The following is a 251,604-nucleotide window of genomic DNA, read 5'->3' as shown; positions in this document are numbered from 1 at the left end:
CCCCCCTGAAGGCAGAAACAGAACGGGTATGGAAAGGGGTGAAAAGAATTGAATCCCGCCCAATATGTCTCACTGAATTGTTTCTCTTATCTGAGGGAAGCAATATGTCTCACTTAATTGTCTTGCTTATCTGAGGGAAGCAATATGTCTCGCTGAATTGTCTCTCTTATCTGAGGGAAGCAATATGTCTCACTGAATTGTCTCTCTTATCTAAGGGAAGCAATATGTCTCACTGAATTGTCTCTCTTATCTGAGGGAAGCAATATGTCTCACTGAATTGTCTCTCTTATCTAAGGGAAGCAATATGTCTCACTGAATTGTCTCTCTTATCTAAGGGAAGCAATATGTCTCACTGAATTGTCTGTCTTTTATTGCAGCAAGCAATATGTCTCGCTGAGTTGTCTCTCATATTCTGTCACATTATATTTCTCACTGAATTTAGTGTGTGCAGTAACCTGACCACGGCATCAGCACCCTCGAAGCTAAATGCATCAACGCTTGGAGAGTGATAAAATGGAGAGAGAAAAAGTACCAGACAATCAGCTCCTAACTGCCATGTCACAAGCTCTATTTGAAAAATGACAGGAGCTGGTTGGCTGGTACTTTTTCTTTCTCAATTTTATCACTCTCTAAGCGATGACGCATCTAGCCCTCAGTCACAGGAAAGTTCTCCTTGCTCTTATCTCTTAAACTAGTGATACTGCACCGGCTGTCAACTCTGCTTATCTGCATCACCTATTAGTAGTCACTATATCAGAGTATCCAAGTATTGCCCTCTTCATCAATGTGCACAGACACTGTCATCAGGCTTATTGGTTAAACTAATATACTATATATCTTCGCTACTGTATATACATCAGCTCTAATATCTATCTACTCAGCAGCACAAGACTCCAGCTCTCCCAGGCTCTGCTTAAGTCAAGCAATCTCCTGCCTTCAGCACAAGCTGTGGCTTACATTACCACTATAACCCTATTATTGTCCAGTCTCTTTCATAACCCAGGGATCCCTATTGAGTCAGGCACTGATGTTTTTTCATATTTCCCTTATCACTGCAACCTGCCCCACAGTAGCAACAACTATCATGGTAAAGACAGTGGCGCCGATAGCTGTGACGGCTGTGAGCTGCACAGGGGACAGCACCGAGCGAGGACGATTGCTCACGCTCCCGCACATCATGCAGGGAGAGACTCCCCAGCGCAGCACACAGCAGTGTGTATTCTGGGCTGGGTGAGAGAGGCTGCTGCTGCAGCAGTGCCTTCTCTCTCCCCGCTGCTGCTACCTACAACAGGATAGGGAGTGGGGTCATTGAGACCCTCCAGCAGGCCTGGGCAAAGACTACCTGCCTCCCCCCCCCCCCCTACTCCCATACACACACACACACACACACACACACACACACACGCTCACCGCTGGGTAAAGAACATACTCTAGGAACATATTCATACAACAGCTGCAGCAAAAATGGGGATAAGATTGAATAAATGTATTAAGGTACTGTACATACAGAGCACTTAAGAAAAACTGCACTGATGCAAATTATAGCTTTGTGATTTTGGCCACACATGATTCTGATACTTTGGTGTAAGTAATGTCATTAAAAAGTACTGGTATATCACTGATACTGATCCAGTCTTGACCAACTCGTTGCTTAGGAGTCCATTAATCTATAAAAGAGGACCTCCTAAAATTGAAACGACTTTAATGAGACCAGATCTTTCCATGAACCCTATGACTGATAGTTGGTTATTCATCCAGAGTCCTGGATGTTTTGTTGTTTGAAGTGCACCATGTGTAGGGGGAAGGACAGTGCTCCTTTAAGTATCCCCAAATGGGAAAAAGCTTGTATTAAAACAGAGAATGGGCAGTACTTCATAATATGTGTCATATATGCTGACTGACCTCATGTATGTGGGTAAAGTGGTCAGAATCTTCTGTAATTAGATGGCCAATCAAAAGTCTTCAATTCGGGCTGTCATAAATACAGGCATATCGGGTAAGCCAGTGGTTCACCATTTTTATGAAGCCAAGCATTCATTAGACTCCTTGAGATATATGCTTATTAATTGGATTACACTTCTTAGGCATTGAGGAGACTGTACTAAATTACTGTAACCCAAGGAAGCATTTTGGATCCATACATTTATGGTAATATTTGCATATCTATATTTATATTTGGGATTTGATCCATCTATGTGTGGCATTTGAGTTATTATATTTGGAATAGGTTTTATAGTGGCTTAATATACCTTTTTATAAATTGTTGACATATTTCTGGTAGAATACTGTCATAGCCCAGTGTACCTCGCAGAAAGAGATTTAACAACGGTAAGTTCTTACCATAAATCTCGTTTTCTGCTGCGGGGTACACTGGGCTCCACAAGGATTCACATCGGTGATGTCCTAAAGCAGTTCCTTATGGGAGGGGACGCACTGTAGCGGGCACAAGAACCCGGTGTCCAAAGGAAGCATCCTGGGAAGCGGCGGTATCAAAGGCATAGAACTAATGAACGTGTTCCCAGAGGACCATGTAGCCACCTTGCACAATTGTCCAAGGGTCGCACCACGGTGGGCCGCCCAAGAAGGTCCAACCGACCGAGTAGAATGGGCTTTGATGGTAGCAGGAACCGGACGACCAGTCTTTACATAAGCATGTGCAATCACCATTCTAATCCATCTGGCCAGAGTCTGCTTGGAAGCAGGCCAGCCACGTTTGTGAAAACCAAACAACACAAAAAGAGAATCGGATTTCCTAATGGAGGAAGTTCTCTTCACATAGATACGGAGAGCCCGTACCACATCCAAAGATCACTCTTTGGAAGACAACTCAGGAGAATTAAAGGCCGGTACCACAATCTCCTGGTTAAGGTGGAAGGAAGACACCACCTTGGGTAAATAACCTGGACGTGTTCGAAGCACCACCCGGTCACGGTGAAAAATCAAATAGAGAGACTTATAGGATAAGGCACCCAAGTCCAAGACCCTTCTAGCTGAAGCAATAGCCAGCAAAAACAACACCTTAAGGGAAAGCCACCTAAGGTCAATAGAGGTAAGAGGCTCAAATGGAGACTCTTGTAAGGCCTCAAAGACCACCGACAGATCCCAAGGGGCCAAAGGTGGCACATAAGGAGGCTGAATCCTCAACACACCTTGAGTGAATGTATGTACATCACGTAGGGTAGTGATCTTTCTCTGAAACCAAACCGACAAGGCAGAGATATGCACCTTGAGGGAGGCCAGACGCAGGCCCAAGTCCAGGCCTTGTTGTAGAAAGGCCAATAGTTTGGCTGTACTAAACTTGAAAACGTCATGATTGTGAGACGCACACCAAGTAAAGTAAGCATTCCAGATCCTATGGTATATCCGAGCAGAAGCCGGCTTACGGGCCTTCAACATAGTTTGAACGACCGCCTCAGAAATACCCTTGGCCCTCAGTATGGAAGCTTCAAGAGCCATGCTGTCAAAGCCAGACAGGCCAAATCCTGGTAAACACAAGGGCCTTGAATGAGAAGGTCTGGTCGTTGTGGAAGTAGAAGGGAACGATCCAACGAGAGACCCCGTCGAAAGAAGAACCTGTGCCGTCTGGGCCACGCTGGAGCGACTAGAAGTAGGTTTCCTCCTTCTTGCTTGAACTTCCGTAATACTCTGGGCAGGAGTGACACCGGAGGGAACACATACGGCAGCCGAAAGTTCCACGGAATTGACAGAGCATCCACGAACGCTGCTTGAGGATCCCTTGTCCTTGCTCCGAAGACCGGAACCTTGTGATTGTGTCAAGACACCATCAGGTCCACATCTGGGAGGCCCCACTTGTCCACGAGAAGTTGAAACACCTCTGGATGTAGGCTCCATTCTCTGGTGTGCACGTCCTGACGACTGAGATAGTTCGCCTCCCAGTTCAGAACGCCCGGAATGAACACTGCTAATATGGCCGGCAGATGGCGTTCTGCCCACTGAAGAATCCTTGATACTTCCCTTATTGCCATGTGGCTTTGAGTGCCGCCTTGATGATTGATGTACGGCACCGTGGTGGCGTTGTCCGATTGTACTTGAACAGGTCTGTTCTGTATGAGATGCTGGGCCATTGTCAATGCATTGAACACTGCCTGCAGTTCCAGAATGTTTATCGGGAGTAGGGACTCCTCCTCAGTCCACCAACCCTGGAGAGAGTGTTGTTCCAACACCATGCCCCAACCTCTCAGACTGGCATCCGTAGTCAGCAGGACCCAGTTGGATATCCAGAAGGGACGACCCCTGCTCAGTCGTTGGTCCTGAAGCCACCAACTCAACGATAGGCGGACCTCCGAAGACAGGGAGATTATTTGAGATCTGATCTGGTGAGGCAGTCCGTCCCACTTGGACACAATCAATATCTGTAGAGGGTGAGAATGGAATTGAGCATACTCCACCATGTCGAAAGCCGACACCATGAGACCTAACACTTGCATCGCCGAATGAATCGACACTTGCGGACGGGATAGGAAGCATCGGATCTTGTACTGAAGTTTCAGGACTTTCTCCTGAGACAAGAACAACTGCTGGTTGTGAGTGTCCAACAACGCTCCCAGGTGTACCATGCTCCGAGCCGGAACCAAGGAGGATTTCTTCCAGTTGATCAGCCATCCGCGAGCTGTCATGCACTGGACCGTCAGATCGAGATGACACAGGAGAATTTCTGGGGAACTCGCCAGGATCAACAAATCATCTAGGTATGGTAGTATCCTGACCGCTTGTTGGCAGAGTGTAGCCGTCATGACCGCCATTACTTTGGTGAAAACTAGCGGAGCCATTGTAAAACCAAAGGGTAACGCCCGAAGTTGGTAATGAAGGTTGCCCACCGCAAACCGCAGGTACTGCTGATGAGATACCACAATAGGAATATGTAGGTAGGCATCCTGTATGTCCAGGGAGACCATATAATCCCCAGGCTCCATGGCGAGAACAATAGAGCGCAGCATTTCCATATGAAACTTGGAGACCCGCACATGCTTGTTCAAGGACTTCAGATTGAGAATGGGCCGCGAGGACCCGTTATGTTTCCGGACTAGAAACAGCGGTGAATAGAACCCCTTGCCCCTCTGGGTCAGAGGCACCTGTACCACCACTCCTGTGGACAGGAGGGAATGTACCACCGAGTGCAACGTGTTTGCTTTTGTCGGATCCAGAGGCACATCTGTCAGGTAAAATCGATGAGGGGGTTGATTATAACCTTGAGCGACGACTACCCTCACCCAGGTATCTGAAGTGGTCTTTAACCATTCTTGGGCAAAACCCAGAAGTCGGCCCCCCACCTTGGGATCCCCCAGAGTGAGGCCCGTCCCGTCATGCGGCAGGCTTGTCAGTTTTGGAAGCCGGCTGACGGGCGGCCCAGGCATGCTTCTGTCGAATACTGTGACTGAGACAACCTGCTGAAGGCCTAACAGTTATGTGTGTGCACTACGGGATAGTACGTATATTATGTATACATCCAATAAGCAAAGGGTTCTCATATTCACTAGTATAATATGAAAGCATAACAGAATCCATTTTGATTCTAGCTAGATGATATAGCAAATTCATATTGAACTTTATACGCACCCTGAGAGAAAAACAACTTTGTTGGCTGAGTATTAATTCCACATACGCACTTTCTAAAAGCTCAGAGTCCAGATGTAATTCCTAATATGGACACAGTTCAATATCACGAGTATCATTTTAGTATTCTTGATAATTGTCCCAATATTGCATAACTCTATTGCCTAACATTGTATTCCAGAAGTATGAAATCATAGGGGAGGGATATACAAAATGGGCGTTACTTTGTATTATATAAAACTCATTGTTGATATGTGTATGTTGTTGTTAAAATGATTTGACACAGGAAGAGAGGATGTCTCTCTTCCCTGTATACGGGCGTGGCCCATTGAATAAATAATAATTGATTTTTATAAATCCATTTTCAATTCATTAATTTTACCTAACAACCCAAACAGCAACAAGATGGTAAAATTAGTTATCCTCACAAGGAGAATTCAACAAGATGGGGGCTCGTAATCGGTGGAGCTATAGATCTCAATCTCTTCATCAAATTCTCAAAGGGGTGTGCCAGCCAGCAGCTGATGATGGAAGGAACATACCAAGTCATTACAGCACTGGTAAGTATAGAATACCATGGTATGTGCTATATTCCAGTACATGCTGTTTCTATACCTGCCAGCTGTCTGTGTGATTGTATTTTTTATAATATGAGAATAGGAGTGGAGAGATTGGCAAAAAAAACTAGTAAAATAACTCAGGGACCTGTTTGTTGTTGTTTGTTTGTAAAATTAATACCAAAATTATGTCCAAATCGGTTGAAGGACCAAGTAACTCGGAAATGATGATTGACAGATGCTGTTGCATGTAAATAAGAATACCAAAATTAATTCAAAGATTTGAGCAAAGAACCTGTGTTTTTCACTCTATGAATGATTGCATGAATAAGTGCTTTGGACCAAGAGCCAAATAAAGTAAAAAGCACATAGATCACCTCCCCTTGTTAGTCAGCTATACATGTATAAGAAGAGTACATTAGAAAAAAATAGAGTGAACAACCCGAGGTTATAGGGATTATATGTAATTGAGTGTAATAATATATTGCAATACTGAGCTGCTAAGAGCTGCTGGTTGTTTTAAGCATAACCTAAGCATGTTGCTTTGTGATAGTAGTTGTGATAAGAGGATCTACTGCGGCTTCCCAGTTGACAGACGTGTCGCGTGTGTGAAAAATTGCAGGGATTGCGAATTTTTCCAGCGTATGGGAAGGGCAGGGAGGATTAACCCTAAGTGTGCATATCATATATGGAAGAAATATTCCATAGAAGCACAAGTTTTGTATAGTACTGTGACAAAGGGTACAGTATATGTTTTGCATTTCAATCATGCTGTATATATTGGCCTGATCAACCAATACTAAGCGTATTTTGAAATTGGCAAAACTGTTGAAATCTGCAAGAAATTGAAGTTTGCAAACTATTTAAATTTTTTGTGTTATGGTTTTTTTTTGTGGGTGGAACATAATGTTCAGTTAAGTATATTCTCAGATCTGTGTCTAATAGAAACCTTCTGTCTGTGATTGGCATGGTTACAAGTTTTGAAATAATAAAGTTTATATATATATATATATATATATATATATATATTTGTGAACGGAGGAAACAAAAGTTGATGTCCGTGTTCAAATGGCTTTTGGCAGATCTGTAGTTAAAAATATGTGTTTATCTAATGTTACTATCTAACTATGAAGTGAAGTTTCCATATGGTATTGGTTAATACGCAAATATTTTTTAATGCAATATATTGTGAGAAGGTCTGCCAGAAAAAAAAAAAGGAAAAAAAACCCCTTCAGTTTCCAATGCTGTGTGAAGCACAGAGAGCTAGGGGGCTGTAACAGCGCAGAATCGTGCCCCCTCCTTTCCAGCAGCAGTGTAAGCCATGACGCAGTAAAGAAAAAAAAAAAAGTGTTCAGTGAGCTTTAATTTTTTCATCTAACAAGATGGATCATAATAAGCATAAGTCAGTGGTTCCCAAATTTTTTTTTAATCATGTAGCCCTAGAATATCAGAATTTTTTTCACAACACCCCTAGGAAGAAATGTAAAAAAAAAGGAGTAGATGGCGTTTATATGCCATCCTTAGAGTCAGTTGTGTGGTGAGGGATATTTGCTTCTGTTTGGCCACATATTTTATGACTGGCAGCCACCAGCACTGAATAATTTGAATTGGTACTAGACCATCAACCCAGGGCACCCCTACAAGTGTCCTAGGCACCCCAGGTAGCTACGGCACACAGTTTGGGAACCTCTGCATATGTTATACAAACTATCTACTCTAGTTTTAATATAAAAAACTAATATCTTTACCAGATAACCTGTAGAAAATGCTGCCAATTTCTTTCTACAGCATAACTGTAATCAGAAAATATAAGAACAAAAAAAAAAAAAATCCCAGCAACAGATATGGGCTAGAGATGTCAGCGCTAACAGCGTTAACGCTAACAGATTTGCATCTGGCAGACAGTCAAGAAGACAACGCCCTAACTCTGGTGAACTAGACGGGGAAAAGCAGTAAAAACAGCAGCTAAAATCATAGGAAAAGATAAAGGAATACGCATTCTTTAATGTATATGTAAATCAAAGATTGCAACAAGCAATTAATCACTACGATTCCAGTATTAACATACTTTTAGACAATTCTTCAAAGTTATTTGGAAGAATCCTAATGTAAAAGTTACCCTGGGTATTTCTAAAGATTCCAGGAAGAATAAAGTAGGAACAGATTAAGTTGGATGCATAGCATATCTATATATCACTTACCCTGGGTTCGTGAGGTAAAAAAATATGCTTGCTAAAATCCATCTCATTGTATAGGCATCGATATAATACGTTGCAAAAGTTCTTAGTGGACTGCACAATATGCGGTGATGAACCAGGTTCCGTAGCCAGGAAGTGTGGGGATATGATTGTATAGAATAGTTATACAGATAGAAATGTGAGCAGGAGCGTTGTTCAGTTTTGTAAGTGATTTTTCAGTGAATATGTATATGTGCCAAAACATCCATGGGATGGACACAGTCCAAGAAAAGTTTGCTTGGAAGCACAGGAAGTGATGGGTGTGCACGAGAAACGTACAGTTTGTGTGGACTGGCCAGTCTGAATGATATGTTGAAATAAGTAAAGAAATGTAACCAGTATGTGGATGATATACCTTTGTGTTACAAATTATTTGAAGTATTGGTGTCAGGTACTAAACAGTTGTGTTTTCTTACAGAAAAGGACACACGGTGTCGAAAGACAAAAGTCAACGGTGTGTTGACATAGTTAACTACCTAGATGATTTTTTTTGGCGCTAGGCCAAAGATAGTTAAAACCCTTAGAGGGTGGAGCCTTGGTATACATTTATTGATAGATAGATATGTATGACCAGATGATAAATCTCTAGATACAGTAATTTTTTTTTTTTGGGAAATGCTATATGCATACATTTAAGTTCATAACCAAAGAAATTATAGAAGGTAATACAATATTACACTTTATCATGAATAAAACATTATGGATACACAGTCAGAGCCAAACCATCCACTTATGCATAAGCAAGAACATATATGTTTAATACTGAGTATATAGGTTTAATACTGAGGTTAAGCAATAGATAGTATATGATGTGTACATTTTACCTCTGACAGTATACAACTTAAATATAAAATGCAATAGTGTAGCTTACGGAGAGATTTCAGATTTAAAGATATATCCCTTCACTCAATAGGGGATATATGAACCAACAGGGAAATTGTAACAAATGATTTGTTCCGTGAAAAATGTGTTTATTAGGACACATAAACTCACTGACATACTACATACATAAAGTGCATGGGTGAATCTAGACCAGTTAAAGTGACCGTGTGATAGATGTAAATCTCTCACCATATAATGGGATTGCGGTGGGCTAGCTTAAAGAAGCAACATGGGTCCGAGGCTGAAAATAGCCTAGGCACCACCGCAGATGGTTTATTCAGCGTATCAGTCCTTTTACTTGCTTCACTGATCCTCATCACCCGATTCCCCTGTCCAAGAACCTATCCTGGTAGGGTTTCCTCTGGTGGCACAGTGATGCCCAGCTCAGAGTGTTTCCCGATTCACAGGATCCACCACAACTTAGATACAGCTGCATACTTGTCTTCCTCACCCCCAAAAGTGGGGAGTATAAGGAATATAATGTGGATGAGTAAGACAATTATGATTACATCGCATTTTACATTGCATTTAAAGGAATTGAAAAAAAAAAAAAAAAAAAACTGATTAACAGGAGAATAATTTCTCGAGCATCCATAGGGGATAATGGGATGGTGAATTGGTGAATTAGTATTATTAATAATAAAGTGTTGGTGCCAATTTTCATTAAGGGGAAATGTCATGAGTTATGCAAATCCAAGGGTAATGTCATGAAATAGATTCACAAGCTTTCTATAATGAAGTTTAATGGAGAAGTGTACATTGTGTTTTGGCATGGGACCAAAATAACAAATTATGTGATAATAAGAGGGATCGTGATGGTGATAAAGAAAGCTATAGCATGTTTACTGCAGATGATTGGGTTGATTAAAAACAACATTGTTTTAATACAACATAGTTTAATGCAAAAAAAAGGAACTATAGTAGGTGTAACAGGTGTTAAGGGGGTTATTTGAGAGATGAATAATAAGGCCAGAGGTGTGAGCTATTGTTTCAAAAGACAGTAAAGTTTCTTTACTGATAGAAAGAGTTTATAGGAGTTTGAAAAAATATTTTGTGTTTAATATGTGTAATGTTGAGAATAAAAAGTCATAATGTGACAAGGAAGGTTTAAAGAATAAGCATTATTAATCTACAAAAGAGACAGGAAAGGCAGAATTTGAATCATGGCATGGTCCAATCGTTGGTTCAATAGTGGTAGAATTACACCTAAGCCTTTGCTTTGTCTCTCTTCTATATTATTTTTTTGTTATTCTTTTTGGAATCCAGCAAAGATATGTTATCCCGCAAAGATATATTATCCAGAGACTGATTCAAAACTACAAAATGATTTGACGATTCAAATGTGTCACACAAATTATTTAAACAGTTACAAGAATATCAAAAGCTGCAAGAACCTTGGAAAGATATTTAACCAACACGAAAACACACAGTCCGGCACAGGACAATCACTAAGAGAGTGAAGACGGTGTTATGGTGAGAAGTTGCTTATGTTTTGGTTCCATTACAGATCGCATAGGATGGTCCTTGGCAAGTACCGCTGACTCTGATACAGCCGTTGCAAAGGCTGCAGAAGAAGGACACCTAGATCCATGAGCTTGCAATGAAATGAAAAGGTCAGAGACCAGAGCTTAAAGGAACCTAACACTAAAAACAATTGTATGGAGATACAATACAGAGACTGTTACTACTGTTACTACCACAGAGTTGTATTTGAATGAACCCTTCAATCAAGATAGAGATGATTGTGATCATTGATAATAGACTATGTGCTTATAAGCTAATATCCTACAGAACTTTTAATATTTTTGAAAGTATACGGGAGCGACGTTATTTATGACAGCATTAAGACTTAATTTATTTATTTTTCTTTGAAGAGAGAGCGAGCAAACGTGTGGTGTAGGTATGAGTACTCATCCATTATTGTGGATGGGAATTATTTCAATAAGACCCTTCCTTCCTCTTTTCTTTTCTAAGCAGGAAATCCAGAGGGATTTATGACTGGTGTAACGAACACACACTTTGAAAAACGTGGTTGTGAGTATTATACTCCACTTGAAGACAAATGTATAGATTAATGCATGGATAATTTAAATAATTTAGGATATTATTCTGAGGAGTATCCAGTCCAGCAATACCATTAATTGTTGGAAAGATTTTAAGTACTGCAGCTATATAAATTGTATTGCTAATAATTATTTAAGAATATTATAATTGTTAGATATGTATACATAGACACTAGCAGGCCAAAGTTCTCTATGCAAGTTACATTTGATGTGATTACCAAAACTTTATAGAGTCGTGATAATAGTGAAACACGGTACATGTGTATAGATACAACAGTATCTCAAGAAAGAACCACTGGTGATAATATTAGTTACAAATGTCGGGTGTATTTCAGTTAGTGGAAATAAAATAGGTCAATAATAAAAAAAAATTAATTAAAAAAAAATAACAATAAAAGATCTTATGTAGATAGAAAAGGTTGATTTAAGGGAATGTGAAAGGATTGTTACAATATACTAACCTAAGGTTTCTAGATGTGCTAGATATAATGAGTTAGGTATATAAATAGTAATGGTTACATAGGATGTTCATTAAAGTTTATGATTTAATAAATGTATTTTACCAGTAGTAGATTCAAAGGTTAAAAGAAGATATCATACATAACGGGGAATGATAGTTGTCACCATGTCCTTAGGATATGATATATAATTGGTTACCTATTAATTCTAAAGATGTTTGTTATTTAAGAAGAATGATTTAGCAATTTTATACAAAAACATATATTAACTTGAGAAAAGTTTTCTTGCAGGATGAACTATTCCTAAAAAGAGTAATTGACTCAGTAATCAGGAGACATGTTCCTGCCACCAGAGTATCAATAAAACCTCGAAGTGGATATTCAAGAACTGTGGACATTTGTGATGATTCCAGGACATTGGACATGAACTATTACGATACCATATTGTTCTACATTTTTTAATACCACAAATTGGAGGATATTGTTGATTTCCGGAAACAGCACTTTGAGCTCACTGCTGTGCTTATTTGACCAAAGACATTACGGATCCTGATACGTGTAATGCCAAGTATATAAAGGAGGTCCATGATATAAAAGAACTTTAACCAAGGCATTATGATATGGACTGGAAAAGATAAATGTTTAAATCCTAGTATTCAATTTTCAGGATTAGGAAAATGTTTTTTAAATATATTGTATGTGATTGTATGTGATGATGTATTCTGTGATGAGGTTTATTTTTTTGACGACCCCGATGTGATTATAGACATTCATTTGATGTTCACCGCATACAAGTGCGGCCTATGTTGTATTTAGAAGACTACTGTCAAACGCAGAATAGCAATACTACATGAAATGATTATTAGCTAACTATACGTTCCCAGAAATTCTCCTGAGATGACAGGGCACATGGATAATGTCCCTGATCAAAGGGTGGAGCTGTCGAATACTGTGACTGAGACAACCTGCTGAAGGCCTAACAGTTATGTGTGTGCACTACGGGATAGTACGTATATTATGTATACATCCAATAAGCAAAGGGTTCTCATATTCACTAGTATAATATGAAAGCATAACAGAATCCATTTTGATTCTAGCTAGATGATATAGCAAATTCATATTGAACTTTATACGCACCCTGAGAGAAAAACAACTTTGTTGGCTGAGTATTAATTCCACATACGCACTTTCTAAAAGCTCAGAGTCCAGATGTAATTCCTAATATGGACACAGTTCAATATCACGAGTATCATTTTAGTATTCTTGATAATTGTCCCAATATTGCATAACTCTATTGCCTAACATTGTATTCCAGAAGTATGAAATCATAGGGGAGGGATATACAAAATGGGCGTTACTTTGTATTATATAAAACTCATTGTTGATATGTGTATGTTGTTGTTAAAATGATTTGACACAGGAAGAGAGGATGTCTCTCTTCCCTGTATACGGGCGTGGCCCATTGAATAAATAATAATTGATTTTTATAAATCCATTTTCAATTCATTAATTTTACCTAACAACCCAAACAGCAACAAGATGGTAAAATTAGTTATCCTCACAAGGAGAATTCAACACTTCGGTCTGGGCTTGGCAGGTTTGGAAGCACGAGCTTGCTTTGGGTACGCCTGACCTTTTGCTTTACCTGGAGTATGAAAGGGCCGAGGGAAAGTACTTTTAGCCTTCTGTACGGAAGGAGCCGTACTAGGTAGGGAAGCTGTTTTTGAGGTCTTCTCCAAAGAGAATGTCTCCCTTGAAAGGAAACACCTCCAGGGTTTTCTTGGAATCCAAATTCACCGACCAGGATCTCAACCAAAGGATACGTCTGGCCAAGATGGACACAGTAGCAGATCTGGCCGCGAGCATCCCGGCATCGAAGGACGCCTCTTTAAGGTACAGAGAAGCCGTGGCAATATACGAGAGACATTGTCGAGCATGCTCAGATGCGTCAGAAGGCAGTTCCACCTCGAGTTCCTGAGCCCACGCCACAACAGCTTCAGCAGCCCAAGTCGCTGCAATAGTTGGCCTTTGTACAGCCCCCGTAGGGTATAAATCGCTTTTAAACAGCCCTCCACATGACAAATCCGTCGGTTCCTTCAGAGAGGTGATGGTAGTTACTGGCAGAGCAGAGGAAACAACCATGCGCGCCACATGAGAATCTACAGGCGGAGGGGTTTCCCAATTTTTACACACCTCCGCAAACAGAGGACAACGAGCCAACAGTCTCTTATTCAGTGTAAATTTTGTCCCCGGATTTTCCCAGGATTCCTGACGTATGTCAACCAGGTGTTTAGAGTAGGGTAAAACTTGTTTAACCACCTTCTTACGCTTAAACCTATCTGGTTTCTTGGAGACAGTTTCAGGCTCAGAATCATCAGACACTTGAAGAATGAGCCGTCTCGCCTCAATCAAATCCGAGACATCCACGGATGACTTCCCCTCCCCATCTGAAACATCAGCGTCAGTGTCAGAGGGGTCAGTATATGCACCGTCCTCCTCAGAGGATGTGTCGGTTAAAGCCGTGGATTGGGAGGAGATAATGGCCCTTTTAGAAGACGACTTAGTCTTATGCGGGTGAGAGTGACCCTTAGATTTAGACATGGATCGGTTCAAATGCTGTAACTGAATGGAAAGCTGATCCGCCCATGGCGGGTTCACAGCAGGGACTACAAACTGTGGTAGTGGCACAGGTGGTCCCACAGGGGGCGTCAATTTAGTCACAAGCATGTTTAACAATGTGGAGAATGTAGCCCAAGGTGGGTCCTGTGATGCCCCAAGCGCTACCGACCCACTGGGGGTAAGGAACCCCCTGAACCTGAACTCTCAGCTGCTAAATTATCCTCCATTACATCTGCGGCCTCGCTACCATGCAGTGTGGGAGAGGCCCCAATGTCGTTGCCACGTGTAGCAGACATTACTATGGGGGTCATTCCGAGTTGATCGCTAGCTGCATTCGTTCACTGTGCAGTGATGAGGAAAAAAATGGCACTTCTGTGCATGCGTATGCGGTGCAATGCATACGTGCGTCGTACTATTGCAACGAACGATGTAGTTTCACACAAGGTCTAGCAAAGCTTATCAGTCGCACTGCTGGCCGCAGAGTGATTGACATGAAGTGGCCTTTCTGGGTGTCAACTGACCGTCTTCAGGGAGTGTTCGGAAAACGCAGGCGTGCCAGGAAAAATGCAGGTGTGGCTGGGCGAACGCAGGGCATGCTCGTGACGTCTAAACAGGAACTGAACAGTCTGAAGTGATCGCAAGAGCTGAATAGGTCTGAAGCTACTCTGAAACTGCACAAAATTATTTTGTAGCCGCTCTGCGATCCTTTCGTTCGCACTTCTGCTAAGCTAAAATACACTCCCAGTGGGTGGTGGCATAGCATTTGCACGGCTGCAAAAAACTGCTAGCGAGCGAACAACTCGGAATGACCACCTATGTGCACAATAATGGGCAACCCGGTACAAGGTGTAGCAGCACTATAACTAGCAAGAACTCTCAGAAAAGAAGCCTAAGATGGCACAGACCTGGAGTTCAATAGATATAGAATATATGGTGACTATAAATCACAAGTAAAAATACCCCGTCAGTATATCTTGTGATACAATCCTATATTAATTATAGAAAAACCTGAAACACTTGGCCCCCTCAGGTATAGCAATATAGGAATAGCACGCTGAGTGAAATACCCTGCAATAAGGCAACCACACAGGAGCTACATGCACACACACATATATAGTCACAAGTGTACCATGCAGAAATTATGTACCATAAACTGCACTGGACTAGCAATACAAAGTAATACTCAGTATGGCTATATGTGATAACTATAGATATAACAAACACAGTAAGCACTGGATGTATATCACAAGGTGTTTGTACCACACAACCCTGAATGTATGCACTCTTTCTTAACTAACACAGTCCCAGTGACAGAATACTCAAGTGTCCTGTAGGAAGCACAGCACTGGCAGTCAGGCAGTTACACAGAGGAGGATTTGCCCCAGCAATCCCAGGAATAGCAAGGCTCTATCTGTAATGGCTGCTGACCGGGAGTGAGGGAGAAGGAAGCAGCTCCAGGGCGGAAACATTGTAGAAATGGTGCCCTGGGGCTGGGGAGAGGGGCCTCAGGTCCGGCCTGCTCCCCCTGCTGGCATCCCCACTGGGTGTGCGGGCAGAAAACAAAACGGGGGAACTTGGTACAAAATCCCCCTGACCTGTGCCCAAAATATGACCCTGGTGGCTAGTGGAGCTGCTGCCCAGTACTCAGTGTCCACGCCAGCGCGCGCGCGGCGCGCCTCCTACGGCCGCACTGGATCGCGGTAAAGTGCGGCACAGGAGCCCTTTACCTCCCCCTTGGCTGCGGCCCCGCGATCCAGGAGACGGTGGCGTGTGTGTGACTCACTTTAGGAAGAAGCCGGTGCCTCCGCTGCAGTGACCCGGCAACCCCGGCGCGGGAGTATACAGCGCCGCTGGGGATGATGGAGCTGCATGCAGGAAAGTCTCTGAGACTTTGCCTGCAGCAGCCCTTGTAGTCTTACAGATTCTTATGTCAGTCTTTGTAAAATGAAGCTCTGAAAAGGCTGCTTAAGGCAGCCACCTGTAAAATGCCTGCATACTGCATGGCACCAACTTATAAACTGAGCTCACTGGCATGGAGGCGTGGTTATAGAGGAGGCGGCGATGTGCATCTTGGGAACAGTCAAAAGCTTTGAGCCTGTTGGTGCCTCGGATCAAGATCCTACTCTACACCCCGATGTGAATCCTTGTGGAGCCCAGTGTACCCCGCAGCAGAAATATATATAACCATGTAAGTTTGGCAAGGAAAGTGGGTCCTTCTAAGCTCTGGGCCCCATAACACCTGCACCCCCTGCACCAATGGTAGCTACGTCCTTGGGTGGGGGTAGTAGTGGAGACACATATATTGGCTGGGGTAGCTGAGTAAGGCCACAGATAACATTGGGGGTAATAGAAGTAGGTACACAGATGTCAGCTGGGGGTAGTAGCAGGGACACAGGTGACAACTAGGAAGGTAGTAACAGGGTCACACATGACAGCTGGAGAGTATTAGTAAAAACACAGATGACAGCTGGGAGTAGTAGTTGTAGCAGCAGGAGCACATCACAGCTGGGTGGACATAGTATTATGTACACGTCAACTGTGTGGTGGTGGTGGTGGTAGTAGTAAGGACATATATAATAGCAGGGGTAGTACAAGTAGTGAAGACATACAGGATGGTAGGGTAGTATACTGGGAAGGAACTAGTTGCTGCAGTTGGCATATGCTATCTTCCATTGGACTGAAGACTTGGAACTTGAGAATGTGCACTCAGCATAATGTCTGGTAGTGAACTACTAGAGGATGTGAGCCCATTCCTCCCTTAGCCTCTCAGGCTTCCTCTGCAGTGAGTACAGCTTCCGCAAAGTCCTCTTAGCCTGCTAGATCTCTTGGAAGCGATACAGGATAATGACATTCTCCTGCCCCACATAGTGACATTCTCCTGCCCCACATCATTTACTGATACAATATTAGTCCAAAAGGGCTCCAACTGAAAACTGTGTGAGCACTATAGAATCAGTACTGCCTTAGTAAATTGTGTGCCATAGTGAGAGCTACAGACCACTTCCAGCTGTACTGGTGGACACCAGGAAAGAAGTTTCACAAATCGTGATCTTAGCCTTACTTACCATGTTTATCAGTGTATCTGTTCAAGATTCCCAAAGGCAAACAAACCATCAGAAATATGGGTGCATCCATGATGTAATCTGTTAGGTTATTCACCTAAGCAGTTCAGCCCCTCTCATCTGATCCTCTGCTCCAATGAGGCGGGACTGTCTGCCACTTAAACCTGCACCTGGAGTCACCACATTGCCACAGCAGTGTCTTCCTGAGAAAGTTCCTGGTCCCCAGGCTTCAGTAATTTTTGTGCATTGCTGTAATTTTTGTGCTATTCCTGTCATTGCTATTGTGCTTCTGTGTCTGACCGTCTCCAGTTTACCACCTGTCATATGTATCCTGCTGAGTATAACCTGTGTTACAGCATTTCCAGTATTACCTGCATTACCAGTATTACCAGCTTTACCAGCATTATCTGCATTTCAGCATTTCCTACAGGTATGCGGTTAAAATACCACCCGTCAGGATCCTGGCCGTCTCAATACCAATGCCAAGATCAGAACAGGGGTACCATACCGCCACCAGAATACCAGTGAAGTCTGTGATTCCACCTCTGTGAGTGTCCACGACACCCATAGAAGGAGAATAGAACCCTGTGGGGAGCAAAGCTTTGTTATGGTCACCCCCCTGCCGGCATTCTATGCGCTGGCATCCCATACCAATCCCTTCTTACATTACATGCATTCTAGCATTTCCTGGTTTACCTGCATTCCAACATTTCCTACTTTACCTGCATTTCAGCATTTCCTGCTTTACCTGCATTCCAGCATTTCATGTATTACCTGCAATCAAAAATTTCCTGCATTACATTTGTTCCTGTATTCCAGCATTTCCTGCTTTACCAGCATTTACCACTTGTCATCTGTATCATTCTGAATAGACTCCTGTGAGCTACCAGTATCCTGTGTCTGCAGCACTGGTGTATTTACAATGGGTACTGTTTGCGGTATACATGGGCCACCGCGGTCCAGGGAGGGCCCACACCGTACAACCTGCACCCATTTTTTAAATACTCACCTCTCTGAAGTCCCCCACCGGCGGTAGCACGGTGGCCATTTTTCTGGAGATTTGTGGTGTGCAGAATGAAAATCTCTGGGAAAATGGCCACCATTCCATTTTCCCAGAGATCTGCCCATGCACACTAGACTCTGGGACAGTGCTAGGGTCCCCTGGTGACCCTAGTGCCCAGAGTCTACAGCGCTGCTGGCTAGAGAGGAGGGGGCCCTGATGGAGTCTGCACACGGGTCTGTTCCTGACAGGTCTGCAGTCCACAGCAGTCTGCTGCTATCCTGCTTTCCTAGCCTGCATCTGCTGTACCAACTGCTGTGGTTGTTCCAGATGATTTCTCAGCATTGAGAACATATCTGGACTCTCGCTCTGTCCCTCTAGCTGATTTCCATCGGTCGGTACTGGGGTTTGGTTTCTCTTCTTCTGAGTTTCTGCACTGTGGCTGTTCATAGGTCTGATTTCAGTTCCAGGTTTGGGTCAGAGCAGTTCCAAGTGGATGGAAGCAGCATATACAATCTTGGAGACATTAGATTTCTTATCTGAGTCTCAGGCACTCACGGCTGGGATTTCAGTTCTACATCCTTGTGCAGATTCCAGTCCAGAGTGCTACTCTGTGTTGTTGTGATTGCCACGGACATCTGAGCATGTCAGATACAGTCCATATCTGTTCTACAGTATAAGCAAAACTATTTGATATCTCCTTGTTTCTACTTTATGTTACCCAAGGGTACTGAAACAGATCAAGAATTCTGAAACCGTGAAAAGAAGTACAGTAGGTGGCCCAAAAGTCCTGAAGTGGTCCTGACCAGGGGGCATCTGTCCCTCTGCCACGTGATCCAGTCTACTCCTAACCACAGTGATAATGAAAAAAACAAAAAAAACAACAGACAGCACTCAAGGAATATATTCACACAAAAGCAGCACAGACCTATTAGACCGCTTGTTCAAGTTGATATATTATAGAATGTCCAGGAATGTCAGCACTCACAACATAATATAATGAACAGCCACTGGGGTGCTAAAATCTACAGTATACATATAAATGCGATAGCACTCACTCACTCACTGACTGACTGACTGATCACTAATTCTCTTTCTTCCCGATATGTTAGGAAGATGAACTTCAACATATGTATTCTGCAGGTGGGAAATAAGAAAAGTAAATAATTAGAATTTCAAAAAACCTAACCCTAAGGGGATGAAAGTGTGTTGACATAATAACTTCATTACTGATGCGTGGTTTGGTTTGCGGGAACGATAACGTCCAAACTGACAATCGGATCAAAATTTGGATTGCACCTCCAGTGTGCAGAATGTAATAAACTACTAAAATGGTCCTGTCACTTTTTACTGTATCTGCTATGGGTGCTCCTCATGTAATGCCAAGAACCATGGATTAATATTTACTTACATTAAGACGTCTCAAATTTACAGCTCTATAGATTTACCACATTTTAACACTCAGTTATATTTACATCTGTGAAAATCAGAATCTCTTGTACAAAGAACGGGTTGAATTGCTAGTTCTCTATAAAGGGTATTCTTTCAAAAATGATGACACTGAGGAAGCCGCTGATGCTTGGTAGTAGGCGGAGAAACGCGTCTGTCAGTACCTCCGTTACATATTACAGACTACAGCAGACGGAAAAGTTATCAGCTGGCCGGCTGTATTTCACCCTTGAGGAGGGGAGCGCTGGATGATTCATCTGCCCACGGACTCCAGATAAGGCCGAGAATACGAGCACCGGCCGGGAGGGCAAAGCACGTTTTCCGTGGACAAAGCGCAAGGTTGTATCTACCATACAAAAAGCCAATCACGGTTAATTAGCCAGGAGGAATTATACCTGCATTGTGAACAAACATAAGTATATGTATGATATACTCGCTTTTTGGTCACAAAAAATACCTCTGCACTAATCACTTTAAATCATGAACCAGCTGTGAACAAGGATGCACTTTATATATGATTAACACACGCTACATTAATCAGTTTAAACGGATACATGGACATAAGCACGTTCTAGCATGAGGCTGGGGAAAGAGTGAGCAGCGCATGTGAATATAATTGCTTTATTGTTGGACATAAGATATCCACAGAAAATCCGGCTGATTGAAAGCATATTAATAATTCTGGATATCTGAGGAATAAGGAGATATAAATTAATCAGTGGGACGGCTATTCTTAAACATGCATGTGTAAAGGATTGCTTTGAATATAATCAGTCATTTATTTGTTTTTTAGGATTTTATGTGGCCACATTGTCATTTTTAATATATGTATATGCATTGCCGGCCGGCATATAAATTTGCTATATTTTGGTAATGTAAAATAAAATCAACTTTGGATGTGAATAGCGCTCTTTCGTTTGTATTTTTTAGTTCTTTCAAAAATGTTGAGTTCAAGTGAACAGACATGATCAGTGTTGGTGCTTTGGTACAATACTAGTGGGCACAGCGCAAGATAAAATATAATTATTGGTTAATACCTTATAACATGATGCATAGCAGTGACGTATAGTCAGGATAGACAGGGAAGGCAGAGCTTCACCTGTCATACTCCAGTATACTCCAGAGTTTTGTCTATTAAAAAAATGATTAGAACAATTTATAACTTATAAATATCATCTTTGTATTGCAATAATTTTTATAGTCAAAACTCACCAAATTTGAAGCACTCCTCTGGAAATAAAGGGACAGTCAGGGACAGACCAGAGGTAAGGTAGCTATAAGTGATAGTCATGAACTGTCTGGAGCTGGGGACGGGGCCGCACTGTTGTCAATAATACTGCAAAATACAGCATAAGGGGAGGCAACTATCAGATCTGCCTCACTGAGGGGGGGGGGGGGCATGACCACAGTCCCTATTTAATTTATCTGATCATATTTTTTCACCTGCTGAGCAGTGTTATTTATCCAAAGGCCTGTCTATGATTGTTTCAAATAGTTGGTTGCCCACTACAAGATGGACAGGTAACATGAGGTGCTGGGCGGTTAAGATAACTCAAAAATGATGATACTCAATCCAAAGACAGGCCAGTGGGACCAGAAAAGTCTTAGCCACCTAACAGGCTTGACAGTCATGTGATTAAATGTTTTAGGTGTGGTCTGCCAGGACATGTTGTTGCTAATTGCCCAGTTGTTCAAGAACCCATGCAATGTGATGCTGTCTTTGAATGTTGCAAAATGTCTTATTTGCCCAGTTTAGCCTGTACTGTTGCACCAATGGCTGAGCCTGAAAAACAAATGTGTGAATTTTTTATGGAAGGTAACCGTGTAGAATCATTGCTAGACTCGGGTAGCCTAATTACCCTTGTGAAAGATGGGTTAATAATGCTTTAAAGTTCCAGCGAACAACTGTTGGTGTGATTTGCACACATGGTGACACCTGCCATTACATCACTGCTGAAGTGAATATTGAGACCCCTTGCTAAGATGGGATTGGTCCCTTCTCTGGTACATGATGCTATAATAGGGAGAGATTTTCCCCACTTTTGGAAATTATGGGAATCTGTATGATCACAGTACAGAGCCAGCTAACAACCATCTTGTTACTCTGGCATTCTGACCTTTATTTATAGTTAACCTTATTAACTTTCTCCCTGATCTCTAACGGTCCTTGCCATTTAGCCAAGGCGATGAGACTGAGCCAGGAACTGGAGTTTATACACCTTGGTCTGTGATGATTGGATGATCTCTGTGAGAACACACCCTGCTGGATTGGGTGTTCAAATCAGCTGTGAGTTAGCTGAAGCACTGTGTACTCCAGGCTGCAGTAGACTGAAAACTGGAACTGGAACAGAACTGAACTGCTGGAACCTGTAGTTCCACAGTAAGTGATGCGATGGAGAATGCAGATTCCTGACAGTACCCCCCCCCCCCTTTTATGGGTGGGGAACCGAACACCCACGCTGGAACTTGGAGGATCCTTGAAAAAGAACTTAGGAATACACAAAAGTAGAGGTCCTCAAAAGTCTTCCCAACTTTCATCTTCAGAACAACTTGACCATTCATGGTCATTTGAAACAGAATTTACTGGAATCGGCTGGAACCGAAGGAGGAAGCCCATCATTGGAGCCACTCAGGCTGGCTGGAACCAGTGTAGTCTTACTGGAATCGGCTGGAACCGAAGGAGGTAGCCCATCATTGGAGCCACTCAGGCTGGCTGGAACCAGTGGGGTCTTACTGGAATCGTCTGGAACCGAAGGAGGTAGCCCATCATTGGAGCCACTCAGGCTGGCTGGAACCAGTGGGGTCTTACTGGAATCGGCTGGAACCGAAGGAGGTAGCCCATCATTGGAGCCACTCAGGCTGGCTGGAACCAGTGGAATCTTACTGGAATCGTCTGGAACCGAAGAAGGCTTACTGGAATCGGCTGGAACCGAAGAAGGCTTACTGGAATCGGCTGGAACCGAAGGAGGCTTACTGGAAGCGGCTGGAACCGAAGGAGGCTGATCCGGACTGACGGATGGAACCGGATTGGGTCCGGAAGAGCTTGAACCGTCTGGAACCGAAGGAGGCTTACTGGAATCGTCTGGAACCGAAGGAGGCTGATCCCGACCGACGGATGGGACCGGATTGGGTCCGGAAGAGCTTGAACCGGCTGGAACCGGAGGAGTCTTACTGGAATCGGCTGGAACCGAAGGAGACTTACTGGAATCGGCTGGAACCGAAGGAGGCTGATCCGGACCGACGGATGGGACCGGATTGGGTCCGGAAGAGCTTGAACCGGCTGGAACCGGTGGAGTCTTACTGGAATCGGCTGGAACCGAAGGAGGTAGCTCATCATTGGAAACAGAGCTACTCGGGCTAGCTGGAACCAGTGGAGTCTTTGGACCGACGGCTGGAACCGGATTAGGTCCATTGATACTTGACTCTTGATCATTGAGTCGTGACACTGAATTTTGGAGTGACCCTGATCACACACTCTGACCACCGTCCGGGTCCATGGGCCTTGGACAAACTGTCAGGATTCTGATTTAGTCTGTCCCCGGAGGGGGCACTAGTGGGTCAGTGTAGGTGTGATAGAGGAAACGGGGAGACTGAAGGAAAGTCCTGCGCATGAGCGCTTGATATTTATTATCACACAGGGATAACACAGCAACTGAACAACTGATATAACGGATGACAGGAATAATGAATGATAACTTAGTCCGATTAAATGAATGTTGCAAAAGTCACTGGTAACACATGAACAATGAAGAACTTGAAACTTGATATAAATGATAAGGCAATAATGACATCAGATGCAGCAAACAAAACTCCGGTAATACTTGTAAAAGCACACAGTCTCTGTAACATAAAAGTTCTTTAGCCAAGCAAGGCCCAGGCAGAAGACAGTCCTAACTCAGCATGCTTGTTAAGTGCTGGATGCAATGCACAGAATGGAATGCTGGTAATAAGGTGCACAAGTTAGTCAATGAATAACACCTGAGGAGAGTCTCTTACTGCTGATGAACTGTGGCAGGCTGTGGCTGGAGTTTGTAGTTCCACAGGAACACTGGAACAGGGAAACGACTTGGAGATGCCAGAAATAGGAGACTGCTGGAAACAAGGGTTGAAGACTGGAACCTGGAACTGGAAACTGGAACGGAACTGCTGGGACCTGTAGTTCCACAGGTCCGATACACAGGGGTATCTCTGCAGACAGAGGACTGCAAACAGGAGACGCCTGTTCACAGAATGTGACGTGTTGTCCAAGGCGATGAGACTGAGCCAGGAACTGGAGTTTATACAACTTGGTCTGTGATGATTGGATGATCTCTGTGAGAACACACCCTGCTGGATTGGGTGTTCAAATCAGCTGTGAGTTAGCTGAAGCACTGTGTACTCCAGGCTGCAGTAGACTGAAAACTGGAAATGGAACAGAACTGAACTGCTGGAACCTGTAGTTCCACAGTAAGTGATGCGATGGAGAATGCAGATTCCTGACACCTTTGCCATGAAGCTCAAAATTGAGCTCAGGTGCATCCTGTTTCCATTGATCATCCTTGAGATGTTCCTACAGCTTAATTGGAGTCCAACTGTGGTAAATTCAGTATGATTGGACATGATTTGGAAAGGCACACACCTGCCTATATATGGTCTCACAATTGACAGTGCATATCTGAGCACAAACCAAGCATGAAGTCAAAGGAATTGTCTGTAGACCATCAAGACAGGATTGTCTCGAGGCTTGAAGGTCCCAATGAGCACAGTGGCCTCCATCATCCGGAAATGGAAGAAGTTCGGAACCACCAGGACTTTTCCTAGAGCTGGCCAGCCATCTAATCTGAGCGATCGGGGGAGAAGGGCCCTAGTCAGGGAGGTGACCAAAAACCCAATGGTCACTCTGTTATAGCTACAGCATTCCTCTGTGGAGAGAGGAGAACTTTCCAGAAGGCCAACCATCTCTGCAGCAATCCACCAATAAGGCCTGTATGGTAGAGTGGCCAGACGGAAGCCACTCCTTAGTAAAAAGCACATGGCAGCACACCTGGAGTTTGCCAAAATGCACCTGAAGGACTCTCAGACCATAAGAAGAAATGTTTCGGGTCTGATGAGACAAAGATTGAACTATTTGATGTGAATGCCAGGCAGAGGCAAATTTAGACCTCAGGAGGCCCACCAATTTGGGGCCCCCCTAGCTCAAACAATCCATAGTGCTATATTTTCATACCTGATTTATGCCGATTACATTAGTTGTCATCCTTTCCCCACCCTGTGTGCGCCAGCCTCTCCCCACCCTGTGTGTGCCAGCCTCTCCCCACCCTGTGTGTGCCAGCCTCATTCCCCACCCTGTGTGTGCCAGCCTCATTCCCCACCCTGTGTCTGCCAGCCTCATTCCCCACCCTGTGTCTGTCAGCCTGCCCACCCTGTATGTGCCAGCCTCTCCCCATCCTGTGTGTGCCAGTCTTTCCCTCACCCTGTGTGTGCCAGCCTTTTCCCACCCTGTGTCTGTCAGCCTCCCCACCCTGTGTGTGCCAGCCTCTCCTCACCCTGTGTCTGTCAGCCTCCCCACCCTGTGTGTGTCAGCCATTTCCCACCATGTGTGTGCCAGCCTTTCCTCACCATGTATCTGTTAGCCTCTCCACCCCATGTTTGCGAGCCTCGAACCACCCAGTGTGTGTGCCAGCCTCTCCCCGCACTGTCTGTCAGCCTCCCCATCCTGTGTGTGCCCGATTCTCCCCACCCTGTGTGTGCCAGCCTCCCCACCATGTCTGTCAGCCTCCCCACCCTGTGTGTGCCAGCCTCTCCCCACCCTGTGTCTGTCAGCCTCCCCATCCTGTGTGTGCCAGCCGCTCCCCACCCAGTGTGTTCAAGCCTCTCCCCACCCTGTGTGTGCCAGCCTCATTCCCCACCCTGTGTCTGTCAGCCTCCCCACCCTGTGTGTGCCAGCCTCTCCCCACCCTGTGCCTATCAGCCTCCCCACCCTGTGTGAGCCAGCCTTTCCACACCCTGTGTGTGCCAGCCTCCCCACCCTGTGTGTGCCAGCCTCTCCTCACTCTGTGTGGGCCAGCCTCTCCCCACCCTTTGTCTGTCAGGCTCCCCACCCTGTGTGTGCCAGCCTCTCCTCACCCTGTGTGTGCCAGCCTTTTCCCACCCTGTGTCTGTCAGCCTCCCCACCCTGTGTGTGCCAGCCTCTCCTCACCCTGTGTCTGTCAACCTCCCCACCCTGTGTGTCTCAGCCATTTCCCACCATGTGTGTGCCAGCCTTTCCTCACCATGTATCTGTTAGCCTCTCCACCCCATGTTTGCAAGCCTCGAACCACCCAGTGTGTGTGCCAGCCTCTCCCCGCACTGTGTCTGTCAGCCTCCCCATCCTGTGTGTGCCAGCTTCTCCCCACCCTGTGTGTGCCAGCCTCCCCACCATGTCTGTCAACCTCCCCACCCTGTGTGTGCCAGCCTCTCCCCACCCTGTGTCTGTCAGCCTCCCCATCCTGTGTGTGCCAGCCGCTCCCCACCCAGTGTGTTTAAGCCTCTCCCCACCCTGTGTGTGCCAGCCTCATTCCCCACCCTGTGTCTGTCAGCCTCCCCACCCTGTGTGTGCCAGCCTCTCCCCACCCTGTGCCTATCAGCCTCCCCACCCTGTGTGAGCCAGCCTTTCCACACCCTGTGTGTGCCAGCCTCCCCACCCTGTGTGTGCCAGCCTCTCCTCACTCTGTGTGGGCCAGCCTCTCCCCACCCTTTGTCTGTCAGGCTCCCCACCCTGTGTGTGCCAGCCTCTCCTCACTCTGTGTGGGCCAGCCTCTCCCCACCCTGTGTCTGTCAGCCTCCCCATCCTGTGTGTGCCAGCCTCTCCCCACTGTGTCAGCCTCCCCACCCTGTGTGTGCCAGCCTCTCGCCTCTCCCCACCCTGTTTCTGTCAGCCTCCCCATCCTGTGTGTGCCAGCCTCTGCCCACCCAGTGTGTGCCAGCCTCTCCCCACTTTGTGTGTGCCATTTTCTTTCCTCACCCTGTGTCTGTCAGCCTCCCTACCCTGTGTGTGCCAGACTCTCCCCACCCAGTGTGTGCCAGCCTCTCCCCACCCTGTGTGTGCCATCCTCTTTCCTCACCCTGTGTCTATCAGCCTCCCCACCCTGTGTGTGCCAGCCTTTCCACACCCTTTGTGTGCCAGCCTCCCCACCCTGTGTGTGCCAGTCTCTCCTCACTCTGTGTGGGCCAGCCTCTCCCCACCCTGTGTCTGTCAGGCAGTGGCGTGCAGTGAGGTCAGTGGCTGGTGAGGCATGCCCACTAAAGCCGCCGCTATGTCCGCTGCCAGAGGCGAGTTTAGACCCCTAAGCAACACACCGATTTGGGGCCCCCTTCCTCATACAATCCATAGCACTATATCATGTCATCACCACCCCTGGTTGTACCTGCTGTGCTTGTGTCTCCTACCTGCACTACAGCAGTAGGGGGCAGATTCTAGAGCCTCCTTTTGGGCAGCATGGGGACAGACTCTGCTCACCTCCATTCTCCGCCAGCAGCAGCAGGTCTCCCAACAGCTGCGCTGCTGCTTGTGGTGGAGGCTGGAGACAAGTAGAGTCATCCCTGGCCAGCAGTACCAGTCTAGGAATGGGCTCTACCTGGCGCAGTTTAGAAACAGGCTGCAGGGTTTGGGGGGGTTGTTGGGATCCTGCACATCGGGATGACGCTGTCGGTATTCTGACAGTCGTCATCTCAAGCGCCAGGATTCTGATACCATCCCTCACAGTGGTTGAAGTGGAATTTTGAAGTGGGGATATGGAAAAGTGAAGGATGCAATTATGTACGCACCGAAGGCGCATGCGCTACGGATAAGGGGGCGTGTCCTTCAGTGTAGTTTACCACACCATATACCCCTTATACACCACAATAGTAGGACCCCTTATACTGTCTAGTATTGGTGCCCATTTCACATTATACCACACAGAATGAGCCGAAATTCACATTATAGCACACGGTATGAGCCGAAATTCACATTATAGCACACGGTATGAGCCGAAATTCACATTATAGCACACGGTATGAGCCGAAATTCACATTATAGCACACGGTATGAGCCGAAATTCACATTATAGCACACGGTATGAGACAAAATTCACATGGAATGAGAAATAATTCAGGGAGAGTGACAGCAGGGACAGGGAGAGTGAAAGAGGGACAGGGAAAGTGACAGCAAGAACATAAGGACAGGGAGAGTGACAGAGAGTGGGACAGGGAAAGTGACAGCAGGGACATAGGGAAAGGGGGAGTGACATGGAGAGGGACATGGAAAGTGACAGCAGGGACATAGGGACAGGGAGAGTGACAGAGAGCGACAGGGAAAGTGACAGAAGGACAGGGAGAGTGAGAGAGAGGGACAGCAAGGGCATACAGTAGGGACTAGGGAGAGAGAAAGGCAGCAGGGTAAGATTACCTCTTTAGTAGCGGTGGTGCTGAGGATGCAGTGGTCTGCAGTGCAGTGGATGAGGATGCTGTGGTCGGCATGGTTTGGAGGAGGCAGAGGTACAGAGAAGGACTGAGGGCGGCCACGCGGCTGAGAATGGCGGAGGTATAGCGAGGAGGAGGCAGAGGGTGGCAGCGGTGTAAGGAGGAGGAGGCTGTGGTTGGCGGCACTGCGGCTCCTATGACTGCGGCGCTACTATTTCAAATCTGCTGCGGACCGGCAGCCTATCTGGAGCGGTACATCACAGAAGAGCCCGTTATACACGTTACACCACAGTAGAGGCGCTTATACACGCTACACTATGGAAGAGCCGCTTATACACGTCACACCACAGGAGAGTCGCTTATACACGTTACACCACAGGATAGCCGCTTATACACGTTACACTACGGAAGAACCGCAGGATAGTGTCAGTGAAGCCCCGGGCCCGGCATTACAGCTTCCCCTGCGCTCCCTCCAGCTGACAGCTCAGCTTAGCTGGCAGGGAAACGGCGGGCGGCAGTGAGGGGGGAGGGATATGAGCAGGGAGCTGCGCTGAACTGGGGGTGATGGGGGAGTGATAAGCAGGGGGGGCGTGCCTGGGGGTGATGAGAGGTGAGCTGTGGGTGATGAGCATGGGGGGGTGCCTGGGGGTGATGAGAGGTGAGCTGTGGGTGATGAGCAGGGGGAGGGTGCCTGGGGGTGATGAGCAGGGGGGTTGCCTGGGGGTGATGAGAGGTGAGCTGTGGGTGATGAGCAGGTGGGGGTGCCTGGGGGTGATGTGAGGTGAGCTGTGGGTGATGAGCAGGGGGGGGGTGCCTGGGGGTGATGAGAGGTGAGCTTTGGGTGAAGAGCAGGGGGAGGGTGCCTGGGGGTGATGAACAGGGGGGGGGGGGTGCCTGGGGGTGATGAGAGGTGAGCTGTGGGTGATGAGCAGGGGGGGGTGCCTGGGGGTGAGGAGAGATGAGCTGTGGGTGCTGAGCGGGGCGAGGGGGATCGGCACCCAGCGGTGAGCGAGGGGTGTGATTTGCGGGGCCATCGCTGAGCGGGGGGGTGGGTGATTTGCGGGACCATTGCTGAGCAGGGGGGATTTGTTGGACCATCGCTGAGTGGGGGGGGCAGCACCCAACGATGAGCAGGTGTGTGTGATTTGCCGAACCATCGCTGAGCGGGGGGGTGGGGGGTGAGCGGCACCATAGCTGAGCCGAGGGGGAAGGCAGCGGTGAGCGGCGGTGGCTTGATGTGCGGGACCATCGGTGAGCCGGGGGGAAAGGAGCGGCACCAACGGAGAGGGGGGGAAGCTTGATGAGAGGCGCCGGCGGTGAGCTGGTGATTAGCGGTGCTGAGTTCACCAGCGCCCGTCGCTCTATGCAACCGCTAGGCAGGAGAGGTCAGGGGAGCAGAGGCCACCAGGGTCTCTTCGGCGGAGCTGCAGAGGGTCTGGCCGGAGGAACGGAAGCGGCCAGCGGGTGAGATCAATTTCTAGTGCCCAATCATATGTGCATCAGGGACAGGGGCATGCTTTCATATGGGCTGAAAGCACGCCCCTGTCACTGAGGCACTCACACTGGTGCCGCTTAACCTGTTTTTTTCAATGGGCTTTTACAGCCCTGTCCTTGGTCGCGCCCCCTTCCATCCCCCCGCTTCCGGCTCTTTGCCATTATACACAGGAGGCACCGCTCTCGGTGCCTCTAAAAATTTTTTTTACCTGTTTTCAAATGTAGAAATTATACAATAATATAAAGCTTATACTTAGGACACAGAATATGTGTCATAAGTATCTTCTTTATATTATTGTAATCATTAATGACAGGGGAGAATGACAAGGGAGGCACTGCCTCCCCTGACTGCACGTCCCTGCTGTCAGGCTCCCCACCCTGTGTGTGCCAGCCTCTTCTCACTCTGTGTGGGCCAGCCTCTCCCCACCCTGTGTCTGTCAGGCTCCCCACCCTGTGTGTGCCAGCCTCATTCTCCCCTCGTATATCAGCCTCATTCCCCACCATGATGTATCCAGTGTCATCCTCTCCCCACCCTGTGTGTGCCAGCCTCTCCTCACCCTGTATCTGTCAGCCTCCCCACCCTGTGTGTGCCAGCCTCTCCCGACCCTGTGTCTGTCAGCCTCTCCCCACCCTGTATGTGCCAGCCTCTCCCCACCCTGTGTGTGCCAGCCTCTCCCCACCCTGTGTGTGTCAGCCTTTCCCCACCCTGTGTGTGCCAGCCTCATTCTCCCCCCGTATATCAGCCTCATTCCCCACCATGATGTATCCAGTGTCAGCATTACATCCCCCACCCCCGATGAGTAATGTGCAGGTCAGCAGCAGCCTCAGTATAATCACCCCTCTGCTCCTTAGCTCGGCACTGCACCAGCGGGATTGCTCCTCTGCCCTCCAGCAGCGCTGGAAACTCATGATCTCCTGGGTCCTCCTGACTAGTCCCACCTCCTTCCTTCCTCTATTCTGAATCCTTCTTCACCTCCTCTTCCAATTCCCACACCATCGAGGCAACTCCAGCTGGGGGGGGCCCGGGGTACTATCCGGATCTGACTGTGATGGGGGCATGTCGTGTGCAATGGCGGAGCTGGCGCCCGGCAGCTGTCTATTCACTGACAGCTTGCCCGGACCATTATACAAGCCAGCACTCAGTGATTTAGCTGTGCCCTGTCTGCGGGCCCCTGGGACCCACTGGGCCCTAGGCATCCGCTTTGGATGCCTTGCTGTAAATCCGCCACTGATGCCAGGCATCATGATTGGAGGAAACCAGGCACCACTCATCACCAGGCCAATACCATCCCTACAGTAAAGCATGATGGTGGCAGCATCATGCTGTGGGGATGTTTTTCAGCGGCATGAACTGGGAGACTAATCAGGATAGAGGGAAAGATGAATGCAGCAATGTACAGAGACATCCTGGATGAAAACCTTCTCCAGAGCGCTCTTGACCTCAGACTGGGGCGACGGTTCATCTTCAGCAGGACAATGACTCTAAGCACACAGCCAAGATATCAAAGGAGTGGCTCCAGGACAACTCTGTGAATGTCCTTCTGTGGCCCAGCCAGAGCCCAGACTTGAATCCGATTGAACATCTCTGGAGAGATCTGAAAATGGCTGTCCACCGACGCTTCCCACCCAACCTTACGGAGCAAGTGATTTCTTAGTTTTTTATTTTTAATACATTTGAAGAATCTTAAAAAAACTTTTTTCACGTTGTCATTATGGGGTATTGTGTGTAGACTTTTGAGGGAAAAAAATTATTTATTCCATTTTGGAATAAGGCTGTAACATAACAAAACGTGGAAAAAGTGAAGCGCTGTTAATACTTTCCGGATGCACTGTAAATATATATATGTGGATGCTTGCTTTTCAGTACCCCACTCATAGGCGTGCGCACGGGGGGTGCCTGGTGCGCACAGGCACCCCCTAATGTCAGGCACCCTACTCACCAGCAACGGACACCGCTACGCAGGTCCAAGGGGGCACCGTGACATGCCCGAATCTAAGGAGCCGGCACTACAGTGATCAAAAACTGAAAATAAACTACAGCTCCCAGCAGCCCTTGCTGCCGGAAGCTGTAATTTATTTTCAGTTTGACGCTGTATAGTGCGGTGCGCAGGGGCGGATTGGGCTTCTCCAAATGTCCCTGACCCTTAGTTGCATTCCGGGCAGGAAATCCTGGCCGCGCCTCCAGCCACCCTGGCGCCACACCTGCACCGCATACCCCTATTGCGCCGCCGAGCAAGGTTTGTGGTGCTCGGCGGCATGACTATACTGCAGCAGGGAAGTTCCCACTTTGCTAGCGCTGCTTCCAGGCGGACAACTGCGGCACAAAGCTTCCTGACTTTAGCCTGCTTCCTGACCTCATTGACCACCAGATCTTGACTCCCAGAAGGTGAGGGCAGCTGGCAGGAAACGGAGATCTAGAAGGGGGAGGGATACGCACACATAGAGACATAGAGGGGGATGGGGGGGGTTTCAACACAGAATGAGTGGAGTGGGGTCATGAAAGATGCAGGTGGAACATGATGGTTTGCCAGAGAGACACAGTCGTGTCATGATTATATGGCTGAGAGCTGATAGGGGAGATGTAGCTGGGAGATGACACAGGGGGATGGCATAGCTGAGAGGCAACACAGGGAAGAGATGATGCTGTGGCTGAGAGTTGCAAGGGGGAAGCTCATACTGTGTGGCGTAACCTGAATTTCGGCTCATACTGTGTGGCGTAACCTGAATTTCGGCTCATACTGTGTGGCGTAATGTGAATTTCGGCTCATGCTGTGTGGCGTAACCTGAATTTTGGCTCATACTGTGTGGCATAATGTGAATTTCGGCTCATACTGTGTGGCGTAATGTGAATTTCAGCTCATACTGTGTGGCGTAACCTGAATTTTGGCTCATACTGTGTGGCGTAATGTGAATTTCGGCTCATACTGTGTGGCGTAACCTGAATTTTGGCTCATACTGTGTGGCGTAATATGAATAAGGGGCACTACTGTCAGTAGCTGGTGAGCATGGGGACATGTGTGACATATGCTGGTGTCTGGCAGAGTAGTGGTCTGATGGCATGGAAAGAGGCCAATGTGGCTCTGATCGCACATGTGTAACCTTTAAATTTTACTTGTGTTATATTAAAACTCAAATGTTCGGCCCCCTAAATCTCCTGTATTTTCAGAGTGGCCCACTCAAAATCAGGGTGTAGGTGCAAGGGGTGGGATGTGTGAGTGTGTGGGGGGGAATGCATATTCACCTAGGCCCACTTGCTAATTCCGCCACTCTGTCAGGGATAGGTTGGGGAAGTGTAAGCAGCGATAGGGTTTCATTTTATTTATCTGGGGTGTATTATATCTACTTTATCATTAGGAACTAGGGAGAAATTAGATTAAGCCATATGATTTTACTGAGAGGTTGTAAAATAGTGCTAGACACAGCCCTCCGTCGGTGCACCCCCTAATAAAATTAGCTGCGCACGCCTATGACCCCACTAAGGAAGTATTAACTGAGGTAATTTAGTCGATCTTCACAGGGTTATTGTCATCCCTTGCTAATCTAATTCAGTACAGTGAAAAGATCACTGGATATTGATTGATTTTTTGAGTCTACGGTGACACTTAATTTCCATACTATGCTATTGTCACCTGAGTAGGACTCTGTTGTCTGATCAAAATAAATTTACATATGTGGATGCTTTCTTTAGTGATTATGCTGAGGAAGTATTATCAGCGGTTTAATTAACAATTATTATAGGGCTATTCGCATTTACATGTTAGTCTAGCTTAATACAGTGTGGAAAGGACTGCAGGATATTGATTGATGAGCATAGATTTGGGACTACACTATTAGAAACGGTACTGAGGAGATATATGACAGTGGATGGAAACCTGTTAGAATCTAAGGGGGACATTTACTAAGCAGTGATAAAAGCAGAGAAGTGAGCCAGTGGAGAAGTGGCCCCATCAACCAATAAGCAGCTCTGTATCATTTTATAGTTTGCAAATTATAGATGTTACTTCAGTGCTGATTGGTTGCCATGGGCAACTTCTCCACTGGCTCACTTCTCTGCTCTTATCACTGCTTAGTAAATCTACAATAGGAAAAGGGGGGGAACCATTACCTATATTGCATAGTTCTTTATGGAACCTAACAAAATATCACACTGATAATCCTATTTGTACTGCTCTTTCTGCTTATTCTCTCATTAGAGTTACTTTGATTACCAACATTTACCACCATGAGACAACCTTGAAAAAAAATCATATCTTTACTTATGCATATACAGTATGTTTCACGCAGAAGTTATTAGTACTATTTGATTGTCTTTACTGTTAATTTTTTTACATTGATACTTCATTTCATTTTTGGAAAGGAAAATAAGTTATGTTTTAACTTAATCTATTTATTTACACACTATAAAAGAGGGCCCCGCTAAGGAATCACCTTCTGTGATTGATTCTTCGTTTGGTAGGTTTTTTTTTAGAGTACTTGGTATTCAATCCCTGGGAGAATCTCCAGCCAACTTTTTTTTACTTACATTTCTCTCATATTGTATGTTCAATATGCTGGTTCAAACTATTAGTTATTAACATTCCTGGATTTTAAGTGTTTAGTTGTGTTAGTAACAGCTTTTGGTACAGTCTGGATAACGGTTCCTGGGTTATGCATGTGAGAAGAGAGGATGGGCCCCATCCACTAGGTCAAGCTCGGGACTTAGGGCCTATTGGCCTCACAGAAGCTAATTAGTAATTTCAAACTAGGTCTCTTATAAACATGTCAGTATGCTTTTATAATGCCATCAGTTATTAGATACAGCAAGACTGATTGGGACAATCCATTTCTGCGTTATCACAAAATCTGGATTCGGATGCGATTTCCACTATATACGACAGTGAGACTTTCCATATTATTGCTATTCATTCACTATTACACATTAATGTTATTATTCGGCATTTGTTATATACTGACATATTTATAGGACGCCTATTTTGAGATTGTGGTGATGAATATACTATATACTGTATATATAATATATTGATTTTAATAAATTCCTGGAAGTGTTATTGTATGATTGTATTGCGTTAAATACACATTCATATGTGCTTTTTTAAAATACATTAAAATATACTATTTTGCTATTTTATTGGTATTTTGGCTGATGTGTATAGCGCCACCCACTACCTTTTTGTCTAATTAGTAATGTCAGCTGTATGAGAGTGCTATATAAGGCTGTCAGCATGATCACTAGGTCTCTCACACCGACTGGGGATAAAGTAGACTGCAGAGTGTCTGGGAGAGAAAACTGGTGCTGAAAACAGGTGAGCTATATGCTTGATAAAACTTCTTGAGTATTGCAGCGAGTTAGGAATGACTACAGGTGCTCTGCACTCGCAAAATATACTAACAATAATAAACAGTGGAGTTTTAGTTCATGTATTGATCAATGTATTTAAGCCTGCAGCCCCTGGCATGGGACCCCACTATACTGCATGTCCTACGCTATTGGTCAAAATAATTATCATAAAAATAGCTATCACATTAGTGTTAAACTTTTGGAATGGTATCTGGTCCAAAGCTCACAGCAAATTTGCTTATATAAGTGAGACAATTACCAACACACCTGTTGTAGAGCACCTCGGAGAACAGCTGACACAAGCTATAATTAAGTTAAAACAGGGTGCATGAGATAATGTGAGCACAAAAAGATTAATTAAAAAGTAATCTAATAATCAAATAACACTATTCCACGGCACTCACCTATTCCTAGATTTGGGGCGCAACACAGTTTGTGACCACATTGTTTAAATAGAAATCACAGGAGCTTTAAAAGTTGCTGTAAGCTTTAGACCAGATAGCATACCTAATGTTTAACACTAATGTGATAGCTATTTTCATGATAATTATTTTGAGCAATAGAGTTGGACCTGCAGTATAGTGGGGTCCCTTGCCAGGGGCTGCAGGCTTAAATGCATTGATCAATATATGAACTAAAACTCCACTGTTTATTATTGTTAGTTAATATAGCAAGTGCAAAGCCCCCTAATTATAATACATACCCCTCAACCTTTGATTGTGGGCAGAAAGGGGGTGGGGCCTAAGTTGGAAGGGCGGCACCTTGAGTGGAGGGGTCGCATCGACCCCCGTTTTTGTCATTTTGGGGGCATGCCCAATGCTCCCTGAGTGGCTGGGCAGCCCCCAGCTCCACTCCCTGCATTGATAGATGTGCATGATCACCGGCTGCTTTGCTGAGAAGAGCAGCCCGGTGATGACTGGCTCTCCCAATCCACCCCCTTGCCCGCAGGACACTGCAACCCGTGGGAGGGACTGTGTCCAATTAGCGGGACTATACCACTGTTTTCAGCACAGTTGGGAGGTAAATGTAATATACTACAGTACAGGGCAAATCCATTACATATGCACTATCGCCGACCATTATGTATGCTGCAGACTGCCTTATGAACTATGTGAGTCCGATCCTAACTTGCTCCACTAATAAAATGAATGTTAGCACCCGTAACACTTGTAGGTAATGGTCTGTCAAGGTACCCAATGCAGTCTTTAGAGAACTTTGACAGAGAGGACCTTTATTGAAACACCTTATGGATATTTCAATGTAGGTCAAAATGGTTTAGTAAACAGTAATTTAAGTAATTACTCTTTAAGATAAAAACCACTGTTGTGTTGCATGCAGAGTTTATGGATTGTATTCCGCAGGTTACAGTTGATGCTGCTAGTGTTAAAGCATGGGGTTTAACGGGCCCCCTGGTTTCCACTAGAAGATGGTATGGGATTCACTGCTGGCAACTCACAGGTTGTGACACTTTAAGTGCCCCTAAACATGATTAGAGGCTTCATCTGGGGGTTTAGTATAAATGCAAGGTTCAGACCCAAAATCCGGAGAATGGTCAGGTGTAGCAAGAGATCAAGGGCACAAGCAGCATTTCAGAATCAGTAAACAGTCAAAGGCCAGAATCATTGGTAAAGGATAATACACAGTAATAACAGTAGTCTGGGGCATATGCCCAGAATCATTCAGGAAAAAAGCAGAGGTCTGGTACACAGTAAGGCAGAAACAGTACATAATAATTGCTGGAGCTAGGGATATGACCTAATATTCTGTCACTGAGCGGCGATTAGAGACTTATTTAAGCTCAATTCAAAAGTGGCGCAAAGGTGATAGAATACCTAGAATATTGAGCACACAAGCAATATCAAAGCAAATTTGTCAAAGTACCAAAACCTTTTCATATAATTTTGTGTTTTAATTATTGTGTAACAATAGTAATAGAAATTGAAAGCACAGAACAGCAACTCTCCTAGCATCCACAAGGTGGCAGATGTGGCCTTTAGAATATCTTCCAAACTGCAACGCACTGGCACCTGATAAGGAAGGCATTGTTAAGCGTTTTCACAGTAATTTAACATGAAAATGAATGATTTTGTTATTACAGATTATTGTGACTAATGAGCATTTTTTACACGCAACAAAATCTGTCCCTGCACTAAGCCTAATATACTAAAGCCAAGAGAAAGATGGAACATTTAACATATAGCCCTTGCAAAAACGCATAAGTATTCCATGGTAAGTAAGCTCCGAATCACATCTGTGGTAAAAGTAGGATGTTCCAAATACAATGTTTTGGTTGAGTTTCTAGTGTAGAATCCTGATTTCCATGATACGGGATTACTTTTTGTTGGGCTGGGGAAGGAATGCCGGAGGCTGGGATCCCGCCGAGATCAGAATACCGACACCGGGATCCCAGGCGCCAAAATGCCGGCAGCAGGGCAAGCTCAAGAAAGACCCTTGCGGGGTCACTGTGCTCGCCATGTTGCGGGCTTGGTGGCTCGCGCTATGGGTGTCGTGGACACCCACGAGTGGGACTAGCCCTAGCGCCGGTGCCGGTATCATATATGCCAGGATATTGACTACATCCCCTTTTTGAGCTGTTCAATTTTAATATTGGAACTTGATTTGTAAATAAATGTTACTATTAGAAAGCAGTGGTAGCAATTCATAAACAGCTATGTTTACAGTCCTGAAATCTGTTGACTGATGATAAGGAAAAGTCACCCGAGTTATTAGTCTACATTCCATACATGTCATGGTACTAGCAGGATTGGGGATCAGGTCAGAGACCCTTGGATTAGCGGTGGTGTGTGAGTGAAGTCAGAAACTTTAATATCACGACTTGAAAAGATAAAACAAGCAGTAGATTGCATAGGTTCAGGTATCAAGAGCAGAGGCATAGCGCGGAGACATAGTGCTTGGCGCAATTTATAGTACCCACCCCTCCCCCCCCCAACTCTATAGGACAAAATATATTAAATTAAGATTACAATTACCTGCCATCCTTAGGTTCACTTCCCACAGTAAAAAAAAAATGACACGCAATGGCCCCAACAGGAAAAAAAAATAACATACTGTAAGTGTGGTTAATGGCATGGAATGCTTACTATTAATGGTGTATGAGATTAGATGCAGGGGTGTAGAGAGAGAGGTAAGGCCCTGGTAATGCAGAGGGGCTTAGCCTAATAGTGGGTGCTATAGCCATGCCCCCTTTTACATTAAAAAAAAAAAGATAACACATGGGAGCTCCCTAACAGATAGGGAGCCAGGAGTGGGCAGGTACAGCGGGGAGGTTGCTGATTGCTTTCCTGGCAACATGTATCCCAGCAGTGTCACAGTGCAGGCTCAACTTTCACCCTCTATGGGATGGCGCCCTCGTTCAGCCCTACTTGTCACTACTGCAATGATCTACCGGGGAACGGTCCCTTGCGATCTTAACAGCAGCAGGTAAATGGAGAGGGATTACTAATATGTAACCCGGCTGATGCCCCAACAGGCTTTGTAGCTTGGAGCATGAGCTCCACCCTCGCTACAACCCTGATCAAGAATCCAGAATTACAAAAGCTATATAGAATACTTGGAATAGAAGTTAGGATTTAAATAGCAAAGTTAAGTGTTACAGAATAGCAGTGGACAATACAGGGTCAGCTATAGGACTACTAGCACCCTGAGCAAGAAATTTTGAAGACCCCCCCCCCCCCCCCCAATGCACACGCTAAAGGCATGCGTGCTCCTGGGAGAGTCGGCGTGGCCTTGCAACTTTATATTCTGTTATCAAACTATAAATTTAATCATACACCCCTCTATATATACACACAATTACCAGCCGTACACATAATGCCCCCAGTATAGTGCCCAATGAACATAATGCCCCCAGTATGGCTGCTTACACAAGCTGCCCCTAATGCTCACTGCCACTTCTGCTGGGCTCTGCTGCTGCTGTTGGCCTCTGTGCAAGAGGGGAGGAGAGCACAGTGTGCACCTCCACTGCCCCACAGTAAGTCTGGTCTCCCGTCTCTGGTGGCGGGCATCTCAAATACGGCACCAGTTCATAAGCCTAATAAAGCTTGCGGTCCGGCAGCCAATCAGGAGCCGACGCTGCTGGTCCACAAGCTCTAATTGGCTGATGGCTGGCTCCACATTAAAAATGTCTGCGCACCCTTAAAAATCTGGTGCTCCACATGGCCGCTCAAGTCGAACGTGCCTGGAACCAGCCTTGGTACAATATACACGCTGCAGGAATGCAGAATAATAGTATTCAAGATACAAGTAGCAAAGTTCAGGCTAGCATGATATATGTACTGTACAACTGGATAGGATAGCAGGATTGCACTGTACTTGATAGGAGAATTGCAATGCAGGATTTCAGGATTATATAATGCAGACACAGAGTAGGATAAAAGGATTGCACAGTGCAGCTTTCAAGATTACACAATGGATTTATACAATGCAGACACACCAGGATGGTCCAGCAGGATAGCACACCAGAAATGGGATCCAAAGTACTGAGGCTCTAGGAGACAAGTTGTATTGGCCACGCATTACAAGCACCAGGGAGATTAAATAGGGCACCTTTGCTGATGATTGGCCCACCCAAACATGTTACTGGGACCCAACTTCTCAGGATTGGCTGGATGTCTGGATGAAAACAATCCAAAATGGTGGCATGAATGGATCGGAGGACCAGGAAGTGCCAGAAAGGATGCCGGGCCCACAGCAAAGGACAGGAGCCATGCAAGCAAGAGTCTGGAGAGCAGCAACAGGCAACACTGGCTTTGAAAACGGGGCCACGGGATACAGCGTGTGACACTACATCAGTAACCTCAAAGTTCTTATTGCATGGTGGCTCCAAAGATGTATTGAACAAGTTAGCTTCACTTGCTCACAGACCATTTGAAATTAATTAAAATCGTATATATACGTATAATCAAGAGTATGGTCTTGGGGTCTGATTCATGGGGCTAATTCAGACCTGATCACTAGCAGGCGATTTTTGCACTGCTATGATCAGATATTCGCCGTCTACAGGGGGAGGGTATTTTAGCTGTGCAAGTGTGCGAACGCATGTGTAGCAGAGCTGTACAAACTGATTTTGTGCAGTCTCTGTGCAGCCCAGGACTTACTCAGCCGCTGCGATCACATCAGCCTGTTTGGGACTGGAATTGACGTCAGACACCCGCCCTGCAAACGCTTGGACATGCCTGCGTTTTTCCAAACACTCCCAGAAAATGGTCAGTTGACACCAACAAACGTCCTCTTCCTGTCAATCTCCTTGCGATCGCCTGTGCGAATGGATTCTTCGCACAAAGCCATCGCTAAGCGGCGATCAGCTTTGTATCCGTGCAACGTGTCTGCGCATTGCGGTACATATGCATGCGCAGTTTAGACCTGATCGCCCGCTGTGCGAAAACGCAGTCTAGCGATCAGGCCTGAATTACCCCCCATGTCTGTAGCTAAAGCGAAAAAGCAAGCAACTTTGTGTCTGGAACAAACTATGTTGCCATGCAAGGAGAGCAAATATATTTATAATTTTCCTGTGCATGGTAAATACTGTCTGCTTTTGCATGTAGCCCACAAAATATTAGACAGATTTATTTTTGCATTGCAATTTAGATTCCAGTTGCAGAACACACCAAACCCAAATCTAAATCTCTCTGCACATGTAACATCTGCCCCACCTGCAGTGCAACATGGTTTTGTTCATTTGCATGCTTTTTTGCATTGCTTACACTCTTTTCAGACCGCCAGCTATGAACACGGGTTATTGGCACATGAGCGCGCATAACCCGTGTTCATGTGCGGTCTGAAAGGTGCCATGGGAAAAATACAGAGTCGAGCAACCTGGTATTTCAACCCTGGTAGCGAGCAGGGTTGAACACGTGTTCAACCCAGCTCACTGTGCAGTGTGAACGGGAGCCTGGTCGATGGAACCAGTTTCCCGTTCACTGTGTGTGTACGAGCAATGCTTGGAGATCATGTGATCTCCAGGCGCCATCACCGCTGTCACCAACGTGGCAAAATGCCGGGTTGCAGACAGCGACAGCAGGGCGCCTGAGGTGGGTCGCATCCTGAGAGCTCCTGTGTCATGCTCCCAGGTGCGACCTGCATCAGGCGGCGTGAAAGGGGTATTACAAACATGAATCAGGCCCTTGGTAGAAATTATTTTTCCATATACAGTAGTCCCCATAGTTGTCAAAGCATTCGTTCCAACGGTACATCAAGGCATCTATCCCACCAAAGAAGAATTCATTGTCAAGCCCCTGAAGCCAGGACATGACTGTTTGCTGAACTTCACAATTGATTGCAAATCACCTCCACCCAGAAGCTTCTTCAGTACTCCAAAAAGATGGAAATCACTCTGTGCCAGGTCAGAGCTGTAGAGTGGATGGTCCAGTACCTCCCAATGGTAGCTCTATAACAACATCTGTGCTGCCTTTATCAAAGGCAGTGCACCAAACCCAAACCTGTATCTGTGACATGACGTTCTCACTGTACACTCCAACAACTTGGTGATGACTTTCCCCCAACCCTGCCATCCTACAACTGATGTTGGGACAGTATGACTGATATGAGTCGCTGTCTAATGGACATAAGCAGAAGCAATGGTCTACCTGCTCTGGCCTGGTGGCTGGTGAGAAATTAGTATAAAATAGAAAACATTACACACGAGAGTTCTTGTTACCTTACTTATTGAACCATCCTCATTGGCATTTCTATAATGGGTGCAATGTGTGCGGTGCACACGGACTCCTGGGTCCAGGGGGCCCACACCGCACACATTGCACCATATTTTAATACTTATTTTTCCGGAGTCCCATGTCGGGTGTTGCAGCCACAGTGAAAATCTCTTCCTAAATGGCCATCGCACATGCGCAGTAGTGAAATTGGTCTCCAGAACATGGTGGCTGCCATGTTTCCGGAGACCTGTAAAATCCAGGAGACTACTGCACCATACAGAGGAGGGGGCCCACCCAGAGTCTGCACTGGGACCCCCTCCTCTGTTAAAACACCCTTGGCCACCCTCATATGTTGATTCTCGGTTATGTGACCAGTGAGCCAGACACTAGACTAATCATCAGCAGGGATGCCCTCCTAAGCGCTCCCGCGGTACTTACCCCAAGTTCGGGCCCGTCAGGTGAGGCGGATCAGCGGCCCTTGCAGCCCTTGCTGTCCTGTGTAGCAGGGATGCAGACGTCATGGATGACCAAGCCGCCGCAGCCCCCCGCAGTCCGGGCGGCAACTGGCGGGTGGATCAGCGGCCCAGAGGCGAGGCTGTTGCGCAGGTGCCCCAGTGAGGTGGCGGTGGCGAGGGCACCGGTCTGTACTTCCTGCGATCCTGCTCACAAATGTGCGCTCACCGGCAAACAATTTCGACGAACTGTACCTCCTTCTGGGCAGCACAGGGTCAGGCAATACAGGGTCGCATGTCCTCTGCTTTACGGAGAAGTGCTTGAACGACTATATTGCGGACAACTGGATGTCTCTGCTGGGCTTCGGTCTCTTCAGGGCCGATCACTCCAAGGTTCTCTCAGGAAAAATGAAGGGTGGTGGCATCTGCTTCTACCTATCAACGACAGATGGTGCACCAGTGTCACGATCCTAGGCAAATCATGTAGCCCTCACCTGGAGATGCTAAGTATCAACTGCAACCCCTTCTACTCCCCGCGGGAATTTGCCTCAATTGTCCTTGTGGGAGTGTACATACCTCCCCTCACCTGCGCAAATGAAGCCCTGCACCACCTGGCCATATGCATATCCGACATAGAACAAAAACACCCAGACTCTATGCTTATAGTGCAGGGCGACTTCAACAGAACTAACCTGAGCAGGAGCTACCTAAGTACAAACAACAAGTCATGTGTCCCACTAGGGAAGGGCGCACCCTTGACCACTGCTACACTACCCTCAAGTCTGCCTTCCGGTCTATCCTGCGTGCTGCACTCAGCCTATCTGACCACTGCCTCGTCCACATACTCCCTACCTATACACAGAAGCTGAGAGCGGTTAAGCTTGTCATCAAGACTGTTAAGAAATGGACCAACGAGGCTACGATGAAGCTCCAGGCCTGCTTCGACTGCTCGGAATGGGGGTCGACGCCTCGGCAACCGACCTGAATGACATAACAGACACTGTCACACCCTACATCAGCTACTGTGAGGACATGTGTGTACCTACCAAGACTTACCGAATTTACAACAACAACAACAAGCCCTGGTTCAACGCCCAGCTCGGGCAACTTCGTCAGGCCAAAGAGGAGGCCTATAGCAGCGGTGATAGAGCACTATACAACTGAACTAGGAATTCTCTAACTAAAGAAATCAGGCTAGCAAAAAAGCGGTTCTCGGACAAGCTGACAAACGATCTCTCCATCAATGACCCTGTATCTGTATGGAAAGGAATGCAATCCATAATCAACTACAAGAAAAGATCGAAGTCCACCACCATGCACCAAGACCTAGCAGACGAGCTGAACAACTTTTATTGCAGGTTCGCAAAAGAAGTCCCCTGCGACCCAAACAATCACCTCTATGATGCCCCTAACACCAATGGCCAACTCCAGGCACTGCAATTCGCCCAAGAAGAGGTGGAGGCACTGTTTAAAAGGGCCAAACCCAGGAAACCTCCGGCTCCTGACGGAGTGTCACCATCTGCCCTGAGAGCATGTGCAGGCCATAATCCCCAAGATCTTCAACAAATCGCTGGAGCTACAGAAAGTCCCTTCTTGCCTCAAAAGGTCCACTATCATCCCGGTCCCCAAGAAACCCTCTATCACGAACCTGATCGACTACAGGACGATAGCACTGATGTCTGTGGTCATGAAAACATTCGAGCATCTGGTTTTGACTCACCTGAAAACTGTGACTGGCTCCCAACTGGACCCAGTTCGCCTATTGATCGAATTGGTGTGTCGAGGATGCAGTCAACCTGGGCCTGCACTACATTCAACAGCACCTAGACATTCCCGGTACCTACGCGAGGGTCCTGTTAGTCGATTTCAGCTCGGCCTTCAATACAATCATCCCCAGCATCCTCCACCCCAAATTACTTCGCCTAGGGATCCCAGAAGCTACCTGTTCCTGGATAGTAGACTTCCTGACAGATAGAAACAGGTATGGTTGAGGACTGCGCTTAATCGCTAGCTAAGAAAAGTAGCTGCTGTGAGAAACAGTGAGAGGGATCCACACTCCCTCTCAGTATGTAAGTAGAAATATAAGTGTGTCACACTGCGCTTAACATCTAGCTATAAAATATATAATGTGTTGGGGTCAGAATAAAGAATAGTGATAAAGGAGTACTATATTTCCAATATATTAACATAAAGCACTTGATAGATATAAAAATATATTTATTAAAATATGTGATAAAAAAAATCAAAAATGAAAAATTGATATTCAATACACTTCAAATGGCCTAATACCGGTATACTACAGAAAATACACAACAAAACAATACAAACACAAGACACTCTGATGGACAATGTATGAAGGGGTAGATACACAATTTTGCAGTTTACTCATCCCCATATATATTTTTATCTTAATATAAGCCGGACTGTGTGAGTATGGCATAGGTCTCCCAATTCTGCATGCAAGTCTTTGAGAACACTGTGGTACTCTGTATCCTCACAGTGATATCCAAATCCACAGAGTGTGGTATGAGTCTTTCAATCAAGAGTGGCTACTCACAGTGACAGCAAAGGTCCGTTTGTTAACAGGGAAACTTTCATCGGCAAGCTGATAAGTTCAGAAACCATTAACTGTTAACAGGCGAAACCGGTTGATCTTAGCACCAGTGATTTTGTCTGCCGGCAGACCTCTGGACTTATCAGCTTGCTCCTCAATACTGATATGGCACGGCTCTGCCAGCGTGAGGGCAACGAAGATAGTAAAGTACCAGCTAAACCCCGGCCACAGCATGTTTTACTTGCTTCCTTCAGGCAGGCATTCCAGGGCCGTCCCTACCGGTTCCACAAGAAGCCTCAAAAGATTCTTTCCCCATGCGATCCGCCTGCTGAACTCCTGAATAATGACTGACTAGACGTACATGTAACTTACTTGTGTCCCTACGGTATACCTATCTGTATGACTTTACTTGCCTCCCCCACCTGCTTACCTGTTATCTAGTTGGCTGTTGTATAGCAAACCGAAGACAAATTCCTAGTATACGCAAGTATACCTGGCCAATAAAGCTGATTCTGATTCTGATTATCTGATTTCATAAATCAACACAAATCCCGATGATGACATTAATAATTGTTCAATTATGCTTAGGAAAAAAATTATAGGATCTATTGAGTAGTTTTTTAGATTTCAAAGACACTTATAATTCCTCTGGTCTTTTATCAAGCCGTATGGCATATCATTCAATGATTCCCAAGAAAGACTGCTCCAGTATCTCAGTAGTAGTTGGTACAGTAGCTGAAGCTGTCCTGAAGAGCACGTTGGTTATGTTCAACACAATGGTAGTTGTAAGATTCTAATACTACATTGTCTGCTTCATTTCTCTTAATCTGAAGAACACTTAGGGCCTGATTCAGAGGTGTATGCACTGACAATGACGGGCATAGTGGAGCATTTATTGCCATCCTGATTTTGACCATACAGAGTCACAGTTGCAGGCATATGGCGAAGAGTATTGCAAGCGGGCATTTCTGGGCAGTGACAGGAGGTGTCTTATCGCATGCACTGAGATGGGCGTGGCATGGAATTGTCACTGCAAGTGACAACGCACACCACTCACATAAGAGGCTATACTCGGACAGAAACTGCACCTGCTGTAGGTCTAAGGACGCACCAATCGGTATTACTGTGTGTAGTAATGCTGCAAGTGGGCATCGCAGTCCTTGCACATTCAGATGCACAGATATACACAAGGGAAGGACTTTGTATTGGATATGCAGAATCACAGATGGACAACTGTCAAAACATGCAGCTGCAGGCGATTCTGCACCCACCTTTACATCAGATTTGATGACAGGATTACTGATCATTTTCACTGAGGAAGTGAAGGAATGTGGTGCCCAAAATTGAACACAATATTCCAGGTGCGGACGTACCAATGATTTGTACAGCGGCAGGATTACACTCTCATCCCTTGTCTCAATTCCCCGTTTTATGCACGCTAACACCTTACTTGCCTTCTTTGCTGCACTTTGACATTGTATACGGTTATTAAGCCTATTATTTATCAGTGAGTACCCCCAAATCTTTTTCCAGTACTGTTACCCCTAGATTTTCCCCATTTAATATGTAGGATACAAGTTTGTTTTTAGTCCCAAAGTGCATAACTTTGCATTTTTCTATATTGAACCTCATTCCCCATTTTAGACGCCCAGATTTCAAGTTTAGATAAGTCATTCTGTAGAGACTCCACATCTATTTCCGAATTAATTACCCTACACAGTTTAGTATCCTCTGCAAAGATTGACACTGTGCTTTCCAGGCCTATTTCTAGGTCATTGATAAATATGTTGAACAGTAGTGGCCTGAGTACAGACCCTTGGGGTATTCCACTGACTACTGGTGTCCAGCTGGAGGACATCCCATTGACCACTACTCGCTGTACCCTGCTATCCAGCCAGTTACTTATCCATGTACAAATAGTATTTCCTAGGCCAAGCTCCTTTAATTTGATGATAAGTCTCCTGTGAGGCACTGTATCGAAGTGCAAATTACAAAATCTAAATAAACCACATCAAGATTGTCGCTCACTTCCTCATAGAAGCTAACTAAGGCCCTCATTCTGAGTTGTTCGCTATCTGACGTTGTTCGCTGCGTAGCGTTCAGTTAAAAAAATGGCAAAACTGCGCATGCGTATGCACCGCAATGCACAAACAGCATCGTGGTTTTGCACAGGTTCTAGCGACGCTTTCAGTCACACAGCCGATCGCAAGGAGATTGACAGAAAGTGGTAGTTTCTGGGTGTCAACTGATTGTTTTATGGATGTGTTTGGAAAAACGCAGGTGTGGATGGGCGTTTGCTGGGTGGGTATCTGATGTCATTACCGTGTCATTCGTCGCAGCAATCATCGCACAGCATAAGTAACTACAGGGCTGGTCTTGTTCTGCACAAAATGTGTTTGCAGCTGCTCTGCTGCACAGGCGTTCGCACTCTTGCAAAGCGAAAATACACTCCCCTGTGGGCGGCGACTATGCGTTTGCACGGCTGCTAAAAGTAGCTAGCGAGCGATCAACTCGGAATGAGGGCCTAAGTTAGATCCCTGTAACATGATGGACAGTGACTTCAGAGGAGGAAATCCCTATATGATATTTACATGTTCTTAGAGTGTATTCTAATTGTAGTATAGAAAGAAATTCTGCGTGTGCCAGTAATCACTGATAAAAATGAGAGCAGGCGGAATGATCAAATAGAGCATAAAATGCCTCCGTCGCTGATGCAACTTTACTATTGTCTGGCAGTTCTGTGCTACAATATGTCTGCTGTAGCAGCGACTGTAGTTTACAATCAGGCTGGGAGTCACATTCCATTACTATTGCATCAAAGTTGCAAATCTAGGCCCTCATTCCGAGTTGTTCGCTCGCTAGCTGCTGTTAGCAGCATTGCACACGCTAAGCCGCCGCTTACTGGGAGTGAATCTTAGCTTAGCAAAATTGCGAACGAAAGATTCTCAAAATTGCGAATAGAAATTTCTAAGCAGTTTCTGAGTAGCTCCAGACTTACTCTTCCAGTGCGATCAGTTCAGTCAGTTTCGTTCCTGGTTTGACGTCACAAACACACCCAGCGTTCGCCCAGACACTCCCCCATTTCTCCAGCCACTCCTGCGTTTTTCCAAGAAACTGCAGCGTTTTTCCACACACACCCATAAAACGGCCAGTTTCCGCCCAGAAACACCCACTTCCTGTCAATCACACAACGATCACCAGAACGAAGAAAAAACCTCGTAATGCCGTGAGTAAAATACCAAACTTCTTAGCAAATTTACATGGCGCAGTCCAGTGCGAACATTGCGCATGCGTAGTTTGCGGAAAATCGCTGCGATGCGATGAAAAAGAACGAGCGAACAACTCGGAATGAGGGCCCTAGTTCTGTGCAGGTCTATGCTAATTCACACTATGAAAAATGCAAGCCAAGAAGCACAAATATGATGAGCATTGTATCAATGGTTGATGGTCTAAGACATGTAGATAAAATCAGTCTATTCAAAAATACACTAATCAGTCAAAGTTGGCAGCAGGGTGAAATCATTTGTTTTCTTTCTTGAAGTAAATAACACTGCAGTCATTATGCAGAATACAGTATCTAATATATTCAGTGGAGATGTTTCAGGATAGGTGTTACATTCCATAATATGGTGTTGCAGAGTTTTGTGGTGCCTCATAAATAAACAGTGATGATCATGAAAATATAAATGGATCATAATCCTAAAACACATATGTACATTCAAAGGATATGTCTCAAAGTAATCTTATTATGCGATAGTAGAACGGACACACTCATAGGTTCTCATGTGATGTAATGTATGACATAATCCTGTTGTACTGTAAGTGCAGGCTCTAGACAAGTTTTTCACAAAGTCTATCTTTAATTCTCAAAGAATTATAGCTCACTTCAGGACCCTTATAGACACTGTACAAGTACAACTCAAACTATCTCATCTTATTTAAGGGGAATTACTGTAGCTTGTGTAACTCTTCTTCTTCTAGAAAGCATATTGTAAGCTCATACATGTATTACACTATAAATTGCTGAATATATGTAATTTCTGAAGGTACAGTAAACTTAAAATTAGTTTGAAAAAGTAGGGTTGTAAGCACTGGATCCAGGGGCACTTTAACAGAGGAGAGGGCCCATGTGTACCTCCGGGTGTGCCCCCTCCAGTGCACAGTGCAGTAATCTCCGGCATAGTGCCAGAGTTTACTGCGCATGCGCAGGTCTCTAGAAACATGGCGCCTGCTATGTACTGGAGACCAAGTGGGCTACTGCGCATGCGTAGTGGCCACTTTGGCAGCGATTTTTGCCGCAACAGCAGCCTCCGAAGCTGGACTCAGGAGAGGTAAGTATTAAATTCTGAAAGCTGTGTGTGCAGTGTGGCCCCCCTGGACCCAGGGGCCAGTGTGCACTGCACACACTGCACTCATTATAGAAATGCCAATGACTGGATCATGAGTGAGATCTATAAGGTCTGCTTAATTCTGCTATCACTTCTTTAAAAAAAATAAAAAAATGCAGCATTGTCATTTTCTAGAGAACTCCAGTCATGATTATATTTTACAGCGGGCTAAGCGGCTGAGCACACTGGAGACCTCAATTGTGTTATTGATAGAACGTTTATGGGAATCATGAACCAGAATCGGTAAGCTAAATGTAGGTTGAGTTCACAATAGAGCTACATCTATGGTGCATCAGTCACAGTTTAGCCACTTCATAGAGGTTCAAAGCTCCATTTTTTTAAATGTCTGCATGTACATTGCTGTGTGTTAAAGATAAATACATTAATAATTGACCTGGCACGCCCTCCCTTAAATACTCGGTCAGCACCAGCACTAGATAGCTGGGCTATATTCTACTGTAACCACTACTATTGAAATCTCTCCTAGGTATGTGTAAAGCTGAAAAAAAAATCAAGGTGCCTCTTTTTGAGGTTAGAAGCCCCCTATTGACCAGACAGGACGTAGTTAATATCCCGACAGTCACCATCCTGACTGTCAGAATACTGACAGTTGCATCCCTCCGGTCAGGATCCCAACAGATCTCGATGGTAAGTACTAGGGTTATGGTTAAGGTTAGGCACTAGGGGGTGGGTTAGGCTGCACAGGGAGGGCTAGGGTTAGGCAGCGGGATTTGAGGGTTAAGCTCCAGGAGGGGTGGGTTAGGGTAAGGGTTAAAATACTCACCGGGATCCCTCAGGATGTTGAACATCAGGATGCCGCTGTCTACATTCTGACCATCGGGATGGTGACTGCTGGTATATCGATACTATCCCGACCAGATTGTTCACTAATCTCAGAATAATGGGTAAGAATCAATAAAACCCCTGCTTTTTATACGAAAAGGGTAAGACACTGCATCCACCTCTGAATCAGGCCCCATGACCATTTTATTCCCATTACTTTTTTACAGTGTTGGGTGAGTCACTAACATTACCAGGTTTTTTTTTTTTTTTGGGTTTTATTGAGGACTGGGAATCCTTGCTGAAGCACTTTAGGGCAAATGTAGAGAGAGGTGAATATTCAGAATATTTGTATTAACACATAAGGGATATTATTTCTTATTGGCTGCTTTTTCATTACCATTTATAAAACAGCCTGTGCGTGGTCTCCCAATCCCCCGTAATTGAATATTCAATTTGTAAAATGTTGTACATTTCCCTCAATTCTGACTCTCACCATAAAGGAGCAGTATTCATCCATTGACACAGCTTCAACCACATTCTTCCTTTACCAGGGCAGGACATATTTTATCATTATAGCCTGCATCAATGGTACAGTGCCATCTTACCACATGTCTATATTCCGTTTCTGTAGCTCACATCACATAGTATAGGGAAAGCACCTTTTAACTACAATAATCACACAAAGTATATATACAAAGAAACAGCACAGTCATTTTCTGGACATTACATCACTGTCTAATGTAGATAAATGTGTAACATGTTGAGATATTCAATGCTGCAGCACACAGAAAGATATTGCTTCTTAAAATCTTTTATAGAAACGATTGTACTAGCAATCCTCTGTCAAATTCAAATTACCACTCAGGTTTAATGTTTCAAGAACAGCCATGTGAATTGTAAATGGAACACACATCTAAGTTGCCAATTTAAGCCTGTCAGCCATGATGGATGTCTTTAGTAACCAAATATTTCCCACCGCAAGCAAAACAATTTTGTATGAGGCATCCTGGTCTCTAACCAATTACCTCTGATGCCAGGTTTTCATTTTGTGAGGGTGAAACACTGTAAGCAATGGTTTTATCTTTTTTTTTAGGCAGTCACTCAAAATGTAATAGTGTTCCTTAGAGATATCATGAATTCATGTAATATAAAGTCAAGGAGATTATACAACATAAATAAAATGTCTGAGTATATGCTGCATATTTATTCTAGTCCCAAATCATTTATCCTTAAGATGCAAATACAGCAGGAGGAAAAGCACACATTCATATGGGATGTAGTTAAAATGCCGCCGGATGGGATCCCGGCGGGCAAAATACCGACACCGGAATCCCGAAAGGCGGCATAATGCCGGCATCAAAATCCCGACGGTCCTCCGAATCCCAGTGTGAAAATACAGATGCCTGTAATCCCGAACAGGAGATTCGGTTTATGCATTAGCAGTGGGGGTTAGGGTTACAATGCAGGGAAGGGAAGGGCATGGTTAGGTACTGGGGAGTGGGGGTTAGGGTTAGACACTTACAAGGAGAGGATAGGATTAAGCACCAAGCGGGAGGGTTAGGTTAAGGCAGCGGGGGAGGTAGGTTAGGGTCAGGCACCACTGGCCAGGGGTAGGGTTAGGCACCACTGAGGGGGGGGGGGGGTTAGGGTTAGAGGGCAGGGGAGGGTTAGGGTAATTTCTGGGGGGCTGTTGGGATTCTGATGGACGGGATGCCGATGTTGGTATTCTGATCGCCGGCATCCTGTCCATCGGTATTTCATGCTGATCCCGTATGAATACATGTGTCATGAAAGGTGTAAAAAACAAAAACATGCAGTATCCTATTGCAAATGTCAATAGCTTTAATTAGCATAGCATAGCTACCAACATGCATAAATAAAAAAGGAACATCAAACAATTCTTAGCCACACTCACTCAGCAATACTCATTATTTGCCTAGTCCATGTCACTACCTCAAAAAACATTTGCTTGCAGTAGTAAAACAAAGGTTTAGGGTATGTGGTCTAGTTACATTTAAAAATCTTTAAAATATGCTTGTTTATTAAGCGGAGTTTGAGGGGACACCAGGACTGTCATTGTTGCATATCAATTTTGGTATTTTCATTTTTTTACTACATTGGTCAGTGCAGGGGCATATTATGAGAGGAAGAGACCCGTATGCAAACCCTAGCACTGTGCCAGAGTCTAATGTGCACGGTCTCCGAGGAAATGGAGTGGCAGCCATCTTCCCTGTGATTGTCCTACTGCGCATGTGCAACATGGTAGTCATGGAGTATAAGTGAAGTTCTTAGCACACATTTGCGCAAATATGTGCTAAGAACTTCACTTATACTCCATGTTAATTGTGAGGATTTATTGAAATTATTTTTATTATCATTGTTCTTAGTGCTAGGAGTGTGCATCATTATTTCTCTTCCTCCAGCATAGTATAAGAAGCCTCAGTATGATAGCACCTTTTAATAGCTCTAGTGTTTAATATGCAGGGGAGGGGTGGATGGCGGAGTGGCCTTAATATTCATCATTTTCCGGTGGGAGGGCAGCTTTCTTAACTGTAGATATCTCCATTTCCTGGAAATAGATTTCTCATTTCAGGAAATATTGGAGACTTGGGGATCATAGTTCAAGAGCCAGAGCAATCCACCAATGAAAATACAAAACTGCATACCAAGCACTTGGAGCTGGAGCAGGGACCAGCTGCTGGAAGGCTGATATCTCTGGTTCTAGGCACAGTAGAGTGTCCACCAAAGGGGGAGAGAGTGTCCACCAAAGGGGGAGAGTCCCAGCTTTTGGAGTATACCCTCACAAAAACTAAGTTAAGGTGCATACACACGGTGAGATTCGGGACTAGGCCGGTATCGCAAGCATATAATAATAATAATAATTTTATTTATATAGCGCTCTTTCTCCAATAGGACTCAAGGCGCTTAACAGATACATAGCATAATATAGTACAGAAAACAATGGAGTACAGAACAACTTTTCATAAAATACAGAAGCATGAAGATACTATAATGACTGGCTTTGTCCGATTTTGGCTAAGTGTCAATTTTGACTATCTTTTCTACGAGATAGTCAAAATTGACTTGCCTGCACAGTCTATCTATGCTTGCAATATCGACTGCGCAGGACCGCGCATCGGCATCGCAAGGTGACTTTCATCTTGCGATCTGCACTAACTTTCCTTACGATTTTGAATATATAGTCAAAATTGTAAGAAAAAAATCTCACCGTGTGTACACACCTTTAAGGTCCCCATACACTAGAGCGATAATGGATGATTTCCTGCGATTTCTACCTTTTCGGTCCGATATATTGGATGAAAAGTGTCACATCGTATGTGTTTTCCATCCGATCCGATGCGCGTTCCTGTGAGTGTCGTGTCGGAAACCCCTAGGTCGCAAGTGCTGCACTCGTGATATATCGTAATCACATGGAATCGTATGGAAAAAGGTGTGTTTTTTTTGTGCCTGCGATATATCGCATGCAATATATCATGGGAAGTTGACTGGCATTCTCAGGACACTCCCATCAGCGGCAGCAGCAGCATCAGCAGCATGCTACGACGCAGGAGAAGGAGAGCGCATCAATTGGATTTGATTGGATTTCCATGGCCCCAAGTATGTATTTAATCCACACTGACCACCAGTATCACTGTCCACCTAGCACACTGTCCACCAATGTAATCACACTGTCCACCAATGTAATCACACTGACCACCAATGTATTCTAAATTATAGTTCACATTTTATTCATTTATGTGGGCCCAATGTCATTTTAAAACCCCCAAATGGCCATGTGTTTTCCCCGCCACTGTACCCCAATGCAGCAACTTGTGTTTCTGTGACCCCAAAGTAATTTTACCCCCAAATGGCCATGTGTTTTCACCTCCACTGTACCCCAATGCTGCACCTTGTGTTTCTGTGGTCCCAAACTTATTTTAACCCCCTAATGGGCATGTGTTTTCACCGCCACTGTACCCCAACGCTGCACCTTGTGTTTCTGTGGCCCCAAACTTATTTTAACCCCCTAATGGGCATGTGTTTTCACCGCCACTGTAACCCAATGCTGCACCTTGTGTTTCTGTGGCCCCAAACTTATTTTAACCCCCTAATGGCCATGCGTTTCCACCGCCACTGTACCCCAATGCTGCACCCTGTGTTTCACTGGCCCAAACTTACTTTTACCCGCTAATGGCCATGTGTTTTCACCGCCACTGTAACCCAATGCTGCACCTTGTGTTTCTGTGGCCCCAAACTTATTTTAACCCCCTAATGGGCATGTGTTTTCACCGCCACTGTAACCCAATGCTGCACCTTGTGTTTCTGTGGCCCCAAACTTATTTTAACCCCCTAATGGCCATGTGTTTCCACCGCCACTGTACCCCAATGCTGCACCCTGTGTTTCACTGGCCCAAACTTACTTTTACCCGCTAATGGCCATGTGTTTTCACCGCCACTGTACCCCAATGCTGCACCATTGATGTTTGGGTAATGAGGAAACTATTTTCAAAAAACAACTTTATTTTTAAACCATATATTTGTCACAGACCTGGGATGAGATAGTTGGGTACTCGGGGATTCTTCCGATGGTCAGGAAGAGGAACCGTAGCTTGGTCGAAATAGAGACGGTCGGATGTAGGTCTTTCTCATGCAGCTTTATAAGTAACTAATGCTTAAGAATGATGCTGAAGAATACTGAATGAAGAAATGAGTGATCCCTTGTGAACGATGCTGAAGAACACTGAGTGAAGAAATGAGTGATAACTTGTGAATGATGCTGAAGAACACTGAATGAAGAAATGAGTGCAGTGAGGGCTGGGAAACACACTGAAATGCTGGAAGCACTGGAACTCAGAGAGCTGGAAAACACAGTGTAATGCTGGGAGCACTGGAACACGGAGAGCTTGGAAACGCTGTAATGCTGGAAGCACAGGATCACAGAGAGCTAAGAACACACTGTAATGTTGGAAGCACTGGAACACAGAGAGCTGGGAAACACTCCTCCATGAACTGCAGCGTGAGCCTGGGGATAGCTTGTGCAGCGACGATACTCAGGCGCCGGAGCTTTGCCTAGTGCCTCCTTTTGAACTGCCCGCCCTGCCTCTGATTGGTGGAGGTAGCTCCAGATCGCCATTGTTCCATACCGCCCACGTGGACGGCGGGCACAATGGCGGCGCCTATGGTCCGGAGAGACACCGGCCGCACGCCGGAGTCCACCTGGGGGACAGCCCCAGAGACCCAGCGTGCGGCGGAGGGGTAAGCACGGTGGCTGCCGCTCCTTACCTGTGATAGTACCCCCTCCTCTAGGAGTGACCCCCTGGACACTTTCCTGGCTTCGTTGGATGCTTGGAGTGAAAGATTGATAGTACCCCCTCCTCTAGGAGTGACCCCCTGGACACTTTACTGGCTTCGTTGGATGCTTGGAGTGAAAGATAACGCATAATTGCTCCACTGACCATATTGTAGCCTTTTGGGGCATTGAAACAACAAAGGATCAGTGGCGCAACAATAACAAAGATAGTAGGTTAGCCAAAAATGAAATGCAATGTATATTTAATTTGCAAACCATGGCACCAGATGGCTTGAATCACGAATTCGAGTTGAGATGGTTTCTGAAGGAAACTGGACCTTAGAAGTTCTTATACTTATGTATTTTAAATGATTATATTTTTAAAGGAATGTTTTCTTTTTATTGTGTATAATGGCCCTCATTCCGAGTTGATCGCTCGCAAGGCGATTTTAGCAGAGTTACACACGCTAAGCCGCCGCCTACTGGGAGTGAATCTTAGCTTCTTAAAATTGCGAACGATGTAAACACCTCGTAGCAGTTTCTGAGTAGCTTCAGACTTACTCGGCATCTGCGATCAGTTCAGTAATTGTCGTTCCTGGTTTGACGTCACAAACACACCCAGCGTTCGCCCAGACACTCCTCCGTTTCTCCGGCCACTCCTGCGTTTTTTCCGGAAACGGTAGCCCATAAAACGCCGTGTTTCCGCCCAGTAACACCCATTTCCTGTCAATCACACTACGATCGCCGGAGCGAAGAAAAAGCCGTGAGTAAAAATACTATCTTCATTGTTAAATTACTTGGCGCAGTCGCAGTGCGAATATTGCGCATGCGTACTAAGCGGAATTTCACTGCGATGCGATGAAAATTACCGAGCGATCAACTCGGAATGAGGGCCAATGTGTAATGTTGTTTTTGAAGGCGGGTTGCCATGGAGACCATGTACCATCTCATTTAAGATCGGCTAATACATATATTTAAACATTTAAAAATAAGAAGTATTACTGGGCTAAAGCCGAGTCAAATATGTATTAGACACCGTCTGATGTAATCTAACGCGTTACCATGGAGATAGGTTGCCTTGGGGACGGGCGGCGGAAATTACGTCTTTCAGGGGCGGAAGTGCCGCGCAGTCCGGGGAACGGTTCCCATGGTGACGCGTGGCGGAAGTGCCCGTTACTTCTGACACTGAAAGTCCGTATCTATTTATAGAGGAAGTAGTACTAATTGGATTATGGGGAATGCTGGGTACACGTGGAAATGCGTTGCCATGGCAACCCGTTTTCTGAATGAAAAACGTATTTGCATCAATTTCCGGTGTTTGGTTTTAAATATGCTTGTTACACTTGCACTCTTGTTCCTTGACAAAGACCCCTAGCGGGTAGAAACGCGTTGGAAGAGTGCAGGCTCACCCATCATTTATTTTCCCCTCTGAGAATTGGTGGTTTAACATCAGGCAGGATTCTGCTGTTTTCGGCCAACGGCTGTACCTGTGATTTCCATCATAATCAGTAGAGGTTTATTTATGTATGGTAATTGCCATTTGTATATATTTTAATAAAATTCCCTTTTTACATACATCCCATTCCTACGATTTATTATATGAGGAGGGATATGTTGCGGAGCACCTGACAAAGAAACTGTGATGTGAGGATCAATACCTGTGGAGAAGTGAGTACGGTACGCATCTATATATGAGAGATTCCGTTTTCGTATTACAGTAAAAGATACCTTTATGTGTGGACAGACACAATATATATTGTGAGTGTGGTACGCATTGGAATTTTACAAAGATTGATAGTCGATCTGCATATGATATCATCTTGTGGCAGTTCAGGATATATTGCACTATGATCCTTTATTGTTTTCTATTCCATATCATCATGAGCTACATATGGGAATAGAAGTCAATCCTATATTGGAACGGTAGAAAAGCATTTGAAGAAATGACTTTTCATTTTGGGACTGATCTGCTTCTCATATGGACATTAAGTATAATCATTCATTTAGTGTGAGACAGCACTGAGCGCTATATACTTGTGGATTTTCTTTTTGATTGTTTCAGTTATAAGGGTGAAGTGGCCCTTCTCATCCTCAAGTGGCTGCACAAGTGTGTTTGCGCCTTGGGTAATTGATTATTTTTGTATATCATCCTGGATACAGAGGAATCCCACACCCAAGATACGACCTCTGAAGCACCAGCTACCCCTGATACCTCTGCAGCACCAGCTCCTCCGCTACGCCCCCGGAAGAGAACCAAAATAAACCACTGACCAAAAGGGTGAAGACCTCATCTTTAAAGAGATCAAGGCAAGACTTGCCAAGCTCCCCGACCACTACACAAGATTTGGGGAATTCTTGGCATCTGCCATGTGCAACATGCCACCTGGGCAAGCGGAGCAGATTGAGCGTCTAAATTTAAAGATGATTAACAAGGCTCGAAAAGCGCAACTACACGACAATATCTTACTGTTTGACTGCCTTGCTGTCACTGCTCCTCCCACCCAACCTCATCCTATTCCGCCCACCCAACCCCATCTCATTCCGCCCCCCCCCCCCAACCACAGCCTATCCCACCTACCCAGCAACAGCCTACTCCTCCACCCACCTGCTCCTCAGCCATATACTCTGCTATGCTGGAGGCAGAGGAGGACATGCCCCAGTTTGAAATAATTTCCAATAAATATGGTGCGGTATAGGCTATATGGTGCTTTGGGGCCAGAATTTTTGGGAGAGGATACACGCATGCTGTAGTTGCATAATAATGGGGCCAGGCCCATTCATTCAGCACTTTACAGCATGTGTGTATTCTCCCAATCAAATCTGTGTCGAAAACACCATATAGCCCTCCATCTTAGGAGTGAAAGTACCGCACCATATTTATTGGGAATTAGAACATTGTTAAGGGTCTTGTTTTAAAGCTATTAATTCCCAATAAATATGGTGTGGTATAGGCTATATGGTGTTTTGGGGTCAGATTTTTTTTGGGAGGATACATGCATGCTGTAGGTGCATAATAATGGGGCCGGGACCATTCATTCAGCAGTTTACAGCATGTGTGTATTCTCTCAATCAAATCTGACCCCAAAACACCATATAGCCCTCCATCTTTGGAGTGAAAGTACCGCATCATATATATTGGGAATTCAAAAGAAAAAAAACTGTTATTTAATTATTTTATTACATATATATATATCCAAATTGTGATGTCATGTTTTATATTTATATGTGCCATATTGGCAAATCATTGCATAGTTTTTGCACAGTTGTTTACAAGAAGAAGAAAAAGACTTTTATTCTATAAACAGTTTAAAAGTAACTGTTATGATTCCAGCACTCTGGTCTGAGGAGATCTTTTGCGAGGACCGGAGCACTGGAACGAAATGCTGGGGAAGGGAGCGGGAATGGAAAATAGCCCCTGGCGCCCTAACTCCGTTGTCTCGCCCGTGCTGTCAGAAATCCCCTGCGAGACTATGGTTACTTGAGCCCATGGCAGCCGCGTTTGAAGGGCGGATTATGTCTGCCCAACTCCGATGCCCCCTCAGGTCTTAATGGGAGACAAAGGGAAATCCGAGACAGGGTGATAACAAGGGGCCCTCTGACTAAACAACCAGGCCAGGGGCTACAAGAAGCTAAAAACTAGAATATGTGCGGAAAAACCGCCAGGGAAAAGGACAACCAAAATATCCACTTGTCCACTCTCCTACCCGGCACCGCCGAGTCCTGGAGAGGACTTGTGGAAGCGGAACCCTCCGCAAATGCTCCGAAACAGAATATAAAGAAAAAGCAGCTGAGCCGCAACATACGGCAGAGCCGTAACTCACGAACACCACACGATATTCTCTGGTGATCGTTGAGGATAACAGGGGACCAAACGACTTCTTGGGATGAGATGACAACTCCAAGATACAGAACTTCTGAGGACAGGAATGACCGGATACAGCAGGACAGGAACAGACGTTCAGCAAACCAAGGCAGCATGCAGGAAGCTATTACCGGCGTCTGTGTGCAGCACTGGGCAGGTATTTAGCAGGGAGTCCTCCAATCAGCTGTTCAGAGCCTGATTGGTATTAATGCCGTGCAGCTGCCTTGCTGCACGGCCAGAAGACAAGTGTGTGTGCAATTAGACCCTGCAACGGGGAACGCGGTCCGCCCGTGGCGTCCCCGTTGCTAGGGTCCGTGCGGCTCAGCGTGCCCGGCGTCTAGCATTGCTAGGAAGCCGGCGGCTGAACGTGCACGGCGTCCCTAGTTGCTAGGCGCCGGGCCGCGCGGACATTGCGGACCCCGGCACCTAACAGTACCCCCCCTTGAGGAGGGGTCAAGGAACCCCTAAAGCCAGGTTTCTGAGGAAATTCCCGAAAAAATGCCCTCTTGAGCCTAGGGGCATGAAGATCCTTATCTAGGACCCAAGACCTTTCCTCCAGACCATAGCCTTTCCAGTGAACTAAAAAATAAAGCCGACCCCGGGACAATTTGGAATCAAGAACTTTCTCAACCAAGAACTCCTGTTGTCCCTGTACATCCACTGGAGATCAACCCTGAGAGATCCTCCGAGGAAATCTACTGGAAGAAACGTATTGTTTCAACAGGGAACAGTGAAACGTATTTCCAATCTTGAGAGATCTTGGTAAACGTAGCCGAAAGGCAACTGGGTTGACTCTTTTAATAATAAGAAATGGTCCAATAAATTTGGGTCCCAGTCTAGCTGAGGATTGTCGAAGCCTGATGTTGCGAGTTGACAACCACACCTTATCTCCCACCTTAAAAGTGCAAGGACGTCGGAGCCTGTCAGAAAATTTCTTCTCTCGAAAGGCCGCTTTTCTGAGAGCAAGGTGCACTTTTTTCCAAATTGCTCTGAGATGGGAGGTTAAAGTCAGCGAGGAGATTGGAGAAAGAAGAAAAAAAGAATTAGCTCTGGGGTGAAAACCAAAAACTGAAAAGAAAGGAGACTCTTTAGTGGAGGAATGACAAGAATTATTGTAAGCAAATTCAGCCAAAGGAAGAAACTCGGACCAATCATTCTGGAGTTTGTCTGAATACAAGCGCAGATATTGTTTCAATGACTGGTTAACTCGTTCGGTTTGCCCGTTGGATTGTGGGTGGTAACCGGATGTTAACGACAGTTTCATCTTTAATGAAGCACAAAAACATTTCCAGAATTGTGCGACGAATTGTGGACCCCGATCAGAAACAATATCAGTGGGCAACCCATGAAGCCTGGACACATGGCGGAGGAACAAAACTGCCAACCCTTGAGCAGAAGGCAATCGGGGAAGAGCAATAAAATGAGCCATTTTACTAAAACGGTCCACTACCACCCATATGACTCGGAATCCGGCTGAAAGGGGAAGGTCAACCACAAAATCCATGGAAATATGAGACCATGGCCTGAGAGGGACACTTAAGGGCATAAGTTGGCCTATAGGCAAGGAACGGGGAACCTTATGCTGTGCACAAACCTGACATGAATAAACAAATTCCCTAACGTCTTTAGAAATACTAGGCCACCATACTGAGCGAGAGACTAACTCCAATGTTTTAGTGATTCCCGGATGCCCTGAAACTTTGTTGTCATGGAATTCAGTTAAAACAGTAGCTCTCAAAAATTCAGGAACGTAAAGACGACCAGCAGGAGTAAATCTAGGAGCTTGAGGTTGAAGTTGGTTTAACTGGGTAAATAAATCCTGTGTGAGGCCTGCCCGGATGACCGAAGATGGAAGTATTGGGGTAACAACAGGATTGTTATTGTGAACCGGAAGAAAGCTACGTGACAGGGCATCAACTTTAGTATTCTTGGAACCAGGCCTGAAAGTGATTATAAATTTGAAACGAGTAAAAAATAATGCCCAACGTGCCTGCCGGGCATTAAGCCGTTTAGCTGATTCAATGTATTGCAGGTTCTTATGGTCAGTCAATACCGAAATAGTATGCTTCGCTCCTTCCAGCCAATGCCTCCACTCCTCAAAAGCCCACTTTACCGCCAGTAACTCCCGATTACCAACGTCATAATTGGATTCAGCGGAGGAGAACTTCCTGGACATAAAGGCACAAGGATGTAAGTCCAAAGACACCGGATCCTTTTGAGAAAGGACAGCCCCCACTCCAACCTCTGAGGCATCAACCTCCACAACAAAGGGCAATTCCGGATTAGGATGTCTGAGGACTGGAGCTGAGACAAAGGCTTGTTTCAGAGCCCGGAAGGACAACTCAGCTTCATGCGACCAGTTGGTAGGATCCGCTCCTTTCTTTGTCAGAGCCACAATGGGAGCAACCAGGTCAGAAAAAGAATGAATGAACCTCCTATAATAATTCGCAAACCCTAAAAAGCGCTGAATTGCTTTTAAATTGGTGGGTTGCGCCCAATTAAGGATGGCCTGAAGCTTCTTAGGTTCCATGGAAAATCCCTGAGGGGAAATTATGTACCCTAAAAAAGATACTTTCGTGACGTGAAATTCACACTTCTCTAGCTTGGCATATAAACGATTCTCACGTAACTTTTGAAGAACCAGACGCACCTGGGTGATATGTTGTTCCATCGATTCAGAAAAAATCAAGATGTCGTCTAAATAAACGACCACAAATTTCCCTAGGAAGTCACGGAGCACATCGTTAATGAGGTCTTGAAAAACTGCTGGAGCATTAGACAGGCCGAACGGCATCACCAGGTATTCGTAGTGACCCGACTGAGTACTGAAAGCCGTCTTCCACTCATCTCCAGATTTAATTTGGATGAGGTTGTAAGCTCCTCTCAGGTCAATTTTAGAAAAAATCACAGCAGAACGTAACTGATCAAAGAGTACAGAAATCAACGGCAAAGGATAAGTGTTTTTGACTGAGATTTTATTCAAGGCTCTAAAATCTATGCATGGTCTAAGCGAGCCATCCTTTTTCTCCACAAAGAAAAAACCAGCACTTAAAGGGGATTTTGATGGTCTAATAAAACCTTTCTGTAAGCTCTCCTGAACATAGTCATTCATAGCCGAAGTTTCTGGCCCGGACAATGCATATAATCTCCCCTTTGGCAATGCGGCACCAGGGATTAGCTCAATAGCACAATCATAAGGCCGATGGGGAGGCAGAATGTCCGCATTGCCTTTGGAGAATACATCGGCAAACTCCTGGTATTCCACAGGAATGAGTTCTGGAATGATAGCTGCTACTCTAACTGGAAACGAAATACATTCCTTAGCACAAAAAGTACCCCATTGTGAAATCTCCCCGGACCGCCAATCAATGGTGGGATTATGGAAGGCCAGCCAAGGGTGACCCAGAACAACTGGAACTGCTGGGCAATGTGTTAGATAGAACTCGATCTTTTCAGAATGTAAAGCTCCTACTGTAAGTACTACGGGAGGTGTACGGTGAGTAATAACCCCGTTGGAAAGCGGACTCCCATCTAAGCCATGCATGGTGACACACCTACCCAATGGTAACTGAGGAATGCCTAAGGACTTAGCCCAAGTTAAATCCATAAAGTTTCCTGCAGCTCCACTGTCAACAAAAGCCGACACCAAAGAACTGAGGCTGTCAAATGAAACATTAACTGGAACTAAAAGAGAGTTATTCGAGGAGATAAGCTGCAGACCTAGGTGAACCCCCTCGCAATTCACCTGGTCAAAGCGTTTCCCGACTTGTTCGGACAGTTACGAGCAAAATGTCCCTTACCACCACAGTACAAACAAAGACCGGAATTTTGCCTTCTGGTCCTTTCCTCAGGAGACAGCCGGGAGAGACCCATCTGCATGGGCTCCTCGACGTCTTCTGGAATGGAATAAACACAAGGACTTGACCTTACAGATGTTACTCTTTCAGCTCTCCGCTCTCTGAGACGACGATCAATCTTAATAGAAAGCTCCATGAGTTTATCGAGAGTCTCAGGAGCGGGGTACTGGAGGAGACTGTCTTTAATAGACTCTGATAAGCCGAGGCGAAACTGACTGCGCAGGGCTCGGTCATTCCAGCCACAGTCGTTCGACCAACGGCGAAACTCAGTACAATAAACCTCTGCAGGATTTCTACCTTGTTTGAGAGCGCGCAGCTGACTTTCAGCGGACGCCTCTCTATCTGGGTCATCATACAAAAGCCCTAAAGATTTAAAGAAAGCGTCTACTGACAACAACGCAGGATCCTCTGCTCTTAAACCGAATGCCCAGGTCTGAGGATCCCCCTGGAGTAAAGAAATAATAATCCCAACCCGCTGAGATTCAGTACCAGAGGAAGTAGGTCTTAAACGAAAATAAAGTTTACAGGACTCTTTAAAATTAAAAAAATCTTTTCTATCACCAGAAAAACGGTCGGGCAAATGCATCTTTGGTTCAGGGACCACCTTTGGGGAGGCTCGCAAAAGATCTTCCTGCGACCTCACCCGAAGAGAAAGATCCTGAACCATCTGAGTAAGTTCTTGAATCTGATTGACTAAGAGCTGGCCAGGATTTGGCCCTAAAGCTGTCGGATTCATGCGGCCAAAAAACTTTAACAAAAACTGAATGAGAGGAAAAAATTAAAGCCCTGTTTAATTTTAATTTTTTGGTATGGCCGGTAATAATGTTATGATTCCAGCACTCTGGTCTGAGGAGATCTTTTGCGAGGACCGGAGCACTGGAACGAAATGCTGGGGAAGGGAGCGGGAATGGAAAATAGCCCCTGGCGCCCTAACTCCGTTGTCTCGCCCGTGCTGTCAGAAATCCCCTGCGAGACTATGGTTGCTTGAGCCCATGGCAGCCGCGTTTGAAGGGCGGATTATGTCTGCCCAACTCCGATGCCCCCTCAGGTCTTAATGGGAGACAAAGGGAAATCCGAGACAGGGTGATAACAAGGGGCCCTCTGACTAAACAACCAGGCCAGGGGCTACAAGAAGCTAAAAACTAGAATATGTGCGGAAAAACCGCCAGGGAAAAGGACAACCAAAATATCCACTTGTCCACTCTCCTACCCGGCACCGCCGAGTTCCGGAGAGGACTTGTGGAAGCGGAACCCTCCGCAAATGCTCCGAAACAGAATATAAAGAAAAAGCAGCTGAGCCGCAACATACGGCAGAGCCGTAACTCACGAACACCACACGATATTCTCTGGTGATCGTTGAGGATAACAGGGGACCAAACGACTTCTTGGGATGAGATGACAACTCCAAGATACAGAACTTCTGAGGACAGGAATGACCGGATACAGCAGGACAGGAACAGACGTTCAGCAAACCAAGGCAGCATGCAGGAAGCTATTACCGGCGTCTGTGTGCAGCACTGGGCAGGTATTTAGCAGGGAGTCCTCCAATCAGCTGTTCAGAGCCTGATTGGTATTAATGCCGTGCAGCTGCCTTGCTGCACGGCCAGAAGACAAGTGTGTGTGCAATTAGACCCTGCAACGGGGAACGCGGTCCGCCCGTGGCGTCCCCGTTGCTAGGGTCCGTGCGGCTCAGCGCGCCCGGCGTCTAGCGTTGCTAGGAAGCCGGCGGCTGAACGCGCACGGCGTCCCTAGTTGCTAGGCGCCGGGCCGCGCGGACATTGCGGACCCCGGCGCCTAACAGTAACTAAACAGGTGTGGTGTGTATTTTATTTACCTTTAAATACTGGTCCTGCAGCACCTTCACAATGGCTTTGCAGGTGTTAGGGATTATCCAACCCAAAGCCTGAGGGGAGATGAGGGTCCCAAACTTCAGGTCCTCCAACGACCACCCTGTAGCCAGGTACCTCAGAGTAGCAGTCAGCCTCTCATCAGCAGGGATGGCTCTCCGCATCTTGGTGTCCTGTCTCTCAATGTAGGGAGTCACAAGGCCCAGCAACTCCTGGAAGGTATCGTCATCAATTGGAAGGTAGTTGCGATAATCTTCAGGGTTATTATACCTAATCTCGGTCAGGAGTGACATGTGAGAGAGAGTCCCCCTCTTCATCAGCCACTCCTTGCTCCAAACAGACCTCACCCTCTTCAATTTCAGATCCCTGTCACGTGTCAGCTTCATATAGCCGCCATAGGCTAACAGAAGTTGATACCTGTAGGAATCCATCACAGAACAGGACAGAGAGCACTTTGTTCAGAAAAACCAAACAAAGCAATGCACGGTAGCAATGTGGAACGCTCAAAAGGTATAAGCCTCACTATTCACAGAGCAGCAGTATGCACATGGTTAAAATGGCTGCTGCTATTTATATGCCTATTTGCTCCAGCCCCCCTAGCACCAGTAGCGGATCTTGCCACGGGCAAGCAGGACTTTTGCCCGGGGCGCCGCCTTCCGGAGGGCGCCGGCGCCATCTGGAGGGCGCCACACCATGGCAAGATCCGCTGCTGCTGTGCCCCCCACTGCCCGCTGTGAAGGGAAACTAGACGCTACGCGTCTAGTTTCCCTTCCTGGAGAGGACCTTTACTGTAATGATGTGCGGTGCGCGTTGACGTCATTGCGCACCGCACAGCAAAGGTCCTCTCCACAAAGGGAACTAGTAGACGCTCAGCGTCTAGTTTTCCTTCGTGGAGAGGACCTTTGCTGTGCGGTGCGTGATGACGTCATTGCGCACCGCACATCCTACTACAGTACAGGGGGCGTAACTGACCACGCCCCCTGTATGAAGCCACGCCCCCTAATGCCGCCCGGAGCGCAAGAAGCCCCGGAACCGGCCCTGCCTAGCACCCTAATCCAGCCCATCAGATATATCTTATGGTACATGTGAATGCATTGCGATAAATCGCATGTGATATGTCGCTGCGTGACATATCGCATGTAAAAAAGTCACACATGTAGCAAATCATATGGAATCGTATGGAACCACTCCCGGGAAGCTCCCGGGAGAGTTCAAGGGAAATCGCCTCCGACTTCTGCCATCAGACATATTGCTGTAGTGTATGGGGCCCTTTTGACAGAACCAAAGATATTTGGCTGGGAAGAGCAATTAACAGCATTGTGCTACCCCTGGAAAAAGGGGTCCCTCAGCTATCAGCCTAGGACCCTTACACTCCTGGGGTCCCATTGAACCCATACGAAAAGACGGCCCTTCTGCATGTCACTGACTTAGCACTTGTGTACTTTGATGTCTGTACCACAGCTTCCGTGACATCCCACGGGAACATACCCTCCAACATTTTACACATAAAAATCAGTACAAATTAGGAAAGGGCTTTTCCTGTACTTTCAATGGAAGTTTGGAGAGCCAAAAGTTTGTACAGATCATAAAAAAAGGTACTGTACCCGCTAAAAAGGTACAGTTAGAGGGTATGCGGGAATAGTAACTGCCAACAAAGAACATAGAGGGGGCAATCCATAGTGCATAAAACCATTTTTTTTTTTTTATAAAAAATATCTCCACATAATACAGCACACCATCAGGCTTCTGTATCACCAAATGAGAGTCGGCTGCTCTGTGTTTATCACTGATAGGTGTACTGCTGGAGATGGATGTTACAAACCATGCCGCAGGGATTCCCAACACAATCACAGCATACCCTCCACCTTTTTGGCAGGCAAGGTACCTTTTTTTACGGTCTGTACCTGCCAAAAAGGGCTTTGTAACAATTTTTGACTCTCCAAATTAACTACTTGCCTGGCATGGTCGCATTAGATGTGACCATGCCTGCAAGTGCTCTATCTGACCTGGTCGCACAGAATGCGACCAGTCAGATAGAAAGTGTTAGCAGCGGCAGGGTAGAGAAACTTCCCTCCGCTGCTGCTGTCAGAGGGACCAGAAGGTCCCTCTGCCTACATGCACTCTCCCCCACTGATTGCCGGGCTGCTGATCACTGCTGATCGGTCAGCACGGCAGGATTCCCCCCCCAGCGGCTGCAGATCATGGCAGCCGCTGGGGAGTGTTAATTAACCCTCCCAAGCCACCCCCAAGACCTCCCCCTGTATACATGGAGGCTGTCCCGGCTTTCAAAATGAAAGCCGCAATGGTGGCAATGTTCCTGGTGTTCTGATGGTCACGATGATCCCGACCGATGTTTCAATGTTTGGAAAATTATTGAAAAAAAATTTCTATATATTTTTTTTAACTAAAATCATTTGGGATAGGGTTAAATTCATGTTCTTCACCTAATTTACGCATAAAAAAAACAAACGACAATTTAGGAGCGTTTTTTGGCTACATAAATCGTCAGTTAAGTGGTTAACATTGAAAGTATAGGGAAGGGGGCGTGCCCTTTACCCGTGGTCACGACCCATTTCCTAATTTGTATTGGTTTTCATGTGTAAAATGTTGGAAGGTATGGCACAGTGGGGGTCATTCCGAGTTGATCGCTACTGAAAAATGTTCGCAGCGCAGTGCGCATGCGCAACGTATTTTCACAACGGCCGATGCATTTTTACACAAGGTCTAGTGAAGCTTTTCAGTCGCACTGCTTGCCGCAGAGTGAGTGACAGGAAGTGGGCGTTTCTGGGTGTCAACTGACCGTTTTCAAGGAGTGTTCGAAAAAACGCAGGCGTGCCAGTTAAAATGCAGGCGTGGCTGGGCGACCGCAGGGCGTGTTTGTGACATCAAATCTGGAACTGAATAGTCTGAAATGATCGCAAGCGCTGAGTAGGTCTGAAGCTACTCTAAAACTGCACAATTTTTTTTTGTAGCCGCTCTGCGGTCCTTTCGTTCGCACTTCTGCTAAGCTTAAATACACTCCTAGTGGGAGGTGGCATAGCGTTTGCACGACTGCTAAAAACAGCTAGCGAGCGATCAACTCGGAATGACCCCCAGTGTGCTGTGTTGAGAGTCCCTGCAGCATGGTTTGCGGCTTTATTAAATCACGCCCACAGTAAATGTGCGTGATTTAATAATAAGGTGCGCCGATATCGATCATCCAGTGTGTACCCGGCACAACAGTAACCGTTCAGCCTATGCATATAGAAGTAGCTTAGGTTTAAATTACAATAAATACATATATTGCACACACACGTCTCGCAGCAATCCGTGGGAGAGCGCTGCTGCTGTTTGGCGATGGGCGGTGCCACCCCGAGGCCGGGTCCAGGGTAGCTGACCGAGCAAAGACAGATACAGGTCACGTGTCCTTGCTACTGATTGACAGCACAATACTTACCAAACAGCCAATCAGTGCTGGGGGCGTGTGCCGGTATTTCCCCTGCCTGGAAGACGTTTTGCTGTTGGTGAGCCAGCCAGAGTCAGGGTAGCCTCAGGACAGGTCAGTACTTCGCTGTAGCGCACAGTTATGGCAGTCATGTATTGGTAATGGTATGAGTGACATTCCTGTGGCAGGGTCACATGATGCATGCTGTTCCTCTGCCCGGTCCTCCCCGCACTGCTCAGCAGACAGTAGTGTCCTGTGCATGTGGGGTGCGGGCTCAGCCCTGTGTAAGACATTTCTAACTGGTGAGTTAGGTGAGATACTCCGCTTGCTCATTTCTCCATTCATGTTTGTTAAAAAGTGTAACACACTGGCAGGGCAGCTGTCCAGCAGAGTAAGTAGTGTATGTGGAACATGCTACTTGTAGTTTGCCATCTGTGTTGGTTTCTTTGTGGCAGATGATATGTTAGTGTAGCTGTTTGTTGCAGAGCCCTGTTTATGTATGTGTTTTGATCCATTGCACATTATCAGCCTAGCTTATTGACGTGGTTTATTCTTTTTAAACTTAAATGAACTTTATTAATAAAGCAATATCATTTTATTTTCTGGCACATTTCCTAGTCCGATGAGCTTCTTCAAAAATTCTATCAAGACAAGTTTTGTTATTTTTCATAAGATTAACTAGTTGAGTAAAGGCTCCTCTACAGGATGCGTTTAATTTACCAGCTGTTGTGATCCCTGCGGTTAGGATACAGACGCCGAAATCCAAACAGCCGGCAGCAATCATTGCGCATGAGGACTATTCCTACTCGTGGGTGTCCACAACACCCATAGAGTGGGAATAGATCCCGTTGTAAGCACAGCGAGCCTGCTAGGGCACTCTTAGCGCCTGCCCAGCTGCCGACATTCTGGCGGGTGGGATGCTGCTGTCGAGATGTTGACAGCCGGCATCCCGTCTGCCAGTAATCCATACCGCACCCACACCTCTTACTTTATGATATTTTTGGCATTGTTGATACATGAAAACTGGAAAAAAATGTTTTTAAATACTTGTTTGTGTGATTAAAGTTCAGAATATGGGACTCCCTGGGCTAGCATACTGTAGCTAACCTACCTCAGAACGCTATATACATGGAGATCTATTGGGAATAGTAACCTATGGCAAACAGAGCGAGCTGCGGTGCCCAGAGCATGGCGAGCTTACAAGTTTTAATGTTCTGAACAAGTTTAATGATCTTCTAAAGCAGTTTAGTTATGCTCTGAATTTGAACCAAAACTATTAATAATATAATTGTTATACAGTGAACACATTATGTAACCTGATTGCCATTGCTCACTTGTTATTGTGTAACATACAGGGCTGGATTCTAGATGGGGCGGTCATCCAGGGGCCCCCACCATACTGCAAACAGTAACCCGTACCGGCCCACTCTGCACCCCCCTGGCCAGCTCCTGGAAGCAGCGCAAAGCAGTAGTGCAAAAAGAGTCCCCTGTCACTGATGGACATCTTAAGTCTCTTGTTTTGAGACAGAGACAGCTTTGTTTGCTTCTGTCTCTTAACGGGTTACATAGTCACCGTATATACTCGAGTATAAGCCGACTTTTTCAGCACTTTTGTTTTGTTCTGAAAAAGCCCCCTCGGCTTATACTCGAGTCAGTGGAAGGAGGGACACGGAGGGCACAGCGCGCACCTCTCCTGTGTCCCTCCTGCGTCTCCGGCGGCAGCGATGGGTCTATTAAATGAAGTACCCGTTCGTGAGCTCTGATTGGCTCACGAACCGGCACTTCATTTAACAGACCCGCCGGAGGGACACAGGAGAGGCGCGCGCTGTGCCCTCCGTGTCCCTACTTCACAAGACCGCGTGGGAGCGGCGGAAGGTAAGTTATATCTGGCACTGTGGGGGCATATCTGCACTGTGGGGGCATATCTGGCAGTATGAGGGCTGTGTACGGCTAGAGCTGCATTTCCCACCCTAGGCTTATACTCGAGTCAATAAGTTTTCCCAGGTTTTTGTGGTAAAATTAGGTGCCTCGGCTTATATTCGGGTCGACTTATACTCGAGTATATACGGTACATAGTTTCTGAGGTTGAAAAAAGACAATTTGTCCATCGAGTTCAACCTATTTATTTTCTCCTATGCTGTATTATTTTCGTGACTAATTTTATCTGTTGATAAAGTCAGCCATTGTGTTTTTCCTCTCATTTTATTATAACTATAGTGCCTGATCTAAGCACCATAACCCTGTATATTCTTATCCATTAGGAATTTATCTAGCCCATTCTTAAAAGTGTTTACCAAAACCTTTTCATCTCTGTGTGCGGAATCTCCTCTCCTCTAACCTAAGTGGGTGCCCACGTGTCTTCTGTGTTGATCTTACCAAAAACAGATCCCCCGCAAGCTCTGAGTATTGTCCCCTTAAATATTTATAAATGTTGATCATGTCCCCTCTTAGTGTCCTCTTTTCCAATGTAAACATGTCATGCCTTGCAAGTCTTTCCTGGTATTCCAGCATCTCCATCCCCTTAATGGGCCCACCTCTGAACCTTTTCTAGTTCCAAGATATCCTTGTTGTAGTACGGTGCTCAAAATTGTGCGCAGTATTCCAGATGGGGCCTCACTAGGGCTTTATTTAGTGAGAATATAACACACTCATCCCTTGCATCAATACCCCTCTTTATGCATGCTAATACCTTCTTTGCCCATTTTGCTGCTATCTTACATTGGGTACTGCTTCTAAGTTTGTTATCTATGTGAACACCAAAGTCTTTTTCCAGTACAGAGTCCCTTAAAATCACCCCATTTAGGATGTAGGTGTTGTGTTTGTTCTTGCTACCAAGGTGCATTACCTTGCACTTGTCTGTACTGAAACTCATTCTCCATTTTGCTGACCAAGTCATTCTGGAGAGACTCCGCATCTCCCTCCGAATTTATAACTTTACATAGTTTGGTATCGTCTGTAAAGATTGACACCATGCTCTCTAGACCTTCTGCTAGATCGTTAGTGAAAATGTTGAACAATAGTGGTCCGAGTACAGGCCCTTGTGACACACCACTTAGTACTTCAGTCCAATTTGAAAAAGTTCCATTTACCACAATGTGCTGCTCCCTATTATCTAACCAATTACTAACCCAAGTGCATATTGTACTCCCTAGGGGTATATTCAATAAGATTCGGGTCCATTCCGACATGCAGTTGTCAGAATGAACCCGACAACCCCTATTCAAAAGAGCGGCCAAATACGACTGTCGGATTTGTCCGTTCCCTGTTTCCTGACCTGCTGCTGGGGTGAGGGGGGAGCGGTCAGCGGCGCCGGAGCTGAGGGGGAAGCGGTCAGCGGCGCCGGAGGTGAGGAGATGTCTCTGGCGCCGGGGGAAGGGGAGAGCAGCGGACGGGGGAGGAGAGGAGGAGATGGGGGGAGGAGCGGAAGCAGCAGCGGAGGCTCACAGCAGCATCCACCTGGGTCCAGCAAGCGGGACGTCGCTTGCTGGAGCCGGGTGGACGCTGCTGCTGGGTCCCTGCTCTCTCCGTTGCTCCCCCGTCTCCTGGTCTCAGCTCACTTATCTCAATCCGACTTTTTTTAAAGTCGGATTGAAATTGTCGAAAATGGGGCTAAAACCTATCAGGTTTGGCCACGCTTCCGACAATGCACGCTGATCAGCGGCTGCAGCGTGCATTCCGGCAGCATTCCGACAAGTCGGGTTTCCCGACTTGTCGGAATAAATGGGGCCGTAATGAATAGGTCGGAACCCCTTCCGACCTAAAACTGTCGGAAACTGCCGTCTTCCCGACAAGACGGCAGCTTCCGACAGTTATTGAATATACCCCCTAGCCCCAGTTCTTGTAACTTATAGATAAGTCTCATGTGTGGTACTGTGTCGAATGCTTTAGCAAAGTCTGAAAAGATTACATCCATCACCTTACCCTGATCAAGGTTAGCATTAACTGTTTCGTAAAAGCCTAGTAAGTTTGTTTGATATGTTGGTTCCTAATAATAACCTTTTTGGCTCCAAGGAACTTCTGTATACTATCACTTAGAATGCTTTCTAGTACTTTCCCCACTATAGATGTAAGACTAACTGGTCTATAATTGCCTGGTCCAGCTTTACTTCCCGTTTTGAAAATCGGCACTATTTCCGCTATACGCTAAGATTAAAAGTAGAGGTCTTGCTAGTTCGAAGTGTAGCTCCATGGAACCCTTGGATGAATACCATCGGGACCATCTTTAATTATTAATCTTAATTTCTCTTCCGTCCTAGGGTATACTGGGAATCCAATTTAGTACCATGGGGTATAGACGGGTCCACTTAGAGCCATGGGCACTATAGAAGTTTGATAACGTGTGCTGGCTCCTCCCTCTATGCCCCTCCTACCAGATTCAGTTTAGAAAATGTGCCCGAAGGAGCCGGTCACATCTCTGAAAGCTCCTGAAGAGTTTTCTGCATTTATTTTCAAAGTATACATTCCCGCAGCACGCCGCCACCGCTAACAGAAAAAAAGAAAAGTGGTGAGTATTAAGCCGGCATCCTGGTTAGCGGGTTGCCGGCCATTATGGCGGCATAAGGGTACGGAGACGCACAGCTTCTTCACGGGGCGGAATTAATATCCAGACTTAGTACACTGTAGTGTACACAGTACCCAGGCTGGCAATACAGGCTTAAAAGGTGGCTTACTCCATTTTACACACAGCATAAAGAAGAGCGAGAAGATCGCGTGCCATTGAAGAAGCGGGGCTTCACTATGAGCGAATCCAGCAGCTCACAGGCGCCATTTTCTCTCACCACAACAACACAGACACTGATTACAGGGACGAGCAGCTCCTCTGGAGAGTCTCCAGATTACCTCAGCGGTACCAGGGGGTAATAGCAGGGGGGGGGGGAGCTATTTTGTAGTGTTCTAAATCCCTAATCTAGGTGCTTAGTCTGCGACCTGGCTAAGCTTGGTTTTAGCAATAAGGGCGCCGTGTGCTGGTTCTATCCTCTCTGTCTCTCGGGAAGGGCTCTTTGTGGGTTAATTGTGCATTTAACCTTTTCCTGTGTGTTTGCTGTCACTGCTGCAGTATGTCACACAAAGAGTGTGTTTCATGTAAGCCACAGTGTTCCTCTTCTCCAGGGGGTTCACTAGTATGTACTCAGTGTAATATTCCTTCTCAGGCTAGTGGGGCGGAGCCAGTATGGCTTGACTCCATTAGGAGGATGATTTCCACCATCTCTACTAAATTATCTCATAATGAGAAAGAGACGCAATTCTTAAGACAGTGTATGGCTGAGTTTATGCAAAAGGACTCAGTACTCAGACCAGCGCCTCAATCCTCTACCATTTATCCGCAAAACTTCTTTGGCTCATATCCTGCATTCTGACTCTGATAATGAAGGGTCAGAAATGAAGGAAGGTGAGGTGGACATAGAGGTAGGGGAGGGTACTCTGTCACAGGGTGTAGAGGCTCTCATAGATTCTATCAGAGAAGTCCTAACTATCCCTGATAAGGTGACAGGGGAGTGTGAGTAATCTTTCTTTAATATAAATAAAAAATCCTCCGCCACTTTTCCTTTATCAAAGGAACTAAATACCCTGTTTGAAGAACCGTGGGTTAATCCAGATAAGAAATTTCAAATTCCTATGCAGTTATTATCATCTTTTCCTTTTCCTCCTGAGGATAGTGGATACATCAGTCTCCAGGTTCTCACGTAAAATAGTACTACTTGTTCCTGGTGCAGCCTCCCTAAAGGATACAGCTGATCATAAGATTGAGACTACACTCAAGTCTTTTTATACAGCTGCAGGGGTGGCCCAGAGACCCACTATAGCATGTGGGTGGATTACTCGAGCCATTGCTAAAAGGTCTGTTAATTTAATTGAGGGGTTAGACACCTTACCTCAAGAGGAAATAGTTTTACTCCTGCAGCACATACAAGACACTGCAAACTTTATGGTGGAAGCCATTAAAGGGATAGGTTTGCTTAATGCACGCACTACAGCTATGGCAGTATCAGCATGCAGGGGATTATGGCTTTGTCAGTGGACTGCTGATGCTGACTCCAAAATAGGTGTGGAATGCCTGTCTTTCACAGGTGAGGCCTTAATTGGCTACGAACTCGACAAGTGGATCTCTTGAGCTACTGCGGGTAAGTCCACTTATCTACCTTCTGCAGCTCCGCCAGCTAGGATGATGAGTAATGAGTAGGATGATGAGCTAGTTCGATGAGTAATTATGCCGTCTGGAATTCGACTTCCATCCACTGCTGTAACAGCAACTGCTACTTCCAGAGGCAAAGTTTGAACTTTAGATTGTATGACAAAGGCTGAGGTGATGAAGTTCTCGGCTACACCGGAATCTAGGAGAGCTGAAACTTTAACTGTAGAACTCAGAGCTTCTAAACGAATAGGCAAAGTTGTCTCTTTCCCGGAACGTGATTCCAAGGTAACTCCTAGCTTAACCTCTCTTGAATAAGCTAGGAGCGAGAGTTTCTCAGCCAGAGTTTGCAAGACTTAATGAAATGTTCGGAGGACCTGCAATACATGCAGAGGTTACCCTGTTGACGTCGAATTCATTCCTCCTCTGTGAGGCGAGAGCGCCCGATCTGTATAGGTTCTTCTGTCGTTACAGGAGACTGAGATGAAGAAGAATCTTGTCGAAGTCTAGGATGATAGCGTGGAGTAGATCACTCTGCCTTGGATTTCTCTAAACATCGCTCTCTGTAGCGTAGATCAAGTTTATTACAGATAGAAATCAATTCATCCAGCTTAGTTGGCACATCACGAATGGTTAAATCATCCTTGATTCTTTCTGAGAGTCCACTCCAAAATGCTGCGACCAGGGCCTCCTCATTCCAGTTTAACTCTGAAGACAACGTGCGAAACTGAATAATATATTGACTAACAGGACGTAAACCTTGATGTAGACAGGGAATCTCCAAAGATGCAGAGGTGGTTCTACCTGGTTCATCGAAGATTTTCCGGAAGGATGATACGAACTCTTTATAATTAGAGAGAATAGGATCTCCCCTCTCCCACAGTGGCGACGCCCACTCCAAGGCCTGACCAGACAGGAGGGCAATAATAGATGCGATCTTAGAACGGGCTGATGGAAAACTAGCAGACAAAAGTTTGAACTGGATCTCGATTTGGTTCAGAAATCTACTGCAAAGCTTTGGGGTTCCATCAAACTTACTTGGCGAAGGTAACTGTAGACGAGACATAGGCACCATCACTGAAGAAACCGTTGTGGAAGCCGAGACAACCGGAGCTGGAACTTAAACTTGTGGTGTCTTTATAGCCGTATGAAGAGCCTCCAAACGATCTGCCATAGTTTGCATAAACTGAACTATTTGTGTCTGTATGGACATCTGGTTTTCCAGTCGGGAATGGATGTTTGCCGTAGTACCGCCTTCTGCGAATTGGTCACACGATGGATCCATGTGGCCAGTGCTTTCTGTCAGGGCCGAGTGTTTTGGTGAATCCTTTGGTTGGTCCAGGGTTAACGGTGTAGGTGCTGGGTTATGATGAAAGCAGGGAGGACGGCGAAAGTTCAGTTTCATATATTTATTAAAGGCAGCAATTCCAGTAAGGAGTTAAATGACAAATTATTAATCACCATATATATACTGACGTATTGCAATGAATGGTATAATGATAAGCAGGAACAGTCTTAAAGATGCATTGAAGAAATGTTCATGTAACTGCGTTTTTATACAGGCTTGTGAATGAATGACGAATTGTCCAAATGAAGCAATGATTGGTGCCAAACTGTAAGGAGTGTTAACTGGATATTGCAGACCTAAATGAATAACTGTAGAGACTTGTACTGAAGCTTAAAGATTAAACGAAGACTGTGAAGAATTGTCCTTGATTGCAGCAACAATGAAAATACAATACTGAATGGAATACTTGCAAGTTGTGACGATAACACATCACTGTGAAACTGCAGCAGACGACAATGGTGATGAATGGGTTAAGCTGAGAGCTGATTAAAAGAGCACCTGAGTTTAGTAGAATCTGCCAAAGGCTGTGTGATTGAAGCAGGCAGACAGGGTATCCTCTCACAAGACTGGAAATCCACTTGTTGCAACTGCGAGAGCGATTGACTGACGGCGCAGCAGGGAGCTGGTGGATCTTTTGCAGTGAAGGCTGCAGGCAGACCTCTGGGAGCGGAGGCGATATCTGGACCACTGGAATCACACGGAAATTCACGGAGAGAGCACAGAGCTAGGGCATAGAGTAGATACAACAAAGCACTAGCTCAGAGTGACCCAATCCCAACCCACCCAAAGGCAGCACAAGCACGGGACTGGCCAACACCTACCCACAGGTGTTTCACAAGTGCTCTCATGTGCCCATCTGATCTCCAACATGGCCGCCTCCCATATTGCAGACACACAGTCCCGGCTCCCAGACCCTGCATCACCTCTGCCGCCGACCATTCCGCATCCCCCCCACGGCCGCACAGCACCGCGAGCAACCGCAACGGACAGACCCCAGAACCTGCAGAGGTGAGCGATCGGTTCGTGACATCAGGGATCACACGATCCAGTTACAGTTGGACAATGCCACAGCAATGGCGTACATCAATCAACAAGGAGGAACAAAAAGCAGTGCCTGCATGCAAGAAGTGTCAAGGATACTACTCTGGGCAGAAGGAAATGCAAGAGTAATGTGTGCAATCTTCATTCCGGGAGTGGACAACTGGAAAGCGGACTTCCTGAGTCTTCACAATCTCCTCCCGGGAGAGTGGGGGCTTCACCATCAAGTGTTTCAGCAGATCATCAACCAGTGGGGCTGCCCACAAATAGACATGATGGCTTCTCGACTCAACAAGAAGCTTCGTTGCTCACGAAACAGGGACCCTCAGGCGAGGGGACTAGATTCACTGACGTCGCCTTGGCCTTACCGGCTGGTCTACATATTTCTTCCGATTGCTCCCAAGGGTGCTCAAGTGTATCAAGAAGTCCAGGCAATTCTGATTGCCCCGGGTTGGCCATGGAGGGCTTGGTACGCGGATCTTTTAGATGTGTCCGTCGAAGATCCTAGACCTCTGCCACTGAGAGGAGATCATCTTCAACAAGGACCGTTTGTCTACCCAGACTTATGTCGGCTTTGTTTGAGAGCCATGGAGGTTGAACAGAACATCCTAGCTCTCAAGGGCCTTTCCAAAAAAGGTTATTGCTACAATGGGTCAGGCCAGGAAACCTATGACGTCAAAACACTATCATCATATCTGGAGGAGATATCTGAGAGCGGAGTTCAGGACTAGGCAGCAGTTCCTGCCGAAGGTTGTCTCTGCGTTCCATTTGAATCAACCTATTGTGGTTCCTTCAAGTTCTGGCCCTTCTGCTCCTCCGGAGGCATTGGATGCCGTGCAAGCCTTGAAGATCTATGTCGAGAGAACGGCTCGGATCAGAAAGACTGATTCCTTGTTCGTGCTATATGATGCGCAGAAAAAGTGTTACCCTGCTTCAAAGCAGTCCATTGCTCGTTGGCTTAGACTTACTATCCAACAGGCCTATGTGTTGGCAGCCTTACCTGTTCCACAGTCTCTGAAGTCCCACTCTATAAGATCGGTGGGGGTCTTCCTGGGTGGCTGCCCGTGGAGTCTCTGCCTTGCAACTATGCCGAGCTGCTACCTGGTCGGGGAAGAACACCTTTGTGAGGTTCTACAGGTTTGATACCCTGGCCAAAGAGGATTCCCAGTTTGGGCAGGCGGTGCTGCAGACGTCTCTGCACATTCCAGCCTGTCCTGCAAGCTTTGGAACGTCCCCATCGTACTAGATTCCCACAATATCCCTTGTGGATGCTAGAGAAATTTTAATTTTAATTACCTACCGGTAAATCCTTTTCTCGAAGTCCATAAGGGATATTGGGCGCCCGCGTCAGTGCATTGACTTTTCTGCAGATTCTATTTTATATGGTTACCTGTTCAGCTGTTGCTGTTTGTTACCAGCCGTTGCTGGTCATTTATGTTACGTGGTGTGCTGGTGTATGAATCTCGCCACTCGTTGTTGTTCCTTCTCTCAAGTATGTCCTTTATCATTCGGGTACTGTTTTACCTATAACTGCCTTTGGTGGAGGGGGCAACACACCCAGTTGAAGAAATTTAAAGTGCATCGGCTCCTTTGGACCCCATCTATACCCCATTTTACTAGATTCCCCCAATATCCCTTATGGACTACAAGAAAAGGATATACCGGTAGGTAATTAAAATCCTATGATTTGATATCAAATCCACATTGTTTGTTAATACCAGGTCAATGATTGCATTGTACCTAGTTGGTTCCTCGATTAGTTGAAGTAAGTAATTATCATTTAGTGTGTTTAAGAACAAATTCCCCCTAGCAGTATCAAATGAATCGTTTGTCCAATTTATCTCGGGAGATTTCAACTATCCAATCATTATTATGTTGCCTACTTCTGCTGCCTTATCAATTTGTTTCAGCAACATTTCATCGTCAGACACATTAATACCAAGGGGCTTGTAGCGTAGTCCCAATACTGTCATCCCGTACCTCCAGATTTTAAAAACGGCTTCATGCAAAGACATACCGCTCCACCTCTTTTATTTGACCTGTCTCTCCTGTACAGCGTATAACCCTCCAGATTAACTGACCTGTCTTTAGATCCGTCCTACCAAGTTTCAGTAATGCCTATAATATCATAGTGTTTGCTTGCTGTAAGGACTTGTAGTTCCTCCTTTTTACCTGTAAGGCTTCTAGCGTTTACAAACATACAATTAAGATAGGTATTTCCCCTTGCGCAAGGGACATCATTTTCTGTATGCAGTAACGATGACCCATAATCGTCATTAGTCCGTGTTTTAGGAATACCCTTGGTAATACCCTTATTGGTACCCATGTTAATGGCTTTGCAGGCTGCTCTTTCCCTCCCCCCTTCTCCACCCCCATTTGGTTCACTACCACCCAGGGACATGCGCCTCACCCCACCACACGTCACTGCTACCACCATCCTTTACTATTCTCACTGTATGACCCTTAGTTACTATCTAAACCCTCCCCCCAGGCACCTAGGTGTCCATGGCTGAAGATCAGAGCCCCTCCCCCATATTGATATAATGCCGCTCTTTGCAAGAGTATAGGAAGGGGGGCAGGGTCTTATGACGCTAAGTGCCTGCCCCTCACACCTGGGCTGCATGCATGCTGCAATAGGTAGTGTGTGCACTCTTGGATGCTGCTGTATACAGAGAGTGCTTGTGAGCAGAAATGTGTGGCTAACTGATACTTGGTTTATTAAGTATATTTATGGGATGTAGTCAGCATGCCAGTGCCGGGACACAGACACATGACTGAATGCCGACGCTGGAATCCCGAATGTAAGTATGCCTGGGAGGTTAGGTTTAGGCTGTGGGGGGAGGGTTAGGTTTAGGCTGCGGAAAGGGAGGGTTAGGGTTAAGGTGCAGGGTGAGCGAGTTAGGATTAGGGTTCTTTTCGTGCAGCGCTCCTGTTGGGATTAAGACCAGTCTCAAAGCCAGGGTCTGTATTCTGACCGCCGGCATCTTAACTACCGGTCCCCTGTATGTTTCCATAGTGACCAAGCAACCCCAGGTTACGGGGGGGGGGGGGGGGGGGGAAGTTCACGGCATCTATTCACAGTGTATACGTAGTCGGGGGTAGCCAAGCATCTCTGAAGGTGCTGGTCAAGCACCCACAGTGAGAATGGGGGTGTCACGAAGCCCTGCCACCTTTCCTTTCCCTCAGGCTTCACCCCTTTTTGCGGGGGCCTGCTCCCAGAACCACCAATGTTGGGAGATATGAATATACTGTGGTGCTGCATGTCAGTGGTGAGTCCGCAGGCAGCGTAAGGGGCATAGTGGCAGCGGTAGAGAACAGCGTCAATTTATTGATGGGGCCCCTACAATTTAGTTGCCCTTGGCCCCCGTATGTATGTACCCTGACCATTTTTGTGCTTCATAACTGGCTGATATTTGAGCTACTTTATTTAAATTACATTTAGGCTTGCCATGATATCCCTTCAATTCAGGACACATACAATTTACACAGGTTCTGTATGCTGTGGCTAATTAAAACAAGCTTTGACTTTAGCCAGCCACAGAACCTGTCTAAATCATAGGTGTCCCAGGTTAAAGAGTTATTGTGGCAACCCTACATTTATAGGACCATGAAGCCCCAAAATACAAAAATCTCAGGTATGCGCCTTAGGGTCATTCATGTCAGTTCAACCAGGCGTGTTCACCACCCATCTCAGATGTTTATGAAACTTTTTTTAGTGAAGAGAAGATATAAAAAAAAACTATTTCTGCCAAATTTCTCAACTGTCTGACAATTCTTTTATTAAATATTGATTTCTGCAGCGGGGTACACTGGGGTTCCACAGGGATAACATCGGGGTGTAGAGTTTGATCTTGATCCAAGGCACCAACCGGCTAAAAGCTTTGACTGTTCCCAAGATGCACAGCGTCGCTTCCTCTATAACCCCGCTTCCGTGCACAGAAGCTCAGTTTGTAAGTTGGTGCCTGCAGTGCAGGCCAACAACAGGGAGGGCTGCGCTGGGCTGCCCTGAAAAGAGCTTTCAAGTAAAGAAAGAAGACTTCAGAGCCGCAGCGTAGGCACTTAAAAGTGCTATGTGTCATTCTGACACATCATGCTGCTGCTCCCTCATCTTCCAGCAGCGCTGTACACTCCCTGCCCTGGTTGCTGGGTAACTACAGCGGAGGCTCCGGTTCTCTCATAAGGGCACACACCACCGCTGCACTCCGGTATCACGTGGCCGCTGAAAGGAGGAGGTAAGAGGGTCCCCTAGACAGGACCTGCTGCAAATCGCGATCCGGCGCGGTCCTTAGGAGGCGAACTGCGCGCGCTGCCGTGGACACTGTGGCCGTGCAGGGACCCCACTAGACCACCAGGCCATGAGCACAGGTTGGATTTTTGCATAAGTCCATCTCTTTAAGGCCCGCAGTACCGGGGGTGAAGTCCAGCAAGGGGATCTGGCTCTGACCTGTAGCCCCTCCCCCAGTCCCAGGGCGCCATTTACTGCTAATGCTCCCGTCCTGGAGCTGCATCTCTCTCTCTGGGGGAGATGTACTAAGCCTGAAAAGTGATAAATATCACTGTGATAAAGCACCAGCCAATCTGCTCCTAACTGTCATGTCACAGGCTGTGTTTGAAAAATGACAGTTAGGAGCCGATTGGCTGGTACTTTATCACTGTGATATTTATCACTTTTCGGGCTTAGTACATCTGGCCCACTCTCTCTTCCCCCGCCCCCCCCCCTCCCCCCTCAATCCCTGTCAGCGCTTAGGCGCCATTACACACAGGGCCGGATTAACAATGGGGCGGGTGGAGCTGCAACTCCAGGCCCTCTCATCAAACTAGGCCCACAGCAACTGATTTGCTGCTGCAGCCAGGATTTTTTCCCCTGCTACAGCAGCATGCCAGTGACAGTTTGAAGCACTGCTCCCTCCTGCCCGCAGTGTAGACGTAAAAATAGTACAGATGGAGCTCTATTGGTCCATTTCTCACCGAGCGGCTCAACATAACAGTAAGAAGCCGCTTGGGCAGGGGATACACTGATACAGGAACTCAGCAGGGGGCGGGGCTACACAGGACACAGGGGGCGGAGCTACACAGGACCCAGGCTGCCTGCTGCTAACATGGCTGTTGCTGCTGCTGTTGAGAGGGAGAGAAACTACTGTACATCCATGTCCGGCTCAGCCAGTGAGACAGTGACTGCACTGAAGACCGAGTGAGTAGAGGGGATTGTGAGTGTGTGTGAGCTTCTGCAGGGGGTAGGGTTTAATATAGAGCAAGGGTGAGAAAGTATGTGAGTGCGACACTGCATGGTGGCAGGTAGTGTTTGAGTGTGATAGAGCGTAGGCCGCGGAGGCAAGAAGAGTGTAAGTGTGATAAAGAGCGTGCCGCTGGGGGAGGAAGTGTATGAGTGTGATAGAGTGCTGGCCGCGATAGGGGGGCAGTGTGTGAGATAGTGTGCAGGGGCAGGCCGCAGGGGGGAGGGAGTGTGTCAGTGTGATATAGCGCAGGCCGGGGGGTGGGGTGGGGGGGGGGGGGTTGAGTGTGTCAGTGTGATAGAGAGCGGTCCGCGGTGAGAGGGAGTGTGTCAGTGTGACGCTTTGTGTGGTCAGTGGAGGCAGGAAGTGTGTCAGTGTGATAGGGCACGGGGGGAGGGAGTGTGTGAGTGTGATAGAGCTCAGGCAGTGTGATAAGAGTAGTGGTAGTGTATGAGTGTGATATAGTGCAGGCCACGGTAAGGGCGGCGTGTGTGAGTGTAATAGAGCACAGGCAGCAGGGGCAGGGAGTGTATCAGTGTGATAGTGCACAGGCCGCAGTTGGAGGCAGTGTGTCAGTGTGATAGAGTGCAGGCTGCGAGGGGGGGAGAGAGTGTGTCCGTGTGATAGAGGGCAGACAGCGGGGACAGGGAGTGGGTCAGTGTGATAGAGCACAGGCCGCGGTGGGAGTGAGTGCGGGGACCAATGTGTTTCCCTATTGAGGCTATTAAGTCCCCCATCCCCCCTCTCCCTCTAGTGTGTTTTATTTCACCCTTTGTGACCAATGTTTTTGTTTGTATATTCCCGTTGGATGCCAATGTGTCTTGAGAATGACAACCAGCTCAGTGGTATAAATATGAAAGTCTGCTGTTTTCTCATAACTGGAGATTTCTCATGGTGTTAAAAAGTGGTTATACAGTTTCTGTTGTGTGGTATGGCTGACCGATGGTCTCCTGCCCGCAGGTCAGCATACCGACGCCGGAATCCCAGCAGCATACCGACTCTGGGATCCCGGCGGGGAGGGGCGAGTGCAGCAAGCCCCTTACGGGCTCGCTGCGCTTGCCGCGATGCGGGCTCGGTGGTCGCCACGGGTTCTATTCCAACTCTCTGGGTATGCCGACCGTCGGGATAGTGAGGGGGTGGGATTTTGAGGGAGGTCATGTGACCGTCAGTCTGCTGACCGCCAGTCACATGACTACCACCCCCGTTTGTGACATTACAGGTAGCACCCCACTGATGAGACTGTGGGAGGAGTGCATATTGCTTTAAATAACTTTTCATACATATAGATGTATTTATTTAAGCGTGTATTTTACCCTGAAATTAGGATTGAGAACTCGATTTTATAAAACAAGTGGGTCTCGGGAGTTGCGCCAACCTCCATCACCCCATGACGCACTGCAGCTTATCTTAGCATGCTGCTCTGCGCTACTGCTAATAGGTTTCTGCCACGTCTCCACCCCACCCCCCAGTAGCTGGCGGTAAGTCTGCAGCTGCAGAGGTGTCAGGTGTCATCTGTGCGAGAGATCGGCACAGCCATGACATCACCAGCGCAAGGAGTAGGAGAAAAGGCATCCACCCCTAGCCAATGGCTGCCGGGATCTTACTACCCCACAGTACATGTAAGGGCTGGATATAGAAAATACTTGTGTATAGTAAATACTGCTTGTTTGGGGGGAAAGGGAGCAAACCGAGTGTGCTGCCTGTCGTATTTTATATACTGTTTGTGGGCCCTTTTTTGTGTATTGCCAACCCCCCTCAATAAAAGCCAAAGCGCTTCCAAGTTGGACTCGGGCACGTCCGTGTGTGCATCTTTTGCTGCTGTAGCGTGAGCGACTTTATGCTAATATTGGTACAAGCCCTTCCCTGGTGTAAAGCCATGCGTGTAAATACGCCAGCAGTGACATGTCCACTTTCAGCTTCTTTAGACATTGTAATTCCTCTTGGTGCATCTTTCAAAACCTGCACCTGCCCCATGCTAGGTGCAGACCTCTATCAGACTACAGCCTCCAATATTAGCGATTAATCATCTGATTCCGCTACCACTTCAGTGACATTCCTATAACATCTCCATAAGAAGGTGCATCTCCGTGCATCTGATTCCATCCCCCAGTCACTGCCCAGGAACCCCCAATACATTATACTGTAGCTATGTATTAGAGATGAGCAGTTCTGGTTTGTATCAATTATCTATCTATCTATCTAACTATGGCCCTTATTCCGAGTTGATCGTTCGCTAGCTGCTTTTAGCAGCAGTGTACACGCTAGGCCGCCGCCCTCTGGGAGTGTATCTTAGCGTAGCAGAATTGCGAACGAAAGGTTAGCAGTTCTGCTACTAAATCTTTTCCTGCAGTTTCTGAGTAGCTCCAGACCTACTCCTAGATTGCGATCACTGCAGACTGTTTAGTTCCTGGTTTGACGTCACAAACACGCCCTGTGTTCGGCCAGCCACTCCCCCGTTTCCCCAGGCACGCCTGCGTCTTTACCTGTCATGCCTGCGGTTTTTAGCACACTCCCTGAAAACGGCCAGTTTCCGCCCAGAAACACCCACTTCCGGTCAATCACACTACGATCACTCGAGCGATTAAAAAACGTTGCGTGAGCTTGTGTAAATCTACAAAGTTTTGTGTGAAAGTACTTAGCGCATGCGCGCTGCGTACCATGCGCATGCGCAGAATTGCCGTTTTTTCACTTGATCTCTGCGCTGCGAAAATCGGCAACAAGCGATCAACTCGGAATGACCACCATTGTCCCTTCTGTACATCCACCATGGGCAGATGCTCTGTCCTCTCAGTTACAGCAATTAAATTAGTCTTTGGCCAAGCAGAATCCTAACCCTCGCCTGCCTAAGACCAAAATGTCCTCTAAGCGGGCCCTTACAACCTCACAGTCCACTCATGTTACAGATACTTCATCGGATGAAGATGGCGCATACACTGATCCCTCAGACACTGATGCAGATGCTTCTGATGGGGAATCCCTGACCAAAGTGGATGTTCCTGACCTCTTGGAGGCTATACGGCTGATTATTCAAATTGATGATGATGAAGAACCCCCAGCTACCTCTAAGAAACCAGATAAGTTTAAGCGTCAGAAGGTTACTAAATTAGTTTTACCACATTCTGACCATTTGGTTGACATACGTCTGGAATCCTGGGAATATCCAGGAAACCGCCGCCGCCGGTGGACTCGCAAGTCGAACGTCTGGTGGTGTCATCTGCTCTGCCTGTCACTACCGTCACCTCTTTGAAGGAACCGACGGAAAACGTGTGGTGGGTTGCTTGAAGTACATTTACACTCTGGCTGGAGCTGTACATTGGCCTACTGTTGCGGCCTCTTGGGCTGCTAAAGCTATAGAGGTCTGGGTTCAGGAAGTAGAAGTGGAACTACCGTCTAATTTTCCTGATAATGCAAAACAGTGTCTTTCATACATTGTTACAGCCTCTCGTTATATTCAGGAGGCGGCATCAGATTCAGGTATCCTAGCGGCCAAAGCGTCTACCACGTCTATTCTGGCTCGCTGGAACCTCTGGTTGTGGTCCAGGTCGATAGATATGGACTCGAAAAAGACCTTGGAGGTTATCTCTCTTTTAAGGGAAACATTCTTTTTGGGGAAGTTCTCAACAAGATTGTCGCTGACTTAGCGTCTGCTAAGGCTGCATGTTTACCTAGTAGTAATCCTTCGGCTCCTTCATTTTGTTCCTTTCGACCTCCAGGTAAAGCAAAGGGTCAGGCGTACCCAAAACAGGCTAGTACTTCCAAATCCAGTAAACCCAAACCTAAACGTGCCTGGGCTGCCCGTCAGTCTGCTACCAAAAACAGACGAGCCTGCTGCATGACGGGGCGGGCCTCCCCCTGGGGGATCCCAGGGTGGGAGGCCGACTTCTATGGTTTGCTCAGGTATGGCTACAGACCACTTTGGACGCCTGGGTAAGGGAAGTCGTCACTCACAGATACGCCATCCCTTTCAAGAAATGTCCCCCTCACCAGTTTTGCTCAACAAACGTCTCTTCAGATCTGGTGAAAGCAAGGACTCTCCATCTGGTGGTGCAATCCCTCCTGAACACAGTAGTGTAGTGCCGGTGCCTCTGGCACAGAGAGGCAGGGGTATTATTCAACGCTGTTCCTAGTCCCGAAACCGAATGGATCTTCTCGGCCCATTCTCAACCTCAAGTCTTTGAACAAGTTTGTGAAAGTCTCTAAATTCCGTATGGAAACTCTTCGCTCTATTCCTCTGGCCTTGGAGCCCAAGGACTACATGGTATCCCTGGACATACAGGATGCTTACCTGCATATACCTATGCATTGTCGCATCAGCAATACCTGTGGTTTTCTATTGGCAACCTACATTTTCAATTCCAGGCCTTGCCGTTTGATCTGACCTCTGCTCCTCAGATTTTCACCAAGGTCATGGCGGTCATGACGGCCCTACTCCGCCGTCAGGGTATCAGGATCCTGCCGTATCTCAACGACTTGTTGATCCTGGCGAATTCTCCAGAGGTTCTCCTTCGTCATCTGGAACTGACGTCCAATTCCTGCAAGCCCACGGGTGGCTCATCAACTGGAAGAAATCTTCCCTGGTCCCTGCTCAGAGCATGGTGCACCTGGGAGCACTGCTGGACACCCACAACCAGCGGTTGTTTCTCTGACGTCCTAGTGGATGCTGGGGACTCCGTAAGGACCATGGGGAATAGACGGCTCCGCAGGAGACTGGGCACATCTAAAGAAAGATTTAGGACTATCTGGTGTGCACTGGCTCCTCCCCCTATGACCCTCCTCCAAGCCTCAGTTAGATTTCTGTGCCCGGCTGAGCTGGATGCACACTAGGGGCTCTCCTGAGCTCCTAGGAAGAAAGTGTTTGTTAGGTTTTTTTATTTTCAGTGAGACCTGCTGGCAACAGGCTCACTGCATCGAGGGACTAAGGGGAGAAGAAGCGAACCTACCTAAGTGGTGGTAGCTTGGGCTTCTTGGGCTACTGGACACCATTAGCTCCAGAGGGATCGAACACAGGACCCGACCTCGTCGTCCGTTCCCGGAGCCGCGCCGCCGTCCCCCTTACAGAGCCAGAAGCAAGAAGGTGGTCCGGAAAATCGGCGGCTGAAGACTTCTGTCTTCTCCAAGGTAGCGCACAGCACTGCAGCTGTGCGCCATTGCTCCTCATGCACACCACACACTGCGGTCACTGATGGGTGCAGGGCGCTGGGGGGGGCGCCCTGAGCAGCAATACTGACACCTTGGCTGGCAAACTGGCACCATATATAGCCCCAGAGGCTATATAGGTGCTTTTTAACCCCTGCCAGAATCCATAAAAATGCGGGAGAAAGTCTGCGAAAAAGGGGCGGAGCTATCTCCTTCAGCACACTGGCGCCATTTTTCCCTCACCGCTCCGTTGGAGGGAAGCTCCCTGGCTCTCCCCTGCAGTCCTGCACTACAGAAAGGGTTAAAAAGAGAGGGGGGCACAATTTAGGCGCAGTATACAATATATATAGGCAGCTATAAGGGAAAACACTCTTTATATGTGATATCCCTGTGATATATAGCGCCCTGGTGTGTGCTGGCATACTCTCCCTCTGTCTCCCCAAAGGGCTTTGTGGGGTCCTGTCCTCTGTCAGAGCATTCCCTGTGTGTGTGCTGTGTGTCGGTACGGCTGTGTCGACATGTATGAGGAGGATAATGATGTGGAGGCGGAGCGAATGCCTGTAAATGTGATGTCACCCCCTGCGGGATCGACACCGGTGTGGTTGGACTTATGGAAGGATTACGTGAAAGTGTCAACTCCTTACACAAAAGGTCGATGACGCAGAACAGCCGGCTACTCAGCTTGTGCCTGTTCCAGCGTCTCAAATGTCATGGGGGGCTCTAAAAACGCCCGCTACCTCAGATGGCAGAAACAGATGTCGACACGGATACCGACTCCAGTGTCGACGACGATGAGACTAGTGTACCCTCCAAATAGGTCCACCCGTTACATGATTGAGGCAATGAAAAATGTATTACACATTTATGATAATACCCCAGGTACCACATAAAAGGGTATTATGTTTGGTGAGAGAAAACTACCAGTAGTTTTTCCTGCATCTGAGAAATTAAATGAGGTGTGTGAGGAAGCGTGGTCTTCCCCCGGTAAGAAATTGATAATTTCTAAACGGTTATTGGCAGCGTACCCTTTCCCGCCAGAGGATAGGTCACGTTGGGAAACACCCCACAGGGTAGATACAGCGCTTGCACGCTTATCAGAAAAGGTGGCACTACCGTCTCCGGATACGGCCGCCTGAAGGAACCTGCTGATAAAAAGCAGGGGGTTACCCTGAAAGATATAGTCACACACTCGGGCAGTATATTGCGACCAGCCATTGCTTCGGCATGGATGTGCAGTGCTCCCGCTGCGTGGTCAGATTCCCTGTCGGAAAATAACTATGGATAGGGACAATATTTTGCTGACAATAGAGCATATAAAAGACATGGTCTTATACATGCGTGATGCACAGAGGGATATTTTCCGGCTGGCATCAAAAATAAGCGCTAGGTCCATTGCCGCCAGACGGGGGTTATGGACTCGGCAATGGTCAGGCGATGCCGACTCGAATCGGCACATGGAAGTTTTGCCCTATAAGGGGGTAAAACTGTTTGGGGATGGTCTTTCAGACCTCGTTTCCACAGCTACTGCTGGGAAATCGACTTTTTTGCCATAGGCTACCCCACAACAAAAGAAAGCACCGTATCATCAAGTACAGTCCTTTCGGCCCCAGAAAAGCAAGAGGGCTAGAGGCTCATCCTTTCTGCCGAGAGGCAAAGGTAGAGGAAAAAGCTGCAGCACACAGCTAGTTCCCAAGAGCAGAAGTCCTCCCTGCGTCCGGTAAGTCCACAGCATGACGCTGGGGCTGCTCAGGCGGACCCGGGTACGGTGGGGGCCCGTCTCAGAAGTTTCAGCGCCCAGTGGGCTCTCTCACATGGATCCATCCCTGTGTCCTTCAAGTAGTATCTCAGGGGTACAGGCTGGAGTTCGAGACGTTCTTCCCCCCCGCCGTTTCCTAAAATCTGCCTTACCGGCACCTCCCTCTGTCAGGGAGGCGGTGTTGGTGGCTATTCAACACTATAATCACAACAAGTGATTGTCAAGGTGCCCCTCCTTCAGCAAGGAAGGGGTTACTATTCCACAATGGTTGTGGTACCGAAACAGAACGGTTCGGTGAGACCCATCTTAAAATTAAAATACTTGAACTTTTATATCAGAAGATTCAAGTTCAAGATGGAATCGCTCAGGGCGGTTATTACGAGCCTGGACGAGGGGGATTACAGGGTCTCCCTGGACATCAAGGATGCGTACCTGCATGTTCCCATTTACCCTCCTCACCAGGAGTACCTCAGATGTGTGGTACAGGACTGTCACTATCAGTTCCAGACGCTGCCGTTGGAGTTGTCCACGGCACCGAAGGTCTTTACCAAGGTAATGGCCGAAATGATGATACTCCTTCGCAAGAAGGAAGTTTTTATTATCCCGTACTTGGACGATCTCCTGATAAAGGCGAGGTCCAAAGAACAGTTGGTAGTGGGGGTAGCACTCTCTCGGGAAGTGCTACAACAGCACGACTGGATTCTCAATATTCCAAAGTCACAGCTGGTCCCGACGACACGTCTTCTGTTCCTGGGAATGATTCTGGACACAGACCAGAAAAGAGTGTTTCTTCCAGTGGAAGCACACGAGTCCTGGAAAAAATGGTAGCTTCGTACGAAGCATAATTCCATTCGGAAGGTTCCACGCAAGGACGTTCCAGTGGGACCTGTGGGACAAATGGTCCGGGTCCCATCTACAGATACAACAGCGGATAACCCTGTCGGCAAGAAACAGGGTGTCGCTGCTGTGGTGGCTGCAGAGGGCTCATCTACTAGAGGGCCGCAGATTCGGAATACAGGACTGGGTCCTGGTGACCACGGAGGCCAGCCTTCGGGGCTGGGGTGCAGTCACACAGGGAAGAAATTTCCAAGGAGATTTCGCTTCACATAAATATTCTGGAGCTAAGGGCCATTTACAATGCCCTAAGCCAAGCAAGGCCCCTGCTTCAGAACCAGCCGGTACTGATCCAATAAGACAACATCACGGCGGTCGCCCATGTAAACAGACAGGGCGGCACAAGAAGCAGGATGGCGATGGCAGAAGCCACAAGGATTCTCCGATGGGCGACCTACACCCGGGAGAATGGGGACTTCTTCCAGAAGTTTTCCAAATGCGGGTAAACCGTTGGGAATGACCACGGGTGGACATGATGGCGTCCCGCCTCAACAAAAAGTTGAAAAGATATTGCGCCAGGTCAAGGGACCCTCAGGCGATCGCTGTGGACGCTCTAGTGACACCGTGGGTGTACCAGTCGGTTTATGTGTTTCCTCCTCTACCTCTCATAGCCAAGGTACTGAGAATAATAAGAATGCGAGGAGTGAAAACCATACTCGTGGGTCCGGATTGGCCAAGAAGAGCTTGGTACCCGGAACTTCAAGAGATGCTGGCAGAGGACCCTTGGCCTCTGCCGCTCAGACAAGACCTGCTGCAGCAGGGACCCTGTCTGTTCCAAGACTTACTGCGGCTGCGTTTGACGGCATGGCGGTTGAACACCGGATCCTAAAGGAAAAGGGTATTCCGGAGGAAATCTTCCCTACCCTGATCAAAGCCAGGAAGGATGTCACCGCAAGACATTATTACCGCATTTGGCGGAAATATGTTGCTTGGTGTGAGGCCATGAAGGCCCCGAAGGAGGAATTTCAACTGGGTCGATTCCTACACTTCCTGCAAGCAGGGGTGACTTTGGGCCTCAAATTGGGGTCCATCAAGGTCCAGATTTCGGCTCTGTCGATTTTCTTCCAGAAAGAACTGGCTTCACTGCCTGAAGTTCAGACTTTGTCGAAGGAGTTCTGCATATTCAGCCTCCTTTTGTGCCCCCAGTGGCACCTTGGGATCTCAATGTGGTTTTGGCATCCCTGAAATCATATTGGTTCGAACCACTTAAGACTGTGGAATTAAAATATCTCACGTGGAAAGTGGTCATACTGTTGGCCCTGGCTTCGGCCAGGCGGGTTTCAGAATTGGCGGCTTTGTCTTGTAAAAGCCCTTATCTGATTTTCCAGATGGATAGGGCAGAATTAAGGACTCGTCCTCAGTTTCTCCCGAAGGTGGTCTCAGCTTTTCACTTGAACCAACCTATTGTGGTGCCTGCGGCTACTAGGGACTTGGAGGATTCCAAGTTGCTGGACGTAGTCAGGGCCCTGAAAATTTATGTTTCCAGGACGGCTGGAGTCAGAAAAACTGACTCGCTGTTTATCCTGTATGCACCCAACAAGCTGGGTGCTCCTGCTTCTAAGCAGTCTATTGCGCGCTGGATTTGTAGCACTATTCAGCTGGCGCATTCTGCGGTAGGATTACCGCAGCCTAAATCAATAAAAGCCCATTCCACAAGGAAGGTGGGCTCATCTTGGGCGGCTGTCCGAGGGGTCTCGGCTTTACAACTTTGCCGAGCAGCTACTTGGTCAGGGGCAAACACGTTTGCTAAATTCTACAAATTTGATTCCCTGGCTGAGGAGGACCTGGAGTTCTCTCATTCGGTGCTGCAGAGTCATCCGCACTCTCCCGCCCGTTTGGGAGCTTTGGTATAATCCCCATGGTCCTTATTGAGTCCCCAGCATCCACTAGGACGTCAGAGAAAATAAGATTTTACTCACCGGTAAATCTATTTCTCGTAGTCCGTAGTGGATGCTGGGCGCCCATCCCAAGTGCGGATTGTCTGCAATACCTGTACATAGTTATTGTTACAAAAATCGGGTTTTGTTGTGAGCCATCTCTTCAGAGGCTCAATTTGTTATCATACTGTTAACCGGGGTTCCTATCACGTGTTATATGGTGTGATTGGTGTGGCTGGTATGAGTCTTACCCGGGATTCAAAAAAAATCCTTCCTTATTGTGTCAGCTCTTCCGGGCACAGTTCCTAACTGAGGCTTGGAGGAGGGTCATAGGGGGAGGAGCCAGTGCACACCAGATAGTCCTAAATCTTTCTTTAGATGTGCCCAGTCTCCTGCGGAGCCGTCTATTCCCCATGGTCCTTACGGAGTCCCCAGCATCCACTACGGACTACGAGAAATAGATTTACCGGTGAGTAAAATCTTATTTTTTGTCTCCGGAAAAGATCCTGAAACTTCAGGACAAGATAAGATGCTTCCTCTCTCGCCCACGTGTGTCAATACACTCAACGATGCACGTACTAGGCCTCATGGTGTTGGCTTTCGACATGGTGGAGTACGCTCCATTTCATTCCCGCCTTCTACAGAGGTTAATTCTCTCCGAGTGGGACGGCCTGCCTCACCAGATCAGGTCTCACATGATATCCGGAGGTTCGTCTGTCACTGACTTGGTGGGTGCAGGACCAACAACTGAACAGGGGTCGTCCAACTGGGTCCTTCTGACGATGGACGCCAGTCTGCGGGGTTGGGGGCGCGGTGTTAGAGCAAAGCTCTTTTCAGTGTCTGTGGACCAGGGAGGAATCTCCTCCCGATAAACATTCTGGAATTGCGGGCAGTTCAATGTTCAATGCCTTGACACTGGCCCTGCATCTGGTACAGAACAGGCCTGTTCAAGTACAGTCGGACAACGCCACCACGGTGGCGTACATAAATCATCAAGGCTGCACCCGAAGCTGCAAAGCCACGACAGAAGTGTCAAGGATTCTTCGTTGGGCAGAACACCATCTGCCAGCCCTATCGGCAGTGTTCATTCCAGGGGTCCTGAACTGAGAAGCGGATTTCCTCAGTCGTCAGGACGTAAACGCCGGAGAGTGGAGCCTTGATCTGGAGCTCTTTCAACTCCTTGTGGAAATGTGGGGTCTACCAGATGTAGACCTGATGGCGTCTCAATACAATCACAAGGTTCCGGTCTTTGGAGCAAGGACAAGGGATCCTCAAGCAGCGTTCGTGGACGCATTGGCAATTCAATGGAACTTTCGACTGCCGTACGTGTTCCCTCCGGTGTCACTCCTGCCCAGGGTAATTCGGAAGTTCAAGCACTCCGGCGTGGCCCAGACGGCACTGGTTCTCAGACCTGCAGGGTCTATCAATAGAGCGTCCTCTTCTGCTTCCGCAGCGCCCAGACCTCCTCGTTCAGGGCCCTTGTGTCTACCAGGATTTGGCCCTGCTGGCTTTGACGGCATGGCTCTTGAAGCTTCTGTACTGAGGGCCAAAGGATTTTCTGACGCGGTCATTCAAACATGTTGAAGGCCCGTAAACCGGCTTCTGCTCGGATTTATCATAGGGTCTGGAATTCTTACTTCGCCTGGTGTGCGACTAACAATTATGATGCATACAAGTTCAGTACTGCCAAGCTTTTGGCTTTCCTGCAACAGGGCCTGGACGAAGGCCTTCGTCTGGCCACCTTCAAAGTTCACATTTCTGCCTTGTCGATATACACTGCTCAAAAAAATAAAGGGAACACTTAAACAACACAATGTAACTCCAAGTCAATCACACTTCTGTGAAATCAAACTGTCCACTTAGGAAGCAACACTGATTGACAATCAATTTCACATGCTGTTGTGCAAATGGAAAAGACAACAGGTGGAAATTATAGGCAATTAGCAAGACACCCCCAATAAAGGAGTTGTTCTGCAGGTGGTGACCACAGACCACTTCTCAGCTCCTATGCTTTCTGGCTGATGTTTTGGTCACTTTTGAAAGCTGGCTGTGCTTTCACTCTAGTGGTAGCATGAGACGGAGTCTACAACCCACACAAGTGGCTCAGGTAGTGCAGCTCATCCAGGATGGCACATCAATGCGAGCTGTGGCAAGAAGGTTTGCTGTGTCTGTCAGCGTAGTGTCCAGAGCATGGAGGCACTACCAGGAGATAGGCCAGTACATCAGGAGACGTGGAGGAGGCCGTAGGAGGGCAACAACCCAGCAGCAGGACCGCTACCTCCGCCTTTGTGCAAGGAGGAACAGGAGGAGCACTGTCAGGGCCCTGCAAAATGATCTCCAGCAAGCCACAAATGTGCATGTGTCTCCTCAAACGATCAGAAACAGACTCCATGAGGGTGGTGTGAGGGCCCGACGTCCACAGGTGGGGGTTGTGCTTACAGCCGAACACCGTGCAGGATGTTTGGCGTTTGGCATTTGCCAGAGAACACCAAGATTGGCAAATTCGCCACTGGCGCCCTGTGCTCTTCACAGATGAAAGCAGGTTCTCACTGAGCACGTGACAGACGTGAAAGAGTCTGGAGACGCCAAGGAGAACGTTCTGCTGCCTGTAACATCCTCCAGCATGACCGGTTTGGCAGTGGGTCAGTAATGGTGTGGGGTGGCATTTCTTTGGGGGGCCGCACAGCCCTCCATGTGCTCGCCAGAGTTAGCCTGACTGCCATTAGGTACCGGGATGAGATCCTCGTACCTCTTGTGAGACCATATGCTGGTGCGGTTGGCCCTGGGTTCCTCCTAATGCAAGACAATGCTAGACCTCATGTGGCTGGAGTGTGTCAGCAGTTCCTGCAAGACGAAGGCATTGATGCTATGGACTGGCCCGCCCGTTCCCCAGACCTGAATCCAATTGAGCACATCTGGGACATCATGTCTCGCTCCATCCACCAAAGACTGTCCAGGAGTTGGCGGATGCTTTAGTCCAGGTCTGGGAGGAGATCCCTCAGGAGACCATCCGCCACCTCATCAGGAGCATGCCCAGGCGTTGTAGGGAGTTCATACAGGCACGTGGAGGCCACACACACTACTGAGCCTCATTTTGACTTGTTTTAAGGACATTACATCAAAGTTGGATCAGGCTGTAGTGTGTTTTTCCACTTTAATTTTGAGTGTGACTCCAAATCCAGACCTCCATGGGTTAATAAAATTGATTTCCTTTGATAACTTTTGTGTGATTTTGTTGTCAGCACATTCAACTATGTAAAGAACAAAGTATTTAATAAGAATATTTCATTCATTCAGATCTAGGATGTGTTATTTTAGTGTGTCCTTTATATTTTTGAGCAGTGTAGTTTCAGAAAAAAATTGCGACTCTTCCTGATGTTCATACATTTACTCAGGGTATTTTGCGGCTTCAACCTCCCTATGTCCTGCCTGTGGCTCCTTGGGATTTGTCAGTTGTTCTGGATGCCTTACAAGAGTCTCCGTTTGAACCTCTTGAGTCTGTGGACCTTAAAGTGGCTTACCCTTAAGGTCTTGTTCTTGCTAGCTATTGCATATGCTAGACTGGTTTCAGACTTGGGTGCCTTGTCCTGTCTGTCACCCTTTCTGATTTTTCACCGTGACCGTGCAGTTTTTAGAACTTGCCCTGGTTATCTGCCTAAGGTGGTATCATCTTTCCATCTTAATCAAGAGATTGTGGTTCCGGCCTTTACCTCTCCAGGTTTATCCTCCAAAGAGCGGTCTTTGGATGTGGTACGGGCTCTCCGTATGTATGTGAAGAGGACAGCTTCTCTTAGGAGATCTGATTCCCTCTTTGTCCTTTTTGGTTTTCACAAACGTGGCTGGCCTAACAAGCAGACCTTGGCCAGATGGATTAGAATGGTGATTGCAAATGTTTATGTACAGGCTGGCCTTCCAGCTCCTGCTACCATCAAAGCCCAGTCTACTCGGTCGGTTAGACCTTCTTGGGTGCTCCGCCGTGGTGCGACCCTTGAACAATTGTGCAAGGCAGCCACGTGGTCATCAGTGAACACGTTCAGAAGATTCTATGCCTTCGATACTAATGCCTCCTTTGGATGCCGGGTTCTTGTGCCCACTACAGTGCGTCCCCTCCCATGAAGAACTGCTTTAGGACAACTCTGATTGTTAACCCTGTGGAACCCCAGTGTACCCCGCTGCAGAAAAGGAGTTTTATGGTAAGAACTTACATTTGTTAAATCTATTTCTGCAAGGTACACTGGGTTCCACAGGGCACCCACCCTGATGCACTTAGCTTATTTGGGTTTGTATGGCATTAGCCGCTGATGCCTTCTTCTGTTGTGAGAATGTGGTGTATGTGGCTACTAACGGTTGTCGTCTCTTTTACCTGCTACTGCATTGGACTGGTTAACAAAACTGAGCTCCTGTGCGTGGAGACGGGGTTATAGAGGAGGCGGCATCTTGGGAACAGTCAAAGCTTTTAGCCTGTTGGTGCCTCGGATCAAGATCCAATTCTGCAACCCAATGTTATCTCTGTGGAACCCAGTGTAACTCGCAGAAAGAGATTTAACAAAGGTAGGTTCTTGCCATAAATCTTTTTTTTTTTTCAATTTATTAAATTATTTACTAATCGCAGCTTCTTTATCCAGTTTATTTAAAGTATGACGGTTGTTTATTAAGGAATCACCACAAAATTTGCACCCCTAAGGTAACTCTTCCTCCTGAATCCAAAAATCCAAACCAAATCACTTTATCTGCCTTAGGGTGTGTACACATGATGAGATTCGGGCTATGCCCGATTCTCACTATGCGACAGGGGCCGGGTCGGCACATAGTCAGTATCGCAAGCACATAATGAGTGTGCTTGCGATACTGGCTATGTGCGATTTTGGCTAAGTGTCAATTTTGACTATCTCTTCTATAGAGAGAGTCAAAATTGACTTGCCTGCACAGTCTATCTTTTCTTTCAATGCCGACCGCGCATCGGCAACGAATCGGGATCGCAAGGTGACTGTCACCTTGCGATCTGCACTAACTTTTTTTCTTCCGATTTTGACTATATAGTCAGAATCGGAAGAATAAATCTCACCGTGTGTACACACTCTTACTGTACGTTTCGATTTACGGCAAAAATGCATGTTTTTCGAAAGTACTTAAACGCTAAGTTCAATCAAAATTAGATATCCCAATTTTTTTAGGTGCTTAACAAAGGTATACATTATTACCGCACAAAAAATCAGCATGGTACTCTGTTTCATAGTAAAGAAAAAAAATCATGAAAAGGACGTTCAATTACTGTTGTACTGCATACATAATTAACACAGGAAACCATGACATTTAAAAACTTAAACATAACTGGAGTCCATAACTTAAGTTGAGTCATCAATCACATTATCTTTTCCTTATTTGGAACCTGTTGTAACGGTCTGTAATTTTACTTAGTGTCAGCAGACAGTGCCTTCCAGTACTTCCTTGGATAGTGGGCACTTCCGCTACACAGGGGTTGTGACTAAAAGGAACAAAACACTGAAGGCCAGGACAACACATTTGTTGATTGGTTTGTGTCATGAAGTGTACCAGCACATCTTGTTCCTCCTCATTACATTGAATGATATACCCAATGTACCAGCTGTTATCATACACTGCTGCTATATATGTTCCAGGTGGATCTACTACAGTATGCCGGCGCTCGAGATCCCGGCGCCCAGCATACCGGCACTGGTATGCCAACTGCCGGCAGTGGGGCGAGCGCAAAAGAGCCCCTTGCGGGCTCGCCGCGCTGCGGGCACAGTGGCACGCCATGCTATTTATTCTCCCTCCAGGGAGGGTCCTGGACCCCACCAAGAGGGAGAGTAGTTGTCTGTATGCCGGCTGTCTGGATTCCGGCGTCGGTATGCTGAGCGCCTGGATCCCAACAGCCGGCATATCAAGTGCCACCCGTTCCAGGTTGCAGATCACTTTTTTCTACGTTTTTTGTGACTGTGGTCATAGTGACACTAAAGGGGTTATGCAATTAGCCACGATAAATTAACGTGGCTAATTGTCCTGCCGGGGGCTATCCAATTAGCCACGTAAAGCCGCGGCTCGCGCCGACTTATCAGGGATTTTGTTTCACCTTCCTCACGCAAGCGAAACCAAATCCACGGACACTGGGCTATTTCATCCAAAAACACACAGGTTTCACTGAACCTGTGTGTTTTTTGGAGATAATGGGGTTTTTTTTTGTTTGTTTTTTTTACAGGCGACCAAATATAGGTGAAACATCAGGAAAAATTTGCCGATGTATTTTCACCTGTAATTGGATACCCCCCAAACTGTGGTTTTGCAGTCTTGTATTTAATTTGGTGACACGTAGAAAAACTTTATGCCATGTATCTTTTCAGCCCAGCTATACAGGTCCAAAGGTGTCAAGATGTAATAAGTTTCCACTGCTTGCAGACTGGTGTGGGTGGCTAGACGTTTACTAGCACCATCACTAAAGTAGTGAACGTACTCCAATTTTAGTAGTAGTTCCGCTAAGTGTTTCATAACTACCATAATGAAGGCATACTCTGTTATGGCTAAACTGTTGTATAACTTATAACATACAGACTCACACAGTTTAAAGTGTCACATAATCCATCTTGCCTAAAAAAAAAAGATGCAGCCAGGCTAATCGTTGCCTCGCAGCAAGTGTGACCGCAAATGCACACGTATGCACGCCAATGGAAGCCTATGGCACGAACCCCAGCTGTGATCAGTCGCAGCACAATGCATTCGCACTTTGCTGTGATGCTTATGCTGTGCGCACGCATCGCAGCATAGATGAGCATGGCTCTGTCTGTATACAGCAAATGGGTGAAGTGTTGCTTGTGAAGTGTCTCAGTGTAATCCTTGAAATGCATCCTGACACACAAATTAATAATTTTCTGCACGGAATTGTTCCACAGTACTAGTGATTGTAACCAATTTACTTTGGTCTGGTCAGTGTGAACCCACTGCTTGTAAACAACTGTGTCCTCATCATCCATGCCACTATCATGAAAAAGTTTCTCAACTATTTTCTGAAGTGTTTCCAGACCTGAGCATTTATCACATCGATGAAGCATACAAGTTTCTGTTGCGGAGTACACTGGGCTCCACAAGGATTAACATCGGGGTGTAGAGTAGGATCTTGATCCGAGGCACCAACAGGCTCAAAGCTTTGACTGTTCCCAAGATGCACAGCGCCGCCGCCTCTATAACCCAGCCTCCGTGCACAGGAGCTCAGTTTGTAAGTTGGTGCCATGCAGTAAGCAGGCATACAACAGGGGGGCTGCCTTTTGCAGCCCAGTGAAAGCTTTATTTGAAGAAAAAGAATACCTTTAAAGACTTCAAGGGCTGCAACGTGTAAAGTCACATAGACTTTCTTTGCTGCAGCTTCATCATCCCCAGCGGCGCTGTATACTCCTGCGCCCTGGTTGCCGGGTAACTACAGTGGAGGCTTCGGTGTCTTTCCAACGTCGGTCACACACACGCGCCGCTGACCTCCAGGATCGCGTGGCCGCAGGTACGGGGGAGGTAAGGGGTCTCTTTGGCCGCTCTTTACAGTGATCTGGCGCGGCTGTGGGAGGCGGGCCGCGCGTTGGCGTGGACACTGTTATTGGGCAGCCGCTCCACTAGCCACCAGGGACATTGGGCACAGGTGTGGGGGTTTTTACTGTATAAAAGCCCCGTTTTCAAAGCCCGCAGCGCCCGGTGGGGATGCCAGCAGGGGGAGAAGGCCTAACCTGTAGCCCCTCCCGGTGCCATTTCTGTGAATGTTCCCGCCCTGGAGCTGCATATCTCTCCCTCACTCCCTGTCAGCCGCCATCACACAAGGAGCTGAGCTGTTCCTCGGACTGCTGGGGCAAATCATCCTCTGTAAATCCGCCTGATCGCCAGCACTGTGCATTTTACAGGACACTTAAGTATTCTACCTGTCACTGGGATAGTGTTAGTTAAGAAAGAGTGCATACATTCAGGGTTGTGTGGGTACAAACACCCTGCGATATACATCCAGTGTTCATTGTGCTTTGTTATATCTATTGTTGTCACATATAGCTGTACTGAGTATTACTTTGTATTGCTAGTCCAGTGCAGTTTTATGGTGCATAATTTCTGCATGGTACGCTTGTGACTATATATTTGTGTGTGCATGTAGCTGCTGCGTGGCTGCCTTATTTGGTATTTCAATCAGCGTGCTATTCCTATATTCCATAACCTGTGGGGGCTAAGTGCATCAGGTTTTCTGTATAATACAGGATTTTTTTCACAAGATATACTTGCTGTGTATTTTTACTTGTGATTTATAGTCAACCTATATATCTCTTGGACTCCCGGTAGTTGTGCTGCCACAGTCACACTTCACGGGGAGTTCTTGTTAGGTATATCGCTGCTAAGAATTGTACCAGGTTGCCCAATATTGTGCTTACTATTATGTCAGCTACAAGAGGTAATGGAGCTGGGGCTTCTCCCACACTGTGTGGTGGTGATGCTGCAGACATTTTGGAGGAAAATATCGCAGCAGAGAGTTAAGGTTCAGGATGTTCCTTACCCCCCAGTGGGTCCGTAGCACCGGGGGCAACAAATGACCCACCTTGGGCTACCTTTTCCACGCTGTTAAACACGCTTGTAACTAAATTGGCGCCCCCCTGTGGGACCACCTGTGCCATTGCAGCAGTTTATGGTCCCTGCAATTAATCCGCCATGGGCAGATCAAATCTCTACTCAGTTACAGCATTTGAACCGGCCACTGACTAAATCTAAGTGTCACTCTCGTCCGCCTAAGACTAAGTAGTCTTCTAAATGGGCCATTAGCTCCTCCCAATCCACTGTTATCCCGGACACGTCCTCTGAGGAGGATGGTGTATATACTGATCCCACAGACACTGACTCAGATGTTTCTGATGGGGAAGGGAAGTCATTGGTGGATGCCCCTGATCTGATTGAGGCAATTAGGCTCATTCTTCAGGTGTCTGATGACCCTGAGGCTGTCTCTAAAAAGACGGATAGGTTTAAACGTAAGAAGGTGGTTAAACAAGTTTTACCTCATTCTGATCACCTAGTTGACATACGTCAGGAATCCTGGGAAAATCCTGGGACAAAATTCACACCAAATAAGAGACTGTTGGCTCGCTATCCTCTCTCTACGGAGATATGTAAGAATTGGGAAACTCCTCCGCCTGTAGATTCTCATGTGGCGCGCATGGTAGTTTCCTCTGCTCTGCCAGTAACTACCGTCACCTCTCTGAAGGAACCGACGGATAGACGTGTGGAGGGTTGTTTGAAAGCGATTTACACCCTAACGGGGGCTGTGCATAGGCCAACCATTGCAGCAACATGGGCTGCTGAAGCTGTTGAGGCCTGGGCTCAGGAGCTAGAGGCGGAACTGCCTTCTAATGCATCTGAGCATGCTCAACAGTGTCTCTCGTATGTTACCACGGCTTCTCTGTACCTTACGGAGGCAGCATCCGATGCCGGGGTGCTGGCGGCCAAGCCTGCTACTACGTCCATCTTGGCCAGACGTATCCTTTGGTTGAGATCCTGGTCGGTGGATATGGATTCCAAGAAAACCCTGGAGGTGCTTACTTTCAAGGGAGACATTCTCTTTGGAGAAGACCTCAATAAGATTGTGGCTGATCTGGCTACTACTAAAACAGCTTGCCTACCTAGTACGGCTCCTTCCACGCAGAAGACTAAAAGTACTTTCCCTCGGCCCTTTCATCCTCCAGGTAAAGCAAATGGTCAGGCATACCCAAAGCAAGCTTGTGCTTCCATGCATGCCAAGCCCAGACCGAAACGAGCCTGGGCTGCCCGTCAGCCTGCTTCCAAAACTGATGAGCATGACGGGGCGGGCCTCCCTCTGGGGGTTCCCAGGGTGGGGGCCGACTTCTAGGTTTTGCTCAGGAATGGTTGAAGACCACTTCCGATGCCTGGGTAATGTCGTCACTCGAGGATATGCCGTACCCTTCAAGAATCGTCCCCCTCATCGATTTTGCCTAACAGCTGTTCCTCTAAACCCGACAAAGGCAAACACTCTGCATTCGGATGTTACATTCCCTCCTGATGACAGGAGTGGTAGTACAGGTGCCTCTGGATCAGAGAGGCAAGGGGTACTATTCACCGCTGTTTCTAGTCCCAAAACCGAACAGGTCCTCACGGCCCATTCTCAATCTGAAGTCCTTGAACAAGCATGTGCGGGTCTTCAAGTTTCGTATGGAAACTCTGCGCTCTATTGTTCTGGCCTTGGAGCCTGGGGACTTTATGGTCTCCCTGGACATACAGGATGCCTACCTGCATATTCTTATTGCAGTGTCTCATCAGCAGTACCTGAGGCTTGCGGTGGGCAACCTTCATTATCAATTTTGGGTGTTACCCTTTGGTTTGACAATGTCTCCTCGAGTTTTCACCAAAGTTATGGCGGTCATGACGGCTACACTCCACCGTCAAGGGGTCAGGATCCTACCGTACTTGGACGATTTGTTGATCCTGGCAAATTCCCCAGAACTTCTCCTGCGTCATCTCAATCTGACGGTCCAGTGCATGAAAGCCCTCGGGTGGCTGATCAACTGGAAGAAATCCTCCCTGGTTCCTGCTCGGAGCATGTTACATCTGGGAGCGGTATTGGACACTCACAACCAACGGTTGTTCTCCTCTCAGGAGAAAGTCCTGAAGCTTCAGGACAGTATTCGATGCTTCCAATCTCGTCCGCAAGTGTCGATACATTCGGCAATGCAAGTGCTAGGTCTCATGATGTCGGCTTTCGACATAGTGGAGTATGCTCCATTCCATTCTCGCCCTCTGCAGAAGTTGATTCTGACCAAGTGGGACGGCCTGCCTCACCGGATCAGATCTCACATGATCTCCTTGTCTCCGGAGGTCCACCTGTCACTGAGCTGGTGGCTTCAGGACCAACGATTAAGCAGGGGTCGTCCCTTCTGGATATCCAACTGGGTCCTTCTGACGACGGATGGCAGTCTGAGAGGTTGGGGCGCGGTGTTGGAACAACACTCTCTTCAGGGTCGGTGGACCAAGGAGGAGTCTTTACTCCCGATAAACATTCTGGAACTTCGGGCAGTGTTCAATGCGTTGCCAATGGCCCAGCATCTAATACAGAACAGACCTGTTCAAGTACAATCGGACAATGCCACCAAGGTGGCGTACATAAATCATCAAGGCGGCACTCGAAGCCACATGGCAATGATGGAAGTATCACGGATTCTTCAGTGGGAAGAACGCCATCTGCCGGCTATATCCGCAGTGTTCATTCCGGGGGTCCTAAACTGGGAAGCGGACTTTCTAAGGACATACACGCCAGAGAATGGAGCCTCCATCCAGAGGTGTTTCAACTTCTCGTGGACAAGTGGGGCCTTCCAGATGTGGACCTGATGGCGTCTCGACACAATCACAAGGTTCTAGTCTTCGGAGCAAGGACAGGGGATCCTCAGCCAGCATTCGTGGATGCTCTGTCAATCCCATGGAACTTTCGGCTGCCATATGTGTTCCCTCCGGTGTCACTCCTGCCCAGAGTAATACAGAAGTTCAAGCAAGAAGGAGGAAACCTACTTCTGATCGCTCCAGCGTGGCCCAGACGGCACTGGTTCTCCGATCTACAGGGCCTCTTGCTAGATCGTCCCCTTCTTCTTCCACAATGACCAGACCTACTCGTTCAGGGCCCTTGTGTTTACCAGGACTTTGACGGTATGGCCCTTGAAGCTTCCGTTCTGTGGGCCAAGGGTTTTTCTGAGGCTGTCGTTCAAACTATGTTGAAGGCCCGTAAGCCGGCTTCTGCTCGGATTTATCATAGGGTCTGGAGTGCTTACTTTAATTGGTGTGCGTCTCACAATCATGACGTTTTCAAATTTAGCACTGCCAAACTGTTGGCCTTCCTGCAACAGGGCCTGGACTTAGGCCTGCATCTGGCCTCCCTCAAGGTTCACATTTCTGCCTTGTCGGTTTGGTTTCAGAGAAAGATTGCTACCCTTTCGGATGTTCATACATTCACTCAGGGCGTGTTGCGGATTCAGCCTCCTTATGTACCTCCTGTGGACCCTTGGGATCTGTCGGTGGTACTGGAGGCCTTGCAAGAGTATCCATTTGAACCTCTTACCTCTGCTGACCTTAAGTGGCTTTCCCTTAAGGTGCTATTTTTGCTGGCTATTGCTTCAACTAGACGGGTCTCGGACTTGGGTGCCTTATCCTGTAAGTCCCCCCATTTGATTTTTCACCGGGACCGGGCGGTTCTTAGAACGCGCCCAGGTTATTTACTCAAGGTGGTGTCTTCCTTCCACCTTAACCAGGAGATTGTGGTTCCGGCCTTTAATTCTCCTGAGTTATCGCCCAAAGAACGGTCTTTGGATGTGTTACGGGCTCTCCGTATCTATGTGAAGATAATGTCCTCCATTAGGAAATCTGATTCTCTGTTTGTACTGTTTGGTTTTCACAAACGTGGCTGGCCTGCTTCCAAGCAGACTTTGGCCAGATGGATTAGAATGGTTATTGCACATGCTTATGTACAGGCTGGTCGTCGGGTTCCTGTTACTCGGTCATTCTACTCGGTCGGTAGGACCTTCTTGGGCGGCCCACCGTAGTGCGACCCTTGAACAATTGTGCAAGGCGGCTACGTGGTCCTCAGTGAACACGTTTATTAAGTTCTATGCCTTCGATACTACCGCCTCCCAGGATGCTTCCTTTGGACGCCGGGTTCTTGTGCCCGCTACAGTGCGTCCCCTCCCATAAGGAACTGCTTTAGGACATCCCCGATGTTAATCCTTGTGGAGCCCAGTGCACCCCGCAGCAGAAAACGAGATTTATGGTAAGAACTTACCGTTGTTAAATCTCTTTCTGCGAGGTACACTGGGCTCCACAAGGCGCCCACCCTGACGCACTTAGCTTCTTTGGGTTGGTATGGCATAGCCGCTGACACCCTCTACTGTGGCGAGTGTGTGGTGTAATTGGCTACGAGCGATTGTCGTCTAGTACCTGCTACTGCATTGGGCTGGTTAACGAAACCGAGCTCCTGTGCACGGAGACGGGGTTATAGAGGAGGTGGCGCTGTGCATCTTGGGAACAGTCAAAGTTTTGAGCCTGTTGGTGCCTCGGATCAAGATTCTACTCTACACCCCGATGTCGATCCTTATGGAGCCCAGTGTACCTCGCAGAAAGAGATTTAACAACGGTAAGTTCTTACCATAAATCTCGTTTTTTAAGACTGAAGAACAAACAAGGATTTCAGTTAGGTCTTTGTAGTCCATCTTTAGTGGTAGAGCAGCAACCAATAATTTTTAACTTTTTGGTGAGTTTCGCAAACACACACTGAATGCATACCTCTTGCCGCAACACTAACACACCACATAGGTCGTAAGGAACAAACCTTAGACAACCCAACTTGAATGTCTGGAAAACTGTATTTGAAAGCAAGATAAAGCTCTTTCATGTTTACTAGGAGTAGCCTTTTCTGTTTGTGAATTCTTTTTCCTCCTGGAACTTTTACAGAAATAGACTTTCTGTCCAGGGCACATCTGAGAATGTTCATCATCTTCGTAAAACTGATGAACGATTTGTACAGCAAGGACTTTCCCTCTATATTTTTCAGGTTCTGCCAGTATGCTATGGGTTACTTTAAGTTTTTTTGATTGTATTACCATGTATTCTGTGACATTAAATAAGTTAGGGACCCAAGTTACAGTATGTTAAGTTTTCAAATGTCATGGTTTCTTGTGTTAATTATGTATGCGGTACAACAATAATTGAATGTCCACTTCATGATTTTTTTTCTCCACTATGAAACAGAGTACCATGCTGACTTTTTGTGTGGTAATAATGTATAACTTTGTTAAGCACATAAAAAATTGGGATATCTAATGTTGATTGAACCTAGCGTTTTTAAGTCTTTTAGAAAAACGAGCGTTTTTACCGTAACTCGAAATGTAAAGCAGATAAAGTAATTTGGTTTGGATTCAGGAGGATGAGTTATCTTAGGGGACCAAATTTCATGGTGAATCCTTAATAAACACCCGCAATACTTCAAATAAACTGGATAAAGAAGCCACGATTAGTAAATAATTAAATTAATTGAAAAATCTATATTTTATAAACAAATTGTCAGACAGTCAAGATATTTGGCAGAAATAGTTTTCACATCCTCTCTCTTAACACAAAAAAATCGTAAAAATCTGAGATGGGTGGTGGACATTTCAATTTTTTGGGGGTAATTTGATGTGGAATGACCCCATAAGTCTTAAGCTGGGTACACACTGGAGCAATGTCGATATGTCCTACCAAAACAGCATTTTGATGTGACATTTTGCTTACACCGCACAGTGTGTTCGCTTCCATGGTCTCATGCGACAGACGCATCAAATGAAGCGTCTGACGTTAACGTCCTTGGTTATGTTAATGAAGGATGGAAAATGGTTGTTGAATTAAATTCGACCGCTCCCCCAATGATATAAGGTAAAAATTGCACCGTTTTAACATGCTCGTGCCCCTTTCCCACCCACCAACAAAATATGAGCTACCCTGGTTATGTTCCCTGATGTACAGATTACATGATGTAGAAAAGATATGATGCAGTTTGTGTTCATGCTACCGGTGGGGCTTTAGCCGTAACTCGTTTTTTTTCCTTCTATCTTTTTTTTTTTTTTTTTTTTAAATATAAAACAATTGGGGTTTTGTGTCTTTCTGGATAACTGCATACACCCTTTTTTTCTGTTAATTTTTATTGAATTTTTATAGACAATAGAACATACAGGCATATAGAAAATATAATGAGAAAAAAAGTAAAGCACAAAGGTTGCAATGGCAATCGGGGTAATACAGATATACACATAACAGTACAAAGGAATAATGTAGCTGGTATCCAGCATTAGTCGTTCCATAAAAATACAAAAGATAATATCCAAAGTTGAAAAAAAGAGTTTGTTGAATAAAGAGATCTTTGCAATAAATCTACAAAAGATACATGTTGCCTCTGTTTTTTGCATACACCTTCTATTCACTTTATCTGTACCCTCTCTGATTCAGTTTTAAGGTGGTAGATCTGAGAGTTGCAGGTATACAATTATGTATAAGAGAGCCTAGCTCATTTATAATCTGCTCCTCTTCTCTTTTAGTACTTTGCCAAAATGTCCAAGAAGTTGCTGCTTGTAGATGTGGACTGTGGGGTAGATGATGCTCAGGCACTTATGTTGGCCTTGGCAGCTCCACATGTTGAGATCCTGGGGATAACTTGCTGCCATGGGAACACTACATTAGAAAATGTCTGCAAGAATGTCCTGCGTGTGTTACAAACCTGCGACAGACTCCAGGTGAGCAGTCTCTCCCTATTGTCAGATGTACCCAAGAGAATAGCTATAGTTCGAAAAATATAGAAGGAAAATACAAATCTGCATTACATGTCACCCAGAGGAACAACAGTATTTATGCACGTGAACATTTCTACAGTAGCATCACAAAATGTTTAAAAACTAATGCCCTTATTTGTCAATGAGTGATAAATTGCACCAGCCAATCCACTCCTGTTATTTTTCAAACCCAGCCTGTGACGTTGAAGTTAGGAGCAGATTGGCTGGTGCAGTTTATCACTCACAGTGAAATGTATCACTCACAGTGAAATTTATCACTCATTGATAAATAAGGGCATAAGTCTTGATGTGATATTTTATTTTGTGAAATAGAGACTTTCTTCAAATAAAATAAATAGATGCTAAATAAATGTAATTAACAATATTCCTTAGTTGTTGAAATTATGCATTTAAATATAAATAACTATTTTTTTGTGCATTTTGTTTAAATATACAAATCTACAAGTGTTTTTCTCTTATTCTTTTTACCTTTTCATTACAGTATGTTTGTGTCTTACCATCGAGTTTAAAGTTTCTTCTCTGTCCATTATCTTTTCCCTCAAGCAAGTTTTGGTTACCTATTCAGGGATACATGCGATTTACCGGCGGACGGGATGCCGGCTGTCATGATACAGACAGCAGGATACCGTCCGCCAGAATGCCGGCAGCAGGGGTGAGCGCTAGAAAGCCCCTTATGGGCTTGTTGCGCTCGCCACGCTGCGGGCGTGGTGGTTCGCTGCCCTCACCAAAGGTAATATTCTCCCTCTATGGGTGTCGTGGACACCAACAGAGGGAGAATAGCCTGTGTCGCCAGTATTCTGGCGGCGGCATTTCACTGCATGTCAAGATTCTAGCATTGGTTTTGTGACCATTGTGATCCTGACTGGCGGTATTTTAACCATTTCCCCCTATTCATACCTTCTGCCTCATTTTACACTTACTGCTCAGTGCCTTTGACTATTGCCACCTTGAATGTCAGAGGATTTAATTTCCTGTAGAAAACATACACATTGAGTTTGATGTTGTTTTCTTACAAGAAACTCATTTAAAATCCTTAAATCATCCTTCCTTAACATCTAGGCACTTTCCGACTGTTCTACTCTTCGGGCCAATTACCGTATTTTTCGGACCATAAGACGCACCTGACCATAAGACGCACCTAGTTTTTAGAGTAGGAAAACTGGGAAAAAAATATTCTGAACCATTTCTGCTTTGTCATCCTTGCGCTGCCTCCCTAGTTTTCACCAAACTCTAAGAGATATTTCTGTGTGATTTCTCAGACTCCTATACAAGGATTCTGTACAGTGCAGCCTTCTGTCAGAGCCAGCATACAGAGACACACACACATCAGAGCCAGCATACACATAGACACACACACACACACACACACACACACACACACCGTACCAGTGGTTCCCCGCGTCCAGGCTCTCAGCTAACGCTGCCCGCGGTGCACTCCTGAGGAGGGAGGAGGTGGGGGGGGAGCGGGGGAGTCACATGATGCCGGCTCTGCTGCTGAGATGGGCTCTGAGATGCGGGCGCTCTGCTGATGACTGCACAGCAGCAGCATCCAGGACTCGCTGCTACCCGCCAGCCGCCGGCGCTACCCGCAAACACGTCTTATTCGCTCCATAAGACGCACATGCTTTTCCCCCCATATTTTTGGGGAGAAAAAGTGCGTCTTATGGTCAGAAAAATACGGTAATAGCCAATGCTATTTTAATACACAACAAATTGTCCTATGTACATCACACTACCTGTGTGCACACAGATGGTGGCTTTATCATTTGACAGGAAAACTGGGCCACATTGATATACATTTTGCTGATCTATGCTCACCCATTATCTCCCAACAATCATTTTTTCACTCTTTTTTTTTTTTTATGCTTTAAAAAGCACAGAAAGGACATCTAATGATAGGATGTGACTTTAATTCTCTGTACACTGCACCACCCTAGTGGCCACAATACTGGATACTTGGTGTGCCTTTTAATCCCACGTCAAACGACTACACTTTGTTCTCCTGTCCGCATAGAACCTATTCTAGGATTGATCTGTTCTTGGGTTGCTCCCTTATTTCCAAGAATCTCACCGACTCTACCATCCAATCCAATTTTCGGTGGTCACATTTTCATTTGATTTTTTTTGGACTGGCCACCTTGGCAACTTTCTTAAAGATTCCACAATAGAGTGGCCATCCCGCTGGTGTGGGAGTCTTTGAAATCTGATGTCAGGAAACACATAATTAGCTATGCCTCATACTGAAAATAATATAAAAAAATGTTTATTAGGTACTTCACAGCTAGGGTTCAAACTCGGGAATTATTCCACAAACCTTGCCTAACTAAATAACCGAATAGTCTAAATAAGATGCGGTCAGGATGCAGGGGGGAAGGGTAGGGGGGTTGATAAGGTTCATATATAAACAATAACTACCTCAGTCTGGTATTTACATACAACAGTAGCAAAACAAACGTGACCTTCCTAGATTTAAAAATGTACATAGAGGATAATAACTTAGAAACCAGAACACACACAAAGAAAGTAGATTGTAATTGCATATATTGATAATGACCGTAATCACCATCCAAGATGGTTAAAGAAAATCTAAAAATGCCAATTTAAAAAGATACATAGGAACTGTGATGGTGAAATGAAGCAACAATCCTTGGAGAAAGGCTGTGAAGAAGGCACCTTAAATGAAGAATGTGGAGAACCATCTGGATCGTTCTATACTTCTAAAACCAAAAAGAAAATAGATAATTAGAACAATGTATCTTTCATTACACGTTACAACAAAAACACTCTTTCGTTTTGAAAAAATCCTGCACAAACGCTGGCCAATTCTATTGAAGTATGAAAAAACTCACATTCTACCATCTAAACGTAATAACATATACAAAAAAGCAAACAACCTCAAATCAAAACTGGTTCATAGTGCATGCAATACCATCGAAAAAACGGGACCACGAACATAAGGAAACCTGGTTACAAGACAACAGGAGTGGATTTTATGCCTGCACAGGAAGACCAGGGTGATAAGTTCCGAACAACATAAGTACCAAGAAAGAAGATGTATTCAAATCTTTTAACCACAAAAAAAAATGTAATATCAAGGAAAAAATTATACAAAAGGTGTGGTCTACCTGCTTGAATGTCCATGCAAAATTCAGTATGTCAGCAGGACAATAAGGCCACTCAGAGAGGCTAATTCAGATTCAGTTACTCTTGCTGCTGCTACTATCTTTTGCCATGTGCAATTGCGATTATATACAAATATGGGCTTAAGCTAACCTGTGCATAGTGATGTCCACTGATATCGTATCATTTCCATCCGACGAAAAATTGGTGATACATCTGTACCATCACTGCAGATCAGGACATGTCGGAGAGTGCTGAGTGTTTCTGAGGACGTGCAGGCTGAGCTTGTCTCCCGAGACGCAGAGTTCTCCAGTAGCAAGTAAGATCACAACTGCTATTTTATGCATGCGTACAAAATTGCGTCTGAACGGCCTTGACATGCCTGCGTTTATCCGAGCACTCCCATTTCCCACCTCCAAATGCTATCTTCATGTCACTCGCTTTGCGACTAATTTCTCCGGAGCAATCGCAGTTCACTTGCTGTGCGTGCGCATTGTGGCTCAGATGCATGTGCAGTAAGAAAACATTGACCAATGTACGTACAATGGGGGTAATTCCAAGTTGATCGCAGCAGGAATTTTGTTAGCAGTTGGGCAAAACCATGTGCACTGCGGGGGAGGCAGATATAACGTGTAGACAGAGTAAGATTTGGGTGGGTTATTTTGTTTCTGTGCAGGGTAAATACTGGCTGCTTTATTTTTACACTGCAATTTAGATTGCAGATTGAACACACCACACCCAAATCTAACTCTCTCTGCACATGTTAAATCTGCCCCCCCCCCTGCACTGCACATGGTTTTGCCCAACTGCTAACAAAATTCCTGCTGCGATCAACTTGGAATTACCCCCAATAGACGATTTGCGCTTTGACAGTACCTAGAACGGGAATAGCTACTGATTATACTGTATTAAGGATAAAATTAATTAGACATTATCGTGACTACAGACAAATGGATAATTATTAAATCTAGCTGTTGTGAATACCTTCTTTTATTTACATAAATTTTAAACAGATACAAAGTAGATATTCAGGATATAAAATAAAATATTTATATAAAACAAGTGCACTTTATTTCACCACAAAATTATGAGTTTAACATCTAATTGATTTAATCATAATTGGAGTCTATGGGGGGTATTCAATTAGTGACGTTTTTTTCGACCAGTTGAAAAAATGGCACTTTACGCCCATTTTTAGGTTGAATTTACATTCAACCTATTCAATGCCCGTACCATTTTTACGACTGTTCGAAAAATCTGGCCGTAGTGAAAACTACGTGTATTGGTGAATTTGTTGCTGATACACGTGTTTTGGCGAATCGTGGGTATTTGCCCATTTTGCCACAATTTCCGCCCATGCCGATTCGACCCCAAAAAAATGGAAAATGGATCAAAAAATGGGGGAAACCGCCCACAATTGAAAACCCTGTGTCAAATTAATTATATTAATTAACCCTTAATTGAATTGTATTAATTGAATTTGTATCTCACATTCACCTTGTCTAATTCATGCTACCCATCTTAAGTTGGGTACACACCTGAGGATTTATCTGCAGATCGAAGGAACTGCTTATGGTGGTTAATACACACTGACCAACCATCATTGCCATCAAAAGATATATCTGTTGTGAGGGCATTGGCCAATTAATCTTTTACTCCGTACGTACTGGCAGATCATGGTTGTGAAATGTGCCAAATTTTCTTGCAATTTACATAATGGGCTGGCCTACCAAAGACCACACAGGTAAAGGAAATGGGCTCTCTAGTCGGGTTGAGTATGAAATGCCGGCTGCCGGGATGCCGATTCTCAGACTGACAGCGGCTTTCTGAGAGTCGAAATCTTGATAAGGTGCGGTAAGTAGTCCAACCCTACACTAACCCTATATCCCTCCCTTTTAGTTGCCTCACCTCAAGCCCTCCCCTGGATGGCTCCTAAATCTGAGCGCCCCTCTCTGCACCCTAAACCTAACCCTCTTCCCCTTCCCCCCTCCGCGCAGCCTAACGCTAACTCTCCCTGATGGTGCCTACCCCTAAACCCCCCTCTCAGCACCCTCAACCTGAAACACTTCCCCCCTCCCCCCATACCCTAACCCTAAGTCTCCCGCTGGTCGTCTATACCTAACCCACCCATACACACGCACACATCCTCGGCGTAGTACTTACGCCCGCCCCCCCCCCTGCTGTCTGAACAATCAGGATTCCGGCATAGGTGTCCTTTCCCCATTTTATCATGTTTCGGAATTTCGGCGCCGGGATCCCAACCATTGTAACCGCATCCCCTCCAGTTTCCGGTTTCTTTCTGCTGCTGTAACAGCATCTGTGTCATAGTACCTTGTGTAATTTTACCAAATAAAAATAAGTACTATCTACATTTAAATATACATTAAAAGATGATTATATGGGTGAAGGGTGTGGCTTTGGAACCCTAAGGTGGTGGCCACATTAGTGCAGCTCTGCCTTGCAGTTTTAAAAATAATTCCTTCCCATCTGCCCAACTCAAGCTGCAAGCAGTATTGTATAGTATAAGTAGTATATGCTCTTGAGTTACACCAGGAGTGAAAATTAATATACTGTATGTGCCTTGTTTACTATGTATAAGGAAATTACAACATGGTACAAACAGAAAATAAAAGTACTAGTCCATTTCAATTCAACACACACACCTTGCTTTCCCACTGAAACGATCAAATGTAAAAATGCTTTATTGCTGCTGACACATTGAAAATATATAATTTTCCTGCGCTTTTCTCAGTCTTACATGTATAACATTAGTTATAACTAAGGAGACCTGTGTGACAGCCAGCACCAGGAGCTGGGGACACACTGATAGCTGTGTGGTCCAGTATCATTCTCCCAGTGTCGGGTCAGCGGTGTGTGCTCTCTCCAGGGAGACGCAGCAGCTCCCCCGCACCCAGCATTACTCAACCATTGCTCAACTATTCTACATATTCTTGTTTACTTCTTTGGAAGTGCATTAATATTCAGTTTGGCTACACATATAAGGGGTCAAGCTGCATGATATCCTGTCATCCAGACCCTTAAGCCTAATGTATATATATATTAGATATAGAATTAGTGGAGATAGCTAGCAGTCAGTAGATGACCACGCACTCATCCAACAGTGCTCATCTTCAGACATACAGTATCTGGCAGTGATACTAATTGTAAGCAGATTTTTATTGTACATTTTGAATGTTTTTTAGTTTCACACAATTGCTTATTATATTATATGCCAAGTGGGTTACATTACATATATTACATAGTAATATATTTATGTAAGTCTATAAACACCATTTAAAGGTGGTGGCAAAGCCAGGATAGAGGCTAAGTTTGTAACTGGATAATATTATGTGTAACCTATAGATAGATAGCTATTTAATGTAAATATGTAGATTCAGCAGCCCTGCGACTAATACTTTTAAGGTTAATGTGATTATCTGAAAGTATCACAAAGTAGGATCCAAAGGTAACAGATGGATCGAGCGAGGACGCCGCAGCAGAGAAATACATAACCGAATGCTGTACAAGGAAGGCGGCAGCAGCTTATGGGCCGGATTCAAATGTTAGCATGTCTCTGCCGCCCCATATCGCGCCTGCCAGCGGTATTCTAATGTTACTGCTGATGGGCGCGACAACTTCATTTCAGTTCACTACCCCCGAAGGTAGCGAGCTGAAATGCGTGTAAAGAGACCCATTTGGGCACCCACGACCTCGCCCATTACTGTAGTCGGGCTTAGGCTCATTAAACCAGACTGTAATGAGCGCAATAACGGGGTACATTTGAATATCGCCCCTCTATCTCCTGTCACTTTAGACGGGAGACAGCGGGTGCAATATGATTTGTATCTGGTCCTATGACTCTCCCAGCACTCAGTTGATCAATATACAGCACGGCGCACAGGCTAATGCTGCCTAAGGAATTTGTGCCTAATTCAGATCTGATCGCAGCAGCAAATTTGTTAGCTAATGGGCAAAACCATGTGCACTGCAGAAGGGGCAGATACTGTATAACATGTGCAGAGAGATTTAGATTTGGGTGGGGTGTGTTCAAACTGAAATCTAAATTGCAGTGTAAAAATAAAGCAGCCAGTATTTACCCTGCACAGAAACAAAATAACCCACCCAAATCTAACTCTCTCTGCAAATGTTATATCTGCCTCCCCTGCAGTGTACATGGGGGGTCGTTCCGACCTGATCGCTCGCTACAGTTTGTCGCAGTGCAGCGATAGGGTCAGAACTGCTCATGTGCCGGCGCCGCAGTGCGCCAACGCATGGCAGCTTTCGTAACCTAGCATTTGCCTCTGAGACGGAGGCGGGAGGGGGCTGAACGCCGCCGTTTAGGGGGAGCGGTCCGGCCAACGCAAGCATGGCCGGACCTTTGGGGGGGGCGCGGTGGCTGCGTCACGTCTCACGGACTAGCCCTGTGCTGGGCGTCCCCCCGCATGTCAGGGAACATGATCGTAGCAGCACAGCTACGATCAACTCGGAATGACCCCCATGGTTTTGCCCAACTGCTAATGAATTTGCTGCTGCGATCAGATCTGAATTAGGCCCAAATTCCTTATGCCTCATTAGCCTGTGCGCTGTGCTGTGTGTTTGTCAGCTGAGTGCTGAAATCAAATAATTTCTGCTGCGAGGTACACTGGGCTCCACAAGTCTGGACAATGGGGTTTAGAGTAGGATCTTGATCCGAGGCACCAACAGGCTCAAAGCTTTGACTGTTCCCAGAATGCACAGCGCCGCCTCCTCTATAACCCCGCCTCCCTGCACAGGAGCTCAGTTTTGTAAGTTGGTGCTGCAGTAAGCAGGCACTTAACAGAGGGGCTGCTCCAAGCAGCCCTGAGAAAAGCTTTTTATGAGGTAAAAAGTGAAGACTTCAAGGGCAGCAGCGGTGGTAAATGTTTTGTGACATTCACTGCTGCAGCTCCACCTTTCCCCAGCGGCGCTGTACACTCCCGAGCCCTGGTTGCCAGGTACCTACAGCGGAGGCTCCAGTTTTCTTCTTGTTAGACACACACGGCTGGGGTTCTACAGGATCGCGTCGCCGCGCTTCGGTAGGTGGTAAGTTGGTCCCGCTCGCGGGACCGGGTCTTTATAGCGATCCGGCGCGGTCAGTGAGAGGCGGGCCGCGCGGGCGGTGGACACTATGGCAGTACAGGCGATCCCACTAGATCACCAGGGCATGGGCGCAGGTAGGGTTTTCTCTCTAAACCACTTCTTATATCGCCCACAGTACCCGGTGGTTTTGCCAGCAAGGGGGATAAGGCTTAGACCTGAAGCCGCTCCCCCAGCCCCAGGGTGCCATTTCCCGTAAATGTTCCCGCCCTGGAGCTGCATATCTGTCTTTTCCTCACTCCCAGTCAGTGTCTGCGGCGCCATTATCCCTCAGCTCACTGTTCCTGGGACTGCTTGGGCAAATCCTCCTATGTAAAGCCGCCTGGTTGTCAGCGCTGTGCCTTTACATGACACTTAAGTATTCTACCTGCCTTTTTTAGACAGTGATAGTTAAGAAAGAGTGCACTTAGTCAGGGTTTTATAGTACAATTACCCTGTGATATACATCCAGTTCTTACTGTGTACTGTTATATCTACTGTTATATAGCTGTGTGAGCTAGTCCAGTGCAGTATTATTGTCTGTAATAACCTCTGCATTGTACAAACTGTGACCTTCTGTGTGTGCATTTGATAGCTGAGTGTTGTCCATCTCGTGTCTTTCACTCAACTTGCTATCCCTATATTCTATAACCTGAGGGGTGTTATCTAATATAGGATTTTCACAAAGATATACTGTATTATGTATTTTTCTCTGTGATTTGGTCACCATATCTCTCCTTTATCTCTGCTAGCGCTGACTACACTGCACAGGGTTTTGGGTTTGGGATATTGTGCTGCTGATAATTGTACTGTGTTACCTCATACTGCAAGTTATATCATGTCTGCTTCTGACTGTAACGGTTCTGGGGCGGAACACACTGCTGGTGTTGCTGAAGCCACAGGCACATATGAGGAGAATATAGCAGCTGTGGGCTCCTTGCCTCCCAGTGGGACTGTGGCAACAGAGGCACATACTGACCCACCGTGGGCCGCTTTTTCCACGCTTCTGCATACGCTAGTTCATAAACTAACACCCCCTATGGGACCCCCAATGCCGGTACAACCGTTTCTGTGCCCTGCAGCTAACCCACCGTGGGCGGATGATTTATCTGCTCAATTAAAGAAGTTGAACCAGTCCTTGACTACTAAAAAGTCTGACCAACGCTCGCCTAAGTCCAAGAGGTCCTCTAAGCGAGCGTTCATCTCCTCACAATCCACCGCTGTCACTGACACCTCGTCTGATGAGGACGGCACTTACACTGACCCCACAGGTTCTGACTCAGATACGGCTGATGGGGAGGGTAGTTCACATGTGGATGTTCCTGACCCTTTGGAGGCTATTAAGTTAATTCTGCAGATTACGGATGATCCCGAGCCATCCGTGCCTGGTTAAACAGGTTTCTCTATCGTCCTAGTGGATGCTGGGGTTCCTGAAAGGACCATGGGGAATAGCGGCTCCGCAGGAGACAGGGCACAAAAAGTAAAGCTTTTTCCGATCAGGTGGTGTGCACTGGCTCCTCCCCCTATGACCCTCCTCCAGACTCCAGTTAGATTTTTGTGCCCGGCCGAGAAGGGTGCAATCTAGGTGGCTCTCCTAAAGAGCTGCTTAGAGAAAGTTTAGCTAGGTTTTTTATTTTACAGTGATTCCTGCTGGCAACAGGATCACTGCAGCGAGGGACTGAGGGGAGAAGGAGTCAACTCACCTGCGTGCAGGATGGATTGGTTTCTTGGCTACTGGACATCAAGCTCCAGAGGGACGATCACAGGTACAGCCTGGATGGTCACCGGAGCCACGCCGCCGGCCCCCTTGCAGATGCTGAAATCAGAAGAGGTCCAGAATCGGCGGCTGAAGACTCCTGCAGTCTTCTAAAGGTAGCGCACAGCACTGCAGCTGTGCGCCATTTTCCTCTCAGCACACTTCACACGGCAGTCACTGAGGGTGCAGGGCGCTGGGGGGGGGCGCCCTGGGAGGCAAATGAGTACCTATAAAGGCTAAAAATACCTCACATATAGCCCTAGAGGCTATATGGAGATATTTAACCCCTGCCTAACTTTTCTAAATAGCGGGAGACGAGCCCGCCGGAAAAGGGGCGGGGCCTATCTCCTCAGCACACGGCGCCATTTCCTCTCACAGCTCCGCTGGTCAGGACGGCTCCCAAGTCTCTCCCCTGCACTGCACTACAGAAACAGGGTAAAACAGAGAGGGGGGGGCACATTTATGGCGATATTTTGATATAACAAAGCAGCTATAAGGGAGCACTTATTATAAGGCTATCCCTGATATATATATAGCGCTTTTGGTGTGTGCTGGCAAACTCTCCCTCTGTCTCCCCAAAGGGCTAGTGGGTCCTGTCTTCGTTAGGAGCATTCCCTGTGTGTCTGCTGTGTGTCGGTACGTGTGTGTCGACATGTATGAGGACGATATTGGTGTGGAGGCGGAGCAATTGCCAAATATGAGGATGTCACCCCCTAGGGAGTCGACACCAGAATGGATGCCTTTATTTATGGAACTACGGGATAGTGTCAACACGCTAAAGCAGTCGTTTGACGACATGAGACGGCCGGACAATCAATTAGTGCCTGTCCAGGCGACTCAAACACCGTCAGGGGCTGTGAAACGCCCTTTGCCTCAGTCGGTCGACACAGACCCAGACACAGGCGATGACTCCAGTGGTGACGGTGACGAATCAACCGTATTTTCCAGTAGGGCCACACGTTATATGATTTTGGCAATGAAGGAGGCGTTACATTTAGCTGATACTACAGGTACCACTAAACAGGGTATTATGTGGGGTATGAAAAAACTACCTATAGTTTTTCCTGAATCAGAAGAACTAAATGACGTGTGTAATGAAGCGTGGGTTGCCCCTGATAAAAAGCTGATAATTTCAAAGAAATTATTGGCATTATACCCTTTCCCGCCAGAGGTTAGGGAGCGCTGGGAAACACCTCCTAGGGTGGACAAGGCGCTAACACGCTTATCTAAACAAGTGGCGTTACCCTCTCCTGAGACGGCCGCACTTAAAGATCCATCAGATAGGAGGATGGAAAATATCCAAAAAAGTATATACACACATGCAGGTGTTATACTACGACCAGCTGTAGCGACTGCCTGGATGGGCAGTGCGGGGGTAGTTTGGTCAGAATCCCTGATTGAAAATATTGATACCCTGGACAGGGACAATATTTTACTGTCGTTAGAACAAATAAAGGATGCATTTCTTTATATGCGTGATGCACAGAGGGATATATGCACACTGGCATCACGGGTAAGTGCTATGTCCATTTCGGCCAGAAGAGCTTTATGGACGCGACAGTGGACAGGCGATGCGGATTCAAAACGGCATATGGAAGTTTTGCCGTATAAAGGGGAGGAGTTATTTGGAGTCGGTCTATCAGATTTGGTGGCCACGGCTACAGCCGGGAAATCCACCTTTCTACCTCAAGTCACTCCCCAACAGAAAAAGGCACCGACTTTTCAACCGCAGCCCTTTCGTTCCTTTAAAAATAAGAGAGCAAAGGGCTATTCATATCTGCCACGAGGCAAAGGTCGAGGGAAGAGACAGCAACACGCAGCTCCTTCACAGGATCAGAAGCCCTCCCCGGCTTCTACAAAAGCCTCAGCATGACGCTGGGGCTTCTCAAGCGGACTCAGGGACCGTGGGGGGTCGTCTCAAAAATTACAGCGCGCAGTGGGCTCACTCGCAAGTAGATCCCTGGATCCTGCAGATAATATCTCAGGGATACAGGTTGGAATTAGAGACAGATCCACCTCGCCGTTTCCTGAAGTCTGCTTTACCAACGTCCCCCTCCGAAAGGGAGACGGTGTTGGAAGCCATTCACAAGCTGTACTCTCAGCAGGTGATAGTCAAGGTACCTCTTCTGCAACAAGGGAAGGGGTATTATTCCACTCTTTTTGTGGTACCGAAGCCGGATGGCTCGGTAAGGCCTATTCTAAATCTGAAGTCCTTGAACCTGTACATAAAGAAGTTCAAGTTCAAAATGGAGTCACTCAGAGCAGTGATAGCGAACCTGGAAGAGGGGGACTTTATGGTATCCTTGGACATCAAGGATGCGTATCTCCACGTTCCAATTTACCCCTCACACCAGGCGTACCTCAGGTTCGTTGTACAAAACTGTCACTATCAGTTTCAGACGCTGCCGTTCGGATTGTCCACGGCACCTCGGATCTTTACAAAGGTAATGGCCGAGATGATGATTCTTCTTCGAAGAAAAGGCGTATTAATTATCCCATACTTGGACGATCTCCTAATAAGGGCGAGGTCCAGAGAACAGCTAGAGATGGGATTAGCACTGTCTCAGGAAGTGCTAAAACAGCACGGGTGGATTCTGAATATTCCAAAATCCCAGTTAATGCCGACAACTCGTCTGCTGTTCCTAGGGATGATTCTGGACACGGTTCAGAAAAAGGTTTTTCTCCCGGAGGAAAAAGCCAAGGAGTTATCCGAGCTTGTCAGGAACCTCCTAAAACCAGGAAAGGTGTCTGTACATCAATGCACAAGAGTCCTGGGAAAAATGGTGGCTTCTTACGAAGCAATTCCATTCGGCAGATTCCACGCAAGAATTTTCCAAAGGGATCTGTTGAACAAATGGTCAGGGTCGCATCTTCAGATGCACCTGCGGATAACCCTGTCTCCAAGGACAAGGGTGTCTCTTCTGTGGTGGTTGCAGAGTGCTCATCTATGGGAGGGCCGCAGATTCGGCATACAGGATTGGATCCTGGTGACCACGGACGCCAGCCTGAGAGGCTGGGGAGCAGTCACACAAGGAAGAAACTTCCAGGGAGTATGGACGAGCCTGGAAACGTCTCTTCACATAAACATTCTGGAACTAAGAGCAATATACAATGCTCTAAGCCAGGCAGAACCTCTGCTTCAGGGAAAACCGGTGTTGATCCAGTCGGACAACATCACGGCAGTCGCCCATGTGAACAGACAGGGCGGCACAAGAAGCAGGAGTGCAATGGCAGAAGCTGCAAGGATTCTTCGCTGGGCAGAGAATCATGTGATAGCACTGTCAGCAGTGTTCATCCCGGGAGTGGACAACTGGGAAGCAGACTTCCTCAGCAGACACGATCTTCACCCGGGAGAGTGGGGACTTCATCCAGAAGTCTTCCACATGCTGGTAACCCGTTGGGAAAGACCAATGGTGGACATGATGGCGTCTCGCCTCAACAAAAAACTGGACAGGTATTGCGCCAGGTCAAGAGATCCGCAGGCAATAGCTGTGGACGCGCTGGTAACGCCTTGGGTGTACCAGTCGGTGTATGTGTTTCCTCCTCTGCCTCTCATACCAAAAGTATTGAGAATTATACGGCAAAGAGGCGTAAGAACGATACTAGTGGTTCCGGATTGGCCAAGAAGGACTTGGTACCCGGAACTTCAAGAGATGATCACGGAAGATCCGTGGCCTCTACCTCTAAGGAGGGACTTGCTTCAGCAGGGTCCCTGTCTGTTTCAAGACTTACCGCGGCTGCGTTTGACGGCATGGCGGTTGAACGCCGGATCCTAAAGGAAAAAGGCATGCCGGAAGAAGTCATTCCTACTTTGATTAAAGCAAGGAAGGAAGTAACCGTGCAACATTATCACCGAATTTGGCGAAAATATGTTGCGTGGTGCGAAGATCGGAGTGCTCCGACGGAGGAATTTCAACTGGGTCGATTCCTACATTTCCTGCAATCAGGATTGTCAATGGGTCTCAAATTGGGATCTATTAAGGTTCAAATTTCGGCCCTGTCGATTTTCTTTCAAAAAGAATTGGCTTCAGTCCCTGAAGTCCAGACCTTTGTTAAGGGAGTGCTGCATATACAGCCTCCTGTGGTGCCTCCAGTGGCACCGTGGGATCTCAATGTGGTTTTGGATTTCCTAAAATCTCATTGGTTTGAACCACTAAAAAAGGTGGATTTGAAATATCTCACATGGAAAGTGACCATGCTTCTAGCCCTGGCTTCTGCCAGGAGAGTGTCAGAATTGGCAGCTTTATCTTACAAAAGCCCATATCTGATTTTCCATTCGGACAGGGCAGAACTGCGGACTCGTCCGCATTTTCTCCCTAAGGTGGTGTCAGCATTTCATCTGAACCAGCCTATTGTAGTGCCTGCGGCTACAAGTGACTTGGAGGACTCCAAGTTACTGGACGTTGTCAGAGCATTAAAAATATATATTGCAAGGACAGCTGGAGTCAGAAAATCTGACTCGTTGTTTATATTGTATGCACCCAACAAGATGGGTGCTCCGGCGTCTAAGCAGACGATTGCTCGTTGGATCTGTAGCACAATCCAACTTGCACATTCTGTGGCAGGCCTGCCACAGCCTAAATCTGTAAAGGCCCACTCCACAAGGAAGGTGGGCTCATCTTGGGCGGCTGCCCGAGGGGTCTCGGCATTACAACTTTGCCGAGCAGCTACGTGGTCAGGGGAGAACACGTTTGTAAAATTTTACAAATTTGATACTCTGGCTAAGGAGGACCTGGAGTTCTCTCATTCGGTGCTGCAGAGTCATCCGCACTCTCCCGCCCGTTTGGGAGCTTTGGTATAATCCCCATGGTCCTTTCAGGAACCCCAGCATCCACTAGGACGATAGAGAAAATAAGATTTTACTTACCGATAAATCTATTTCTCGGAGTCCGTAGTGGATGCTGGGCGCCCATCCCAAGTGCGGATTATCTGCATAAATTGTACATAGTTATTGTTAACTAATTCGGGTTATTGTTGAAGGAAGCCATCTTTCAGAGGCTCCGCTGTTATCATACTGTTAACTGGGTTTAGATCACAAGTTGTACGGTGTGATTGGTGTGGCTGGTATGAGTCTTACCCGGGATTCAAAATCCTCCCTTATTGTGTACGCTCGTCCGGGCACAGTACCTAACTGGAGTCTGGAGGAGGGTCATAGGGGGAGGAGCCAGTGCACACCACCTGATCGGAAAAAGCTTTACTTTTTGTGCCCTGTCTCCTGCGGAGCCGCTATTCCCCATGGTCCTTTCAGGAACCCCAGCATCCACTACGGACTCCGAGAAATAGATTTATCGGTAAGTAAAATCTTATTTTTACCTCCCTCTGATCACCTAGTGGATATACGTCAGGAACCCTGGGAAAACCCGTGTACAAAGTTTGTGCCTCAAAAGAAGATGCTGGCTCGCTATCCCCTCGTGCCAGCCAGAGCTATCTAAGAATCGGGAAAAACCTCCTCCAGTAGACTCGCATGTGACTGGGATGGTGGTTTCCTCAGCTCTACCCGTCACTACCGTCATGTCTCTGAAAGAGCCTACGGATAAACGTGTGAAGGGTTGCCTAAAAGCGATTTACACCCTCACGGCTGCTACACAAAGGCCTACTATTGCAGCTTCATGGGCTGCTGAGGCTATTGAAGCATGGGCCTTGGAGTTAGAGGCTGAAATCTCCTCTGACCATGCTAGACAATGCTTGTCATATATTGTCACAGCTTCTCGATATATTAAAGAGGCGGCTTCTGATGCCGGTATCCTGGCAGCCAAGGCCTCTACTACGTCAGTCCTGGCTCGCCGGATATTGTGCCAGAGATCCTGGTCTGTGGATCTGGACTTTAGAAAAACCCTGGAGGTACTCCCTTTCAAGGGAGATATTCTGTTTGGGGAGGACTTAAATAAGATAGTGGCTGACTTGGCTACTGCCAAAACTGCCTATCTACCTAATACCGCTCCTTCTGTGTCGAAGGCTAAAGGTACGTCCTTTCGTCCTTCAGGTAAAGCAAAAGGTCAGGCGTACCATAAGCAGGCCCGCACTTCCAAACCTGGTAAGCCGAAGCCCAAAAGAGCCTGGGCTGCCCGTCAGCCAGCTGCCAAGACCGATAAGCCTGCCGCATGACGGGGCGGGCCTCCCCCTGGAGGATCCCAGGGTGGGGGGCCGGCTTCTAGGTTATACCCAGGAATGGTTGAAGACCACTTCAGATGCCTGGGTACGGGAAGTCGTCACTCGAGGTTACGCCATTGCCTTCAAAAACCGACCCCCTCATCAATTTTGCCAGACAGACGTCCCTTTGGACCGGAAAAAGGCAAAATCTCTACACTCGGTACAGACCCTCCTGATACAGGAGTCGTAGTACAGGTGCCTCTTGCTCAGAGGGGCCGGGGGTACTATTCTCCGCTGTTTCTAGTCCCGAAACCGAATGGGTCCTCCCGGCCCATTCTCAACCTCAAGGCATTGAACAGGTTTTTGAAGATTTCCAAGTTCTGTATGGAAACCCTTCGCTCTATAGTTCTGGCCTTGGAATCTGGGGACTACATGGTCTCCTTGGACATACAGGATGCTTACCTGCATATTCCTATAGCAGTGTCACATCATCAATACCTGAGGTTTGCTATTGGCAACATCCATTACCAGTTTTGGGCATTACCTTTTGGTTTAACAACCAAAGTTATGGCGGTGATGACGGTGGTACTCCGCCATCAAGGGGTCAGGATACTGCCGTGTCTGGACGACTTGTTAATCCTGTGTCATCTGGGTATGACTGTCCGGTTTCTACAAGCCCACGGGTGGCTCATCAACTGGAAGAAATCCTCCCTGGTCCCTGCTCAGAGCATGGTGCACCTGGGAGCGCTGTTGGACACTCACAACCAGAGGTTGTTCTTGTCTCAGGAGAAAGTCCTGAAGCTTCAGGACAGGATTCGTTGCTTCCTTTCTCGTCCGCAAGTGTCGATACATTCGGCGATGCAGGTGCTGGGCCTCATGGTGTCAGCATTCGACATGGTGGAGTATGCTCAATTCCATTCTCGCCCCCTCCAGAAGCTGATTCTAGCCAAGTGGGACGGCCTGCCTCACCGGATCATGTCTCAAATGATCTCATTGACTCCGGAGGTCCGTCTGTCGCTGCTCTGGTGGCTCCAGGACCAAAAATTGTGCAGGGGCCGTCCCTTCTGGATATCCAACTGGGTCCTGTTGACGACAGATGCCAGTCTTAAGAAGTTGGGGCGCGGTGCTGGAGCAGCATTCCTTACAGGGTCGGTGGACCAAGGAGGAATCTCTCCTCTCGATCAACATTCTGGAGTTGCAGGCGGTTTTTCAATGCGTTGAACCTGGCCCAGCTTTTAATTCAGTACCAACCTGTTCAAGTACAGTTGGACAATGCCACCACAGTGGCTTACATAAATCATCAAGGCGGCACTCTGAGCCATTTGGCAATGAAGGAAGCCTCACGGATTCTACAGTGGGCAGAATGCCATCTACTGGCAATATCGGCAATATTCATTCCGGGAGTCCTGAATTGGGAAGTGGACTTTCTCAGTCGTCAGGACGTGCATGCCGGCGAGTGGGGCCTCCATCCAGAAGTGTTTCAACTCCTCGTGGAAAGATGGGGTCTTTCAGATGTGGATCTAATGGCATCTCGACACAATCACAAGGTTCCGGTCTTCGGAGCAAGGACAAGGGATCCTCAAGCAGCATTCGTGGATGCGCTGGCGGTGCCGTGGAGGTTTCGGCTGCCGTACGTGTTCCCTCCGGTGTCACTCCTGCCCAGGGTAATTCGGAAGTTCAAGCAAGAAAAAGGAAATCTGCTTCTCATAGCTCCTGCGTGGCCCAGACGGCACTGGTTCTCAGACCTGCAAGGCCTATCGTCAGAGCGTCCACTTCTACTTCCACAACGCCCAGACCTCCTCGTTCAGGGCCCTTGTGTCCACCAGGACCTAGCCCGGCTGTCTTTGATTGTGTGGCTCTTAAAGCTTCCGTCTTGAGGGCTAAGGGTTTTTCTGAAGAGGTCATTAAAACTATGTTGCAGGCCCGGAAACTGGCTTCTGCTCGGATTTACCATAGGGTCTGGCATTCATACTTTGTTTGGTGCGCATCTAACCATTATGACGCTTCCAAGTTTAGTACAGCCAAACTTTTTTTCTGCAGCAGGGCCTAGATTTAGGCCTGCGTCTGGCCTCCCTCAAGGTTCATATTTCTGCCCCTTCGGTGTGGTTTCAGAGAAAAATTGCGACTTTACCTGATGTTCATACTTTCACTCAGGGTGAGTTGCGTATCCAACCTCCATATGTCCCGCCTGTGGCTCCTTGGGACTTGTCGGTGGTTTTGGAGGCGTTGCAGGAGCCTCCATTTGAACCTCTTGGTTCGGCTGAACTTAAGTGGCTTTCCCTTAAGGTGGTGTTCTTGCTGGCTATTGCCTCTGCTAGAAGAGTGTCGGATCTGGGTGCCTTGTCTTGTAGTTCCCCATATCTGATTTTTCACCGTGACCGGGCGGTTCTTTATGACTCGTCCCGGATATTTACCTAAGGTGGTTTCTTCGTTCCACCTTAATCAGGAGATTGTGTTTCCAGCCTTTGTCTCTCCTGATTTGTCTCCCAAAGAGCGATCTTTGGATGTGGTACGGGCTCTCCGTATCTATGTGAAGAGAACTGCTTCTATTCGAAAGTCTGATTCTCTTTGTTTTGTTTGGATTTCACAAACGTGGCTGGCCTGCTCACAAGCAGACCCTGGGCAGATGGATTAGAACGGTGATTGCACATGCTTATGTGAAGGCTGGCTGTCAGCTCCTGCTCACATTACGGCCCATTCTACTCGGTCTGTTGGACCTTCTTGGGCGGCCCACCGTGGTGCGACCCATGATCAATTGTGCAAGGCGGCTACGTGGTCCTCCGGGAACACGTTCATAAGGTTCTATGCCTTCGATACTGCCGCTTCCCAGGATGCTTCCTTTGGACGCCTGGTTCTTGTGCCCGTTACAGTGCGTCCCATCCCATGAGGAACTGCTTTAGGACATCCCCATTGTCCAGACTTGTGGAGCCCAGTGTACCCCGCAGCAGAAAATGAGTTTTATGGTAAGAACTTACCTTTGTTAAAACTCTTTCTGCGAGGTACACTGGGCTCCACAAGGCGCCCACCCTGACGCACTTAGCTTCTGTGGGTTGATATGGCATTAGCCGCTGACACTTCTCTTGTCGTGAGAGTGTGGTGTATGTGGCTACTAACCGTTGTCGTCTCTTTTCCTGCTACTGCATTGGGCTGGTTAACTAAAACTGGGCTCCTGTGCTGGGAGGCGGGGTGGTATGGGGGGCGGCGCTGTGCATTCTGGGAGCAGTCCGGGCTTTGGATCTGTTGGTGCCTCGGATCGAGATCCTACTCTACACCCCGTTGTCCAGACTTGTGGAGCCCAGTGTACCTCGCAGAAAGAGTTTTAACAAAGGTAAGTTCTTATCATAAAACTCGTTTTCGCACCCCCTATCTCCCGTTTTTGCCTATTAGCTAACAAATTTGCTGCTGCAATCAGATCTGAATTAGGCCCTAAGTGTGATTCACCTGGTATCCTTACTATGCCTACCCTTAACCTCCCCTATACTGCCTAAACCTATCACCACCCCCACCCTCTTTCTCCCCCCCCCCCCCCCCCCCCCCCCCCTAACCAGTCCCGGCATAGAGTATTGTGCAAAAGTTTTAGGCGGTGTGGAAAAAATGTTTCAAAGTTAAGAATGCTTTTAAAAATACAAGTGCTAATAGTTTACTTTTATCAATTGACAAAATGCAAAGCAAATGAACAGAAGAGAATCTAAATCAAATCTAAATCAAATTTATCAGTATTTGGCGTGACCACCCTTTGCCTTCAAAACAGCATCATTTCTTCTAGGTACACTTGCACACAGGTTTTGAGGGAACTTGGCAGGGGGGTTGTTCCAAACATCTTGCAGAGACATACCACAGATCTTCTGTGGATGTAGCATTGCTCAAATCCTTCTGTTTGTTCATGTAATCCCAAACAGACTCAATGATGTTGACGTCAGGGCTCTGTGGGGGCCATATCGGCACTTCCACGATTCCTTGTTCTTCTTTAGGCTGAAGATATTTCTTCGTTGTCGTGCTGCAGAATAAATTTGGAGCCAATCGTATGCCTCCCTGATAGTACTGCATGATGGATAAGTACCCCATCACAGAAGTAGTATTTACTGGGGCACTTCAATCCCCAAATCATCATAAAGCCCATGGCTCATATGGCTACCCGATGTCATACTAAAGTATGAAACGTTCCAGGTGACATTGGTACCGCATAGGACCTAAATGTTTAACAACATTGTTGATGGTGATTACTTGTACCTGTATACCACTAAAGCCAAAATTACTGTACTCCCTAAACCAGGAAAGCATACTTATTTTTGCATAAACAACTGCCCTATAATGCTGCTCAACACATTTAAAGGCATTTGATAAAATTTGGGTTAACAGGCTACAAAAGATCCTTCAAAGTTTCACTCACCACCACATACAAGTGGACTTTATCCTATCCCAACAAGCATTTGACAACACCTGATGCTCATTTGTATTTTTTATTAAATCAATACAAAAAAAAAATCCTTCCTTAGTGCTTGCTCTGGACGCAGGGAAGGCGTTTGATAGAGTATCATGATCAAAACCGTACATATGGTTTCCATGGGAAACTTATCAAAACTTTCTTGCCATCACCTCTCCACCATTGTGGATGTTTTGTTATGTATAGGGTAATAATAGATGCTTTACCTACCAATCTTTTCACAAACTTAAGCTTAACTGAATTTCAATTTTCCCTGGCGCTCACGCTCCCTGGTGATCAGGTTGATCAGCTCTTATGACTGTCTTTATTGGGCTAACTACCCACCATTATTCAAATGCATAGCACATTATATGGTTTGGTGTCGCAATGAATGCCATCCTCAGTATTGTATTTCTTTCAGGTGCTTCCCATCACTGTGCCTATCTGGATGATGATACCAACCCATGTATTTGAAGGGATATCCCCTTTCATTCGATCCTCAAAGGTTGCCTCGGTCACCCCCTTTCCGTAGATACTACAATGCCTCTTAAGTGAGTCATATGGTTGCATGGCGCACTCATCCCCATACATAGCGATGGGTGGACCCTTTAAACAGATTAGTAGGTGCAGGTTAACTTTCTTTTATTCCCTGGCTTCAGAGCAAACTTAGACCTTCAACGATCTCATTGGTTCTGACAGTGGTCCTCCCTTTTTTAATTCAGACACCGTTAACGGATACCTCCAATTTTCTTAGTATACTTCCTCTTTGATGCCCATCTGGTACCTTTTCTCCAGGGCTTTGGGTTAGTGCAAGGCAGGCATTATGTTTTCGTTATGTCATTGGAGGATTTGCGCCCATTTCGTTTGGAAACCTTCATAGAGAAAGTAACACCATATTCCATAGAAGAAATCCTATCAATATTTCAAACTTCGACATGTCATCCGCACATCCCTCCCTACGATCGCCCCTTGTCAAACTTTTCCTCTGAAATGTTACTGCATCTGCCATTCAACTTACAGGTGCTATATCTTTCTTGAATAACTCCATTCTAGCACCAAAATATCAACCTTTGTTAGCACATGAATTAGCTTGGGAATCTAATTTGGGCTCTTTTGCACCAGAGACCTGGGCCTTCATTAGAGAAAATGGTTCCAAATGCTCCTTCAGCATGTCCTAGAAATTTTTACATAGTGTACACTAGATGGTATTTAGGGGGACATTTACTAAGCAGTGATAAGAGTGGAAAAGTGAGCCAGTGGTGAAGTTGCCCATGGCAACCAATCAGCATTGATCTAACATTTATAATTTGCATACTGTAAAAGTATACAGAGCAGCTGATTGGTGGCCATGGGAAATTTCTCCACTGGCTCACTTCTCCACTTTTATTAGTAAATGTCGCCCTTAGTCTCATATCGACTGTGCAGGTTGTATCCTGCCATTTCCAATCTGTACTGGAGGCAATGTGGACTCCCTTTCATCTTTGGATACTCTGCCTCTGTTTCTAGATGAATTTCACACCTCTCTCTCTCCTATTTGTATTTTGTCTTTTTGTGTCCAGCCTCCCTACATAACACCACACTTTTCCACTGATGTGCTTGTGTTGACATGGTTTGCCTGTTCACCAATTTATCGTTTTTTATTTTTCTGTTACATGACCGTTCTTTGCTGTTCAATTTTGTATTGATTTATACTTTATTACAGATTTTCAAAAATCTGCATATACGGTAAAATATATTACAGTAATTTGATTGCAAATACAATGAAATGTTTTTGTCTGACAGATCCCTGTATATGGTGGAGCGAGTAGAGCAATATTGGGAGATTCTATAAATGCAAGCCATTACCATGGAGTTGATGGTTTGGGTGATGTACACGATCCTACCTCCCCTAGTCTTGACTTACTACAAAAAGAACATGCAGTTCTTGCAATGCTGAGGATAATCAATGAATATCCTGGACAGGTGGGTTAATTCAGGAACAATGTAGTATACAATAGTAAATATCTACAGTATTTAAATGTTAATGGAATTTCTACACATCCGTAGTATCTTTTTATCTTGTTAATGTTCATCCATTCTGGTTAAACAGTGCATCTATTAGACCTATCAGTAGGAGCCATGGATAAGTGTCCATTCTCCAGTATACCTGAATCTATCTTTCATCACTACTGCATGCTCAACATAGCTGAAATGTCAGTTATCACTTCTTCCTATCTTAGGGCCTTTTTCAGGTTTGTTGGCAAACCAAAGAAGCACACTAATGGTCAAAACCATGTTGCATTGCAGGTGGGGCCGATGTAACATGTGCAGAGAGATATACATATGGGTGGGGTGTGTTCAAACTGAATTCTAAATTGCAGTGTAAAAATAAAGCAGCCAGTATTTACCCTGCACAGAAATAATATAAACCACCCAAATCTAAATCTCTTCCCACCTGCGGTGAAACATGGTTTTGCCCATTAGTGTACTTTTTTGGATTGCCTCCACGTGTATGTTGCACATTTGTACAGATCGGTGCAAGAGGTATTTCTGGCACAGAGTTGATGTACAATTAAAACTGAATAGGTCCCTGGAATGTAAGCATGCAGCAACAAAATAGTTACTTCTAGCTTCCTCAGGGGATGTGACTTTTTGCATCGTCATCATCATCCTCATCCTCCAATATACTTAGTAATTATTTACAGCTGAAAACAACAAACAGTAATAAAATTAGACTGGGGTATTCACAGTCAGATAAAACCGCAAAACAGCCTGCTCACAACCTTATAATCTACAGGGAGTATAGAAGTAGAAGAAATGTAAATTTCCATGGACTATGTAGAGGGAAAATGTGCTGGTAAACCAGGTTAGAAGATGGCTCATGAATTTGTAGGCTTACCTGAATAGTTTTGAGTTTTCAAAGAAAAAGTTAAAGGTTTTACAGCTGTGTTTTTCAAACTTGATCCTGAGGACCCCAAACAGTTCACATTTTCCATGTCGCCTAGAAGATGCACAGGTGTATTTATTAGTCACTGACCCATTTTATAAGATCCACAATTAGAGCTAATTATTTTACTTGTGATTCTGGGAGGAGAACTTGAAAATATACACTGGGGGTGATTCAGATCTAATCGCTGCTGTGCGTTATTCGCACAGCGGGCGATTAGCAATAGACTGCGTATGCAAAGCAAACGCGCGTCGCCAAGCAACAACAGGCATAGCCGGACAGGAACAGGTGGGTGCGTTTGCAAGGTGATTGACAGGAGGAGTCCGTTTGTGGGTGGTAACTTACCATTTACTGGAAATGTCCGGGGGAAAAAAGCAGGCGTTCCCAAGCGTTTCCAGGGAGGGTGAGTGACGTCCGCTTCGGCCCCGATCAGCCTGTTCTCATTGCACTGTAGGAGTAAGTCCTGGGCTGCGCATAGACTGTAAACACAGGATTTTTCTCCCCCTTGAATGGCGACTATCTGCATGCAGGACAGCAAAGTTAGCAGCCCAGCGATCAGGTCTAAATCACCCCCACTGTTTGGGGTCCTGAGGTCCGAGTTTGAGTACCTATGTCCTTGCAGGTTTGTGACAAGTCTTGCTATGCGAGGGAGAGCCATACACTGTGTGCAACTTGAAAAATATCCCCACTGCAGGGGAGGCAGATATAACATGTGCAGAGAGAGTTAGATTTGGGTGGGGTGTGTTCAAACAGAAATCTAAAATACAGTGTAAAAATAAAGCAGCCAGTATTTACCCTGCACAGAAACAAAATAACCCACCCAAATCTAAAGGTGGGTACACACTAATAGGTATATCTGCAGATCAATTGATCTGCAGATATATCTATGGACGGATCGAGCAGTGTGTTCAGCATACACACTGCCCGATCCGTCGGGGACTGACGTTATGAACTGGCAGTTCAGCTGTCAATCACCGCCGGCCACCGCAGCATGTGTACGGGCGGTCGTACACACACAGCGACGCGCCAATATATCAGTAGATATATTGGCCGTCGGCTGTGCTGCGCGGCCGACGCGATACGTCTGTGAACGACGGAGTTCACAGACGTATCGGTCCCGCAATATATCGGCCGTTCAAGAGAACGGCCGATATATCGACCAGTGTGTACGGGCCTTTACTCTCTCTGCAAATGTTATGTCTGCCACACCTGCAGTGCACATGGTATTGCCCAACTGCCAACAAATTTGCTGCTACGATCAGGTCTGAATTACCCCCTTTGTGGCAACAGTTTGGGGAAGACCCTTTTCTATTCCAACATGACTGTGCCCTAGTGCACCTCAACCCCATCAAACACATTTGGGATGAATTGGAACGGAGATTGCAAGCCAGGCCTACTTGTCTAACATCAGTGCCTGACCTCATAAATGCTGTACAGAATGAATGAGCATAAATCCCCACAGAAACACTCCAAAATCTTGTGGAAAGCCTTCCAAGAATATGTATTTGAATACATTTGAATACCCTGTTGTGGTAATGGTCAGGCGTCCGAATACTTTTGTCCATATAGTGTAGATTAATTTTAGGAGCCAGTCTATCATCTACAACCAAAATATATATAAACTTCTGTAGAGCAACATATACGCTCTTTCAGTGGCCATCTGGCGTCCTTGTATACAATCAGACTCCTCTACATGTTTAGTTTCAGGAATCCAATTCATAGTATACCATACTGTAGTGACCCCATTCATAGTATGTCATACACAGTGCCCCCCAATTCAAGGTATGCCACAGCATAGTGCCCCCAAAGCATTGTATGCTACTATAGTGCCCCAAATTCATAGTATGACATACCACAGTGCCCAAAATACATAGGGCTGGGGGAAGTTTTGATAGAGTGCCCACAGAAGCACAAATCTGTATTTCAGCAGTCCTAGCACATTTCTGCTATACAGATTTGTAGTGGTATTTGCATGTCACAAATGTCACAGACGTGGCTGCACACGACTCATCTCTCTCATATCTGTATTTCTTTCTCTCTCATGTTTTTAGGCAGGTGCCTGTATGTTTATAATTAAACATACTACCTCATTTTTAACTAAAAGTATTACATATATTAAAATAAGCAGTGCATCCAGTTAAATACTGATTTGTAACAGAATGGCAGTTACTAATCTGTAGATTCGATAAGAGTCAGTGAGCATCTGTTTAAGGACTATCAAGCAGCTTACTATACTTCTAATAAAATACGATAACATTTAATATGTAGGTAGGAGTGGTATTGGTGTGTCTGCACGTACAGTATGTGGTATCAAAATTAAAAAATTAAGGTGGTAACCTACAATAGTAGAATACATGTCAGGGATACTGAAAGTAGAATTAAAATTAAGGGGCAAAAAATCATTTTATAAAAAATAATTAAAAAAGAGTGATAAAAAAATGTATTGTATGACAAATTAAATATACGTCAATAAGACTAAAATTAATATCTGTTTTTGGATTTAAAAGTGTATAACATTAATGTACAAAAACAAAAAATACTAAAAAAAAAATGAAATAAATATAAGTGTCCTGAATCCCTTTTATATGTATACACTACAGTATATGTAACTAGAGAAATGCACATACAGTCAAAGATGGGTTAAACGCCACATCAGAAAGAGGAAGAAAGAGCAGGGTAAAACATTAGACCAGGATGATATTTGTGTATAATGGAATGTGAGTTAATGGCTAAAGAATTAAGAGAAAAGGAAGTGATGGGCCAGATGGGAAAAACAAAAAAAGATAGGAAAGTGGGTGGATAGATCTGGAAACCTTGGAGGCTCTGGGTTAGAGGGGAAGAGAGATGAGGGAAAGAGGGGTCCATTTATCATTCGGGGGTTGGCCGCAAATAATAGTAAGTATCCCACAAATGTAAGAAGGAGTGACTGCAGCAGGTATCTCAGGTACCGGCTGCGATCCCTCCATTCCCGCTGGCAGCCACATCCCCCATAGGTTTTTATGGGGATTGCGATGCTGCCAGATTTACTTATATCCAGAATGCAAAGCATTCCCAATATTGGCTACCACCATGTGAAAATGACGGCAGCCCATGGTAGCCTATGGGCTACTCACCGCTTTTGTAGCTGGCAGAGGGTTCCTCTGGGAACCATCCCTGGAAGTGGCCTCTGTGCAGTGCACTCTTAACTGACAGCACTTGTGCAGAAGCCCTGGCAGCTGTCACAGCACATCGCAGGGACAGGCTCCTCTTGGATCCTCTGTCCCTGCATGTGCGCAATAATACATTGAGGTGAGAAGATTGCATATTGCAATGCGATCCTGGGTAGAGAAAATTAGAACCCACATAACCATGATAGTGGGAGAAAGGAAGGGGGTGAAGGGGAAAGAGAAAACGGAAGTCAGACCAGACCCACTGGGCATGAGAAAAGATAATAGAAGACAGTATGAAGTAAGAGGAGCTTTCAGGAATCAGAGAAGAGAGAGTGGCAGCAGGGACATAGATGGAAGAGAGAGTGACGGCAGGGGCATGCAGACAAAAGAGAGAATGAAAGCGTGGAGAGACAGACAGCAGGGCCATAGATAGAGTGGCAGCAGGGACAGAGTGACACAGCAGGGATATAGAAACAGAAGAGAGTGGCAGCAGGGGCATAGGTGCTATTCAATTGTTTGAGAGATTATCCCCCATGGGTGTCTATTGGTGCTATTCAAATTTTGCTCTGATCAGACACCCATTAGCCGCAGCAGCCTCCAGAGACTGTGAGCTGAAATGTGTAAAAAGTCGTCTGTTTGGATGACCAAACAGTTCTTTCTCTTACGTCCTAGAGGATGCTGGGGTCCACATTAGTACCATGGGGTATAGACGGGTCCACCAGGAGACATTGCCACTTTAAGAGTTTGAGAGTGTGGGCTGGCTCCTCCCTCTATGCCCCTCCTACCAGACTCCGTTTAGAAAATGTGCACGGAGGAACCAGTCACGACTAGGGGAGCTCTCCTGAACTTTTCTATTAAAGTTCATTTTAGAGTTTATTATTTTACAGGGAGGCAACAGCCTCCCTGCAGCGTGGGACTAAGGGGGGGGGGGGGGGGGAAGCAGTGTATGCCCTGTGGAGTCTGAGCCACTGACTCCGCTGACTGGACACTGAGCTCCAGAGGGGCTGATCGGTCTCCGCCGCAGGGGAACCGCTCACCCCAGCAGCATGCCGCCGACCCCTTACAGAGCTGAAGCAAGTGGTGAGTTAGTCACCGACCCCCCTAGCAAGCGGGGGGCCAGTGTGAAGATGGCGGCAACAGGGGATGGAGCGCGGTATTAACCGTGCTCCTGGACGGTACCAGAGGCACACTGTGCGGCGCTGTGAGGGGCGCCCTGGGCCAGCGCTTACCCCTCACACTGGTCCGCAATCCTGTCGGGCTCCCGGGATCCCAGCCAGCACATCTACTCAGGCCAGTTCCACATACAGAAGAGCGGGAAGACAGCGCCATGAAGGGGGCTGAGCTTCTCCTCAGAGCGGACCCTGCAGCGTTCCAGCGCCATTTTCCTGCATGCTGATAGCTGAAGGAAGATCCTGGTCCCTCCACAGCAGCTCCAGATTACTGTAATACGGTACCAGGGGCTTGTAGAAGGGAGTGGAGGCTGATTGTTTGACTGTGTGTCCTATTAAGGAGCACAAGTCCGCACTGATGAGGGGTTTTCTCCTTATGTTAAGCACTGGTGTGGGTTGGCTCCAATCTCTGTCTCTCTCTTGCCATTCTTGGGGGGAAACTCTGTATTACCCCATCCTGTGTGAGTTTGGTGGTCAACAGCAGCAATGTCCAGGGATACAGTGTCATATGCTGCAGAGGATTTATCCTCACAGGATGATCCCATTCCATGTAATCAGCTTAGCACTGGTTTGGCACAGATTCCAGCAAGGGAACCAGAGTGGTTTTCCTCTATCAAAACTTGGATTTCTCAGATATCTGACAGGGTTACCAGTAATGAGTATGCAACCCAGGTATTGCAGTCCTCTATGGCTGTATGGCCCTTGTCTGGTACCTCGGGTCACCCCACTATATTCTCCCACAAACGTGTGCTTGTGCAGGTAACACAAGACGACACGGATACCAATTCTGACACTACAGATGGTGATGGGGATGTATTGTGGGGTTCCGCATCTCTTGCAAGGGGGGTACAGTTGTTGATAGAGGCTATCAGGGATGTGTTAAATGTTAATGATACCACACCTGAGCAGGTTGAGGAGGCTTTCTTCACTGAAAACAAGAAAGCCTCTCTAACCTTTCATGCGTCAAAAGAGCTGAATGCTATATTTTAAAAGGCCTGGGTGAATCCTGAGAAGAAGTTTCAGATACCTAAGAGGATTCTGGTAGCTTTTCCTTTCCCTGAAGAGGATAGGAAAAAGTGGGAAAACCCGCCAATTGTTGACGCATCTGTATCCAGACTCTCCAAGAAGGTGGTTTTACCGGTGCCAGGATCTACCGCCTTAAAGGAGCCGGCAGATAGGAAAATTGATAATACTCTGAAATCAGTGTACACGGCTTCAGGGACCATATTATGCCCCACTATTGCTAGTGCAATAGTGAAGTGGTCGGCTACCTTAATTGAGGATTTGGATACAATGGATAGGGATAACGTTGTGTTGTACTTACGCAACATTCATGATTCTGCAGGTTTTCTGGTTGAATCCATGAAAGACCTGGGTTCCGTGGCTGCAGGAATTTCTTCCATGTCTGTTTCAGCTCATCGGGGACTGTGGCTCCGCCAGTGGTCGGCTGACGTGGAATCCAGAAGGAGCGTGGAGTCGCTGCCCTATGCAGGCCAGGCTCTCTTTGGGGAAGCCCTAGAAGCGTGGATATCTACCGCTACTGCGGGTAAGTTTCCGTATCTTCCCTCGGCAGCACCTGCTCCAAAGAGATCCTTCTCCTCAGCTATGCAGCAGTCCTTTCGGCCCAACAAGTCCAGAAAGGCCAAGTCATACAATACCTTCAGGGGAGGTAAGGTTAAATCCAAGAAGCCTGCTGCCGCAGGTTCCCAGGAACAAAAGCCTACTTCGGACAGTTCAGTCATGTCTGGGTATCGACCGGCCTGGATCCCTGGGTAGTAGATATTGTGTCTCAGGGATACAGGCTGGAATTTCAAAGTCTCCCTCCTCACCGTTATTTCAGGTCGGGCTTACCAACTCTGTTGGAGGACGGCACTGTGCTTCAAGACGCTGTCCAAAGGCTGGTGGAGGCACAGGTCATTGTGCCGATACCACCGCACATGCTGACAAAGAGTTACTATTCGAACCTTTTTGTGGTACCGAAACCGGATGGTTCGGTCAGGCCCATTCTGAACCTAAAATCATTGAACCCCTTTTTAAAGGAGTTCCAACTTCAAGATGGAGTCTCTCAGGGCGGTGATATCAGGTCTGGAAGAGGGGGAATTCCTGGTGTCATTGGATATCAAGGATGCGTACCTTCACTTTCCGATCTGGTTGCCGCATCAGACTTATCTACGCTTCGCATTGCTAGACTGTCATTTTCTGTTCCAAGCTCAAGCCTGGAGGTCGGCCTGCCCATCAACATCCTGGAACTAAGAGCCATCTACAACGGTCTTCTTCAAGCGGCCCCTCTTCTGAGAAATCGGGCCATCCGAGTGCAGTCGGACAACGTAACAGTGGCTTACATAAACCGACAGGGCGGAACGAAGAGCAGAGCAGCAATGTCAGATGTGACAAGAATACTCCTCTGGACAAAAAAACACGCGTTAGCGCTGTCAGACATCTTCATTCCGGGAGTAGACAACTGGGAAGCAGACTTCCTCAGCAGACACAACCTTCATCCAGGAGAGTGGGGACTCCATCTGGAGGTTTTCAAGGAAATAACAGATCTTTGGGGATTGCCCCAAATAGACATGATGGCCTCTCGCCTCAACAAGAAGCTTCGGCGTTATTGTTCCAGGTCGAGGGACCCACAGGCAGTGGACGCCCTGGTGTCTCCATGGGTGTTCCAGTCAGTGTACTTGTTTCCACCACTCCCACTCATCCCAAGAATCCTAAAGCTCATTAGGAGAACAAGGGTTCAAGCGATCCTCATTGCCCCAGACTAGCCAAGAAGGGCTTGGTACGCAGACCTCCTGAATCTACTGCTAGAAGAGCCGAGGCCTCTTCCTCTTTGAGAGGACCTGCTGCAGCAGGGGCCGTTCACCTATCAAGACTTACCGCAGCTACGTTTGACGGCTTGGAAGTTGAGCGCCTGATTCTTGCTCGGAAGGGCATTCCGAAGAAAGTTATTCCTACCCTCATACAGGCTAGGAAAGGGGTAACGTCAAAACATTACCATCGTATTTGGAAGAAATATGTTTCTCGGTATGAGTCCAAGAAGTTTCCTGCGGTGGAATTTCAACTGGGACGTTTCCTTCTCTTCCTGCAAGCAGGAGTGAATATGGGTCTGAGGTTGGCATCTGTGAATGTCCAGATTTCAGCCTTATCCATTTTCTTTCAGAAGTAATTGGCTGCCCTCCCTGAGGTTCAGACCTTTTTGAAGGGACTAAACACACAAATAACAGCGCTTATTAAAATAGTGTGTGCTTTTAATTAGCAAATTTAAAAAAGAACAAACATTTATCACATTTCATAATAAATCTTATCACAGCCACTGGTATAGATCCTGCAGGACAGCACAAAACAATGCAAAGATAAGGTTCCATACTTCGAATTTAGTGTTTACTGCGCAAACAAAGTTATTTAATCAGTCCATTGACTCCTTGACTCCTTCCAAGGTGTAAAGTCATATGCAGAGTAAAAGCAGTGGTAAGTACCACTAATATTAGCTAATTGATTAGTTGCTAGCAACAATTAGAAGCAATGTTAGTTGATTAATACAGCATGCTGTTTTTCATAATATCAAAGCTTTAAAACAAGCAGCAATAGCCCACACTTATGGCTCAATATAACCTGCTTTCTGGATCTGGAAATAGATCCTATGGTCCAGTGCAGTGATATCTCCCGGCTCCTGGTGCTTTAATTACCCTTTTGCGGTGCCATATCTGGAGTGTCCCAACATTGGTCCAAAAACGCCTGCAGGTAATAAATTGTATAGACCGGTCCCGGACAAGAATTTAGATGACCTCTTACGCATTTCTCCGCCTCTATTGCATTCAGCGGCTTCCTCAGAGAAGTATCATACTGATCCCAAGAAAATTTGGTGTCCTGCTTTTAAGCAGACGATCTCTCGCTGGATCAGGTTCACTATCCAGCATGCTTATTCTACGGCAGGATTGCTGTGTCCAAAATCTGTCAAGGCCCACTCTACTCGTAAGGTGGGGTCTTCCTGGGCAGCTGCCCGGGGTGTCTCGGCATTACAACTTTGCCGAGCTGCAACTTGGTCTGGGTCGAACACGTTTGCAAAGTTTTACAAGTTCGATTCTTTGGCCTCTGATGATCTGAAGTTCAGTCAATCCGTTCTGCAGGAGCCTCCGCACTCTCCCTCCCGTTCTGGGAGCTTTGGTACATCCCCATGGTACTAATGTGGACCCCAGCATCCTCTAGGACAGGCTTTTTCAACCAGTGTGCCGTGGCCAGTTGCAAGGTGTGCCGCGGAGCCAGAGCAGCTTCCTGTACCTTCAGAGTGAACTGTTGGCCGGGGCTCTTCTTAGAGGATTAATCGTGCTCTGGCCGTGACCTATGCCTTGAAGATGCGGCGGTGTGATATCATAGGTCACGGCCAGCCGCATCTCACCACCCAGCCAGCCCACCCACCTGCATACACAAATTTCCTTGCCCACCCACATCCACACCTGCCCGACCACCCGCTGCTCAGTATTTGCAGCAATCCACTATGAACAACCTCCGCCACTGAGGGACAGGGAGGAGGACAGCTGACCGGTAGGGGCTAATATTTGTTATTTTAGTTCTCCTGTGGGGAACAATAGGATTTATGTGGGGAGAATAAGGATTTATGGGGGGAACAATGTGAATAATTCATGTGGGGAGCAATAGTATTTATGTGGGGAGCAATGTAATTGATTTAAGTGGGGAGCAATGTGATTGTTTTTTCTGTGTAAGCTAAAATATGTGTGGATTTTTTTCAATTGTGGGGGCCAATGTGTGTGTTCTTGTTTTTGTTTTTTTGCTGTGGGGAACTTATGCTGTGCCTTGGCAATTTTAAAATATTGGCCCTCATTCCGAGTTGTTCGCTCGCAAGCTGCTTTTAGCAGCATTGCACACGCTAAGCCGCCGCCTACTGGGAGGGAATCTTAGCTTAGCAAAATTGCGAACGAAAGGTTCTCAAAATTGCGAATAGAAATTTCTTTGCAGTTTCTGAGTAGCTCGGGACTTACTCTGCCACTGCGATCAGTTCAGTCAGTTTCGTTCCTGGTTTGACTTCACAAACACACCCAGCGTTCGCCCAGACACTCCTCCGTTTCTCCAGCCACTCCCGCGTTTTTCCCAGAAACGGTAGCGTTTTTTCACACACTCCCATAAAACTGCCAGTTTCCGCCCAGAAACACCCACTTCCTGTCACATTACGATCACCAGAACGAAGAAAAAACCTCGTAATGCCGTGAGTAAAATCCAAAACTTCTTAGCAAATTTACTTGGCGCAGTCGCAGTGCGAACATTGCGCATGCGCATTTAGCGGAAAATCGCTGCGATGCGAAGAAAATTACAGAGCGAACAACTCGGAATGACCACCCTTGTTCTGTGTGCCGCGAGTAAAAAAAGGTTGAAAATCACTGCTCTGGGACGCAAGAGAAAATAGGATTTTCGTACCTACCGTTAAATCTTTTTCTCGTAGTCCATAGAGGATGCTGGGCGCCCGCCCGCCCAGCGCTTCGTTTTCCTGCTATTGTTATTTGGTTCAGTTCAACTTCGTTTTAGTTGAGTACTGCATTCTTACTTGGTAAGTAATGTCTCAGCTGTTGCTGAGTAGTTCAAGATAGTTGTCTTGACGTGCCTTGTATGTGTGAGCTGGTATGAATATCACCACTATCTGTGTTAAGTACTTCTCTCGAAGTATGTCGTCTCCTCGGACACAGTTTCTAGACTGAGTCTGGTAGGAGGGGCATAGAGGGAGGAGCCAGCACACACTCTCAAACTCTTAAAGTGCCAATGGCTCCTGGTGGACCCATCTATACCCCATGGTACTAATGTGGACCCAGCATCCTCTACGGACTACAAGAAAAGGATTTACCGGTAGGTACCAAAATCCTATTTTTCCCTATCGCACCGATTAGTTTAGACTGGTTTTGCTGCTTTACACAACTAAATCCTGTCCAGCTGGGCGCGATAAGCGCGATAATTTAAGGACGCCCAGAATAATTCAATAGCAACAACGGGCGCTCTTTAATTATCACTAAAGAGCAAAGAGGAGAAGAGTGGTAAATTTATTAAATTGAGAGGGGTTTTTTAAATAGTGATATTGCTCATAGCAACCAATCAGATTGTACTTAACATTTATCTAGCTGCTTCTAGGAGATAATAAATAAAATCTGGTTGCTATGGGCAACATCACCAGTTCTAAAAAAAACCTCACACCTTAGTAAATTTACCCCAGAGAGAGCAGGGACATAGAGAGAGAGAGAGGCACCAGGGTCAGAGGGACAAAGAGAGAGTGGCAGCGGGAACAGACAGAAGCAGCATGGACATAGAGAGAGTGGCAGTGGGGACAAAGAGAGACAGCAGGGACATAGAAAGTGTGTCAGTGGGGACAGAGGTATTCAGCGAGGACATAGAGAGAGAGGCAGTAGGGACAGAGTGACAGCAGGGACAGAGAGTGAGTGGCAGCAGAGACAGGAGGGACATAGAGTGGCAGCAGTGACATAGAGAGACAGGAGGGACATAAAGAGAGTGGCAGTGGGGACAGAGCGTGACAGTAGGGACATAGAAACAAAAGAGTGGCACCAGGGGCAGAGTCAGAAGAGTTTCAGCAGGGACATGGAGGGACATAGACAGAGTTGCAGCAAGGACAGAGAGAGAGAGTGGCAGTGGTGACAGAGAGAGAGAGCATGGTAACTGGGACATAGAGAGAGTGGCAGCATGGACAGAGGGACAGAGAGAGAGTGGCAGAAAGGGCAGAGAGAGCGAGCAGATACATAGAGTGGCAGTGGGGACAGAGAGAAGCAGAGAGTGGCAGAGGGGACAAAAAGACAGCAGGGACATAGAAAGTGTGGCAGTGGGGACAGAGGGAGACAGCAGGGACCTAGGGTGAATAGCAGGGACAGATAGAGACAGTAGGAGCAGAGAGAGACAGCAGGGGTATAGTGGCAATGGGGACAGCATGGACATAGGGAGAATGGCAGCAGGGACACAGAGAGTGGCATTGAGAGACAGAGCATGGCAGCAGGGACAGAGAGACAGGAGAGCAAGAGAGACAGCAGAGACATAGAGAGAGTGGCAGCAGAGACAGAGTGACATATAGAGTGGCTACGGAGACAGAGAAAAGCAACAGGGACATGGAGAGACAGCAGGGAGAGTGGCATTGGGGTCATTGGCAGAAGGGATATAGATAAACAGGGACAGAGGGAGACAGCAGGGGCAGAGAGCGGCAGTGAGGACGGAGTGAGACAGCATGGACATAGGGAGAATGGCAGCAGGGACAGAGGGAGACATCAGGGACATATAGAGAATGACAGTAGGGACAGAGAGTGGCAGTTGGGACAGAGTGATAGCAGAGACAGGATAGAGAGAGTGGCAGCGGGGGCATTGGCAGCAGGGACATAAAGAAAGTGGCATTGGGGACATATAGAGTGACTATGGAGACAGAGAAGCAACGGGGACATGAAGAGACAGTAGGGACATAGAGAGTGGCAGTGGGGGCAAAAAGACAGCAGGGTCAGAGGGAGACAGCAGGGACATAGCGTGGCAATGTGGACATGGAGAGACAGCACGGACATAGAGAGAGTGACAGTGGGGACAGAAAGACAGAAGGGACATAGCCTTGCAGCAGGAACAGAGAAAGGCAGCAGGGGCATAGAAAGAGTGGCAGCAGGGACATATAGTGGCAACAGGGACAGAGTGTTAGCACAGACATAAAGAGTGGCAGCTGGGACAGAGATAGACAGCAAGAACATAGAGAGAGTGGCAGAGGGACATAAAGAGTGGCAACAGGGACAGAGAAAAGCAACGGGAACATAGAGAAAGAGAGAGAGACAGCAGGGACATAGAGAGAGTGGCAACGGTGACAGAGAGACACGAGGGACATAAAGAGTGGCACCAGGGACATAGAGAGACATCGGAGACATAGAGAGAGTGGCACTGAGGACAGAGAGAGACAGCAGGGACATATTGTGATAGTGGACACATAGATAAATAGCAGAGGCCTATAGAGAATGGCAGCAGGGACAGAGAGAGACAGAGACAACAGGGATATAGAGAAAGTGGCAACAAGGACATATGGGTCAATCCAGTTAGCCCTGATGAACTCACTGCAGCAGGCACAATTTACGGTGGCCTGAACTCTCCCAAAAGTGCCCACTGTCCTGTAGGTCTCTGAGTAATTTTATGCGAGTTCAGGCTGATACCAGCCCGCGAATTGCGCCGTGGCAACGGTACATTGCACCCTTCGCAATCAGCTGGATTGACCCCATAGAGAGAGTGGCAGTTGGAACAATGTAAGATTATGAAACTTCTAAGTAAGGAATTACGGTTCCGCTACTTGCTCAAGTCTCCCAGTCACAGCCAAGCATGGTGGACGCCGTGGAGGAGGAGCAGGATTCGGGACCCGCAGCAGGCGCTTCTGCTACAGTGTGAGGAGGTGGAGCCAATATTGAGGAAAGGAAAGGGCCGATTGCTATTTGGTGTGACCCTGCTGCTGCTGCACGCCCAATCGGCAAACATCCCCTGGTCCACTGTGTCTGCTGCTACTCACTCACACATATGGAGATGTCACCCCCACAAAACCTCTCTCCTGCCAGGACCCGCAGTGGCGCAAACTGCTGATAAAGTAAAAATGTAATAATAAAAAACACATGGTGAAGAGCCTCCAGGGTCCAGATACCCCGCACATCAACTGATGCTGGCTCCGGTGGCTCCTACCTCATCCCCGCCCCATCCTGCTTCTATTGGCCCGGGAAAGACATCGCAGGCAAGGCTACCCAGTCACCCTGTTCAACACTCCTGGATGGTATAGATCGGAGGTGGAGCAGTGGGAGGCTGGGAGAGCCTTTTAATTCGGTAAACAAAGGTGGGCTGTCCAGGGCAGGGTACACTGCACTGGCCGGCTGCGCCCACCCTCTGTCAGGCCTGTCACGGTCGCTTGCCCCGCCAAGATACGCCTCTGGACTCATGACACACCAGCTAAGCAGTGTGATTAGTCATTTATTTATTTATTATTCTCTAACGTCCTGGAGGATGCTGGGACTCCGTAAGGACCATGGGGAATAGACGGGCTCCGCAGGAGGCATGGGCACTTTAAGAAAGACTTTGGACTCTGGGTGTGCACTGGCTCCTCCCTCTATGCCCCTCCTCCAGACCCCAGTTTTTAGACTGTGCCCAGAGGAGAATGGGTGCACTGCAGGGAGCTCTCCTGAGTTTCATGCTTAGAAAGCATTTTTGTTAGGATTTTTTCTCTTTTTCAGGGAGCACTGCTGGCAACAGGCTCCCTGCATCGAGGGACTGAGGAGAGAGAAGCAGATCTACTTAAATGATAGGCTCTGCTTCCTCGGCTACTGGACACCATTAGCTCCAGAGGGAGTGAACACAGGTTCGTCCTGGGCGTTCACCCCAGAGCCGCGCCGCCGTTCTCCTCACAGAGCCAGAAGAAACGAAGACAGAAGACGTCTCAGGCGGCAGAAGCCTTCGGTGCTTCACTGAGGTAACGCACAGCACCGCAGCTGTGCGTCATTGCTCCCATACACCTCACACACTCCGGTCACTGTAAGGGTGCAGGGCGCAGGGGGGGCGCCCTGGGCAGCAATAAAACACCTCTCCTATGGCAAAAGTCTATATACATGTACAGGTGGGCACTGTACATGTATATAAAAGAGCCCCCCGCCATTTTTTAGTAAGTTTGAGCGGGACAGAAGCCCGCCGCCGAGGGGGCGGGGCTTCTCCTTCAGCACTCACCAGCGCCATTTTCTCTCCACAGCACCGCTGAGAGGAAGCTCCCCGGACTCTCCCCTGCTTGACACACGGTGAAAGGGGGTTTTAAAGTAGAGGGGGGGCACATTATTGGCGTTTATACATTAAGCAGCGCTACTGGGTAAACAATCTGTGTTTTTCTCCAGGGTTATATAGCGCTGGGGTGTGTGCTGGCATACTCTCTGTCTCTCCAAGGGGCCTCAGGGGGAACCTGTCTTCAGAAAAGAGATTCCCTGTGTGTGTGTGAAGTGTGTCGGTACGTGTGTGTCGACATGTTTGACGAGGAAGGCTCACCTAAGGAGGAGGGGGAGTGCATGATAGTCAGGTCGCCATCGGCAACGCCGACACCGGACTGGGTGGATATGTGGAATGTCTTGAATGCAAATGTAAATTTACTGCATAAACGATTAGACAAGGCTGAAGCTAGGGATCAGTCAGGTAGTCCCTGTGGCACCAGGACCTTCGGGGTCTCAAAAACGCACCATATCCCAGATCACTGACACAGATACCGACACAGATACTGACTAGTGTCGACTATGAGGATGCAAAATTACAGCCAAAGGTGGCGAAAGGTATTCGTTACATGATTATTGCCATTAAAGAGGTTTTGCATATCACTGAGGAACCCCCTGTCCATGACACGAGGGTACACATGTATAAAGGGAAAAAGCCTGAGGTCACTTTTCCGTCCTCATTTGAACTAAGCGACTTGTGCGAAAAGGCTTGGAAATCTCCAGATAGGAGACTACAAGTTCCCCAAAGGATTCTTATGGCGTATCCCTTTCCATAAAAGGACAGGATACGATGGGAATCTTTGCCGAAGGTAGACAAGGCGCTGACACTCTTATCCAAGAAGGTGGCACTGCCTTCTCAGGATACAGCTTCCCTCAAGGATCCTGCTGATCGTAAGCAGGAGGTTACCATGAAGCACATTTACACACATTCCGGTACTATCGTTAGACCGGCTATGGCAGAGGTTCTCAAACTCAGTCCTCGGGGGCACACACAGTACATGTTTTGCAGGTCTCCTCACAGAATCGCAAGTGAAATAATTAGCTCCACCTGTGGACCTTTTAAAATGTGTCGGTGAGTAATTAATACACCTGTGCACCTGCTGGGTTACCTGCAAAACATGCACTGTGTGTGTCCCCGAGGACCGAGTTTGAGAACCTCTGGGCTATGGCATCGGCCTGGGTGTGTAGTGCTGTCGCAGCATGGACAGATTCCTTATCTACGGAACTTGACACCCTAGATAAGGATACCATTCTAATGACCCTAGAGCATATCAAAGATGCTGCTTTATATATGAGGGATGCTCAAAGAGACATTTGTTTACTAAGCTCCAGAATAAATGCTATGTCTTCTGCTAGGCGACTCCTGTGGACCCGACAGTGGACGGGGGATGCCGACTCTAAGCGGCATATGGAGTCGTTGCCTTACAAGGGGGAGGAGTTGTTTGGAGAAGGCCTCTCGGACCTTGTCTCTACTGCTACGGCCGGTAAATCGAATTTCTTACCTTATGTCCCCCCGCAGCATACTAAAAAGGCACCTCATTATCAAATGCAGTCCTTTCGTTCCAATGAAAGCAAGAAGGTACGGGGATCGTCCTTCCTTGCCAGAGGAAAAGGCAAGGGAAAAAAGCTGCATGCAGCTAGTTCCCAGGAGCAGAAGTCCTCCCCTACATCTGCAAAGTCCACCGCATGACGCTGGGGCTTCCCGGGGGGAGTCAGCTCAAGTGGGGGCACGTCTTCGATTTTTCAGCCAGGTCTGGGTTCACTCACAGGTGGATCCCTGGGCTATAGAGATTGTTTATCAGGGATACAGGCTGGAATTCGAAGACGTGCCTCCTCGCCGGTTTTTCAAATCGGCTCTGCCAGCTTCCCCGTCAGAGAGGGAGTTAGTGTTCACTGCAATTCAAAAATTGTATCTTCAACAGGTGATAGTCAAAGTTCCTCTTCTCCAGCAAGGAAAGGGGTATTACTCAACCCTGTTTGTGGTCCCGAAACCGGACGGTTCGGTCAGGCCCATTTTGAATCTAAAATCCCTGAACTTGTACTTGAAAAAGTTAGAGTTCAAGATGGAATCGCTCAGAGCGGTCATCGCCAGCCTAGAGGGGGGGATTGGATGGTGTCCCTGGACATAAAGGATGCATACCTTCATGTTCCGATTTTCCCTCCTCACCAGGCGTTCCTGAGATTTGCAGTACAGGACTGTCATTACCAATTTCAGACGTTGCCGTTTGGGCTTTCCACAGCCCCGAGAATTTTCACCAAGGTAATGGCGGAAATGATGGTGCTCCTGCGAAAGCAGGGTGTCACAATTATCCCATACTTGGACGATCTCCTCATAAAGGCGAGATCTCGGGAGAAGTTGCTGGACAGCGTGTCGCTGTCGGTGAGGATGTTGCAAGGGCACGGCTGGATTCTCAATATACCGAATTCCCAGCTAGTCCCTACAACGCGCCTGACCTTTCTGGGTCTGATTCTAGACACAGACCAGAAAAAGGGTTTTCTTCCGATGGAAAAGGCTCAGGAGCTCATAGCCCTGGTCAGGAAACTATTAAAGCTAAAAAAGGTTTCAGTGCATCACTGCACGCGTGTCCTGGGGAAGATGGTGGCATCGTACGAGGCCATCCTCTTCGGAAGGTTCCATGCGAGGACCTTTCAATGGGATCTACTGGACAAATGATCCGGGTCCCATTTACAAATGCATCAGAGGATCACCCTGTCTCCCAGAGCCAGGGTATCTCTCCTGTGGTGACTGCACAGTGCTCACCTCCTAGAAGGCTGCAGGTTCGGAATTCAGCACTGGATCCTGGTGACCACGGACGCAAGCCTCCGAGGTTGGGGAGCAGTCACACTGGGAAGAAGTTTCCAAGGTCTCTGGTCGAATCTAGAGACTTGTCTCCACATCAACGTCCTGGAGTTGAGGGCCATATACAACGCACTACGCCAGGCGGAGGCATTGCTTCGGGACAAACCGGTTCTGATTCAGTCAGACAATGTCACAGCAGTGGCTCATGTAAACCGCCAGGGCGGCACAAGGAGCAGCGCGGCCATGGCAGAAGCGACCAGGATTCTTCGCTGGGCGGAAGGCCATGTAAGCGCCCTATCAGCTGTATTCATCCCGGGGGTGGACAACTGGGAAGCGGACTTCCTCAGCAGGCACGACCTGCATCCGGGAGAGTGGGGACTTCATCAAGAATTCTTCGCACAGATCGTGGGTCGGTGGGGACTGCCTCAGATAGACATGATGGCGTCCCATCTCAACAAAAAGCTAAAGCGGTATTGCGCCAGGTCAAGAGACCCTCATGCGGTAGCGGTGGACGCTCTAGTGACACCTTGGAAGTTCAAATCGGTCTATGTGTTCCCTCCTCTACCTCTCATACCCAAGGTGTTGAGAATAATAAGACTAAGAAGAGTAAGAACAATCCTCAGTGTTCCAGATTGGCCACAAAGGACTTGGTATCCGTATCTGCAAGAGTTGCTCACAGAAGATCCGTGGCCTCTAAAACAGGACCTGCTGCAGCAGGGTCGCTGTCTGTTCCAAGACTTACCGCGGCTGCGTTTGACAGCATGGCGGTTGAACGCCGGATCCTTGCGAAAAAAGGTATTCCGGAGGAGGTCATTCCTACCCTGATCAAGGCTAGGAAGGACGTGACATTGAAACATTATCACCGTATATGGCGAAAATATGTTTCTTGGTATGAGGCCAGGAATGCTCCTACGGAGGAGTTCCATTTGGGTCGTCTGCTTCACTTCCTGCAAACAGGAGTGACTTTGGGCCTAAAATTAGGGTCCATTAAGGTCCAAATTTTGGCCTTATCCATTTTCTTTCAAAAGGAATTGGCTTCTCTTCCTGAAGTACAGACATTCGTGAAGGGGGTGCTGCATATTCAGCCTCCTTTTGTACCTCCGGTGGCGCCGTGGGATCTTAATGTGGTATTAAGTTTCCTCAAGTCACCTTGGTTTGAACCACTCACAACAGTGGAGTTGAAATATCTCACTTGGAAAGTGGTCATGTTGTTGGCCTTGGCTTCTGCGAGGCGTGTTTCGGAATTAGCGGCTTTGTCACATAAAAGCCCCTATCTGGTTTTCCACGTGGATAGGGCAGAATTGAGGACTCGTCCTCAATTTCTGCCTAAAGTGGTCTCTTCTTTTCATATGAATCAACCTATTGTCGTGCCTGTGACTACATGGGACTTGGAGGATTCCGAGTCCCTTGATGTGGTCAGGGCTTTGAAGATTTATGTGGCCAGAACAGCGAGGGTTAGGAAAACTGAAGCGCTGTTTGTTCTGTATGCAGCCAACAAAGTTGGCGCGCCTGCTTCAAAGCAGACTATTGCTCGCTGTATCTTTAACACGATTCAGCAGGCGCTTTCTACGGCAGGATTGCCATTGCCTTACTCGGTTATGGCCCATTCCACTAGGAAGGTGTGCTCGTCTTGGGCGGCTGCCCGAGGGATCTCGGCATTACAGTTGTGCCGAGCAGCTACTTGGTCGGGGTCAAACACCTTTGCAAAGTTCTATAAATTTGATACCCTGGCTGAGGAGGACCTCCTGTTTGCTCAATCGGTGCTGCAGAGTCATCCGCACTCTCCCGCCCGTTTGGGTGCTTTGGTATAATCCCCATGGTCCTTACGGAGTCCCAGCATCCTCTAGGACGTTAGAGGAAATAAGATTTTACACTTACCGGTAAATCTATTTCTCGTAGTCCGTAGAGGATGCTGGGCGCCAGTCCCAAGTGCGGACTTCTTCTGCAAGACTTGTATATAGTTATTGCTTACATAAGGGTTATGCTATAGTTTCATCGGTTTAGACCGAGACTATGTTGTTTATTCATACTATTAACTGGGTAGTTATCACAAGTTATACGGTGTGATTGGTGTGGCTGGTATGAATCTTGCCCTGGGATTCCCAAAAATTCTTTCCTCGTACTGTCCATCTCCTCTGGGCACAGTTTCTCTAACTGGGGTCTGGAGGAGGGGCATAGAGGGAGGAGCCAGTGCACACCCAGAGTCCAAAGTCTTTCTTAAAGTGCCCATGCCTCCTGCGGAGCCCATCTATTCCCCATGGTCCTTACGGAGTCCCAGCATCCTCTACGGACTACGAGAAATAGATTTACCGGTAAGTGTAAAATCTAATTATTACCAGTTATTTATATAGCGCACACATATTCTGCAGCGCTTTTACAGAGAATATTTGCCCATTCACATCAGTCCCTGCCCCAGTGGAGCTTACAATCTATATTCCCTATCACATGTACCACACACATTCACACTAGGGTTAGATTTTTTAGGGAGCCAATTAACCTACCAGTATATTTTTGGATTGTGGGAGGAAACCGGAGCACTCAAAGGAAACCCACGCAAGTACGGGGAGAATATACAAGCTCCGGACAGTTAGGGCCATGGTGGGAATCGAACCCATGACCTCAGTGCTGTGAGGCGGTAATGCTAACCATTACACCATCCGTGCTGCCCATTCATGTAACTCTCCAGCCAGTGCTAGCAGGTTGCACTGTGCTGTGGGAGTGTAGTCATTTATCAATCAACTCTGCCCTCAGCTACCCGGGCTCAGGTGCCGGAGTACTGGCTGTTCCCCCCTGATGGTGGCCCTGGTACGTGTGGCACTAGTCACGTGTGTGTGTGTGTGTGTGTGTGTGTGTGTATATATAGTCAGACACAAGTCACGTGCTTATATAGAGCCTGGCTCAAACCGTGTGTGTATACCCTAATCCTCACCCTGATTCTTAAACCTTAACACGGATACCCATGCTCTCGCAATTAATCCTACTACCGTAACACTAGCACCCTTACCCTTAATCCGAACCCAACCCTTAACCAAAACCACTAATCACACTCTTACCACTAACCCTAATAACTGCACATTTAAAAGGGCAGACAATGGGCACTATTCAAATGATATATCACACCCAATCTCCTTTCTAAAGTGATCCCTGTTATCGTGCATATCGCGCCCATAGTAATCAGGTTTAACTGCGTAAAAGGGTTGGGCGCCTCGCTACCCCGAGGGTACCAAGCTGAAATGATCATACCACACCCGTCAGCAGAAACAGAACGGGTGTAGAAGGGGTGGAAAGAATTGAATACCGCCCTAGAAGTGTCAAATGGATCTTAGCCATCAAATTATGTGTTTCTATGAAACAGTTTTTTTTGTTTTGCTTTTTAATTTATGTTAAACATTACTTTCAATTGCGTTTTTAATAAAGAGACAAATGTACAGTAGATGTGTTCTACTTTAAAAAGGTAAAATTGTTGACATAGTACACATAAAAGTACAATCATACAATAATCTCTGTATAAATGGTGTTATCAATAATTGCTATTTAATTTCTGAGATCTAGGTGTCTTTTAGTAATAGTGTAATCATCACCTACATGATGTAGCATCTGAGTCCTCAAGAATTTCCACTTCTGCTGTTAAGAGCTGGTATGTTAGCTGGTAAATCTGTCAGTGTGGCTAGCAGAGCCTGAGTTTCTCAATGGTAGAATTATCTAGTCACTGTATCTGGCTCTGATATAGGAAACAGAATTGTCTGACCACTAGAATATTCCACCGGACTCCTTCAACATTATGCCACCCCCCCCAGTGATAACAGCAGTCAGGGAGACCCCCAGTGATAACAGCAGTCAGGGAGACCCCCAGTGATAACAGCAGTCAGGGAGACCCCCAGTGATAACAGCAGTCAGGGAGACCCCCAGTGATATGGCAGTCAGTAACAAACACTCGGCTTGCCCTCTGATGTTATGGGCAGTACTCCGCATGTATCGGATAGCCCTTCCTGTTCAGCCATAGATGGTTGGAATAGGCTACGACGTGATTATTATGAAATAAAGAGCAGCGTGTGTGTAAAATCTGCGGATTAATTGGATAGGGTTTTTGCTGCTTTATGAACACTCTCCTGCTTTTTAGGTTTGACGCTTCTATAACATTGTAAATTCAACAGTGTGTGTGCTTATTTGTCTGTATATAGTATATATTTTAATTAGTAAAGTCTATCCCGTCTCCCGCTCAGTCAAGTCAACACCTTCTTTCCGCTGCTCTGCCACCTTCCACTCTGTTATTTGTCCTGTCCTGATTCCAATTCCCCTCACAACCCCATATCTCTAGCCAGGTACTGTGCTTCTGCATTGGAAGTTGCTGGACAAGCCGCACACACTCTAGCTTCCACTGTGCATGTTGGAAACCTCACAGACCATAGCATAGCATTTATGGTTCCGGTATGAATGGTCGACCATGTTATGGTCGACAGTCATTAGGTTGACCACTATTAGTCGACATTGGCATGGTCGACATGGACAAATGGTTGACACATGGAAATGGTCGACACATGGAAATGCCGACATGAGGTTTTTTACTTTTTTGGGTGTCGTTTTCATCGTAAAGTGACGGGGAACCCCAATTAGTGCACTGCATCCCCTCGCATGGCTCGCTTCGCTCGCCATGCTTCGGGCAAGGTGCCTCGCTCGGCACAGATTACCGTTCCTAATCGTAGTCCACGTGGATCGTAAAGTATGGAAAAGTTCCCCAAAGGAAAAAGAATGTGAAAAACTCATGTCGACCTTTCACATGTCGACCATTTTGAGGTGTCGACCATGTGTCCATGTCGACCATGCCAGTAGTGGTCGACCTAATGACTGTCGACCATAACATGGTCGACCATCCAAACGGATACCAGCATTTATATAGACATAAAATCTATTCTATATTTCTCATACGTCCTAGAGGATGCTGGGGATGCTTCAAGAACCATGGGGTATAGACGGGATCCGCAGGAGACATGGGCACACTATAAGACTTTGAATGGGTGTGAACTGGCTCCTCCCTCTATGCTCCTCCTCCAGATTCCAGTTAGATTCTGTGCCCAGTGAGACTGGATGCACACTGAGGTGCTCTCCAGAGTTTCTCAGAAAAAAGACTTAGTTAGGTTTGTTATTTTCAGGGAGACCTGCTGGCTACAGGCTCCCTGCATCATGGGACTGAGGGGAGAGAAGCAGACCTACTTCTCTGAGTTCAAGGGCTCTGCTTCTTAGGCTAATGGACACCATTAGCTCCAGAGGGTTCGATCACTTGGTGCGCCTAACTGCTTGTTCCCGGAGCCGCGCCGTTACCCCCCTCACAGAGCCAGAAGACAGAAGCTGGGTGAGTATAGGAAGATCAGAAGACTTCAGTGACGGCAGAAGACAGCATTTGAGGTACCGCACAGCGATCGTGTTGCGTGCCATGCTCCCACACATAACACGGCACTGCAGGGCGCAGGGGGGGCGCCCTGGGCAGCATTGGATCCTCAAATGGCACTGGCAGAAGTAAAAATAGTGCCTAGGCACTAGTTACGGGACCCCCACCAGTATAAATATGAAATTTAAGCGGGACTGAAGCGTGCCATCTAGGGGGCGTGGCTTAGCCCTCACAGCTCTGACCAGCGCCATTTTCTCTTCACAGAAGCTGCAGAGACGCTGAGCCTGGACTCCCACTCTACTGTACAAGTAACAGGGTGCAAAATGTGGGGGGCAGTCTTTTTACTCGCTTCAGTACCGGGATAGGCGCTGGGTTGTGAGCTGGCAGAACTCCCTCTGTGTCTCTCTTACAGGCTTTGTTGTGGGTCTGTCTCCTATAGCCCCAGTGTAGTTGTGTGTGTCGACATGTCTGAGGCTGAGTGCTCTTCCCAGGAGGAGGCTGGAGTGGGGACAGAAAATACTGTGAGAGTGACCGTGACGGCACCGCTGACGGATGACTGGGTAAATATGTTGAGTGTTTTAAATGCAAATGTGACTCGGTTGACTAAGAGATTTGATAGATCTGAGTCTAAGATCCAGACATGGAGGAAATCCATGGAGGATGCTTTGTCACAAGCTCAGACCCCTTCGGGTCATAAAAACGTGCATTTACCCAGATAGCTGATACAGATACCGACACGGACTCTGATTCCAGTGTCGACTATAGTGATGCCAGATTAAATCCAAAACTGGCTAAGAGCATTCAGTACATGATTGTGGCAATAAAAGAAGTGTTGCATATAACAGAGGACCCTGTTGTCCCTGATACAAGGGTCTGTATGTATAAAGGAAAGAAACCTGAGGTAACGTTTCCTCCCTCTCATGAACTGAACGCGCTTTTTGAAAAGGCTTGGGAAAATCCTGACAAGAAGATACAGGTTCCCAAAAGAATTCCAGTGGCATATCCGTTTCCATTTGGGGACAGGGAAAAGTGGGAGTCAACCCCCACAGTAGACAAAGCTTTTTCGCGTCTATCCAAAAAGGTGGCGCTTCCGTCTCCTGACACGGCAGCCCTAAAAGATCCTGCGGATCGTAAGCAGGAAAATAGACTAAAATCCATTTATGTCAGGGTCGCTACTCAGGCCTGCCGTTGCTTCGGCATGGGTGAGTAGCGCTGTTGAAAAGTGGGCAGATAACTTGTCATCTGAGATAGATACCCTAGACAGGGATAGCGTGCTTTTGACTCTGGGTCATATCAGGGACACTGCAGTATATTTAAAAGAAGCTGTGAGGGATATTGGCCTTTTGGGATCAAGGGCCAATGCCATGTCAGTCTCAGCAAGGAGAGCATTGTGGATTCATCAATGGAATGCTGACGCTGACTCTAAGAAGGAGTCGTTACCGTTTAACGGTAGTGTCCTGTTTGGTGACGGCCTCACTGACCTGGTGTCTACGGCTACCGCGGGTAAGTAGTCATTTTTACCTTATGTTCCTGCACAGCAGAAGAAAACGCCTCACTATTAGATGCAGTCCTTTCGGCCCAATAAATTCAAAAAAGGACGAGGGTCCTCCTTCCTTGCTGCGAGAGGAAGGGGAAAAAGGTCACTGGCTGTGGCAAGTTCCCAAGAGCAGAAGTCCTCTCCGGCTTTTACCAAATCCACCGCAGGACGCTGGGGCTCCTCTGCGGGAGTCCGCACCGGTGGGAACACGTCTCAGACTTTTCAGTCAGGTCTGGGTGCACTCGGACCTGGATCCTTGGATAGTAGAAATAGTAACCCAAGGATACGGATTAGAGTTTCAAGACTTGCCCCCTCACCGATTTTTCAAATCGGCCTTGCCAGCTTCTCTTATAGAAAGGGAGGTAGTATGCGCTGCAATACTAAAGTTGTGTCAAAATCAAGTAATTGTCAGGGTACCCCCGTCACAACAGGGGGAAGACTTTTATTCGAGCCTGTTCATGGTCCCGAAGCCGGATGGCTCAGTCAGACCGATTCTGAACCTAAAATCCCTCAATTTCTTTCTAAAAAAATTCAAATTCAAGATGGAATCTCCCCGAGCAGTGATCTCCAGTCTGGAGGAGGGGGATTTTATGGTGTCGGTCGACATAAAGGATGCCTACTTGCATGTCCCCATATATCCTCCACATCAGGCTTACCTGAGATTTGCTGTTCAGGATTGTCATTACCAATTTCAGACGTTGCCGTTTGGTCTGTCCACGGCTCCGAGGATTTTCACCAAAGTAATGGTGGAAATGATGGTTCTCCTGCGCAAGCAGGGAATCACAATTATCCCGTACTTGGACGATCTCCTCATAAAGGCGAGATCCAAGGAGCAATTGCTGAAGAATGTTGCCCTTTCACTGACTATTCTGCAACAACATGGTTGGCTCCTAATTTGCCAAAATCACAGTTGGATCCAACGACACGGCTGTCGTTCCTGGGTATGATTCTGGATACAGAATTGCAGAGAGTTTTTCTTCCAGTGGAAAAGGCTCTGGAAATACAGAACATGGTAAAACAGATTCTGAAACCAGCAAAGGTGTCAGTTCTTCGATGCACTCGGTTGCTGGGGAAGATGGTGGCGGCCTACGAGGCAATTCCGTATGGCAGGTTCCATGCCAGGGTGTTTCAGTGGGACCTGTTGGACAAGTGGTCCGGGTCTCACCTGGACATGCACCAGAAAATAATTCTATCTCCCAGGACCAGAATCTCCCTTCTGTGGTGGCTGCACAGTTCTCACCTTCTGGAGGGACGCAGGTTCGGGATTCAGGATTGGATCCTGGTGACCACAGATGCAAGCCTCCAAGGCTGGGGAGCAGTCGCACAGGGAAGAAATTTTCAGGGAAGTGATTAAGTCAGGAAGCTTGTCTACACATAAACATTCTGGAATTAAGGGCCATTTACAACGACATTCTGCAAGCAGAACATCATCTTCAAGGTCTGCCTGTCTTGATTCAGTCAGACAACGTGACAGCAGTGGCATACATAAACCACCAGGGCGGAACAAGGAGCAGAGCGGCGATGGCCGAGGCCACGAAGATTCTTCGCTGGGCAGAAAGACATGCCAGCACTCTGTCAGCAGTCTTCATTCCAGGAGTGGGCAACTGGGTAGCAGACTTCCTCAGCAGACATGATCTCCAATCAGGAGAGTGGGGTCTTCATCGAGAGGTCTTTGCAGAAGTGACAAGTCATTGGGGAGTTCCTCAAGTAGACATGATGGCGTCCCGCCTCAACAAGAAACTTCAGAGATATTGTTCCAGGTCAAGGGACCCTCAAGCGATAGCGGTGGATGCCCTAGTGACACCGTGGGTGTTTTCGTCGGTATATGTGTTCCCTCCACTTCCACTCATTCCAAAGGTGATAAAAATTATAAGAAGAACAAGGGTTCAGGCGATACTCATTGTTCCGGATTGGCCAAGAAGGGCCTGGTATCCAGATCTTCAGGAGTTGCTCATAGAAGATCCCTGGCCTCATCCTCTTCGGGAGGACCTGTTGCAACAGGGGCCGTGCGTGTATCAAGACTTACCGCGGCTGCGTTTGACGGCGTGGCGGTTGAACGCCAAATCCTAGCCCGAAAGGGTATTCCCAGTGAAGTCATTCCCACACTTCTTCAGGCTAGAAAAGAAGTAACGGCAAAGCATTACCACCGTATTTGGAGAAAATATGTGTCTTGGTGTGAATCCAAGAAGGCTCCTACGGAAGAATTTCATCTGGGGTGATTGTTCCATTTTTTGCAAGCAGGTGTGGATGCGGGCCTAAAGTTAGGCTCCATTAAAGTACAGATTTCGGCCTTGTCGATCTTTTTTCAGAAAGAATTGGCCTCCCTTCCAGAAGTTCAGACCTTCGTGAAAGGCGTGCTACACATCCACCCTCCATTTGTGCCTCCTGTGGCAACCTGGGATCTTACAGGTTGTATGACACAACAATACTTTAATATGTGAAAACCGCAGCTGTCAACAACGGATGGTTTGATGCTATTGAAATTTGACCTATGTATGGTCTATGCTTAATACAGGGGCATCGCCTATCTGAGATAGTTATTACTAGAGATGAGCGGGTTCGGTTCCTCGGAATCCGAACCCCCCCGAACTTCAGCCTTTTTACACGGGTCCGAGGCAGACTCGGATCTTCCCGCCTTGCTCGGCTAACCCGAGCGCGCCCGAACGTCATCATCCCGCTGTCGGATTCTCGCGAGGCTCGTATTCTATCGCGAGACTCGGATTCTATATAAGGAGCCACGCGTCGCCGCCATTTTCACACGTGCATTGAGATTGATAGGGAGAGGACGTGGCTGGCGTCCTCTCCGTTAGAATAGATAGAGACACTTGAGTTGATTACTTAGTAATTTTGGGGAGCATTAGGAGTACTCAGAGTGCAGAGTTTTGCTGATAGTTACTAGTGACTGACCACCACCAGTTTTATTTATTATTTAATATAATCCATTCTCTGCCTGAAAAAAAACGATACACAGTCACATACCATATCTGTGCTCAGCCTCAGTGTGCTGCATGATAATATCATCTATATGTATATCTGACTGTGCTGAGTGCTCACTGCTCACACAGCTGAATTGTGGGGGAGACTGGGGTGCAGTTATAGCAGGAGTACAGTGCACACTTTTGCTGCCAGTGTGACTGACCAGTGACCACCAGTATATTGTCTGCCTGAAAAAGTTAAACACTCCTGTGGTGTTTTTTTTTTTATTCTATAAACGCATTCTGCTGACAGTGTCCAGCAGGTCCGTCATTCATTATATTATATAAATATTTACCTGCAGTAGTGTTATATTTTTTTTGTTCATCTCTATCATCTTTATCATCTCTATATTAGCAGACGCAGTACGGTAGTCCACGGCTGTGGCTACCTCTGTGTCGTCAGTGCTCGTCCATAATTGTATACCTACCTGTGGTGGGTTTTTTTTTTCTATCTTCTTCATACTAGTAGTTTAGGAGTCTGCTGACAGTGTCCAGCAGGTCCGTCATTATATTATATATACCTACAGTAGTGATATATATATATATTTTTTTTATATCATTATCATCTCTATACTAGCAGACGCAGTACGGTAGTCCACGGCTGTAGCTACCTCTGTGTCGTCAGTGCTCGTCCATAATTGTATACCTACCTGTGGTGGGGTTTTTTTTTCTATCTTCTTCATACTAGTAGTTTAGGAGTCTGCTGACAGTGTCCAGCAGGTCCGTCATTATATTATATATACCTGCAGTAGTGATATATATATTTTTTTTATATCATTATCATCTCTATACTAGCAGACGCAGTACGGTAGTACACGGCTGTAGCTACCTCTGTGTCGTCAGTCACTCGTCATCCATAAGTATACTAGTATCCATCCATCTCCATTGTTTACCTGAGGTGCCTATTAGTTATGCCTATTAAAATATGGAGAACAAAAATGTTGAGGTTCCAAAAATAGGGAAAGATCAAGATCCACTTCCACCTCGTGCTGAAGCTGCTGCCACTAGTCATGGCCGAGACGATGAAATTCCATCAACGTCGTCTGCCAAGGCCGATGCCCAATGTCATAGTACAGAGCATGTAAAATCCAAAACACAAAACATCAGTAAAAAAAGGACTCAAAAATCTAAAATAAAATCGTCGGAGGAGAAGCGTAAACTTGCCAATATGCCATTTACCACACGGAGTGGCAAGGAACGGCTGAGACCCTGGCCTATGTTCATGGCTAGTGGTTCAGCTTCACATGAGGATGGAAGCACTCAGCCTCTCGCTAGAAAAATGAAAAGACTTAAGCTGGCAAAAGCACAGCAAAGAACTGTGCGTTCTTCGAAATCACAAATCCACAAGGAGAGTCCAATTATGTCGGTTGCGATGCCTGACCTTCCCAACACTGGACGTGAAGAGCATGCGCCTTCCACCATTTGCACGCCCCCTGCAAGTGCTGGAAGGAGCACCCGCAGTCCAGTTCCTGATAGTCAGATTGAAGATGTCAGTGTTGAAGTACACCAGGATGAGGAGGATATGGGTGTTGCTGGCGCTGGGGAGGAAATTGACAAGGAGGATTCTGATGGTGAGGTGGTTTGTTTAAGTCAGGCACCCGGGGAGATACCTGTTGTCCGTGGGAGGAATATGGCCATTGACATGCCTGGTGAAAATACCAAAAAAATCAGCTCTTCGGTGTGGAAGTATTTCAACAGAAATGCGGACAATAGGTGTCAAGCCGTGTGTTGCCTTTGTCAAGCTGTAATAAGTAGGGGTAAGGACGTTAACCACCTCGGAACATCCTCCCTTATACGTCACCTGCAGCGCATTCATCATAAGTCAGTGACAAGTTCAAAAACTTTGGGCGACAGCGGAAGCAGTCCACTGACCAGTAAATCCCTTCCTCTTGTAACCAAGCTCACGCAAACCACCCCACCAACTCCCTCAGTGTCAATTTCCTCCTTCCCCAGGAATGCCAATAGTCCTGCAGGCCATGTCACTGGCAATTCTGACGAGTCCTCTCCTGCCTGGGATTCCTCCGATGCATCCTTGAGTGTAACGCCTACTGCTGCTGGCGCTGCTGTTGTTGCTGCTGGGAGTCGATGGTCATCCCAGAGGGGAAGTCGTAAGACCACTTTTACTACTTCCACCAAGCAATTGACTGTCCAACAGTCCTTTGCGAGGAAGATGAAATATCACAGCAGTCATCCTGCTGCAAAGCGGATAACTGAGGCCTTGGCATCCTGGGCGGTGAGAAACGTGGTTCCGGTATCCATCATTACTGCAGAGCCAACTATAGACTTGTTTGTACCAAATACCATCTAGGTTCCATTTCTCTAGGCAGGCGATACCGAAAATGTACACAGACCTCCGAAAAAGACTCACCAGTGTCCTAAAAAATGCAGTTGTACCCAATGTCCACTTAACCACGGACATGTGGACAAGTGGAGCAGGGCAGACTCAGGACTATATGACTGTGACAGCCCACTGGGTAGATGTATTGACTCCCACCGCAAGAACAGCAGCGGCGGCACCAGTAGCAGCATCTCGCAAACGCCAACTCTTTCCTAGGCAGGCTACGCTTTGTATCACCGCTTTCCAGAATACGCACACAGCTGAAAACCTCTTACGGCAACTGAGGAAGATCATCGCAGAATGGCTTACCCCAATTGAAGTCTCCTGTGTATTTGTGGCATCGGACAACGCCAGCAATATTGTGTGTGCATTAAATATGGGCAAATTCCAGCACGTCCCATGTTTTGCACATACCTTGAATTTGGTGGTGCAGAATTATTTAAAAAACGAGAGGGGCGTGCAAGAGATGCTGTCGGTGGCCAGAAGAATTGCGGGACACTTTCGGCGTACAGGCACCACGTACAGAAGACTGGAGCAACACCAAAAACGCCTGAACCTGCCCTGCCATCATCTGAAGCAAGAAGTGATAACGAGGTGGAATTCAACCCTCTGTATGCTTCAGAGGTTGGAGGAGCAGCAAAAGGCCATTCAAGCCTATACAACTGACCACGATATAGGAGGTGGAATGCACCTGTCTCAAGCGCAGTGGAGAATGATTTCAACATTGTGCAAGGTTCTGCAACCTTTTTAACTTGCCACACGTGAAGTCAGTTCAGACACTGCCAGCCTGAGTCAGGTCATTCCCCTCATCAGGCTTTTGCAGAAGAAGCTGGAGACATTGAAGGAGGAGCTAACACTGAGCGATTCCGCTAGGCATGTGGGACTTGTGGATGGAGCCCTTAATTCGCTTAACAAGGATTCACGGGTGGTCAATCTGTTGAAATCAGAGCACTACATTTTGGCCACCGTGCTCGATCCTAGATTTAAAACCTACGTTGTATCTCTCTTTCCGGCAGACACAAGTCTGCAGGGGTTCAAAGAACTGCTGGTGAGAAAATTGTCAAGTCAAGCGGAACGCGACCTGTCAACATCTCCTCCTTCACATTCTCCCGCAACTGGGGGTGCGAGGAAAAGGCTCAGAATTCCGAGCCCACCCGCTGGCGGTGATGCAGGGCAGTCTGGAGCGACTGCTGATGCTGACATCTGGTCCGGACTGAAGGACCTGACAACGATTACGGACATGTCGTCTACTGTCACTGCATATGATTCTCTCACCATTGAAAGAATGGTGGAGGTTTATATGAGCGACCGCATCCAAGTAGGCACGTCAGACAGTCCGTACGTATACTGGCAGGAAAAAGAGGCAATTTGGAGGCCCTTGCACAAACTGGCTTTATTCTACCTAAGTTGCCCTCCCACAAGTGTGTACTCCGAAAGAGTGTTTAGTGCCGCCGCTCACCTTGTCAGCAATCGGCGTACGAGGTTACTTCCAGAAAATGTGGAGAAGATGATGTTCATTAAAATGAATTATAATCAATTCCTCCATGGAGACATTCACCAGCAGCAATTGCTTCCACAAAGTACACAGGGAGCTGTGATGGTGGATTCCAGTGGGGACGAATTGATAATCTGTGAGGAGGGGGATGTACACGGTGATGAATCGGAGGATGATGATGAGGTGGACATCTTGCCTCTGTAGAGCCAGTTTGTGCAAGGAGAGATTAATTGCTTCTTTTTTGGTGGGGGTCCAAACCAACCCGTCATTTCAGTCACAGTCGTGTGGCAGACCCTGTCACTGAAATGATGGGTTGGTTAAAGTGTGCATGTCCTGTTTATACAACATAAGGGTGGGTGGGAGGGCCCAAGGACAATTCCATCTTGCACCTCTTTTTTCTTTAATTTTTCTTTGCGTCATGTGCTGTTTGGGGAGTGTTTTTTGGAAGGGCCATCCTGCGTGACACTGCAGTGCCACTCCTAGATGGGCCAGGTGTTTGTGTCGGCCACTAGGGTCGCTTATCTTAGTCGCACAGCTACCTCATTGCGCCTCTTTTTTTTCTTCTTTGCGTCATGTGCTGTTTGGGGAGTATTTTTTGGAAGGGCCATCCGGCCTGACACTGCAGTGCCACTCCTAGATGGGCCAGGTGTTTGTGTCGGCCACGAGGGTCGCTTAGCTTACTCACACAGCTACCTCATTGCGCCTCTTTTTTTCTTTGCGTCATGTGCTGTTTGGGGAGTGTTTTTTGGAAGGGCCATCCTGCGTGACACTGCAGTGCCACTCCTAGATGGGCCAGGTGTTTGTGTCGGCCACTTGGGTCGCTGAGCTTAGTCACACAGCTACCTCATTGCGCCTCTTTTTTTCTTTGCCTCATGTGCTGTTTGGGGAGTGTTTTTTGGAAGGGCCATCCTGCGTGACACTGCAGTGCCACTCCTAGATGGGCCAGGTGTTTGTGTCGGCCACTTGCGTCGCTGAGCTTAGTCATCCAGCGACCTCGGTGCAAATTTTAGGACTAAAAATAATATTGTGAGGTGTGAGGTGTTCAGAATAGACTGAAAATGAGTGGAAATTATGGTTATTGAGGTTAATAATACTTTGGGATCAAAATGACCCCCAAATTCTATGATTTAAGCTGTTTTTTAGGGTTTTTTGAAAAAAACACCCGAATCCAAAAACACCCGAATCCGACAAAAAAAATTCGGTGAGGTTTTGCCAAAACGCGTTCGAACCCAAAACACGGCCACGGAACCGAACCCAAAACCAAAACACAAAACCCGAAAAATTTCCGGTGCACATCTCTAGTTATTACTAAGGGCAAAAGGTTGTCCTGGGCTGCATACACATATGATTCATAGTTAAAGCATGCGTGTGTGTTTTTTTCGCTTTGTGAATGAATTTATCAGATATATACAGCAGCGGTATTCTGAATAATAGTGTAGAATCTTCTAGCGTTTATGAAGGTCACCCCTGAGTATATAGTAAAGTAATCCAACCCTGAGTTATATATCAAGGAAATATGGGTGGATCTAATTGTTGATTGTATCCAGGATTTAAGTTTGAATTTCAGCTGCTCTCAGACACTATTGATAGCGGCAATAGAAGACCTTTTATGAACTTGCACCAATTTAAGGAGTGGAAATTAGGAGGTCACTGCATGAATAAGAGTCACATGTGCATATATAGAGTATTGAACTTTGGGAATGTTGATAATGAAGGTAATATATACCAAACTCATGTGCTAATTATTGTGTGCTGATTTCTATTGTGGATAACGTGCTCCATATATTAATAGATGTTTATAATAATTGTTAGAACAAAAAGCACATTTCATCTTTAGAAACCAATTACCAATTGATATCAGAGAGTAATTTAAGGGATAGGATTCCAATTACCCCGTACTCTTCATTAAGATGAGGCTGGGTTGCTGTGTGTAACACAGCACTCACACACAGAATAAATTATTGTGACATCCTTCATCTCAATACGGAATCAAATGATGCCCTCTATATTTCTTTCACCACCAGAACAGGCAATGTATCAGTAACCCCCAAACTGGCTGCACTGATCACGTGATTATCAGCCAGGGCTGGAGGCGAATGGGACACAATGCATATTGATCTGGCCTAGTCTGCATTTCCAAAGACTGACATCAGTAATGGTCTCTCAACACGCATATAAATGCATTTGCACATGCGTGGCAGCAGAACCACGAAGTCTGCTATAGTCTTGCCTCTCTATAGTTTCTGCTTCTTTCCCAAGTATAATCACACTGTTAATACTCTATAGTTTATTTTTCAACACCAGTGCAGGTAGAGTGTCAGTAGCTCTCTCATTGGCTGCGCTGACTTAGTCATCAACCAAAAGCAGAAGTGAATGAGACACTCTCCGTGGATGGTCTGGCACTGTCTTTGACTCCAGAGACTGGCATAAGTAAGGGTCTCTCACCACGTATACAATGCTATAGCACATACGAGGCAGCAGAACCACGAAATATGCCCTGAGGTCTTGTCCTTCTATGCTGCTATTCAATATTCACAAAGTGATTCTCCCATTAATAGGGCTAAGGCCTAGTGGAGTTTATTCACAACCTGTACCTTTTTAACTGTTACATGTTGTATTGTATGTATTTTTGTCCATATTTCGCCTTTTTAGTACAGAGATTTCTATCTCTATACATTATTTTAATCATGATCTATAAATAAAAGTTGAGTATTAGTATGTTGTTAGTATTTTTTCTTTTTTCTTTTTTGACTTCCCACCTGTATAATCCTTCACTGGTGCGTATGTACCACGACATCTTTTGAGTGCCCCATTATAGGAGAGTTCTTTTCTTTACCCCTCTTGGTAATTTTTCTCAAACGTGACAGCAGTGGCATACATAAACCACCAGGGCGGAACAAGGAACAGAGCGGCGATGGCCGAGGCCACGAAGATTCTTCGCTGGGCAGAAAGACATGCCAGCGCTCTGTCAGCAGTCTTCATTCCAGGAGTGGGCAACTGGGTAGCAGATTTCCTCAGCAGACATGATCTCCAATCAGGAGAGTGGGTTCTTCATCGAGAGGTCTTTGCAGAAGTGACAAGTCATTGGGGAGTTCCTCAAGTAGACATGATGGCGTCCCGCCTCAACAAGAAACTTCAGAGATATTGTTCCTGGTCAAGGGACCCTCAAGCGATAGCGGTGGATGCCCTAGTGACACCGTGGGTGTTTTCGTCGGTATATGTGTTCCCTCCACTTCCACTCATTCCAAAGGTGATAAAAATTATAAGAAGAACAAGGGTTCAGGCGATACTCATTGTTCCGGATTGGCCAAGAAGGGCCTGGTATCCAGATCTGCAGGAGTTGCTCATAGAAGATCCCTGGCCTCTTCCTCTTCGGGAGGACCTGTTGCAACAGGGGCCATGTGTGTATCAAGACTTACCGCGGCTGCGTTTGACGGCGTGGCGGTTGAACGCAAAATCCTAGCCCGAAAGGGTATTCCCAGTGAAGTCATTCCCACACTTCTTCAGGCTAGAAAAGAAGTAACGGCAAAGCATTACCACCGTATTTGGAGAAAATGTGTCTTGGTGTGAATCCAAGAAGGCTCCTACGGAAGAATTTCACCTGGGGTGATTGTTCCATTTTTTGCAAGCAGGTGTGGATGCGGGCCTAAAGTTAGGCTCCATTAAAGTACAGATTTCGGCCTTGTCGATCTTTTTTCAGAAAGAATTGGCCTCCCTTCCAGAAGTTCAGACCTTCGTGAAAGGCGTGCTACACATCCACCCTCCATGTGTGCCTCCTGTGGCAACCTGGGATCTTAATGTGGTGTTGCAGTTCCTGCAATCGCATTGGTTTGAACCTTTGCGCAAGTTTGAGTTAAAATTCCTTACTTGGAAAGTAGTCATGTTGTTGGCATTGGCGTCCGCAAGGCGAGTGTCTGAGTTGGCGGCTTTGTCTCACAAAAGCCCCTATTTAATCTTCCATGCTGATAGAGCGGAGTTGAGAACTCGTCAGCAATTTCTGCCAAAAGTGGTTTCATCATTTCACGTGAACCAGCCTATTGTGGTGCCAGTGGCTACTGATGCCTTGGCGGAATCAAAGTCTCTCGATGTGGTCAGAACTTTGAAGATCTATGTGTCGCCAGAACTGCACAGATTAGGAAAACAGTGGCTCTGTTTGTCCTGTGGGCTCCCAACAAGATTGGGGCTCCTGCTTCTAAGCAGACTATTGCGCGCTGGATTTGTAATACGATTCAGCAGGCTCATTCTACGGCAGGATTGCCGTTACCGAAATCGGTGAAAGCCCATTCTACCAGAAAGGTGGGCTCATCCTGGGCGGCTGCCCGAGGGGTCTCGGCGTTACAACTTTGCCGAGCTGCTACTTGGTCGGGATCAAACACCTTTGCGAAGTTTTACAAGTTTGATACCCTGGCTGAGGAGGACCTCTTGTTTGGTCAATCGGTGCTGCAGAGTCATCCGCACTCTCCCGCCCGTTCTAGAGCTTTGGTATAAACCCCATGGTTCTTGAAGCATCCCCAGCATCCTCTAGGATGTATGAGAAAAGAGGATTTTAATACCTACTGGTAAATCCTTTTCTCTTATTCCGTAGAGGATGCTGGGCGCCCGTCCCAGTGCGGGCTGTATCTGCAGTTTGGTTATAGTTACGCTCATGTTGCGTTGAGTTCAGTCAATCTGTGACTTGTTGGTCATGCCGTTGCATGCAGCGTTGTTGAATGCCATGTTGTACGGTGTGTTTGAGGTGTGAGCTGGAATGTATCTCACTTTAGTTTTAAAATAAATAAATAAATCCTTTTACTCTAAATGTCCGTCTCCCTGGGCACAGTTCCTATAACTGGAGTCTGGAGGAGGGGCATAGAGGGAGGAGCCAGTTCACACCCATTCAAAGTCTTATAGTGTGCCCATGTCTCCTGCAGATCCCGTCTATACCCCATGGTTCTTGAAGCATCCCAGCATCCTCTACGGACTAAGAGAAAAGGATTTACCGGCAGGTATTAAAATCCTATTATTTCATTGTTTTTCTACAGGTTTCCCTTGTAGCAACTGGTCCCTTGACTAACCTCGCTTTAGCTTTAAACATGGATCCCATCTTTCCACAGAAAATTAAAAACCTTTTCATTATGGGAGGTAATATGGAATGTAAGTAATTATCTTATACTATACTAAAATAGATTTATACGTGTTTACATAATAAGTAAAGCAGAGCCAGTCCTAGGCATAGGCAAATGCCTAGGTCATTTGGTATGCCTAGGGGCACAAGCAAATTCTGCTGATTTAAAATGATATGCAGCATGCCTATGTTCTGTGTGTGACTGCGGCTGTATCTGCATACGAAATGCTACGTTACAGTATATTCCTGGAAATCACTGTAATGTAGCATTTTGTATGCAGATACTGTCACACACAAAATGTAGGCAAGCTGCATATCATTTTAATCAACAGAAGCTGCTTGTGCATCCTAGCCACATAAGCAAATAAGATGCATTTTCATCCAAAAAGGCGCACGATGTTAGCAAAGCTACCAGTTGACTCACGCCAGGCATCTCCTGCTGCATGGCGTATTGAGGCAAGACGTATGAGGACACATCTGTATCCAAGCAGAGGTCACAGTGTTAGTGGCCATGTGAGTGCTGTGTGTGGGTAGGTTGGTTGTGCAATAGTATTCAGCATATGTGTAAGGGGCATTATGTGTGTCGTGTATAAATGCATTAATAATGTGCGGAAAATATTTAAGGGGAACTGTGTCATCATGTGTATAAGTACACTAATGTGCGTTATATGTGAGGGGATATTATGCGTGTAAGGGCATTAATAAAGGTTTGCATATGTGTAAGTGGCATTACTGTGTGGTATGTGTATAAATGCATTACTAATGTGTGGCATTATGTATATAAGGTGCTCTACTGTGTGGCGTAACGTATAGAAAGGGCACTACTGTGTGGTCTAATGTGAATAAAGAGCAATATGGTGTGGTGTATTGTGAATAAGGAGCAATTCAGTGTGATGTAATGTGAATAAAGGGCACTACTGTAAGGAGTAACGTATATAAGGTACTACTGTGTGATGTAACGTGAATAAGGAACACTATCACGTGATAAAATGTGAATAAAGTTGCAATACTGTGTGGTGTAATTTGAATTGGGGGTACTATTGTGTGGCCATGCCCTTTTTCAGCAAGAACACGCCCCTTTTTGGGATGTGCACCAAATGTGCGCACTGTTCCTATTTAAAATATATGGGGTAGGAGCACCAAAATGAGGACGGTGATGGGGCTGGGAAAGGGGTGCAGGGTTAGAGGTGGAACTAGCGGTGGTGCTAGGAGGCACCACCAAAATCTTGCCTAGTGCATCATATTGGTTAGGGCCGGCTCTGAAGTAAGGTATATATGGCCAGTAAACTAAAATGAATACATACAATACCACACTCTAATATATCTATAGCTATATCACAACCTCCCCCTTCATCCCGCCGCCTTACAATCTCGACAGTCGGCATGCCGACTAGCATGAACTATTCCCACTCGTGGGTATCCACGATACCCATAGAGTGGGAATAGAACCTGTGGCAAGCGCAACCGAGCCCGCAAGGGGCTTGTTGTGCTCGCCCCAGGACCCCGCCCCCTGCTGGCCAGATCGATGCCAGGATCCCGGCATCGGTATTGTCACGCATACCTAATCCATCACAACCTATGGACAGTTGCCACTAAGCTGTCTATAAACTGCTACCCATTGTACATGCAAGTATTGTTCTGATTATCTAGTATTACGAATTGAGTATCCCTTATCGAAAATGCTTGGGGCAAGAAGTATTTTGGATATCGAATTTTTTCCATATTTTGGAATAATTGCATACCATAATGATATATCATGGTGATGGGACCAAAGTCTAAGCACAAAGTCTACACACAGCCTGAAGGTTAATTTAGCCAATATTTTTAATAACTTTGTGCATTAAACTAAGTTTGTGTACATTCACACAATTCATTTATGTTTCGTATACACCTTGTACACACAGCCTAAAGGTAATTTAATACAATATTTCTAATAACTTTGTGTATTAAACAAAGTTTGTGTACATTGAGCCATCAGAAAACAAAGTTTTCATTATCTAAGTCTCACTCAAAAAATTCTGTATTTCTGAATATTTGGATATGGGATATGGGTATTATATTAAACTGGCAGATTATACATTACTAAAGGTTGTAGTTAGAGGCCAGTAAACTTGCGGATACAGCATACTGTATTTTTGAACACCTACTAAGAACACTGCAGTTGTTAATTGGTGTGGATCGTTAGAGCTACTCTGAAAAAGGTCTACAGTCTATAGGTCGGCCACTAATGGTCGACCTATTGACTGTATTAGTATAGTTTAGTTTAGGGTCAAAAGGTCGACATGGAAAAAGTTGACAGGGTCAAAAGGTCAGCGTGGAAATTGTCGACACATAAAAGGTAGTCACAATTTTGTGGCGGGTGTTTTGCCGCTTTTCTGCCACAAAAAAAAGCCCCATTAGTGTACCGCATCCACTCGCATGGCTCGCTTAGCTTGCCATGCATCGGGCATGGTGCCTTGCTCCGCTGCCGCTGCGCTCGGCCCAGGTTACTATTCCCAATTGTAGTCCACATGGATGGTAAAGTATGAAAGAGTTGAATAAAGTAAAAAACATTTTAGATGTCGACCTTTTGACCCTGTGACCCTAATGGACGACCTAATGCATGTCAGTACTGAGAACAATAAAGTGTTTCTGTGCAAATGTCCATATAGTTAGATCCAGCAGTCACTGGGGGGCATCCAATTAGACGCAATATGCCTTTGCTGGAAAAGTTATCGCACCTGTTGCTCAATAAAAGTGCTTGTCATGGGTATGCACTCTCCGGTTTTTTGGCCTATCCTATTAGAAAATCGCAAAAACGGTGACTGCAATGTGTTAACCAGCAAAAAATGCAGGTAAATGGTGAAATCAGCCTGTACCTCCAAAAATGCCAAAGTGACATAGCATAACAATATAAAAGTATATTAGAGGGCATAATAAAAAAGATTTTGGGGATTTTGGGGAATATCCAATTAGCCCCGGTAAAACATTGGGGGCGAAAAAAAAATTTCCCAAAGTTTCACCGATTTTTTTTTTTTTATTTTATTTATTTTTCTTTTTATTTAGTTATTTTTACAGTCTATCCTAATAGATTGTCTGTAAATAATAGCCCTTTCTCCCGAAAACACACAGGTTCAGTGAAACCTGTGTGTTTTCGGTAGAAATAGATGCAAAACAAAATCCCCGATAACTGCGGGAACCTGAGTGTCCCTTGCCCACTGCAGCAGCGGCAGGCTGGGACTGCAGGGGGGGCACCACATCCCAGGAGCTGGCAGTTGGCGCTTAATCCCAGCATGTAAGCCGGGGCAGCTCCACCAACCGAATCCTCCATCATCCCCCGGTCACATGGGGAGCGGTCATGTGACCGGAGGGAGCTCTCAGGAGCCGTCACCCGCTGCAGCATTAGGTGACCCCTGATAAAGCGCCGCTCATGCCGGCTTATCGGGACTAATTAGATAGCCCCTGGCAAGACATTTAGTCCCGGTAAATTACCGGTGCTAATTGGATGTCCCCCTTAAAATGTGTTAAATGGCTGCAATATGTAGTTTTAAAAAACACTTGGAAAATGATAAAGAGCAAGCTATTTGTGTAAAATAAATGCTCTCATTAAATTTGGGGTACATGAAAATAGGTATAAGAATATAGTTAGGTCAATTAAAGGCACTTTTAAAAACCTTGTAAAAATGACCAGTCCCACCTGCAAGCCTAAAAACACTTGTCCCACACATAAAGCACTCCCATACTGTATACCTGTCCCATACCTTGTACCCCAATTTCCAACTCTATGCACTTTTCCCCCTTAAAACACATCTTATTATTGGCTAAGTAAAAGTAATTAAAAAATTCTAAGTGCCTAATAAGTGATTAAGGGGTTTGTGCTATGGGTTCTGAACCAAGTCCCAAAATTTTTACCCAAAAATAGGGATTTCCCCATCTTTTCATCTGCTCAGAGTAGGTGAAAAGAAATTTGCGATAAACCCTATGGAGAATTATTGCATGCGAGTTATTGGACAGCTGCGATATTGCGGGTCACGGGAAAAAGCTGTGTTTTTGTATTTTTTGCAGTGAAAAAAAGGATTATCGTGCCGAATTGGATACCCCCACTGTGCTCAATGCCATAATAAAATTGTGAGTGATTTTTCTAAGTAGGAAAAGTTATCGCATTCAAATCATTTATACTAAAACAAATCACAATGTTTACTGTTAACCTAGTCAGTTATTGGAAATCCCAAAAGCCATTTACTAGTGCGATCTAATATGGGCTAGTGGGTATTGGCCCTCCTGTGACTTACCTTAACAAGTTAGGTACAAAAGATGATAGATTTTTATTTTTTTTAATATATATATATTTCTATTATATTTCTTAGCTCGGGGAAATACCACAGTTTGTGGGGAATTTAACTTTGCATGTGACCCTGAAGCTGCTTACATTGTCCTGAATGGCTTTGATTGTCCAACCCATATCGCCACCTGGGAATTCACTTGCCGACATGAGCTTCCTTGGGTAAGTTAAGGATGCTCTTTCTTTTTTTCTTAAATTAATTTCTGCTAATCTGCCTCTTAATGACTTTAAATATAATCTGTCAAACGAGGGGCAGTCTATAAATTATTGTTAGTTAGTGTAGGCATCTGAAAATCTTTGTAAAAGGAAAGCCTTATTATTCACCATGGAAAGACCATAAACTCATGTCTGGGCAGGGTGGCATTACACTGCCATCTGCATCTGTACCCTGAGAACTAATATGAGATTAAGAAGTACTCTGCTGCAGAGTTTTTCTCTTTAAAAATTAAATTTTCTGAATTTACTGTACTACAAAGGTATGTCTAACTATAAGAATGCCCATTACGTAATAATGTTACTGAAGTATCACTCCACAAAAACATTCTTGTAAAATTGTAAATGCAAAGACCTTTAATGACCACTGTGTTTTCCTAGACATTTTACCGTGAATGGCTCTCCCAGAATACCAAAAAAGCAGAGTTTATGAAAAAGATCACCGCGCACTCTGAACAGTACGCCGAAATCTGTTCTGACAACTCCAATGAAATATGGACCAAAGGATTTGTGTCCTGCGACTCCTATGCCATGGCTGCAGCCATAGATGATAACTTTGTCACCAATGTAATTCACTGTGTGGTAGGTGTAGAGCTTAGTGGCACCATGACCCGAGGAATGATGGTTCTGGATACACTGGGAAAGCTGCAAAGGAAACAAAAAGCATTTGTCATGACCAAATGTGACACCGAAAAGTTGAAATACCTGCTGATGAAAGCATTGCAGTAATGTACCCCTTTGTAATAAGGTGCAATAACGTGAACGTTGTCAACTCTCAACTCATGCACATTGAGCAGTACCCAGCTACTTACCATGATGTGTGCCTGTAGTGAGAGCAGCCTAAAGTTAAACCAGCATTAATGTTTGGAATACTCACTATTACTCTGCAAAGTGTAGTAACTGTGACTGAGAAACTACTGTACATCATGAAATAGCTGATTATTGGTGTCCTTGGGACTGAGCTCAAGGAACAACTGAAATTACTGGTGCATTCAACATTGTTTAGTGGAAGTAATTATAAAGGCATTTTGAGTAGACTTACAATAATTTGGTCATTTACAGATGTAGCCACACATCTTACCTCCATATGGCATGTAGTAAAAAAATGTTGCATTATGTATGCCTGTGCCTGACTGCAAGGCGGTGTTTTTGGTCGCAGGGTGGCATACTGTATGCAGTCACAGTGTAAAAAATTGAGTATCCAGTGAGTGCAATACTTGTGTTTGTCCGTCAGGTGTCTCTTTTGAAAACCGAATTGCGCATACGTAAAGTTTCCAGTGTAAAGTCAAATCATGCTTGCAGTTTAAGAACTACTTTTTAAAAAAAATGTATGCTTTTTTATTTCCATCACATACCTTACAAATGTGCCATAAAATTTTGGCAGTGATTTGTGGCAGAGATGCAGTAGTACTGTAGCATACCTTACAAATGGTGGTCTCCAGGGGCATCCATTATACTGTCATCACTTTATGTCATGACAGTATTGTTTCTAGGAAGAGCTGAATGTGCATTTATTGCCGCAAGCAAACAAGCAGTTATAGTATTAATGCTTATACAGTATATGGCTGGTGCACTCAAGTTCACTTACAGTGACTACCAGTATCAGCACAGAAAAAGTTAACACAGGGGCTAATTCAGACCTGATCGTTAGGGTGTGTTTTTTGCATCCCTGCGATCAGGTAGTCGCCGCCTACAGGGGGAGGGGGAAATCACGGTGCAGGGGTGTGATCGCATGTGCAGGAGAGCTGCGTAAATAGAAGTTTGTGCAATCCTGCACAGCCCAGGACTTACTCAGCTGCTGCTATGATCGGGGCCGAAGCTGACATCAGGAATCCTCCCTCCAAACACCTGCACCCTCCTGCGATTTTCCAGACACTCCTCAAAAACAATCAGTTGCCACCCACAAACGCCCTCTTCCTGTCAATCTCCTAACGTTCGCCGGTGCACCGGGATTTTTCGCACCATCCCGGTGCTCCCTGTCGCTGCGGACCGTCGCGTCTGTGCATTGCAGTGCATATGCATACGCAGTTCAGACCTGATTACCCACTGTGCGAAAACGCACAGCAACGATCAGGTCTGAATCGGCCCCACAGTCACACCCCAAAAAATTTATAGCAAACAGTGACATCACTATGTCGCTATTTTTAAGTTTTTATTTTTTTAAATCTTTTTCACACATGGCAACTCATGCTGTGGGGAGTCACACCGCTTAGATTTACATGAACAAAGTCGCAGTGGGGTATAGCACACTCAGGTTGTACAAACAAAAGTTAAAAAAAAATATTTTTATAATATGATACTTTAAAAAGCAATCCATTACAGTACAGAACAGTACAATATCTTTTTTAATGAGTGAATGAAGGCCAAAGGCCAACAGTTTTAAGTTGTGCTGAAGCCAGGAAGAGGAGGTTCGTTGGATTACGATCCTTCATGGCAGGCTTCTTTTCATCCTTAGAATGAAATGTATCTCTTATCTTCTTCGCCTCAGCTTTCCCAATCCTGAATCGCTAGCTGCATCTTGACAGGATGTTTTGCTTTAACTTGTTGGGCATCAAGGTTTTGCCCCAGGCGCCATCAAAGTTGACATGCGTGGCCCACTTCAAGTACACTTCATATGGCACATGCTGTTGAAAAAGAGCTTGTGCATATTTGTGCATTTCACCTTGCGATGCAATGTATAGACTGTTGTCCAAGTCAATGGAGATGACATGGGCATATCAGGCATAGCTTCTCCATATGTGGTCATCAGTGCATGTGTGCTGGACATTATGGGTCTTCCAGGTGACAGAACACTTTGCTGAATGTGGGAACTTCAAATTGGTGGTAAGTTGTCCAATGGAACAGGTGTAATATTGAAGTCTTCATATACATTCAGGTTACTGAATGTATATGAAGATATATGAAGTTATATTTCTGCTGGCGCCCAAAATGGCTGCCTCACCTTTTGCATGCTCCTGATCATCTCCATAAAACAGCTTAAATTCACCACAACTGACCTATGAATCATCATAAATATCCAAGGACTTACCTTTAACTTGTACTACTCTACGCAGACATCTCATCAAAACCAACAGATTGCATTCCTGCGCTGAGATACACACTGGATTGAATCCTCTACATACCTCCACTGAGAAGTCCTTCAGTTTGGCAGCTGCTGTACTCTGCATTGGACATCCCAGATAAGGTACTGTGGACTACAACCTATCTTTGGCTCCATCCAGCCCCTCACTTAGACATCATCCACCTCTGTTCTCTGAGCAACAAATAACTGACTTATTGCATTAATCAACTAATATCAGTATATTCAGGCTCTGAATTGCTGAAGGCTCACTGTTTCAAATTGGGATCCATTCCCCAGGACACGTTATCACTACCCCCACAAGAAATCTACTTCAGAGGCCTCTCACACTGAGACTTTTCACACCTACACAGTAGGAATTGGCTTCTAACACCTTTCCACAAGACTGCCTATCCTAGGATAATTGACTAAATCAGCATTTATTTTATCACTTGTTTCAAATATACCCAATAGGTTATAGCAATAACTTTGTTCATAAACCTATTATAATTTTGGATCACATACCGAATTGTGAGAAAACAAAGCACAAAAAGGAAAGAAAAAACAAACAAAAAAAACGCTTTCTCTCCCTCTCTCATCATCATATGCAGCTCATACTTATAGTAATCTGTCATTGATGACCAAATGTATACGTATTCCTCTAGCTTCATTCTTTCACTCCACCCACCACGTTCCGCAGTTCCTATCACACCATCACAGGCTTCTATTCTCCAATTCCTTGGCATTTTAAAAAGAAAACACAGGCGCATTCGTGGGAAGCAAGCAGGCCAGAAATGTATTTCCCCCGGTAACCACCTAAGTCATTTGCCCACCTGCTCACCCCCATATTCAAAGAACAATCAAATAGAAGTGATACCCAAAAGACGGCCCTGTGTTTGGAAGAACAGAACTGTCAACTCTCGCTTTGTGACCCCCATACCCAGGGCTCCTGCACTTAACATAGAGAAAACTGACGGCCCTCTGGTATGCCCAGTCAGGTCAGTCCTTTGTAATGCCAGATCTATAAGAAACAAGACTGCAACAATTGCTGACCTTATTGAATCTGCAGATCTAGCCTGTATTACAAAGACCTGGCTAGATGAAAATGCAGCACCTATATTGGAGGCTGTGATCCAACAAACTACTCTGTCATCCACAACCCAAGACTGGACCGCAGGGGTGGCGGAGTGTGGCTATCGGCTTCAAAAAAGAACTTAAACTTAGGATCCACCCTATTGAAAATACTCGCTCATTCGAGTGCATTGCTGCCCGGAGTTCGACAGGATTAGGTTTCAGAGTACTTCTAATTTACCGGCCCCCTGGAGATGGAAAGATATTTCTACAAGAAATTGCAGACACTGTTGCTGGCCTGGTTCTGGAACATCAAAGATGGCTCATCCTCGGGGATTTCAATGCATGGGTGGATGGTGAGCTCTCACGCCTTGGCTAAGACCTCCTGTGCGCAATGAATGGTCTGGGCTTCACGCAGGTCATTCCTTCTGCCACACATAAAAGTGGTCACACTCTCGATCTTGTCTTTCAGATTGGATTAGAAGTCACTGATCTAAAAATAAACCCAGTCATCTGGTCAGACCACTACACCCTTTGGTTCTCAGTTGCAACCCCTCAAATAAGATCTCTGCCCGTGGAGTTGACCAGGTATCGTCCAAGGAGGGGTATGACTTCCCAGGCTCTTGCAGCAAATCTGTATCTCTCTGCTATACTGGGTGCCTGTGAATATCCCTGTTCCCTAGCCCGTTATTATAATAGGGATGTTATGGCTGCAATTGATATTATCGCCCCTGTGTGTATAAGACCTCGTAAACCACAACGTCAAGCTCCATGGTTCGACAACAGTGCTAGTGAGCTCAAGAAAAGGGGGCATAGACTGGAAAGACGATGGAGGAAGACTAACCTAGTGGATGACAAAATAAAACGAATAAAACATAACGAAGAATATCAATCGACAATCACTCGTAAGAAATCACCGTTCCTGTCAAATGAGATCACGGCAGCAAACAATAGGCCGGCTCAACTTTTCCACACAGTGGAGATGCTTTGCAAGCCAGCATGCCTGCAGACTGATTAGACCCCCTCCCAGGCAAGATGCAACGAGTTTGCAAACTTCTTTGCAGATAAAATATCCACCATCCGGGCTGGAATCTCCACAGTGCCATCAAAGGAGTGCCAAACTACAAAGCCTGCCAATATAAGCCACCTGCCTTCATGGACCAGCTTTGACCCAGTGGTTGTAAAGGACACTGCTGAAATTGCTCGGAATTTGCATCCCACCACCTGTGATCTGGACCCGGTCTCAACCAAGCTTCTAATAGGTTGTATGGATATAATTGGTCCTGTCTTTGCAAAAATTGTTCAATGCTCTTTGCAGACAGGCATTTTTCCTGGACCCCTAAAGGAAGCAAGTGTTAGACCGCTTCTTAAAAAACCTAATTTAGATCCCAACTGCATGACCAACTACAGACCGGTATCAAACCTTCCTTTCCTAGGAAAGGTTATTGAGAAAGTGGTTGAAAATCAACTGGAAACCCGCCTGACAACCCATGATATTTATGATCCATTCCAATTCAGGAGAAGACATAGCACTGAAACAGCCCTGGTGTGTGTGTTAAATGATCTTCTGATGGCAAGAGACAGAGGTGACTGTTCAATATTAATCCTTCTGGATCTCTCGGCAGCATTTGATACCGTGGACCATGGGCTTCTGATTGAGCGACTGATACATTTCTGTGGTCTGGGTGGCACAGTCCTAAGCTGGTTCAATTCATTTCTCACAGGCAGATCACAGAGAGTATCATCTGGATTATACTCATCACCACCAGTGCCATTGCCATGTGGTGTCCCACAAGGTTCTATACTATCCCCCATGCTTTTTGCAGTATACATGCTCCCATTGGGCGAAATAATCAGGCGCCATGGCCTGGTCTACCACTGCTATGCAGATGATACACAACTGTACTTGTCCTTTGCTCCGGGCACTGATAACCCAATAGCAACCCTAAATGGCTCTCTAGCTGAGCTACAGGAGTGGATGAGTGCCAGTTGGCTGCGACTGAACCCGGATAAAACAGAGGTCCTTATGATACGACTGCAACATCAAAGGACAAGACTGCAGCATAGCCAACTAACTGGACTTACATTCGGGGATTCAGAATTACAGACCACTGATCGTGTGCGGAATCTTAGCTTTGTTCGGGATGGTGGCTTGACATTTAAACATTAGATATCAGCCACAATCAAATCCTCATTCTTTCACCTGAGGAACATAGCCAGAATCAAGCAAATAATTCCCTCAGATGATCTGCCAAAAATCATACATGCATTTGTATCATCTCGATTAGACTACTGTAATGCCCTCTACCTTGGTCTCCCAGCAAAAGAATTGCAACGCTTACAGCTGGTGCAAAACACAGCTGCCAGGCTGTTAACCAACCAGCCCCGTTCTAGCCACATAACACCCATCCTCTAATCCCTTCACTGGCTTCCTGTAAGATGGCGAATCATCTTCAAGATTGGCTTACTGAGTTTCAAAGCATTACATGACCAGGGCCCAAGGTACCTGAAACAGCTTCTGACCCCATACTGCCCCACTTGATTACTACGATCTGTAGATGAAAGACTTTTAGCAGTACCTAGAATCTACCGTAATTAATCTGGGGGTTGAGCTTTTAGTCATGCGGCTCCGACTCTGTGGAATTCACTTCCCCACACAGTGCGAGAGGCCCCAACTATAGAATCCTTCGAAAGTAGACTCGAGACTTTCTCTGACGTCCTAGTGGATGCTGGGAACTCCGTAAGGACCATGGGGAATAGACGGGCTCCGCAGGAGACTGGGCACTCTAAAAGAAAGATTAGGTACTATCTGGTGTGCACTAGCTCCTCCCTCTATGCCCCTCCTCCAGACCTCAGTTAGATTTCTGTGCCCGGCCGAGCTGGATGCACACTAGGGGCTCTCCTGAGCTCCTAGAAAGAAAGTATATGTTAGGTTTTTTATTTTACAGTGAGACCTGCTGGCAACAGGCTCACTGCAACGAGGGACTAAGGGGAGAAGAAGCGAACCTACCTGCTTGCAGCTAGCTTGGGCTTCTTAGGCTACTGGACACCATTAGCTCCAGAGGGATCGACCGCAGGACCCGTCCTTGGTGTTCGTTCCCGGAGCTGCGCCGACGTCCCCCTTACAGAGCCAGAAGCATGAAGATGGTCCAGAAAATCGGCGGCAGAAGACTTCAGTCTTCACCAAGGTAGCGCACAGCACTGCAGCTGTGCGCCATTGCTCCTCATACACACTTCACACTCCGGTCACTGAGGGTGCAGGGTGCTGGGGGGGGGCGCCCTGAGCAGCAATAAAAACACCTTGGCTGGCAAAATAATCACAATATATAGCCCCAGAGGCTATATATGTGATAATTACCCCTGCCAGAATCCATAAAAAAGCGGGAGAAAAGTCAGCGAAAATGGGGCGGAGCTATCTCCCTCGGCACACTGGCGCCATTTTCTCTTCACAGTGTAGCTGGAAGACAGCTCCCCAGGCTCTCCCCTGTAGTTTTCAGGCTCAAAGGGTTAAAAAGAGAGGGGGGGGCACTAAATTTAGGTGCAATATTGTTTATACAAGCAGCTATTGGGAATATTCACTCAGTGATAGTGTTTATCCCTACATTATATAGCGCTCTGGTGTGTGCTGGCATACTCTCTCTCTGTCTCCCCAAAGGGCTGTGTGGGGTCCTGTCCTCAGTCAGAGCATTCCCTGTGTGTGTGCGGTGTGTCGGTACGGCTGTGTCGACATGTTGGATGAGGAGGCTTATGTGGAGGCGGAGCAGATGCCGATAAATGGGATGTCGCCCCCTGTGGGGCCGACACCAGAGTGGATGGATAGGTGGAAGGTATTAACCGACAGTGTCAACTCCTTACATAAAAGGCTGGATGACGTAACAGCTGTGGGACAGCCGGCTTCTCAGCCCGCGCCTGCCCAGGCGTCTCAAAGGCCATCAGGGGCTCAAAAAAACGCCCGTTACCTCAGATGGCAGACACAGATGTCGACAGATGTCTGACTCCAGTGTCGACGAGGTTGAGACATATACACAATCCACTAGGAACATCCGTTGCATGATCTCGGCAATAAAAATTGTGTTACACATTTCTGACATTAACCCAAGTACCACATAAAAGGGGTTTTATGTTTGGGGAGAAAAAGCAGCCGGTGTTTTGTTCCCCCATCAGATGAGTGAATGAAGTGTGTGAAGAAGCGTGGGTTCCCCCCGATAAGAAACTGGTAATTTCAAAAAAATTACTGCTGGCGTACCTTTTCCCGCCAGAGGATAGGTCACGTTGGGAGATATCCCCTAGGGTGGATAAGGCGCTCACATGTTTGTCATAAAAGGTGGCACTGCCGTCTTAGGATACGGCCACTTTGAAGGAGCCTGCTGATAAAAAGCAGGAGGCTATCCTGAAGTCTGTATATACACACTCAGGTATTATACTGAGACCTGCAATTGCCTCAGCATGAATAGTGCTGCTGCAGCAGGGTCTGATACCCTGTCAGATAATATTAATACCCTAGACAGGGAGAATATGGTGCTAACACAACATAGTTTGAATGACTGCCTCAGAGAATCCTTTGGCTCTCAGGAGTGATGCTTCAAGAGCCACGCCGTTAAAGCCAGTCTGGCCAGGTCCGGGTAGACACAAGGGCCCTGAACAAGAGCATATTAAAGACGTAGTCTTATATATGAGGGATGCACAGAGGGATATTTGCCGGCTGGCGTCCAGAATTAATGCAAGGTCCATTCTGCCAGGAGGGTATTAGAGACCCGGCAGTGGACAGGTGATGTTGACTTTAAAAGGCACATGGAGATTATGCCTTATAAGGGTGAGGAATTGTTTGGGGATGGTCTCTGGGACCTTGTATCCACAGCAACAGCTGGGAAGAAAAATTTCTACCTCAGGTTTCCTCACACCCTAAGAAAGCACTGTATTATCGGGTACAGTCCTTTCGGCTTCAGAAAAGCAAGTGGGCCAAAGGCGCTTCCTTTATGCACAAGGGAAGAAGGAAAAAGCTGCACAGACAGCCAGTTCCCAGGATCAAAAATCCTCCCCAGTGGGCTTGCCCACAGGTGAATCACTGGGTTCTGCAAGTAGTATCACAGGGATACAAGCTGGAGTTCGAGGCGACTCCCCCTCGCCGTTACCTCACATCAGCCTTGCCTGCTGCCCTCGGATATAGGGAGTTAGTACTGGCGGCATTTCACAAGCTGTACTTCCAGCAGGTGAAATCAAGGTACCCCTCCTTCAACAAGGCCGGGGTTACTATTCCAAAAATGTTGTGGTACCGAAACCAGACGGTTCGGTGAGACCCATTCTAAAATTGAAATCCTTGAACACTTATATACGAAGGTTCAAGTTCAAAATGGAATCGCTCAGGGCGATTTATTGCAAGCCTGGAGAATTTCATGGTATCACTGGACATCAAGGATGCTTACCTGCATGTCCCTATTTACCCTCCTCACCAGGAGTACCTCAAAATGGTGGTACAGAATTGTCATTACCAATTCCAGACGTTGCCGTTGGTCTGTCCCCGGCACCGAGGGTATTTACCAAGGTAATGGCCGAAAGAATTATCCAGTACTTGGACAATCTCCTTATAAAGGCGAGGTCCAGGGAGCAGTTGTTTGTCAGAGTAGCACTATCTCGGGAAGTGCTACAACAGCACGGCTGGATTCTGAATATTCCAAAGTCGCAGCTGGTTCCTACGACGCATCTACTGTTCCTGGGGATGGTTCTGGACACAGAACAGAAAAAAGTGTTTCTCCCGCAGGAGAAAGCCAAGGAGCTGTCATCTCTAGACAGAGGCCTCCTGAAACCAAAACAGGTGTCGGTGCATCACTGCACGCGAGTCCTGGAAAAAATGGTAGCTTCCTACGAAGCAGTTCCATTCGGCAGGTTCCATGCAAGAACTTTTCAGTGGGACCTCTTGGACGGGATCGTATCTTCAGATGCATCGGCTGATAACCCTGTCTCCAAGGACCAGGGTGTCTCTGCTGTGGTGGCTGCAGAGTGCTCATCTTCTAGAGGGCCGCAGATTCGGCATACAGGACTGGGTCCTGGTGATCACGGATGCCAGCCTTCGAGGCTGGGGGGCAGTCACACAGGGAAAAAATTTCCAAGGACTTTGGTCAAGTCAGAAGTCGTCCCTACACATAAATATTCTGGAACTGAGGGCCATTTACAATGCCCTAAGTCAGGCAAGACCTCTGCTTCAAAACCAGCCGGTACTGATCCAATCAGACAACATCACGGCAGTCGCCCATGTAAACCGACAGGGCGGCACAAGAAGCAGGATGGCGTGGCAGAAGCCACAAGGATTCTCCGATGGGCGGAAAATCACGTCTTAGCACTGTCAGCAGTGTTCATTCCGGGAGTGGACAACTGGGAAGCAGACTTCCTCAGCAGACACGACCTACACCCGGGAGAGTGGGGACTTCATCCAGAAGTCTTCAAACTGTTGGTAAACCGTTGGGAAAGGCCACAGGTGGACATGATGGCGTCCCGCCTCAACAAAAAGCTAAAGAGATATTGCGCCAGGTCAAGGGACCCTCAGGCGATAGCTGTGGACGCTCTAGTGACACCGTGGGTGTACCAGTCGGTTTATGTGTTCCCTCCTCTGCCTCTCATACCAAAGGTACTGAGAATAATAAGAAGGCGAGGAGTAAGAACGATACTCGTGGTTCCGGATTGGCTAAGAAGAGCTTGGTACCCAGAACTTCAAGAAATGATATCAGAGGACCCATGGCCTCTGTCGCTCAGACAGGATCTGTTACAGCAGGGGCCCTGTCTGTTCCAAGACTTCCCGCGGCTGCGTTTGACGGCATGGCGGTTGAATTCCGGATCCTAAAGGAAAAGGGCATTCCGGAGGAAGTTATCCTACGCTGATAAAAGCCAGGAAAGAAGTAACCGCAAACCATTATCACCGTATTTGGCGAAAATATGTTGCGTGGTGTGAGGCCAGGAAGGCCCCTACAGAGGAATTTCAGCTGGGTCGTTTTCTGCACTTCCTACAGTCGGGAGTGACTATGGGCCTAAAAATTGGGTTCCATTAAGGTCCAGATTTCGGCTCTGTCGATTCTCTTCCAGAAAGAACTGGCTTCACTGCCTGAAGTTCAGACATTTGTAAAGTGCTACATATTCAGCCCCTTTTGTGCCTCCTTTGGCACCTTGGGATCTCAACGTGGTGTTGAGTTTCCTGAAATCACATTGGTTTGAGCCACTTAAAACTGTGGATCTGAAATATCTCACGTGGAAAAAAGTGGTCATGTTATTGGCCTTGGCTTCGGCCAGGCGTGTGTCAGAATTGGCGGCTTTGTCATGTAAAAGCCCTTCTCTGATTTTCCATATGGATAGGGCAGAATTGAGGACTCGTCCCCAGTTTCTCCCTAAGGTGGTATCAGCTTTTCACTTGAACCAACCTATTGTAGTGCCTGCGGCTACTAGGGGCTTGGAAGATTCCAAGTTACTGGACGTAGTCAGGGCCTTGAAAAATTACGTTTCCAGGACGGCTGGAGTTGGGAAAACTGACTCGCTTTTTATCCTGTAGGCACCCAACAAACTAGGTGCTCCTGCTTCTGAGCAGACTATTGCTCGCTGGATTTGTAGCACAATTCAGCTGGCGCATTCTGCGGCTGGATTGCCGCATCCTAAATCAGTAAAAGCCCATTCCACGAGGAAAGTGGGCTCATCTTGGGCGGCTGCCCGAGGGGTCTCGGCTTTACAACTTTGCCGAGCTGCAACTTGGTCAGGGGCAAACACGTTTGCTAAATTCTACAAATTTGATACCCTGGCTGAGGAGGACCTTGAGTTCTCTCATTCGGTACTGCAGAGTCATCCGCACTCTCCCGCCCGTTTGGGAGCTTTGGTATAATCCCCATGGTCCTTACGGAGTTCCCAGCATCCACTAGGACGTCAGAGAAAATAAGATTTTACTCACCGGTAAATCTATTTCTCGTAGTCCGTAGTGGATGCTGGGCGCCCATCCCAAGTGCGGATTGTCTGCAATACTTGTATATAGTTATTGCTTAACTAAAGGGTTATTGTTGAGCCATCTGTTGAGAGGCTCAGTTATATTTCGTACTGTTAACTGGGTATAGTATCACGAGTTATACGGTGTGATTGGTGTGGCTGGTATGAGTCTTACCCGGGATTCAAAATCCTTCCTTATTGTGTCAGCTCTTCCGGGCACAGTATCCTAACTGAGGTCTGGAGGAGGGGCATAGAGGGAGGAGCCAGTGCACACCAGATAGTACCTAATCTTTCTTTTAGAGTGCCCAGTCTCCTGCGGAGCCCGTCTATTCCCCATGGTCCTTACGGAGTTCCCAGCATCCACTACGGACTACGAGAAATAGATTTACCGGTGAGTAAAATCTTATTTTCCTGTTTACTCAAGCATTTCCATAATGTCCCTTTTAGTATCTACATGCTTCTGTATTTTATGAAAATGTACTTCATTATTTTCTGTACTATATTATGCTATGTATCTGTTAAGCGCCTTGAGTCCTATTGGAGAAAGAGCGCTATATAAATAAAATTATTATTATTACCATCAAATTGAACTGCTTGGTCATTTGTTTTCCTAATGGGCTGTCCAACCGCATATTGCCAATCTTCCCTAATGTGGCGGATGGCTTGCTTCATGGATTCAACAAGATTTTCCTTTAGGCCTTCTTTGAGGCCAGCAATTTCAGACTGAAGTTGACGTACCTGTCCACCAAGCTCTGCCTACAGATTATTCACCTCGCCAGTATGTTCTTTCACCAGCACAGCAGTGTTGGCAGTCATTCACCTCTGTGAAGTGTAGATCTCTACGTGGTGAATGTGCTGTTTTTTGGACAGGTATATCAACAAGCTCCACCATGAAACCTTCTTGTTTCACAGTATTGGTGACATCCAGTAGCATTGGTGTTTCCTCGCGGACAACTAGAGTCTCAATCAGGACTGTTTGTAGGCTATTTGGCTCCCAGTGCGAGCAAGGCTATTTGGCTCCCCCCCCCCCCCCCCCCCATAGACATTCAAAAATGCACCACCCTCCATAGATATTAAAAAAGAAACATATTTTGCACACGCCAAAGGCACGGGCGCCTCCAACAAAAATATGCTAAAATGGGCGTGACCTCTCAGGAAAAGACTACCTTACACCCCAGTTTTTGATCCTGCAACAGACCTTGGCCACCAGTTAAAGAAAAATTCGACCATATTAAGCCCCACACAGTAATTCCTCTTGCACCGTATTATGCCGCCTGCACAATATTATGCCCTACAATAAAGCTTCTAATTACTTTTAAATTACCTGCTCGTTGCCAGGGGTTTCATTCGCTGGGTGTCATGCTCGTTGCCAAGGATAATGCTCGATGCCATGGGTAATACTCATTGGGGGGGATTCAATTGTTTGAAAAGTCAGTTGGGTGCCTGTTTTTCCCCCATCTAATAGACCGGAAAAAACAGACCCCCAACTGACATTTGAAATCCCCCCATTGTCTAGTGCCCGCCAGCGCTGCTATCTTACTCCCCCTTCTCCCAGTCAAAGTTTTCCGCTCAGGGGGTGGAGTTTCGCAAAATTAAACGACATCACAATGCAATTGCATCATTCCATGAACCCCTTCCCACCTCCACCCCCCACTTTCCCCCACCCCACTCCCGATTGGAGTACTGTGTAAGAGGGAGGAGGAGTAGCAGGAAAGGGTACACAAAGTGGCACGGCGGACGCTCTGTGCGACTGCACAGCTCACCCGCCGCTAGAAACAGCACTGGTCTTGATGTTGATTGCTTGCTCAGCATCTGAGCTAGCAATGAAAGACACTTGCCGGATTTGTGGCATCTTCGCCTTCATATGCATTTTTTGTTCTTGGGGGTGGGGGGGGTGGGGGGGACTTAAGGCACTGCTGCAGCCAGTCTCTGTGCAAGTGAGAGTGCACTGAATTTGGCTCCACAGTAGAATTTGGAAGTCTGCACCTTCTCGCTTTACTTTAGTCTAAATGAGAGAATCACAGTATAAGGAAAAATATCAAGCACACTATGAGACAGCATAATATCGATAACAACAATATTCAAAATTGTTTTATTAAAAAAAAAATCTGCCTCTTCCAAAAATTGAACCCAGGTGCCTGGGTATGCTAATCAGTCACGTTATTGCTAGACCAAAGTAGTCACATTGTCAACACTTGCACACCCGCAGTGATATAGTGAGGTCACTGTTTGCAAAGATTTTGTATTTACTTTATTTGTTGGATAAAAGATACAGTTCAATTAAAAAAAGTCCTTTTTCTGCCCTGACACAAAGTGATGATTCCAAGCAGCACCAATGCAGCCATCCATTTATTTGTAAGGGACGCTATCACTGCGTCTCTGCCACCACATGCCGTATCACTGCCGAAATTGCAGGGACATGTGCAATCTATATTACTGTGCATAAAGAACTTTACTTTATTTACAATATAAAGCTTTGCAGTGCTTACAGTATAAGTGACTAGCCGCTTGCCTGGGCTTGCTATTATATACAGTAGTATACTGTAATGCTTTATCCATCCACTGTCATTGTTTTCAGCTCTAGTTTTTATTAATAGAGTAATTGCCACCCAGCAGTGAAGCTATGTATTGCATACTGTGGACCCTCTTGTGCCTTATCATGCCAACCTGCACTATATTTATGCAGCGACTAAGATGCATGTATGGTGAAACTACAGCAACGATGAGCGTGGCTAGATCTCTAGGTGAGTGATTAATTTCTGTAAGAACTCATGTAACCCTACTGTGGCTGAGGGTGTTCTTACCTCTGTGCTGATATTTTTGGCACTGTTACAGCATCATAAAATAAGGAAAAAGGAACGTAGGGGTTGCAATATGAGCAACCACATAAAAATATACATATGTTTTTTGGGGGGCAAATGGTTATTGTGGTATAAATGTATACTGACTCCGATTTAAATAAAACACAATATATTTTTTACATAAAGAAAAGAGTACAATAATTGCTCATATCCATCAATCTCCTAATAAACATACATAAATAAAACAATGACCATAATAGTACGCCCAATTATATTATATTGTATAGTTATTTTAACCTTATTACATTATGGAAATCAATAAGTCTCCCAGTGGTTTTATTATTTCAATCATCTTAGCTTAAAACCCATACTTTATATAAATAATTACTCCGAAATGGAATTGCTATCAACAAAGGGCCTAATTCAGAAATGATCGCAGCAGCAAATTTGTTAGCAGTTGGGCAAAACCATGCGCACTCCAGGGGGGGGGGCAGATGTAACCTGCAGAGAAAGATAGAAATATACAGCGCTCTAATCTGGATATTGAATAAGTCACATATGTTTTATTACATACAAATGTTGCAACAAATATATCATAAGTATTAGCATATTCAATTTTAAAAATTGTAGAATTAAAATAAATAGGGCACAGCAATTTGTTAGGTATATTATCACATGTGGATGCCGGACATATTCTCCTATTAAGAGTCCATGGAAGAATGCCAAAGTCCAGGGGATAAGGTCAATACTTATCAGGTGTTAGTCCATATTGAGTTGTGAAACAGACCTTTGGATGCTTGGTTCCGGACAGGTTCGGTCCTATTGAAAGCTTGGTCCTGTACTCCTTTTTTTCTGGACAACTGAAAGTTCCCCGTTTATAATCGCTGGTGGACTTCTAGGCGTATTCCAGGTTTGAATGAGAATCTGTGGTGTTCAGCTCCTGAATACCAACGCGTTTCGCTGTACCAACAGCTTTGTCAAGGTATGTATGCCCATTGTGAAAGTGCCCTTTTTAAAGCCTGTGCTGATTGCACATTGTTTGCAGCTGTAGTTCATTACAAAATCATAATATATCAAGAAATAAAACCATATCCAGTTCAAACTATTCATGTTTAAAGGAGACAAGTGTATATGAACACTAAAAACGCTTTTAATATTTATTTAATGAATTTATAACATAAGAATATATAAACACTTCCTGGGTAGAACTGCCGGTCACATGACCGCATGGAAGCGTTTCCTGTATATGGAACGCATACCAGAGGGTCATAGGCTACTTTCTACAGGGACGCCAATCACGTGATCTAACATCCGTCCTCGTGATCGGCCCTAATCCCCGCGATTACAACACATCCTGTTGGTTAATTACTTACTGAAGTCCCGATCACGTGACCGGACATTGCCAATGACGCGGACTTCCGGAAATGCGTCATGCCCTTAGTTAGAGTGTGAATAAGATCACATGATCGGACATTCAGAGGGGCATCCTTGCCCTTAGTTAAATAACATATTTGTTTCATCTTCAAACCTCGTTTTTTTTGTACTTAGTAAGTGGAGTCTGATTCTAATGGTCATAATTAAAAGATCCTAGTAGATAATAAAACTTTGTAATCATATATAAATTTCATTAGAAAGGAACTAATGATCTCTGTATCTGTACCATATATGTATATACATAATTAGAATAAGTATTGTTTTTTATGTAAGTTTCAAGGTTTAATTATGCATGTATACACAAATTTAGCAGCAATATCATATATCCATTTATATATATATACAATACAGTCCCCTGGTATGGATCAACCAGATATCTCTCCCAATCAGGGACCAGGCGGCACTCCACGGATTTATGAAAAAGCAGCTTTTTTAATTCAAAGTGCAATCAGTGCATCAAAATGAGCATAATACCGACGTTTCAACGCCTGACAGGCGTTTTTTTCAAGGTGCTCAAAACTGTGAAAGAAAACAAAACAAACTAACAGCCACCAGTGTACTTACCTAAATAGACTCCACGTGTAAGGTCCCCCTCCGTCTGCTTCCGGACGCCTGTGGTGTGCGGTGCGCGCGCTCCGGGGCTCCGTCAACGGCTTCCACTGATGACGTTGCGTCGTTGCTAAGCAACCGGACGCGCCCATTGCTCCAACCGTGGCTCACGGTAGCTATTATGGAGTAGACAGAAACAAATAAATATAAATATAGAGTGAATCAGGCTCCAAGAGAAGCGTGCAAACAATGAACATTAAAAAGATTAAAAGCAAGTACACCCAGGAGAGTTCATGTAAATACAATACTGCAGGATAGGAGAACACTGTCAAACCTGTCACAATCACTATAGCAGTATATAAGAAACCATTACATCCCCTCATCCCTATTCGTGATACAAAAGGGGACAGGATTAATACACCCATCACCATACAGGAGCGAGGTGCTATAGGATAAGCACGATCATAGCACATTATTACTAATAACAACTAATTGCATAAATAAATACATAATAATAATAATAATCCAATTCTACTATAATGAACATAACCGGATTCGAGAGGCCCATTCAAATGTATAATGAAACAGTAATATTCAGAAAACATAATCATAGGAAGACATTCCATGGCATTTGTTCATTCAAGCCACTCGGCGTAAGAGAATTCAATCTATAGATCCATCTGGCTTCTTTTTGTGCCAGGACCTTTGCTCTATCACCCCCTCGTGGTAAAATCGGGACGTGATCCAAAATTTTATATTTCAAGTCAGATAGAGTATGTTGGGCCGTTTTAAAGTGGCATGCCACTGGTTGGTCACTTTTTTTGCCTCCCTCAATCGCCCCCCTTATTGCAGAGCGATGTAGTGCCATACGTTCCCTGAATGTCCTGATTGTCTGTCCAACATTAATTAATCCGCATGGGCAGAAGATGGCATAAATGACAAATTGAGTTGTGCATGTCACATAATGTTGTATCCGATGTGAAATATGAGTCCTTGGATGCACAAATACAGGACTCGTTTCCATATAGCAACATGTCTCACAGGATAGACATTTGAAGCATCCCTTTGTATTGATTGTTGTCCGTTTAGGCGTCACATCAGTTTTTACCAACAGGTCATGGAGATTTTTGCCCCTCTTGTAACTTGGCATAATAGTTTTATTTTTAAAGCATGAAAGATTCCTATCAGAGGTAACAATAGGCCATAGGGCCTTTGTTGCTCTAGGTAACACACCACTGGCCGTAGAGAATTCTGTAACCAGTGGGATTTTGTTGGCCATCTGTTTTGAACAAGGTCTTAAAAATTGTACCCTAGGAATCATCATCACTTCATCCGTTAGCTGGGTGTGCCATGGGGTCTCCAGTAGCCCCAAGGCCCAACATACTCTATCTGACTTGAAATATAAAATTTTGGATCACGTCCCGATTTTACCACGAGGGTGTGATAGAGCAAAGGTCCTCGCACAAAAAGAAGCAAGATGGATCTATAGATTGAATTCTCTTACGCCGAGTGGCTTGAATGAACAAATACCATGGAATGTCTTCCTATGATTATGTTTTCTGAATATTACTGTTTCATTATACATTTGAATGGGCCTCTTGAATCCGGTTATGTTCATTATAGTAGAATTGGATTATTATTATTATGTATTTATTTATGCAATTAGTTGTTATTAGTAATAATGTGCTATGATCGTGCTTATCCTATAGCACCTCACTCCTGTATGGTGATGGGTGTATTAATCCTGTCCCCTTTTGTATCACGAATAGGGGTGAGGGGATGTAATGGTTTCTTATATACTGCTATAGTGATTGTGACAGGTTTGACAGTGTTCTCCTATCCTGCAGTATTGTATTTACATGAACTCTCCTGGGTGTACTTGCTTTTAATCTTTTTAATGTTCATTGTTTGCACGCTTCTCTTGGAGCCTGATTCACTCTATATTTATATTTATTTGTTTCTGTCTACTCCATAATAGCTACCATGAGCCGCGGTTGGAGCAATGGCCGCGTCCGGTTGCTTAGCAACGACGCAACGTCATCAGTGGAAGCCGTTGATGGAGCCCCGGAGCGCGCGCACCGCACACCGCAGGCGTCCCGAAGCAGACGGAGGGGGACCTTACACGTGGAGTCTATTTAGGTAAGTACACTGGTGGCTGTTAGTTTGTTTTGTTTTCTTTCACAGTATTGAGCACCTTGAAAAAAACGCCTGTCAGGCGTTGAAACTTCGGTATTATGCTCATTTTGATGCACTGATTGCACTTTGAATTAAAAAAGCTACTTTTTCATAAATCCGTGGAGTGCCGCCTGGTCCCTGATTGGGAGAGATATCTGGTTGATCCATACCAGGGGACTGTATTGTATGTATTTTAATGGGATGGCACCCCGGTGGCTGCTGTAATAGTGAGTGCCTACTACCCTCTTCTTGTTCCATTTATATATATACAGGTTGAGTCTCCCTTATCCAAAATGCTCGGGACCAGAGGTATTTTGGATATGGGATTTTTCCGTATTTTGGAATAATTGCATAACATAATGAGATATCATGGTGATGGGACCTAAATCTAAGCACAGAATGCATTTATGTTTCATATACACCTTATACACACAGCCTGAAGGTAATTTTGGCTAATATTTTTTATAACTTTGTGCATTAAACAAAGTGTGTCTACATTCACACAATTCATTTATGTTTCATATACACCTTCTACACACAGCCTGAAGGTCATTTAATACAATATTTTTAATAACTTTGTGTATTAAACAAAGTTTGTGTACATTGAGCCATCAAAAAACAAAAGTTTCACTATCTCACTCTCACTCAAAAAAGTCCGTATTTTGGAATATTCCGTATTTCGGAATATTTGGATATGGGATACTCAACCTGTGTGTATATGTATATATGTATATGTATGTATATATATATATATATATATATATATATATATATATATATAATATGAAAGATTAAAAAAATAAAAATAAAAGATTGATGATGGGTACAATCCAATATTTAACAATTTAACTCCCCACTGTCATCTAGTGGTCTCGTACCATGATTATCACTAGACCATATTATACCACCGTTTGTCAAATCATATATACACCCATATTGATCACAGTACATTATATAAAGATAGATGACCAATTATATATTTTTATATTTATAGCTATCTCAGAAACTGTTATAATACAGCATTTAGTTCTAAAGCCTTGTTGAGGCCACTTAGATATAAAGAATTGAGCTGGAAAGTCCAGAAAATGTATTGTCTACATATTCGGGTATACCTATCTCCCCCTCGGCATGTGGGTGTAATATGTTCTAATCCTACAAGTCGTAAAAAACTGGGGTCTTTATTGTGGTGGTGCAAGAAATGTCTTGATAGGCTGTGTTTCGTTAATCCATTCATAATATTTCTGCGATGTTCCATAAATCTTAATTTTAAAGCCCGAGTTGTTCTACCGTCGTATTTTAAATTGCATCCGCATTTCAATAAGTATACGACCCATGATGTACTGCAATTGATAAAACTAGAAATATTTATACATTTCTCTTCTAAGGCTAAGTTTACCATTTTGGTCTTATTACATGCGTGTAAACAGGTAGTGCACTTATTGGCACCACACTTATGAAAACCTTTTGGTTTTATTGGTAGCCAACCTTAATCAAGTTTTTTATCTATATCTGATGATTGGTTTTTTAGTTGGCTGGGTGCCAATATAGTTTTTAGAGATTTGTTTTTTTTTTAAATAAATTCTGGTTGTGTCGGGAGAATATTGTATAGGATTGGGTCATTTAGGAGCATATGGTAATTCTGTTTGATTGTATTCTTAATTTGATTAGATCTGCTGTTAAATTTGGATATGAAAGCTAATTCTTTTTTAATCAAGAGGAGTTTTTGATTTCGGATGGAGAAGCGTATGTCTTTCTATTTTATCTACTTCTGATATTGCTTTATCCAATACATGTTGCGGATAATCTCTATCGTTAAAGGATTCTATTACCTTGCTGCTTGTATTTCAAATGATTGGGTGAAAGAACAATTTCATTTGATCCGCAGTAACTGTCCTTTGGGAATATTGTTCTTCCAAGACTGAGTGCACTCCTATAATTCAAATAAGAGTGTGACTAACTTCCTTTACATAATTGGAAGTGTGAATACAATTTTCCACTATTTCCAGTGTGATGTCCAAGAAGTTGATTTTTGAAGAACTGAAGTAAGAGGTAAAGGATAAATTATACGTGTTGGTGTTGAGAGACTTAACCAAATCTAAAAAAGTGTTGTGATCCCCGTCCCAAATAAAGAATAAGTCATTGATGTACCGCCCATAGAGGACGAGACGCTCGCCGAGTCCGCCTCCCCAAATGAGTTCTTCCTCCAATCGTCCAACATATATGTTGGCGTAACTCTGCGCAAATCTCATCCCCATGGCGGTTCCCATCGTCTGAGGAAAAAATGTGTTCGAAAAAAGAAAGTAGTTGTGGGAAAGAACACTAAGAACACTAACACTAAGAAAGTAGTTTCTTAGTTTTTCCATCAGGGGGTAACTACCCCTTTAAACAGCTGCTTAGGCCAAACATCTCATTTTCTAGCGCCGGGCCCATTACTTTGGTAATTTCTTTTGTAACCTGCAGAGAGTTAGATTTGGATGGGGTGTGTTCAATCTGAAATCTAAATTGCAGCGTAAAAATAAAGCAGCCAGTATTTACCCTGCACAGAAAGAAAGTACCCAACCCAAATATAACTCTCTTTGCACATGTTATATATGCGGCCTCCCCTCCTGCAGTGCACATGGGTTTGCCCAACTGCTAACAAATGTGCTGCTGTGATCAGATCTGAATTTCCCCCAAGGTTGCAGCCAAATTTATTGATGGAGTTATGATTAGTAATTAAAGGTGGCAAAAGACTTCCGGTTCCGAGCTGAATGGAGTAGCACCTCTCTCCTGAAGCTCCGGTGCCTCCCGCCACAAAACCCTGCTAATCGCCCGTCCTGGGCGTCCTTTGAGCGGTCCGTTTCCCCCCGCTTTCCCCCTGCACATGGGGCTGTCCTTTATGGACAAATACCTGGCCCCCTCCATGCCGGGCAAAACTCCCCGCACCAAACAAGACGCGGCCCTGCAGCCAAAATGGCCACCGCAGCGTCTCTGAGCTCCGGCTGCAGAGGCGCAAACTGGCGGTCCAGCTCCTCTGCCCCCGGCTCCCGCTGCCCCTGCCAGGGCTCACATTGCGGAAGACCTGCTGTCTGCTCCCCCTCCTGTCCAGCCACTCTCCTATGGGGACATTGTGCGGGCTGTACAAGAAACTGTAGAGCCCATGTTTCAAGAACAAGCAAAATCTCATGCTGCTGCTTTGCAGCAAGCAGTACTCGACATCAAAAGTCAATACAAGCAGCTAGCGAAGCGTGTCCTACAGGTGGAGCACACCGCTGGTGAAAATTTTCAGCAGATTGCTGAACTTTCTGAAATCTCTGCTAAACTACAGAAATCGGAAAACATGGTATGGTCAAAACTCGACGACCTGGAGAACAGATCATGACACAATAATCTCAGGCTCATTGGACTGCCGGAGTCAGTCAAGGGACAGGCTCTTTACCACTTTCTCCGTAATTCATTGCCTGAACTTCTTGGAGTACAAGATATTTGTACAGACCTAGTAGTGGAACGTGCCCACAGGACGGGCCCTGCTCGCTATTCCTCTCCAGGGTCCCAGCCCCGAGCCGTATTATTCCGCTGTCTCAATTTCCTCTATAAAGAGGCACTCTGGTCAGCGTCCCGCCGCACACGAGACATCCTGTGGGAAGATTCTAAGCTGCTCCTCTTTCAAGACTTTTCCCCTGAACTTACCAGACTCAGAAAGGCATTTTCTCCCGTCTGCTCCAGACTAGCCCGTGAAGGCCGCAAGTTTGCCTTACTTAACCCCGCACGGTTGAGAGTCTTCGAGGGTTCTTCTTTCAAGGACTTCACCAACCCAGACGATGCTGCTGCGTTTGTCTCGGAACTCCTGGCACCTGACTCTGGCTCGAACTGATCGGAATACATGGCCCACGTCCCAATGCCTTCTACGTCCATGGTTACCCCCCACCCTCCCCCCGGGTGCTATACATATTCCCCTTTCGTTCATGCCTCTTCGCCCCCTGGACAGTGCATCTCATACAATGTTCTTGGTGATGTTTCTCCTTCTGGTTTCTCCAGTCCTCTGGGTGATGTATATTGTTGTAAATGCTTATACCTTTTACCTGTTTCAAAATGTTATTAACAAATGCCTTGCTAGCAACTGTTATCAAACGTTTGCATATTTCTGCTTATTTTTTATGTGGGTTTAGACAGCGCACCTCACCATTTTGACCGCTCACACTTATATTTCCCTTCCCTGTCCTCCTCCCCTGCCCCCTCCCTATTTAGCGCAATATTGTGGTGGGTGGCTAGGAGCGGTGTGCTCCCCGCCGCTTATTGTTAATTCTTGTTTTTTCTACACGTGAAGTCGTTCTTAGATTATTATTGTGAGACTCCTATATGGATCTCTGTTTTCATTTGTGTCTCTGTTTCTTCTGTTTTTCTCTTTCTCCCCCTTCCCATCCCTCCTTTTGTGTCTTCCCCTGTCTGCTCTCTTTTCTGGGTATGCATTGCGTCCTCTCATGAGACTCCTTATAACGTAGTTATATATGTCTTCCGTTAGGGTTGGTACATGGAATGTAGGGGGAATACATTCTCCTATTAAGAGGAAGAAGATCCTGCTTTACTTAAACAGACTGCGTATGGATTTGATGTTTATACAAGAGACCCACCTTCTTTCCCCGGAGGCCGAGAAGCTGGGTGTCCTGGGCTGGCAGGTGCTCGCAGATGCTCCATATTCTTCCAAAGCTAGAGGTGTCCTGATCCTGGCTAAACGATCTTTGCATATTGAAGTTCTTTCCTCTGTATGTGACCCTACAGGCAGGTTTCTTATTTTAGAGATTGTTATATAACACTAAATATGTTCTTTGTACAATGTATGCCCCTAATTCTTACTCTAAAGTAAGTAAAGTAAATTATATCCGTTTGCCTCCCTCCCCATGATAGTGGGCGGCGATTTTAATATTGTCGCCTCTACTTATATGGACACTAACTCCTCCGCTCGTGCACGCTTCTCTCCTACCTTTGGTATCCCCTTTTTCACGCACCAACTGCACCTCACTGATGTGTGGAGATTTTTCCACCCTACAGACAGGGAATACTAATGCCTCTCGGCTGCTCATGGCACCATGTCCAGGATTGACTTTTTACTATTGTCTGACTCCCTCATTCCTCAAATCTCTGACTCTCAGATGGAGGCTATCTCTATCTCTGACCACGCCCTAGTTTGGACGTCTCTTACCACGTCCCTTGACCGGGGCTCCTTTAAGTGCTGGCGCTTCCCCACTGCCTTTGCTTCCTCCTTACATTTCAAGCGCAGGCTGGCTGAGTTTTGGGAAGAGTTCAAAATGGATAACGAGGGTGCTCTTACTGCGGATCCTTTGGTATTCTGGCAGACCTCAAAAGCAGTCATACGCGGCAGGCTTATAGAATACGTTTCCTCACGAAAGAAACAATTTCTGTCTGACTTTAAAAACTCTCAACGCAGCTTAACTGAGGCCTTTCAGAGTTTCAAACAACATCCCACCCCTCTTTCTAAGAAGACTTATTTAGAATGTAAATCCCGGTTTAATGCTGTGCTAGCTGCGATGGGTGACCGACATACTTTTCACAAGAATCACCGATTCTATAGGTTTGGGAACAAGACAGGTCGCCTCCTCTCCAGCCTGTTGAAGGGGTCGACACCTTCAGTTATTCAATCACTGCAACAATCTGATGGATCATTGGCTACTAAGTCTGTTGATATGGCCAAACTCCTTTCAGATTTTTATACTGATATTTATTCTTGTCCCATTATTGACGAGCAAGCTAAAAGCTCTTTTTGGGATGCGACCCCCTCCCCCGATTACCACCTGCACTGACCGATAACCTTTGTTCCCTAATAACGTCACAAGAGGTAGAGAAAGCTATCAAGGGCCTTAAACCTTTGAAGGCTCCAGGGCCTGATGGCTTCTCTGGAGAATTTTATAAAATGCTCCTCCCTAATGTGGTAGATCCCCTAATCTTGGTGTTTAACAAAATTTTAACCTCAAATTCTATCCCTTTATACTTTAATGACGCTCTGATCCATCTCCTTCCCAAACCAGGTAGAGACCCCCATCTCCCGGGATCTTACCGCCCTATATCCCTCCTAAATACCGATTACAAGCTCTTTACAAAGATTATTGCTGACAGAATGAAGGGTTTACTTCTTTCTATTATCCATCCAGATCAAACTGGCTTCATCTCAGGCCGGCACTCTACGAATAATATTCGTAAAATTTTAGCGGCAGCCATCTGGTTACGTTCCAGCGGGACCTTAGACCCCCAATATGTCCTTTCTTTGGACGCTGAGAAGGCCTTTGACCTGGTTAGCTGGGACCATTTATACACTACCCTAGACAGGTTTGGGTTCCCGCTGGATCTGATCAGTATGCTATGTACTCTTTACTCCCCCTCAGCTTCCCGAATTATGTGCAATGGCTACCTTTCAGATCCTATACCCCTTCACAGGGCCACTAGGCAAGGTTGTCCCCTCTCCCCGCTACTTTTTGCCATCGCCATAGAACCCCTTGCTATTAAAATTCGCCACCTTGTGGGTTTTTCGGGAGTACTGGTGCGAGATCATGAATTGCGTGTTAGCCTGTTTGCGGATGACATGCTTCTTTTCATCTCAAACCCAGAAACCTCTATCCCCTTAGCCATGCAGATAATTGTTCAGTTTGGTTCCATCGCAGGGTACCGAATAAATGCTACCAAATCTGAGCTCTTCCCACTCACTCCGTCTGCTTGCGCATGCTCCTCCTCGCCCGTCCTTACTCAATTCCAGCTGAATACTACTAAGCTTAAATACCTGGGAATTTTTATCCCAGTGAACTTGTCTGACTTATACTCAGTTAACTATACACCTGTCATTAAAACGGTGTCTCAATTACTGACCACCTGGACCTCCCTTCCTATTTCTCTATTGGGGCGGGTTGCCATTTTGAAAAATATTATATTTCCTAAGTTATCATACCTGCTTCAGATGATACCTGTCCAACCCCCTCGTAAAGATCTCCTTCTATGTGATCAGCTGTTTTCAAAATTTTTGTGGAATGGCAAGAGGTCGAGGATCTCCATTGCTAAACTTAAGCTTCCTCGCAAGGATGGTGGCCTGGCTGTCCCTGACCTCTTGGCATTCTTCCAAGCAGTTAACTTTCGATATATTTCGGATTGGCTTTTGGGTACATCCTCTTACGTTAATGGAGCGGTCGAGCAAGCCCTTTTGTTTCCTTATGATCTCAGGGCCCTTCTCCACACCCCCAAATCTTTGCTCCCGCCTGTATCACGCACAAACTTCCTTTTTCGGGACGCCTACCGTTCATGGTGGTCTATTAATAAAGCATTAGATAGGAGCCCGGAATACTCCACTTTTATTCCCTTGATTGGGAACCCCTGTTTTACCCCACCCTTTGACAATGGTAGATTTCTCCTGTGGAAATCTAAGGGCATTGATCTCATTCGGGACGTATTTGATCCCGGTGGGATTCTTATGTCATTTAGAGACTTAGCCGAGAGGTATGGTGTGTTGGCATCGGATTTCTATATGTACCTTCAAGTTCGGCACTATGTGCAGTCCTTGCCTGTCCCTCCTGTGCACGAGTGGAGGGGTGACCCTCTGTCCCCTCTCCTGGTGAAGCTACAACACTTTTCTTATAAGGTCTGTTGGTTGTATCAAGACCTGCTCCTAAGTAAACCTGATACCCTGTGGTCCCCTATGATCTCTAAATGGTCGAGTGATTGGTCCTGGGCTCCGTCTGTGGATTGCTTCCTCTCCCCCTTGCCTTCTGATTTGAAGGCTCTACACTCTGCCCAGCTCCAGGAGATCCACTTTAGGTTTCTCCATAGAGCATATATAGCCCCTGGGCAACGCAAATATATGACTTCTGCAGAAACAGGACATTGTCCTAAATGTTAAGCGCCCAATGCTCTTTTTATACATAACTTCTGGCAGTGCCCGAAAATTAGACGGATTTGGCATAAAGTATTGTGGTACTTGAAGTCTACCTTTCGAATCTCCCTCCCTATGGACCCAGCAGCAATCCTTGGCCTTAACACTACAGCCTGGTGTCTTCCACCGTCTCAGATCCACTATACCCCCTTTTTGTACGTTTTGTTGACCCTAGGGAAGAAACTGATTCTGAACCACTGGATATTTCGGACTTCTCCCTCCTTAGAAAACCTTAAATCTATTCTTACTGTTACATTATATCTCGAGCGTCAGTCCACTCTCCCTGACCTTGATCGTAACGCCCTTCGTTTTTACAATAAATGGGGTCCTTATATAGAATCCCTCCCCCCCCCTCAACGGCAGCATGTACTGAAATTGTTTGACTCACTCAGCTGGGATTCCTACCGCAAACTATGTATCCCTATTTAGTGATAATGTTTATCCGTAATCTCAGGTGACCCTGTCTGTATAGTCTGATCCTTCCAAATTTTTGGAACGGTTGCTAACGCCCCTGATTGGTTTGAAGAAGATCCTTGTAGGACGTTTGCAACCCCCCCCCCCCCCCCAACTCCCATGACCTTTATTTCGTACCCTTGTTTGTGTTGTCTTATTTTCTTCTCTCTCTCTTTTCTATCCTGTATTTTAAATGCATATTACTGGTTTGAGTGTGTGTTTTTTTTATGGTATGTTTTCTGGGGATTGCAACTATGATGCTACATGCTGTAGTAAACCGTTCTATACTGTTTCTTTGACATGTCTGTTTTGGAGCTTTGATGGCGTGGCTCTTACACATTTTGCTGCAGTGCCTATTTCGTATCACTGTGTTGCATAACCCATATCCCTGCCTTTTGCCTTCTGTATGCAATTATTTTGTATTCTGTGTATTATATTTTGTACTGTTCTCTCCTTTCTTTTCTTGTATAAGAAAAATCCAATAAAAACATTTTCAAAAAAAAAAGTGGCAAAAAAGAAGCGCCTACCATCAGCAACAGCGTGATGTTGATATTTGATTTATTAAATTGGATGGTTGTTCTGCCCCTGAAAACTGGTTTGAGAGGTACCACTCCCCTTTAATTAGTTTAGTGCTGGTCCCTTCCTGCGATGAAGACCAGGTCCTCACCTATGTAGAGATATCTGCTAAATGTTGTTGCACTACTAGAGGCAACCAATGGACACTGTTTCCTGCTTGTCTGCCCCCTACCTGTTGGAATGAAAATCACCATCCAATGACATTCCCATGAAATTAAGGAAGTATAGGCATAACATTAACCAAACATATCAAAAGTCAGTCTGGTATCTCTGCTGGATTACTGGCTAAGAGGAAGATGGCTGCTGCTCTTCACCTTATGTATCCCAACAGGTAAATACCACACCCCTTTGTCCTATAGGCTTGTTTATCATATCCTCACTGAACCCCTTACCAGAATGACACTGAGAAGTATGAAGAGATTTCTGTAAGTGAAGGGGAGCCATTGAAGGTCTTGGCAGATGTGGAGCAGCAGGAGAGAAAGATAAGTGTAGCGCAGATTGGAGAGGAGCCAGATGGGATCAGGAAAGGCCAGTAAGGGGAAGTGTCAGTAGTTCATGCCAGAAATGATCAGTGAGTGGACAATGTTTTGGTGGCAGGGCAAGAGATTGAATGTAGGGGAAGTAGATGGAGCAATCAAGAATGACTCCCAGGTAGTGGAGTTGGACAACAGAGGAGATAGTGGTCAACAGTGACAGAGCGCTCGGGAGGGGAGGAGACTTTAGATAGAGAAAAGACAGTGAGTTCAGTTTTTACAATATTGAGTTTGAGAGAGGGCTTGGCCATCCAGGACGAGATGATGGAGAGTTAGCTGGACACCCCAGGGTGAAGGGAAGGGGAGAGGTAGGGTTTAGTGTCATCAGCATAGAGGTGATACTGGAGGCAGAAGGAACTAATGAGTTTACACAGAGAAAGATGCAGAGGGTTAAGGACAGAACCCTTGTGGATGCCCAATAAAGGTTGGTGTCAGAGAGGCTAGTTGACTGAAGGGTGGCAGTAATAGAGGGTGCTCACCCCGTTGTCTGGGTAGTCATCAGGTTTAGCGACCTGGACGAATTGGAATCCCCCATAGGCGAGAGCAGCGAGGGATGATGCAGTGTCTGTAGAAAAAAAGCCAGTTTTCAGTGATAGCATGGTTAAGAGAGTTGGAGATAAAATTGTGAATAGCAGACAGTTTGTTACATATGGTGGAATTCAAATGGCTATGCAGCTTAAACCCTTGGATGCAAAATTCAACAGCCCTAAGACAATTGCCTTTCTTTGCATCCACAAATACCAGCAAGAGGCCTATGGATCTCTCTACCTTATCTGCAGGCAAGCAACACACACAACAAACAATGGCCCTCATTCCGAGTTGATCGATCGCAAGGCGATTTTATCAGAGTTGCACACGCTAAGCCGCCGCCTACTGGGAGTGTATCTTAGCTTCTTAAAATTGCGAACGATGTATTCGCAATATTGCGATTACAAACTACTTAGCAGTTTCAGAGTAGCTCCACACTTACTCGGCATCTGCGATCAGTTCAGTGCTTGTCGTTCCTGGTTTGACGTCACAAACACACCCAGCGTTCGCTCAGACACTCCCCCGTTTCTCCGGCCACTCCTGCGTTTTTTCCGGAAACGGTAGCGTTTTTATCCACACGCCCCTAAAACGCCGTGTTTCCGCCCAGTAACACCCATTTCCTGTCAATCACACTACGATCGCCGGAGCGAAGAAAAAGCCGTGAGTAAAAATACTATCTTCAATGTAAAATTACTTGGCGCAGTCGCAGTGCGAATATTGCGCATGCGTACTAAGCGGATTTTCACTGCGATGCGATGAAAAATACCGAGCGAACGACTCGGAATGAGGGCCAATGTATCCATCTCTGGGTCTGATTCAGATATGGGCGCAATTACAAATTTGTACATACAAATCTGTGATCGATCGCGGAGATCCGATACTAACAAGATAGATGTGCAATTTACACGTTAGCTAATGCAATCACAGATGTGTTTGTAAACCACACATACCAGAGAACTTAAGATTTCGTACAATATTGGAAGAAGATATGATATGATATTTGCAAATGCAGTCTGTATAAAAACAAACAGCTACAGCATCAGAAGGGGTTTATTATGAAATACTACAATCAAAATCACGACTGTCAAATTACCGACGACAATTGATCGACTGTCCCGACAAGGTCAAAATACCGACATTTAAAATACAGACAAGGTCAAAATACATACAATCTGTCGACAGGTCGAAATGTCGACACAGGTTTTTCATATATATTTTTGGTGTGTATGTCGACATAGGTCCGTATAGGTGTCCGGCGGCATGGTGCTTCGCTGCGCTCAGCACATTATTATATTCCACTGGGATTGTAAAGTATGAACAAGTTGGAAACAATCATGAAAAAGTCATGTTGACTTTTTGACCTGTCGGTATTTTAAATGTCGATATTTCGACCTTTTCGTTATTTTGATTGTAGGTAAATTGACCGCATCCCCATCAGATGTCCCCTGAGTATTGCTGTTCACTGACCTAACTCCAACAGCAAATTTCCTATATTCAGTTATCAATATAATTAAACCAGTTAAAGCCCTTAAGACATCAAACATTGCATTCTTGTACATGTGTTTTTTATGGTTCATTTTATGAGTATTATTGTATTATAATCAGGGTCGGTGCTAGGGTGTTCGGTGTCCTCCTGCAAACTATAAATTTGCGCCCTCCCATACTTTACAAAGGGACAGCGCACATAATGCCCCCTGTAGCAGTGACACGTATACACATAAATGCTCCCCCTGTAGTAGTGCCGCTTACACACGTAACGCCCCCTGTAGCAGTGACGCTTACACACGTAACGCCCCTGTACCAGTGATGCTTACACACGTAACGCCCCCTGTAGCAGTAACACACACAATGCCCCCTTTACCAGTGACTCTTACACACGTAACGTCCCCTGTAGCAGTGACGCTTACACACGTAACGTCCCCTGTAGCAATGATGCTTACACACGTAATGCCCCCTTTAGCAGTGACGCTTACACACGTAACGCCCCCTTTAGCAGTGATGCTTACACACGTAACGCCCCCTGCAGCAGTGACGCTTACACATACAACGCCCCCTTTACCAGTGACGCTTACACGTAACGCCCCTGTAGCAGTGACGCTTACACACATTATGCCGCACAGTCACACATACATACACACATACATACTGTACATACATTAAACACATACAAGTGGGGCAAAAAAGTATTTGGACAGCCACCGATTGTGCAAGTTGGCCAACTTAAAAAGATGAGAGAGGTCTGTAATTTCCATCATAGGTACACTTCAACTGTGAGAGACAGAATCTGAGGGGAAAAAAACAGGAAATCACATTGTATGATTTTTAAACAATTTACTTGTGGAAAATAAATATTTGGACACCTACCAAGCAGCAAGATTTCTGGCTCTCACAGACTTGTTACTACTACTTTAAGAAGCTCTTCTATCCTCCACTCATTACCTGTATTAATGGTACCTGTTTGAACTGGTTATCTGTATAAAAGACACCTGTCCACGCCCTCAAACAGTCAGACTGCTACCTCTCTTTAAAGGGGCAGACTAGATGGGCCAAGTGGTTCTTATCTGCCGTCAAATTCTATGTTTCTATGTTTCTCTCTACCATGGCCAAGACCAGAGAGCTGTCTAAGGACACCAGGGACAAAATTGTAGAGCTGCACAATGTTGGGATGAGCTACTCGACAATAGGTAAGCAGCTTGGTGAGAAGAGATCAACTGTTGGCGCAATTATTAAAAAATGGAAGAAATACAAGATCACTGACAATCTCCCTCGACCTGGGACTCCATGCAAGATCTCACCTCGTGGGGTATCAATGATCTTGAGAATGGTGAGGAATCAGCCCAGAACTACATGGGGGGACCTGGTCAATGACCTCAAGAGAGCTGGGACCACAGTCACAAAGGTTACCATTAGTTACCGGCTACGTTGTCATGGATTGAAATCCTGCAGCGCCCGAAAGGTCCCCCTGCTTAAGCCAGCACATGTCCAGGCCCATCTAAAGTTTGCCAGTGACAATCTGGATGATCCAGAGAAGGATTGGAAGAATGTAATGTGGTCAGAGGAGAGCAAAATCGAACTTTTTGGTATAAACCCCACTCGTCATGTTTGGAGGGAGAAGAATGATGAATGGCATCCCAAGAACACCATACCCACTGTGAGGCATGGGGGTGGAAACATCATGCTTTGGGGCTGCTTTTCTGCAAAGGGGACAGGATGACTGATCCGTATGAAGGAGAGGATGAATGGGGCCATGTATCGTGAGATTTTGGGCAAAAACCTCCTTCCCTCAGTAAGAGCATTGAAGATTGAACATGGCTGGGTCTTCCAGCATAACAATGACCCAAACACACCGCCCGGGCAACTAAGGAGTGGCTCCGTAAGAAGCATTTCAAGGTCCTGGAGTGTCCTAGCCAGTCTCCAGACCTCAAACCAATAGAAAATCTGTGTCGGGAGTTAAAAGTCCGTGTTACCCGGCGACAGCCCCAAAACATGACAGATCTAGAGAAGATCTGCATGGAAGATTGGGCCAAAATACCTGCTACAGTGTGTGCAAACCTGGTCAAGAAATACAGGAAACGTTTGACCTCTGTAATTGCCAACCGAGGTTATATTACAAAGTACTGAGTTAAACTTTTTGATTGTCCAAATATTTATTTTCCACAAGAATATACAAATAAATTGTTTAAAAATCATACAATGTGATTTCCTAGTTTTTTTTTTTTTTTTTAAGATTTTCTCTCACAGTTGGTTGAAGTGTACCTATGATGGAAATTACAGACCTCTCATCTTTTTAAGTTGGTCACCTTGCACAATCAGTGGCTGTCCAAATACTTTTTTGCCCCACTGTATATTACACATACACACACATACATACATACATACATACATACATACATACATACATACACACATACTTTCACTCACTCACTCACTCTCTTTCCATCCTCTTACCTAAGGATGTCTGGCAGACCGGAGCTGAAGCAGATCCTCCTCCTGTTCAGCCTTGTCCCGTGTAGCTCCAACCCCCAGTTCTGTGTAGCTCCACCCCCTTTTAGGTCCCTATACTGCACTGACACGAGAGGAAAGAGGAGGCTTTATGCTGCCGGCACCACTTCCTGTCATAAAGTGTGGCAGACGCAGCAGCAGCCGGCAGCAGCAGAGGGACATCAGATCAATACAGGGATGCAGCGCAGGGAGAGCACCTCTCCAGCCCCTGGCGCCTCCCTGCACTGCATCCCTTTGCTGAGCGGCTTAGCCGGCTCTGAATATAATGTATCCCTGGGATGTGTGTGGCTGCAGTGTATGGCAACATTACAATACCACTGGCAGTTATTCACTTTTATACTGTATGTGTAAATCAATGTGTGTGTGTGTGTGTGTGTGTGTGTGTGTGTGTGTGTGTGTGTGTATATATATATATATATATATATATATATATATATATCCCAGGAACGAAGGCGGCACTCAGAGACTTCCACACTCAGGTAAATTAAACAGCCATGTGTATTAAAACTTCAACATTTCGGAGAGCGAACCTCCATCAGGAAAACACAACACAAAAGTGAACACTTCTAAAAAACATTCTTAAATAACTTACCCCCCCAGGATCGCCAACCCCGCAACGGGCACACCGTCAATGGTCATGAATTCAAAGCTCCGGTCACGGCCGCACACTTACAGACACGGCCGAGTAACATACCCCCGTAAGTGATGTCAGCAAGCCGCCGGTGCCTCTGCAGCGGCTGTGGGCAGCAGGGACACGGCAATTAACCATGGAAACAGGACATTGTAGGGAAAACAAAACATACAGACTAGATGATAATCTGTTTCCGCTGCGTCTCTGCTGAAAGCAAAGTGCTAATGATGTGATACATATGACACAACAGTAATGTGCATAATCTGAACCATTAATTGTGTAACAGTTTAAACAGCTAATGGAGTGTGGTAAAATATGATAAGACACACACTAAATGATACGTGTGTGATGTAAGTGACTCTTAAGTGCTACTGTTCATCAAACATCAAGGTAGCATAGTAACATAGTTTCTAAGGTTGAAAAAAGACAATTTGTCCATCAAGTTCAACCTATTTGTGGTCTCCTATACAGGATTATTTTGGTCTAAATTTTGTCTGATGCTGATGTAATCCGTTGTGTTTTATTCCTCTTTTCATAGAAACTATAGTGCGCAACTATGCACCATAACCCTGCATGTTATGGTGCATAGTCGCGCTCCATTAGGAATTTAAATAACCCATTCTTAAATGGTGATGACTGAGTCCGCCATTACAACTCCCTCAGGCAGGGAATTCTAAACACGTATTGTCCGTATGTGAAAAAACCTTTACGCCGCATTGTGCGGAATCTCCTCTAACCTAAGCTAGTGTCCACGTGTCCTCTGTGCTGATCTTACCAAAAACAGGTCCTGCGCAAGCTCTGTGTATTTTCCCCTTATATATTTGTAGATGTTGATCATGTCCCCTCTTAGTCTCCTCTTTTCCAGTGTAAACATGTCTAGCCTTGCAAGCCTTTCCTCATATTCCAGCGTCTCCATGCCCTTAATTAGTTTGGTTGCCCGCTTCTGAACCTTTTCTAGCTCCAGAATATCCTTTTTGTAGTATGGTGCCCAAAATTGCACACAGTATTCAAGATGTGGCCTCACTAGTGATTTATATAATCGGAGTATAACACTCTCGTCCCTTGCATCAATTCCCTGTCTTATGCATGCTAATATCTTATTAGCCTTCTGTCAGGAATCGTCTCACCACTGTCACATCTGTCCGTCAATGCGGACTCCGTCCGGGGTCCCTACGTTCTGCTGTCACCCGTCTCCCTGTCGCCAGATGTCATCCTAGGCCTGGGAGCGCTCATGTTGTCAGCGGGCGTGTGAGCACACCGCGTTCCCGCCGGGCCGCGGCATGGGCGCCGCCATGACAGTTCTTCCCAGTCTGAGTACGGCGGCCAATCCAGAGCTTGGCCGCACCCCCACAAGCTACTCCAGCCAATGCCTGCACATGAAGGAGTATATCAGGAGCTGCAGATTGAGCTTGAGGTTGTCCTGAACTTTGTGTCACTCCTGCGACCCATGTGTCTGGATCTAGTACCTGTTCCTCCGTGTTCCTGGTTACCTACCTATACCTCCGTGTTCCTGGTTACCTACCTGTGACTCCGTGTTCCTGGTTATCTTCCTACAGCTCCGTGGAACTACAAGCCTCAGCAACACCTGCATTGGTTTACAGGCTTCACACTAATTTCCAACACAGTGTGCTTCAGCCTCAGCAGTAGAGACTCTCTCCAGGTGCATTCCATCATCTCACCTGTGATGCAGCTTGCTCGCTGCCTGTGCTTCATCACCTGCACTGTGAACTTTACCGGTCTCCTGCCTCTGCTACCAGGTTTGCTGTTTATAACCATCTCTGCTGGCTCCACGTTTTAAACTACTCTGGTTCCCATACCAGATCATCATTCATCAGTTATCATTCATTAGTTATTATTCATCAGTTCTCATTCATCGGTTATTATTTCAGTTGTCATATTACTGTTGCCATAGACTCTCAGCTCTCACGCTGTACCATTTACATTGCATTCCTTATTGTTTATTTCTGCTGCCTTTGTGAACTTTCAGTTAATAAAACATCATTGCGCCCATGCGCAGAAACTTAATCCAGCCTCCTCACTTCTTCCCTCCTACTTCCACTGACCCACTAGCGCCCCCTCCGGGGACACAAACAAAACCGAACCTGACAGTAAGTTCAGGACCGATGGACTCGGACGGTGGTCAGAGTGTGGGGTCAGGGGCCTTTCAATATCTGGTCTCCCGCTTGGATGGACAAGAGGCTGTGCAGCAGCAGATGTTCCAGTTCCTGCAAGGAATGTCCTCCCGGATTGATACACTGTAACAAACCCTGCCGGGTTTACTTGTTTCTTCTGTTCCAGTTTCCCCAGCACCTGCAAGTGCTGTGAGTTCTTCTATGTCGGCTGCATCAGCTCCAGTGTCACGCCTGCACCTACCCGTGCCCAGCAAATATGATGGCAGTCCGAAGCTATGTCGCGGGTTCCTTAACCAATGTGAAATCCAGTTTGAATTATTATCTCATAACTTCCCTACGCCAAGGTCCAAGGTTGCCTACATCATCTCGTTGCTCTCTGGTTCTGCCTTGAGTTGGGTGTCTCCGCTGTGGGAACGTGCTGACCCTCTGATGAACAACTACGCAGAATTCGTGTCTACCTTCAGACGCATCTTTGACGAACCAGGTCGTGCAACATCCGCCTCTGCAGATCTCATTCAGCTTCGTCAAGGTACCCGGAGTATGGGTCAATATGTCATCCAGTTTCAGACGTTAGCCGCAGACATCCGGTGGAATAACCAAGCCCTGGTAGCAGCCTTCTGGCATGGACTTTCGGATCGGATTAAGGATGAACTGGCAACCCGTGACATTCCTGAGCAATTATCTGATTTAATCTCTCTATGCATCAAGTTGGACTCTCGCATTCACGAACGTAACAGTGAGCGTGTTCGTAGTGAACTTCGCAAGCCAAGAAGTACAATCTCAGCCTCCACCTTCTGATGAACCTATGCAAATTAATAGGTCCCGCTTAACCCCTGAGGAGCGGTCAAGAAGACTCCGTGAGAGACTGTGTCTTTATTGTGCGGCTACAGGTCACCAAATCAATTCTTGTACAGTGCGTTCGGGAAACGCCAGATCCTGACTTGTAAAGGAGGAGTCAAGTTGGGATCTTCCAGACAAGCTCCTTCAACCCAAGACCTTATTCGAGACTACGGCTGGACTCCAATCTGCAACTGCGTTAGTAGACTGTGGAGCCGCAGGAAACTTCATCACCCAAGCTGCAGTAGATAAGTTTCGTTTGCCTGTCTGCAAACTCTCATATTCTGTCTACATTACTGCAGTGGATGGAAGTCGAATTCCCAAGGGCCATATCTCTCACCAGACCAAGCCAGTGGTGCTGGGAGTCGGGTTCCTGCATTCAGAACTAATCAAACTTCTAGTTATTCCTCAGGCAACCCAAGAGATCGTGTTGGGTATGCCCTGGCTCCAACTACATAATCCGCGGATTGATTGGTCTACGTTACAACTTACTTCCTGGGGTTCACATTGCCGTCAGTCCTGTTTAGCTCAAGTCTGTCCTATAAGGTCTTCTGAAGTCAAAACCCAGTCCAGTCTTCCTGTGGCCTACCAAGATTTCTCTGACGTCTTCAGTGAAAAGGCTGCTGATGTTCTGCCGCCCCATAGAGAGTGGGATTGCCCCATTGACCTTATTCCCGGCAAAAAACCACCTAGAGGGCGTACGTATCCATTATCTGTTCCTGAAACTGAGGCGATGAGCGAATACATCAAAGAGAACTTACAGAAGGGATTCATCCGCCCCTCATCTTCACCTGCAGGTGCGGGTTTTTTCTTTGTTAAGAAAAAAGATGGAGGGTTACGTCCATGCATTGACTACCGGGGTCTTAATGACATTACCATCAAGAATAGCTATCCATTACCCCTCATCACTGAATTGTTTGATCGCGTCAAGGGAGCCCGCATCTTCACTAAGTTAGATCTCCGCGGTGCCTATAATCTCATCAGGATCCGTAGTGGTGATGAATGGAAGACAGCTTTTAATACTCGAGATGGTCACTATGAGTACCTGGTAATGCCATTCGGGTTAAGCAATGCTCCAGCAGTGTTCCAGCACTTTGTTAATGAAATCTTCCGTGATGTTCTGTACAAGTATCTGGTAGTTTACCTGGACGATATCCTCATCTTCTTTCAAGATCTCTCTTCTCATCGTCTACAAGTCCGTGAGGTCCTCCGACGTCTTCGTGAGAACCGTCTCTACGGCAAATTATCCAAGTGTACCTTCGAAGTTTCCTCCATACCCTTCCTGGGGTATATAATTTCCGGATCGGATCTCCAGATGGACCCGACAAAGTTGGAAGCCATTGCCAATTGGTCCATTCCGAATACTCTCAAGTCTATTCAGCGATTCCTGGGATTCGCCAATTATTATAGGAAGTTTATCCGAGGATTCTCAACTCTCGTCGCTCCTATTACCAGCTTAACTCGGAAAGGGGCAGATCATTCCAACTGGTCAGAAGAAGCTCTAGCGGCATTTCAGAAAATCAAGCTGGCCTTTATGTCTGCTCCAGTTCTGTCTCAACCAGATGTAAACAAGCCATTCGAGTTGGAGGTGGATGCCTCCACAGTAGGAGTTGGAGCTGTTCTCTTTCAGAAGGGAACTGATGGGAAGATTCACCCTTGTGGATTTTATTCTCGTAAATTCCTCCCTGCAGAAGCTAACTATTCCATTGGAGATCAAGAACTACTGGCGATTAAGCTGGCCCTCGAGGAATGGAGGTATCTCCTGGAAGGAGCCAAATTTCCGTTCAACATCTATACGGATCATAAAAATCTGCTTTATTTAAAGGCAGCCCAGTGTCTTAATCCTCGCCAGTCCCGGTGGGCTATGTTCTTTTCTCGTTTTAACTTTAAGCTTCATTTCCGCCCAGGTTCTCAGAATATCAAAGCAGACGCTTTGTCCCGATCTATGGAGTCCGAAGAGGAGACGTCCAACTCAGTTCCGCATTCCATCCTGAGTCCAGTGGTATTTGCGTTGTCTCAAGTTTCTCCTGCTCCGCCTCCTGGTAAGACTTTTCTTTCCCCAGAACTCCGTCCCAAGTTGCTGTCTTGGGCTCATCAGTCCAAATTCTCTGGACATCCTGGTGTCCTGAAGACCTTCAAATTCCTCTCTGAGACATACTGGTGGCCAAAGATGAAAGTTGACATCAAAGACTTTGTGGCATCCTGTCCTAAATGTGCGCAGCACAAGACTCCTCGTCAGTCTCCAGCAAGTCAGTTACAACCATTATCTGTTCCCAGCCGTCCCTGGTCACACCTGTCCATGGATTTCATCTCCGACCTTCCCTCTTCTCAAGGATATAATACCATCTGGGTTGTGGTGGACAGATTTACCAAAATGGCCCATTTCGTTCCTCTCCAGGGTCTCCCTTCCGCCCCGAAACTCGCCCAAATCTTCCTACGGGAGATTTTCCGTCTACATGGACTACCCACAGAAATAATATCTGACCGAGGTGTTCAGTTTGTAGCGAGGTTTTGGAGAGCCCTCTGTTCTGCCATGCAAGTTAAACTGAAGTTTTCGTCAGCTTACCACCCTCAGACGAATGGGCAGACAGAGAGGGTAAACCAGGAATTGGAAACCTTTTTAAGACTTTACGTTTCATCTTCTCAAGATGACTGGTTGGATCTGCTCCCGTGGGCCGAATTTGCCCACAACTTCCGCTACCTCACTGCTACTGAGACAACCCCATTCCTTGCTGTGTATGGACAACATCCCCGTGTTCCTGATTTTCAAGACCTTCCTAGCCTCGATGTTCCTGCCGCCACTGCTGTATTGGGTCAGTTCTCGTCTACCTGGAGGAAGATTCATGCTTCTCTCAAGAAAGCTTCCAACCGATACAAGTTTTTTGCTGACCGTAAGAGACGTGCAGTTCATAGCCTGAAACCTGGTGACAGGGTTTGGCTTTCCACTCGGAACCTCCGTCTCAGAGTGCCGTCGATGAAGTTTGCACCACGCTTCATCGGTCCCTTCACCATCGAAAGAGTCATCAATCCTGTGGTTTACAAGCTCAAATTGCCATCCTTGTTACGAATTCCTAATGCTTTTCATATCTCTCTCCTCAGACCTCTAGTCCTAAATCGCTTCCAAAGAGCTCTTCCAGTTGGTCCCAGAATACGAACTCAGCGGGGCATAGAGTTTGAAATTGAGAGGATTTTGGATTCTCGTTGCCAGTACGGTCGTCTGCAATACCTCATCGATTGGTCCGGTTATGGTCCTGAGGAGAGAAGCTGGGTAAATTCTTCTGACGTCCATGCTCCAAGGTTGGTCCGTGTCTTCCACAGAACTCATCCTTCCAAACCACGTGGGTGTTCGGTGCCCACCCATAAAGAAGGGGGTACTGTCAGGAATCGTCTCACCACTGTCACATCTGTCCGTCGGTGCGGACTCCGTCCGGGGTCCCTGCGTTCTGCTGTCACCAGTCTCCCTGTCGCCAGATGTCATCCTAGGCCTGGGAGCGCTCATGTTGTCAGCGGGCGTGTGAGCACGCCGCGTTCCCGCCGGGCCGTGGCATGGGCACCGCCATGACAGTTCTTCCCAGTCTGAGTACGGCGGCCAATCCGGAGCTTGGCCGCACCCCCTCAAGCTACTCCAGCCAATGCCTGCACATGAAGGGGTATATCAGGAGCTGCAGGTTGAGCTTGAGGTTGTCCTGAACTTTGTGTCACTCCTGCGACCCATGTGTCTGGATCTAGTACCTGTTCCTCCGTGTTCCTGGTTACCTACCTATACCTCCGTGTTCCTGGTTACCTACCTGTGACTCCGTGTTCCTGGTTATCTTCCTACAGCTCCGTGGAACTACAAGCCTCAGCAACACCTGCATTGGTTTACAGGCTTCACACTAATTTCCAACACAGTGTGCTTAAGCCTCAGCAGTAGAGGCTCTCTCCAGGTGCATTCCATCATCTCACCTGTGATGCAGCTTGCTCGCTGCCTGTGCTTCATCACCTGCACTGTGAACTTTACCGGTCTCCTGCCTCTGCTACCAGGTTTGCTGTTTATAACCATCTCTGCTGGCTCCACGTTTTAAACTACTCTGGTTCCCATACCAGATCATCATTCATCAGTTATCATTCATCAGTTATCATTCATCAGTTATTATTCATCAGTTATCATTCATCGGTTATTATTTCAGTTGTCATATTACTGTTGCCATAGACTCTCAGCTCTCACGCTGTACCATTTACATTGCATTCCTTATTGTTTATTTCTGCTGCCTTTGTGAACTTTCAGTTAATAAAACATCATTGCGCCCATGCGCAGAAACTTAATCCAGCCTCCTCACTTCTTCCCTCCTACCTCCACTGACCCACTAGCGCCCCCTCCGGGGACACAAACAAAACCGAACCTGACACCTTCTTTGCTGCAATCCTACTTTGGGTACTGCTGCTTAGTTTGCTATCTATGTGAACACCTAAGTCCTTTTCCAGTACAGAATCCCCTAATGTTACTCCATTATACCTACAAAGAATAAAACATTAATTTTAAGCATTGTGTCAGTGTTAAAAACTTTAGTACTCCAGCCTGATCACATAAGAAAAAAGGTATACCAATATAGGTGCCGTGGGCTTTACGTGTCAGAAATATGTTAAAAGAAATTTTTTTTACCAACTCCCCTGGTTCCCTATCTTGCTTAATGAGCTCTACTGTAAATTTAAATAGGGATGACATTTTTTTTTGAGCCCTTGTATACATATAAAGATGTAGATAGTTAGGACATAGTTGCATGCATAGGCATTCTGATATACAAATTAAAGAAAGCAGCTTATATTAAGATGTTCATTGAGGCCTCTCAGTTGAATGGTATTTAATCTATGGATCCAATGGGACTCCGATTGTAATAGTTATTTAGGTCTATTACCACCTCGCAATGAGGCGAAACCTGGTCTACTATCTTGTAACGTAGAGAGGCCAGACTGTGTTTAAATTAGACGAAATGGCGAGCGACCAGCTGGTTGCTATTACCCGTAAGTAATGCTGCCCTTATGGCTGACCTGTGTTGGGCCAATCTTTCTTTGAATAGACATTGGGTCTTGCCAATGTAATATAAACTGCAGGGGCAGACCAATACGTATATTACATAGGTGGAACTACAGGTAAGTGCCCGTCTGATGGGGATCTTCCCTGTATGCGGATGGGAGATGTAATCACCAACCAACATATAACTGCATGTGGTGCATCCCAGACATTTATGCCACCCTGCTTTACGGCTCATAATTTTTTGTGATGCTAGGGTGGTTTTAAAGCCTGTTACATCAGTCTTTACAATGAGATTTTTTAAATTTGAACTCCGTGTGTAACATGGCATAATTTTAGCTTGTTTCAAGGACTGCAAGTTAGGGTCTGATGTGATCATGGGCCACATCTGTTTAACCTTTTTCCTGGTTCTATTACTGCCCGTGTTGAATTCAGTAACCCAGGTGACTTTGGGGGTGAGGACCTTTGGTTGCGGTTCTTGTAAAAACTCAGCTCTATCAAGAGCCATAACTTTCTTTCTAGCCTGCTTTAATAGTTTAAGGGGATATCCTCTCTGAACAAATTTATCTGTCATGATATTCTATTGAATTTCCACATCCTCAATTTCGCTGGTAATCCTGCGAAATCAGAGGAATTGGGAATAAGGGAGACCACGGATCATTGCAGCTGTATGAAAGCTGTCATATCTTAACAATGTGTTACGATCGGTAGGTTTGGAGTAGATGGATGTTTCTATCCTACCATCCTAGAGTATGATTTTAATGTCTAAAAAACACATTTCTGACATATGTGTTGTCATGCTTAACTTAATGGGGTTAATAGACTTTTTGTGTCTCTCTATTAGCACTTTAAAAGGAAATAAATCTCCAACCCAAACAAAAGCAGATCATCTATGTATCGGTAATACAAAAAACAATGACTGGAAATGTTAATGTCATCAAAAAATATTTCCTCTCCACTTCCCACATGTATGTTTCTCTTACGTCCTAGAGGATGCTGGGGACTCCGTAAGGACCATGGGGTATAGAAGGTCTCCGCAGGAGACATGGGCACTCTAAAGACTTTAGATGGGTGTGCACTGGCTCCTCCCTCTATGCCCCTCCTCCAGACCACCGTTAGATCCTGTGCCCAGAGGAGACTGGATGCACTGCAGGGGAGCTCTACTGAGTTTCTCTGAAAAAGACTTTTGTTAGGTTTTTTATTTTCAGGGAGCACTGCTGGCAACAGGCTCCCTGCATCGTGGGACTGAGGGGAGAGAAGCAGACCTACTTAAATGATAGGCTCTGCTTCTTAGGCTACTGGACACCATTAGCTACAGAGGGTTGGAACGCAGGTCTCATCCTCGCTGTTCGTCCCGGAGCCGCACCGCCGTCCTCCTCACAGAGCCGGAAGATAGAAGCCGGGTGAGTATATGAAGAAAGAAGACTTCAAAGGCGGCAGAAGACTTCAGATCTTCACTGAGGTACTGCGCAGCCATTGCTCCACATTCACACACACTGACGGCACGGTATGGGTACAGGGCGCTAGGGGGGCACCCTGGGCAGCAATAATAAACCTCAAGGGACACTGGCTGACATATATATACTGCGGAGGCAGTATATGAAATAAACCCCCGCCAGTATAAAGAATTTGAGCGGGACCGAAGCCCGCCGTTGAGGGGGCGGAGCTTGATCCTCCAGCACTAACCAGCGCCATTTTCTCAACAGCACGCTGCAGAGAAGCTGCTCCCCGGACTCTCTCCTGCTGAACACAAGTACAGAGGGCAAAAAGGAGGGGGGGGGGACACATTTATTTGGCGCAGTGAGTGTATTATTGATATATATAAAAGCGCTGTACAGACTGGGATTTTGTCTGCGTCCAGTGGCGCTGGGTGTGTGCTGGCATACTCTCTCTCTGTCTCTCCAAAGGGCCTTATTGGGGGACTGTCTCCATATATATATCCCAGTGTGTGGGGGGGGTGTCGGTATGCATGTGTCGGCTTGTCTGAAGCGGAAGGCTTGTCTAAGGAGGAGGTAGAGCAGATGATTGTGGTGTCTCCGTCGGCACAGTCGACACCTGATTGGATGGATATGTGGAATGTTTTAAATGCAAATGTGTCTTTATTACATAAAAGATTGGACAAAGCAGAGTCCAGAGAAAAAGCAGGGAGTCAATCCATAGCTTTGACTGTGTCACAAGGCCCTTCAGGGTCTCATAAACGTCCCCTGTCCCAGGTAGCAGACACTGATACCGACACGGATTCTGACTCCAGTGTCGACTACGATGATGCAAAGTTACACCCAAGGGTGGCCAAAAGTATTCATTATATGATTATTGCAATAAAAGATGTTTTGCATATCACAGAGGACCCCTCGGTGCTTGACACGAGGGTATGCCTGTTTAAGGAGAAGAAACCTGAGGTAACTTTTCCCCCATCTCACAAGCTGAACGCTTTATTTGAAAAAGCTTGGGAAACTCCAGACAAGAAACTGCAGATTCCCAAGAGAATTCTTATGGCGTATCCTTTCCCCACACAGGACAGGTTACAGTGGGAATCCTCGCCCAGGGTGGACAAGGCTTTGACGTGCTTGTCCAAAAAGGTGGCGCTACCATCTCCAGACATGGCAGCCCTCAAGGATCCTGCTGATCGCAGACAGGAGACTATTTTAAAATCAATTTATACACATAAGGGGGCCTTGCTCAGACCGGCAGTAGCGTCGGCATGGGTATGTAGCGCAATAGCAGCATGGACAGATAACTTGTCATCTGACATTGACACCCTAGATAAGGATAGCATTTTATTGACCTTGGGTCATATAAAAGACGCAGCGTTATATATGAGAGACGCTGCGAGAGACGTGGGGCTGTTGGGTTCAAGAGCCAATGCCATGGCAATTTCTGCTAGGCGAGCCCTGTGGACCCGCCAATGGACGGGTGATGCCGATTCAAAGAGACATATGGAAACTTTGCCTTACAAGGGTGAGGTTTTATTTAAGGAGGGCCTCGTGGACCTGGTTTCCACAGCTACCGCTGGTAAATCTTCTTTTTTGCCTTATGTTCCCCCACAGCAAAAGAAAACACCTCAATACCAGATGCAGTCCTTTCGGTCGCATAAGTCCAGAAGGGGCCGGGGCACTTCCTTCCTCACCAGAGGTAAGGGTAGAGGGAAAAGAATGCCTGCTACGGCTAGTTCCCAGGAACAGAAGTCCTCCCCGGCTTCTACAAAATCCACCGCGTGACGCTGGGGCACCACTGCGGGAGTCCGCGCCGGTTGGGCACGTCTTCGACTCTTCAGCCAGATCTGGGTTCTGTCAGATTTGGATCCTTGGACGATAGAAATTGTATCCCAAGAATACAAACTGGAATTCAAAGAAGTGCCTCCTCGCCGATTTTTCAAGTCGGCTTTGCCAGCCTCTCCCCCAGAGAGTGAAATAGTTTTAGCTGCGATACAAAAGCTGTGTCAACAGCAAGTGATTATCAAGGTTCCCCTAGTGCAACAGGGGAAGGGGTACTATTCAACTCTATTTGTGGTCCCGAAACCGGATTGCTCGGTCTGACCCATTCTGAATCTAAAATCCCTAAACCTGTATCTACAAAAAAGTTCAAATTCAAGATGGAATCTCTCCGGGCAGTGATCTCCAGCCTGGAAGGGGGGGATTTTATGGTGTCACTAGACATAAAGGATGCACACCTTCATGTCCCCATTTATCCTCCTCATCAGGCGTACCTGAGATTTGCTGTACAGGACTGTCATTACCAGTTTCAGACGTTGTCGTTTGGGCTGTCCACGGCCCGAGGATTTTAACCAAGGTAATGGCGGAAATGATGATGCTCCTGCGCAGGCAAGGAGTCACAATTATCCCATACTTGGACGATCTCCTGATAAAAGCGATATCGAGAGATCAGTTGCTGAAAAACGTGTCACTCTCCCTGAGAGTGCTGCAGCAACACGGCTGGATCCTAAATCTGCCAAAATCGCAGTTGATTCTAACGACTCGGCTATCATTTTTAGGCATGATTCTGGACACGGAAAAGTCACCCAACGGAAAAAGCCCAGGAACTCCAGAGCATGGTCAGAGACCTGTTAAAGCCAAAAAGAGTTTCATTTCATCAATGCGCTCGAGTACTGAGAAAAATGGTGGTGGCCTATGAGGCCATACCCTTCGGCAGGTTCCATGCGAGGACATTTCAGTGGGACCTTCTGGACAAATGGTCGGGGTCTCATCTACAAATACATCAGAAAATAAGCCTGTCCCCCAGGGCCAGGGTGTGTCTCCTGTGGCACTCTGCTCACCTTCTCGAGCACAGGTTCTCAAACTTGGTCCTCAGGACCCCACACGGTGCATGTTTTGCAGGTCTCCTCACAAAATCACAAGTGAAATAATTAGCTCCACCTGCGGACCTTTTAAAATGTGTCAGTGAGTAATTAATACACCTGTGCACTTGCTGGGTTACCTGCAAAACATGCACTGTGTGGGGTCCTGAGGACCGAGTTTGAGAACCAATGTTCTAGAGGGTCGCAGGTTCGGCATTCAAGACTGAGTTCTGGTGACCACGGACGCGAGCCTCCAGGGAAGGGGAACAGTCACACAAGGAAGAAATTTTCAGGGACTGTGGTCGGGCCAGGAGGCTTGTCTACACATCAACGTGCTGGAATTAAGGGCCATATACAACGGCCTACGACAAGCGGAGTCTCTTCTTTGCGACCTACCTGTTCTGATTCAATCAGACAACGTCACAGCAGTGGCTCATGTAAACCGCCAAGGCGGGACAAGGAGCAGAGTGGCAATGGCGGAAGCCACCAGGATTGTTCGCTGGGCGGAAAATCACGTAAGCGCGCTGTCAGCAGTTTTCATTCCGGGAGTGGACAACTGGGAAGCAGACACTACCTCCATCCAGGAGAATGGGGTCTTCATCAAGAAGTTTTTGCAGAGATAACAAGTCGTTGGGGGCTTCCTCAAATAGACATGATGGAGGTATTGTTCCAGGTCAAGGGACCCTCAGAGGCGGTAGCAGTAGACGCCCTGGTGACACCATGGCTGTTTCCGTCGGTCTATGTCTTCCCTCCTCTTCCACTTAATCTCAAAAATACTGACAATCATAAGACAAAAAAGAGTCCAAAAAAGAGAAAATAAGATTTTAAACCTACCGGTAAATCTTTTTCTCCTAGTCCGTAGAGGATGCTGGGCGCCCGTCCCAGTGCGGACTAAATTCTGCCTTTTAACTGCTGCCACACCAGCCTCGTGTGGTATGCAAGTGTATAAATTTGCAACATCAAGTGTGATTAATGTTGTATTCTCAGGGACCTGATCTATATTGGCCAGTTTACGTAGCAGTGTAGTTGAATCCTTGAAATGTGTGAAGGTGGTCTGTATGCGCTTATTTCTATTTTTTTAGATGCATCTTTACTACCATGCATGCAGGCCACCTTCACACATTTGAAGGATTCAACTACACTGCTACGTAAACTGGCCAATATAGGCCCTCATTCCGAGTTGATCGCTCGCTGACATTTTTTGCAGCACAGCGATCAGGTTTCTATTGCGCATGCGTATGCACCGCAATGCGCACGTGCATCATACGGGTACAAGCAGTATCGTTGCTGTGCAGTGCTTCTAGCGACTAATCCATTCGCACAACCGATCGCAAGGAGATTGACAGGAAGAAGGCATTTATGGGTGTCAACTGACCGTTTTCAGGGAGTGGTAGGGAAAATGCAGGCGTGTCCAGGCGTTTGCAGGGCGGGTATCTGATGTCAATTCCGGGACCGGACAGGCTGAAGTGATCGCAAGGGCTGAGTAAGTTCAGACCTACTCAGAAATTGCAAAAAACATTTTCGGCCCGCTCGGCTGCACATACAATCGCACACTTGCAAAGCGAAAATACTCCCCCGTGGGCGGCGACTATCTGATCGCAGCACTGCAAAAAATAGCTAGCAAGCGATCAACTTGGAATGAGGGCCATAGATCGGGTCCCTGAGAATACAACATTAATCACACTTGATGTTGCAAGTTTATACACTTGCATACCAGACGAGGCTGGTGTGGCTGCAGTTAAAAGGCTTTTCTCCAGCAGGGTCCACAGGTTATCCACAGGATAACAATGGGATATGATGAAGCGACAGTGGATTTGCACCAATTGGTCAAAGCTTTTCCGGCCTCCCAGCATGCAATGGGCCCGTCCATATATCCCCGCCTACTTGCTCAGGCAAATCAGTTTTTTGTTTGGTGCGGCAGGAGCCGGACCATGGTCAGAGGGCTGCTGGTTTTTAGCAGCCCGAAGTTCTCTTATTTTATTTATATAGTCTTACAAAAAATTTTGAGTGATCTTTCTAAACAGCGTCTTATACGTACCTTAGAAAGAGTCGCTCTAACAACTCTCCTCCGGGTCGCAACAATTCTTACCCACGAGTACAGTGCTGTTTCGGTGGGCGTCTGTGTCGGATATACTAGCAGGTCCAGCAGACGTTACCAGGCTGTGGCCGGAGCACGGGGAGAAGGTAATGCATCGGTTCCACTTAGAAGGGGAATACGGACACAGCCGCACTGTTTTGGAAGGAGACCACCAAACAGTCGCTGATTCGGCAGCCACCTCGGGTGCACCAGCGCTAGGCCTTAGGGATCAGAGGCTCCAGGAATAGTATGAAGCCGCGATCCATAGGGTTGATGTCAGCAGTGAGGAGTCAGACGCTCTCCTGGTCGCCACTCCTCCCGGTTCATGACCAGTTTCCTCCGAGTCTCCCACCATGAACTGTTTCCCCCTTCCGTCTCAGACGCTGTACATGTAGGGGACCCAGTCGCAGCATAGGCGGCTGTGTGACTGCTGCGTCCGTGTTCACTGAGCATCCTGTGTTCACTATAGGTTCATGGAGCGGCAGTGTACACTAGTAGCGCCTGGATCCACTCAGCGTTCGCTAATGTATTGATCAGTTCTGGGAGCGAGGTGAGTCTCCCTGTATCTGACTCTACTGAGTACGGGTTATACAGCACTAAAGTCTCTATCTACCTTTTGAGTATGAATAGTTAGATAATTGCCTATTGCATATAAGTCTGTATACTTTTACTGTTGTTTCTTTCGCATTTGTGTCTGAATATGTTAGATCTGTTTAAACATGATGCAGTAATATGTTCTCCTACATACTTGAAATTTAGTTGTAGTTGATGATGTGCTCATATTGCGTAATATACTAATGTATAACATGTAACTGACTGCTAGTGTGATTGCTGGCTTTACTATATTTTTGTCAGTTTGTTTATTCCGATCCTCAATGCTGGTGCATGGGTAGGGTCGGATTGTATGTCACTTTAAGAAGTTTAAAGTGATTACAGTCACAAATTGTGTAGTACACTGTGGAAGTGTTGATTATTTATCATGTCTAAGAGCGGCAAAGGTGAGGAAGGTACACTCACAGCAACACCAACACTCATATCATGTTTGTCTTGCAAAACTGTGTTATCCTCTCAGGATCTGGTTCAGGATGGTTTGTGTGCAAATTGTTTTAGCTTTCATCAAGGGTTAATGAAAAATACAAGGCAGATTCAGGTGCAGATGGATCCACCTTGGGCTATGTTTGCACAGACTTTATCCAGTATATCTGAACGGATAATTCATCCAACTCCTGTACCAGGGATAGGTTACACTATTAACCCTTACATGCAGCTCCCCACCTATGGTGTATCACTTCCAGCAGCAGCTTCTCAAAAGAAACAAGCTGATAAACCGGTGGTAAGTAAATCTTCACCCTCACAGGCTACACATGATTCAGATGAAGATTCATCGGCAGATGAAAGCTCAATTAATTCTACTTCGGCATATGAAGAGGAGGAAAGCAATGAAAGCCATTCTATCCTTAGAGGATTAAAAACCAAGGAACCTGTGCTTAAACATCCCAAAACAGTTAAGACTGAGTTTCCAGGGTCAGATCAGCTGACGGAAATTATGGAAGAGGCTTGGGCTATGCCCAATAAGAAGTTTAGAATTCCTAAGAAATGGAATTCCAATTATCCTCTTCCAGCTGGGGATTGTTTGAAAAGGGCGGTGGCTCCTAAAGTAGATATGCATGTAATTTGATTAGTGCTAAAATCTACATTACCTTTGCCTTCAACATCATTAAATGATATCACAGATAGGAGAGTGGATGGTTTTCTAAAAACCATTTTTTCCCTGTCTGGGGCAGTCATAAGGCCAGACATGGCCTCAGCTTGGATGGCAAAGGCAGTGGCTGCCTGGGCTGATGCATTAGAGGGGGATTTTTCTATAGCTTCTAGAGAGCATAAATCTCATATACTGTAGCTCATATAAAACAGGCTACAATGTTCCTGGAAGAAGCAGCATTGGATATGGATACTATTGCCTCCAGGGCATTAGCTTCAACAATAGCTGCTCGCAGAGCAGTTTGGCTACGTATGTGGAAAGCTGATTCAAAATCTAAGAATGTTTTGAAATAGTTACCTTTTTCTGGAGATTATTCTTTTTGGTAAAGAATTGACAGAAGCAGACTCCAAGAAGGTCAAGTTTCCCTTCACATACAATTTCAAACATAAAGTTCCAGCTTTTTGGTCTCAAGGAAAAGCTAAAGGAAAAAGTGATGGGAAGCAGGCCCAATACAACAAGTCTGGTAAGACTAAAAAGCATTGGGCTACCAGAGGACCGGTTGGGAAGACGCATAATAAACCATCAGCCTGATGGTGCGGGCCTCGACCTGGGGGCCCCAGGGTGGGTGCCGACTTCTTCAGTTTGCACAGATCTGGCAGCAGTCTAACACAGATGCCTGGGTGCAGGAAGCGGTATCTCTAGGTTATGCTTTTGCCTTCAAGAAGCACCCTCCTCAAAGATTTTTTTTGTACCAGCCCGACTCGGGTAGAGGCGAGGGCCAGGGCTTTGTTATAAGCAGTTCAGAAATTGCTTCACTCGGGAGTAGTCATTACAGTTCCTCCTGCACAACGATGACAGGGTTTTTACTTTAACCTGTTTTTAGTTCAGAAGCCAAATGGGTCTTTTCGACCCATTCTCAATCTCAAAGTACTGAACAAATACATTTGGGTACCTCGGTTTCACATGGAGACGTTACATTCCATCATTCTGGCCATGGAGCCACGGGATTTTATGGTATACCTGGATATCCAGGATGCTTACCTACATGTTCCTATAGCACTGTCCCATCAGTGCTATCTCAGGTTCGCTATCCTCCAACAACATTTTCAGTTGCAGGCCCTACCTTTTGAGATAGCCATAGCTCCCAGATTATTTACCAAGATTATGGTGGTAATGGCAGTTTATCTCGGCCAGCAGGGGATAACAATTTTTCCATACCTCGATGATCTTTTAATCCTGGCACAGATGCAGGATTTGCTCTTATGTCATCTGCAACAGACAACGTGTCTGCAGAACCACGGGTGGCTCATAAACTGGGCAAAATCGTCTCTGGTTCCGTCACAACGGATGACTAACTTGGGGGCTGTACTGGATTCAGGTCTTCAGAGAGTAAGTTTACCTCTGAACAAGATATCCAAGGTCCAGCCAAGGATTCAGGACTTGTTACACAGTCAGAAGGTATCCATTCGTGCAGCAATGCGTGACATGGTGGAGTATGCACAGTTCCACTCGAGGCCTCTGCAACATCTGATTCTTGCCAAATGGAATGGGTTGCATCAGACAATAAAAACACAGACCATGTCTCTTACGATAGAAGTAAGAAGGTCATTAGCCTGGTGGCTACAGACATCCCATCTGGACAAGGGGAGACGATTGGGAAATTCTGACGACAGATGCCAGTCTCCAGGGCTGGGGAGCAGTGCCAGGAAAGTTGTGTTTTCAGGGGCAATGGACCAGGGAATAAAGTTGCCTGCAAATAAACATATACATGGCACTGATTCATGCAAAGGACATTCATCAGGGAAAACCAGTCCAGATCCGCTCGGACAATGTGATGGCGGTAGCGTACCTCAACCATCAGGGAGGAACTTGCAGCCGAAAAGCGATGAAGGAGGTAAGTCACATACTAAAGTGGGCAGAACTTCATCATCCAGCCTTGTCCGCAGTGTTCGTTCCGGGAGTCCTAAACTGGGAAGCGGTCTTTCTCAGTCGACAAGCCATTCAGGCAAGCGAATGGTCTCTACACCTGGAGGTCTTCCAGACTCTAGTAGACAAGTGGGGGTTGCCAGAGATAGATCTCATGGCGTCTCGTCTGAACAACAAAGTTCTCACATACGGGGCAAGAACAAAGGATCCCGGAGCGATGCCCTGTCAGTGAGATGGGACTTTCATCTTGCTTATGTGTTTCCTCCAATCACCCTATTACCCTGGGTGGTGAGAAAGATAAAGCAAGGGAAAGGTGCCGTGATACTAATAGCTCCGGCTTGGCCTAGAAGACATTGGTACACAGATCTGCAGAGGATGTCGATGGATGTTCCACTTTTGCTCCCTCAACATCCAGATCTACTGATGCAGGGTCCTTGTTATCACAGACATCAGAATCACTTTTTAGTGCCAAGTATATCAGTACCAAATACAGAATACACAAGGAATTTGTTTCCGATAACCACTGCTCTCAGACAACACAATAGGACGGCAATGACATAACGCATTATAACCCAACATGGAGAAGGGAAGCATGGCGGTGCTTGAGTAGCATCTTCCATGTAAGGTTGTGGTATGGTCTAGGACTCTAGGCAATAGTCAAGTTCAACATGATAGTTGCCTGGGGAAAGAAGCTGTTCCTATGTCTGGCAGCTTCTGGATTGACTGTCTTTGATGGCGTGGCTCTTGAAACCTCTATCCTGAAGTCAAGAGAATTCTCACAACAGGTAAATCAAACTATGCTCAGAGCAAGGAAACCTTCCTCAGCTCGCATTTATCACAGAATATGACAAACCTATTGTTAAGTTCATTTACCTTTCAGGGAAATGCAATACCTTATAATACTATGGTTCGGGCCGCTGAATGCAATCGAATACCCCAGTGATGTGTATGCACGTTGCGTGTACATACCGACACGCTATACACATGATACAGCGACACGTGTGGTTGAATACACCTCTATCCCCAAACAACAATGGAATGCGACACCAGTAGTATATGTTATGTTGTGGTCCAACACAGCAACAAATATTTACATAAACGGATATACACAGAAATACAACAATATCACAGAGAAGAGCTACAACCAATAGTACATACGTTTGTTCGCCAGCGCTTTCCGAATCTGGTCCTCAGTCAGTCTTAGCAAGATGACCTTCAGAGAATTGGACTGAGGCCGGCCAGGAGGCTTTTCTTTTATACAATGGTCCAAAACACAATACAAAGGGAACTGTAAGCTCTTCTTCCATAGGTCAAGGGGCAGGTAATTTACAGTATGTGAGGGGTCAAAGGTTGGTTTGAATAGGTGGGCGATGCTTGGTCCAGGTGTACTTGCAGAGGTCCGCCACTGGGTTCCCGCCGAATATCACGTGTACAGTAATTACAGTAAGTTATGAATATTGTATTCCTGCGCATATCTATGCGCAGGAGCATGCTATAATCTGCAAATTGCGATCGGAATGTAGCCCTTGAAATTCTGTACATCTGGATACCAAACACTATGTCCTAACCTAGTTCTGTCCCCTCACATCCTGTAAAGCTGTATATCCCTGTTGTTCTATTTCCTAAGTAAACGTAACTTGCTGGTGTGGTGTGTGGAGACTATGTGTAAATTGTGCACTATGTGGATAAAATATAGAATATGTCTTTGTGGCTCTTCTATGCGAACACGTATGCTACTGTATTTACTCATACCGTGCGCTAATACACAGGGCTTCGTGAGCCAATGTACGCAGCGTGCGGGCATGCGCACGCACGGTGAGTACACACCTGCACAGAGGCCACTCTGTGTGGTGTTTGCACGTGTGGAGTGTGGGTGTAATATTTTCGACTTCAACAGTCCACCCTTTGGCAGTAAACAATAACTGCCATAAATTACTAACAACAATGAAAATATTTCATATACAATATGCACAACAATCGAGTATGTACCTTAGAACAGGAGGAAGAGTTGTAGGTGGGAAATATATATATGGCCTAGTGGGATAGGCAAAAGCATTATGTATGAGTAAATGTTTGAGGGGGGGTGTATCATCGAGCCGTGTAAGTTCTATGTAAGCTTCAAGGTTCTGCGAAGTATACATTTAATCCTTCTCATCCCGTATTAAGGGTCTGTACATGGTCAAACAAACATTACCGAGCTCTTTCTAGACAAGGGCTTTTAGGCCTCACCTTATTCTGCTTCTTTAAATAATAAATGGGGAGCTCATTGATCTGATGATACATGTGGGGAGATGTATGTGTATGCCATTATGTGTGGATAACGTTTATCGGCTATGTGTATTATTAACTGAAGATTGCAGAGATGAGAGTGAGACATGGAAAGGTACATACACCTATATCGGGGTACATAAATGTCGTTACTGATTGTAGATCTCTGGGTAGAGGACAAAACAAAAATAAATAGTGAAAAGAAACAGGCCATGAAATTCATTTACATTCCTTATCACAACACTGTTTGTATGGTTGGGTCGTATATCAAATCTGCCGCATTGACAACGCACCCGCTCCTCAGACTCATCAAATTTGTATTATGCCTTTTTCGCCGCGCCAAAATCCGAACACATTTAAATATCAGGCCGATAATTAAGACGACACCCAGGATACAGAGGAGAAACTTTCCCACACTTGCAATCACACCTTGCGCCCACTCTCCTAACCCAGAGAACCATTTGAGTGGGTTCAACCATGAGGCTCATCCGGTCAATTCATTACCCACAGCCGCTAAAGTGAGATTGTGTTTCCTTCTGAACTCCCACTTCAACTGCAAAATCTCGTCCATCTTTTGATCAATGATCTCCTTTGGGTCCTCGGTACTGTTCGTAATATACGTGCAGCACTTCACACCATATTGAGTCGCTAAAGTAACACAATACCCACCTGTCACGGCCATGACATAATTCAAGACCATCCTGTGTTGGACCAGTTCCGTCTTGTAGGCCTGTAGTTCTCTACCTGTATACCTGAAGGTGTCATCATACATCTCAGTGATATTATCTATCAAGTTCCCTAGCGCATGGATGTACCTATAAGTTATAATTCCTCTGGCAGTATGGGTGCTATCTAAGGCAAGAAGAATCTGAATCCCGGTAGATTCATGGATCAAATTAGAGGCTGTGAGGTCCCCCCTGTCTATGAGGTGTCTCTTGAAAATGTGTTCGTAGTGGGTGTGAATATAAGGAGGCGGAGCACTGCAGTGAATATCTTTCATTTTATCATGTGCGATGGTCATGACCTCTGGTAGTACTCAGCCTATGTAACACACAACACTTCAGAGCTCGGAGTAAGCCACTTGTACGCCTTCCTTCCACATATGAAATAGGCATCATCTGGGAGAACACAGGGGACAAAATGTATCAAAATCATGTCACAAATAACTTTCACGAAGAAACCCGTCCCCAGCTCTTCCATCTGTTTGATACAAGTATCTGGCTGGATGATGTGTGCACAATATCCCTGTGACACCTTTCCAGCCCACATGGTTTTGATCCCATGTGTATACCTGTATCGGAAGTACCTCCCACTTGTGGTTATCCCACGTACAAGCTCAGAGTTGATGGGTTCTTTATCAGCTCTGTGTGAGAAGGTCATTGTCTGATTGTTCCATGTTACTTCCCAATTTCCTGGTTTCTGCAAATTGGTTACGTTGAAACACAGTAGTGACCGATCTACGTGGTACTGGTGGAGCTTTAAGCTAGGGGGTCTAGATATATTGAATTTTCTGTCCACCGGTCTCCCCCCATGCAATTCGAGTACCTCATTTACTGTTAAGGGGTATGGCACTAATCCCGTTTTACTCTGTCCTTGAGGTACTTGTGAGCACACCCAGCACTCTGGTTTAAAACCGTACCCACTAATGAGTGATAGTCACTCAAAGGATGTCCATCAATATTGATATTATTGTTTGACTGACATCTCTGGATGCACCCATCTTCGACTATGTTATCGCAGTACTAACATATGCAGTATTCATCAGACAATAACCCTTCACATTGCCTCCGAGCTCCGTAACTACCAGATCTCTTACTGATACCAGCTTTGACCAAAGTGATGGACTGATCCTGGGGTCCTACAAATTTATCCTCTCCATCAGAACCCATTCCAGATCTTTGCTCGACTTCTCGGGGGCCCTCACAAAAACAAACTGTCCTGATCAAAAATAGAATCACAAGAAAATTGTGGATCCATTTCGGTAAGGAAAACAAAAAGGAGGGGAGGGAAAAAAATGAAGAGGAGGGTGTTTGGAGAGAATTTTTTTTTAAGACAACCGTCTTTGATCTTGCTTTTCACTATGCTCAGGTGCCGTTCAACAGTCCTGCCTTTCAGCCTTCCCGGAACAGATGCTCTAGTGATATGAGGTTTTCTTCACCTTTTTCCTTCTCACAAGTTTTCTCTGGGTCAGCGACCTTCTTGCAGTGGAACGAGTGGACCCAAGTCTCTTTCTCTCGGCAACCTTCAGTGCTGTCGTGCTGGTCAACAAAACTTGATACAGTCCTTCCCACCTGTCTATGAGGCAACCTGAGCGTAGAAAATTCTGAATCATCACATAGTCCCCAGGTTCAATTTCATGACAATTACTGTTTGGTAGGTCAGGAATCGCCAGTTTCAGATTCATTTGCTGGTGTCTCAGTTGCTGGCTCATCCTAACCAAATATTGCACAGTCATTTCATTATTGCATTTCAGATCATCCTGGGGGTCTATCATTACATGGGGCTGTCGTCCAAAAAGAATTTCAAAGGGTGATGGGTTAAGCGGTGACCTGGGAGTGGTTCTGATGCTGTACAACACTATTGGCAGTGCTTCCGGCCACAACAGTCCAGTTTCAGCCATCACTTTGTTCAGCTTGTTCTTAATAGTGCTATTCATTCTCTCCACCTTCGCACTGGCCTGTGGCCGGTAGGGAGTATGTAGCTTACTATTAATTCCCATAAGCTTGCACATGACCTGAAAGACTTCACCTGCAAAATGGGTACCCCTATCACTTTCAATCATTTTAGGGATACCATATCTACACACAAATTCTTGTACAGTTTTCTTAGCAGTGAATACGGCAGTATTTGTGGAGGCAGGGAATGCCTCTACCCAGTTCGAGAAGACATCAGTACATACCAAAACATACTTTAAATTCCTACAGGGTGGTAGCTGTATGAAGTCAATTTGTATTACCTGTAGGAGGGTAATGGGATGCTCCGTCGGTATTGTCTTACCAATATTCTAGCTCAAGCAAGCATTGTTTTCTTGCTCGCCTGAGAAGAGAACCCTGGTGCACTCCAGTAGGCTCTTACCAATTTGCACATACCTTCCTTGCCCAGATGAGTCAGACCATGTGCCGCTTCAGCTAGGCTTGGGAGTTATGCCCTGTGGGCCTCTGGCTCACCTTGTCCATCTCTCCAGAGTCCTGAGGACTCCTGACCATATCCCTTTGCCTTCCAGACTGCCTTCTCCTGTAGGGAACACAAATTTTGCATTTCAATTAATTGTTGCATGTTTACTGTGTTGAATGTCATCAGTTGTGTGGTGTTATTTTGTGTGGTGGTGCTTGCTGCTGATTTTGCAGCTTCGTCCGCTCGGCTGTTACCAAGTGAAATTTGGTCTTGGTTGTAGTTGTGTGCTTTACACTTGATAACAGCCACTCTGTCAGGTTCCTGTATGGGTGTCAGAAGCCTTTTGATGTGTGATGCATGCGCCACAGGTGTGCCAGCTGCCGTCATTAAATTTCTGAGGCGCCACAGGGCCCCGAAATCATGCACCACTCCTTCGGCGTATCTAGAGTCCATGTATATATTAGCTGACTTACCCTTTGCCAACTCACATGCTCTGTTCAGTGCTACCAGCTCAGCAACTTGTGCTGAGTGAGGTGGACCAAGGGATTCAGCTTCTATGATACCTTCGTCATCTACAACTGCGTATCTGGTGCACAGGTCTCCTGAGTCCGTCTGTCTGTGACAACTGCCATCAGTGTAGAAGGTAAAGTCTACGCTCTCCAGTAAGTTATCACTGATGTCAGGTCTTGCAGTGAAAGTCTGGTTCAGGTATTCCATACAATCATGCGTATCAGTGTCTGCACTAAATCCTCCTTCACCATCATTCTCATCCTCCACCCTTTGTGCATGACAAGGCACACTCGCCAAATAAGTTGCAGGATTTAGTGTGCTACACCTCTTTATGGTGATGTTTACAGGGGCCATCAGTGATAGTTCCCACTTTGTTAACCGAGCAGATGAGACATGTCTGGTGTGGGCGGAGTTTAGCAAGGCTGATACTGCATGAGGTGTATGGATTGTCAGGTTGTGCCCTAACACTACATCTTTGCTTTTACTTACCAACAAAGCTATGGCTGCAACACTTCGTAGGCAAGTGGGGAGAGACCGTGCTACAGTGTCCAATTGTGCACTGTAGTAGGCTACCGGTCTGCTGGCATCACCATGTTTCTGGGTTAAGACCCCTGCCGCGCACCCAGTGCTTTCGGTACCGTACAACTCAAAGGGTTTCTCATAATCTGGCATCCCCAATGCTGGTGCATGTGACAAACACTCTTTTAGTCTCCCAAACGCCAGTTCGGACTCCTCTGTATGAGAGACCCGTTCTGGTTTGTTCGAAGAGACCATTTCTTGCAGTGGTAGTGCCAGAATAGAGAAACCCAGAATCCAGTTACGACAATACCCGCACATTCCTAGAAAAGTGTGAATTTGTTGCTGAGTTTGCGGCAGAGTCATGTCACGGATGGCCTGTACCCTGTCTATGGTCAGGTGTCTGAGTCATTGCGTCAAGCAGTGTCCCAAGTATTTAACCTTAGTCCGGCACAACTGTAATTTATCCTTAGAAAACTTGTGTCCTGTCTGGGAGAGATGAAACAGAAGCTGTTTAGTGTCTGCCAAGGATGACTCAAATGAGTCAGAGCATAACAACAAGTCATCAACATATTGTATCAGCACCGACCCATTCTCAGGTTGAAAGGATTGCAAACAGTCATGTAGGGCCTGGGAGAAAATACTTGGGCTGTCAATAGAACCTTGGGGAAGACTTGTCCAGGTGTTCTGTACTCCCCTGTAGGTGAAAGCGAAAAGATACTGACTGTCGGGGTGAAGAGGGACAGAAAAGAAAGCAGAACAGAGGTCAATCAGAGTGAAGTACTTAGAGGTGGAGGGAATCGGCATGAGGATGACCGCTGGATTGGGCACTACGGGGAATTGGCTCTTGACTATTTTTTTTATCCCCCTTAGATCCTGCACTAGCCTATAACCACTCCCCCCACTCTTTCACAGGGAAGATGGGACTGTTGGCTGTGCTGGACGTCCTGACTAGGATGCCCTGCTGTAGCAGCCGTTCTATGACAGGGTATACTCCTAATTCTACCTCTTGTTTCAGAGGATACTGTGGGATTTTTGGAGCTATCCTGCAATCTTTTATTTGCACTACTACTGGGGCTACATTCGCCATCAATCCAGTGTCCTGTCCATCTTTGGTCCAAAGTGAATCCGGTATTTGTGAGATAATTTCCTCTACCTGTGATGGACATGTGTCTAGAACGGTAGAGTGTAACATTAGCCTTTGAGAGGTGTCTAACATATCTTGTACTTCCTGTGCATGGCTTTCAGGGATATCTAAAAACACACCCTCAGGGGTACAATATATGACATTGTACATAACAAATCTCTGCCAAGTAGATTAGTCGGAGCCAATGTAGCCAACAGGAAAAAATGTTTGGTATGCAAGGGCCCTATCGTAATCTCTGCAGGTCTACTCAAAGGGTACTGCTGCACTTTTCCCATTACTCCCATTGCCGAAATCGTTTTGTCCGTGGTCATTATACCTGTTGTGGAGATCTGTTGTACAGATCTGGCCGCCGCTGTATCTACGAGAAAAGGTTGTGGTGGGCCAGCTACATTGACCATGACCTCAGGTTCACCGCCAAGGCCAGCAATCAATTTCACCGGCTGCAGACTACAGGTATGACCTGACCTCTATTGTGGTTTTGGGCCCTCCCGCAGAGCATTGGCAGCTACTATATGTGAGGGGGATAGCTGTGAGTTTTCAGCGGCCAACCAGTTCCTACTTGGTGGGTACCTCCGTGTTTCCCTTCTGTGGCTCGTAATTTCTCCTATATGTTCCCTGATCCCATCTATGTGTTTGGTAGCATGGCTCGTGTTGTTGTCTAGGGGGTCTATACTTATTGGGTGTCCCTGTACTCCTACAGTCCCAGGCAAAGTGTACCTCCTTTTTGCAAGCATAACATACTGTTACCCGTTTCCAGTCTTCTGGGGTTGTGGTTGGTTGGACATCCCTTCAAGAGCTTGTATACTTACCAGCATCAACCTATCCCCTTGCGACTCCTTGTGCTTAAGGATATTATGGTCGTGTTTGATAGCAGACTCTCTCAGGGCATCTACCGTAATTCCCCTCCAATTTGGCAAAGAGGTTTGTACTCTGGTTCTCAATGCCTTTTTGAGCCTGTCCATTAGAACAGAGACAGCTACCTCCCTGTGGTTGGAATTTTCCTTTATATTCCCTATCCCAGTGTATCTAGCCATTTCCTGTAAAGCTCTATGGAAATATTCAGATGCCATTTCACTTTCTTTCTGTCTTATAGAGAAAATTTTATTCCACTAGACAATGGTGGGGAAATACAATCCTAGTTGTATGTTAATTTGCCTAACATTCTCCTGATTGTATTCATCAGTAAGAGGCACATCTGCATCTATCTTGCAGTCTGTTATAAATTTCTGGGTGTCAATATTTGAGGGTAGGCTCGCTCATAACACTATTCACCAATCTTTGTTTGTGGGCTCATGGGCATTGCCCAGTTCTTTAATACATTTCTGGCATCCTACTAAATCTCTCCTGGGATCAGGGAATTTCAACATAATTGACCTGCATTGCAATGTTCCTGATGGGGGTTACTCCCTGGTTATCAGTTCTCCCATTGGGGACTGCTATTACCGGGACAGGGTTTAACTCAACCACTTCACTCCTGTTTGTGTCAGTGCGGGAAGCTACTGTCTCTGCATAATGAACAGTCCCGTACTTACCTGTGGATATGATCTCACCCGTTCCTTCAGTGGAGGGTATTGCCGCTGCTCTTACTGGTTGGGCTGTGCCCACCTGAGTTTCCTGTATGGTGGCTGCCAGGGAGAGGGCTGAGATCACGCTGGGTTTGTCGTCTTCCTCAGAACTACAGCCTTTGGGAGAGTTCAGAACAGGGTACAAATTGCATGGGTTATGATTAGTACAGTTTGAATGGGTGTTCCTATAATTTCCTGATATTCCATTGATTGTAGCGGTCTTCTCTCCATCGACATATGGCAGTGGTGGTGCACTCGCATTCACATTCCTATTTGGTTTAGAATTCGCTGTGCAAGCAAGTTCCCTTTGCATATCTCCCTCTTGTTGCCATATGTTTAAACAGTCGTTATGTCTGATCCTTTGTTTCTTAGATTTGATCAGACATATTCTATTCTTAACATTCTGCAGCACCTCTGGTTCAAAACTACCAACTCTAGGAATGGATGCCCTATCATCCACTGTCATTCTCACCCAACTGTTAAGTTCGTTTATCACAAAAAGCCTCTCCATGTGGACCATACTTCCCACATATTATCAACCGAGCAGACCCTCTTGGCCTCAGCTCTCCAGCTTGAACCCTGACTGCTAAACATTTCTCGCTTGTGCACTTGGCTCCCATCGCTGCCTTTTCACATGATCCCCAAATGCACAATACGAGCAAATGGTGAAAGGCCTCTGAGTTCTCTCACCAACTCCTTCTCCGCTGGCAGTACCACGACTCACTCCAATAGTGACCACCGCGTACCCAGTGAGGATCTCTACCAAGCCCCTCTGCACTGTAAGTATTGACGTATCAACAGCAATAAATCAATACGCCACCTTTTTCAGTGGAGGCTAAAAATCAGCCTGATCTTTGTGGTTTATTTCCACAGGAATTCCACCTGGGAAACGTCACCAAGCCTTCCTATGGACTTCCACTCGGAATGTTTCCTGAGAGTCAGCGAAAAATTCCTTCTACTTTACACAAATCACGTCTGCATATGCTCCACACAGCGCGTATGATATGGTATCGCGTTGCGCCGCGTATCACACAGACGTGCGGTCCAATCGCACGGCCTATAGATACTTGTTATCTATATGCCCTACGATCACAGATGTCGTATTGTGCGCACCACAGACGGAGCGTAACACTAAAACCTCAGCACGTTTTACACACAGTACGTGCCTCAATACAAACTATATCACGCTCCTCTACACATTTTAGTACGTGCCTAATTCGTCAATGTGTAAGGTTGCGTCCCTTTCACGCCGCCAAGCCTCTGCTAACTCAGCTTCTCCCATGGGATCCCGGTTTCTCCGGAGTTCAATACATCCACACCTACATTCAACTCACGCCAATACACAAGGTTTTCTGTACAGAAAAATATCACTCCCTTTGATTGATAGCTTGTCCCAGAGGTAGTACACTTTAAACAAAATATTATAGTAATCTGCTTTTAAAATCGAATAGTTCCTTGCTATTGTATAATTATGTCTTCTATCCCGCCTTTAAATTTATTCCTATTGTGTGGTTAAACTTGCGCTCGCTACTTCACGCAACTTTGCGTAAGCAGGCAACTGTGCGCGTCCCAGTGCCACGTGCACGTTCCCATACACTTACCTCACGTACCATACCACGTGTCCACCGTGCGTTCGCAACTGACTATACCACACTTATCACGATCAATGTGAGCAAAATGCTACTGCCCACTTACACAATACACTTTTTGTTCCTCACACCCGCTGGAAGTCGCCCACAAGGGTAATCCTCCTTTGAGTGTTTACCTAAACTTTTAGGCCAGAACTGCGTTTTGTGTTTTTACAATTATTCACTTAACGAAATATACCAAATGTATAACAAATAAACGTATCCGATTCTATGCAGATCTATAATGACTATTACAACCTATGGCAACAATATGTGAGAATGTATGCAAAGTATCAGTACGCTTTGTGCACTTTTTCACTCCAAAAATTACACACACAGAAAATTAATGGCTTTTTTCCCTGTTGTCCCTCGGTTCGCACCAGCACCTCTAAGACTACACAGGACAGACTTGGTCTAACAACATTAGATAGTTTTAAACACAATACAAAATTACTTAAGATGCGTCTTCACCCTTTGTTGGTAGACCAAAGTCTGTTAGGCCCTACAAGTCCGTGAGTATGTGGTGAACCGGACGAACCTCCAACTGTTAAGTTTGTTTATCTTTCAGGGAAATGCAATACCATATAATACTATGGTTTGGGCCACTGCAGCCGCTGAATGCAATCGATAACCCCAGCAATGTGTATGCACATTGCGTATACACGCCGACACGCTATGCTCACGATACAGCGACACGTGTGGCTGAATACCCCTCTACACCCAAACAAGTATGGAATGCGACACAAGTAGTATTTGTTATGTGAAGGTCCAACGCAGCAACAAATATTTACATAAAAGGATATACACAGAAATACAACAATATCACAGAGAAGAGCTACAACCCCATAGTACATACGTTTGTTCGCCAGCGCTTCCCGGATCCGGTCCTCAGTCAGTCTTAGCAAGAGGACCTTCAGAGAATTAGACTGAGGCCGGCCAAGAGGCCTTTCTTTTATACAATGGTCCAAAACACAATACAAAGGGAACTATAAGCTCTTCAATAGGTCAAGGGGCAGGTAATTTACAGTACGTGAGGGGTCATAGGTTGGTTTGAATAGGTGGGCGATGCTTGGTCCAGGTGTACTTGCAGATGCCCGCCACTGGATTCCCGCCGAATATCACGAGTACAGTAATTACAGTAAATTATGAATATTGTATTCCTGCGCATATCTATGCGCAGAAGCATGCTATAATCTGCAAATTGCGATCGGAATGTTCCCTTTGAAATACTGTACATCTGGATACCAAACACTATGTCCTAACCTAGTTCTGTCCCGTCACATCCTGTAAAGCTGGATATCCCTGTTGTTCTATTTCCTAAGTAAACGTAACTTGCTAGTGTGGTGTGTGGAGACTATGTGTAAATTGTGCACTATGTGGATAAAATATAGAATATGTCTTTGTGGCTCTTCTATGCGAACGCATATGCTAACGTATTTACTCATATCACGCGCTAATACACAGGGCTTCGTGAGCCAATGTAAACAGCGTGTGGGCATGCGCACGCACGGCGAGTACGCACCCGCACAGAGGCCACTCTGTGTGGTGTTTGCACGTGTTGTGTGGGTGTAATATTTTCGACTTTGACACTATATTCAATGGTGCAGTGAACGAAAAATGGACCCTAAGTCTTTCAGAGTTTCCAGGGTCTTAGCATTCCTTCAGGCAGGAATGGATAAAGGTTTGAAGGTGGCTTCCTTGAGAGTGCAAGTGTCAGCATTGACTGTATGGTTCCAAAAGAAAATTTCCAATTTACAGGATGTGAGTACTTTTTTCCAGGGAATGCTGCACATTCAACCTCCTTTTGTTTCTCCTACAGTGTTTTGGGACTTAAGTCTAGTCCTGAAAGCCCTTCAAGTTGCCCCGTTTGAACCACTTAATAAAGTGGATCTTAAATGGTTGACAGCTAAAGTTCTCTTTCTACTGGCTATGGCGTCAGCTAGAAGAGTATCAGATTTAGGGGCATTATCATGTCGTTCCCCATTTCTGATTTTTAATCCAGATAAAGCAGTTCTCAGAACTAGATCTGGGTATCTTCCAAAGGTGATGTCTAAATTCCACTTTGATGAAGAAATTGTAGTCCCGGCTTTCCAGGTACCGGGCCTTTCTGCGGGAGATGCATCGCTGGACGTGGTCTGTGCATTAAGGATCGACGTGGATCGTACCAGTGCCATCAGAAAGACAGATTCTTCATTCTCTACGGATTTCACAAGAGAGGATGGCCTGCTGATAAGCAGACACTGGCAAGATGGCTTCGGATGATGATTTCAGAAGTATATTCTCCGGCTGATCTCCCTGTTCCGGCTAATGTCTCTGTTCACTCTACTTGTAAGGTAGGTCCATCATGGGCAGCACAACATGGTGTTTCAGCAGAACAGATATGTAAGGTAGCCACATGGTTTTCTATTAACACATTCATTAGACATTATGCCTTGGATACCTTTGCCTCTCATAACGCTAAATTCGGGCGAAGGATTCTCATGTCCAATCAGGAGCATCCCCACCACTAAATTGCTTTGGGAAATCCCATTGTAATCCTGGAGATAACCTGTGGACCCTGCCAGAGAAATATACATTATGGTAAGAACTTACCATTGATAACAGTATTTCTCCTAAGTCCACAGGATCCACAGGGATCCCACCATGATGCAGGATCCTTTAACCTCTTTCTTTCTTGCATGTGTGTACTTATCACCTGATTAGGGCTATCTATGATGCTCCTGCCATGAGCTTTGGAATACAACTAATTTGCCTGAGCAAGGAGGCGAGGATATATGGATGGGCCCATTGCATGCTGGGAGGCCGGAAAAGCTTAGACCGATTGGTGCAAATCCACTGTCGCTTCATCATATCCGATTGTTATCCTGTGGATCCTGTGGACTTAGGAGAAATACAGTTATCAACGGTAAGTTCTTATCATAACGTATATATCACCAATAACCCTCTGTATGAAGACCTGGATGTGGACCTATTTTTGAGTCTACTTATTTTCACACTTTCACATAATTATTTCCTTTTTAATGGTCGGTTCTTTAATTAAAACTCCGGGTGTGCAATGGGTTCGGCTGTGGCCCCGTCACTAGCCAATACATACATGTGGGAAGTGGAAAGGCAATTATTTTTTGATGACATTAACATTTCCAGTCATTGTTTGTTGTATTACCGATACATAGATGATCTGCTTTTGTTTTGGGTTGGAGACTTAGTTCCTTTTAAAGTGCTAATAGAGAGACACAACAAGTCTATTAGCCCCATTAAGTTAAGCATGTCAACACATATGTCAGAAATGTGTTTTTTAGACATTAAAAGCATACTTTACGATGGTAGGATACAAACATCCATCTACTCCAAACCTACCGATGGTAACACATTGTTAAGATATGACCGCTTTCATCCAGCTGCAATGATCCGTGGTCTCCCTTATTCCCAATTCTCCGAGTTCGCAGGATTACCAGCGAACCTGAGGATGTGGAAATTTAATTGAATATCATGACAGATAAATTTGTTCAGAGAGGATATCCCCTTAAACTAATAAAGCAGGCTAGAAGGAAAGTTATGGCTCTTGATAGAGCTGAGCTTTTACAAGAACCGCAACCAAAGGCCCTCACCCCCAAAGTCACCTGGGTTCCTGAATTCAATACGGCCAGTAATAGAACCAGGAAAAAGGTTAAACAGATGTGGTCCATGATCACATCAGACCCTAACTTGCAGTCCTTGAAACAAGCTAAAATTATGCCATGTTACACACAGAGTTCAAATTTAAAAGATCTCATCGTAAAGACTGACGTAACAGGCTTTAAAACCACCCTAGCATCACAAAAAATTATGAGCCGTAAAGCAGGGTGGCATTAATGTCTGGGATGCACCACATGCAGTTAAATGTTGGTTGGTGATTACATCTCCCATCCGCATACAGGGAAGAAGATCCCTTGCAGTTTATATTACATTGGCAAGACCCAAAGGTTTGAATTCAAATGTTTGAAAGTCGGTTGGGTGTTCGTTTTTCCTATCTAATAGACAGGAAAAAACAGACTCCCAACTGACTTTTCAAACATTTGAATCTCCCCCAATGTCTATTCAAAGAAAGAATGGCCCAACACAGGTCAGCCATAAGGACAGCATTACTTTTGGGTAATAGCGACCAGCCGGTCGCTCGCCATTTCGTCCAATTTAAACACAGTCTGGCCTCTCTACATTACAAGATGGTAGACCAGGTTTCAGAGTGGTAATAAACCTAAACTACTATTACAATTGGAGTCCCATTGGATCCATAGATTAGATACCATTCAACCGAGAGGCCTCAATGAACATCTTAATTTAAGCTGCTTTCTTTAATTTATATATCAGAATGCCTATGCATGCAACTATGTCCTAACTATCTACATCTTTATATGTAAACAAGGGCTCAAAAAAAATGTCATCCCTATCTAAATTTACAGTAGAGCTCATTTAGCAAGGTAGGGAACCAGGGGAGTTGGTAAGAAAAAATTTTTAGAACATATTTCTGACACGTAAAGCCCACGGCACCTATATTGGTATACCTTTTTTATTATGTGATCAGGCTGGAGTACTAAAGTTTTTAACACTGACACAATGCTTAAAACGAATGTTTTATTCTTTGTAGGTATATTTTTTTTAATAGACACAGGCACCTTGATGTTTGATGAACAGTAGCACTTAGAATCACTTACATCACACACGTATCATTTAGTGTGTGTCGTATCATATTTTACCACACTCCATTAGCTGTTTTATTTGTTACACAATTAATGGTTCAGATTATGCACATTACTGTTGTGTCATATGTATCACATCATTAGCACTTTGCTTTCAGCAGAGACGCGGCGGAAACAGATGATTATCTAGTCTGTACGTTTTGTTTTCCCTACAGTGTCCTGTTTCCATGGTTATATGACGCGTCCCTGTTGCCCACAGCCGCTGTGGAGGCGCCGGCGGCTTGCTGACATCACTTCCGGGGGTGTGTTACTCCACCGTGTCCAGAAGTGCACGACCGTGACCGAGGTTTGAATTCATGACCGTTGATGGCGTGCCCGCGGCGAGGGTTGGCGATCCTGGGGGATAAGTTATTTAAGAATGTATTTTAGAAGTGTTCACTTGTGTGTTGTGTTTTCCTGATGAAGGAGGTTCGCCCTCCGAAACGTTGAAGTTTTAATACACATGGCTGTTTAATTTACCTGAGTGTGGAAGTCTGAGTGCCGCCATCGTTCCTGGCATATATAGGGGCTGCACATACCCCTCAAGGAGGGCCCTGAGTCGTTACCCTGACAGGATTGAGGAGTGCCGGACTGCAAGCTGGTAACATATATATATATATATATATATATATATATATATATATACACTGCTCAAAAAAATAAAGGGAACACTCAAACAACACAATGTAACTCCAAGTCAATCACACTTCTGTGAAATCAAACTGTCCACTTAGGAAGCAACACTGATTGACAATCAATTTCCAATTTCACATGCTTTTGTGCAAATGGAATAGACAACAGGTGGAAATTATAGGCAATTAGCAAGACCCCCCCAATAAAGGAGTTCTTCTGCAGGTGGTGACCACAGACCACTTCTCAGCTCCTATGCTTTCTGGCTGATGTTTTGGTCACTTTTGAAAGCTGGCGGTGCTTTCACTCTAGTGGTAGCATGAGACGGAGTCTACAACCCACACAAGTGGCTCAGGTAGTGCAGCTCATCCAGGATGGCACATCAATGCGAGCTGTGGCAAGAAGGTTTGCTGTGCCTGTCAGCGTAGTGTCCAGAGCATGGAGGAGCTACCAGGAGACAGGCCAGTACATCAGGAGACGTGGAGGAGGCCGTAGGAAGGCAACAACCCTGCAGCAGGACCGCTAACTCCGCCTTTGTGCAAGGAGGAACAGGAGGAGCACTGCCAGAGCCCTGCAAAATGACCTCCAGCAAGCCACAAATGTGCATGTGTCTACTCAAACGATCAAAAACAGACTCCATGAGGGTGGTATGAGGGCCCGACGTCCACAGGTGGGGGTTGTGCTTACAGCCCAACACCATGCAGGAAGTTTGGCATTTGCCAGAGAACACCAAGATTGGCAAATTCGCCACTGGCGCCCTGTGCTCTTCACAGATGAAAGCAGGTTCTCACTGAGCACATGTGACAGAGTCTGTAGACGCCAAGGAGAACGTTCTGCTGCCTGCAACATCCTCCAGCATGACCGGTTTGGCAGTGGGTCAGTAATGGTGTGGGGTGGCATTTCTTTGGGGGGCCGCACAGCCCTCCATGTGCTCGCCAGAGGTAGCCTGACTGCCATTAGGTACCGAGATGAGATCCTCAGACCCCTTGTGAGACCATATGCTGGTGCGGTTGGCCCTGGGTTCCTCCTAATGCAAGACAATGGTAGACCTCGTGGCTGGAGTGTGTCAGCAGTTCCTGCAAGACGAAGGCATTGATGCTATGGACTGGCCCGCCCGTTCCCCAGACCTGAATCCAATTGAGCACATCTAGGACATCATGTCTCGCTCCATCCTCCAACGCCACGTTGCACCACAGACTGTCCAGGAGTTGGCGGATGCTTTAGTCCAGGTCTGGGAGGAGATCCCTCAGGAGACCATCCGCCACCTCATCAGGAGCATGCCCAGGAGTTGTAGGGAGGTCATACAGGCATGTGGAGGCCACACACACTACTGATCCTCATTTTGACTTGTTTTAAGGACATTACATCAAAGTTGGATCAGCCTGTAGTGTGTTTTTCCACTTTAATTTTGAGTGTGACTCCAAATCCAGACCTCCATGGGTTAATAAATTTGATTTCCATTGATAAGTTTTGTGTGATTTTGTTGTCCGCACATGTAAAGAACAAAGTATTTAATAAGAATATTTCATTCATTCAGATCTAGGATGTGTTATTTTACTGTTCCCTTTATTTTTTTTGAGCAGTGTGTGTGTGTGTGTGTGTGTGTGTGTGTGTGTGTGTGTGTGTATATATATATATATATATATACTGTACTCAAACATATTTGATTTATTAAAAGAAATACAAAATAATAAACTAAGTTTTGTTTTAAGGTGTTTACTTAAAACTTTCTTTTTAATAAATCAACCTACAAAATGTTTTTAATATTGCCAATATCACAAACCAAACAAAATTTGAAACTAAACAAACATTCCTCAAATAGATTTTTGAGGCAGTCTGCTGAGCCATTGATGTTATTCAGGCTTCTTTGAATTGATAGCAGATCTTCTAGCACCACCTGCCTCATCTGCATCTACATTCAAAAATAAAATCTAAAAAATAATTGCAAACAAACATTACTTAAACAGCAATTATGCTTGTAATTTACAATTTACCCACATTTTACATGACTAATCAACATATGTGAACTGTTAGGCCAAATTTAACACATCAATATGTAGTTTATCCCCCTAAGCATGCTGCATGCTGTGGCTGTTTGGGTGTGGGTAAAGGGCAAAAAGGGTCTGTGTTATGAATAATGGGGGCTGATTATGTGAATCTTGTCCGTTTACTTTTGAAAATATGTTTGATCACCATGATGCAAAATATTGCATCATTTTCACGTATTTAGAAAATCACAATAATTAAACAAACACAACCTTCACCTCCTCCATTAGGCACATCTTGCTCTGTTTTAGCCCCTGATGAGGTAGACGGGTGACGGGAAAGTTGCGGGCAGGGGAATCGGACTGGTCAGGACATATGGATTGTCAGGTTTGTCTGTTCCCTTTGAAGGCAGCAGCATAAACAAAAATGTAAAGCTGCATTTGTAACACTTGATATCTCCTTCTTAAATAAAGTTATACAATGTAAAATATGCCTCTATGGCTGGATGTCAGGTCCAAGTGTTTTTGTGAATTCGATAACCCTGGACCAACCGAAGGTATAGGTGCAGGGGTATGATGAAAACTGTTCAGTTTCATATATTTATTAAAGGCAACAATTCCAGTAAGGAGTTAAATGACAATTATTAGTCACCATATATATACTGACGTATTGCAATGAATGGTATAATAAGCAGGAATAATCTTAAGGATGCATTGAAGAAATGTTCATACAACTGAGTTTACTTTAAACTGGCTTGTGAATGAAGAATTGTCAAAATGAAGCAATGATTGGTGCCAAACTGTAAGGAATGTTAACTGGAAATTGTAGACATAAATGAATAACTGTAGAGACTTGTACTGGAGCTTAAAGGTTAAACTGGAAGTCTGTGAAGAATTGTCCTTGATTGCAGCAATAATGAAAATACAATACTGAATGGAATATTTGCAAAGTTGTGAAGATAACACTTGAAGCACTGTGAAACTGCAGCAGGTGACAATGGTGAGGAATAAGTTAAACTGGATGATGAGAGAACGAGAACCAGGATGAAGTGGAAACTTCCACAGACTTTGATTATAGCAGGCAGTCACTGAATAGAGAAACCTCACATAGGACTCCGGGGATTCCACTTGTTGCCACTTGGAGAGCGATTAACTGACAGCACAGCAGGGAGCTGGTAGATTTCTTGCGATGAAGGCTGCAGGCAGACCCCTGGGAGCGGAGGCGATATCAGGACCACTGGAACTACACAGGATATCATGGAGAGAGCACAAAGCTAGGGCATAGAATAGATACAACAAAGCACTGTCTCAGAGTAACATAATCCCAGCCTACTTAAAGGCAGCACAAACATGGGATTGGCTAACACCCACAGGTGTTTCACAAGTGCGCTCAGGTGCTCATTTGGTCTCCAACATGGCCGCCTCCTATACTGCAGACGCACAGCGGTGGCTTCGGCCATTTGGTCCCCGCACTCCCGGCTCCCAGAACCTGCATCACCTCTGCTGCTGACCACGCCCCGTCTCCACACAGCCGCACAGCACCATGAGCAACCGCACTTGCAACGGACAGACCCCAGAACCCGCAGTGGTAAGTAATTTGTTTGTGACAGTACCCCCCTTCCCTTTAAGGGTGGACTCCGGACTCCTTTAAGCTTTGTCAGGATTATTGGAGTAAAATTTTTGTACCAGTCTTTGAGCATGAACTTCTTCAGCAAAAACCCAGGACTTCACCTCCGGACCATAACCCTTCCAATCAACAAGAAACTGCAGATGTCCATATCGACGACGTGAGTCCACAATCTCTTTAACCTCAAATTCCTCATCCTGCAAAGCGTGAACTTTAGGAGGTTTGGACAGGGCAGTATGAAACTTACTGAGAATCAAAGGTTTCAACAACGATATATGAAAGGCGTTAGGAATTTTCAAAGAAGGAGGCAACTTGACTTTGTATGACACAGGATTGAGTACCTTTTCAATGGGAAATGGACCAATAAATTTTGGACAAACTTCTTAGAAGGAAATTTGAACTTAAGATTGCGTGTAGAAATCCAAACTTGGTCTCCTACCTTGCAGTTTGGTACAGCCTTACGTTTTCTGTCTGCGAAAGATTTATAATGAGCGGAGGATTTAATCAATGACTTGCGCACACAACTCCAGATTTTAGACAAATGTTGAAGCACTTGATCTACTGCTGGAACCTTTTGAGCTGGCAACGGATGGAACTTTGGCACACGAGGATGATAACCAAAGTTAGTATAAAATGGTGTAGATTCTGAAGATGAATGCGAGAAATTATTATGAGCAAATTCTGCCAATGGAAGGTTGTCAATCCAATCATCCTGTGAGGAAGATATGTATAACCAGAGAGAGGTTTCAAGATCTTGATTTACTCTTTGTCCATCTGTCTGGGGATGATATGCCAAAGAAAAATTCAACTTAATGTTTAAAGATGAACAAAGCGACCTCCAAAACTTGGTTACAAACTGTGTTCCTTGATCAGAGATGATCTCTTGAGGAGGGCAATGCAACGTAAAGATCTCAGAAATGAATAATCTGGCTAGTGAAGGAGCTGATGGTAATCCAGTTAACGGAATGAAATGCGGCATTTTCGAAAATCGATCCACTATCAAACAAATGGTATTCCGCCCTTTTGATGGAGGTAAATCGGTCATGAAATCCATTGATATGAGTCCACGGTTGTTTGGGTATAGATAACGGATGTAACAAACCTGGAGGAGAACCCCTTGGACTCTTATGTTGGGCACATTTAGGACATGCTGCTATAAACTCTTGAACATCAGCTTTAAGACGTGGCCACCAGTAAGACTGTTGAATAAATTTGAGAGTCTTTAGGAACCCAGGATGACCCATGAAGGATGAAGAGTGAGTCCAAGTAAGTAGTCGTTTTCTAAGATTTGTGGCGACAAAGGTTTTGCCAGGCGGAGGAACTGGGACCGGAGAAGTTCGAGTCGTTAAAAAGGACGTAGGACTCTCACAATCGCTTGATTTGTGGTAGCATCATTTGATTAGGAAGAATTGAAAGACAGAGAAAGTGCATCTGCTTTTTTGTTTTGAGACCCTGGACGATAGGTGAGCTTAAAATTAAATCGTGTGAAGAAAAGAGCCCATCGAGCTTGTCATGGATTCAAACACTGAGCCGACTGCAGATAAAGAAGATTCTTATGATCAGTATATACTGTGATGGGGTGTTGTGCTCCCTCTAGAAGGTATCTCCACTCCTCAAACACCAATTTGATGGCAAGTAATTCCTGCTCCCCAATAGCATAATTACGTTCGGCCGGTAAGAACTTACGGGAGAAATATCCGCAGGGATGGACTTTTTTATCTTCAAAGACTTGTGACAACACAGACCCCATTGCTTCCGTAGATGAGTCTACCTCCACTAGAAAGGGATGGTTCAAATCTGGCTGTCAAAGAATGGGGGCTGACACAAAGGCTTGCTTTAAATCGGAGAAGGCTTTGATTGCTTCAGAAGACCAGGTCGTAGGATTTGCTCCCTTGCGAGTCAGGGCTGTGATGGGAGCGGCCAACATAGAGTAATTCTTAATGAATTTCCTATAAAAATTAGCGAAGCCAAAGAATCGCTGAATCCCCTTGAGAGTTGTAGGAGTGGACCAGTCTCGGATAGCTTGTACCTTTACAGGATCCATACATACAGTAGCTCTGATCTGTAAATTATGTAACCAAGGAATGGTATAGAAGATACTTCAAATGTACACTTCTCCAACTTACAATATAGTCGATTTTTCCTTAGGCGGGTCAGTACCTCTTTTTAACTTGGTGACGATGAGACTTCAGATCCTTGGAGAATATTAATATATCATCCAAGTACACTACTAAACACTTGTAGAGAAGATCTCAAAAAAGTTTGTTCACATAGCTTTGGAAAACTGCAGGAGCATTACAAAGACCAAAAGGCATTACAAGGTATTCATAATGGCCATCCCGGGTATTAAAGGCAGTCTTCCATTCGTCCCCTGCACGGATGCAAATTAAATTGTAGGCTCCATGAAGATCTAATTTTGTAAACACAGTAGCTCCCTTTATCCAGTCAAATAATTCTGAAATGAACAGCAATGGGTACTTATTCTTCACAGTGATCTCATTAAATCCGCCATAATCTATGCGTGGTCGTAATCCACTGTCTTTCTTCTTAACGAAGAAGAATCCGGCTCCTGCAGGTGCCGAAGATGGTCTAATAAATCCTTTGGATAAATTCTCTTGTATATACTCAGACATATCTTGAGTCTCCAGGATGGACAGCGGATAAATTCGCCTCATAGGAGGTATTTTGCCCGGCACCAAATCGATTGAGCAGTCCCATTCGAGATGAGGGGGTAAGGAGTCAGCCGCTTGCTTACTGAAGACATCCACAAAAGATTGATAGACTGAAGGTAACTCGGGAAGACCGACTGACCGGAGGGGTTTAACTGAAGCTAAACAATCCTTGGTACAAGATTCTCCCCACGAAAGAATTTCCACAGTTTGCCAGTTGAATTGTGGATTGTTTCTGCAGCCGAGGTAATCCAAGTATCACATCATGAGAGGCTTTGGAAATCACGAGGAAGGAAATATATTAAAAATGGAGCACACCAACTTTCATCTTGAGATATACGGTTCGATGAGTAATTATGCCGTCTGGAATTTGACTTCCATCCACTGCTGTAACAGCAACTGCTATTTCCAGAGGCACGGTTTGAACTTAAGATCATATGACAAAGACTGAGGTGATGAAGTTCTCGGCTGCACCGGAATCTAGGAGAGCAGAAACTTTAACTGTAGAACCCAGAACTTCAAAACAAATAAGCAAAGTTGGCTCCTCCCCGGAACATGATTCCAAAGTAACTCCTAGCTCAACCTCTCTTGAAAAAGCTAGGAGCCAGAGTTTCCCTGCCGGAGTTTGCAAGACTTAATGAAATGATCAGAGGACCCGCAGTACATGCAGAGGTTACCCTGTTGACAACGAATTTGTTCCTCCTCTGTAAGGCGAGAGCGCCCGATCTGCGTAGGCTCTTCTGTCGTTACAGGAGACTGAGATTAAGAAGAATCTTGTCGAGGTCTGGGGTGATAGTGTGGACTAGATCGCTCTGCCTTGGATTTCTCTAAACATTGCTCTCTGTAGCGCAGATCAAGTTTATTGCAAATTAATTCATCCAGCTTAGTTGGCACATCACGAATGGTTAAATCATCCTTGATTGTTTTTCTGAGAGTCCAATCCAAAATGCTGCAACCAGGGCCTCCTCATTCCAGTTTAACTCTGAAGACAATGTGCAAAACTGAATAATATATTGACTAACAGGACGTAAACCTTGATGCAGACGGAGAATCTCCAAAGATGCAGAGGTGGTTATACCTGGTTCATCGAAGATTTTCCGGAAGGATGATACGAACGCTTTATAATTAGAGAGAATAGGATTCCCCTCTCCCGCAGTGGCGACGCCCACTCCAAGGCAGGAGGGCAATAATATATTGGATCTTAGAACGGGCTGATGGAAAACTAGCTGACAACAGTTCGAACTGGATCTCGCATTGGTTCAGAAATCCTCTGCAAAGCTTTGGGGTTCCGTCAAACTTACTTGGCGAAGGTAACAGCAGACAAGACATCACCATCATTGGAGAAACCATTGCGGAAGCCGAGATAACCGGAGCTGGAGCTTGAACATGTGGTGTCTTTATAGCCGTATGTAGAGCCTCCAAACGATCTGCCATAGTTTGCATTAACTGAACTATTTGTGTCTGTATGGACTCCTGATTTTCCAGACGGGAAAGGATGTTTGCTGTAGCACCGCCTTCTGCAAATTGGTCACACGACTGATCCATGGCCCCAGTGCTTACTGTCAGGGCCGAGTGTTTTAGTGAATCCATTAACCTTGGACCAACCAAAGGTGTAGGTGCTGGGGTATGATGAAGAAACTTCTGTTTCATATATTTATTTAAGGCAACAATTCCAGTAAGGAGTTAAATGACAATTATTAGTCACCATATATATACTGACGTATTGCAATGAATGGTATAATGATAAACAGGAACAGTCTTAAGGATGCATACAACTGAGTTTACTTTAAACTGGCTTGTGAATGAAGAATTGTCCAAATGAAGCAATGGGAGGGATTCAATTCTTTTCACCCCTTTCCACACTCGTTCTGTTTCTGCCCTCAGGGACGTTGTATCATTATTTCAGCTCGCTACCCTCGGAGTAGCAAGGCACCCAACCCTTTACACAGTAAACCTGATTACTATAGGCGCAATATGTGCGATAACGGAGATCATTTTAGAAAGGAAATTGGGTGTGAGATGTCATTTGAATCTCACCCAATGATTGGTGCCAAACTGTAAGGAATGTTATCTGGAAATTGTAGACATAAATGAATAACTGTAGAGACTTGTACTGAAGCTTAAAGGTTAAACTGGAAGTCTGTGAAGAATTGTCCTTGATTGCAGCAACAATGGAAATACAATACTGAATGGAATACTTGCAAGTTGTGAAGATAACACTTGAAGCACTGTGAAACTGCAACAGATGACAATGGGGAGGAATGAGTTAAACTGGATGATGAGAGAATGAGAACCAGGATGAAGTGAAAACTTCCACAGACTGTGATTATAGCAGGCGGGTGTGGATCATCAAATCGACAGTATCTAGGTCGACAATGTTTAGGTTGACCACTATAGGTTGACAGTCACTAGATTGACAGGGTTTGAAGGTCGACAGGGTTTCTAGGTCGACAGGTCAAAAAGTCGACATGAGGGGTTTTTGTGTTGTTTTCTTCGTAAAGTGACCGGGAACCCCAATTAGTGCACCGTGTCCCCTTGCATGGCTCACTTCACTCGCCATGCTTCGGGCAAGGTGCCTCGCTTCGCTCAGCGCAGATTACTGTTCCAATCGTAGTCCACGTGGATCGTTAAGTATGAAAAAGTTTAAAAAAAGTTTTGTTTTTTTTTAAACTCATGTCGACATTTTGACCTGTCGACCTAGAAACCCTGTCGACCTTCCAACCCTGTTGACCTAGTGACTGTCGACCTAAACATAGTCGACCTAGACAGTGTTGAACTTCAGACCGGATCCCATAGCAGGCAGTCACTGAATAGAGAAACCTCACATAGGACTCCGGGGATTCCACTTGTTGCCACTTGGAGAGCGATTAACTGACAGCACAGCAGGGAGCTGGTAGATTTCTTGCGATGAAGGCTGCAGGCAGACCCCTGGGAGTGGAGGCGATATCAGGACCACTGGAACTACACAGGTTATCACGGAGAGAGCACAGAGCTAGGGCATAGAGTAGATACAACAAAGCACTGTCTCAGAGTAACATAATCCCAGCCTACTTAAAGGCAGCACAAGCACGGGATTGGCTAACACCCACAGGTGTTTCACAAGTGCTCTCAGGTGCTCATTTGGTCTCCAACATGGCCACCTCCTATACTGCAGACACACAGCGGTGCCTTCGTTCATTCGGTCCCCGCACTTCCGGCTCCCAAAACCTGCATCACCTCTGCCGCTGACCACGCTGTGTCCCCACATGGTCGCACAGCACCGTGAGCAACCGCGTCGGCAACGGGCGGACCCCAGAACCTGCAGTGGTAAGTAATCTATTCGTGACACTGGACAGGTCATAAAGAGTATATTTCAAACTGTCTTTAAGCATACCACACACAGATGTAAACAGCTGATAGCATACCCTCCTACTGGAGATACCCTTGAAAACCCGGCCTATATAACAAATAAAAAGTTGCATACTTAATTTGTGCAATTGCAGCCTGCCCAGAAGATATGGCTGTCCATGCCGGAGATCGTTCCACCTGCGCTCAAGCTGATCACAGAACTCCTGAAATGTAGCTTCTGGCAGAAGTGCCCCTGCACTTCCTGGTATGCCTTCACTCTGTTATTAATTAGTTCCACATGCCCCAAACAGTGGTCCATCACCTCACTGAGTATGCAGAGCTCCCAATGAAGCATGAGGGCAGTGGCGTACTGTGACTTGTGGATACTAGATACAGTAAATACTCTTGTGCGGTGTTGGTTGTATACATTAAAATGGCAGAAATAATGCAGCAGTGTATGATTCTCAATATTACACTCCCACTGTATTGTCTACTATTTGACCTCTACTGAACTACCTATTGGTGCACACCTAGTAATTTCTCATACATATTCGGTACTTGGATGTATATAGCGATTTCCTACACTTGCTTCTGAACATCTGTTAAGCGTTTGGCTCTTCTTCACTGGCAAACCGAACATTTATTATGTATGTCCATTCAGGATTTTCATAGCCATCAGCTCCTCGCGTGCCATTGCGTGCATACACACACTGATGCATGCAATAGCATATATAAACTAGAGATGAGCGCCTGAAATTTTTCGGGTTTTGTGTTTTGGTTTTGGGTTCGGTTCCGCGGCCGTGTTTTGGGTTCGAACGCGTTTTGGCAAAACCTCACCGAATTATTTTTGTCGGATTCGGGTGTGTTTTGGATTCGGGTGTTTTTTTCCAAAAACACTAAAAAACAGCTTAAATCATAGAATTTGGGGGTCATTTTGATCCCAAAGTATTATTAACCTCAAAAACCATAATTTACACTCATTTTCAGTCTATTCTGAATACCTCACACCTCACAATATTATTTTTAGTCCTAAAATTTGCACCGAGGTCGCTGTGTGAGTAAGATAAGCGACCCTAGTGGCCGACACAAACACCGGGCCCATCTAGGAGTGGCACTGCAGTGTCACGCAGGATGTCCCTTCCAAAAAACCCTTCCCAAACAGCACATGACGCAAAGAAAAAAAGAGGCGCAATGAGGTAGCTGTGTGAGTAAGATTAGCGACCCTAGTGGCCGACACAAACACCGGGCCCATCTAGGAGTGGCACTGCAGTGTCACGCAGGATGGCCCTTCCAAAAAACCCTCCCCAAACAGCACATGACGCAAAGAAAAAAAGAGGCGCAATGAGGTAGCTGACTGTGTGAGTAAGATTAGCGACCCTAGTGGCCGACACAAACACCGGGCACATCTAGGAGTGGCACTGCAGTGTCACGCAGGATGTCCCTTCCAAAAAACCCTCCCCAAACAGCACATGACGCAAAGAAAAAAAGAGGCGCAATGAGGTAGCTGTGTGAGTAAGATTAGCGACCCTAGTGGCCGACACAAACACCGGGCACATCTAGGAGTGGCACTGCAGTGTCACGCAGGATGTCCCTTCCAAAAAACCCTCCCCAAACAGCACATGACGCAAAGAAAAAAAGAGGCGCAATGAGGTAGCTGTGTGAGTAAGATTAGCGACCCTAGTGGCCGACACAAACACCGGGCCCATCTAGGAGTGGCACTGCAGTGTCACGCAGGATGTCCCTTCCAAAAAACCCTCCCCAATCAGCACATGATGCAAAGAAAAAGAAAAGAAAAAAGAGGTGCAAGATGGAATTATCCTTGGGCCCTCCCACCCACCCTTATGTTGTATAAACAAAACAGGACATGCACACTTTAACCAACCCATCATTTCAGTGACAGGGTCTGCCACACGACTGTGACTGATATGACGGGTTGGTTTGGACCCCCCCCAAAAAAGAAGCAATTAATCTCTCCTTGCACAAGCTGGCTCTACAGAGGCAAGATGTCCACCTCATCTTCACCCTCCGATATATCACCGTGTACATCCCCCTCCTCACAGATTATCAATTCGTCCCCACTGGAATCCACCATCTCAGCTCCCTGTGTACTTTGTGGAGGCAATTGCTGCTGGTCAATGTCTCCGCGGAGGAATTGATTATAATTCATTTTAATGAACATCATCTTCTCCACATTTTCTGGATGTAACCTCGTACGCCGATTGCTGACAAGGTGAGCGGCGGCACTAAACACTCTTTCGGAGTACACACTTGTGGGAGGGCAACTTAGGTAGAATAAAGCCAGTTTGTGCAAGGGCCTCCAAATTGCCTCTTTTTCCTGCCAGTATAAGTACGGACTGTGTGACGTGCCTACTTGGATGCGGTCACTCATATAATCCTCCACCATTCTATCAATGTTGAGAGAATCATATGCAGTGACAGTAGACGACATGTCCGTAATCGTTGTCAGGTCCTTCAGTCCGGACCAGATGTCAGCATCAGCAGTCGCTCCAGACTGCCCTGCATCACCGCCAGCGGGTGGGCTCGGAATTCTGAGCCTTTTCCTCGCACCCCCAGTTGCGGGAGAATGTGAAGGAGGAGATGTTGACAGGTCGCGTTCCGCTTGACTTGACAATTTTGTCACCAGCAGGTCTTTCAACCCCAGCAGACCTGTGTCTGCCGGAAAGAGAGATCCAAGGTAGGCTTTAAATCTAGGATCGAGCACGGTGGCCAAAATGTAGTGCTCTGATTTCAACAGATTGACCACCCGTGAATCCTTGTTAAGCGAATTAAGGGCTGCATCCACAAGTCCCACATGCCTAGCGGAATCGCTCCGTGTTAGCTCCTCCTTCAATGCCTCCAGCTTCTTCTGCAAAAGCCTGATGAGGGGAATGACCTGACTCAGGCTGGCAGTGTCTGAACTGACTTCACGTGTGGCAAGTTCAAAGGGCATCAGAACCTTGCACAACATTGAAATCATTCTCCACTGCACTTGAGACAGGTGCATTCCACCTACTATATCGTGCTCAATTGTATAGGCTTGAATGGCCTTTTGCTGCTCCTCCAACCTCTGAAGCATATAGAGGGTTGAATTCCACCTCGTTACCACTTCTTGCTTCAGATGATGGCAGGGCAGGTTCAGTAGTTTTTGGTGGTGCTCCAGTTTTCTGTACGTGGTGCCTGTACGCCGAAAGTGTCCCGCAATTCTTCTGGCCACCGACAGCATCTCTTGCACGCCCCTGTCGTTTTTTAAAAAATTCTGCACCACCAAATTCAAGGTATGTGCAAAACATGGGACGTGCTGGAATTGGCCCAGATTTAATGCACACACAATATTGCTGGCGTTGTCCGATGCCACAAATCCACAGGAGAGTCCAATTGGGGTAAGCCATTCCGCGATGATCTTCCTCAGTTGCCGTAAGAGGTTTTCAGCTGTGTGCGTATTCTGGAAAGCGGTGATACAAAGCGTAGCCTGCCTAGGAAAGAGTTGGCGTTTGCGAGATGCTGCTACTGGTGCCGCCGCTGCTGTTCTTGCGGCGGGAGTCCATACATCTACCCAGTGGGCTG

The 251,604-nt window shown here is 46.1% G+C and overlaps 1 protein-coding gene across 4 annotated transcripts; it reads left to right on the top strand.

Moving 5' to 3' along the window:
- The first annotated feature begins 68,324 nt into the window (after window positions 1-68,324).
- LOC135020477 (nucleoside hydrolase-like) lies at window positions 68,325-171,731 on the top strand. Of its 4 annotated transcripts, none has more exons than XM_063953186.1 (6): window positions 68,325-68,396; window positions 106,785-106,979; window positions 129,302-129,481; window positions 166,068-166,179; window positions 170,497-170,633; window positions 171,066-171,731. In XM_063953186.1, the coding sequence occupies exons 2-6, from the start codon at window positions 106,797-106,799 to the stop codon at window positions 171,411-171,413; spliced, it is 960 nt and encodes a 319-aa protein (XP_063809256.1). In that variant the 5' UTR covers window positions 68,325-68,396; window positions 106,785-106,796; the 3' UTR covers window positions 171,414-171,731. The 4 variants fall into 4 exon arrangements, with proteins under 4 accessions (XP_063809256.1, XP_063809257.1, XP_063809259.1 ...); XM_063953187.1 differs by lacking the exon at window positions 68,325-68,396 and adding an exon at window positions 68,452-68,584; XM_063953189.1 differs by lacking the exon at window positions 68,325-68,396 and adding an exon at window positions 68,452-68,593.
- The last annotated feature ends 79,873 nt before the right edge of the window (window positions 171,732-251,604 follow it).

Source organism: Pseudophryne corroboree, chromosome 2, assembly GCF_028390025.1.
Source record: "Pseudophryne corroboree isolate aPseCor3 chromosome 2, aPseCor3.hap2, whole genome shotgun sequence".
Taxonomy (NCBI): domain Eukaryota; kingdom Metazoa; phylum Chordata; class Amphibia; order Anura; family Myobatrachidae; genus Pseudophryne; species Pseudophryne corroboree.
This window is presented reverse-complemented; position numbering and strand designations above follow the sequence as displayed.

Excerpts from the sequence above, each read along its gene's own strand:
- LOC135020477 (XM_063953186.1), top strand. The coding sequence starts at position 106,797 with ATGTCCAAGAAGTTGCTGCTTGTAGATGTGGACTGTGGGGTAGATGAT. Across the intron at positions 106,980-129,301 it reads AAACCTGCGACAGACTCCAG|ATCCCTGTATATGGTGGAGC; the intron begins GTGAGCAGTCTC and ends TTTGTCTGACAG. Across the intron at positions 129,482-166,067 it reads TCAATGAATATCCTGGACAG|GTTTCCCTTGTAGCAACTGG; the intron begins GTGGGTTAATTC and ends GTTTTTCTACAG.